The 288358-nt window shown below is 37.4% G+C and overlaps 15 protein-coding genes and 2 long non-coding RNA genes across 26 annotated transcripts; 6 read left to right on the top strand and 11 right to left on the bottom strand.

Annotated features, from left to right (window-relative positions):
- The first annotated feature begins 14690 nt into the window (after positions 1-14690).
- Positions 14691-16544, top strand: LOC140810253 (uncharacterized). Its single transcript, XM_073168126.1, has one exon. It carries the CDS (start codon positions 14691-14693, stop codon positions 16542-16544), a length of 1854 nt encoding a protein of 617 aa, XP_073024227.1.
- A 40518-nt stretch (positions 16545-57062) lies between these two features.
- Positions 57063-57558, bottom strand: LOC140810760 (uncharacterized). Its single transcript, XM_073168643.1, has one exon. The coding sequence runs from the start codon at positions 57445-57447 to the stop codon at positions 57160-57162; it is 288 nt and encodes a 95-aa protein (XP_073024744.1). The 5' UTR covers positions 57448-57558; the 3' UTR covers positions 57063-57159.
- Positions 57559-60742: 3184 nt separating this feature from the next.
- LOC140808800 (uncharacterized) lies at positions 60743-66840 on the bottom strand. Of its 3 annotated transcripts, XM_073166071.1 has the most exons (8): positions 66784-66802; positions 66358-66687; positions 66070-66281; positions 64259-64332; positions 63769-63918; positions 62682-62967; positions 61536-61769; positions 60743-61439 (listed from the first exon to the last, which is right to left on the bottom strand). In XM_073166071.1, exons 3-8 carry the CDS (start codon positions 66214-66216, stop codon positions 61077-61079), a joined length of 1254 nt encoding a protein of 417 aa, XP_073022172.1. In that variant the 5' UTR covers positions 66217-66281; positions 66358-66687; positions 66784-66802; the 3' UTR covers positions 60743-61076. The 3 variants fall into 3 exon arrangements, with proteins under 3 accessions (XP_073022172.1, XP_073022173.1, XP_073022171.1); XM_073166072.1 differs by having other exon boundaries at positions 66070-66267; positions 66358-66840; XM_073166070.1 differs by having other exon boundaries at positions 66358-66839.
- Positions 66841-88478: 21638 nt separating this feature from the next.
- Positions 88479-93093, top strand: LOC140810564 (DEAD-box ATP-dependent RNA helicase 3, chloroplastic-like). Its single transcript, XM_073168412.1, is given in 12 exon segments — positions 88479-89009; positions 89335-89471; positions 89556-89967; positions 90108-90206; positions 90347-90571; positions 90865-91242; positions 91573-91716; positions 91808-91885; positions 91887-91904; positions 92051-92343; positions 92503-92623; positions 92720-93093. Coding segments are annotated over 11 exon segments (2292 nt in total). The 5' UTR covers positions 88479-88583; the 3' UTR covers positions 92585-92623; positions 92720-93093.
- Positions 93094-93369: 276 nt separating this feature from the next.
- LOC140810565 (uncharacterized) lies at positions 93370-94400 on the bottom strand. The gene has a single exon (XM_073168413.1). The coding sequence runs from the start codon at positions 94342-94344 to the stop codon at positions 93445-93447; it is 900 nt and encodes a 299-aa protein (XP_073024514.1). The 5' UTR covers positions 94345-94400; the 3' UTR covers positions 93370-93444.
- An 8622-nt stretch (positions 94401-103022) lies between these two features.
- Positions 103023-108863, top strand: LOC140809411 (anaphase-promoting complex subunit 13-like). Of its 3 annotated transcripts, none has more exons than XM_073167025.1 (4): positions 103023-103096; positions 103180-103322; positions 103447-103500; positions 108789-108863. In XM_073167025.1, exons 2-4 carry the CDS (start codon positions 103247-103249, stop codon positions 108848-108850), a joined length of 192 nt encoding a protein of 63 aa, XP_073023126.1. In that variant the 5' UTR covers positions 103023-103096; positions 103180-103246; the 3' UTR covers positions 108851-108863. The 3 variants fall into 3 exon arrangements, with proteins under 3 accessions (XP_073023126.1, XP_073023125.1, XP_073023124.1); XM_073167024.1 differs by having other exon boundaries at positions 103024-103101; XM_073167023.1 differs by lacking the exons at positions 103023-103096; positions 108789-108863 and adding an exon at positions 104682-104843 and having other exon boundaries at positions 103108-103322.
- Positions 107512-196012, bottom strand: LOC140809413 (uncharacterized). Its single transcript, XR_012113110.1, has 3 exons — positions 195912-196012; positions 193980-194046; positions 107512-107588 (listed from the first exon to the last, which is right to left on the bottom strand). It is a non-coding gene; the product is annotated as an uncharacterized lncRNA (long non-coding RNA).
- LOC140810905 (inorganic phosphate transporter 1-4-like) lies at positions 113626-115301 on the bottom strand. The gene has a single exon (XM_073168828.1). The coding sequence runs from the start codon at positions 115272-115274 to the stop codon at positions 113688-113690; it is 1587 nt and encodes a 528-aa protein (XP_073024929.1). The 5' UTR covers positions 115275-115301; the 3' UTR covers positions 113626-113687.
- LOC140809565 (inorganic phosphate transporter 1-4-like) lies at positions 176965-178641 on the top strand. The gene has a single exon (XM_073167235.1). It carries the CDS (start codon positions 176993-176995, stop codon positions 178577-178579), a length of 1587 nt encoding a protein of 528 aa, XP_073023336.1. The 5' UTR covers positions 176965-176992; the 3' UTR covers positions 178580-178641.
- LOC140810787 (uncharacterized) lies at positions 179173-181967 on the bottom strand. 3 transcript variants are annotated; one of them, XR_012113298.1, is made up of 5 exons: positions 181630-181967; positions 181285-181547; positions 180098-180492; positions 179647-179856; positions 179173-179311 (listed from the first exon to the last, which is right to left on the bottom strand). It is a non-coding gene; the product is annotated as an uncharacterized lncRNA (long non-coding RNA). The 3 variants fall into 3 exon arrangements; XR_012113296.1 differs by having other exon boundaries at positions 181285-181966; XR_012113297.1 differs by having other exon boundaries at positions 180098-180412; positions 181285-181965.
- On the top strand, positions 187409-191581 carry LOC140809412 (uncharacterized). Its single transcript, XM_073167026.1, has 9 exons — positions 187409-187908; positions 188021-188082; positions 188420-188532; positions 188600-188702; positions 188856-188882; positions 189645-189845; positions 189924-190145; positions 190623-190889; positions 191022-191581. Exons 1-9 carry the CDS (start codon positions 187803-187805, stop codon positions 191223-191225), a joined length of 1305 nt encoding a protein of 434 aa, XP_073023127.1. The 5' UTR covers positions 187409-187802; the 3' UTR covers positions 191226-191581.
- A 9634-nt stretch (positions 196013-205646) lies between the features above and the next one.
- On the bottom strand, positions 205647-207151 carry LOC140810252 (uncharacterized). Its single transcript, XM_073168124.1, has 4 exons — positions 206927-207151; positions 206400-206882; positions 206220-206342; positions 205647-205994 (listed from the first exon to the last, which is right to left on the bottom strand). Exons 1-4 carry the CDS (start codon positions 207149-207151, stop codon positions 205647-205649), a joined length of 1179 nt encoding a protein of 392 aa, XP_073024225.1.
- A 114-nt stretch (positions 207152-207265) lies between these two features.
- Positions 207266-208300, bottom strand: LOC140810251 (uncharacterized). Its single transcript, XM_073168123.1, has one exon. It carries the CDS (start codon positions 208298-208300, stop codon positions 207266-207268), a length of 1035 nt encoding a protein of 344 aa, XP_073024224.1.
- Positions 208301-235866: 27566 nt separating this feature from the next.
- On the bottom strand, positions 235867-238769 carry LOC140810608 (uncharacterized). Its single transcript, XM_073168459.1, has 3 exons — positions 238087-238769; positions 237027-237443; positions 235867-236236 (listed from the first exon to the last, which is right to left on the bottom strand). Exons 1-3 carry the CDS (start codon positions 238595-238597, stop codon positions 236052-236054), a joined length of 1113 nt encoding a protein of 370 aa, XP_073024560.1. The 5' UTR covers positions 238598-238769; the 3' UTR covers positions 235867-236051.
- Positions 238770-256120: 17351 nt separating this feature from the next.
- Positions 256121-265613, bottom strand: LOC140809642 (uncharacterized). 2 transcript variants are annotated; one of them, XR_012113143.1, is made up of 15 exons: positions 265284-265613; positions 265071-265155; positions 264657-264696; positions 264331-264579; positions 263497-263596; positions 263312-263386; positions 261903-262001; positions 261612-261728; positions 261409-261524; positions 261125-261224; positions 260653-261011; positions 258730-260485; positions 257260-257397; positions 256179-257192; positions 256121-256147 (listed from the first exon to the last, which is right to left on the bottom strand). XR_012113143.1 is itself a non-coding variant. In XM_073167329.1 (14 exons), the coding sequence occupies exons 1-14, from the start codon at positions 265413-265415 to the stop codon at positions 256434-256436; spliced, it is 4125 nt and encodes a 1374-aa protein (XP_073023430.1). In that variant the 5' UTR covers positions 265416-265613; the 3' UTR covers positions 256121-256433. The 2 variants fall into 2 exon arrangements, 1 of the variants encoding a protein (XP_073023430.1); XM_073167329.1 differs by having other exon boundaries at positions 256121-257192.
- A 7817-nt stretch (positions 265614-273430) lies between these two features.
- LOC140808951 (uncharacterized) lies at positions 273431-281865 on the top strand. Its single transcript, XM_073166344.1, has 13 exons — positions 273431-273675; positions 274041-274262; positions 275647-275776; positions 275856-275958; positions 276460-276583; positions 277254-277319; positions 278000-278038; positions 278443-278523; positions 278652-278699; positions 280038-280088; positions 280209-280277; positions 280714-280959; positions 281202-281865. Exons 2-13 carry the CDS (start codon positions 274113-274115, stop codon positions 281451-281453), a joined length of 1359 nt encoding a protein of 452 aa, XP_073022445.1. The 5' UTR covers positions 273431-273675; positions 274041-274112; the 3' UTR covers positions 281454-281865.
- A 1916-nt stretch (positions 281866-283781) lies between these two features.
- On the bottom strand, positions 283782-288004 carry LOC140810606 (uncharacterized). 3 transcript variants are annotated; one of them, XM_073168456.1, is made up of 5 exons: positions 287720-288004; positions 285681-285955; positions 284591-284827; positions 284247-284464; positions 283782-284109 (listed from the first exon to the last, which is right to left on the bottom strand). In XM_073168456.1, the coding sequence occupies exons 2-5, from the start codon at positions 285936-285938 to the stop codon at positions 283866-283868; spliced, it is 957 nt and encodes a 318-aa protein (XP_073024557.1). In that variant the 5' UTR covers positions 285939-285955; positions 287720-288004; the 3' UTR covers positions 283782-283865. The 3 variants fall into 3 exon arrangements, with proteins under 3 accessions (XP_073024557.1, XP_073024556.1, XP_073024558.1); XM_073168455.1 differs by having other exon boundaries at positions 287745-288002; XM_073168457.1 differs by lacking the exon at positions 287720-288004 and adding an exon at positions 287350-287631.
- Between the last annotated feature and the right edge of the window lie 354 nt (positions 288005-288358).

Here is a 288358-nt window from a genome sequence, read left to right as displayed (position 1 = left end):
AAAGTTGTGTGGATAATTATATCGTGTACAATATTTTTGGAGCTCGAGATTTAAGATAATATTGTGCATATATTTTGAACTTAAGATAATGAATAGACCAGTATCTAAGAAAATATTTGGACATGAGCAAATAAAAATCTAAGATTTGATATGATATTGAGATACCGAGATAAAGAGCAAGCAAAGGATAATATGATCCATAGATTTTGAATTCAATGATGTATTTAATGTATAATTTTGAAAAATTCAAGGGATGGATATTTAGATTTCGAATTATTATCCAAGATCATGGATAAAAGAATGATAATTATCCTAGATTTAAAGTTTGATTCGAAAATTCAAACATGGGGATAATACACGATCAGGATAGCAGTCACATCTCTATAAATAGGAGAAGCTCCCATTCAGAATTTACACCTCATTTAAACATCAAATTTTCGATTTTTTGCTCTCATATTTTCGAAAATTCCTCTACAAAAATTCTGCACGAGTCATCAAAATTCTATCTAAGTTCAGAAATTTTTTCTCTCGCTCAGATACTCGGAATCCTATCTCCACCGTTCAGAATATACCTCAATATGTTTAGAATAACGTATCTAAAATCTGGTCGAATCCAACAATTAGTTTATTTTTATAGCCTTCGCAAGAAAATTGCTCATATTATAGGCGAGAACAGAATACCTACGTTTTTTCATCCATAAACAGGATAATAAGACTTCCAAACTCGATTTTCATCGTTCATAATTTATTTGACGTACTTTTGAACGTACTGTAAAAGTTTGAACCCGATCCAATGGTTCAATAAGGCGCAAACAATTTTTCAAGGCGGCTGATTTTTCGGTAGATGTGCTACTGTGTTTCGAAGTGTCGGTTGCATGATTCTTCTATGATTTTCGAATTCTTCATGTTTTCTTCCAGGTTTAAGGTAATTGGGCTTGTTTTAAATGTGTAAATTTCGGTTATGCATTTCGTGTGTTTTAAAATTCGGTCTAGTGCAAATTCTTCTTCTACCCCTTCTGATTACGATTTTTGCATGAGTTATGTGTTGGCACTGTGAGGATTCAACTCGATATGGGATGGAATCCCAACTATGATATGACCCTTATGCGGTGGAGATATAACCGCTATATGGCCTCGCCCCCTTAAAAGAGTAAAAATTAGGGACTGATATCAGTAAACCATTGAAAGTAGAAGAACATTAGTGTCTGGTCTACGTTATGCATGTGGTTTAAATCATGTAATGAAAGGTGTGTGTTTCGAATATTCTTCCATATTGTTTGTTGTGCTCGAACGGCCTTCACTTGCTACGTGACGACCATATCACTCATCCCTTACTCTACCATCCCCAAATAAATCAGAAGAAGAAATAGAGAAAGAAGAATCAGACATCAGTTTTTGGGCTGATAGTGGACGCATGAAGAATTTTAATTAAAAATATGTTCTTGTGAGTTTTAGATTCAAGTTATAAACGATTCCGCAGATTTTTATCGTTTTCAGAGTTATTATTGTAAAGACAATTCCATTTTTATGGTATTTATGATATAAACAGGTTTTGGTTTATAGTGTACTACGAGGCTTCTTGTTTAGCAATTATGTGATTGTTGAATAACGTCGGTGTCGATTAACCCCGGTCTCGGGACGTGACAAATGGTGCCTAAGCGCCAAGCACTTAAGGAACCAAGATAAAAAAAAAACAGTCGGAGCGGCGCCTTAGTGCTTGAAGCACATAGAATTGTAGAGCCTGAAACAGCAAATGAGGTGCCTAAGCATCGACACTCTGCGTGGAAAAGGACTTTAGAATCCTGTCTTGCAAGAACTCTATCATGTCATCAGATGATAAAAAGGGGTCCTAGGGCCACGAAAAAATACACAATGTACACACTGAAACACAAAGATCATCAAGAGAGAGAATGCATGGAACAAGGATTATTGAAGTGAAGAATTTAGAACACAGGGACGGGTATGCCAATTCGACTTCGTTAGTTCTTTTTCCTTCTCAAATTCTTATATTAATGTTTATATATACAAACATTCTTTATTTCTATTTATTTTGCATTACTAAATAATTTTCTATTCTAAAGGGATGACCTAGTTTGGTTGGCAAAGATTAATATGACTTGTTGATTTATTTAATTGAATTTATCTATGTTTTCTTGTAGTTCATGTTTTCTATCTACTAGTCATAGATTGTATTATTTAATAATTGAAATCCATCACTCCGGAGAGAACATTGAAATTAATATCGTAGGAAAATATATCGTTGGGTTCTTATATGGTTTGAAAGGCGTATAATCTCATCAAAAACAAGTAAGAACTGTAGAGCCCAAAATCAGTACACGTAAACACATGCATTAATTAAATGAATAAATTATTTATTTAATTTTTTTAAAACTATTTTTAACTATGCATGATTTATGATTTGCATTATTTTAAATTATTACATGTTTATTTGATGAACGTTAAAATGTTTTCTTGTGTTTTATGTTTCAGACGAATATTCGATACGAGATCGGGAAAAGAGACCGATGACGATTTAAGCGAAATACGATTAATGTGATATTTTATTTCAAGTCAAGAAAATTGGTATTTTAAATTATTTACGAATTTTGAGCATTTTGAAAGCCTATTTTTATTTATTAGATGATTTTAAGATTTTGTGCTTTTCAAATACTAATTTGATTATTGGAGGATTTTAATCTTAAAAATTTTGTACTTAATTATTTGTATTAAATCTTTGAATGGAACTAAATAATTAGATTAGTATTATTTTATCAATGATTAGTTAACTAAACATTTCTTTAGCCCCTAATTAGTTAATTAAGCATAATTTTCAGCTCTATCTATACCACACTCGCGCGCGGACACACACACGTTGCAAATTTTGGAGAATAGCTAGGGTTCTTGAGCCTTCTTTCAGCAGCCACCATACCTCGCTAATTTTAGGAGATTTACGTCCCTTTTTCGAGGAAGAATCGTGTAGCAAGCGTCTCCGGGTCATCTCTCGTAATCCACCGCATTGGTATTCGTTATCTTCGTGCGTTATAACGCAAAGGCATGTGTAATCTTTCATTTTTCGCATCGATCTTGTCGTAGTAAATATTTTGATTCATATTGTGTGAAAAATCCGTTTAAGTTATGCAAAGTTTTAGCAAAAATGTTTGAAGCGATTTTGAACAAGTTTTTAGATCTTAAAAATCGAATCTGCCGTCATTTCGATTCCTGCGAATTTTTGATCGATTTTCTGGAAAACCTTTCAACTTACAAAACGTAGTACTTTTCGATATCTTCGATTTGACAGTAATTCGTATTTTTCAACAAGAGACGAGAGAGTTATGATCATTCTCGTGTGACTGCTCAAATTGTGTTAGTTTAAAATAAAAATGTGTTTTTCGCTCAAGGTGGCGCTCGGGCGCGAGATTTTACCAATTGAGTGCCAGACCTTCTGGATGAGGCGCGCTCGATTGGTAAGATGTTACCGCCCGAGCGCCAGGTATTCTGGAAAAATTTTGGCTTGGGCATTATAATGTATTAGTATGTTCGACGTGCAAAGAAAATATTTTATATTTTTGAAGTATGCGAATTGTCTTGTGACCAATTATGAACGAGGTTGGAAGCCGGAGAACGTGTCCAGGAACCTCTCCATCCCGGTAAAGTATGACCGGGTTTTGATCAGGATTGGGAAGCGGTAATGCATGACCAGTGACCAATCCACCCGGTAAAGCATGACTAGGGATCTTATGTATGTGGAGTGGACGCTCGGTCGAAAGGCGATGATGATCCCTGCCAGCCCACTACTGTGGTTGAATCTGATCAGGCGCATTATATTATGGGTCACTTGCTTTGAAACATATCTCTACGTAAAATGATAATGATTATGCATGTTTAAGTATGTATGATGCAGCTCGATTATGAAAAGTTTATGAAATTATGGCACGACTATGTTTATGTAAGTATGTTTAGGTTTTAAGTATGTATGTGCTACTTTAAAATGCATGTGAGTTTATTACGTATTACTCGCTATTCTCAGTTTATACATGCATGTTGAGTTTTTAGACTCACTAGACTTGATCGATGCAGGTGAGGACGAGTATGAGGAGACGAGAGATGGGGACTAATGAGATGGCTCGGACTGTGCGGAGGACTAACCCAATGGCCGTTTAAGTTTTCAAGAAATTTTATGCATGTTGAACTCATTTACTCTGATTTTAATTAAACCACTTTATGTTGTTGTTTAAACAAGTACTTTTGCAAGCTAGTTTCGGTTGTCACTTGATGATACGAAAATAGTTTGTACTCTTTTATATTTCAAATATTTAGACAAACATTTCATTTGTATTTCATTTTTGAGAGTTTGTTTCTTATTTAAAAAATATTTTTATTTCCCGCAAATTCTAAGTATTTTTAACGTACGGTACATTACAAGAACGATCATTGATATCTATTGTTTGACGTTAGACTTTACATAGGAATATCGAAATAGTAAAATATATTTGTAACTTGGGAAAGGGAAATAAAAATAAATAAGCATTCTTGGCTATTAAACAAAGTGGATTCATGAATATACTATCATAAGGGAGTAATCATTTTGGAAATCTAAGTGAAATAAAACCTCGATATCGTTTCTCACATCGATTTCTTGTTATTTTAGTGTGCTTGAATTCAATTTTCTGTTTGATTAATTGATAAACATTATTACTGAATTTCTAAATAAAGTCTAGCTAGATTATTCTTATTACAGTACTTTATATATTATTTAATACACACTCCTCATGTGAACGATTATTTATTCATCACATACTAAAACTTGACATCGTGTGCTTGCGAGAGAAAAATAAGTAACAGTTTTGAAATAAAAAAAAGTGAAGGACAGAAATGTAATTTGGTGAGTTGTCATTTTTTAATCATACCTTCTTTGTGAGATTAATAATCAAAGAATTATCAAGGACTATTTAATGAATCTTATACTGGGTCAAAAAGATTATTAAAATATTTTAATATTTAACCATACGTTGGATAACATTTGACTATTCATCTATCTTTTATTAATCCGCTAAAAAAAACACACCTCAAGTAGATAACGAGATATTTAAAAGAAACAAAGAAACTGGGTTTTAGATTATTCCTACATTGCATAACAATGAATTTAATCCATATAGTTTGGATTCATTCCAATTCAGTCTCTCAATTCGTTCATGTACCGATTTAGTTATGAGCCTTCAAAATTGCATGAGAGAATACATTAAGACATTTCTATAGTTGAGTGTATTCTAGGTTAAGTCCCTCACTTTGTCCATGTGCCACTTTAGTCCTTAAAACTTTTAAATTTTCTCCAAGTCTCATTTTCGATGTAGGACCAAGTGTTTGTCGACTTTATCCAAAACTATAATTGATGGTAAGGTTATAACTCAAATGTTTTAAACCGTACAGCAGCTCAAGCATCACGTTTCGATTATTCTACCGCGATTATTGTATACGATAATCTCTCTCCCAATAATTAAACTCTTATAATTAATGAGAATCGAACTCGTGATATTGGATATGATATCAATTGTAAGACTGGGCACTTGCTGCTTTACCAGATGTTATAACTATTGTTAACGGTGCAACTCAAATCTTTTAAATAATACAACAGCTCAAGCACTAAGTTTCGATTGATCTACCCAACAGGGACAATTATTGTATTTAACACTCGACATTAAGTCAGATGTCTAATGTTAACGAAGAAGGCTCGTGATGGCGATTTAGTCTAATGAAAGTGTGGATTACTGGCAAAATTTTCGATTGTGATCGATTTTGTTTTTCGTTATTAGGATGGTTTGTAATAGAAATATTTATCGTGTTATAATTGGAAAGTGCAGGCTATAAGTCTATTGATTTTTTCATTTATAATATATCTTGTGTTTACCAGTTAGAGTTCAATTCAAATACATATCTATCTATCTATCAAATAGTGTTTGATAAAATAATCGTAGTACATGTTCTATTTATATATATGATGCTACCTATATATTTTCACTGACTAATTATTCAAAACTGAAAGATAAAAATTATTTTGAATATTAATATGTTTTTGATCATTTAAAATTGTAAACGAAATTGAATTTAATTACATATAGTTATATCTTTGGCCCAAATATATACTCTACAAATTTTCTATACATGTTTTTTTTTAATTTTCATTAATATATGATAGACTCGAGTGATCTAATGATATTGAGATATGAAGAAAATTAATCCTGATTGAAATTAAACTAACTCAAAATCAGTGTTATAAAAAGTCTCGCTTAAGTATTGAAGATTCCATAAAATGCTTCGCTTCGGTAAAAAAGCGGTCAAGCATAAGTTGACCATATTAAGCGTCATTAAATACTCTTACGTGTGACTTTTACAAAATATAAAAAAAAAATCGATGGATAAGAAGAAGAGGGAATACAAAGTAACTATTTTATTAGTAGGTAATTTTAACAATGTACAATCACGATTAATATCGTTTAAGCGCGATTTTTTTTTTAGAAGAAAGCAAGATTGATAAACAAGAAGAAGAGAAACATAAATTTAAACTGTTACTATCAAGTAATGTCTTGACTAGTTAAATATAGCGATGATGAATATATGATAGATGTTGATACTTTACAACCTACAAAATATATTAATGGTAAATGTTTTGAAGTAGTCTGAATCTGAAACTTATAGAATAAATTGAATTAGAATCCCACAAAAAAATTATACATTACAATTAAATTTATTATATTTTTACATTATTCACTCCTTTTATTTTTTTTTGAGATAATTAAAATTATTGTTTAAATTAAAAATGTTTAAGCTTATATTAATCTTTTTTAAGCTTAAAAATTTTGAAATTTGGCGTCTTTTAAAACCTTGCTCAAAACAGTAAGCATAATAAATTATTTTAATAATTTAGAATACAACTCTCGAATTACAAATTATTTCAATAATAAAAGGCTGGAGCCTTTTTGTAAAGACGAGTCAACCTTACCAATATTCACAATAAACAGTAGGCAAAAACTTGTGTGAGACGGTCTCACGGGTCGTATTTGTGAGACGGATCTCTTATTTGGGTCACCCATACAAAAGTATTACCTTTTATGCTAAGAGTATTACTTTTTATTGTGAATATGGGTAGGGTTGACCCGTCTCACGGATTAAGATCCGTGAGACGGTCTCACATGAGACTCACTCTAAACATTAATACTTTTTCATTGATGACCTAAATAAGATATTCGACCCACGAAATTGATCAGTGAGACCGTCTCATACGAGTTGTTGTGACAAATGAAATGAGATTTCGCCTCGGAATGTAGTTGCTTTTATAATGATAATTGCTCTTAAAACCACGGTTATTGTTTTTGGAGCAAAAACTTCCAAGAAATCAAGCATGATTGACTTGGATTTTAGAGGTAAAATTTCAAATTTCATTAGTTTCTCTTCAATTTTGCGGAAATATTTTGTTTAAGAACATTTTTGTGTATCCTGTGAAGACCCGAAATCTTGCAACGAGAAAATCTATATATGTCATAGGAAATTTCAGCTCATTTTTGGCACAACATTTTTTTAGTTTCATACAATCATAATCATGAAAATTTGAATAATCATCGTCCCTTCATTACTGGCCATTTATCACCATATGGAAGTGCACCAATCTTGGAAGAGATTCATGCAGCCGAAATCACTCTCCATTTGCATTTAAGGAAAACCAAAATCACTCATTAATCTCGGGTGTGTAACTTGAATCAAGAAGAGGCCACGTTCATTCGGGAGAGAAAAGTGCAATCATCACGTTGATTAAGCAATCAGCGACATTCTTGGAGTGATACGGGCTTACTTTTATAGTTGATTATTCAAGCCTATATAAGAAACAAACTCCCTCTCCATAATTTGAAGAATTGAAATTTAGCATTTGCAGCAGCCTAGTCGAAGATCTACCGCAACCTTGTTCGAACAAAGTTCTTTTACCGCCTTAATCCAAAAGAAATCAGGTAAGTGAGCTTTGCTATGTATTTCTTTGTAACTTAAACTTTGTATAAGTATTTCATGACATGCGTCTATGTGTGTCAAATCATTTTCGGAAAATGCTATTATATATTTTATAAAATCTCGATCGATGTACGATATGTTCTTCAATTTCCGATGTTCTTTGATTCTGCTGAGTTCATTCAAAAATTCTGATAAGTGTTGTTTGATACATCTGATTCTGTGGTGCACTGTTATGATTCGAGTGGGATATGGAACGACGATTGTAAATTTATATGGCCCCCATCAGTGGGTATAAAACTGTGTTTCGGCCCCCATCAGTGGGTATAAAACTGTGTTCCGGTCCCCATCAGTGAGTATAAAACTGTGTTTTGGCCTCACCCCTTAGAGGACTAATATATTGGAGACGATTTGACCATGGAAAACGAGATGAATAACAGTGTTTTCGTTTGTTCTGATTCGTTCTGTTCTGAATTGTCTGATAATCTTTTTTTCGCATTTCGATTCCGATTCTGATCTGATATAAGATACTATGTTTTGAAAATCAGTTTGCAATATTGGTTTTAAATTATATTTATATGTATTTGTGGTAATCGATCGGCCCCCACTTGCTGAGTGTTTCTCAAACACTCACCCATTACATTTCTCCCCAGATAAGAATGAAGATCAAGTAGACGAGGATGAAATAAGACATGCTTTGGAGTTGGTGAGGAAGTTTTGAGATATGAAGATTTCTCGCTTATGTTCTTTCTAAGTTTCGATTCAAGTTGTACACTGCTTCCGCACATTTTATTTTGTTTTGGAATTTATCACTGTAAGACAAGATTATTTTGAGTTAATTATGAAATAGAGTGGTTATGGTTTATACTGAACTACGAGGCTAGTTGTTTGGCGATTATGTGATTGTTGAACAACGCCGGTGTCGACTAACCCCGGTCTCGGGGCGTGACATTTAAGTGGTATCAGAACCGCCAGGTTCATAATCCGGCTGGGGATTTCGATAGAGAAAATTTGACGAAGTTAGATTTTGGTAAAAACTTAGTCATTCATATCCACCCCAATTTTTTGATTTGAAAATTGTGAATTCCCATAGGAAACTCAAGATTTGATTCCATTAATTATTTCTCTCGAAGTATAGTTTTCAAACCATACGTCAATTATCGAATTTTCCATTTTTGAACCCTTTCTGAATTAAAACTAGAACGAGATGACTCTGAAATTTACTGTTTGATGACCTTATCATTTTGTAAGCCTTCCAGTGTTTTTCAGGAAATGGCTTCGTACGCCCCCCGTAACCACGCTCAGTTTTTGCCATTTTTGGAAATTCTCGTTGAACTTATAATTCCGCAAAGGAGAATCGAAATCCAAATCTTCCAATCGTTCCTTGATCCTCATGAATTATTTTAAATTTATATGAAAATATTCTGACTTTTCTTTTCGAATATTTCATTGATTCTGCATCGAAATTTGTTATCTATATGCATAAGTATGTTTAAAAAAATTTTAAGATATGATTTTTTAGATTTATATGAAATCGATTTTTGGAGTAGTCTTTATATTAATTGATCGATAGAAAATTTGAGATTTTTATTTTCGGATTTAAGTTAGATTAATTTTGGGACTAGGATCTGTATTAAATAATCGATAGAAAGTTTTAAGTCCTGATTTTTTTTGGGTTTAAATTATATTGACAATTAAGTGAGAAGTTGATACTCATGATTAAATTTTTAATAGAGTTAACAATTATATTTAGGATTTTAATCAAATATATCTATACCTATAAATATATGTTCTTAACTTGAAAATATATGTTCTTGATTTGAAATATCATTCCCAATTCTATTTTTAATGTCAAATAACAAAATTTTCATTTGTTTAAAAAATGGTCTTAAACTATTATTAAATTTTTGTTTGATAAATTTCATAACAACATAATAAATATTAGTTCAATTGATTGGACCGTTTAATCTTTGTGTCTTAAATCTCTAATTTAATTTATATAATTCTTCTTGAACAAAAGAACAATTCACATCTTAATTTTTTGTCTTCATTTATAACCTGTCAATTATCTACTAAGAACTAAATATATAATATATTTCTTGGATGGATTATGTATTGTGCCTCTTTTCTAAAATTGTAATTGTCCCTATACAATTCTACCCATATTTTAGGATTTTCATTCAATGATACCTCTTCTAATCAAGCATCATCAATTACATACCTTCAATTTTTCCAATGTCGTCGTCAATCTATAAATTTTGAAAGCCACTTTAAACAATATATTTTAGCCTTCACATTTACCTATAAAAAAATTAATAATGATAATAATAATATTTAAAAAAAATGAATCCACCGTAGCCTTATTTTCAAAAATCGTGTCCTACAATTAACTTGTGATTTAAGGCTTCTTATTTGTTTGAATTTAGAAACATCCATTGACCCAAAATTTAGTACTCAATTAAGTATTAATTATAACAATTAAAATGAATTAATGGCCTTCAAAATTGTTACCTTACACCTCACCGAAAGTAGTTATATAAATGAAGAATGTCACTCAAACACACACAAAAATCACAATCCCCTCATATTTTCATGCCCCCCCTTCAAGCAAGATTCTCACTTTCGTGTTCGCAAATGACGACGCAAGCCAAGACCGTTAGGGAACTCGAGCTCGAAATCGAGCAACTTAGGGGTACCATTACGATTTTACTTTATGACAAAGAGGAGTTGAAGAAAGCTAGGGGTTGCCTTGAAGTAGAAGTGGGACAACTCACTTTCGACGAAAAAATTTGCGGAAAAACAACTCAAAGATTACAGAGAAGAGTTGCAAGAGTCGCAAAATTATGGTCAACAAATGTTTGCCACCTCCGAAGCTTGGTGCAACCAATATCACGCTAAGAAATGGTTTTGTGACCAACTTGAACAGGATTTCAATGCCTATCGTCATGAAATGGAAAACTATGTGCAACAAATTGAACTCAACAACCAAAACTTGAGTGCAGAAACCGCCAACCAACAAATTGCACTCGAACAGGAGCAACATCCACTAAATGCACAAGGAGAAGAAGCTAACGAGGAGTTAGGAGACGGAAACGTTACTGATTAGATTAGGCTCTCATAAGTATTTTGGAATAAGGACACTCTTGTCTATATTATTTCTTTTTACATCTCACTACTTTTGTTTTGAAACCTATCGTATTCGTATTATAGAATTCAAGTTTAGATTTTTCCTTGAATCAATTGACTTCGAACCATAGATCATTCAACATGAATTTAAATTTCGAATTTACCAACCATTTCATATATACATCGAGTTAACTCAAGTTTCGAGGATGAAACTTCTAATAAGGAGGGAGGGATATGAAGACCCGAAATCTTGCAACGAGAAAATCTATATATGTCATAGGAAATTTCAGCTCATTTTTGGCACAACATTTTTTTAGTTTCATACAATCATAATCATAAAAATTTGAATAATTATCGTCCCTTCATTACTGGCCATTAACACCATATGGAAATACACCAATCTTGAAAGAGATTCATGCAGCCGAAATCACTCTCCATTTGCATTTAAGGAAAACCAAAATCACTTATGAATCTCGGGTGTGTATCTTGAATCAAGTAGAGGCCACGTTCATTCGGGAGAGAAAAGTGCAATCATCACGTTGATTAAGCAATCAGCGACATTCTTGGAGTGATACAGGCTTATTTTTATAGTTGATTATTCAAGCCTATATAAGAAGCAAACTCCCTCTCCATAATTTGAAGAATTCGAAATTTAACATTTGCAGCAGCCTAGTCGAAGCTCTATCGCAACCTTGTTCGAACGAAGTTCTTTAAGCATGTCCTTCTAGCGCCTTAATCCAAAAGAAATCAGGTAAGTGGGCTTTTGCTATGTATTTGTTTGTAACTTAAACTTTGTATAAGTATTTCATGACATGCGTCTATGTGTGTCAAATCATTTTCAGAAAATGCTATTATATATTTTATAAAATCTCGATCGATGTACGATATGTTCTTCAATTTCCGATGTTCTTTGATTCTGCTGAGTTCATTCAAAAATTCTGATAAGTGTTGTTTGATACATCTGATTCTGTGGTGCACTGTTATGATTCGAGTGGGATATGGAACGACGATTGTAAATTTATATGACCCCCATTAGTGGGTATGAAACTGTGTTTCGGTCCCCATCAGTGGGTATAAAACTGTGTTTCGGTCCCCATCAGTGGGTATAAAACTGTGTTCCGGCCCCCATCAGTGGGTATAAAACTGTGTTTTGGCCTCACCCCTTAGAGGACTAACATATTGGAGACAATTTGACCATGGAAAACGAGATGAATAACAGTGTTTTCGTTTGTTCCGATTCGTTCTGTTCTGAATTGTCTGATAATCTTTGTTTCGCATTTCGATTCCGATTCTGATATGATATAAGATACTATGTTTTGAAAATCAGTTTGCAATATCGGTTTTAAATTATATTTATATGTATTTGTGGTAATCGATCGGCCCCCACTTGCTGAGTGTTTCCCAAACACTCACCCCTTACATTTCTCCCCAGATAAGAATGAAGATCAAGTAGATGAGGATGAAATAAGACATGGTTTGGAGTTGGTGAGGAAGTTTTGATATATAAAGATTTCTCGGTTATGTTCTTCCTAAGTTTCGATTCAAGTTGTACATTGCTTCCGCACATTTTATTTTGTTTTGGAATTTATCACTGTAAGACAATATTATTTTGAGTTAATTATGAAATAGACTGGTTTTGGTTTATACTGAACTACGAGGCTGGTTGTTTGGCGATTATGTGATTATTGAACAATGCCGATGTCGATTAACCCCGGTCTCGGGGCGTGACATATCCACACCGCCACTCATGAACAACCAATTTTATCGACGACGACACGTTTCCAAACTGCTCTAAACCTGAATAACCGGAGAACTCGAATCGATGGAAATAAAATCTGGTGGTGGGTTTAGAAGAGGAGTCAAGGGAGGACACTGGACAACCAACAATCCGCTTCTAAATGAAAAATGTAATTTGCACAAATTTTCTGCTAAGATCCGAACTCGGACATCGCAACCCAAGGATTTAGTCATTTTAGCAGCACACGAATTTGAACCATGGGCTGCCAAATTTTCGAAATTTGACAAGAAATCTTTCGGTAACTTTTTGACATGATACTCAGCACTTGTAACAACTGATTTCTTGTGGTAAATGACAACATAATGGAGAAGTTTCGGACTTGGAACGACCGAATTAAAAGTTGATTGTGATCATGATCATGGCAGCTGCCCCATTTAGCTCATTTCCCACCTATAAATACCTCTCAAATTCTGAATGAAGAGTAAAAAAAAAAAAAACTGGCAGCAATTCCCTTGTTTTCGAGCAGCCTTCAGCGGCAAATTTATGCCCATTTTTCGAGCAACACTTACAAGCAAAATTTCTCTCAAAGTGCTCCTCGAAGTTCGAACAAGAGTCAGTTCATTCTTGAAAGGAATTAAATTCCTTGATATAGTTTCCTTTTTAGTATCTCTAATGTTTTGCCTTTCTAGACTTGAGAATAATCTCTAATTTATGATGTGATCTCTTGAAGATTTGGTATTCGATATGAGAGTCATAATATCTTTAATATATGGAATCTTAATATCTTTAAGATATGAGATCCTTATTCTTTAAGGAGTTTTTTTCTAAAAAAAAAAACTCTGTGTGTGCTTTAATAGGAAAAAGGGGGCGAAAAAGGATAGTGAGAGAGACGAAGGAGTTCGAAGAGTTTCTCGAGATCGAAGCCATCTCGTGCTATTGTTAACGTGTTGCTGGGAAGTGTTGACACCATATGAAGACAACACCTATTCACTGTGTTGATTAGTGTGTTGAATTTTTGAAGACCATTTACTTCTCAGTTGATGCATCCTATGTATTTTGGTTATACGGTTTGTTAGTGGTTTAGGATGCAATTTGTTACTCGCCTTTTGAGGGAGTTGTTTTATTCTTTCACTAGTATTGGTTTTTGTAAACTTACAAGTTTTCCTAGTGAATTATTTTTGCCCTGAGGCATCGCACAAGTATTTGATACTTGTGCACAATTTATATCTCGTCACTCGTATTATTATTATAATTCCAGTTTTGTGTTAACTTCTTAAACTGAAACTTCCGCTGCATGTTGTCGTGGGTGTTACAACATCTACGTACAACACCTACTTTCTGATACATACAACAATCACCCTCATCACACTCACACTGTGGGAACAGAACTTTCAATTGGTATCAGAGCCTCCACTTGACGCTACTAAGTGAGATCCTGTTTTGTTTTGTTTTCACAGAAAAAATGGAAGCATCAACAAACACTGTTTTTAGACCTCCTGTATTGGATGGTTCAAACTATGCTTTGTGGAAAGTAAAGATAAGGGTCTTTATAAAATCTATTGAAGAAAGAGCTTGGCTGCGTGTACTTGATGGTTGGAGCCCACCAAAGATCGAGGATGCTGATGGAGACTCTCGGCTCAAACCCGAAAGTACATGGACAATTGATGAAGTGCAAACTTCAAATTTTAATTCCAAGGCTCTCAATGCTATATTTTCATCAGTTGACACAAGGATGTTTAACCTAATCACCAATTGTGTCTGTGCTAAAGAAGCGTGAGATATACTTCAGAAACATTGTGAACGATCTGAGAGCGTGCGTAAAACTAGACTAAGGATGGTGACATCAAAATTTGAAAGCTTGAGGATGGAGGAAAAGGAGTCTATTCTTGAGTACGATAGCCGGTTGAGACAACTTTCTAATGAATCTCACAGTCTTGGAGATCCCATGCCCAATGAAAGATTGGTGAACAAAGTCTTAAGATCTCTCCTTGAGAGATTTAATGTCAAAGTGTGTGCAATTGAAGAATCTAAAGACACTTCAAAAATCAATCTGGATGAATTAATGAGTTCTCTCAGAACCTTTGAGATGAACCTCGATTTACAAAGGAAGGATAAAGGGAAAACAATAGCCCTTGAAGCCTCAACCGAATCTTATGATGAAATCCTTAAAATATCAAAAGAGGCTGAAAAGTCTGATTTAGGTGAAGAATCGATCTCTCTGTTTACTAAGAAATTCGGTGATTACTTGAAGACCATGAAAGAGAAGAAGAAAAGTGGGCAGAAATCTGTGCTACCCAACATCACCACTTCTGCAAAAGCTCAAAAGTTTACTCCTATGAAAGGACAGTTTCGACCAAAAACCGAAGTGCAAATCCAATCAAATGTCAGAAACCTGGATTCAGTGCATTGTAGAGAGTGTTCGGGATATGGACACTATGCCAATGAGTGTGCCAATCGACTTAGGAAAAACAAAGGCATGACTGTCACCCTGAGTGATGAAGAGTCTGATGATGATCAAGGATCAAATGAATTTGAAAATCACACATCATTATCTGCTATGATCAAGGAGAAACGCTCAATGCAAATCAATCCTTTGGGTGTTGCCACAGGTGTTGCAATACCTGGCTGCAACACCTCTTCGAATTCAGTATGTCTTAATTCTACAACCCTTGCAGAGTCAAGTCAGTCTGAAACTCAAGAGGTAGATGATGATGAAGTCACTCTAGAAAGTGTGCACACGATGTACGAAGAACTGTATGAAGACTGGATCAAAAGAACTAAAGGAAATGCAATTCTCTCCAAAGAGAACACTGAGCTAAAGTCACAAATATCACGACTTGAAGTAATCTTAAGCAAGAAAGTTCTGGAATTATGCAAAGTCAAAGAGGAACTTGGAGAAGCAACTCAGATTCTTGCCAAGATGAATTCAAGTTCATCTAAACTTGATTCACTTTTGATGATTGGACAAAATGACAAAGCTGGACTTGGTTATCCGAATAGTCTGTTCGAAATTGGAGAATCTTCCAATACTGAGAGAAAACCAACTGTTTTTGTCAAAGGAAGTGTTGAAACCTCGAATGCTACACACACTGAAAAAGGTGCCCCATCAAAAGGGCAAATATCTACCAAGAAGTCGAAATCCAGAAAACGCCACTTTATCTACCACTATTGTTTTAGACCTGGTCATATCAAACCCTACTGCTTTAAACTGAGAGATGATTACAAGATATGGGAATCAGAACAGGTGTTGCCACAGGTGTTGTATAACACCCGGCGCAACATTGCCAACAGAAAACCGACGGTAAAAAGGGTTTGGGTACCAAAGGCTAAGATTCAATGTTTCGTTATTTATACTTCATTAAAGACAAACATTGCAGGAATATGGTACTTTGACAGTGGCTGTTCAGGCCACATGACAGGTTCTAAAGACCATTTGATTGACTATGTTGAACTGAGGAGTGGTCATGTGACGTATGGTGGTGGTGCTAAAGGAAGAATTGCTGGCAAAGGAACCTTGAATGTTGATGGACTGCCTAATCTACACAATGTGCTTTATGTCGAAGGGCTTAACTCAAACTTAATAAGCATAAGTCAACTTTGTGATGACGGTTTGAATGTTAAGTTTGATAAAGACAATTGTGAAATGTTTGATAATTCTAATACTCGTATTTTGACAGGTACAATGTAAGGCCCGAGAAAGTGATTATCGTAATCTGAAATGATTTGAGTACAATTACTGTAATTGGAGATTTATCTGAAATGTTTTATTGTTTAATCAAGGTAATTATAGACGGATCGGATCGGACTGGGAAAGATGAGACAAGACGCGAAATATATGTGCGAGGGTGTGCATTCGCGCACATGCGCGACGTGTAAGCGCGCACATGCGTATAATGTCCAGAACCTCTCGCGCATATGCGCGAGGTAGGTGAAATGCCGAGGAAAAACTCCAGAGAGCTCGGCGCATATGCGCGACGGAAATGAAGCACATGCGCGTGAGGGACAGAAGGTTCGGCGCATATGCGCGGGAGTGATGGCGCATATGCGCAATGAGATAAAATGCCGGGCCGAGAGTTCGGCGCATAGGCAAGACGCTTGGGCGCGCATATGCGCCAGTCATGCAGAACAAGAACATGCCACTTGGTCTCTTGGGGAGACGTGTGTGTATATATATATATATACATGCAACGTTATTCAGCTAAGAAAGAAAGGAATCGAGGGAATATTTGAGGAAAAAATCTCCGTAACATTTTAATCGTGATTTGTGCAAAATCTGTCCATCCGATTTTTAATCCGACTTCAGCACCGTGTTCCTATCGACATAGGCTACAACTTGATGTAAGTTTTGCTACGTTTTGACGTGTTTTGAAATTAGACTATTGTCAGAATTGAATAGGATACATATATGATGTTCTTGTCATGTTAGACATCATAGAATCGAAGTCAGATTGAGAATTAGACTGATTATGGAATTGTTATGATTTTTGGATTCGATTTGACTGAGAATTCATATCATAATTGTGTTGTTATTGAAATTATGACTGGTATCGACATTGATTATGAGTTCGGGTATTATATCTGTGATGTTTGGATTGACGGGGTTATCGAGACTGTATTGTTATACCGTCGAAACATCAGTTAATTGATATTGATCAGATTCAGTAGTGATTTCGATTATATCGTGATATTGTCGATATAGATTAGATGGTATCTTGATTTGATATCGATCAGCGTATATTTCGATTTGAATATTGATCAGAACAGGTATTGAATTGAGTTGTATATTGATATTATATCTGTTCGGTATTGTTATTACCAGATTGAGAATGGACCGAGATAGAGTCAGGACTTTTCTTCTTCTTCTTCTTCTTCTTCTTCTTCTTCTTCTTCTTCTGAGCGAGAAGATAAAGGTATAAATTAATGTTGAGTTGGGATTGCACAACTCGAGTGAGGTTTGACTCGAGTTTCACATACTTTATTTTATTGCATTGTTATTTGCAATTGAATACGATTGATATTTTTGGTCTATGGATTTATAGACCATGTATGTCTTGAGTCCTAGGCGGATATGCTTAGTCGTAGACATTTCATCTTGTGACAGAAGGGCCGGATAGTGAGGACTCGTCACTGGCCCATTGCACTTTGTCACAGGACATGATATTGGTGATAGGACCACAGTCCATGACGGTTAGGTCAGGACACTGGATGTTTGGTTATATCGACGTGGATGGAACTGGAGTCTTTTCTATTACTGTTGGTCGATATAGGAATACCACATCTGGAAACCGGGATCCCTAGGCTAGGATTGAGTCTAGTCTAAAACGTGGAGTCACGAGTTTGAGTGACAATTATATTGATTTATATTTATTGATGTTGATTATGTTCCTGAATATGGTTCATGTTCCTTGTTGTTCCTGATATTGGTACATGTTTAAGATAGGAGTTATTCTTGATATGGAGTATGTTCCTGATATTGGTACATGCTTAGAATAGAATTTATTCTGGATATTGAATTATGTTCCGGGTTAAGGTACATGTATAGAATATGATTTATTCTTGTTATGGATTGATATCATGATTTTGATATATGATATGATTTTTGATATATGCTTTTATATTGTTTATATGATAGCATGTATACATGATTTATACTGGGATATTTATATCTCACCGGAGTTATCCGGCTGTTGTCTTGTTTGTATGTGTGCATGGCAACAGGTGGGATAGAAGCAGGGGTCAGGACGAGAACGAGACTGGACTAGATAGCGTGGAGATCCGGGCTTTGAAGCAACGTAAGATTCAGCACGGACTTGTAGTTGAACCTAGTTGGATTATTGTAGATCATACAATAGTTGTATGTGATATTTAATATGTAATTTGAATTTAATTACATTATGTTTCCGCTGTGTAATTTAGAAAAAAAAAATTAGACCCTGGATTTATTATACTTGATTATTTATTCTTAAAAACGATTAAAGAATGAATTAGCGTCCGGGTCCCTACAACAGGTGGTATCAGAGCTATAGGTCTTTGAACTGTAGGTTCCTTAGCACTGAGATAGAGGAGAGTGAGCGGGGTAGAATGAGTTTTCTTTCCTTGCATGTGGTTGCTAGAATGTGATTGATTATAATGTGGAATTACATTGTGTATGCTAGCATGATATTATGTTTTACTGCCTGGACTTATATAGCATATGATTGAATATAATGTTGAAACGACATGGTATATGCTATGATTTCAGTATGTTTTTACTGCATGCTACATGTTACCTGAATATCGGAGTTGACTATTTGAAACTGGATCAGAACCAATTCTTGGTCAGAGGTAAGCTGATCAGGATTGGGATTGAGACGGATTTGTCTCTTGTTACTACTAACATCTGTGATTATCAGATATTCCTCCTAGAAGGATTCCAGAAAGAGGTAGTACTTCGTCTGATCAGATAGATGCATCAGAAACTCAGATGGAAATAAAGCTGAGAGAGTTTCAGTTATTGCAGCCGCCGATTCTGAATTGTATCGAGACATCCGAAGATTGTCAGAACTGGTTTGATGACATAGAAATATTGTTCGATTTACTGGATTGTACAGATGAACAGAGAGTTAAAATGGTACCTTATCAGTTACGAGAAGCCGCCAGAAGTTGGTGGATTACCAGTAGAAGAATGTGGGAACAGAGAGGTACAGTGATTTCGTGGGAAATATTCAGAACTGAATTCTATCGACGATTTTTCCCAGTCTCGTACCGAGAGGACAAGAAAGCAGAATTTGAGAATTTGAGCCAAGGTCAACTGAATATTGAAGGGTATGTTGATAAATTCTCTACTCTACTGCGTTTTGCTCCTCATGTAGCTGGGAATGATGAAGTTGTAACGGCTCAGTTCATTAGAGGATTGAACTCGGAGATTGTTGCATTGATGAATATGCAGCGGCCGTACCATTTTGCTGATATCCTGAGTAGAGCAAAGAGAGCGGAGAAGAGTCTGATTAGACAACTAAAAAGGTTGTGTGCGGTGCAACCCCAGACACAGCAACCTTCTCTCCGGGTTGATCGCGGTAGTACGAGTGGAAAGCAGGATTTGCTGAAAGCTCGAAAGAAGCCATTCAAGAAAGTAGGAAGTGGACTGAGTGGTTCATTCAGCTCCAGTGGTTCTAGCCCGAGTTATACTGGAGTTTATTGCAGGAATTGCGGTGGAAGACCATCCACGGGGCAATGCCGGGGAGTAACTGGTAGGTGCAATATCTGTAAACAGCAAGGACATTTTGCTAAAGCTTGTCCACAGAGGGGTCCCCGACGATTTCAGGGAGCAGAATCCTCTGGTGGGAGGAATCGGGAAACAGACCCAGGACACACTTGATGATACAGTGACAGGTACTGATCTTTTATGATTATGTTGCATATGTATTGATGTATACTAATGCATTCCTTATGATTATCCTTGATTGAGTTGCATTGATATATGCTTTATTTGTTGGGTTTGCATTTACTGTAAAGTCTTGATTCCTTACCTTTTTGGGGGAAAGAAATTGATATCAGTGATACTCTGTGACATATTGTATACTGCAGTGAGTTGAAAATGAGATTGAATTAGACTAGATTGTACTTGTATTGTCTGATGATGACTGCATGATGGATATTGATATATCGAACAAGTCAAGAGTTATTTAGATCCTTGCCAGGAGATGGTAAGATTCGGACCGGAAATGGCCAAGGAATGAATGATATACGGTAAGGGATTTAGATTTTAAATTCCTTGATATCCGTATTAGGTCTGATTCGATGATTATCGAAAGGAATGGAGTAATTCCTTATGTATTCAGTTGATGACTGAAGCTGAGTCTATCACGGATTGATTTACTAGTAGCAGGAAGTTTGCTATAGTCTTGCAGATGAGATTTCAGGTTTGTCCTGTATCAGGGAGAGTGATTTCAGCCTTGATTTGATTCCAGGTATTGGTTTCATTTTAGAATTTCTTATAGACTGATACTGATTAAATTGAAAGAATTAAGATATCAGTTGAAAGATTTATTGCCTGAAGAGTTAGAGTTACATCTGATTATATGTTTCTCAGTAAAGTACTTCAGTTCCATTTATGGGTTGATAAATCATGTGCTCGGAAGTGTTCTGATGATTTTATACTCGGTTTATCTATGACATTTTGATATATTCGCAGCATATGATGGATTGAACTGCACAGTGGAAATGATATTGAATGTTCTGGGAACTGAGATTGTTAGATACAGAATTGTTCGGATATGAATCGGGATTGTAACAGATTGTATTCGGATTCTGTGATATCTGAAAATAGTATACCGATTGATTGTAGCACTGTGAGACCGTGATCAGTGGCTGAGAACGACACTGAATATGGCAAAATTTAAGAAATTTCAGAAATCGTGTTCTATGCAGTTATTAGATCAGTCTTGCGTATTGATATTTTGAATCTAATCCGATATCATTATTATTCTGAGTCCGTGTTGGATACCGATTGTTTTGAACCGTTGAGATTATATACAGTTCAGTCGAGTCAGAACTGATTTTGAAGATTAAAGCAGTTCAGAAGTTTGATCAGACTGTTCAAAACTTGATTTTGATAGTCAGAACAGAATACCAGGTAGATATTTTTTTTCTTTAATTTATATTATTAACTGAGTTGTTTGTGTCGGATATTCGAATTCGGAATGACAGGTATTGTCAGATGCACACAGTAGTAGATTCAGTACTATTCTGGTAACATGAAATGTGTGATAATTCGAATAGACAGTTTTGATATAAACAGATGAAATCAGTTATGCCAGAATTTGTATTGAAATGTCTATATCGCTGACAAATAAAGACATAAAGAAAGAAACCAAGAGATTGATTATCTTGATTATTGATTTCTAAATAGAAATGGGAGTACATTTCTATGGATTGTGTGATGACACTACTGTAATCTTGCCAAGACAGTGGTTATGATTGAACGATTGTTCAAATCTGCATAGGTTATATTGTACAGGATGACGTACAAATATGACCAGACGACTGAGAGGTATGTCAGAAACATGAGTCAGATTGTATTGAATGCCAGAGTTGATTGTATCAGACTGTGATTTTCGTTTGATTTTATACTTTTGGCTGAGTCTATAGCATGGTTTTTGATCTATGATTTACAGATTAAAGGATAGTCGGAGTGAACTATCCTGATACTGGAGGATATCTAGAAAATGTAGTGCTGGATTATAGCACTAGTTGACATGATTCATGGTCACTTTTGAATTATTGTACGATAATAGCTACTAAATGAGTATCGAAATACCTTGAGTTGAAGTATTGTACAGTGAAAACTGATATTTTCCTTCTTATAGGAATGATATTGCAGTAATGCCTGAGATTGGAATTGATAGGATCAAAGATCTGATAGAGAAAAATGAAATTGATTCAGAAGAAATGAGGATAGCTCAGATTACATAGACTATTAAGCCAATGTCAGACGATGACTGTTGTTATTTAAAACCGAAGATTGAGTATATCTCTGATCGGGATATTGATTGTTATGAGTTGTTGATTGGTATATACGGATGTGGTATAGCCATTGTTCTGAAATTAATTTTATCACGAGTGATTTCGTTGATATGAGATTATTGTCGTTTCGGTATGTCTCCTTCTTATATCTGATTTGAGATATAATATGATTATATGTATTACATGAGTGAATTGCTTGTGATTTCGGGGACGAAATCATATCTTAGAGGGGGAGAAATGTAAGGCCCGAGAAAGTGATTACCGTAATCTGAAATGATTTGAGTACAATTACTGTAATCTGAGATTTATCTGAAATGATTTATTGTTTAATCAAGGTAATTATAGACGGATCGGATCAGACTGGGAAAGATGAGACAAGACGCGAAATATATGTGCGAGGGTGTGCATTCGCGCACATGCGCGACGTGTAAGCGCGCACATGCGCATAATGTCCAGAACCTCTGCGCATATGCGCGGGACAGGGCGCGCATATGCGCGAGGTAGGTGAAATGCCGAGGAAAAACTCCAGAGAGCTCGGCGCATATGCGCGATGGAAATGGCGCACATGCGCGTGAGGGACAGAAGGTTCGGCGCATATGCGCGGGAGTGATGGCGCATATGCGCGAAGAGATAAAATGCCGGGCCGAAAGTTCGGCGCATATGCGCGACGCTTGGGCGCGCATATGCGCCAGTCATGCAGAACAAGAACATGCCACTTGGTCTCTTGGGGCGACGTGTGTATATATATATATATATATATATATATATATATATATATATATATATACATGCAACGTTATTCAGCTAAGAAAGAAAGGAATCGAGGGAATATTTGAGGAAAAAATCTCCGTAACATTTTAATCGTGATTTGTGCAAAATCTGTCCATCCGATTTTAAATCCGACTTCAGCACCGTGTTCCTATCGACGTAGGCTACAACTTGACGTAAGTTTTTCTACGTTTGACATGTTTTGAAATTAGACTATTGTCAGAATTGAATAGGATTCATATATGATGTTCTTGTCATGTTAGACAACATAGAATCGAAGTCAGATTGAGAAACAGACTGATTATGGAATTGTTATGATTTTTGGATTCGATTTGACTGAGAATTCATATCATAATTGTGTTGTTATTGAAATTATGACTGGTATCGACATTGATTATGAGTTCTGGTATTATATCTGTGATGTTTGGACTGACGGGGTTATCGAGACTGTATTGTTATACCATCGAAACATCAGTTAATTGATATTGATCAGATTCAGTAGTGATTTCGATTATATCGTGATATTGTCGATATAGATTAGATGGTATCTTGATTTGATATCGATCAGCGTATATTTCGATTTGAATATTGATCAGAACATGTATTGAATTGAGTTGTATATTGATATTATATATGTTCGGTATTGTTATTACCAGATTGAGAATGGACCGAGATAGAGTCGAGACTTCTTCTTCTTCTTCTTCTTCTTCTGAGCGAGAAGATAAAGGTATAAATTAATGTTGAGTTGGGATTGCACAACTCGAGTGAGGTTTGACTCGAGTTTCCCTAAATCACATACTTTATTTTATTGCATTGTTATTTGCAATTGAATACGATTGATATTTTTGGTCTATGGATTTATAGACCATGTATGTCTTGAGTCCTAGGCGGATATGCTTAGTCGTAGACATTTCATCTTGTGACAGAAGGGCCGGATAGTGAGGACTCGTCACTGGCCCATTGCACTTTGTCACATGACATGATATTGGTGATAGGACCACAGTCCATGACGGTTAGGTCAGGACACTGGATGTTTGGTTATATCGACGTGGATAGATCTGGAGTCTTTTCTATTACTGTTGGTCGATATAGGAATACCACATCTAGGAAACCGGGATCCCTAGGCTAGGATTGAGTCTAGTCTAAAACGTGGAGTCACGAGTTTGAGTGACAATTATATTGATTTATATTTATTGATGTTGATTATGTTCCTGAATATGGTTCATGTTCTTGTTGTTCCTGATATTGGTACATGTTTAAGATAGGAGTTATTCTTGATATGAGTATGTTCCTGATATTGGTACATGCTTAGAATAGAATTTATTCTGGATATTGAATTATGTTCCGGGTTAAGGTACATGTATAGAATATGATTTATTCTTGTTATGGATTGATATCATGATTTTGATATATGATATGATTTTTGATATATGCTTTTATATTGTTTATATGATAGCATGTATACATGATTTATACTAGGATATTTATATCTCACCGGAGTTATCCGGCTGTTGTCTTGTTTGTATGTGTGCATGGCAACAGGTGGGATAGAAGCGGGGTCAGGACGAGAACGAGACTGGACTAGATAGCGTGGAGATCCGGGCTTTGAAGCAACGTAGGATTCAGCATGGACTTGTAGTTGAACCTAGTCGGATTATTGTAGATCATACAATAGTTGTATGTGATATTTTTTTATGTAATTTGAATTTAATTACATTATGTTTCCGCTGTGTAATTTAGAAAAAAAAAATTTAGACCCTGGTTTATTATACTTGATTATTTATTCTTAAAAACGATTAAGGAATGAATTAGCATCCGGGTCCCCACATACAAGGTCTGCTGATAATTGCTATCAACTTGGAGAAGACTTAGTATGCAATCATTCAAAGGTGAGTGAATTAAACTTGTGGCATCAAAAATTGGGACATGCAAACTTCAAGACATTAAAGAATCTTGGTAAGTACGATGCTGTGAGAGATATGCCTAATTTATCCTCTGGAATTCCGTATGTTTGTGGTGCATGTCAAAAAGGTAAGCAAACACGTGTTCCCCATCAAGTGTTGCAACACTTTGGGACAACACGGTGTCTTGAACTCTTGCACATGGATCTTATGGGTCCAATGGAAGTGGAAAGCCTTGGAGGTAAGAAGTATTCATGTGTTTGTGTGGATGATTTCTCTCGCTTTACTTGGGTAAGATTTCTTAGAGAAAAATCCGATACATTTGATGTTTTTAAGAAATTACATGCTAAGATTACTAATCTACATAATCTGAGGGTTGGTAAGATAAGGACCGACCATGGTAAAGAATTTTAAAACTCACACTTTATATCATTTTGTGAAAAGAGAGGGATAACTCATGAATTTTCGGCCCCTAAGACTCCTCAACAAAATGGAATAGCCGAAAGGAAGAATAGGACACTGCAAGAAATGGCTAGGGTCATGTTGAGTTCAAAGAATATTTCAAAGAGATTTTGGGTCGAGGCCTTAAACACAGCATGTCATATTTCAAATCGTGTGTACTTAAGGAGTGGTTCTACTATGACATCCTATGAAATCATCATGGGAAAGAGGCCGAACCTTAAGTATTTTCATGTTTTTGGGTGTGTATGTTATGTTTTGAATGACCGAGACCATCTTGCAAAGTTTGACTCTAAAAGTGACAAATGTTTATTCCTTTGTTATTCATCTAATAGTCGTGCATATCGCGTGTATAATCTGAGAACAAGAACGACTATGGAATCTATTAACGTTGTTTTTGATGATCTTGCAGATCTAACGGGAAAAACAATCGAGGATGATATTGATGGGCTGCTGAACGAAAGTGAGACACTGCCTAACACAGATGTTGCACCCGGTGTTGTAACACCGGAGACAACACCTGCACTGGCAAAATCAAATGATGAACTAGGAAAGTATACTGAGAATGATGACGGCGTAACCAGTGAAGAGATTGATATTCCCAGTAAGATTCAGAAAAATCATCCATCATCTCAGATCATTGGAGAAACTTTTGGAGGAATGCAAACTAGAAGAAAGGAGAAGGTAGACTATCGGAAAATGATGGGACTAGTATGCATGACTTCCGTATACGCTCAAGTAAGCCACTCTTGTTTTGTTTCACTCATTGAACCAAAAATATAAATGAAGCCTTAAAAGATGAATTTTGGGTTGATGCAATGCATGAGGAACTTGAACAATTTGTTAGGAATGATGTGTGAGATTTGGTTCCCAGACTTGATAATGTGAATGTTATTGGAACCAAATGGATTTTTAAAAACAAAACTGATGAATCTGGAATTGTTGTGAGGAACAAAGCAAGACTAGTAGCTCAAGGGTATACTCAAATTGAAGGAATTGATTTTGATGAGACATTTGCCCATGTTGCCCGGATTGAATCGGTTAGACTTTTACTTGCTATTGCATGTCACATGAACATAAAATTATATCAAATGGATGTGAAAAGTGCCTTTTTGAACGGCATCTTGAAAGAGGAAGCTTTTGTAAGCTAACCTAAAGGATTTGAAGATCCACATCACCCGGACCATGTCTACAAGTTGAAGAAGGCACTTTATGGACTTAAACAAGCTCCAAGAGCATGGTATGGTAGGCTTATTGAATATCTGCTTGACATAGGCTTCAAACGAGGCGAGGTTGATAAAACCCTTTTTATTCAAAAATCGAAGCATGATATTCTTGTGTGTCAAATTTATGTGGATGACATCATTTTCGGTGCTTCTTCTCGAAAGCATGTTGATGAATTTGTTTAATGCATGTCTACAACATTTGAAATAAGCATGGTTAGGAGAATTAAGTTTCTTTCTTGGATTGCAAATTAAACAAATGCATGATGGTATCTTTCTATGTCAATCCAAGTATGCCAAGAATTTGGTGAAAAATTTTTCTACCGAGAACACTAAACACATGAAAACACCAATGGGGTCGACTGAAAAATTGTCCAAAGACGATGTTGCGGCAGGTGTTGACAACACCCAGTATCGCAGCATCATAGGCAGTCTTCTTTACTTAAGTGCAAGTCGTCCCGACATCATGTTTAGTGTATGTTTGTGTGCTAGGTACCAGACTGATCCTAAAGTCACTCATTTAAAGGCTGTCAAAAGAATTTTACGATATATATCTGGAACAGTTGACTTAGGTTTGTGGTACACCAAAGAAACAAACACCAATTTAGTGGGCTTTAGTGATGCTGACTGGGCTGGAAACTTGGATGATAGGAAAAGTACCACGGGTGGGTGTTTTTATATTGGTAACAATTTGATGTCATGGTATAGTAGAAAGCAAAATTGTGTGTCCTTGTCCACAATCTGAGTATGTTGCAGCTGCTAGTTGCTGCTCACAACTTCTGTGGATGAATCAAATGATTAAAGATTATGGATTCAACAGTGACACCTTAATTGTATACTGCGACAATTCAAGTGCAATTGATATTTCAAAAAATCCAGTGCAACACTCTCGAACGAAACACATTGACATTAGACATCGTTTTATTCGAGATTTGGTTGAAAAGAGTGTGATTCGAATGGAATTTGTTGGAACTGAGAACCAACTGGCTGATATCTTTACAAAACCATTGGATTTTGAGAGATTTTCCAATCTTAGGAAGTCTCTCAGCTTGTGTACACAATGATCACTCACGGATGTTGTCCTCGGTGTTACAACACATGTGGACAACACTCAGCATGCATGTGCATTTTATTTTTAGGATGCTAGACATATTGCATACATCTTGTTTTGTGTGAAGCCTGTACAAGTGAAGGATACTGAATGGTGCGCTCTCAGTTGTGAATCACACTTTCTGTCAAAATTCTCTAAAGTAAGGAGTGTGCTCAATCTAAGTCATAAAGCTGTTGAGGATGTTCGTGTACTACATGATCTTGTCCAATGTAGACAATGACTTAGAAAATTCTTGAGCAATAAGGTGAAAAATAGAAAAAATGAGAAGAATTTGAAAAAAATGGAACAAAAACATTGTTTAGAAGAAAATGGAAAAAGCTACCTAGAGGAGTCCAATGAAGACCGTTCTTCTAGTGTGGGAGCTACCACTTCTAAGTCAAAATCCAGATGAAAAAATCTACCTATAGGAGTCCCATGAAGGCCGTTCCTCTAGAGTGGGAGTGATAAGCACGAATTATATTGCATTTTAGGGATTTTATTTTGTCGTATTCGTGCTTATCTGGCATTTTTATTCCGAGTTTCGCGCTTAATTCGTCTCATTATGGATATTTGCAGGTTTGACCAAAAGATGGTGAAAGCCAAAGGAATGAAAGGAAAGTCAAGCACGCAGTGCCATGTCACGAAATACTCGGAAAAATAGGAAAGCTTCACAAGAGAGCACCCTGGACCCAGAGACGGACCCCGTCTAAGGGTCCGTGTACATCAACCCCAAAGAAGACAAAAACCGAGTCTACACGGACCTGTTAACGGACCCCTACACGGGGTCCGTGTCCCTCATCATCCGAGAATCCAATTTACAGTGTGTGGACGGACCTCCAGACGGACCCCTGCACGGGGTCCGTGTCAGCCATCCTCGAGAAAGAAGAAATCCAGAGTCTACACGGACCCCTCTCCGAACGCAGGCACGGGGTCCGTGTACATGTTATTAGATCGAGAATTTAGAAAAGCTTTGCTCGTGATTTGGGTGGAAGAATAAAAGGGAAGAAAGACAAAACAATTAGGGCGGTTGACTTTTGGAGAACGACAGCAGCCAATACTTGGAGAGAAAAAAAAAAAGGAATTTTCGGATCTTTGAAGACGGCGACGGCAAGGGAAAAACGCGAGAAATTCATACACTCCTCACGCAAGAACCGCGAACCATCATTGAGAATTTCTCTTCTCTTTTATTTTCGTATTTTTCAGACATGAATTCAAACATTAAATTGGATTTTACTTTTGAATTTATGGAGTAGTTTCTTTTGTGATCGGGACCACGATAGGGACAAACGACTGATTTTGTTTATTCATTGGATCGTTTAATTCATCAGTTATTTCATGTTATTGATTGATGTTTGCATAATTTTCGTGCTTTTGATTTGGCCAATTAATTGCATGTTTGTTGTTCGATCTTTACTCGAAAGGGAATAGATTGGAATTAGCTTCAAAAATATTATTCAACACACGGTTAAACCGACTAGAAATAGTATTCGGTTTCAGTGTGCGGTTTTAGGCGACAGCTGTAATTCTATCGTTGATGCATGCGTTTTTGTTTTTTGAAATTCAATTAGAAATAATTGGACTGTTGAATGAAAATAGGATTATAAATTCTAGAAATAGATTTATAATTAAATTAGAGGATTACATCGTGACTTCGAATAATTGCTAGTCGAATAATTCCAGCACTTGAATTTAATCAGAGTTTGTTACTGTTGTGTATTCCCGGTCATTCTATGTAAATTTGAAAATCCCGAGTTCCAAGCTCCTTTGAAATTGATTTTGGTCATCAAATTAAAATAAATTAGTTTAAAAATTCACTTAGTTGAAATAACAATCAAATCGCTCGTTATTGTTTGCCTAGATTAAATAAAGTAATTGAATCTTAGTAATTAAATAATAGTCTCTGTGGGATCGATACTTGGACTGTTCGTCCATTTACTATAACTTGACCTAGTCCGCTTGCTAGAATTAATCCCAACCGAATTCTTCGGTCAAGTTTTTGGCGCCGTTGTCGGGGACTATTTATTTGATATTAGGATAAATTATTTGTTTGAGACTAGGCTTTTATTCTTAACTTTAAATTTTTCATTCTTTCTTTAGCATTTCAGTTAATTTTATTTCAGTTTTTATACTCTTGTGGAGCTTAAATCGTGCACCAAAATTTTTGATTTCAGGTTTCGACTTGTGTTATATGAGCCGTGCTCAAGACGTCGAAGATCTAGTGCCACTTGATCTAGAGATTGAAAGCACTCTCCGCAGCATCCGTAGAAATAGAAGAAACAACAACTCGTCTTTGGAATCTGAAGCAGAATCTGAAATAGACCGTAAACCAGAAGTTACAGAAATGGCCGGAGAAGAAGATAATCGTACGTTGATGGAGCTTCATCGACCAACATTTGAAGGTTATGGGTCTAGTATCATCCGCCCTACGATTCAGGCGAATACATTCGAACTCAAGCCAGGCATCATCCAGATGATTCAACTCCAAGTCAAGTTTGGAGGATCACCGTCTGAAGACCCTAATGCACATCTTGAGAACTTTCTGTCAATCTGTGACACAATCAAGTGCAATGGGGTGAGTACTGATGCCATTCGACTCAGATTATTTCCATTTTCCCTACAAGGAGAGGCTATGGAGTGCCTTCGTGACCTTCCAGCTGGTTCTATCACGACATGGGAAGGATTGGTCGAGTTCTTTATGCACAGGTATTTTCCCCCAACTAAGATTACACAGTTAAGAAATGAAATCACATCATTTAGACAGAGAGATTGGGAATCACTAAATTCAGCATGGGCGAGATTCAAGAAGATGTTGAGGATGTGCCCGAGACATGGCTTTTCAATAGGCCAACAGGTTGAGACATTCTATTATGGGGTAGATCCTTCTGTGAGATCTATGCTCGATGCGGCAGCGAATGGGAGCTTATATCCAAAAACGCCGACTGCAGCACTGGAAATCATATCGAATATGGCCGAAAGCAATGTAGGTTGGCAAGATAACCGGAGGGAAAAGAAGGTAGGATTCCTTGAGATGGATGCTCTGACAGCAATTACAGCGAAACTTGATGGATTGACGCATCAGATGGCACAGTTACAAGCACAGAAGTCAACACCAGTCAAGTCAGTGAATCAGATTCAAGGAAGTGCTGAAATGGTTGGTGGTTCATCTAGTGACATGCCATTCATGCCAGACATGTCCTGTGAGGGAATACAATGCTTCGGGGGAGACTCGGTGAATTATGTGGGAAATCAAGGCCGACAACAGTACAATCCATACAGTTTTTCATATAACCCGGGCTGGAGAAATCATCCGAATTTTGGATGGAAGCAACCTGAAACTTCTGTTGAGCAACTACAGTTTAATCCTCCACAACATCATACACAGCAAAGACCTCCTCAACAACCACCTAAACCGCCACAAGGTGCAGGACCTTCTATGACACCCGGTTTCAAGCCACAGGATAGCAAGTCGAATCTTGAGGATATGCTTGCCAAGTACATAGCTGGGAATGAGATGAGATGGCAAAACCATGATGCCATGATGCAAAGAGTGGAGACGCAACTAGGGCAGTTAGCGACACAAATGTCTACACGAGCTCCGGGTGCACTACCTAGTGACACGGAAAAGAATCCAAAAGGTGTCAATGTTGTCACGGCAACGTCTCCCATAAAGCAGGAAGTGATCGATGTTGAAGGAGATGAGAAGGAGGAGAAATTATCCAAGCAAGAGTCCAATGAAACAAGGGAGAAAGGTAAGTCTCTGAACTCCAATATTGATATTAAGTCACTCCCATTTCCCCAAAGAGCAAAGCAACTGCAACTGGATACCCAATTTTCAAAATTTCTTGAGATTTTCAAAAAGCTGCATATAAATATTCCATTTGCAGAAGCTTTAGCTCAAATGCCTTCATATGCAAAATTTCTTAAAGAAATTTTATCAAACAAGAGGAAATTGGTTGACTTTGAGACAGTTAAGCTTTCGGAGGAATGTTCTGCAATTTTACAAAATAAACTCCCTCCAAAGCTTAAGGATCCAGGTAGTTTCTCTATCCCTTGTACTATTGGAACTTCAAATTTCAGTAAAGCTTTGTGTGACTTAGGTGCAAGCATTAACTTGATGCCATATTCATGTTTTGAGAAACTAAAAATAGGTGAAGTGAAGCCAACTACAATTTCCCTACAGTTAGCTGATAGATCGATTAAATATCCTAGGGGAGTTGTAGAGGATGTGTTAGTTAAGGTTGACAAGTTCATTTTTCCGGTCGATTTTGTTGTGTTGGATATGAAAGAGGATCGTGAGATTCCTCTTATTCTAGGAAGACCGTTTTTAGCCACTGGGAAAGCCCTGATAGATGTACAAAAGGGTGAGTTGGTGTTGAGACTAAATGATGAGAGTGTGGTGTTTAATGTTTTTCAGTCCATCAAATATCCTAATGATACATCTGATTGTTTTAGAATCGATGCTACTGACGAGCTTGTTGAGTGTGTTTTACAGGAATTGATAGGTGAAGATCCTTTGGAGATTTGTTTGACTGATTCATGCCCAGGAGACTTGGAAAATGAGAATATTAAGGAATACATGCAGTATCTGGAAGCAGGTAGACCAATTTCAAAGACGGTAAATTCTAGGATTTGGGAGCTTGGGCATATCCCAAGACCTTTAACGTCATCCATCGAAGAAGCCCCAATCCTAGAGATGAAACCTCTCCCTTCGCATTTAAAATATCTATTTTTGCGTGCTAATGAAAAATTACCAGTGATTGTTTCATCTACTTTGACAGGTACGGAAGAGGAAAAGTTGTTGCGTGTTTTGAGGGATAATATCAAAGCTATAGGATGGAGTATTGCAGACATCAAGGGGATCAGTTCATCCATGTGCATGCACAAAATCCTGATGGAGGTCGACCACAAGACATCTACTCAACCTCAAAGACGTCTGAACCCAGCCATGCAAGAGGTGGTCAAGAAGGAGGTGATAAAGCTACTGGACGCAGGTATTATTTACCCGATTTCTGATAGTAGGTGGGTTAGTCCAGTGCAAGTTGTTCCGAAAAAAGGTGGAATCACTGTTGTCAAAAATGAAAATAATGAATTAATTCCCACCAGAACTGTTACAGGGTGGCGTGTTTGCATCGATTATAGAAAACTTAATGACGCAACCCGTAAAGACCACTTTCCCCTCCCCTTTATTGATCAAATGTTGGAAAGGTTAGCTGGACGCTCTTTCTACTGTTTCCTGGATGGTTATTCGGGTTATATGCAAATTCCTATTGACCCTGAAGATCAGGAGAAAACCACTTTTACATGTCCTTACGGGACATTTGCATATAAACGAATGACATTCGGTTTATGTAATGCACCCGCAACTTTCCAACGATGCATGATGGCAATTTTTCATGATATGATTGAAGATTTTATTGAAATATTCATGGACGATTTTTCTGTCTTTGGCCCGTCATTTGATTCCTATTTGATAAACTTGTCTAAAGTCTTGGAGAGGTGTGAAGAGTCAAATTTGGTCTTAAACTGGGAAAAGTGTCATTTCATGGTGAGAGAGGGAATTGTGTTGGGGCACAAAATTTCTGAAAATGGGATTGAAGTCGACAAATCTAAGATTGAAGTGATCGAGAAACTCCCAGCCCCAACAAATATTAGAGGAGTGCGTAGTTTTCTAGGGCATGCAGGGTTTTATAGACGTTTTATCAAAGACTTTTCTTGCATTGCTAAGCCACTGACCAATTTACTGATTAAGGACGTAAGCTTTGATTTTTCTGATGCGTGCGTGCAGGCATTTCAGGTTTTGAAAAAGAAATTGATCACAGCACCTGTGATGATAGCACCTGACTGGGGGTCGCCATTTGAGGTGGTGTGTGACGCAAGCGACACAGCTCTAGGGGCAGTGTTGGGCCAAAAGAGGGATAAATGCATTCATGTCATCCACTATGCCAGTATGACATTGTCCGCTGCCCAACTGAACTATGCCACTACAGAGAAGGAGCTTCTTGCTGTGGTTTTTGCTCTGGATAAGTTTAGATCATATTTGATAGGGAGCAAAGTTGTTGTGCATACCGATCATTCAGCCCTGAAATATTTGATGGCTAAAAAGGATGCAAAGCCAAGACTAATTCGCTGGATTCTTTTTTTGCAGGAATTTGATTTGACGATTATCGATCGGAAGGGAACAGAGAATCAGGTTGCTGACCATCTCTCGCGTCTGGAGAATCCGAACACAGGTAATGAAATTATTCGGGATAATTTCCCGAACGAACAACTCTTTGAAATCGACAGCTTACCATGGTATGCCGACTTTGTTAATTATCTATCAAGTAAGTTCATTCCTCCCCATTTTACATATCAGCAAAAGAAAAAGTTTTTCTCAGATTTGAAATATTATGTGTGGGAGGACCCTTATTTGTTTAGAATATGTGCAGACGGCATAATTCGTAGATGCATTCCCCAAGAAGAGGTAAGTGAAATTTTGTTTCATTGTCATGCTGGTCCGGCTGGAGGCCACTTTGGGGCAACTAGAACTGCGTCCAAAGTCCTCCAGTCTTGTTTTTATTGGCCCACACTATTTAAGGATGCACATGCATCATGTCACAAAATGTCCAGACTGTCAGCGCACAGGTAACATATCTAGGAGACATGAATTGCCTCTTACTAATATCTTGGTGTGTGAAATTTTTGATGTTTGGGGTATCGATTTCATGGGTCCGTTCCCGGTTTATTTTGGGAATAAGTATATTTTGGTAGCCGTTGATTATGTGTCTAAGTGGGTGGAGGCACTTGCATGCAAGACTAATGATTCTAAGGTTGTTGTTCAATTTCTAAAGAAGAAATTTTTTCACGTTTTGGAACACCTAGAGCCATTATTAGCGATGGGGGTAGTCATTTTTGCAATCGTCAATTCGACAGTCTGTTGGCAAAGTACGGGGTCCGACATAAGGTGGCTACACCTTACCATCCTCAGACTAGTGGCCAAGTCGAGGTATCAAATCGAGAGATTAAGCGCGTTCTTGAGAAGACTGTCGGTGCTTCAAGGAAAGAATGGTCTAGCAAACTCGACGATGCACTTTGGGCTTATCGCACTGCTTTTAAAACCCCCATTGGCATGTCTCCTTTTAAATTGTTGTATGGGAAATCATGCCACCTCCCTCTTGAACTTGAGCACAAGGCTTATTGGGCTACTAAATTTTTAAATTTTGATGCTAAAACCACAGGTGACAACAGAGTTCTGGAGCTGAATGAATTGGACGAATTTAGGTTGGAGGCCTACGAGAATGCCAAGCTTTACAAAGAGAAAACCAAACGCTGGCATGATCAAAACATCGTCCATCGAGAATTTGTGGTAGGACAACTGGTCCTGCTATATAATTTTCGTCTGAAACTGATGCCAGGTAAGTTGCGTTCACGGTGGTCAGGACCATACACTATCACACAAGTTTTTCCCTACGGAACAGTGGAGATCACTAGTGCAACAACTGGAGCTTTCAAAGTAAATGGGCATAGGCTGAAGGTTTTTCATGGTGGTTCCATACCCGATGAGCCAACCACAGTGGATCTACAAGATCCAAACTAAATCAAGGGAGTACAGTCAGGCTATCGACTCTAAATTTAGCGCTTACTGGGAGGCAACCCAGTGTTTAATTTTATTTTTCTTTCATGTTTTAGTTTCTTTTATTCGTTCTAGTTTACTTTCTTTTTGTTTTTCTAGAATAGCTCGAGAGCTAATCTCAGTGAATGGTGGTGCAGGTAATTTATCTACTAGAGGTGGAATTTCTCAATTGTGGGAGAATCTATCAGGGCGATCGGCTTCAAAACCACAAATTGACCAGGGAAGTTTCTGTACAATTCTTGCATTTTATGTGCTTGTGTTGAGATCTATAGAATTGTACACGCATGGCATCACATTTGGGTTGGTTCGTATATTTTTGAAAAAAAAAAGAAAAAAAAATTAAAAATTAAAAATTTAAAAAAAAAATTCGTTTCTTATACCGAGCCTCCACGGACCCGCCCCCGGACCCCTACACGGGGTTCGTGTGCTTAACCTTCGAAAGTGCCAATTTCCCGAGCCTGCACGGACCCGCCCCCAGACCCCTACACAGGGTCCGTGTGCTTAACCTTCGAAAGTGCCAATTTCCCGAGTCTGCACAAATCTTATCTCGGACCCCTACACGGGGTCCGTGTCCTTCACTTCTCAGACTTTCTCAAATCCAGAGGCTGCAAGGACCTCTACACGGATCCCGGCACGGGGTCCGTGTCGCTTATTTTCGCGACATCTCAGAATAAAATCGCGCAGACCCTCTTCCAAATCCCTACAACGCCAAATCGTTTCCCTCTCTCAAACCACCACTCACGCCGCCGCGCCTCCACCCGAACAACACCAACATCGCCACCTCCTCCGTCGCCAACTACCACCGGACCACACTCCTTCGCCGTGCTTTAATCATCATCTTCTCTCTCTTGTGGTAAGAGTGGCTAAACCTTTTCTCCATTGGCGATTATCTACGTTGGGAATTTTGTATACGGTATAAGAGATCAATTTATTGCGTATTGGTTTGATTATTGTTTGGGCTTCGTTCGTCGTGTGTTAGTTTGGTGGATTTTACTTGTCTGAGGCCCATTATATCATCATTGTGGTTTAATTGGAATTGAATTGTTATTGGGGGTGTCGTTTTCTAATTCTTGAATCGGTATTGAGTTGTGCATCATTTTGGTTATTTGGGATCAATTGAATTGTGTTTCTGAGTTGAGATTGCTGTGCTTCTTTGTCTGCCCCTTTGAGTCCGGCCGTTCACGTCGTCATGCCTCCTCGTCGACTGACTAGTAAGCGTGCATGAAGCGATGCTTCATCATCATCTCGACGTGCCAGAGTTGAGTTTTATTCCTCTAGATTCACATCCCTCGAGAACTCTGACTGGTACTCGGCCCTGCACGAGAACGCAATGATTGTTGAAAAATCTATCCACCCCCGGATTGATCACGAGGTACCAATACGGGCTGAATTCGAAAAGTTTGGTTGGGGATCACTGTTGGACATCACCGGTCCCTATTTCCCCGAGTTGGTATGGCAATTTTATGCCAACTTTGACGACAAGTGTACTAATAGGCTGCAACACATCCGCACTTTCGTAAAGGGGGTGCCTATCGAGTTTGATACTGCCTCTCTAGCCACTCTGTTGAATGTACCAAATGAGGGCCCCCCGGTGAGTCATAATCAGCTAGACATGTTCTTCTCTGACGTCACCTTTCGGATTCCCGAGGCCCGACATCATCTGCACTACTTCACTTCCCAGACCGGGACTCGCTCGAGCGTCCTTCCCACTTCCCTCTCGTTGCTTGATCGTTTAATCTGTTATTTCTAGGGAGCTAACATTGTACCAAGGAAAGCCGGGAACAACGAGGTCAGAATTATAGATTTATACATTATCGATAAAATGTTGAATGGGTTGGGGCTATTCCTGGGATTCCGGTGGCTTCGATCATCCTCGCACATATGCGCTCTGTCGCACATATTAACCCCACCAAGAACAAGCGCCCATATGCCCCCTTTCCGATCATCATCTCCAGGATTTTAGCGGCCCACGGCGTCGATCTCACCGGTGAGACGTCCCTCGCCCACACTTCTACACAGATGCTCACCCCTCAGGCTATGCAGGGGATGTATTTCATTTTCAGGCAGGGTGCGTGGTATCGGAACCCTGAGAGTCGACATATCGACCATCATCCCCGTGACCCACCGGTGCCTCCCCCTGCCATCGATGACCGCGCCTGGGATGCCCGTGGGGAGGAAGAAGCGGCGTTGGATGCCCGAGCTGGCCCTAGAGCTGACGTACCCCCTAGACCGCGCAACTCGCAAGCCCGGCGTCACTTTTACTCATCCGTACTCGACTGCATGGACGACATCCGAAACCGCTTAGCTCGTATCGAGCAACAGTCGCCCGACGCCTATGCCCCACCTTGGGAAAGGGCTACTCTCGATGCATTCATGGACTTAGAGCTAGGGGTCAGACGATGAGGAGTAGTTTTATTTTAGACTATATGGAGGATTGTAGTCATTTTGTTTAACTTCGAAATTTCGTTCGTTGTTATTGATGTTTAGGGACATGCTGTTTATGGTTATTATATTTTGGACTTCCTTGGAGCGCTTGCGTGTTTTTGTCTATTACATTTTACGGTTTTTGGTGTATTCGATGTCATTCTTTCAGGATTTGCTGATTTTCACCTCTTTCCACCACAAACTCGACATTTTACCAGGGAAGTGTTTTTGTTTTCACATTCTTGAAATTCTTTTTATTTCGTTTTACACTGAGGGCAGTGTAGTGATCAAAGTGTGGGGGTGGGTCAGTCTTGTTACACATCGTTGCACAACACTTAACAACACTTTTCACGTAGGATGAACTATCTTTAGACTAAGAACTCTTGTTTCACTTAATAATCGGATTAATTTGTTAGATTTTGGATCACCCGGAAAATTGTTTCATGCCTAGTATTGAGTGAGAGGAGTCGTGGTTTCAAGGAGAGAGTCTAACATGAACCAGTTCTGTATCAACATTTTATTCAATGTACGTGGTCAACCTTTTACTCATTGATAGTGAATTGGTGAAATGTGAACTTAAAAAATAATAATAAAAAAAAATTATATCGAACAACGATCCCTAGAACTTGTCTGATTAGTCCTCGAAGCGAAAATACGAACGATGGTGACTTAGGGATGATTTAGGCGATCTTTGGACCGTTTGAGCCTTTCAAGCCTGACCGATACATCATTCATTGTCCCTAGTAACCCCTTTTGAGCCTGGAAAAACCGAATGGTGTGTGTCAATGACACACGGTTAGCCCTCATTCGTCAGTTATTCAATGTCCCACATCAACTACCTGAATCTTAGCCTATACACTTTTTTCCTACCTACATGTGAGAGAAATAAAACTCCTGTGCACATTGAAATGTTTGAATTACTCCAATGGAAAGAAAAAAATATGTGTGAAGGAGTCGATGAACTTTTACACCAAAAAAAAAAAGAAAAAGAAAAAAAAACTTGGGTGAAAGTTGGTGGACAATGAGAAAGAAAAGGAGACGCTAGAGCTCTGAAAATGATGAAAATACAGTAATTGTTGACGAATCGAAAGCTGAATGGATATGCTGCAGGAATAATTTTTATTTTCTCTCACTTTTGATTCTCATATCCTTTATTGTAGCCGTGAGCCTTGGCCTTACGTTATAAGCTTGAAAAGACCTATTAACCAAGTCACTGTCGTTCAACATTTAGTAGAGAAGGGTATGAAAGTCAAGCATATGGGGCGTTTCGATAACAAATGAAAATAAGTGATCATGAAACTAAGTAACTGGAGATGAGTACGAGTCTGACCTGCACACTACACACATCTTGTTCTGTTGATCCTTACTGGGTAAATGTTTGAATCTTGAATTGCGACGAAAACGAATCTTGTGATATGCGAAGCGTGATCTTTTGACCGGGGGTGAAAGAGTTTGACAAATTGAGAAGGTTTGATTTTGTTACTTGAGTTCTAAATCTGAGATATTTCTCATCTTTATTTTTGTCTGATTTGTTCGAGTACGAACAAGGGTTAAGTGTGGGGGAGTTGATAAGCACGAATCATATAGCATTTTAGGGATTTTATTTTGTCGTATTCGTGCTTATCTGGCATTTTTATTCCGAGTTTCGCGCTTAATTCGTCTCATTATGGCTATTTGCAGGTTTGACCAAAAGATGGTGAAAGCCAAAGGAATGAAAGGAAAGTCAAGCTCGCAGTGCCATGTCACGAAATAACCGAAAAAATAGGAAAGTTTCACAAGAGAGCACCCGGACCTAGAGACGGACCCCGTCTAAGGGTCCGTGTACATCAACCCCAAAGAAGCCAAAAACCGAGTCTACACGGACCTGTTAACGGACCCCTACACGGGGTCCGTGTCCCTCATCATCCGAGAATCCAATTTACAGTGTGTGGACGGACCTCCAGACGGACCCCTGCACGGGGTCCGTGTCAGCCATCCTCGAGAAAGAAGAAATCCAGAGTCTACACGGACCCCTCTCCGGACGCAGGCATTCGGTCCATGTACATGTTATCAGATCGAGAATTTGGAAAAGATTTGCTCGTGATTTGGGTGGAAGAATAAAAGGGAAGAAAGACAAAACAATTAGGGCGGTTGACTTTTGGAGAACGACAGCAGCCGATACTTGGAGAGAAAAAAAAAGAGAATTTTCGGATCTTTGAAGACGGCGACGGCAAGGGAAAAAAACGCGAGAAATTCGTACACTCCTCACGCAAGAACCGCGCACCATCACTGAGAATTTCTCTTCTCTTTTATTTTCGTATTTTTCAAACATGAATTCAAACATTAAATTGGATTTTACTTTTGAATTTATGGAGTAGTTTCTTTTGTGATCGGGACCACGATAGGGACAAACGACTGATTTTGTTTATTCGTTGGATCGTTTAATTCATCAGTTATTTCATGTTATTGATTGATGTTTGCATAATTTTCGTGCTTTTGATTTGGCCAATTAATTGCATGTTTGTTGTTCGATCTTTACTCGAAAGGGAATAGATTGGAATTAGCTTCAAAAATATTATTCAACACACGGTTAAACCGACTAGAAATAGTATTCGGTTTCAGTGTGCGGTTTTAGGCGACAGCTGTTATTCTATCGTTGATGCATGCGTTTTTGTTTAATTAAATTCAATTAGAAATAATTGGACTGTTGAATGAAAATAGGATTATAAATTCTAGAAATAGATTTATAATTAAATTAGAGGATTACATCGTGACTTCGAATAATTGCTAGTCGAATAATTCCAGCGCTTGAATTTAATCAGAGTTTGTTACCGTTGTGTATTCCCGGTCATTCTATTTAAATTTGAAAATCCCGAGTTCCAAGCTCCTTTGAAATTGATTTTGGTCATCAAATTAGAATAAATTAGTTTAAAAATTCACTTAGTTGAAATAACAATCAAATCGCTCGTTATTGTTTGCCTAGATTAAATAAAGTAATTGAATCTTAGTAATTAAATAATAGTCTATGTGGGATCGATACTTGGACTGTTCGTCCATTTACTATAACTTGACCTAGTCCGCTTGCTAGAATTAATCCCAACCGAATTCTTCGGTCAGGGAGCTACCATGTCTGAAATAAAAATGTTCAAGAAAGTTTGAGTCCAACTTGTGAGTGTTGCCAAGAGGTGTTGCCAACACCTAACTATAGACTGATCACAGTTTGATCACATGCGTGAGTATTTCATTTTTTATCATATTTTAGGCATAAATTTAAGTCATTCATACTACTGCTTTGTGAATTCATCATGTCCAGTGGGCTACCAGCTTTTAATTCATGAAATTCGAAAAATAACCTAACCAACTTAATTTTGAAATACCTTGATATCTAACGGTTAGTGGGGTTAATTCGATGTGGCGTTTCATCCTGCCTGATCTTTCTGAAAGAATGATTACACTGGTTCAGAAAGTTACCGTTGGGTGAGAGTAAAAAACTGATTTGGAAAGGGGCTGCAGTCACGGCTCGAAAGAATGTTACCGTTGGAGGGGCGTACTTAATTACTTAGGAATAGATGATGAATAACTTTACTATTTAGTATTTCCCGCACGTTCTAAAATTTCTCCTGCTCTCACTAATCATTTTTTTCGGAAATTATCTTTGCCTTCGCGATTTCCTGTGTTCCTCGATCCACACTACCTTTTTTTGTTCTCTATTTCGCAGATGGCTGGCTTCGATCCTCACGACATTAGGAGTGAAATGGCTGCAAGCATGGGTGAAAAATCACCTGACCCAACACCCACAGCTGCAACCAATGTTGAAAGGTTGGAAATTGTGGGTGTACCAGAAGAACCAATCCCGCTGGATATGATCGCTCCTGGTGAACCTGGGAACGAAATCAATGTCGAGGATCCCCCAAATTTTGAGGCCGTGAATAGAGCCTTTCCCCCTGCTCCTATGCGCCGAAGGTCAAAAAGACAAGCAGGGTTCGATCCCGACTTTGTCCCTACTAAGAAGCCAAGGGCATCCACCTTCTCAAATATTCTGGACCCTGATTTCTCATCTGGAGACGACTCCAATGATGATGATTTTGAGTTGGTGGCTCGCCCCAAACCAACTCTTGCTGCTAGTATCCATTCTGGACAAAAGGGGGAGTAGATGATACAGCTGGAACCAGTGGAGCCAAAATGACTGATGATGATGATGATGGCAGTAATAATGGAGAATGAGAGTTTGAGAGAGTTTGAGTTTTTTTTCTTTGATGGCTATAGTTTTTTTTTTATGGCTGTAGTTTTTATTAAGTATCTGCATTTTCTCTGATGTTAACTTCCCCTAATTAATGAACTGTTTTTGATGTTGTGATTCGAGTGCTGTAACATCTAACATACAACACCGATGTTTGCTTTCAGGGAAGGTTTATCGGTTCGAATTCAGGGGGAGTCAACTAAAGTTGGCTGAGTCATTGATCGAATAATTCAGGGGGAGTTGAGCTGTATAACCATGTTGGGGTGTTTTGTCCAGAAAGGCAAAAAGGGGGAGATTGAAAGGAATTAAATACCTTGATATAGTTTCCTTTTTAATATCTCTAATGTTTTGCCTTTCTAGACTTGAGAATAATCTCTAATTTATGATGTGATCTCTTGTAGATTTGGTATTCGATATGAGAGTCATAATATCTTTAATATATGGAATCTTAATATCTTTAAGATATGAGATCCTTATTCTTTAAGGAGTTTTTTCTAAAAAAAAACTCTGTGTGTGCTTTAATAGGAAAAAGGGGCGAAAAAGGATAGTGAGAGAGACGAAGGAGTTTGAAGAGTTTTTCGAGATCGAAGCCATCTCGTGCTATTGTTAACGTGTTGCTGGGAAGTGTTGACACCATATGAAGACAACACCTATTCACTGTGTTGATTAGTGTGTTGAATTTTTGAAGACCATTTACTTCTCAGTTGATGCATCCTATGTATTTTGGTTATACGGTTTGTTAGTGGTTTAGGATGTTATTTGTTACTCGCCTTTTAAAGGAGTTGTTTTATTCTTTCACTAGTATTGGTTTTTGTAAACTTTCGATACAAGAACTGTAAGTGGGTATATATTTTAAAAAGTAAATACACTTGCAGGATTTCTTATTCTATGTTATGTTTTTTAAAACTTCGATCGAGCATGTTCCTTCATTTTGTATCCAGTTTTAAGAATTATGTCTCAATTCGTGATATGATTCGACTTGATATAGGAAATGATTTTCGAATTATGATAAGATACGACTAATATACGGTGAGATTATAATTGTTGCATGGCTTTGTCCATTAGACGATTAACAATTAGAAATTGATGTTAGTAAATCATGAAAAGTAAATGAAATATCAGTGCTTCACGTTCATGTTATGCTTATGATATACTCTGTTTTCTCTTAAGATATGTCAGTGTTCGAAAGTTTCCTAGGTATTTGTTATATGTGTTAGATCGACCCCATTTGCTGATTGTTTCCTCAAACACTGACCCCTAACTCTCCGTCCCCATATAAAAATGAGGATCAAGTTGAAGAGGAGGAGCAGAACCAATTTTGGAGCAGGTGATGGCATGTTGTTACCGCTTATATTTTTATTATGTCAGACTAAGATTCTCATTTTCCACAAATAATTGATTTCCGTTATAAAAACAAGTATTTTGATTATGTAATATATTGATTTCATGGTTCTATGATACGAGACTTGTTGTTTTTAACATGTAATTGTTGAACGATGTCGATGTCGCTACCCTCAAGTCTCGGGGCGTGACGTTCTCCTTGACCACCTAATTATATTCTTGAAGATTAATTTAGCATATAATTTATCCACATTAAAAAATTATCATTGCAAAAGCTCATGCTCATTATAGCACATCATCATTATCATTAAAGAAAAGATGTAAGCAAATTACAATAAATACATGAGTGGACCGTACTAATTAATGAATTGAGCGACTATCTTTAATTCTTATAAATTAATTTTAGGATGTTTGTATGAATATCTAATATGATATCATCTTCTAAAGTCTATATATTTCAAGTTAATAAATATCAAATTTAAATAAACAAGTGAAAATATATATGTAATAATTTATAATTCTACAAAATCGTGTTGCCAATTAAGTCTTTGAAATTCCAAATTGAATCCTTTGGCTTTATCCATGTTTTCTCGAGATAATGTCAGAATAATATATGAATATTGTGTGTGATCAAGGGTCGAAACCCAAATTAATCAAATAGAGGGATATCATTTTTAATTGGATTTTTAACTTTATATTCATAATTCATAACTTATAATATATATATTTTTAACATGAAATTATTTCTCTTCTGTTTTTTTTTTTTTTTTGGAAAGATGAAAACAAATATGCCCATCACGCACCGTTGTGAGTCAAATTAGCATAAAGATCTAAAGACATGATGAATGGAGGCTAATTTTCTGGTAATTAAAAAACCATGCAACTTTATGTAAAGTTGAATTTATGAACCAAATTAAAAAGAAAATCCATTGTTTATTAATCTTCAAATGCTAAACAAAAGCTTGCCATGATCAAGCCAAGTTGTAAAGTGCAAAACTTCAACCACCTTTCCAACCAATATATGGAAGCATAACCAACTAACAAGATCATGTTTAACTCACGATATCACACATCCTTCACACGATTATTTTCCAGATTTTCAAAAAAAATCAGCTTTTCTCCCATGAAATCGAGTGTATTATAATGGGATCACGAAAAATGTGGTGGGTGGTGCCTTGTAAGAGCAGGAAGAACTTGAGAACAGATCCAAGAATGGATATCGAAGACATACTCAAGATGAAGCTCGAAACTATCGAGGAAGAACCCGATGAGACGAGAGACGCTAACGGGGCTCTAAGAAAGCACAAGATCGTCATTTCGAAAAAAGTTAAGAAGATTCATTTGAAGATGAGGTTGATTTTTACGACATCCGAATCTTATGTGTTGTTTATGACCGGATTATCTTCTAAAGGTGGATTGAGTGCACTTCCCCGATACTAATTTTCATGCAGATATAAGTTTTTACTTTTTATTTGACAATGTATATATCGAGTGTGTGCAAGTTAAGCTAAAGTTGGTTAATTTTACTTTTATTATTTATGTGCATGGATCATTTGATTCCATTGTAATGTTTCACGTTCATTCAAGGGTGAAATATCTTCGTATGAAGTTGAAATTAGTTTGCTTTAATCATTGGGATAGTGCCAGACATCAATCAGGAAATTAGAGCAGTATTTTATTTTAAATTTTAAATGCATATTACTCTCTATCTGTCAATCATCGTTCATCCAAGCATCAATTGAAGTATATTTTATTTATATTTATCACTCCATTTTTTGCAAAATATTGGATGCTTATTTATAAAAATAGTTTCCCTGATATATTTCCTGAAGCGTTAATTAAACCAAACAATTTTTAGGTTTACATCAAATTATGCTTGAATTCTCACCCGCCCGGAACTTTAGGGGATCTGACCCGATGGACGTCGAGGCCAATTATTTAAAAAAAAGGCTCATATTGAATCCAATAAAGACTAGGGTGAGAACCCAACAAACCATTAGAAGTCTATTTCGCGACCTGTGATAGAGTGCAGTAGGACCCGATGTTCTGGTGGATTAGCCAAATTATGAAGCGTTAACCCAAATGTGACCAGCCATGACCACTCATACCCGACCTTATCACCTCGACTCAGGAGTAATACCTCGAGGGAGTCCGTCGTGCAGTTTAATTTGATAATCTATCATCTGACCCGAGCTGAAACAATTAAGGCAGAAAAGAAAGTCCTATACATATCAAGCCCTGGAATAAATCTTCAATGACAAATAATGAATCTTAAGAAAGTCGAGATATACCATTCTAGTCCATAACTAACCAATGATAAAATAAGATCGGCACAATTCTGATATCCAAGACAACTTGTCACGCTAGGGCTCTTACCATACAAGATACTTAGTTCCAACTCTATAAATATCAGGTATTTTCTGCGGCTTAAGGGATATTGTTCTTGACACATTATTATATTGCATTCTTAAGTTTATTTTCCGTACTGACTTAAGCATCGGAGGGGATACACCAAAAACAATTTCAGTGCCCCTCAACATTTGTTCATCTGTGTAGAATCCAGCCCCATTATAATCAGCTCGGTTGTATCTCGGTCATCCATCTATTGATTTAGACATCTCTGCTCGGATAACAACATATCAAAATAAAGGTGGAAGTATTTGGATCACCAGACTGAACATAAAGGTACATGATTAATTGACACTGTCTACGAGAAAATTGAAGGAACAAGAGATGGGATGATGAGGGGAAGAGGAAGAGGAGGAGGTGGTAGAAGAGGTCAGGGTCCAAATCGAGAAGGAAAAATGAAAGAAGTGTCAATCAAACTCGGATTAAAGAAAATAATGCCCAACAGGCTCCTCAACTTGATTTCAGCATGCTTCAGATCACAATTGATCAATGCCACTATAGATCAAGCGTTGGCACAAAGACAAACAAGCAAACCTCCACCAAGGCAGGATGAGGTTATTATGGAGAAGATGAGAACATTCAGAAAAAAGTGCAGCATTTGCAGAAAGCTCGAGGAGGATACCATCCACCACTGCCCCGAGTTTTCTCTTTTTTGCATAAGTACTAGCAGCTACGCCCCCTCCACACTTTCGATTCCCCGCTATAATGGAATACAATGGAAGAGAAGATCTTGATGAGCACCTAGCTCGATTCGATAACGTCGTCCTACTATACTAGTACAAAGATCCCATCAAATGCAGGATCTTCCTCAACAAACTTGCAGGGCTACTCAGCAGTGGTTCAACTTGATCGAGCATAAAAGCATAAGGACATGCCAAGATTTCATTAAGATGTTCTCAAACTGATTTTTTAGTAACAAAATGCAACCACTCACCACTTTAAGCTTATTCTGCATGAAGCGGCAAAAGCATAAGAGTTCACAGACGTGTCTGCAAATATTCAATGCAAAAATGGTGGAAATCCACTCTGCCACACCAGATTTGTTGATCAATACATTTATCCAAGGTTTAATGCCCAAGGATTTCTTCATTTCCTTGGAGAAAAAGCCTCTCATTTATCTTCGAAGGCTTACTGACCAATTCAGAAAATACATCAACAAGGAGGAAGCACAAACAACTGGAATGAAATAACCCAAGAGAGCCCCCGGCCAAAAAAAGTGGCCCAACCAAAACCTTTGCAGCTCGGTCTGTCTGAGCTAATTCCACAACCTTGCTAGGAAAATTTGTCGTGTTTACTCCATTGAAAATAAATAATTCCCGGATCTAAAAAATTTGTGAACAGAGGCACCATTTTAACGAAAAAAAAGTGATAAGGGTCCTCGGATGCCTCCCTCCGATAAATATTGTGATTTTCACAATGACTATGGCCACACCCTAGATAAATGCAAGAATTTAGCCGAAGAAATTGAACACGTAATTCAAAGGGATACAGGTATGAAAGCAATATTGTCTCGTAACATTGGAGACATCTAGATACCCAAGCAAGCTAGGGAATAAAGAAACCAGCGCGGGTGGAAGAGGCAAGAATTCCCGCGCTCCACCTCCTCTCGTGGAGTTATAAATATGATTTCTGGAGGGCCCACCGACGAAGAATCCAATCGAGCAAGAAAAACTAGCATCAAGATGATAAAGCTAGTGATATCATTCAAAAATGAAGATATGAATCATGTGTTTGACCCTCACAATGATTATTTAATTATCCGAGCTATGGTGGCCAACTATCAAATAGCACGAGTATTTGTGGATTTGGGCAGCTCCATAACGTTTTGTTCAAAGAAGTTATGAATCAAATGGATTTTGAAGAATATATGTAGAACCAGTCATCATGGCTCTGTTCGGATTTACAGGGCATGTTGTGGATGTTGGATTATCTTTTTATCGTGTCCAAATTGAAGCGGAAGTTTTAAAAAAATTTATTTTGACAATCGAAATATTTGGACACTCGTATGGTTTATATTGAATAAACATTCATATGATGTTTAGTAAATTTACCTTGAGTAAAATTTCACTTGGCACAAACTACTTTGGTATTATCAGACGTAGATCTTGTTTTAAATTCCTACAAACTTTCTTCAAGAGCTCCTTTCTTTAATCTCCTAGTCCGATATACGACTGGATTACATGTTTCTCTTCTAAATTGCACTAAAAAGCATAGAAAATATTTCCACGTTGGAAAGCAAAATTGAGAGGCAGCTCAAAACCTTGAAAAGCTATTCATGGCGTCTAGTAGCATCGCCCCGTGATTCCCCAAGTATCACTAATAGTGTGGGGACCCGGACGCTAATCATCTTCTTAATCGTTATTGGGACTAATTTAATCAATTATAATAAACAGGGTCTAAATTTTTTTTTTAAAATGCGGAAGGTAATGGATCAAACTCCTATACATATCAGTATAAAAGTATAAATCTGATAAAATATACAATCATACACATCTCAGGTTCAACAACTAACTATCAAGTGTTTAAACCATATCTCTAGTCCAAGTCCGTAGTCTCCACTCTAACTCGATCTTTCTTCACCTCTGTGACCCTGAACCTGTCCCACCTGTTGTCATGCACACATACAGACAAGACAACAGCCGGATAACTCCGGTGAGATATGAATATCCCAGTATAAACAATGTATCAATGCAATCATATAAAACATATATAAAAGCATAAATAATCATAAAAACATGTATCAAATCTGACTACATGAATCCATACGAATCTGTACCTAAATCTAGGACTCATTTCTAATCTAGGGATCCCGATCTAATTTAGACTTTGGTATGCTGTATCGAGTGTCTACAATAGACGTCGATCTACATCTAAGCTCATCAATACACCGTAAGTCTAGAGTCTCAGCGGTTCTGTCAAAGACTCGGCGGTTCTGCCCTAGCTAGGCTAATCTGCCCTAGACTCAAACTCTGACTCTACTCTAAGTCAATAGATTAACATATCAATCTGATAATCTGCAAATATCAATGCAATAAAATAAAGTATGTGATTTAGGGAAACTCAAGTCAAACCTAACTCGAGTTGTGCAATCCCGAATCAACATTTATTTATATCTTTCTTGCTGTCACTCTGATACAATCGAAGTCTTGACTCAAAGTCTGTCACTATTCAATCTGGCAATGACAATATCAATATTCTGTATCAATATTCTATTCAAATCCAAACATCTTTGTCTTATCAAATTCTGACGATACAATAGTACAATCTTGCGATACTGGTAATACCATATCAGTCTATACCAATTCCATTAACTTATAATCAACCACCGTATAAATCTGACATCACATCTGAGTCAATTCAACTCTGAAATTCATAACAATTCCATAATCAATATGTTTCTTAATCTGACTTCGATTCTATAATGTCTACTATGTCAAGAACACTATATATAAATCATATCTGATTCTGGACATAGCATAATTTCAAATCTTAACAAAACATAACAAAACTTACGTCCTGTAGTAGCTGTCTTTGCTAGGAACACGGTGCCGTACTCGAATTTAAATTTGGAGGACAGATCGAAATATAAAGGCATAAGGATTTTCTTCAAAACTTTCTCGAGGCTCTTCTCGATTTTTCCTTCCAAATTCTGAAGAATTGCACTTTATATACATCCCATTGCATGTAAGGCGACGTGGCTTATTTTTCTTGCATCTCGGTCACCGCTTGAGCGGTGCTAAACTACCGCTCGGGCGCGGCAGTCTCTATCCAAGCACTCGGCGTGTTACACCTTGGCGCTCAGGCGGTCAAAAATTACCGCCCGGGCACCACATCCTCTGCCCGAACATGTTCGTGTTGAACATTGGCGCTCGGGCGGTCGACAATTACCGCTCGGGCGCCAACAGTTATGTCCCCAAATTGTTTAATTCATATGTTTGGCCCAATTTGGTTTCGTAATGGCCCGGCTATAATCACATTAGTTCAAATTCAATAATCTTCGCTTAACATAATATGAAATCTAGGGCATTACAAGTAGTGCATGCAAGAACCAGTCGGTTATGATTAACGTACAGTACTGTCCCTTCATCTCATATATCTCGATCGAATCTGCAACCATTGGTTCATCGAGGTTTGCATATTAAATTTGATAGCTATGTGATACAATCATGAAATATTCATAGTGTCATCCCATTCACAACTAGAGAATTCTTTCCCTAATGTACATCTCACATTCTGGCCAAGGATCTCATGCACTACTATTTCGTTAGATCACGTAGGATATCCACACCCGTAGGTGAGCTGTGAATGCCCAACTAAAATGCACTGGCTCCTACACATTTCGCAATTGCACCCAACCTCGCCATCTTGTGAACCCCGTGGAGTCGGTAAACGATTCAAAGCACAATCCTAGTATGTAGAGCCTCGGTATTGTCTCGGGTCGTAAGGACTAATCATGTACAATCACAACCACCGACTTTTTCTCTCGATGAATGATAACCACTTGAAAAGTTCGAGGGGCGGTTGTTCGTTACAATTATCGTATGATTACTCATCTGCATTATTGGACATCTATATGCCTCTACCATGAAACATGATACACAACATCACAGATGTCAGTCTCAAGCTCAAGCGGTATTTATCCTTATTTTTAGCCGGCTGAATCGACTAGGAACGAATTCAGAATATACAGTTTTTAAAAATGAGTTTTAAAATCGACTTACGGTTCATTTGTATTAAGGTATAATCAAGGACTTTATCTATGTTAATTGCATGTGTATACAGATAAAGTGAATGAAACCATAAAAAGTTAAATTATATTAAAATAAAGATTGTTTATTATACTTGAGTCAATAAATTCTCTAGTCAACTGTTGGCATGCAAGGCATCTACTCTAACAGTGGAACCCATCAGAATGATAAACTTGTCGCTCTCCATGGGCCAAGGGCACACGAGAAAGACTTGGATAATCAGTTTTATCATCGTCGAAGCCCCCTCCATATACAACGTATACTAGGATGTCCCGCCATGAGCTCCTTTATGGTGGTAGCCTCGGCTCTTCATCAAAAAATTAAGTTCTCGATATAAAACACTATCGGGGAAGTCAGAAGCGATCGGAGGATAGCTCAAAAATGCTATGTGAGAGAAGTCTGTATTGGGTAAAAAATGTCAAAAAATTGAGCATCCAAACCATCCGAAGCCAGAGAGATACAATCACTTGAATTTGATCGAAGAAATCAAGTAAAAACCGAGGAAGAGTAAGAGGAGGCAATTCTAATCGCTCCTTCTGGTGCAATTCGAGTAGCCAAAACTCTCCAAAGATAATAAGATCAGCACAAATATGATATTCAATGCACTTGTCGTACTAGGGCTCTTACCATACAAAGTACTCAGTTCCAACTATATAAATATCATGTATTTCCTACGGTCTAGGGGATTTTGTTTTCGATACACACACTATTGTATTTGCACTTTTAAGTTTGTTATTTGGAATGTCTTAACCATCGAAGGGGATACACCGAAAACAATTCCGATGCCCCCTTAACGTTTGTTCATCCGCCCATAATTCAGCTAAGTTATAATCAGCTCGGCTATATCTCGGTCAGTCATCTCTTGATTTTGACATCTATGTCAGATAACAACATATCGAAAGAAAAGTGAAAGTATTTGGCTCACCAAACTGAACCCAAAGGTACATGAAATTTTCGACATTATCATATTTTGTATATTGAAACGCTAAAATAAAATAGATATTTTATTAATTTGGGATATGTTAGGAGTCAAGCAAATAAAATGGTCACTGACTTGCAGTAACCGTTGATTTAAATGTATTTTGTTTTTTTGGAGTTAACAAGAACTTTAAAATATCAGAAGAATCATTAATTTAATATCTTCAATCGAACAAAATAGAAATAGACTAAAATAATCTCTGTAATTTTAAAAATATAAATAAAATTTGATCTCAATTATAATTATTTAATAAAAAAATTAATTTTAATGTTCCATCAATGATTGAGACATACAACTTACAAGTGAGTGGACGCTTATGTATACAGGCATCCACTAATCGATGCACAAAAAAATAGGACTATTGTATTGATAATAGGAAATTAACTATTTTAAAAATCAATTTAAATTCTAGTTCAGAACCAATTATTTAAAGAATAATCTTTAAAAGAAAATACTCAAGCCATTTTTTAACAAATTATACTGTTCAACTCAATTTTTTAAAACTTGTCCACGACAACTCATCTAGCCAAAGAAATTATTACTGTTTAATCTTTTGTCAGTGATCAGTACGTCTCTTGTGAGATGGTCTCACGAATCTTTATCTTTGAGACAGGTCAATACTACTGATATTCACAATAAAAACTAATATTCTTAGCATAAAAAGTAATATTTTTTCATTGATAACGCAAATAAGATGTCTATCTCACAAAATACGAACCGTAAGACCATCTCACTTAAGTTTTTTCATTTTGTTCGGTTTCAAAAAGTAAATTATGGCATATATGAAAGTTTCGACTATACATTCGGAGACACTACAAAGTACAATATATGCAATAATCTATTTAACCATAATAAAACAAATCAACATAACTACTTTCACTTGCACAACCTCGTATATTCACGAGGAAAATCATTATCATTGTTAGTATAGCAATCACAGCAAATGGTTCAAGCGAATCAAGCTACTTGTGAGTAGTTCGTGAGTTACTTGATCAAAACTAGACTCGAGTTTGAATTGATGTAGCTCGAGTTGAGTAGTTCGACTCTTCACTCGAGTCGAGTTCAAGTTTTATTTGTTTTTACTCGAGTAGCTCGTGACTATATATTATTATTTTTAGAATATATATGATTTTAGTGTTTTTTATCTATATAAATATAAATTTTAAACCTTAGAATTATATTATAAATATTTTCGAGCACGAGCTCGAGTAACTCGATATTTTCATTATTCGAGATCGAGCCTAAAATATTTAAATCGAGTTGAGTTGCAGTAGTATGATACTTGAGCTCGAGTCGTCTTGTTTGCAAAAGGACATCATTTAAAATATCAAACTATTTTCTATATTAGAAAAAAAAAAAAGTAATTTTTCAAATATTTTTTAAATTTTCAATCAAAATAACAATTATTTCGGTTGACTAATCAAAATAATCAAATTTCAATCGTTTATTTATTTAACCCGCAATCACTGTGACTAGAGTTTGGCCGACCTCTTCCATTTTATTTTTTGATTGCGTACTTCTGCTACCGTTTCGAGGTAAGATACCAGTTGAATATTGTGCGGAAAGAAGCTCATTGACACGGTATAAAAATAGAAATGGTTTAAGTAAAGAACAGTTCGGTTATTAAATGGAAGCTAAAAAACAAGATAACTGAAAAGTAAATGGAATGGTTTATTTTTAGATGTTCGGATAATTGAATAACTCCAACGTCATCTTTTTTCCTCGCGGAAGGATTTTCACAAAATATTTCGATAATTACAATAATTTGCTATTGCTCACTTCAACAAGACTTATCTGTATCTAACTCAAACTCTTAGTAATACTAAGCACCAAATGATCCTTAATTGATCAGGCAGTATAAGAAATGTGTGTGGTGGATTTTTACTCGATCAGCTAGGCTCTCGAGAACTTGGGAATACTTGATGCTACAGAGAGTTGAGAGCACTTGAAAGTCCATTCAATTGATCTATTTAAAGGCTTCGATTCAAGTGGTCGACATTTTTAATCTGATAGTCATTCTCAAATCGAGAGGTCTACATCATCCTTTCTGACAAATAGTACATTACAGATAGCGTGCATAGACTCTGAAATTCTAACAAACTGATAAAACTGTTATACGATCTTATCCGATCTATCAGTTGTGCTTTAATCCTTAAAGAATGATCTGAAAGCTTCAAAGAATGTTCATTACAAAGCCAGACCGATTCAGTTAAGTAGGATCATCAGTTTTCTTTCAATTAATGACCCTTGAATCCGCTATCTTTCTACGACTAAGCTTGGCATAAGTTAGTCTTAATAGGATCTGTTTTGCTTGGACGATCAGTTCAGCTCGGGAGACATTTAACTCATGAATCATCAGTTTCCCTTTTTAATTAAGTATAAATCTTCTTTAATCACTAGCCTTATTTTAAATAATTGAAACTTAAATTATCCAACAGTTTGGTTAAATTATGATATTTTTCTAAAATTATAACAATTTTAAGGCATAAGATTTATTATTATAATATTTTAAACTTGTGAAATTATGAAATAATACAGTAGCTATTATTTGAATACATATTATTGCCAAGAAGAAAATGTAAATCAGAATTGCGAAGTTCCTAAAACCCACGGAGAGAAAATAGGGAAGTTTGGCCTTGCTCCGCGTGAGGTTTCACTTAATTTGCAGGGTTACAAATTACGAAAATAAATTTATTTTAGTGTAACAATGACATACCAAAACAATTAGTATAGGTGTCATACTCTTACTAAAATATTATAGATATATAATATATATTTAATAATCCAATAACACATTTCATACATAAATATATATTATACTAGTAAAAGATATACACCTATTGCATGTGTTAATATTATTTTTAATCCGATCAAATAATATTAAATAATTAACACGAAATTATTTTCAATTTAGAAGAGTCGTTCGATTGAAGAGAAAGTTTAGTTTAGATTTTTTTCTATGTAAAACATTGAGTGACTTGAGGAGGTTTTTAATAGAGTAAGAAGGGTAATTTTGGAATTAAATATTTTTGTATCCTATAAAGTAGTTAACTATAAAGGTCTCAAACTTAATATATAGAAGATAGATTATATATTATAGAATATATTATATTATTAAGTTTGAGACATTTAGAGTAACTGATTTTTGGTGTCATTATCTGTTTAAATAATTATATATATTAATAAAGTGTTAAAATTTTAATGCAAGTCACATGTAGCTCAGTGGATAAAGTTCGTACTTCCTAAGCATCAATTTTGTAGATTTAATTCTTACTTAGGTCTTTTTTTCTCTTTCTTTTTTCTATTATTTTTAAAACTTGTATATCAAAATTGCAGTTGTAATGTCCTAGATTTTATATCATGTTAAGCGAAGATTTTTGAATTTGAATTGATGTGATTATAGCTGGGCCATCACGGGACCAAATCGAGCCAAGCATATGAATTACACAACTTGGGGACAGAGAGTCTGGCGCCCGAGCGGTAGTTTTTGACCGCCCGAGCGCCAGTGTTCAATAGAAGTATGTTCGGGCAGAAGATGTGGCGCCCGGGCGGTAGTTTTTGACCGCCCGGGCGCCAAGGTGTAACACGCCGAGTACTTGGACAGAGAATGCCGCACTCGAGCGGTAGTTTAGCACCGCCCGAGCGCCAACCGAGATTCAAGAAAAAATGACACGTTGCTGAAACATGCAACTTAGGATATATATATATATATATATACACGTTTGTTTCCTTCAGTAGAAAGAAAAGAAAAGAATCGAGAAAAGGTTCATGTATATGTTTTGAAAATCCTTACGCCTTTTGTGAGAAATCCGTCCGTTCGAATTGTAATCTGACTTCAGTACTGTAATCCTATCAACGTAGGCTACAACTTGACGTAAGTTTTGCTACGTTTTGACATGCTTTGAAATTATGTCATTGTCAGAATTGAATAGGATTCATATATGATGTTCTTGATATGTTAGAAATCGTAGAATCGAAGTCAGATTAAGAAACAGCTTGATTATGGAATTGTTATGAATTTTCAGACATATATCGGTTGATATTGGACAAATTTGAATTATAGATGATTATAGAATGTATTAGATATGGGTTGTGGATTGTAACTGTTATCTGGTGATGTTGTATTGCCCGGGATACTGAGATGGTACCATTATGCCGTTGATTTTGAATTAGATCCAGATTAATCAGATTCAGTGTTGAAGTGAGAATGGAACATTGATATTATGATTATCAATATGTCATTTCAGATTTACAGAGACAGTCTTGAGTTCAGAACTGAGATTGCTTCAGACCGTGAATACAAAAGAAAGGTATAAGTCAATGTGGTATTGGGAGATCGACTTGAGTCGGTTTAGACTTGAGTTTCCCTAAATCACATACTTTACTTTCTTGCATTGATATTGCATTGATTGGATTGATGTACATGTTTTTCTCTTGATTTATAGATAGCAGATATTAGAAGAGTAATCTTATGACATAAGTGCCTAATACTGGCGGGATCGCCACGGGCATATTGCACGATGTCATAAGATAGTGTATTGGCGATAGTGCCCTAGTCTGTCACCGGATAATTGGCTATCGATGTGCATAGAATTATAGCTCCTTCTATTACTGGTGATCGGTACTGTATCGATGTGGATAGAATTATAACTTCTTCTATTACTGTTGATCGATGTCATATCGATGTGGATAGAATCGGAGTTTCTTCTATTACTGGTGATCGATACTATACCGATGTGGATAGAAACAGAGCTTCTTCTATTACTGGTGATCGATGTTATATCGACGTGGATAGAACTGGAGTCTTTTCTATTACTGTTGGTCGGTCTGGAATGCCAATGTCTGTAAACCGGGATCCCTAGGCTAGGATTGAGTCTAGTCTGAGTCGTGGAGTCACGAGCATTGTCGACAGTGTGATATTAATTATATTTCAGCTTTTGATATATATTGATGTTATCTGTTCATGCTCTTATGTTTATCATATGATTGCATGATTCGTTGATTTATACTGGGATTATATTCTCACCGGATTATCCGGCTGTTGTCTTGTTTGTATGTGTACTTGACAACAGGTGGGACAGGTTCAAGGTCCAGGAGATGAGGAGAGATCGTGATTAAAGTGGAGGCTCCGGACTTGGATTAGAGATAGGGTTTGGACACTTGAAATTAGTTGTTAAACCTTAGTCGAATAAATGTATGTGGTACAGGACTTGTACTTTTATATACTGAGATGTATATATGTTTTTATGTCACTACGTTCCGCATTATTTAAAAAAAATTAGACCATGTTTATTATAATTGATTAATTAGTCCCAATGATGATTAAGAACATGATTAGCGTCCGGATCCCCACAGCAGTGCAGTTTCTCACTATTTTTTATATTATTTTTTGATCTTCGTTTAAATATAATTCAAATGAATTATAAAAAAATATTGTACAAATACGCAGCATATGTGTCGATATAGTAATAATTATAATCTGAATTAGTAACTTATAAGCATCTTAAAAAACACCTCATCAACCCCAAGCTAACTACCACAAAAAATTCAATATCGAAGTTCCAATTTTAAAAAAAATTACAATAATACTAATAACAATAACAACGATAATAAACGATCACAATAATTAATTAATGTGCAAAAAATACCTCCTCCTCCTCCTCCTCCGATAACCGAAGAAGAACCCATTCTTGAGCTTGAGCCAGAGCATCTTCCTCAACTTTCTTGCCGATCTGAATCGAGCCCACATCACCTTCCTCACTCTGAACAAAGATTTCTTCATTCTCTCCGCCGTAGTCTGTTTCCTAGAGAACTGGTAGCTCCTCAAGAACAGCTGCCGTTTCTCTAAATCTGTGTAGCCAATATCGCTTCTAAAAGTAAATATCGGAGCCATATTCGTGTAGTTCAGCGCCATGTCTGCACATACAGCTTCAATGTGTATGTATAGTTTTCGAGAGAGGGTGGTTTGCTGCGGTTGGAGAAGAGAAAGTGTGTGTCGAAATGGTTTGGTGGGGGGGTTTTTATGAAGGCATGGGGTGATGGGGGTGGTGTTGTGTAGATATGTGGAGGTTTAGTGGTCACGCCCCTATTTATTTCATGTTTTCTTTCCCTCATATCACTAGTTTTCTTTAAAAAAAATAATAGGCCTATTTATTTCATGTTGTTACATTTGCGACGGTTTTATTAAAACTGTCGTAAATATTTGCGATGGTTGTTCCTAAACAGTCGGTGATAGCTGATTTTTTTGTAGCAAGGGAAAATCAACATTTGATGTTACATATTTGATTCGTTCTGGTTTTGGTCTGATATTTTGTAAAAAGACAAATATGTGGGACGGATCGTATTGCAATGCAAATTTTTATCAGAATGTTAACGTGGTATCAGACATATCATTTACATATTTGATTTGTTCTGGTTTTGGTCTGATATTTTGTAAAGAGACAAATATGTGGGACGGATCATATTGCAATGCAAATTTTTATCAGAATGTTGATGTGGTATCAGACATATCATTATCGTTTGACACCGTGTTAGAAATATTTATAGGGACATTAGCAATTTCTCTTGTTACATGAGTATTCAGTGGAAAAGAATTTAAAGTTAAAAAAATTATTATATTGAGATCAAATCTTAACCAATTAAAATGCAAAAACCCAAAATATGACAATTTTTGTATATATTTTTTTTTCTTTTCTTTGTTGGCATAGTAATTGCTTTATTGTTCTAGTAAATTGGTATATAACAGTCAATTTATACATGAGATTCATCCTAAAATAAAATTGAAAGAATAATTTCATTGTAAGAGGAAATAATTGTTTGTTATTTATATAATTTGTTATTTTAGATATAATGGTGTGGTTTATTTTTTTGTGTAAATTGGTCTTTAAAATTGACATTGGTGAAAATTAATTGGCTTAATTTATTTGAAAATAAATTTAGTTAATTGAATCTTTAAATATTTCGATTTGATTTGTAGTCGATAGAATCTGCACCCCTAATTTTTCCATAAAAATATTATTAACACAATTTTTTTTTAATATTATTATATGATAATCTTTGTTAATTATAATATGAAATGGGATATCGCTGTAATTGCTTTCTCCAAAAAAATTCCCATGATATCCTTATTGATTGAATCTCATGTGAGACCGTCTCACGGATCTTAATCTGTGAGATAGGTTAACCCTACCCATATTCAAAGTAAAAATTAATACTCTTAGCATAAAAAGTAATGCTTTTTCATGGATGGCCGAAATAAGAGCTCTGTCTCACAAATACGACTCTTAAAACCGTCTCATACAAGTTTTTGTCATCCTTATTTTGCTTAAAAATAAATTATAGTAAAAGCTCAAATTTAATATTTGACAGGAAAGATATTACAGAGTTAAAAAAATAAATTTAATAAAAATAATGAGGCCATTTCACTAGCACTCCCCCGGTTCGATTAATATATAAATGTTTTTTAAGCCACTCTACAAGCACTCCCACTTTTCGATTTAATTTTCATATTCCATTATCATGGAATTATTACATGCGTAAAGTAGTTCGTTTCAATTTTATTAATACTTTTATTTTTAAAATTTCACTATATTTCTGTTTCTGCTTCAATTTCATTTTTATAGGTTCAAGATTTATTTTTTTTCAAATGAAATATTAATGTTATGCCATTATTTAGCCGTATAACGATTGGTAATTGGTTTATAATATACAAAAAAGAGCTAATGGAATCCTAAGCCTTGTGAAACTATCTACTAAGTGGGAAAAAAAATTAATAAATTATATATCGGTAAAAACTTGTGTGAGACGGTCTCACAGGTCGTATTTTGTGAGACGGATCTCTTATTTGGGTCATCCATGAAAAAATATTACTTTTTTTGCTAAGAGTATTATTTTTTAGGCAAAAACTTGTGTGAGACGGTCTCACATGAGACCCACTCTATTTTTTATTGTGAATATCGTTAGGGTTACCTGTCTCACAGATAAAGATTCGTGAGACCGTAATATCGAATTATTTTTCAAGTGTAACTAATTGTCCTTATCTATAAAATATTTCAAATAGTTTGGCACGTATTGCTATAGTCAATTTGACTTGCATATATAATTTAATAATTATATTAAATGCATGTATTATTGTAAGTAGATCAAGCCCGTATATTATTCTACCGAAAGTGATATATGATGACAAATGTATAAATCAAATAACTTAGGCAAAAACTTGTGTGAGACGGTCTCACGGGTCGTATTTTGTGAGACGGATCTTTATTTGGATAATCCATGAAAAAGTATTACTTTTTATGCTAAGAGTATTACTTTTTATTGCGAATATGGGTATGGTTGACCCGTCTCACATATTGTGATCCGTGAGACGGTCTCACATGAGACCTACTCAACAACTTAATAGTCTCAATTCGTTCTCACAATTATTATTTCTCAACAATATAATCTATTTTCCATTAATTTCAATTTTTGCAATTCATGACAATCGAATGTTCGATTGTAATTATATTATTAACTATATAAACGAGTGTTTGTTGTTGTACTAAAAGTTATAATTGATGATAAAAATATAACTCAAATATTTTAATTCTTACAGCACTGCCACTACGATGATGTATTGCTTCCTAAGAAAAGGTATTTATTGCTTTTCAATAATTATTATGGATAAAAATTAATGGTAAGAATTTGTGTGATACGGTCTCACGAGTCGTATTTTGTGAGACGAGTCTCTTATTTTGGTTATTCATGAAAAAATATTATTTTTTATGTTAAGATTATTACTTTTTATTGTGAATATCGTTAAAATTGACTCGTCTCACAGATAAAGATTCGTGAGACCTTCTCACAAGATACCTACTCAAAATTAATTTGAACATAAAGTGACCAGAGTGGTAGGTCGTATTTCACGTTCATGAGTCGCGTCATTTTACATGTATGTTTCACTTGTTTCTTGTTTGATTCTTCATCCCAATTGGGATTATTTTATGAACGTAGGGGGATAGATATTAATATAAGGAAACAATATAATAAGTTGATATTAACAATAATTTTAAAATATTTTACTACTTTTCTTTTTTAAATTCGAATGTTTTAGTCATATATTCTAAAAATAAAATTAGATTACACTTTCCCTTGGTGTTCGAGAGCTATCAACAAGGATTCTAACTTCAAAGACTGCTCATTTTTTCCTATTGATAAAATAAAAAATGGAATAGAAGATGAATTTCCATCAAATAGAAGAATACAAGACAAGCTTCTTCAACTGTAAAATGATTCAAATCCTTGAATTTCATTTCAACTTTCACGTATGTACATGAACGAACCACCCAGCTTGGATACAGAGACACTAACGAACGGTATTTTCATCTACAACACAAATGGCATCGACCGGTATGATTCCTAACCGATACTTGATTCCCAAAAGAATTGTCGAACATGCACACGTACACATCTAGTGTGTTAACAACTCAAACAATAGTGTGACAACAATATATCATCCCCCGAAAAAGAATGGCATGAAAATCCGGTTTCTCAACTTCATACTTGTCATCTTGTGTCATTGTTAGCAGCAGGTACTGTTGCTGGGTAACTAGACATTTCAATGTCTACAAGGGTAAGGTCGTAAGTAGCAGAGGCAGTATTTGATGCGTCCACGCGCAACGACGAATTAACTGCCTCCAATTTCAAAGCATCTATTGCTGTATCAGAACTTTGGGGAGAGGTGCTACCTGAAGATGATAGGCTAGATAACTGTATGTCTTCTAACTTGTTCCCGAACATTTGCTTGCTATTCCTTGCTGCGTCCATTTCTGGGCCTGTTGGGACAAAGGTACGAGCCCGATACTTTCTTGACCCATCCTCACCCTCACTATGGTTGTATAGGACATAATCATGATAGGTTGGTGCGAACTGTTACCAAATACATAAATAAAGATAATGAGGACCTATAGAAACATTTATTCAATTCCAAAGAAGCATTTGTGCGATTTGTGCTGAAAAGTTCACCTGGTGGACAGTATCATGGTAAAAGTCATTTAACTTCAAAGCGTGGGCAAGGCTTTCAGTAAAACCGAGATTAGAACCAATATTTGCACCCGCATACTCCTTGTATGGAAAAGCATAAAGATGACCGATGGCTGCAATAAGCATCTCAACACAAATTATGAAATTTTGGAATTCAGCAGCTTCCTCTGTATCGTTTATAAGTCCAGATTTTGCAGCCAGAAAAACCAACACACCCTGGAAAAGAAAATGGCAGAACTGAAAATTGCAATCCTCAGCATAAAACCATCAAACATGAGGCCTACACAAATTTCACATAAGCCTAACAAGAGCCGTGCTTTTTGTATGTTTCTTTCGATGATAGAACCAAAACAGCAGCGAAAAACAAACGGCCAGCTGTCCAAATAGCAACAAATGCAATGTGCCATTTAATAATGCATTACACAGAAAATAAATGACTAACAAAAAATCTGAAACTTTCAGATAATAAGCGGTCGTCAATCTTGGCAACCATGAAAGCTGATTTCATAATAGCAATGGATATTTGAAATAGGGATAGTTGCAGAGTCGCAGGGAATTTATTCACCATGCTCTGGAGAAATTATGTGCATGCAGTCTAGCCCTCAAAATATGACGAGGAAGTGGGCCAAACAGCAGACGTGATGTACACACAGTCTGGCCCTAATAAATATGTGCTATGAGGATAATCCTCAACAGCTGATATAGCATTTGTATCAGGAGAAGAAGCCGGATACCGGTAGCCAACACCCTCTTGGGCAAATTGACATCTCCCTTGCGAGAGGTATGGAAGAGGTGCTGGATTTTTAAAAGATACTAGTAACATATAGCAACAAAAACAAACCGTGAAAGTATTTCTAAGTCAAAAGGTAGCCGATATATCATCTGGAAAAAGGTTAACATGTGGAAGGCACATTTCATATCAAATAACAAAAATTACACTAAGCAAAACATGAAACAAAAGTTTAACACTAATTGAAGTGGAGATGACTTGAATAGACCCTAATAACAAGATGCCCACAGAAAAATTAAGAATAACAGTTGGCAATGGAAAGAAAAATGAGACTTCCGTGACTCCAGCAATTCCACACACACAGAGAGCTATCAATTTAATATTTGCTAGGAACAAACCTGCCAGTAAGTAAGAAAAACAACCGATTTTATTATGATGAACTTGGGAACAGGATTGAATGGCTGAAGTAAATCTCTGCAAGCCACATAAAACACAGCCAAGGCATAAAGTGCCACGGAGTACGAAATGGTGTAGATGATAGTGAGGTAGAGGTAGGATTGCCCCGGGTTAAAGTTTCCATCTTCATAATTCCCTTTTGCATAAAGTATCAAAGTAACTATGACTAGAATGGGCTTGAGGATCACAAACTGCAGACAACCTTGTTTACATCTTCGTATAAACCGCCTGCATTAAATCAATAACCAAGGGTTAACCAAAGCTGAAGGTGCAACATCACATACTTCAGGTATGTATACTTTTCCAAATGCACAATGAAGGTTTTAAATAAGACAGATAAAAAGTTACGGACAGACTTATTAACAAATTTTTTAGATGCCAAATTATCCACAATTGTCCAACATGTTTCAGAAAAAAATCGAAGGGATATATAATGTTCTTGAGAACATCAGGAACATCGATTTCATGTTAAGCTTCAAAGACTGCAATTAACCAAGTAGTACAGCCTATAATGTGAAAGCTTTTGAAGTTGAACATCAGCATTTATATTCTAATTAATGAGGACCACAAGACACGAGGAGAAATTCGAACTGAAAGGAGCAATAGAAAAGAGTAACAGAGACCGGGATGCCTACACAAGGACAAGTGGGAAAATATCATGGAACGACCAATAACCCAATCCAAACGATATAGAACAGCATAATATATGAACCACGACAAACCAACCAGTTAAAGACCTCTTTGAACATTAAATCAAAACAAATTCCAGATGTGCACAAAGATCCTCCAAAACAGTGGAGGGAAGAATCAAATATCAACATAAGCATTAGCACCTGGCTCTATCACCCACTCAAAATAGTTAGTTATATCTCACTTATTCCAATAGCATTTAAAATGAAAGTTGAACCTAGCTTCAACAAAATGTGGAAGATAGATGTTGTCAGGTGATCCTCAAGATTTAGTTATGGATTGTAAAATATGAGACAATTTCTGTATCATATTTTACCATCCAGGCAAAAGAAAACATACCCATCCAATGGAATTGGAGGGAAGCAACATGTCATTAAGCACCAATTTGGCTTCAATATTTTTCCAGTCAGGCTCAGCACAACAGCTCCTGGACCTCCTACCCACGCTAAGCACAGGGATAGGAAATTATAAATGACCCAAGCTTCATAACTGCATAAATGAGAAATCAAAACTAATTATATTATGAAGCAAAAAATAAGCCCAGTCATCTAAAATATAACAACCAACAATGATAATTGATGACTGGAAGAAGAGATAGCAATGAAGCATGAAAGAATGATAAACATTAGGTTTTAGAAACTCAGGTCGCTGTCAGATGCCTATATGAAGACACTTGATTTTTTCATTAAGTTTCTCAAACCAATGTCTAAGAAAAGCAGCATAAAATAGCTGTAATTTCATATATATTGAAAGACAGTAGCAGCGTCGAGTAGTTTTAATAAACATTTTGAATATGAAGAGTTGAAGAAAAATACGCTTGTATACTTACATTTCTCTAATGGAATCGAAGTAAATTGAGCTGTTGTTTAGAACAAGGGACAAGAAGGACATCAATGCATACACCTGTGAGAATTACAAGATGGCAAGAGCGCACTTTACAGGCAAGCAGATTTTGGTAATGTAAACAAAATATGGAGCATTCATCTACAAAAACATTGGCCAATTGCATTGAATGTGCAAAGCGGAACATAAACTAAACATGGAGGAAAAGCTAGTTGCACACAAGATATTAGCACCAAATTTACATGAAGATTAAGCCAAAATATACAATCTATTTCGAGTTATAAAGCTATTTAGCATTAAAAACTTATGATCAAGGGGTAAAAACTCCACTTCGTCACGATTTACGATGCAAGTGGAGAAGATAAAATAATATTAATTATACCAAAAATAATGGTTATGTACCACATATAAGTAAAACATGTCCTGGAAAAGTTGTTAAGCATAGTTCGCACTAGGTGTGTTTTTATAACATTTTAAAGAAATGCTGAAAAACTTTAATAGGGTTGATAAAATCAAAATCTGAAAAATTCTAAATCACACCTCGAATGAAGCAGAAAGTAGAGTTTTGGACTTCATAGTCTTTCAAATTCGTACAGTACTCAGCTATGACAGGGGGCAAATCACATGATTGGAGAAGGTTAATATCACATTCTCTGCTCTATTGAAAAGTTAGAATTCCTGTGCATTTTTGTCAATACCTCGTGCCAATTTCAGTGCTAGGCAGTGTTCAAAAACTCGCGCCTAGCCCGAGTTTTAGAACACTACCTAGCACTACGCACCGAAAAGGTGCTAGACGGACAACCTAGGTGAGACTAAGTGGGTCTAGGCGGCTCTTAGAGTTTATTGGAATTTTTTTTGGGCTTTTATTTTTTGAAAACCCATTAAACCAAAACACGACATAAAAAAGAAATATAAATTTCTATTTTTAATTTTTTGGGATTGAATGCCCAATTAAAACCGCGATTTGTTGGCTTGCGCTTATCCTAACACATCACTCTCGTCTTCTTTTCCTACTTCTGCATTCATAAAAAAATCGAACAAAGCCCTAAAAGTAATTTTTTTCTTTATTTTAATTTTTCTTGCATTGCCTTGTATCCTGACTAGCCTTAAGCAAAAGAAGCGCCTTAAGTAGAAGAAGCGGGAGGAATGAACCAGGTGTCAATTGGATTTTAACAAAGTTTGGGCTGAAATTTATTCTAAGAACCATAACAAGTTTCTTGATACCGTGAAATCCGCTTAATGGCGCCTAACTAGTCCCCGCCTAGGCAGCTTAGGCTCTAGGCATTGGTCTAGCGTCCAATTAGCACCTAGCGAATTTTAGAACCTTGGTGTTAGATAGATCAAAGACTTCACTAACTTTCCACAAAAAATTGATGTTACCATCTGCCAAGATTTTTTCCATCCTTTTCTTCAAGGAATTATTTGTGGAAACAATTCATCATTACCTTAATTTTCTTTCAATACGTTGCATAGAGTGATATTAAGTTATGAACAGCTAAATGAGACAATAATCTTCAGTGTTTATTAGGCTTTTTCACCATTAACCGAGTAGCTTGAACTATCCTTTTTTCTCGAAATTGATCTCAAAGTAAACAAAGGCGGAAGCTAGAAATAGGATGATTTGATACCCCATCCAAGCCATACACCATGAATACAAGGTAATATCAATACCATGGCATATTTCAGGTATGATCAATTGGTACTTGAAATTTGAGAACCCAATCCCAAATTACAAGCCCACACTATTCGAACAGGGGAAAACATAAGTTTTCCAACACGCAGCATTAAAATACTCACAGGAACCATAAAAATAATCCGGACAATGTATCTTTGATATATGGACTCCGTGTAGTTCAACAGATGTTTGTATATGTGGTAAATAGCCAACGCCATCGCCCCAATCGTGCAAGGTAATGCTATCAATATGTAGTATATCGGCCCCATTTCAATTTCCAATCACGGATAACACAGTAAAGTATGTCCTTCTCCAAAACCCTAAGAAAATACAGCTGCATTATCAATGGTCAGAAACAATGTGAGAGCTATTCAATTCAACCAAACAAATGTATTGAACTCGGGCCAGACCTCAAGGTTCTGGAGCAACAACTCAGTTCTCGGCCTATTCAGTGGGTTCCAACCACCTTTACCACCATCAAAGCGGACAAATTTCCCCAAATTCCTAAAAAAAATAAAAACTCGCGAAAACCCTAACACCATTAGAAGGGTATATCAATTCCGCAGCCAAGCCCATGAGAAACGAGCAATTGAATCACAGTCACAATCCCAGAGTTGAAAACAAACCACAGGCATCAAGAAAAGAAATTGTTTGACTAACCTTATCGGGTTTAATGAAACCCAATTGCAAAAAAATAAACTTGGCAATCGTTGGAGAAGAAGATGCGATTGTTCACAGATCTGAAAGTACAAAGCGAAGAATTGACGGGTTTAGGACAATAATTGCGGCTTCAAATTTCTACGAATGATTGGAATTCTCCTAATAAGTTTCATCACCAACGATGTTGATAACGATGAAAACATCTGCCATTTTTCATTTTCACCGCTTAAATTATGAGCAAATTAGTAATTACAAATAAAATATACACGTACGCGCACACACACGCGTACACACACACACACATATATATATATATATATATATATATATATATATTCTATTTTATTAAAGTCGACTAGTCGAGGACAAAGAAAGACACAAACTTTTTCTTTCAACTTTTATTTTTATGATACTGATATTACGTTTTTGTTTCTTGTTTTTTTATTTTTAAATTTCAACACACATTTTATTTTTATTTTTTTTATTTCAACAATTCAAATATCAATTTAATCTTTTCATAATTTGTCAAATTTCACTTTAATTCATCGATAATATGGAATTTATATTTGATGCCTTTTTAGGTTTGGTTTCTCAATTTGAATTTTAGTTAATTTTATTTTTTTTGTTATGATTTAATAATTGAAATGTTGATATATAATATTAGGGAATTTGAGATTCTCAATCTCCATTTTTTAAATAAATTTATTATATAATACCGATGCTACAAATTGTATGCATGTATCTTGCATGTCTTTATATTATATTCGATTTTCTTGAGTACCAAGTGATATGGTTATTGGAAGAGAAATAAGTGGGATCAGTAATTATATATATTGTAAGAATAATCGAAAGATTTAAAATATATGAGTTTTATCATCAGAAAAAAAATTTATATATTTATTTAAATTTTAATGTCATTTAAAACTAAAAAAAATACATGATTGAGATATTTAAACAACTTACAACGTGAATAAATTAAATATGGCAATGAGATTACATAATTTTTGTGACAATCAGAATCCGAGTGTATGCATATATGTCCATTACAAAATTATCTGATTTTACTTAGTGAGATGTGATTATATATCTTAGGATCGAAAAAAAGTTTATAGAGGGATGAATAAACTTTTTAAGAAATTGGAGTTTTTAAATTTGTTTACAATCGTTTTTAGGCAGTTGAAATTTTTTTCGAAGGTTAGAAATATGAATCATTTAGAAGTGCAGAAGACGATTATGAATTTCTAATGATAGCTACAATCGGTTGATTAGCACGTTAACAAGAAACGGTTCAAAATGTATGAGATTGCAGAAAGTAAAGACACGTGATTTTATGGATGTTCAGAGATAAAACTCTACGTCACCCCTTCTTCCTTTTCAAGAAGGATTTCACTAAAATACTTTGACTTTACAAACTATTGCAACAACCCACTCAAATCAAGACTTATCATATTGCCTGTATTGGAGCTCTTAGTGATCACTTTACACTTCTAGATATTTAAGAACCATCGGTTCACAAGACCACTTAGTAAATCAAATAACCCAACGATTACTGATATTTAGAAACAGTATGTTTGAGTAGCACGAGATTGATCCTTGAATGATCATATTGATTTCTGATGAGTGGATGCTTGAATGAGCGATGAAGAATAAAACTTAAAGTGCACTCAAAATCTTTAGATATGCAAGCTTAATGATGTGGCAATATAGTTATTGAAAAATGTGTGTGTCGTAGAGTGCAAAAGTCAGCGATCTATATTTGCATTCTTCAAGTCTTCATTTTTATAGACCATCGGTCCAATGGTCGACAAAAGATATGCAATGTAAACCTGTAGCGTTGAAATGATGTGTCACTATCAGCTGCGAAAACATTTAATGTTCTATTTGCTTTATATACCATCTTTATAGTAACTGTAATCTCCATCAGAACTTGTAGGATATTTGAACAATATTCTTTCCATTTTGGGATAGTGATATAAATGAAGATCTTTATCTGGACTGGAGCAAGATATGATTGACTTGTAGCGGTGCAAAACAATTTTAATGCCTTGAGCCGGTCAAAGAATATTCTTCATTAAATGTTTAATAAATAGCTCCTTAAATGAAGCGGTTGAAGTCTTTAAATAGCCGGTTGGAAAACTTCGAATGTTGAAACTCTTCAAGCTGCTGAGATGCTGCAAGCGGTTGAAGCTGTAATGTCTAGAAAATTCGAGCTACGTAACCTGACTACATTAAATGTAAGGTTTTTACCAAAATACGTGTTTAATTATTTTAATACATTAAATGCATGATATTTGCATGTATATGTGTTTTATTCATGGTTTATTAAGGTTTCATTTATTAGGGCTTTTAGTAGTATTTCGCGCTCGAACAAAGAACGGAGACCGGGGATAATTAAGGAAAAATATTTTTATTATTAAATAATTATTTAGTATATGATGTAATTAAGGGTGATTTCGAAAATGGGCCTTGGTAGGGTATTTTACTCGCCGTGTACATATTTTAAATCGGTAGCCAAAATTTAGCATGTCGGGGGAATTTTTTGAGGGTTCAGGCAATATTTTTAAAAACGTATCAAAACGAAATATTTTTCGGGAGTGTTTTTGGGCTTGATGAGATTATTTTATTGCATAATGATATGATCGATTAACTGGTGAAGGAGTGTTTAGAAGGGGATTGAATAAACACTCTTTATTATCACAATCTTTTCGAATGTTGAGTCAGTTTAGTGACAAACTTAAACTCGAAATCTTATCAGTCAATATCAATCAGTTAACAATAAAGTGCAGAAATAAACTAATTGACAGATAGAATGAAAAACTGATCAGAAAATACACGAGACTTTATGGATGTTCGGATATTTCAATCATTCCTACGTCACCACTTCTATCACAGGAATATGATATCCACTAAAAGACTTTGACCAATACAAACACTTGACAAACCCACTTCACTTTTTGGACTTAACAATGCCAAAAATAAAACTCTTAGTTTACAATTTATTTCACAGTAGTCAACTGGTTTTAGCACAATTGATCTCTTTAAGATCGTATTTACAATAAGATGATTTGTTCTAGTAAGCTTGAAAAGTAGCCTATAATGCTACGAATATATCTGATAAAAGTTAGCTTCTAATTCTTTGAATATGAGCGATAGTTTCAGCAGAGTAACAACAAGAATGATCGTTTTTATCGTCTCTCTCTTTTCTTTCAACTACTCTTCTATGCTATTTATAGGCTTCTCTTCAACGGTAATAATCAATATAATTTGAATCTTTATATCCGTTGTTTGTCACGTCAATCTTTTTCTGACATTCGTACACTGCAGCTGAATTTCGGCATTTCTACTAATAGTTGCAGTCTGCTTTTGTACTGTTTGTCGGTTGAATGTCCTTTTCCTTAACTGGTGACGTGTACAGCTGAAGAATGAGCTGAAGCAATGGCTGGTAAGCTCACTGAAACGTCTGCTATTCGTTTTGCTTAAAAGTACTAATTTTTTTTTAAACCTCACATAGCATCGGCCGAACTATAAAATATTGTTGACATCATTTTAAAGGAAATAGTTTAAAGTATAAAATCGTCAAACATTTTACCAACCTAAAAATATTATTTCAAAAGTATAGCTCATACTATTACCTCTCAAAAGCACCTCATAAACATAAATAAAAGTCATAAAATATCTTTAACAAAATCTTAAAAACATAAATTATAACTAGTGCGGAAAACTAGCGTCGATCCTCGGGTTATGTTCACCTTCAGTTCAGTCAGATCAACCATCAAGACCTCCATAAACATTATTATCATAATCAACTGCATCAATCACACTTAGTGAGTCTAAAGACTCAACACGTCATATTCTTGATACCAAATAATACGTATAAAAATCACATACAACAGTGAAAATACTTGTACTTAAAATACTGTTTTCATGAAGATGCATAAACTTCAAACATGAACATTTTCGTAATAATTTTCATGATGCATAAACTTTAAAAAAATTTCATGATCCTTTTTCATAAAAATTTTCATAAACATAATCATATCATCCTCAACATATTCATATTCATATTATCATGAACATATACGTATTCTTTTTTTCTTTTCGTTGAATTCAGATAGTAAATTGTGACTTTCATGTTCATCTACATCTACGTGTTGGGCGATATATCCATTTACATGTAACCACAGTACTAGGCGGCGGAGACACCAGCAACACTGCTCACCGGTCAACTGGCCTTGGCCTTGGCCTTACGTATTAACATATCATATTATACATATACATATTCATATCTGTGTCCAAGGAAACACGATCGTCGGGCTCCCACTGAGACCATAACCCTCACGAAATTTCCAACGATCTCATCATATTAGTCACAATTACTTCACTTCCTTCAATATTTCATATTATCATCACTTTACAAAATTTAAACATGCATGTAATAGTTTTTCTTTTAAACCAAGCATGTGACATGTCTTTTAAATGTTCATAATTAAACCATAAAATCCATAATAGTTTTAAAAATAACATTTTAACATATACATATCCATGAACATTTAAAATAACATTTGAACATATAAAAATTCATAAACATTCCAATTAATCATATTAGGATATAAAACAACATTCAGAACACTGCCATGACGTTTACTAATTTCTAGGTGTAAAATGACATTTTACCCCTAGACGTAAAATTTCACGTTTTTGACATTTTCTTAATTTAATTGACTCTTAACATGTCCCAAATAATTATTTAAGCTTACATGAATTTTCTCATATTTTTATTTAGCATAAATCGAGGACTTTTAAATTAATCTTTAAATAAGACGTATTATTACGTTTTAATCCTGAATTAAATCAAATCTTAGTATAAAATTTCCAAATTAAAAACTTAGAATTTTAATCATTATTTGAGATTAAATATAATTTTCCATAAGTTTATAAAGCTTAAACTAGGCGTTTCAATTAATTCGTTAATTAGCGTTTCGTGCAGCGATTAAATCCCGAATAAATCTGAAACTCCATATTTTGATCCCAAACTTTTAACATAACATTTTTATGATTAATTCTACCCTTCCAAGTCATGAGCCACACCAGTGGACCCATGGATTCAATTTTAGCCTTTTAATTTTAGTTTTTGACACCTTATCGAACATACCGAACCATCTCCTAATTTACTCGAGCCATGCCCGAGCCACCTTGAGCCAAAACCTAGCCAACCTATATAGGAACCCTATGAACAAGCCCAGACCGAAAATCCAGCCTTGGCCCGCTCAAAAACTTCCTGGAAATCGACCTAAAATTCTGCATGTGTGTGTGTTTTAGAATCCTTGGTCTATTAGGTTCCCTTGTCAACTAGGACACCTCCAATCCTTAACCACTTGAACACTCATCAACCTAACCCTCCTTGGACCACGCCCAGACTCAGCCCAAGCCTTGAACCAGAGCCCAAAGCCACATCAATCCACCTGCCCTCCAACAGCTGCATGCGTGAGTCTGCACAGCAAGTGTACTCCACGTTTTTGCTGCTAGGGCCCCAACCACCGAGCCACCCCTTGAACCAATCCCTCAGGCACTCTCCTAGGACCCTAATGAGTCGACCTATCCTAGCCTAGAGCCCTCTGACCGAGCCTCATCTTTCATACACCAGCTGTAATCCCTGCGCACCTTATCTTCCAATTCTCGGGAGGAGTCCTAGCTTGCTAGGACTCTCCCCAGTCCCTGGTCTCGAGTCCTAGCATGGCTAGGACTCTTCCCCTGACCCATAACATTCCCTAGCTCCCCCTGGTTTAGCCAAGGCCAAGCCATGCATCAATTCTCCTTCACCCGATTGCATAAGCTACAATAATGATCAATTTGGTTCCAGCTTTAATCCCTACGTGTTCAGCCTGTTGTGGGTAATCTAGGACTCTTTTAAAACGTATAAAACATGCCCCTAACAAGTCCTAATCATGGCATCCCCTTTTACAACACAAAAAACAAGTTTTTGGATGAAAACACAAGCGTTAAAAATCACTTATGATGCAAATCCGAAAATATAACATGATGCAAATTGTATTTCATGCAAAAAAAATTACATAAATACTATGGTGTGATGGATGAGTAAAAAGAGAATTATGACGCGCCTTTGCGTATTTTACGCACGAAAAACCGTTGACGATTGCGAATAAATGCGGCACGAAGACGATGGCTTGAACCCTTGCAACTTTTGATGTTTTTCCCCTCAATTTGATTGTGTGTGCCGTGTATTTGGTGGTGGGGAGAGTTTGATTAATTTAGGGGTGTGGGGCGTGGGTTATGGTGTGCATGGGGTAGATTTAGATTTTACATAATGCTTAGAATCTTAATTAAATTCTAATCGCTAGTTTAGGCCCATTAACAACTTAATTAAGCCTACTTAGCCCATTAGTATTTAATTAAAATATTTAAAATAATTTTGCTTAAATAAGTTTGTGAATTTATTAGCCAAGTTTCCAAAACATTCGTTTTTTTTGTTGAAAGCCAACACCGACAAAATTTACGTCCCGGCGTATAAAATCACCTCAAAATCCATTTTCATAAATATGAAAAAAAAGCATCAACCATATTTTAAGTAATTAAAAATAACTATTTAATAAAAACATTTTCTATTTTTCAGCCCTCGATCTCCAGTTCCTCGATCGCAACTCGAATAACCTTTAAAAATACATTTTAATGTAACCATGTAGAAAAATATATTTTAAACATGTAAATATGCACAACATAATTAATTAATGTAATTAAAAATTAAAATACAAAATAATTTAATAATTGCATGCATGTGGTTCGCGTGGACCTTCGAATTTCGGGACGTTACACTCACAACTGAATGTAGCAACTGCTGATCAGTTAGTTGGCTTCGTAGGTTCAGTTTTGAGTATTTGTTCAGTTACTCTCAAACTTCTTGATCAGTTAATCCAATCGATTTAAGCACTTAGTTTGTCAAACAACCGAAATTCAGTTTCCAACAATTTCCCCCTTTTTGACAAAACTTGGAATTTATGAACTGATGAACTGAGTCGAATACTTGTAGATAAAATAATCCTTTCAATGTACAGACTCATATAAAGAATAAGAGAAGTATGAAATAAGCTTCAAAAATCCAAAAAATAAAAGAATCTATTTCTCTTTGATGGTCTTTGAGGGTGTCTTTGAAGATTTCTCTAGCTCTTGTTCTTCCCACTTTTTGTCAAACTCGTCAACCTTTCTCGATAAAATCCGCACATCTGTGTTGAGATCTGACACCTGCATTTAATAGTATGTCTTGCAGGAAATTCATTCTTTTGGACATAGAGTGTTCCAGATAGTCTAGACGTCTTGTAACCAAAGCTTGAGTCTGGAAATGAGCTTCAATTGATACTCTGTCTTTCCTAAGTTTGTCTAATTGAAGGAATAAAGAAGTGACGTCCTTTTGGATTTGGTGCAAATTTCCCATGGTGTTGTCTTTCATCGAATCAAATCTCATAGTGTGCAGGAATTGAGTTGACTTGATATCTGACAAGGTAGACACTATACAGGCGAGATTGGACTGGATCTCCTAAATTTCTTCGATCAAAGATTCACTTGCTATCGAGATGGCATGAGACGTAGCTTCAGAAGCTGTTGGTTCCTATTCTCTGTCTTGTTGATCAAAGATGATCAGTGCCCTGTCAGTTGTACTTGCTTCAAGTGTCACCAGTTACGAATCCTATTCTGGTAAGGCTTCCTGTTGAATTTTTTGAGGAATATAAGGATTCTGTTCTACAAAGATACTTGATGGCTCTTCAGTTTGTGGATCAGCTGAAACAGTAGATGGTTGTTCAGTTTGTTGCGCAGCTGATGGACAAACTGGTTCTTCAACTGAAATATTAGCTGGTTCTTCAGTTGGCACTTCTTCAGTTTGTGTCGAGTCTAGCTGAGCCTCTTCAAAAACTGCATGTTCGGTCATGGCAGCTGACTGAAGTGGTTGTTCAGTTTCTACAAAAATAGCCTGATCGGCTGGTTCTTCAGCTTCAAATTTTTTTTCACCTGCTCCAGTAGTTTCCAGCTGGATATCAGCGGTAACTGAATTGATAACTTCATTAGATTTGCCAGTGACAGCTCAGTATCAAAGTAAAGTTTAAGTTCAGCAGTTGAGGATGGAGGTGAAGAAGATAATGGTTGTACATTTTCGGAAGTAGAATCAGTTGCTTGCTTGGAAAACTCAGCAACTGGTTCTTTGGACTGCTCCTAATGTTGAGATGATTGTTCAGTTGGCTCTTGAGTTGAGATATTTTGGGAATCTGCTGAAAGAGTCGGCTCTTGGTTCATTTCCCATTGTTTGATTTCCATCTGGAGTGATAGAAGATACGAGTCCAGTTGGCCATAAACAGCTTTATCATTGAATGCGGTTGGACTGGTAGGATCAAAATTGAGTCGCAACTGAGTAAGCATTTTTTGTAACTTCTTCTCACACATTTGGTCAAATAAGTATTTCTTTCGCTCCAGAGTTTGAACTAGTTGAAGAAGCTTTGACCATTTTAAGCACAACCTTCTCTAGTTTTATGAATTTCTCCAGACCTGATTTCTTCTGATAGCTGCGTAGCAAAAAATCCAGTTCTGAATTTAAGCCATTCATCGTAGACTTTCAGCTTTGTCAAAGAGAACTCATTGATTTCTTTCCATATCAGATCAATATGAGTTTGAATTGGGTTTGTTGGCCTAGGCTCTTCTTGCATTTTCTCTTTGCCTTTTGAGTCAGTAAGGGCATGAGGAATGCTTAGCCCTGAAGTTGTTGCATCAATTCTCTCTCTGATAACTTCTCTTTTGGTCTTGCAATCGGTAGAGGAGTGTAGACAGTAATGTTGATCAAAGGAGCCTTGATTCGAGCCGATTTTTTTCATCACCAGATTCGGTGATCTTCTCCTTTGATTGAGCAGCAGATTGAGGTAGCTGAAGATTCAGTTGGAATGGCTTGCAGAGGTATAGCCTGAATAGGCTGTTGAGCTTCTGACTTAATCATCCTTTAAGTTGGGATGGTTCCAATTGTAGCAGCAGGTTTGGTCTTCATAGTCTTGGGTTTCTTGGTGATTTTGGGTGACGGAGTCTTCTCAGAGTCAGTCTCAGATACAATCAGTTTGCGCTTGGTTGTTGTGGGGACCCGGACGCTAATCAAGTTCTTAATCATCATTGGGACTAATTAATCAATTATAAAACAGGGTCTAAAATTTTTTTCTTTTTAAAATGCGGAACGTAGTGAAATCAAACTAATATACATATCAGTATAAAATACAATACAAGTCCTATACTGCATGCATTCAAACTAAACTAAGGTTTAACAAAGCACATGTTGTGGGGACCCGGACGCTAATCAAGTTCTTAATTATCATTGGGACTAATTAATCAATTATAAAACATGGTCTAAAATTTTTTTTCTTTTTAAAATGCGTAAAGTAGTGAAATCAAACTAATATACATATCAGTATAAAATACAATACAAGTCCTGTACTGTATGCATTCAAACTAAACTGAGGTTTAACAACTAATGTCAAGTGTTCAAACCCTTTTATACATCATAATCAAAGTCTGTAGTCTCCACTCTAATCACGATCTCTCTCTTCATCTCCTGGACCCTGATCCTGCCCCACCTGTTGTCATGTACACATACAGACAAGACAACAGCCGGATAACTCCGGTGAGAATAAATCCCAGTATAAATCAACGAACCATGCAATCATATAAACAAATATAAAGCATGTAATCAGGTAACAGATGTATGTATCCCAATCTGAAACATAAACAATCATAGACTGTCGACAATGCTCATAACTCTATCATTCAGACTAGACTCAATCCTAGTCTAGGGATCCCGGTTTCCAAATGTGATGTTCCTATATCGAATTCCGTAATAGAAGGAACTCTGATCCTATTACTCGATATAACCAAATATGGTGTTCCTATATCGAATTCCGTAATAGAAGAATTACAATCCTATTTACTCGATATAACCAAGCATCTGGTGTCCTGACCTAACCGTCATGGACTGTAGCTCTATCGCTAATATTCAATCTTGAGACATCGTGCAATGTGCCCGTAGCGATCTCGCCACTGTCAGGTACTTCCGTCCCAAGATTTCTATACTATCCTGTGACATCGTGCAATGTGCCCGTGGCGATCCCACCACTATCAGGCACTTCTGTTACAAGATTACTCGTCTGATACCTGCTATCTATAACTCAAGAGAACAAGTATATCAGTCAAATCAATGCAAATATCAATGCAATAAAGTAAAGTATGTGATTTAGGGAAACTCAAGTCTAAACCGACTCAAGTCGATCTCCCAATACCACATTGACTTATACCTTTCTTTCGTCGGTTTCTGGCTCAGTCGTAGTCATGAATTCACAGTCTGTCTGGCAATGACAATATCAATAATCTCATGTCAATATACCTTTCAAATCAATAAAAATCTGATCAATCTGGATTTAATTCAAAATCAACGGCATAACGGTACAATTTCAATATCCCCGTCAATACAATATCCTCAAATCAAAGTTACAATCCATAACCCATATCCAATACAATATATAATCCAGTTCCAATTCAAATATGTCCGGTATAAATCAATATACCCTAAAAATTCATAACAATTCCATAATCAGTCTGTTTCTTAATCTGACTTCGATTCTACGATGTCTAATATGTCAAGAACAACATATATGAGTTACATTCAATTCTGACAATATCATAATTCCAAAACATGTCAAAACGTAGCAAAACTTACGTCCAGTTGTAGCCTACGTTGCTAGGAACTCGGTATCGAAGTCGGATTTAAAATCAGACGGACGGATTGATCGTAAATCGAATTCTGGAATCAAGGATCAAAGTGTTCCCCGGATTTCCGTTTTCTTCCCCGGAGAGTTGGATGCATGTGTATATATATATATATATATATACATCTCACACATGCATTAGGCCAAGTGGCTCGGTGTGCCTACTGCACGTCTCGCGCATATGCGCGACATCATGCGGCGCATATGCGCGAGACCTACTGGTCTGCGCATTGTTCTCCTCGGCAGCTCGCGCATATGCGCGACTTACCTCGCGCATATGCGCGAGACCTACTAGAATTCTCCTTGCCCCATCGCATAGCTCGCGCATATGCGCGCTTTCCGTCGCGCATGTGCGCCGATGGTACTGTCCTCGCACATATATTTTTACACATTACCTCGAATCGTGTCTCGGTTAATCCTTTCATAATCATATTAAATTATAAATCAATAATTACAGATTATTAGGATTAAATTTCCGGGCATTACAGTTGTCTTCTAGACTTTTGTCTTAGCCTTTTTGACTGACTTGGGAGTTTTCTGCATCTCAATTTTTTTCTTTACTTTCAAAAACTGCTGAGGAGACATGTCCAATTTGAGCTTCGGTGGCTGGACATTTTTAGCATTGAAAACTTTGAACTTGAATGATTTCTCAGCAGCATCACCCACTAACCCTTTCACTTTCAGCATATATCTGAGTTGCACTGCATATCCCTTGGATTGCTTGGTTGATTGAAACATGTTCTTCAAGATATTGAAAATAATGTTCTTCCAATTCATCTTCCTGTCAACCATGATTGTCGTCATGGCTTGAAATTTTTCCAAGGTTAGGGCAGAAAATGAACCCGCCTTTGCCAATTGCCCCTTGGCTACAATATTAGCCAGCAACTGTACCTCTTGCTTCAATTTCTTCTTGGGATCATAAACCTTGATCTTCCGACCATCAGCAGAAAGAAGAGTTTGCATCTCTTCAACATCAGATGCCTTCACCTCAGTGATATATGCATGCCCCTCAGAAGGCAGTTGAAATAGGTCGCTGAAGAAGCCTTCATCAACAATCAGCAGCTGAGTCTTGATAGTATTAGCGATCTTGCCATCAGTAGTGATGTATCCATTAGCGTAGAAGTCTTGAATCTCCTTCAGATAAATTTCTTGGGAAGATTTTCCCAGAAATCCCTTCAGTCCGGCTGCTTTTAATTTGAGAAAGTTATTCTTGATGCCTTCATCCTTCACAGTCAAGACTGAATCAAAATCAACAGACATAACATTGAGAATGTGAGCAGGAACTTGGTTGGCCATTTGAGTGAATTGAGATCTGCAAAAGAGAATAATCTTTGAGTAGTAATTTGCTCTGAATGCTGATGTGCGCGTAAGAAAGAAGAACTGAATTGGGGCGGGTATAGTACATATGTATGTGACTATTCAAATTTTTGGACACGTGTTAGTCAAGGAAAAAATTAGATAAAAGCGTGTGTCGTGTGATGAAAACGTGTGAAGAATATAAATGGATCACGTGAGTCCACGTTTCAAAGTACTATACATTGAAGGACAACAATTAAATGCGATAACAATCAGTCGCTTCACTTAATATGGAATATTATATGATTAATCAGTTAACTTATTGGAGAAGATCAGTTATGTCAGTGGCTGACTGACCAGTTGGGGACCGATTCAGTTCAGTTGAAGACTAACTGACTGATGTCATCTCAGTTTACCAATTAAAATCTAATATTCCCCCTTAATAAATGCATAAAATTAAAATAAGGGAAAGAAAAACTTAGTCTGGATCAGTTATATCTAATTGATAACTGATGGCTCTTCGTCTTCCTCCTGTCTCTTCAATAACGGTCTATAAATTAGACCGTTTGTCATTTAAAAATAACATCTTAAGCTTAGATGGATTGTGAAATCAGTACCCACGTCCCTCATCTTTCATGGACACCGTATCGCTTTCAGCGATTTAAGAAGGTTGTTGAAGAGTACGCCTTTTTAGAAGTTATGTCCGTTTGGACTACATCTCATGAACTTCAATCAATCAACAATGGTGAATTTCCTGCTTTTTCTAACAGAGATCAATTGCAGGGAAATTTAAGAGACTTGATGAAGTCGATCATATTTCCGAGCTTGTCAAGGATGATGTGCTGATCCATATGATGTTGTGGAAGGAATGACAATTGCTTGAAAATATTTCTAATACAGAAATCTTCAAGGCTATGTTTGGTTCGTTTTTTATTAATCTATAGGCCCTTGATTATGATTGAAAGCCCACACTATACATGTTATTTGTGTGATTAAATATCCATCCTCAAAGGGTGTGATAATTAATAATTTTTGAATAGTATTATGGTAAGATTGTATATTGACCATAATACCCTTGAATTATTTTCTTCAATATAATATGAAAATTAAAATTAGTGAAAATTTAATAATTAATATAATATTTAAATTTTTATTATATTTTTTATAAATTAATTTCATATATTTTACTTATTTTCAATCATTTTAAAGAAAATAAATTGTAATGCAAATGTATCTTAAATTAAATTTTTATGAATTTGTAATCTTGTTAATTATTTTTTTTATGAAAATAAATATTTTTTCAATTCTAATTTATTTTTTAAGGATTTAAATTAATTTTAATAAATGTAAATTATAAATATTTAATTATATATCCAATTATTTTAAATATATATATATTTAATTAGCATTTGAGACATTTTAGTCATTACAATAAAATTCACAAAATTAATCCATCATTTTAAAATCATACCAAACACCATGTTATTTATCCCACCATACTATTAATTCATATATCTCATTTTTTAATCACTCTAATTATTAATCATTTACTTATCCTATCACACGTACCAAACAGAGCCCAAGAGTATTAGGAGTCATGATTTGAATAACTGGTTGACTGTTTGGCAAGATGCCACTGCAAAACACGTGGATTGTGTAACTGTTTTTCGATTTTTTTTTTTGGTTTTCATCAATAAAATTTCAGTTTTGATTCATTTTTGTCTCTTTACTTTTCTCAAACAAACTAATATTAGTCGAAAGACATTGACTGATAACAGCTGACTGAAATGTTATTAACTGACAACCGAATAACTGAGTAGTTACTTCTTGATAAAAGATCAACTGATCAGTTATAAATGAGAATCAATAAAATGACAACAAAAATGATATAATCAAGTTAAATCAATTAAAACAAGTATATTTCAAAAATGAGAAAACTTAGCCTCTGACAGTGGTTTGGTGAAGATGTCTGCAGCTTGTTGTTCAGTTAGAACATACTCCAGTCTGATAGCTTTCTTTAAAGCATGATCTCCGATGAATTGATGACTGACATCAATGTGCTTAGTCCTTGAGTGAAGAACTAGATTGTAAGTAATTGCAATTGTGCTTGTGTTGTCACAAAATATTAGCGATTCTTTAGCATCAACCCATAATCTTTCAGTTGTTGCTTGATCCAGAGCAGTTGGGCGCAACAGCTTCCAGCAGCAAGATATTCTGCTTCTAGCTATGGATGTTTGCTTCTTTCTCAACCACGAGATCAGTCTATCTCCTAGAAACTGACACGATCCACTGGTGCTTTTAGGATATAGCTTACATCCTGCATATTCTGCATCTGAATATTCAACTAAATTGAAAGAAGAGTCTTTAACATACCATAATCTCACATTTTGTGTGCCCTTAAGATATTTTAAATACGTTTGGCAGCTGAAAAATGCGATTGTTTAGGATTTGCCTGAAATGTAGCACACATAAAAACAACAAATACAATATTAGGACGACTAGCAGTTAGGTACAATAATGAACCTATCAAACCTCTGTAGAGTGTCGTCTCAACTGATATTCTCCCTTGATTATTGTCAAGTTTAACTGATGAACTCATGGGAGTACTTACAGCTGAACATGTTTCCATGCCAAATTTCTTAAGCAATTCCTTCGTATATTTGATCTGACTGATAAAAATACCAGTTTCCAGTTGCTTCACTTGCAGACCGAGGAAAAATATCAGTTCACCCATCATAGTCATCTCAAATTTGTCTTGCATTAACTTGGAAAACTTATCACATAATTTGGGGTTAGTTGACCCAAAAATAATGTCATCAACATAAATTTGCACAAGTAAAATATGATTATTTTTAGAGAATTTGAACAAAGTCTTATCAACTGATCTGACAGTAAAATCATGATCAGTTAGGAATTTTGAAAGGGTCTCATACCAAGCTCTTAGAGCTTGTTTGAGACCATACAAAGCTTTGTTCAGATGATAGATATGATCAGGAAAAGAGTGATTGATAAAACTTGGTGGTTGTTCAATGTAAACTTCTTCATGCAACTGACCATTCAGAAATGCATTTTTCACATCCATCTGGTAGACTTTAAAATTCTTGAATGATGCATAGGCAAGGGAACATTCTTATTGCTTCCAGTCTTGAAACTGGTGCATACGTTTCATCGTAGTCAATTCCTGCTTCTTTCCTGTATCCTTGTGCCACAAGTCTTGTTTTGTTGCGTGCAACTGAACCATCTTCGTTCAGTTTGTTTCTGAATACCCATTTTGAACCTATAATGGTTTTACAAACTGGTTTTGAAACTAAGTTCCAGACATTGTTATGGGTAAGCTGATTGAGCTCTTCTTGCATTGCATTTATCTAGTTAGGATCAGCAAGAGTTTCATCAGTTTTCTTCGGTTCCAGTTGTGAAACAAAATCTGAATGAATAAATAAATTAAGCATTTGATTTCTAGTTCTTACCAGATCAGATGGATTACCTATCACTAATTCTGGAGGATGTGATTTGTTCCATCTGAGTTAAGTATTTTTTGCGTCCAAATCATCAACTGAATGCTTTCTCCAGTTTCAACTGGAGCTGGATCAGTTGGTAACTGAATATTATCTATATGCTTCACCAACTGATTATCAGGAATAACTTCATATTCAACTGATTGATCCAGTACTTCTGGTTCAGGTGTTTGAAGGATGTTTCGATTGATATGATTCTCTTCTTCATTATCATCCTCCAAACTGATATCTGTAAATCGATCAACTATATCAACTGGATCAGTTGTCTTATCAGTTAGCACAGATTCATCAAATACAACATGTATTGATTCTTCAACATTTAAAGAGCTTTTATTAAAAACTCTATACGCTCTACTAATTGATGAATATCCAAGAAATATTCCCTCTGCAGATTTAACATTAAAATCTTTTAACTGATTTTTGCCATTATCGAGAATAAAACATCTGCAGCCGAATATTTTGAAGTAGGAAACCACACTTTTTCGTCCATGCTAGATCTCATATGGTGTTTTCAAATTATTCTTATTAATCATTGATCTGTTCTGAGTGTAACACACAGTGTTTAATGCTTCTGCCCAAGACTTTTGATAAATACCAGAATCAGCAAGCATTGTTCTAGCAGCTTCTTTAAGGGTCCGATTTCTTCTCTCAGCTACACCATTTTGCTGAGGGGTTCTTGCTGCTGAGAGCTCATGCTTGATTCCAGAATTTTCAAAGAATTGTGTAAGATTTTGATTGATGAATTTAGTCCTTCGATTGGACCTTATTCGATCAATCCCAACTGATTTTTCATTTAAAAGTCTTTTGAAAAGCTTAATAAGTTGTGCAGCAGTTTGGTTTTTGGATTTGAGAAAAATAACCCAAGTAAATTTTGAAAAGTCATCCACAACTACTAAGGTGCATTTCATTCCACCTAAACTCATGACTGATATTGGACCAAAAGGATCCATATGTAACAGTTCTAAATATTGAGAGGATGATTTGCAACCTTTGTTTTTCAAAGAAGATATTACTTGTTTATCAAACTGACATGCTGAACAAATTTTATCCTTTGAGAAATCTATTTTGGACAAACCAGTTACAAGATTATGGCTACTCAGATAGGCAATTGATTTAAAGTTTAAGTGGTTCAACCTCTTATGCTACAACCAGTTTTTAGAAGATTTGGAAGCAATGAAACAAACTGGTGCATGAGGTTGATCAGTCCAACTGACTTTGTAAGTATTTCTACACGATTGCCAGTTAGGATGATTTCATCAGTTGAGTCTCTAACTGAATAAGTGTGTTTGTCAAACTGAAGTGAGAAATTATTGTCGCATAACTGACTGATGCTAATCAAGTTATACTTCAAATTATCAACTAGTAAAACATCTTTGATTGTAAAGTTACCATGAATAAGCTTACCTTTACCCACATTTTTACCTTTGGAATTGTCTCCAAAACTGATGTTTGATCAATTGTATTTGATAAGTTGAGACAGCAAATTTGCATCTCTTGTTATATGTCGTGAACATCAACTGTTTAGATACCAGGTAGATTCCTTGTTTGTACCTGTCAGCCTGCATTCACACACAATATATAATCTTGGTACCCATATTCATTTGGGTCCTAAGCTGATTAGACTTTTGGGAACCCAGACTTGGACCAGTCTAACTGACTTTCCAGTTGCTGTGTTCTAAATAGTTTTCTCGAGTTTTGGGTATTAAGTGTGTGGTGTGAGGAAGAAACGGTATGATTTATACCTTTTTTGAACTGACTGTTCTTTTGATACCGTTTCTAAAATGGCTTACAGTTGTAGTAATTTTAATAGCCATTCCTTGATTACTGATTTTTGTAACTGAATCGTTTAGGTGACCAGTTTCTTGAATCAGTTGAACTCTCAAGCTATATCCAATTCCATACCATTTGGCTTTGTTCTAACTTTCAGTCGATTGAACATTTGGTTTACTCGGTTACGAGAATTCATTTACCATGGTTGATTTTACAAAGGTAATGTACTTTCCTTTGTTTTTATTCAACCTTGGCTGTGTATCACTTGAAGAATTTTCAACATAATTGTTAAATCCTAAACTAGTTTTAACATCAACAGATTTTTGTGAATTCTGCATTTCAGTCAATGTAACTGAAGACTTGTTCCAATCTTGAATCAGTTCATTATGTTTTGAAATTTCAGTTTTTAACTGATTTATCAAAGCTTGGTTCTCAATCATTTCAACATTTTGCTTTGCAATCTCCCTTTTTAGATTTAACACTTCAACTGACTCATCCGCTTCAGTTTTATTATCATGGGGATCATTTTGCTCAGCTCTGACCTTCTCAAATGATCGAGCAAGTTTGTGATACTCATTTACCATGTCATGCAATGTGATGATAAGTTCCTCACGAGTGAAATCAGTAGAGCTGAAGTCAAATACATGTTCGCTTGTTGACTTTAGTTCAGCATCATCTGCCATTAAGCACCTGACTTCATCTTTATCATCGCTTGAAATGATTGAGCTTTCAGGTTTTGACTTCTTACTGTCAGTTTTTGACCACTTCGACTTACTCTCCTCAGCTAGAAGCACCTCATGTTTCTTTCTGAAGATTTCTTGTCATCCCTGGTTCTTCTTCTGTGATCATAGGGCTTATTTTCTTTTTCAGTTGATCATCGACTGTCTTTCTTTGGCTGTTGCTTCTGATTTTCTAAGCCGTTTAAGTACTCGAAGAGTAATGCTTTTGTTAATGCGATACGAGCGCTTTTGCTTTTATATTGTCTTCTGATTATAACTATCGCGACCTACTGGTTTTGACTCTCATAACCACAATTAAATTAAGTCTAACAATTTCTCCCTTTGTGATGATGCGAAACCTAGAAGTTAGTAAACAACAATTGTAACAATAAGCAGATACCAATTGATAGCAAAATAATCAATAATAAAATAAGCAGTAAGACATAGTTCAAAAAAGTTTAATAAGTTTAATCATCAATGCCGATGTCTCTGAACATCGTTTCCTCATCCTGAGGATCTTGATTACTGTAGGAAGATTCTGCATGATAACCTACAGATCTGCCTTCTTCTAACCTGGATTCTGCTTCCTCTCTTTGGCATCATTAGGCTTGAACTCGAGTGAGTAAGTCATACACTCGGCCAGTAAGAGTAAGAAAGACATTATTCAGCATCTCCAGAAATGGTGCTTGATTTGAAACTCGTTCAATTAAATCAAGAATAGATTGAGATTGAGACTCAATCTTGACATCAATAGATTCAAGTTTCGAGTCCATAGCTTCTAATTTGGTGGAGACTGATTGAATAGCTGAATCACGATCAAAGATAGTTTAAAGATGTCAGATTGATCAAGCAAGATGCTGGCGTGACTTGAGACAACATTTTGTCTCAAAATGCTGGTTTCTACATGCAGTTTGGCCAATGATTCTGCCGTGCAAGTGACTGCCAAGAAATTTACTTTAAAGTTGATAATACACATGTAAAAGCGTTCTTGAGGAATATAATAGAATCTAAACCTGAGAACGCCAGATTATTAAGATGGCAAGCGTTATGTCAAAATTATATGTTTGATATTGTAATCATTAAATCTCATAAAAATATTCTTGTAGATTTTTTAACAAGATATGGACAGCGGTGATATCGATGTCATCATAAAAATGAAGAGACATTTGAGGGAATACTTTGAAATGCTTCAAAACGAGTTCAACAAGCTGGCCTTAAACTCAAAAGTTGCGGGAAGGCTATAACAAGTCGATAAGAGAATTGTCTATGATCGAATCGCATGTTATTTACAGGCTTATACTCAGCTATGGTATGTAATACAAAGTCCTCTCCTCCAAGGCATTGAGAAGCCACTGGTTTCCCAAATAGAGAGTTTTCGAGTACATGACTCTATACCTGGAGCAGGGGATTCAAATACCCTAGTACAAGTGTTAAGTTATCATCATCTCCAGATGAGTCGGTTGAAACAAAAATTGAGACTGCAGATCCATATCTCAAGTCCTCAAGTCAACCCTTCACCTTGGGGATTGAAGAGGAAAAGATCAACCTTAGACCTAATACTGAGAAGGGTAAATCTAAGGTTGGTACTGATGAAGTTACAATTTCTCCATTCCAGGTGTATCAACAAAACTGGGAGAAATTTAAAACAAAAGAGGGCATCAACCCAGCCACAATCATGGTTGATGCTTCAGGGAAATATCCTAGAGTATGGATGAAACCAAATTCATATCCAAAGGAAGTCAAAGTATGGTATAAATTCGGGGCTCTTGCCTCGGTTTATACTACATCACCTAGCTTCCCAGAAATTTCAGGATTATCTAAATGGATCCAGGAAGCTTTCATGAAACTTGGGCAAATAACGACTATTTCTCCAGATGAGACATTCTGGAGTTATACTTTTTCAGTACAACCCCAGAACCAACAGAGAAAGGCTCACACGAAGTCTTTCATTTTATCAAGTTAAAGAGGACAGATACAAATGTCCAGAAATTTATCAAGGATCATCCGTCAGAAGAAACATCTCTTGTTGCTTCAATAACTGAAGACGACATTTTCACCAGAAAAGCATGGGGTTTATGGATCTGTCTAACTGAGATGGACAAAGTCAAGTTTTCGTTTAAATTTTATCATAATTCGGTAAACAGGATCACTCCTGTTAAATAATATGACAGGAAAAACGACAAGTTTTGCAGAAGATTTATTTGAAAATAAAAGAAATCTTCTGTGGAATAGCAAGCTGTCCGGGGAATAAAGAAACTCGTCGGAAATTCTGCAATATGTCTCATGTGTGAAGATGGTCAGAACAGATCTGCCCAAAATGCCTGAATCAAAGGGAGCCAGAATTTGAGAAGGGCTTCAGACCTCGGTCAGATAGGAAGCATCTTGCAGAGACATGACCAAGTAGGTGAAGGACCACAACCACGTTTTTCTCGAGAAAACCAAAAGTTTAATATTCTACGACAAAAATAAGTGGACATGTGACTACCATAACTTTTCCTTGGGGATAACAAAAGAAAAAATTCCCCAGAAAAAGCTAGTAGGCATGCAATTTTCTCACTAACTAAAAGACTTGGACCCAAAATTACACCTATAAATATAAAGTAAACGGGAACAAAAAAATCACACAAGAATTAAAACGAAGTTTGGAACCCAAGAAAATGTATCATACATATCTCAAGGTTTCCAAAATACGGATTAAGGCAACAAGAAAGCAACTGGTGATTTTCAAAGATCTATACAAACTTCTGAAAGAAGCAGGTAATGAAATCTCAGCTGATATGATCCAGATCCATATCTACTATTTATGCCAGGAGATAAAACTAGATGAACAAGTGGTTTCTAGATTAATAATCTAGGAAAAAGACAATTCAAAAAAGTGGAGGGACCACTCAACCACACACTCGACCCACTCAAAAGATAGTGTCAATCACAGCTGGAAGGCATTAACATTATGGCAAGAGTTTGAATTCTGAAAAACAAATCCGTAAGGGGCTTCTATAAATAAGAATACAGAAGGAAGATGAAGACATCATTCAACCTCTTCTTTTTCTTTCAAAACATTGTAATATTTTCTCTTTTAGTTATGGCTACTATAAGTAGCTAAATAAGTTCCCCATCCTCTACAAGAGGTTACTATGTAATAATAATTTGTTATGTTGAATAAAAAGTCCAAGGCTTTTGCCCCTCTCATGTATTAGTTTCAAATTGTACTACTTTACTCTACATTCTGAGGTAGGAAACGAAACATGGTTGTGCTAAGTGTTGTTGAAGGAATCTGCGTCAGAAACCATCGGTTGCGATTATGTGGTTTGACTGTGAGGATCAGTCTGTAAAATTCGATGGATATAACCCGACGGTACTCCGGTCAAAAAGTAAACTGTTCAATTTATTATACGGAAGCATGATGGACCATTTATATATAAAAAAGAAGAAGATCATTGTGCATGATATATAGGCTGAAAACCTTGCATAACTGTATATGTCTTGGGGCTATATGCCTTCAAGAACAGGCTCGATAAGTATAACAATGCCACGTACCAAAATAATAAGAATTATGATGTTTTTGAAAATTTTAGAAATATGCGAAGTTAAAACAAAGATTTAGATGGATATGGAATAAAGAAAAAAATGAGTTTTTTTTTTTTGAAAAGGAAAAAAAAAACTATGATTTCCTGGTTTAATTTTTTTACAAAATTAGTTTAATAAAAAATGGTAGATATTATTATTCCATAAAAATCCAAAGCAAAATCAAAACCCTCAACTCGAAAGAAGAAAGATAAATATCGCGCCCCTCCCCAGAGCGAGGTGGAAGTTGAGAGTACCATACAAACCAAAACCTCTCCCTTATCCCCTCTCCCTATCTCCACAGCCTTCCATGGCGGCTTACTCGTCTTCCACCATCGGAGTTTCCTCCATATACCAAACCAACTCCTCCCTCGACCACTCCAAGCTTCCCTTTTCAGCCCCACCGTTATGTCTCCGTTTCTCCACTGCTGAGAGCCCAGTTAGAGTCTTTTCTCCCGCCGTTCGTCTCAAGACGGTTGCGGGAGCTTCCAATTCCTTTGTTACTCCAGCTGTTGCCATTCCGAATTCTTCCGTTCTGAGTGAGGAAGCGTTCAAGGGATTTGGCGAGTTCGGCAGGGGCGTTGTCAGCGAGAGCGAGTACGAAGAGGATGAAGGTGGATTGGATGGGAATGAAGGTGGGGGAGTGGGTGAGCTTGATGTTTCGAAACTGGGTTTGCCTGCGCGGCTTGTGGAGACGCTCCAAAAGCGTGGGATTTCTCAGCTTTTCCCAATTCAGGTATTGTTTTTATATTATCTAGCTTCTTTTCAGAGTTTCTTTAAAGTTTCACGATTTTTTTGTTGGGTTTTTTTAATTTTTATTCTGTTATCTGGAAAGTTTATGTTTAGTTTTACGGCTGTGAGTAATGGTACTTCAGTTGGTTATACTAGTTGCATTGTCATTATCCTACCAATTTTGGTGATTCTTTTATAGGCTTACATGAGCGTTTGCATTTTCTCTTTTTCACAAAGCTGTGTTCCTTTAGCTACAATTAATATATATCTTGATGTTTTAAGCTTTTCTAGACATTGCCTAACCAAGCATGCTCTTAACTTTTATTTAGAGAGCTGTTTTGGTGCCAGCATTGGAAGGTCGAGATATAATTGGTCGTGCGAAGACTGGAACAGGGAAAACATTGGCATTTGGAATTCCGATAATCAAAGGACTCGATGATCTGGAACAAGAAAGAGGCATTTTGAGGTACTTTGCATAAACATATTACCTGAAATTATATAATTCACTTCCTTTTTATGACCACAATAATGTTTCTTTTACTGGTTGAAGACGTGGGAGGCTTCCGAAAGTATTGGCTCTTGCACCTACTAGGGAATTGGCCAAGCAAGTGGAGAAGGAATTTAAAGAGACGGCACCATATTTAAACACAGTTTGTATCTATGGAGGGGTTTCATATGTCACCCAAGAAGGTGCTCTTTCTCGCGGTGTTGATGTTGTGGTTGGAACCCCTGGTAGAATAATTGATCTTATCAATAACAACAATCTGAAATTGGGTGAAGTTCAATATTTGGTCCTCGATGAAGCCGATCAAATGCTTGCTGTTGGATTTGAGGAAGATGTTGAGGTCATTCTAGAAAAACTTCCTGCAGAGAGGCAGAGCATGCTTTTCTCGGCAACCATGCCTGGCTGGGTAAAGAAATTAGCAAGAAAGTTTTTAAACAACCCTCTGACCATTGATCTGGTAATCTCTCATTTCTTCATCAACTTCCTTTATATTCCTGGGTAAAGTAAATACATTTGATTTCCTGTTTTGGTTTGCATCTGAGAAGGCATTATCCTTGTAATATTGGGACAAATCACATGATCATTTTTTCCTGATAGGTCGGTGACCGAGAGGAAAAGTTGGCAGAAGGGATTAAGTTGTATGCTATAGCAACTACAGCAACATCTAAGCGGTCAATCCTCGGTGACCTTGTGACGGTAGGAGTTAACAGCCCATTGAACAAGGCTTGTTTATTTTTGATTAATTGTTGAGTTGTACTCTGTAGTCTATTGAATGATGGATGCTTACATGGGGATATCTGCAGCTTCCTAACCATAGATTTAATTTTTCTTCCCAGGTTTATGCCAGGGGTGGAAAAGCTATTGTTTTTACGCAGACCAAACGAGATGCTGATGAAGTCTCCTTGGCATTAACTAATAGCATTCCGTCAGAGGCACTGCATGGCGACATTTCTCAACACCAGAGAGAAAGAACGCTAAATGGTTTTAGGCAAGGAAAATTTACAGTGCTGGTTGCTACTGACGTTGCTGCTCGTGGGCTTGATATACCCAATGTTGACCTTGTAAGTTTAAAAATAAATATGCTTTAGACACGCTTCAGAGTTCTTTCAAATGCTGTAGTGGGGTATATAATAAAAATGTTGTGATATTGATGCTGAAATTGGTGGACTTAATGTGGCGATGGGTCAGTATGTAATTATCTCCAATTAAGGGGAAAAAATTAAGCCTTGCCGTATATACTGTTGAAATACAGTTTGAGGAATATTTATAGGTGCTTTTAAGTTAGTGTCTGAACTTGGTTGGTGGTTGGTACTAATGGGTGTTTATTGGTTTTTTTCCATTTTTACCCTGTCAGATTATCCATTATGAGCTTCCAAACGATCCAGAAACATTTGTGCACAGATCTGGTCGAACTGGGCGTGCAGGAAAAGAAGGTACAGCTGTTTTGATGTTTACTAGTAGCCAGAGAAGGACAGTCAAATCTCTTGAGCGCGATGTTGGGTGCAAGTTTGAGTTAATCAGTCCGCCTTCTATTCAAGAGGTTTTGGAGTCATCAGCTGAGCAAGTGGTATCTACCCTCGGAGTAGTGCATCCTGAATCGATTGAGTACTTCATTCCCACAGCACTAAAACTGATGGAACAGAAAGGAGTTGGTGCTCTTGCTGCTGCTTTAGCAACTTTAAGTGGATTTTCCCAGCCTCCATCATCCCGTTCTCTTATTACTCATGAGCAGGTAGAGACACTACAGGAAGTTTTCATATTTGTTGGCTGAATTTCCGAATAGTTGCTTCCCTGTGATAAAACATTGGCAAATGTTTTTATAACCCACACGCAGTTTCTTAATTTTTTTAACTGCTTGACCGGTTTTTAAAATTGCTTGTACCCTTTAATTTATGCTCATTCTATTATTGTTTTCTTTTCTGCTTACCCTGACCATATACTGATCAATATGGGTTTGGTTAAGTTCGTTCCAGTTAGGAATTTTTTATGATGTTAATTATTATTTAAGCTTCTTTTACTTGTTCTACTAGGATTGAACTAGAACTGTTTGTTTGCACTTCAGGGTTTGGTTACGTTACAGTTGACTCGCGAAACTGGTTATTCTCGAGGATACATGTCTGCCAGATCACTAACCGGGTTTCTTTCTGATGTTTATTCTTCCGCTGCTGACGAAATTGGAAAAATACACCTCATTGCAGATGAAAGGGTGAGTATTAATAATATTAAAGTCTTCTTTTTGCTGTATTTTATGAATAAAGTGATATAATATTTCATTAATTATCTCAACATGCTGTCAGGTTCAAGGAGCAGTTTTTGATCTCCCAGAGGAGATTGCGAAAGAGTTACTAAATAAGGAGCTACCACCTGGAAACACCTATCACGAAAATCACCAAGGTATGCTCTTATTTGGCCTACCATATATCATAGTTCTTACTAATTACTATGATTATCATGTCATTGTTTTATATGATGTGCGTGTTCAGCATCTGTTTATGCTGATGTTGAATTCTCATCTCTGTTTTTGCCTTGTTCCATTGTAGTTGCCTCCTTTGCAAGATGATGGACCTCCAAGTGATTATTATGGCAAATTTTCAAACAGTGAGAGGCGCCCACAAAGAGGAACGAGGGACTCGAGAGGCGGCGTTAGATCTTCACGTGATTGGTTGGATAATGATAATTTTGAGAATGGCTTCAGAAAAGGTGGTCGCAGCAGCGGTAGGACAGAAAATAGCTGGTCTAGGAACTCGAGAAGCAGCAGTGGGAGTGATTGGTTAATTAATGATAGACGATCAAGCCGCTCACCATCCTCACCATCGTTTGGAAACCGGGATAGGTATATTTCCTCAAATTATAATTCTTTGTACATTGTTAGAAGCGAAGAAGACGATGCAGAGTTGAAAGAACCGGAATCTTCAAACAGAAACCTATATATATGTACACATTCTTTTATCTTTTTACCACTATTTGACACGGATTCATATGTATTTGACAGAGCGGGCTTCGGAGGTGCTTGTTTCAACTGTGGACGCTCTGGCCACAGAGCATCAGAATGCCCCAGCAAAAATGATTATTGATCCTGCTGGCGTCAAATACCTAAGATTACTTCTGAGCAGGTGAACATTTCTTGCCATTCCCAAAACAAAGTCATTAGTTGGTTGGCTTCTTGCCACTCCCCAAAAAAAGTCATTAGTTGGTTGGCTTCTTGGCAGAGAACATTGAAGGCGTTTTTGGAGGAAGAAAAAAAAACCTTGAGCTGAATTTGGATGCTTCAATCTCATTGTATCGTTGTGGCAATTTATTCACTTTTCATTTGGCGAGATGCACAGATCATTTAGTTGTAGCGTTTCTCCGTGTCCCTTGTTTCCCATCTCCCAATAGGGGAGCCAATTACCATGCAGGTGATGATTTTGGGTAGCTGGAGATGATACGTTCAAGTTTAGGAAATCAATGTTGGGACCTTTTATGTACTGTTCTACCACTCTGATGTTTTATTAATGTTGGGACCTTTTATATACTGTTCAACCACACTGATGTTTTATTGATTAAAGTATGTTTGAAAGATTTGCTAATAGTTGCCATCTCAGTGGGTAATAAAACTGCATTTCACATTTCACATTTCACATTTCAGACTTGCATCATTTTGAGCTTTTTTCAATGGTATTGAAGTTCCTTTTCATGCGCGCACAATTGAAATCTTAGTGATTCATTTGCTATATGGCTATAGGTTACAGCCCGATTGTGGTGCAAATGAGTCGAATCAGCTTGTGAGTTATTTGAGTCGAGTCGAGTCGGTTTAAATATCAAAAGATTTCTTATTGAAATTATGGAATTCTAATTAACTTAAATTTTCAAGTTAGACTGAGTTCAAATCCAAGGTGTAATTTTTACTTCAAAATTAATATGAGAAAATAGTCGTTTTCCACAGAACCAAAATCTACTTCCCATACAAGACACTCATAAACTTCCGATAGACAGGCCCCCTCTTATTCTTCAATGCATCCCGAGTTTTATCTTCTGCTGGCGCCACACCCTTTTCCTTCAACATATCCAGCATTCCCGCGCCTTCGTCCTCCAATCCAACCTTCGTCAGTCCTTCGAAAACCATCACACAAGTCGCCGAATTCGGGCGCATTCCCCGGCCAACCATCTCCTCCACGTATTTCTTCGCCTCCTTCACCATCTTCACGTCCCCACTTTCCGCCAATCCCTTGATCACCACCCTGTAGGTATATGCATTAGGAAGCACTCCACTAGCCAGCATTCTTAGGTACACCTTGTGGGCTTCTTTTGGCTGGCCGGCGTTTACGTAGGCTTCCATCACCGCCGTGTGTGCCACTACGTCCGGCATCTGCCCTTTATCCTTGATCTGCGAGAAGAGCTCCAGGGCTTCGTGGGTTAGCCCATCTTGGGACAATCCGTCGAACATCTTGACTGCACTGTTCATTAGGCCATCTTCGCGTATTTTGGCGAAAACTTCCTGGAGATTCTTCGGGTCCTCGGGTTCTTCAATGGCGGGTTTCTTGTTGAACGGGTTGTAGGGCGGTGGAAGCTTGGATCTGTCGACTTCTTTCGTCGCAGCCTTTTTGGCTGCGATCTCGGAATCAGAGTCGGAGTCGGAGTCGGAGGGCAGGGAGAAGTTCACCAATTTGGAGCTACGTTGCTTGGGCGTAGGTGTTTCGCAAGGATTGCAAAATCCTCTTGCCGGAAGAAGGCACGAGAAGGCAGCGGAGGAGAGGGAGAACATAGCCGGTGAAGTGCTGGTTATCGAACGAAGATATGAATGAGTGGTGAGGAAGAAGCATCGAGCAAGAGTTGTTCTCAGAGCCATTGCCATGGGCGTAGGGAAAGATGCAGACCGGAGTTTGATATTTTCAAATAACCTTCCATATAAGACATCAGCTTTAGTTTACGTTATAATATTTATCACCTTATAAAAAATCCTGAAGTCTATCTAGGAGTGATCAAATTTTTTTATTAGCTGTTCGAGCCGCTCAAACCAAATTGCACGCAACGTTTTTCATAATATTTTATAAAAACAGTGTTTAAAAATACTAATCATAAACCGCACCGCATGCGCGGTTCAGTTATTTTTTTTGTCAAGAACTGCACCAAACCGCACTGCCTAAACTGCTTGCCATAATATTAGGCCTAGAATTATAATAATTTGTAAACAACATATTAAAATAAAGAAGTCATAATTAATTATATCCCAGCTCTTTTTAAAATTATTTTTGTTACAAATAAAACTTATCTTTTTCTTAATTATTCTTAATATTAATCTCTTATTAAAGTATTTATTTCTTTTGCTATAATATTTTGTTTGAAGTTTGAAAGTAAAAAAAGAAGATATAATAGTGTAAATGTCATTTTTGTTGTGAATGTGTTGTGTTGTTAAATTATTAACTTAGTTTTGAATCTTGATTATTATTTTTATCTATTTTGATCTTTATATGCTTTGAACTATATTTTATATTTGAAAACAATATATCGTTGTTGTTTTCAAATAAATTAGATTAAATGTTCTAATATTTTTCATTAAAAAATCGCAAACCGACCGCAACCGCTTGAAACCACTCAAATCCGTAAGGTTGATTTTTCATGTAAAACCGCGATTAATTTTTCAAAATACTAACCGGCCGCATATGGCAATTCGATTTGAACTTTTTCATAAAAAAAACCGCAAAACCGCACTGTGATCACCCCTAAATCTACCTGCTGCATATATATTATATTACCATTTTTATTCTCTCGAGTTTATTTTAACATTAATACTTATTATTTATAATATCAATGTACATTTATTCATTTTTATTCTTATTTTATATTAAATAAATTCAATGTCAAATTTATTTATATAATTTAAATGATTTTTATTTAATGATCATCATTTATTTAAAATTAAAATTTTATTATTAATTTGAAATGAATGAGTGTAACGTATAAAAATTAATTACACTTACATAAATTTGGAAAAAAAATATAAATTAATCTTAAAGAGAAATAATAAAATACTAATTTAAAGATTGTAGATTTATTTTGACCAAATATGTTCAATTAAGTTGACACGAAGTTGGGGATGAATACGACTGCCACGTATTTGGAATTTTTCTGGAGATAATTGTGAAATCCACGATTTGAGTTCTAGACGAGCTATACGGGTTAGTCACTTTCATCATTGTTCCAATTTTTCACGTGACCCCTTTATCTTCAACAATCATATTGTGCAAAATAATGCATACTAACATAATATGTTTTAACTTTTTCTGTACCAATAAAGAGCTGGCATTTGACAATTTCTCATCGAGCTTAGAGCACCCCAAACGCTCATTCAACATATTTTCTTGTAGCCTCTTGTCTTTCCTTAACAAACTCCTCTCTAGATTCTCCGGGCAAGGAAAAGCCTTCACGAAAGTAGCTCATTCCAGATATATTCCATCTGTTGGATAATATCCATTCATATATTTAGTTTTGTTGACCGTGAAATTAATCTCCGAGGCATTTCTTTGCAAAATGTTATTGAAATGGAAGATTCGTACAATACGTTATACAATTACATAAGCCGACGGTACCAAGGAATGCATGTCATATCCACAAGTCTTGAGATGCGACGACTTCAAGCACGACCATGACATCTTGTAAACTTGCATTTCCAAGCAACTGGGAAATTTTTCCATTCTCAGTGCTTGCAATTTAGGCTGCCCAACATTCTAAGGAAGCCATACCTCTCATCGTGCATATGAAGAAGGCGTTGAACATCATCAGCATTCGACCTTCTCACATATTGATTACCAAATAGTTCTACCACATTTCCGCAAAACTTGAAAAGACACTTGATGAGAGTTGAATCATCCATGCGTAGGTAGTCGTCAAGATGGTTTGCTGGAACTCTATAAGCCAATTGACGAATCACATGTGTGAATTTTTGTAGTGGTGACAAACATTTTCTTCTCCCAACTTCGTCTCTTTGCTGAAAATACAATGAACGACTCTTAAGTGCATTCACTATGAGAAAGAATAACTCTCTTTGCATGAGAAACCATCTTCGAAATATTTGATCTGGATACATCTGGTTTGTGGAAAAATAATCATTGAAGAGCCTCGCATGCTCGAGTTAACGATTTCTTTGGATGAACCTTCTTTTTCGTCGAATTCACGTTATTAATTTGATATTCTTCAACTATTTGTCGACTTTGTTGAAGTATAAATGACATTATCTCTTTCCCCGGATCATAATCTTCGTTATAATCTTCATCATCAACTTCAACTTGGTCTTCGTTTTCACTTGTAGAGCTAAAGTTGATGCTACTGGAATATTGAGACATTTTGGAGGAAACGAATTCATGTCCATGTGTTTACCAAATAATATGTTCTTACTATATTTCAAAGTTGCAACGGTCATATTTGAAATTAATATATTCTAGCGACTACTTTACAACGACTGTATTAATTGACCGGAGAGTTACGTTAATTGAAATGAAAACTACATTAACTGAAAATTATAATAATTGAAAATTGCAATAACTGAAGATTAAATATTTCATCTCCCCTAATCTTTTGACATAGACTTTCGTGGATGATAAGTTGCTCATCTGTCATTTGGGAAGTGTCCTTCGAAAGGATTGCTTATTCGTTTAATAGAACTTTGGCTATGGTAGTTTTTGCTTTCATTTCCTCTACTTTGAGTTGTTTTTGTTTCATTTCAAATTCATTTTTTCATGCCCACTTCATTTTTTTCATGCTTGTATACTCAATAAACTTTGCTTTCAATTTTAGTTCGGGAAACGTGTTGTATGATGAGTTCGGTAAAATCTTCCCTAGCTTGATTGAGGGTTTGTCGTTTCTTATCGAACTTCCCATTGCTTTGTTGAATCAAAAGTTGGGAGCTAGAGTATAGAATGACTAGGGAGACTCCCATGATTTGTGTGACTTTAAGCCCTAACAAAAGGGCCTCATACTCTGCTTAGTTATTGGATGCTCTGAAATCCAATTTTATGGCTAAACTTGTTTTTTCTCCCCAAAGTGAGATAAAAAAGATGTCGACCCCTTGCCCGTCGAGCAAAAAGATCCATACACAAAGATTTTATATTGCTCTTGGCATATAAGAAGTTTGAACTAGACGAATGAGATTATGACACATGGCATATAAGATTGAGTTCGGATATTCTGAACTAGTTCGGACACAGTTTATAAATAATAGCTGATTTCATTTATTTTCTACACCTCTTTCCCTCAGCTTCTATTTCTATCGAGTTCTAGTCATATACCTTAGGTTTCTAGCCAGCTTCTTGGGAAATTTAGTGTTGGGAAGCTGCAAAGCTATTGTCGACTCAAGAAGGTTTCAGTGACCCAGGACACGCAGATCGAGACATCATCACCGAGCTAACGACTGATGCATGTATAATCTTAAAAACTTAAATGGTGATTTAAGGATCATTAGAAAGGACTCTGAAGCATGTTTTGTGATTCTGGATCTGACATGATAGTGATTTCATTATGTTGGTATTGTATAGGTTCAATCGAGTAAAATTTCTGTTAGATTGTTTTAGTGAAGTACGTGATGTGTTGACCGAGATATCCAAGTGAAAGTATACACACATATATTATGCATATTTATTTGTTACATGATACATGTTTTTAATGCTTTGACATATTATGTATGACATATCATATTTGACCTGATATCCTTTGAGATATACCTCGTTTTTTGGGCCTCTTAGCCTTGTTCTGCATTGTGGATGGTTGGCTATCGATATCTACAATGTCAGATGAGACCCACAATCTCTGATGACCCTGGAAATTGTAGGCACACATCTTGATGATTAGTGTGGGAGCTAAAATATGCCTATGACAAATAAGATATTGCACACTTAGGCGTCTCTAGACTTGATTCTTGATATCCAAGCATATTTCATTTCACATGCATCATATAGGTTTGTATACTCATATATTCTCGTATTATGCTATTTTCACTCACGTTCTTGTTTTCATATTGGATACCTCATTGCACGGGGCTGGTTTTAGGTTGGATGGCTGGGGCCATAGCTAGAGTAGTTGGGTATTTTTTATGGTGATCCAATGGAGGTTTTATTTGGTTTATCGTATTTCTTGGGTATTAGTATGACATGGTTGTGTTAAGTTAATGTTTTAAGATTGAGATTATTGTTCTATTTTCGTTTGGATTGTAAGATGATTAAGTTATTTGGTTTTTGCTAGTTAATTATGTTATTAAGTTTATTTATGCGTGCTCTAGTCTATTTATTTGTGTCTTGGGTAAGGGAGCTACAACCAAATAATATTTGAACTCTTGAAATCCTGTTCACTTTCTGTGTTCCATTCAAAATTTGAGGCTTTCCAAAGAATCTTGAAGAATGGGAGGCTCTGATCAGCTGCTTGGGCAATGAATCTGGATAGGTCTGCAATTCATCATGTTAACTTTTGCACCTCATGAATATTCCAAGGAGATCTCATAGTGTCTAGAGCATGCATTTTTTCCGGGTTAGCTTTGATACCTCTCGGCGTAATCAAGTATCCCAAGAATTTTCTAGTTTGAACCCCAAAGATGCACTTGATCATATTCAAATTTATTCTGTAATTACTAAGAGTGGAGAAAGTCTCTTATAAATCGTCAATAAGCTTATCAGTTGCCTTGGCCTTTACCAATATGTCATCCACATACACTTCAACATTCCGACCGATCTGATTCTTGAACACTTTGTCCATGAACCTTTGATAAGTAGCTACATCATTTATGAGATAGAACATGACAACATAGCATAATGTTCCATATGAAGTAATAAAATTCACCTTATCATTGTCCTGATCAGTGAGATGGATTTGATTGTATCCTTAGTAAGAATCTAATAAACACAAGAGCTCATGTCTTGCAGTAGAGTCAACTAGCTGGTCGATTCGAAGAAGGGGGGTCTAGTCCTTGGACAAGCACGGTTGAGGTCCTGAAAATCTACACACATCCTCCGCTTTGTCAAAGATTTAGGTACCAGAAAATACTAGATAGCCAGCTTGGAAATCATACCTCTTGAATGTGTCCAGCCTTCAGTAGTTCCTCTAGTTGTTCTCATATAATTGTGTCTTTTCCTGGTCCAAAGTGTCTTTTATTTTGGACCATCGGTTGGCAATTACCCAACACATTCAATATGTGTTACATGACTTATAGTACGACCCCCATAAGATCGAAGGCCGACCAGAAAAAAAGATGTCTTTATTTTTCTCCAAACATTTGTGTAGCCCGGCACTAGAGTGGCTCGAATAGAGTTTTGAAAATCATGACCCCATTGGATGGGGGAATTATGAAAACTTTCTAAAAATCTTCTTTAGTGGTAACTTGGGCAACCTCCCCGATTAAATTCAAATGGTCATATTCTCGTTGTGCAGGCTAGAGCACTTCCGATCCATTATCTGATCACCCCTAACTTTTCCCACTACTCTTCCAACCAGAAAATTTACTTTTGGTAAAGTGTAGAAGCTACTATCATAAAATTGGCCATGGCCAAGTATGACATTATAAGAAGAAGGTGTTTAAACAACAATAAAACTTACAATTTGGGTCTTCCTTGTATCTCATCCTCTTAGAGAGAGGCAGATTTATCGATCCCACCAGATTAACATCATGCCTCGTGAATCCAAACAAGATAGTGGCTACGGTTCCATCTTGTATTCTCCCAAGTCCATTTGGTTAATAACATATTGGAATAAAAACATTAACTAAGCTACCATAATAAAAAAATATCCAAGCTACTTTATAAGTATGGGCCTCATTCATGTTAATGTATTTTTAGCTTTTGTTAATAAGTCTTTGAAACTGGTGGGTGGATTTTTCACCAGTGACTTAAAAATATCCCTAGGTCTTAAGCCTTGGATGAAAGTGCTAATCAGTAAATTTGGGGTCGTGGAAGGGACTTCGACCACCCTAGCATTGAATTTGTGAATATAATCCATCGAGCTTTCTTTCTCTTGTTGTCTCATGCAGAATAGGCTCAAAGCGGTCAGTGGCTTCTTCTTGTTGCTTGCGAATATGTTCAGAAAGATTATGCTAGTCTTGGAATGTCCGTTCACCAGTGACTTAAAAATATCTCAGGTTTTAAGCCCTGAATGAATGTGCTAATCAATAAATCTGTGGTCGTGGAAGGGACTTCGACCACACTAGCATTGAATCTGTAATATATAATCCCTTAAAATTTCTTTCTCTTCTTGTATCATGCCGAATAGACCCAAAGCGGTCAGCAGCTTCTTCTTTCTGCTTGAGAATCTGTGCAGAAAGATTTTTCTGAAGTCTTGGAATGTCCATGTTCTTCCTGATTCGATTAGGTTAACCACTGTTGTGCTGCTCCTGCCAAAGTATTGAGAAAGATCCGACACTTGATGGGGTCGACGTACTAGTGTAACAAGAAATCATTATCAAATTAGGAAATGTGCTTTTCTAGATCTCTTTTTCCATTGTACTCCCCTATATTGGGAAACCTAAAGTGTTGGGGGAGCTCGGTAGCTAGGACCTACTGAGAAACGAACAACGCGAGGGGGCAGAGGGGGAGTGTTTCCCTGAGGATCGCGCACACGGTGAAACTCTTATCACAGTCTTCTCATCTGTTTCGTGACTTCGTTTCACTTCAGGGGAGGATTTTGGGCGGTTCGTTTTCTCTTCTTTGTGCCAACAATTGTTCCATTGTGGCTGTAATCAGTTGGGTGTGAAATATCGAAGGGAGGTGGTGGTGGAGGTGGATTGTTCTTTTGATTTTCTTGATAATTGTTTCCTTGATTTAGATTTTGGCTGGTGCTTCCTTGATTTTCATTTTATTGGTTCACTCCCTCTTTTTTTTTTAAAATTTTTTTTTTCGACACCAATTGATGATTTGGTTTGGCGAGGCAATATAATCCTTGCTGATTTGCTATAGAGCGAGCTGAACTGCAGTGTTGATATGTGCCGAGCATAATGGTGGTACATATCTGCACTGACAAACAATTTAGGCGTCACAATTTTTCCCCCATAACCCCTCCGATACTTTAGTCAGTACTAAGACAAAACAAAGTTTGTGAGAATAATAGTGCTAGTGATAGCAATAAGTGAATTGAATGTATAAAACCATAAAAAATACCTGGTCTTTATAGAGTTAGGAGGAGCTAGATATCATGTAGGAGAATAACTTTTAGTAAGACAAGCTGGTGAAACACTGGATTCATAGCAAAATTTGTACTTGTCAATCCTTATCTTTAGCAGATTATGAATTTTAAATGTATCGATATCATTGGAATTTTTCATTTATATGTGTTTTAACAAGATATTTTGTATTAGTAGGATTGTTCATTTTACCATCCTAATTATTTGAATGAGCTCGGATCAGGTGGTCATGCTCTGAGCTTGGTTGCTCAGACCTTTCCATCTCGTGTGACTTATTTCTCGAGTAGAGAATGAATTGGACTCCATGTAAGATGTTGGAATTGGTCTCTGACCTTAAATTTATCAATAATGGGACCTTTATTTCTATAAATGAACATGAGTAATAAATACTTCCTGTGGAACTCGACTGGTTGGCTATATGGGATATCAAAAGCTTAAGAAATTAATTTTAACTATGTAGTTTTATGGAAATAATAATAATATCCTATATCTACTGTCTCTTATAATTATGAGACCTAAATACTTAATTGACTAAAAACGTTGCATCATCTCTCTGTACTGACAATGATTATTATTTCGACATCCTCATATTTTAGTTAAATATAAAAAATTATGAAAACAAATAAAATCGAAACACCGTTGAAGCATACCCGAATTCACGTGTGATTTGTAATGACTCAATTTAATTATTCAATTTATTATTGAGGTCCAAATTAATTATAAAAGCCCAAATCCACTATACACTTCCAAAAAATCTATAAATAAGAAAGAATTCTCATTATTCAAGGGAGTATGATTTTAAGCTTAAACTTTTTAGCTCTCAATTAACGTCTTTAAATTATTTTCTGATATGAGCGTCGAGTGTCTATATCGGGCAAACCCCGACGCTTCTGACGTTTGTTTGTGACGCAGGTGAGAACCCACAAAGATTTCTCTCCACCAGCTATTTGGAAACGTTTACGAACTTGCAGAGTAATTCAGATAATCACAATTTTTGGCTACATCAACATGAAATTTCTAAACACGTATAAAGAGATCACAAAGAATATAACCACAACCCCACTCCGGAGCATATTCCATTGCAATGACTGCGTGTTTTGAGAGGATATGAATAATGTAAAAAAATCGTTAAAAATCGATTAAAATTTATGTTTTTATTGAATTTTACCGTCGGCATATTAAAATATTAGAAAAAATATATTTTTAGATACCTTGTGACATAACAAAATTTTAGAAAAAAATTACTTTACAAAAATATAAAGTAAATATGAGTTAAGACTCTAGAAAAATATTTAAAGGTCCTTAAATATACCTCATTTTATTCGAATAATTGAATAAAAGGTCCGTCAGACAAAAGCCCGAAACCCATAAAGCCCAACCCAACGCTACACCACCTTTCAAACATTCAGGCGAGTTTGATTTGATTTCTCAGCATTCAATCAAAGTATCGAAGGTGAGATGAGGAAATTTATGCTCAATTACATTCCACATCATTCGATTTTCCCGTTGAACCTTTGGATTAATCTCTTTCTTTAGGTGGATTGGGACCTCAACTGTTAATTTTAAGCTATCGGCTGTTCATTTCGGACGGAAGAAGCATACAATGGCAGAATTAAGCTTGGGAGTCCTGATTGATATTGTGGATGAGGAATGGATGAGAGACACTCTGCCTGATGATGGTAATTCTTCTATTGGAACTTCGGTTTGGATAAATTTTGAATTTTGTTGTTTAAAACGTTCATACCCTTTTGAGTATAATGTAATGAGGATTTTTGTATTTTTTCGATTCCGTTGTCTCTTCAGATCTTCCTCTGCCTCCAGTACTTGCATCGAGGACCGATGACACAGAGGATTCGAGTACGTTTGTTTTCAAATTTTGAATAAATTTCCTTGAAATGATGCTAATATTAAAAGGGAAATTACTATAATTTGAAGTGTATGTCCTTGAATCGGTTTTTGCCATTGAATCTGCATTTGTCAACATGTTTCTAGTATAGTTTATTTGGGATAGACTCTATGAAAGGATGATGGAAGTCACATGGAATGGTTGGTGGTCGAGTCATTTCGAAAAGGGCTTGAAATGTAGGATGACTAGAACGAGTTCAAGGCTTCAAGTGGTGAATAGTATTTGTGTGTATTTTTCAAATAACACCATTTTTTGTCACTGTTCTTGTTTCTTGTCAGCTTAAATGCCACAGTTCAATCTAGCACCTTCCGTTAGGGCATTGAGTTAAATCATAAACCAATATCCTCTAGTCAAAGTACGTCCAAGGAGGAAATTGAGCCAACTATCTGGCTTTAAGTTTTTTGGTTGGTGACCTTGGTATATTTATAATATAAACGAACTACTGAAAAAAACGGGTAATTGTTAGTTCATTCAATTTGATTTAGATCAGCTTGAGCCCAAAACTAAAGCATTATTGTCACACATTTAATTTGAATTTTATGTGGGCACATCCGTGAGTAGTAGATGCTTTTTTATGCGGAAATTCGTTGGTTAAGTTAGTTATTGTTAAAGTTATATAGACCTTAGTCATAACTGAGAATTTGACTTACAAATCATTGTCTGTTGTTTGTTTTGAGTTACTTCTGAATAATGCTGTAGTTTTTATTGCAGGTTTATCATCCTAGCTGTATAGCCTCTGCTGTTTTTACCATGGTTTTGTAGTTCTGGGGCATGACTCATTATATGATTAAAATGTGAATGTCTAACACAAATTAGGTGTACTTTTGTCTTGTTACAATCCAAATCCTTGAATTGGATCTCCTTTTCTTGAATGTTAATGCGGAAATATATCATTTTCCTTTTTTTCTTCTTACAAATGATGATCAAAGATTTAATCTGGGGAAAATTCCGAATTCCAGGGGGACTTGGGAATAAAATGCCAAACTTTGAACTCTTCATACCTGCATGGCTGCGTGCAAATTTATGTTTTCTTTAAGTGAATAATATAATGTTTTTCTCACGCCATCACTTTATTACGTGATATCCAAAATTGATTTACTTTTGTGTATGTTGTATTTGGTTGTGTTCTTAGATCAGGAGACTCAACAAGTTGAGACAGATACTTGGCATGAGCTTGCTTTGGGCAACCAATGAAGTTCCAACCAAGGAGGGTACTAGATGGTTACGTTATGGTGACTGTAGTAATGTTGTTGTCTTTATACTAAGATATTTGAACCATGTTGGAAAAATTGTATTGCTTTGTTTAATAGAATCAATTTTGATCTTTATGCCTTGTTTGTGCTCAATTTGGCTAGTTTGAAATTCAAGCTCAATTGGGTTGAGCTAAGTGTAAATAATTGTTCGAACCATGTTCAACAGTTCAAGCCTAAAATATGGTGATTCGAACTTGTATCTAACTCAATCGAATTGAAGTTTTGATTGGATTTTTTTATCATTTCAGTTCGTTTTTTTAATGTACAACATTAATTAAAATAAGGTAAAAAAAGTTACATACAAATACACCGGGCATCCCTAGAAGATAACAAATATCGAACTAATAGAACCAATGATACCATCACCAATGACACGAGGCATACCTCGGTTATAGAAACAAGCAAAGATGATCATATCCACACACAAACATAAATAATAATAATAATAACAATACAATAAAAGTCTATGTCCAGATGATTTGGCGAACATCGAAGAGTAAGAATCTTGATTTTCATAATGATATCCTCAGAACACGACATTTCTTCTTCAAAAATAGCTTGATTGCATGCATTCCAAATGTTGTAGACACGTGATGCCACTGCAACTGAACTTAGACAATGCATAATTACCTCTGTAGACACCTCAGAAAGCTTCAGAACGCATGTTGCAGATCCCATGATTTTACGCATGCCTAGCCATTCTTTGATACCATTCCAGATTCTCTTCGACACAACACAAGCAAAGAATAGATGATCAGCTGATTCCTCATTGTTATTACAAAGTACAGACATCTTGTTCTCAATATAGAATTGTCTATCTTTAGTCAGGAATTTACCGTGTACAAACAACCACATGGCAAAATGATGTTTGGGGAGTTGCAATGTTTCCAAATGATAGGTTTCCATGGCCGTCGTCCTTTTTGAAAAAAAGAATTCATAATCTCGAGCAAGACCACATGACATCCGAACCAACTCGAACAGCTTCCCTGCACTGTGAGCCGAGGGTTGTCTAAGTAGAAGAACATCTCGAATTCTCAGAATTTGTTTAATCAAAGGACACTCACCTTTCTTCCAATTCCATTCCCAAACACTACCAAACCATAATTGGATCTCATGCATCCATTTTACCCGCATGCTATCCTTCTTCAGTAGAATATGTTTAGGCATTATGCGAATCTTTTCGTTTTCGACTTAGTGGGATATTTTCAATTGTATCTTGGGAAAGAGTTCTTTTTGTTTAATTTTATTTGAACTATTTCGTGGTTGAGTCCCGATCTTTAAAATGTATAGAGATTTTTACATGGTTAAATTTCACAATAGTTTCTGCTTGACATCCATATTCATTTCAGAGACTTTATAACTCTAAACTGCATAGTTTTGAACTTTTGAAATTACGTGGCTGGAGAGGAATATTGCCTCCGTTTCATTCTCTCATCTGGATAGGTATGATTTCTAACAGTGATACTTCATTCTGATACATGAAATAAATTATATCACTCAATCAAAGTCGATACAAATAGCATACTTAGGCCAACTTAGCATATAGTCTGTCTTTTCAATTGGTAGAGATCCTTCCACGAGATTATATGTTCCAAGTGGGAAAAGCATGTGGACAATATATCATTCTAGTGGTGGATGAAGGAGAACAGTAACGCACTGGAATAATATTTTTATACATATGATAAGTAAAGATAATAAGTGCATGCATGTTTTCACCCGCATCACAGTACACAGACTAAACAAGAAGTTCAGAAAAACAGAGAAACACACAATCAAGAGCCATAGCCATTGGAATTTCGGATGCGGATGTGCCAACAAACAATCTAGTGAGCTACAGTGGTGCCTCTCCATCTAGTAAGCTGGTGAATAGCCACACAGTGTCCGCGGCATAAACAAGGGAAGAATCATCAGCTTGTAATGGTTGCGGATTCGGATGCGCCAACAAAGTGTTGAAGTTCCGCACTTTCAGTTGGTGCATCGGATATGCAAAAACCTCGTCTCCGGAGATCAACAGGTGGTTTGCTAGCTTCCGTGACCGAAGCCCCCAAATTAGCATATCGGGAATGAGAATCATGTGCTTGGCGAAACCTTTACCACCTCATCAAATAACAAGAATAAATAATATTAAAATGGAAGTAAATTCTCAAATCAAACCCGATCGACATACATACCACTAGGGATATCAATCATTTTTACACCGCTGCTCTGTAGTGAATGAAGGGCCTCGTCGCCCATGTTATCCAATTCTCCATAAGCAGATATTGAAATCGGGCCGCTATAATTCAACCGCCGCAATGACGACTCTATGTTATCTTTTATCCGGCACGGATTGCACCCTGTGGGGAGCGGACAGTCGAACATATCCCACCAAACTAATATTTCTAGGTCCTTATGCTGCTCCGGTGCCAGTGAAGGATTCATTTTTCCAGCTGAAACAAAATAAAACTTTTGATATAATTATGACATGCATAATATAATAATCATGTTAATAATAACAATACCAACAAAAATTATTATCGTACGTAAAATTCTTATCATACCAACGTGGTTGATAAAAATTACCTGAAATCCTTTATGCAGAATTGAAGAGTATGCTTGAGATGAAGAAAACAAGTATACGAGTCTCCACAATTTATAGACAAATTCTAATACTTTTTGGTTGATTTTTTTTTTTTTATATTTATTTGTATTTATAAACGAAGCTATTACCTCAATTGTGGCTTCACGGGTTGTGGTGCATGCTGGCTTTCAGCTTTTTCCCATAACATTCAATTATTATTTAATATCTGGCATCTTACACGATTCGAACCAGAAAAAATTAAATAGCACAAAAATTTATAAAACCACATATGGAACCAAAGTACATGGTACAACAATATAGATTGAAATCGTATAAATCATGGTGTGACCATGCAATGCAATTACTGTACGCAACAGATCTTGCTTTGGGAAGATGGCTCGATCTTAGGTGTACTTGTCTTGTTACAATCCGAATCCTTGCATTGGATCTCCTTTTCTTGAATATTACCATTTTTCTCGTTTTTTTCTTTTTTAGACCATCTCCAATCCATATCTTCTGTTTTTCGTCCTCTATCCTCTAAAATAGAGATCTATGTTATCTATTTTTAAAAACCTTCTCCAACCTATATCCTCTAAAAAATATTACAAAATATTTCATTTCATTTTTTTTTTCGTTTTCAAAAACACAAATATAATTATATAAGTACATAATGTATTATATAACCGAACTTAATTAATTCGATAAACATAATACAATAAAACATGTATTAAACTCAATTTATTTAAAATAATATGTTATTAATTTTTGTGATCATTATCTTGTTTATTATTTCCATTTCATGATTATTATAAACAATAGACTTATATTTAAATCATGAAAATAATAAAACAATTTAAATAAATTAACTAAGTATAAAAATTATTTAACATTAAAATTAATTAATTAAATAATTTGAAATATAATAATATAAAATGGATCAAAACGAATACATAAAAATACAAAAAGACTATTTTGCAATTGTTATGATATCATTTTAGTAATTCGGTGGAATCTCCATATTGATCTTCAAATGAACAGTGATCCTAAAAATAAAAAAATGGAGGATCACTGTTGGAATCTCCAAGATGGAGATTGCATTTGGAGTTGGGTTGGAGCACCAACCCATACTCTATTTTGGAGATTTCCTCCAAAATAGAGATTGGTTGGAGATCCTCTTACAAGTGATGATCAAATATTTTAATTTGCGGAAAATTCCGAATTCCAGGGGAACTTGGGAATAAAATGCCAATCTTTGAACTTTTCATACCTGCATGCAAATTTATGTTTTCATCAAGTGAATAATATATAGTTTTTCTCAGGCCATCACTAATATTTAATTTTCTTCGTACTTGATCTTCGGTTTACGTGATATTCAGGATTTTGATTTACTTTTGCATGTGTATGTTGATTTTGTTTGTGTTCTTAGATCAGGAGACTCAACAAGTTGAGACAGATACTTGGCATGATCTTGCTTTGGGCAACCAATGAAGTTCCAACCAAGTTGAGACAGATACTTAGACGTTCCATAACTTAAACTTTCATAAACATGCTTGCATACTTGAACATACTTGAACATACATAACTTCATCATTTTGCGTAGAGGGTGTTTCAAAGCAAGTGACCCATACATAATAACCGCCTGATCAGACAAACCACAGTACTGGGCTGACAGGGACGTATCCACTGCCACATACATGAGATCCCCGTTCATAATTTAACGGGCTGGTTGGTCCCCGTTCATAATTTAACGCTTTCCAACCATGATCTAACCCGTTCATAATTTAACGGGGTGGAGAGGTCCTCGGCCACGTTCACCGACTTCCAAACCCATTCATAATTTGGTCACAAGACAATTAACATACCTCAAAAACTTAAAATATTTTCTTACACATCAACATACTTACTTGGCGTTGAGAGATTTGTTGGACTTCGACTGGGGCCGTTGCTGCACATACTAACATGAATTTGCATACTTAACTTGCATAACTTAAACGTAGAAATCATACTTACTCTCACGATCGATCAATCCTTAAGACATTCTAAAATTTCCCATGACACGACCTTGATAATCCTTGCACTAAACCATGACATCGATCCCCGAAAACAACCAACAAACTTCTCCCAAACCGAGAGTACACGGACCCCTGGACCGGGTCCGTGTACGGGTCCGTCCACATACTGTGAAGGGAATACTCGAGAAGAAGAGGGGCACGGACCCCGTGCTTAGGTCCGGGTACGGGTCCGTGTCCATGCGCAAATTTGACACCGTGAAGATAACAAAGGCACGGACCCCGTGCCAGGGTCCGTGTAGACGTCCGTGTACCCACGCGACTTAGAAACTTACGAAAAATCTGAACCTGTTGTGCTTAACTCCCTCAACTCGGCTATACAACCCAATAACCAACATCACGAGCTCACCTTAGGATACTAAATCAATGACTCGCCTATACAACTGTCCCAAAACAACCATACGTCACAATCAACCCAACAAAACCCGTGAACAAGACTTTTTGACGCAAAACGGTTTTAAACAGCATTCAATCTCCCAAGCACCTAACGACAAGAAACGATGCTTCAATAAACATCCCAACATCATAAATAATATACCTATACGCAGCAACGATCACCCGTCGATCCCCAACGAAGCCTGCAACAATTAAACTTGAAGAACACATCAATACATAATTTTCTGAAAAACGCAGTTTGAGCAGTCCCACGAAAAACGCCATAACTCACTCAATTTTTATCCGAATATTTTGAATTTTATATCGAATCGAAGGTATCGAAAAGTTCTACAATTTTGTAGTTGAAAGTTTCCTCAAAATCCCGACGGAAAAATCGCAGTTTTCAACAGAACAATAAAAACGAGTTTAGATCTAAAAATCTTCCTTCAAAATCGATCCAAACAAATAACCGCTCAAACTACTACACTTCATACATGGATTTACGCATAAAAACAACGCAACACATACTATGACATGATCGATGCATCAAGAACAAAATATACGTGCCTTTTCGATATTTAAAAGTACCGTAACGACGACACCGACGTGGGAACGGAGCGAGGCTTGATCCGGGACGACTGTGGCTCGATTTCCTTGAAGGAATCACACGAAAATTTGCTGGAGATTTGAAGGGGGAAGGGCGGCTGCTCTCAAGCTCTTAAAACCCTAGATTTTACTAAATATGAAATGAATGGGAATGAGGGGTGTGTGTGTGTAGGCGTGTAAATGTGTGTGTAGGCGTGTGTGCGTGCGTTTGATATTGTAGGGGGGAAAATAGCTTAATTACATAATTAATTGCCTAATTAGAAGATAATCATGCTTGGGTAAATAATTATTAATAAAATAATACAAATCTAATACTAACTTTTCTAACACCTCTACTTTAAAATAAAATGCACAAGTGTCACCTATTTAAAAGTTTAAAACTCATAAAATCACTTAATAATTAATTTAGGCTTTAAAAATGCTAAGAGCTAAATAAATAAATTAAAATGCCCCTTCCTTGACTTAAAAATAAAATACCCCATTGAAATTGCCAAAATCGTCACCGGGTCTTTTCCTCGATCCCGCCTCGACTAATCGCCTGAACATAAAACTCAAGAAAACGTTTAAACATGAATAAACTAAACATATTATAATTTGAAATAATGCAAATTCATAAATCATGAATTAAAACCCAATTTAAGGAAATAAACATGCATTAAAACCATTTAGAAAAATACATAAGGAATTTAATAACTTGCACGCACGTGGTTCATGTGGATCTCAAATTTCGGGACGTCACATGAACCTTCCGTACCAAGCCCAGCCCCTGGAACCTAACCCAAAATCGCTCAAACTCCTTCCGGAAACTCACCCAAAATCTGCATATGTGCGTTTGTGAGTATCCTTGGTGTAATAGGTTCCCTTGTCAACTAGGACACCTCCAAGCCTTAACCACACGACCCCTCACGACACTAACCCTCCCTGGACCACGCCCAGACCAAGCCAGACCAACCCAAGTCCCTGAACTCGTGCACCAAGCACCGCACCAGAAACATGCAGCTTGGCCGAGACTCCTCCTTGGATAGAACTCCACGTTTTTGCTGCTAAGGCCCCAACCACCGAGCCACCCCTTGAACCAGCCCCTCAAGCACCATCTTAGGACCCTAACGACCTAACCTAGCCCAGCCCAGACCCCCTGGCCGAGCCCCTCTCTTCCCTGCACCACAGCAACAACCCGCGCTACTTTCATGGAGCTTCGCGGGTTGGAGTCCTAGCTTGCTAGGACTCCTTCCCAGCCTCTTGTCTCGGGTCCTAGCATGGCTAGGACTCTTCCCTTGGCCCCTAACAGACCCTAGCCATGCCCTGGTCCCAACCGAACCCAAGTCCAGTAGCAACACCCATGAACCGAGCCCTTGTGATCCACCAAATTAATTTTGTTCCCATCTTGTTTGTTTACGTATGCTGTGATTAAAGTGCATCCTAGGACTCTTTAAATTGTGTAAAAACAACCCTTAAACAATCGCTGATCATGGCAGCCCCTTTGTGTATGGAAACAACAATTTTTTTGAATCAAACCATGCCTTAAAAACTCATGCTTGAACAAAAACGAAAATAATTAAAAAGTGTCACTTGATCTTCATGCAATCCATAGTTAAATACATAATATATATTGTGATGATGAGTAAAGGAAAGAATATGACGTGCCTTTGCGTTTTACTCGCACGGTTATTCGTTGACGATTGACGGGGCAATACCTTGGCTTTGAATTCTCCTTGGCTTTCTCGATTTTTACCTTCAATTATTGTAGATGTGTGTGTCGTGTGTTGGGGTGGGGGAGAGTTTCTGAATTTTTAATGAGTGTGGGGCGTGAGTTATGAGAGTGGGGGTGGGTTTTTAATATATTTTATAATTAATTAATTACTAATTAGGCTTAGGCCAATTAAGCATATAATTAGGCCCCATTTAGGATCGAGTTTATAGTTTAGAGAGGTAAATAAATTCTTTTAAAAAATTATTAAATTCAAGATATCACTATGAACTGGACTTTATAGTTTTTATCTGTACAAATCCCGTTTCTCGACAAATCGGATGCAATTAAACCAATTTGAGATTATTTTCAAAGTGTGGAATGGTCTCACTCGGTGAAAGATATATATGTTCAATAAGCTTATATTTTAACAGGATGAACCGAATAAGTATATATTAATGTAGTTTAATTTGTAAATTTTTATTTTTATTTTTATTTTTGACTATAGGGCTTGTGATTTTATTGAGAATGTGGAAGATCGTCTATTAGAATTTTTACCAACCAAAAGGGAAACAACGTGATTAATAGTTGATTTTTTTTTAATTATTATTAATAAACTAAGCAATTACCTCAAATAGTGGCTTCACGGGTTGTGCTGCATGCTGGCTTTCAGCTTTTTCCCATAACATTCAATTATTATTTAATATCTGGCATTCTCATATTCGGTTCTCGAAATATCAGGTAGATTTTTATACGATTCGAACCAGAAAAAAATTAAATACCCTAATTTCGAGGTCAAATTTCAATGTATAATAATAAACAGCCGGAAAAATTTCATAGCACAAAACAACAAAACAAATTTCTAAAACCACATATGGAACCAACGTACATGGTACAAAAATAAAGATTGAAATCGTAGAAATCATGAGATAGAGATTTGGTGTGACCATGCAATGCAATTATCGTACGCTACACATACTTGGCACGATCTTGCTTTGGGAAGATGGCTTGATCTTAGGTGTACTAATTTTGTCTTGTTACAATCCGAATCCTTGCAATATTCCAGGATTTTGATTTACTCTAATTGTGTATGTTGATTTTGTCTTGATATCCAGGATTTTGACTTGATATCCAGGATTTTGATTTACTCTTGTGTATGTTGATTTTGTTTGTGTTCTTAGATCAGGAGACTCAACAAGTTGAGACAGATACTTGGCATGATCTTGCTTTGGGCAACCATGTTCAACAGTTCAAGCATAAATTATACTGATTCCAACTTGAATCGAACTCGATCCAACTGAAGTTTTGATTGGATTTTTTTTTTATCTTCGTTTCTATCTCTACTGGTGGCCGTATGGCCAAATTATTTGGATTGATAGTTTCATCAAAAAGTAAATGCAAAACCTTTTTAAACTAACTATATATCTATATTGCTGAAATATACTACCGCAAGAATATTTTTCATGACACATACAAATACTATAACCAAACTATATGAATGATTAATATATATATTCTTTTTTAAAAAAAAAAATAGAAGTGATCAGATATTGACTCTGTGTGTTGATCGATCGGAAGTGGTGCAGATCTAAACTTGTTCAATCATCTGAATCTCCTTGACTTGTCCATCCTCTTTCGACATTTCTTCAAGCGATTTACCTTTCGCCTCCGGCACCAAAAACGTGCACAGCAGCCCAAGCATATTAATTCCTCCCAGAATAAACAAAGAATTCCTTATTCCAATCCCAGCTGGATACCCTGCATCAGTCTTAGCTTTATCTTGATTCTGTGCAGCGTACAGAAACCCGAATGCACCCACGATCGCCCCCGCCTTCCCAGCTGCAGCCGATATTCCATGGCAAGTGCTCCTGAGTCTTGCGGGAAAAATCTCTGCTGGAACTATAAACGTTGTGCTGTTGGGCCCAAAGTTGGCGAAGAAGAACGTGAGTCCATACATTATCAAGAAACCGGTTTTGTTCAGAGTCCAGTGGTGGTAAGGAATTGCCAAAGCGAACATGAAGATTGTCATGAACAGAAACCCCAGAGTTTGGATCATAAAACGGCCTATTCGGTCGATGAGTAAGACGGTGAACCAGTACCCTGGAACTGTGCCGCAAAGTGCAATCAGGAATTGGGAAAAAGAAATCTTGAAAATTTCATCGAGGGCGCTCATTGTTTTTGCAGGTGGAAGCCACCCGACGGCGCTGAAAATCTCTTTTTGAAAGAGGTTTTGGCTGTAGTAAGCTATATCCACAAAGAACCAAGCGCTTGCTGTTCCCAGCAAGTGTAGCCCGTGTCTTCGCAAGAAATCCCTAGAGAATAGTCCGAAGAGTTCTTGATTTTCACCGGGAGGCGAGTGTTCTGAAACCTTTTCCACTTTAATCTCGATATCAATCACTTTCTCCATGTCTTTACGCGCCTGCTCGGTGTTCTTGGCCACCAGGGCAGTGTATCTGGGAGTTTCCGGCATCTTCGTCCTCCAGTAATATGTCAGAACCGCCGGGAGAGCCCCCAACATGAGTACAATCCGCCACACATAATCCGCTTCTGGTGGAGTCGACCCCACCGGATCAACAGCATAAGCTGGAGCAGCATAAAGAGCGCGGAAAATACTCGAAACTCCCATTCCCACCACCCCACCACCAAGAATCCCGAACCCTTGCATGGCAAAAACCGCCGCGATGAACGTACCTCGAGTCCTCTTATTGGCATACTCCGCCATGATAGTGGCGGACAGCGGATAATCTCCGCCAATCCCGAACCCAAGCCAGAATCTAAAAAAGCATAGCGTGGTCAACACAGCCTTAGGGGAACTGCCGAACGAAAGACCCGAACCGATAGAGCAGATAGCCATCAGAAACAACGTAAACCCGTACACTTTCTTACGGCCAAATTTATCACCAAGAAGCCCAAAGAAGAGCTGCCCTAGTAGGGTTCCGCATAGGGCAACACCGTTGATGGCGGCAGCAGCAACGGGAGGAAGAACCCCAGGTTTTAGAGATCCGGGAACGTGATAGTATATACGTCCAAGAAGCTTTGTGACGAGGGAGACACAGAAAAGATCGTATGCATCGGTGAAGAATCCCATACCGGAGATGATGACTGCTTTGTAGTGATACCATTGAGTTTTGGTCGAATCGAGAGTGGCTAAAACCGTATCCACGGTGGAATCCATGGTTAGAACTTCTGGAAAATAATCAAATTGGTTTTGAACAAGTAGTGGATGCAGTATTGATCTTTGATTCTTGCTTGTGAGTATTTTCGTGCGTATGTATGTATATATATATATAGAGGAAGAAAAACCGACGCTAAGAAACTGAAAGAGATTTTGAGTTTGCATGGGATTCCATCGTTATCTCAAATATTTTTGAATCATTAGATTAGATTTACATGTAAGATTTGGTGATCGATGTTTCATGACTTTCAAATCTATTACCTAATACCTGTATAAAAGAGCCAATCTTTTAGAATTGTGATTTATCTTTTAAGCCCTTCATTAATTCATATATTTTAATTAATTATTAATATTAATCTATACCTAGATCCAATCTTTTTAGAATTGTGATTTATCTTTTAAACCCTTCGTTAATTTATAGATTTTAATGAATTGTTACTTTTAAGCCTTTCATTAATTTATAGATTTTAATTAATTGTTAATATTAATCTATACCTATATTATCTATCTATCTATATCTATATCTATATCTATCTATTCTATTCTATTCTATTCTATTTCTATTAAAAGTGCCAATATTTTTAGAATTGCGATTTGTTTTTAAGTCCTTCATTATCTATCTATTACCTATATAAAAGAGTCGATCTTTTTTAGAATTCTGATTTGTCTTTTATGAATTGTTGTTTTGAAACAAAACATTTGTCTTTTAAGTCCTCATCAATACAAATCCAAGAACTCAAAGATATATATTTGAATTTCTAATTGTTGTAATAGTAAAAATGAAATATCAAATTTTTTAATTTATTCCACCTAATATATAATTAATTAGTAGCTTAATTATTCCATATAATATATAATTAGTAGTCTAACAAATGCTAATGAATTATCACTACAATATATATTGATTGTAGTAATTTATATCGCTTCAAGAATAAAATGTAACTCCTATATTAAATTTCTCAAATAATCCATCTTTATACTACCTTTAAATATTTTTACCCTTTTAATTTTCTCTCTACATGTTATTTTATGATTTTAATGCAATTTTGTAATTATATTTTAGTGTAGTTTCTAATTATGTAATAAATTATAATATCACAATAAGATATAAGAAAAAATAATTATATATATAATAACATGATATGTATATAATAATATATTAATATGAAATTTAATACTAATATATTTTATGATTTTTTAACTAAGAATTGAAAATAAAGATTTTAATAAATTATTTAGTAGAATTTATATCAATAATTATGAATGTTAATATATTAATAATATCATAAAATATGAATCTCATAGAAAAATTCAGAGAGTTAGCTATAATAAGAAATTTAAATATTTTAGTAGAACTTTTTTAAAAAAAATTATATATCAGACAAATTTATAAATTAAATAAACAAAATTTGGTAGTATTGGAAACGTCTACTAAAAATATTTAACATTTGGGTGTTAAAGGTCTAAAGTTAAACCTGACCATGGTTTTCAAAAACAGTGAAACCAAAATCAGAACTAAAATCTTTTGGGCTTCATTGGAACGCTCTAGACATGCTGTCCCAACCACATCAGCAGATATGCAGGAGATCCCAACGAAGCCCGCAACCAAAAACTTGAGGAAAACGTGAAGAACATGCACAAATTTTCACAGCTTGAGCGATTTTACAAAAAAAATCATATATCTCTTATTTCTTATCAGAAAATTGCGAATTTTCTATCGAATCGAAGGTAACACAGAGTGCTACAAATCATATGTTGAAAATGTTTCCACCTATAAGTCGCATAATTCGAAAGGGTGAAGGGTTTTGAAACACATAAATTTCACAGCTTGTACGGTTTTACAATAAAAATCACATCTCCCTCTTTTCTTTTCAGAAAATTACGAATTTTAAGGTAACACAGAGTGATACAAATCATATGTTGAACACGTTTCCATCAAACCAACCTATAAGTCGTAGAATTCGAAAAAACAGAGAGTGACGGGTTTTGTGACACAGAATTTCACAGCTTGTGCGAGTTTACGATAAAAATCATATCTCCCTCGTTTCTTATCAAAAAATTATGAATTTTCTATCAGATCGAAGATAACACAAAGTGTTACAAATCATATGTTGAAAATGTTTCCAGAAAACTGATGGATAAACCGAAAGACTTTAAATTACAGCAAATGACGAGTTTTATGACTCAAAATTTTCCAGAAAACGTTTAAACCATAATCTATCGAACTTTGCATATAAAAAATGAATTTTCATGCACAATATACATCAAAATACATAATATGACGAGATCGATGTGTAAAAAAAAGTTTGTACATGCTTGCATCTAAACGCTCAAATAAACAAATACCGGCGCGAGGGTACGTGGAAGATGAACGGAGGATGATTCCTTGACATTTTTCTTGACAAAAACTTATCAAAATCTCCAAAATATTACTAGGATGAGTGATCAAGAGGCTGCTGCTCAAGGGAGGTAAAACCTTAGCTTTTTCTCCAAAAGGAACGTGTATGTGTGTGCGCGTTGGTGTGTGTATTTAGGCGTAGGTGTGTGTGATTAGTATAAGTAATTAGGGTTAGGAAAAGTTTAATAAAATAAATTAATAGGCTAAACTCATACTAATTTAATTTTTTGGACCCACTCAAAAATTTAATAAAATATTCTAGTACCAAATTTTTAGATTAAAATCTCCAAATTTCGAAATAGCTAAATGGAGTACTTAAAATCCTATTTAACTTAAATACTTATTAAATAATTTAATTATTAAATAAAATTCATTATAAAAATATTTTACACCCAATTTAAGGATTAAATCCTCAAATTCCAAATTTACATTTAAAACACTTAAAATCTTATAAAATCATATAATAATTTAAATTGAACTTTAAAATGCTAAAATTCATACATAATATAAAATAACTAATTTTCTTGGCTTAAAATAAAAATATAACATTTAATTTTACACGACTGAAAAACTCAGACTCAAGAAATGCATTTAAATCTAATAAAATAAACATATAAATATTGAAAATAAATTAAATACGTTGAATTTATCATTTAATTCTTTTAAATCAATTAAATTAATTAACCTATTAAATTATGCATGCGGTTTACGTGTACTGATTTTTTGGAACTACACTATTTTTTAAAATCATAAAACAGCTCAAACATCACTTTTTGATTTCAATACCAAACGAAGGATAAAATTGCACTCCAATAATCCATCTATCAATAATTGTACTCTTTCCAATCAATGTGAAACGAAATCGTGACCTTACCTATAATACCAATTATAGGAACAAACGTTTGCCGATTCACCAAAAGTAATAACTTGTAGTAATGGTGCAACTTTAATATTTTAAATCATACAATAGCTCAAGTATCATATTTCGTTTGCTCTACAAAGCGGCGAAAATTATTGCATCATGATATTAACCCATATTTTATGACAAAAATTAATTAGTTAAATATTTTAATAAAAACTTAAAATAATAACAAACTTATTATGTTAAAATATCTGTGTATAGTATTTTTTAAAACCTTTTTTTACGTCAAACAGAAATAAGTAACTCAAACATTCAAAATTATCCATTTATTTATTTTAGAGTAGTATATATTAAGGTCAAATCATATGCAGAGTAATATAATAAATAAGACACACATTGGTCACATGTTAAATATACTTGAGTGAATTGATAATCTATCTAGTTAATATGTTTAAGAATATATAAAATGGATGTGAGGTTTGGTGTTCTGGTTTTATTGGCATAAATTCTCATAAACTGGATTTCCCAACAAAAACATCATAACATAAACAATATTTATTATAAAATTTTCCGCAATAATAGCAATGGCATCATCATATATACATCAAAGTAAACTTTAATTATATGATACATATATATATCTTTCTTAATCAAATCTACATAGGATTTAAAAATCTATAATCCGATTAAGAATAATCAAGTAGTATTTTATGCATGAAACACCCTGGATCAAAAATATAGTGTATATGTAATTTTAACCCACTTTGAAAATTTGTTCAAGTCCACAAAATAATTATTGACAGTAACCCACACCAACACTTCCACAAATTACAGTTCTTCTTCGTCTTCCCATAAAGATCCAGATCCTGGTCATGGATGACCCGGGAACTATCCTCAAGAATCCGGGCATCACACCTCTTCCCGGGTAATCATCATAAGCCCGGGCTCTCCACGAACCACCCGGGTACTTTACTAACCGGGCACTTCTCATCTTCCCGGGTAGTCAAGAGTCCAGGCTGTCTTATGAGTTCCCAGGTACATCACCACTTGGGCAACCTCGAGAATTGCACCACACTCGAGTATGATTGATACATGCAGTCCAATCTGTCAGAACAACTTGGGCTTGGAGTGTCCTAGAAGTTATCAGAAGCTAGAGTATGGGCAACCGACTTACCATACTTAGTAGGTGACACTGGAATCGAGGTACCTACCCCATTTTCTATTATAAATAACATGTATTAATATCATTTACAGATTCTAAAATCATTGAACTCTCAAGCATTATACATATTTTCTCTCAAATATTGCTTGTGTTCATCTTCAACCTGCTGACTTTAGCATCGGAGTGGCTACGCCGGACACCCCTCCGGCGCCCATTCACGAGTTTTTTTCATTGTTTGCAGGTGCTATCAAAGCCATTATCTTCATTCAAAATTCCCAAACATTATAAATTGTTGATCTGATCCTTTTAGACTTGTCAAATTAGGTTAGGCCCGTCGGGCTGGCCTGCCCCGCTGTAAAAATTGAGCAGGTTGGGTTGATAAAATAGCAGCCCGTTTGGAGGTGGGTCAAATGGGCTGAGCCCGTTTGGGTTGCGGGCCAAGATAGGTCGGGCCCAAACGGGGCGGGTTGGCCCGCCAAATTAGGGTAGAATTTTTTTTTTTTTACATTTTTAAGTTTTAAGTTTCATATAAAAATTAGAATAAGTCTCATGCGCCTCCATCACCCTCTTATCTTATTTCTTTCTTATTTTTCTCATTGGTCTCGCCTCCATCATTCACTCTGGTAAAATACGAATCTCTGTAAATTTTATTCATGAAACTTAAAGGGAAGAAATTTCTATAAATTTTATTCATGAATCTTAAAGTAATTTTTAAGCATAACAGTTGTTTGTGAACCCAAGAGCGGTTTCGTTTGAAGTCCGACGAGTTGTAGTGAAATTTTGTGGACCCAGCTGAGATTTGATAATTATGTGTATTGTTGAACACATAATATTTTCTAAAATTTACAACCGTCACTTTCCTCGACTTTCTGTTCTCTTCCATGTCTCAATCTTCATGTTTGGTTTAAGCAGTTTACTTTTTATGGATTATGTTAATGCTTTCTTAATTTCTTATTTCAATGTTTTTAATTATTTTATGAAATTATTTGACTGAAATAATGGCGGGTTGCGGAGGGTAGCGGGCTGGCCCGACCTGCCAGGCCGTTTTGACATGCCTAGATCCGTTGGAGCTTCTTACCCGGTTCACCCATTTCAGCGAGATCACATCATCTTCCTTTATTTGGACCGGTCCCTTGAAATCTTCTCCCTTTAAATTTAAGGGATTTTTGGAATTATGGAGTACGTTTTTGGTACATGCCAATAACTTTCACCTATGGTATTGCATAAAAGATCAAACTTTACCTATGAACATGTTTTGATACATGACAGCTTTTGGGAACAAAATTATTTTAGTTCTCTGATATATTCGGTACAATTTAATTTTTTAAGGTTGATTCCTTTATGCAGGTTCTTGAAATAGAATATCTTTTTGTGAGCTCATATTTTTTAAAACTTGCAGAGACAAGATTTAGCTCAGTTTCTCAAATCTATTTAAGCACAAGAAAATGAGAAAATGAATTAGTATGTCTTCGTCACTACAATTGGCTTTCATTATTTTGTTAATTAATTATTCTGACTTGTTTTTTATCATCTAGATGGTTCTTGTTCTTTGATTGAGATCACATATTAAGTGAATTAAAACTTAGCATATTGAAATCAATAATACCTTTGATTTAAGTCATCCTCTGTTATGGATTGTGGCTACATTTGCTTTTTTGCGGGGAAATATGGACGATGGTCTATTCGAATGTGCTTTGCATACATTTTACGTCAAGCATGTATATGTGTGCTTGCAATGATTAATCATTTACACTTGATGGAACTTCTTTTATGTTCTCCAAGGCAAAGGAAAGACTGTTTTTGTAACTAATAAATCCAGATGCCTCTTTTCTAATAGTGCCTATGGTGGAGTGCATGGAGATTGAAAAGGCACCTCATTATCACTTAATTGAAAGATTAATTCATCTTGTTTTAACTTTCATGTTTCTACTGCAACTACACAATAATAATTCTTAGCTATCAAACTTCTTAAAATCTCTATCCGGATTAAGATGGAAGAAGAGTTCTTGGCATATTATATGATAGTCTACATTGAAAGATAACAGATCCAGAGACACGAGGTTGCTAATTTTCAGACGTAAGGACGCTCGTTCGTGCGAAAAGTGTAGGACCGAGTGCTTACCACTTTACCAAAAGCTATAGCTAGAGGTAATGGTGCAACTCTAATCTTTTAAACCGCAAAGCAGCCCAAGCACCACGGTTCGATCGCTCTACCAAGTAAGGACAATTATTGCACCCAACAATCTCCCTCCCAATAATTGCACCCCTTGCAATCAATGGGAATCGAACCCGTGACCTTGGCTCTGATACCAAATGTAGGACCGAGTGCTTACCGCTTTACCAAAAGCTATAGCTAGAGGTAATGGTGCAACTCTAATCTTTTAAACCGCACAACAGCTCAAGCACCACGGTTCGATCGCTCTACCAAGTAAGGACAATTATTGCACCCAACAAAAAGCTACCTGTACTGCGTTTTGTGAGTCGTTGTTGGCATGTTGTTGATATAAATAAAAGAGGACAACAATTTTTAAAGAAGGGGAGATACTTTCATTATTCTTTCAAAATTTAACAGCCAATAACACAATACTCAAACACCACAACCAAACAAGTACACATTCAAGGAGGCTTGCGACACAAATTTGAAACATGGGGGCGAAGGACAATGGATAGTTGAATCAGATTATGATTGAGGAAATTCATCCGGGGACAGAATTAACTTTACTCTGTAATTTTTTATTATTTGTCTTGCTTTATGATGATATTTTTTAATATATCTATGTGTTTAATTATTTCAACATAAACTTGTGTTTTTTTATAGAGATTGACGTAACTTGATCGAATGTCATGTTTGGAATATTGGTCTAATTGCGTATGAATCCCTTGTAATCCTTTTAATTACACTACAACAAAAACGCTATACGATAACAAATAATATCTGTTGTCGTAGGTCATTTAAAAATGTTGTAAATGATGGTGTTGTTGAAATTGCACTCAACGACAACAGTTTAAAACTGTTGTCGTAGCTATCATATTGCCGTTAGAATTTTTTTTTCTAAAAATCATGTTTTTACGTATATATGAACATGAGAAACAATAGCGGAAATAAATCGAGTGTTACCTCCAGCCATTGAAAATTTTTAATTTCTCTGATTTCCTTTCGTTTGAAGCCTTCTAAGTATTTCACGCTCTCTGTAGATGGTGTATATTTCTTATGAGTTATGTGCTTAGGGACTTCAATCGCTGCTATTTATAGGCATCTCATACCATCGATGAGTTATTGCGGGAGCCTTATTGTCAAAAGAAGATGTGCGTGCACGTCTCAATTTTCTAAAGTTGAGGCGGTGTACGCATCTTTTGTCAAAAGTTGTAGGCAATGGCCATTGCCATTTCCTACACGTTTTTTCTTCCTTTTTGATATGAGCCATTTTTCTTACATTTTCCCACTTGGCTCATATATTTCATTTACCATAGGAGAAAACAAAACAAATGAATCATGGCGATATATCATCTAAAAACGAGTATTATCTTCCAAGTATTACAATGCATTATGTATCTCAAATCTATATAACTTAATGAATAAACAGTATGTTTATTCGAGATCCAACTTTATTGATATTCTCAAATCAATTAATGTGTGCACAACAAATATGAGAAAATATCATATCATAGTTTCATTAACTTTGTTCTTACAACAAAATTACATAAAGGAACCAAGTCTCATTCTTTCTGTATGATCCTTAAATTTCAATGGTGGTATGCCTTTAGTCAAAGGATCCGCAATCATCAATTCAGTGTTAATGTGTTCGATAAGTAACTTCTTATCTTTAACACGTTCTCGTATGGCTAGATACTTAATGTAGATGTGCTTGCTTTGACTACCACTTTTGTTATTTTTAGCTATAAAAACAGCAGCTGAATTGTCACAATATATTCTTAATGGCCTATATATAGAATCCACGATTCTAAGACTCGAAATGAAACTCTTCAACCATAAACCATGTGAGGTTGCCTCAAAACAAGCTACGAACTCAGCTTCCATAGTGGAAGTTGTAGAGCCCAAAAATCAGTACACGTAAATCCCATGCAATTATTTAATAGTTAAATCATTTATTTAATTTTAAAATGATTTTAGTGATGCATGATTTATTTAAATTGCATTAATTTAATGTTTATGTGATGCACATTAAAATGTTTCCTCGAGTTTCATTTTTCAGGCGATTATTCGGTGCGGGATCGAGGAAAAGAAACCGGTGACGATTTTGACAATTTTAAACGTGATATTTTATTTCAAGTTAAGGTTGGGGCATTTAAATAATTTATAATTTTTTAGCATTTGTAAAGCCTAAATACTTTATTTAAGTAATTTTAGAATTTTAAAACTTTTAAAATTGAGCTTTTGAACATTTCATTTTTTTAAGAGATTTTATTTTTGGTAGAAGAAGGTTAGTATTTTAATTAACTTTCAATTACTAACTAAGCAATTTCTTTCCCTAATTATATTACTAAACTCACGCACACACCTAATTACACACACAAACTCACATAAAAACACACTCACAATCACGTTTCAGATTTCTATTATTTTTAGAGGACAGAAAAACCTAGGGTTCTTCCCCAAGAGAGCAGCCACCCCTCCCCTTCTTTTCCAGCACATTTTTGTTGGTTTTCTTCAAGGAATTTAGTGCCACGTTCGTTCCGGATCGTCTCTCGCATCCTTCCCGCTTCGGTGTCGTTGTTTCGGTAACGTTAAAGATTTAAAGGCACGTATACACTTCCGTTTCTGCATCGATCTTGTCATAGTAATGATTTTTATGTTTATTGTGTGAAAAACATGTGGATGTTTTGAAGAAGTTTGAGAAACATGGTTGGATCGGTTTTGAAACAATATTTAGATCTAAAACTCGAATTTTTCTGTCAAATTAAATATTGCAACTTTTCGATCGATTTTCTGGGAAAACTTTCCGCACATAAAACGTAAAAAGTTTTGATACCTTCGATTTGACAGTAAATTCGAATTATTTGGTTAAAAATTGAGTGAGTTATGATTGTTTTCGTGGGACTGCTCAAACTGCGTTTCTGAAAAATTATGACATTGACGTGTTCTTGAAGTTTTATTGTTGCATGCTTCGCTGGAGATCGACGGGTGATCGTTGCTGCATTTAGATATGTTATGGGAGGTATAGGATATTCTCTCATTTTCAAACAATAAATTATACACATGGGATGATTGTAGGATTTAATGTATTGTTAGCATTTGGATTTCATTTTTTGATTTGGACGTTTTCACGTATTTAAGGAGAAGTGCGTGAGCTTCAATGGAAGTCCATCCCATAAAATTTCTCCCGTTAATAGATTTTTTTTGGCTTTTGCATTCAGTTTTGGGTACACTTCGGATGCTATATTCTTACACCTATGGAATCTTACATCACAATTACATTTTTTTCCTAGTAATTTGATGGCTTACGTACAGGGTTGAGGTGGAACCGTAATTCCGAATTGTAAAATAAATTTTTTTAGTCTTGAAAGACTGGAAAAAATTATAATTCAAACATGTAACTTTTACGAGATAAAATTCATATAATCATTTGGCAAAAACTTGTGTGAGACGGTCTCACGGGTCGTATTTGTGAGACGAATCTCTTATTTGGGTCACCCATGAAAATATATAACTTTTTATGCTAAGAGTATTACTTTTTATTGTGAATATGAGTAGGGTTGACCCGTCTCACAGATTATGATCAATTCCATATGGCATCTGTTCTTCAATCCGATTTCGATTATACGATGTCTAATATATCAAGAACATCATATATGAATCATATCCGATTCTGACAATACCATAAATTCAAATCATATCAAAACATACGAAAACTTACGTCTGTATGAAGCCTGTATCGAGAGGATCATAGTACTGAAGTCGGATTGAAATTCGGACAGACGGATTTTATGAAATCTCAAATCTGAGCTATGAAACCTTGAAGATTCTCTGAAGCCCTCGTTCTTGTTTCTGAATTCTTAAGGCCAAATTTCGTTCTTTGATATATATATGATGCATGTGAAGACTAGGTGGCTTCACGTTTGTGCAGCACGTCTCGCGCATATGCGCGAGCTCAACCGGCGTATATGCGCGAGACCTACTGGTCTCCGCACATCTCTTTTCGGCAGCTCGCGCATATGCGCGCCCTCCTTTTGCGCATATGCGCGAGGTTCTCTGGAATTGCACTTGGCTTCCCGTATGATTCGCGCATATGCGCGCACTCACATCGCGCATATGCGCAAGGTCTTCTGCCCGTTTCGTGCATATGCGCGCATCATGTCGCGCATGTGCGTGAGAGGTACTGCCCTCGCACATCAGATCTCACAAAAAACCTCAAATCGAGTCTCGGAGCGATCCTTCATAATCATATCAAATCATAAATCAATAATTAAAGATTACCAGAATAAAAACCTCGGGCATTAAATCTCCCCCCTAAGATAAGATTTTGTCCCCGAAATCACAAGCAGTCAAATCATATCAATAAGAAGGTATAACAGAAGCTGAATAGAAAACTCACATCAGTGAAATAACTCTGGGAATCGCTGTCTCATGTCTGATTCAGTCTCCCAGGTAGCTTCTTCAATGGCATGACGACTCCATTGAATCTTCACAAGTGGAATAGTTTTCGTTCTGAGCTGCTTTTCTTTCCGATCGAGAATCTAAACCGGCTTTTCGAAATAGCTCAATGTCTCGTCCAATTCGGCCTCATCTGGCTGAATGACATGTGAAGCATCAGGAAGATATTTTCTCAATAACGATACATGAAAGACATCATGTATTCCAGATAGAGAAGGCGGTAATGCGAGTCGATAGGCACGATCACCTATCTTCTCGAGAATCTCATACATCCCAATGTAACGTGGAGACAGTTTTCTTTTCTTGCCAAATCTGACAACTCCTCTGAAAGGTGAAAGCTTTAGGAATACTCGGTCTCCTGTCTCAAATACCAATGGTCTACGTCAGATATTGGCATATTTGGCCTGCCTGTCTTGAGCTGTCTTCATTCATTTCTGAATCAGCTTCACTTTTTCAGTCATATCTCTGATCATATCAGGTCCAATTTCAGGAACATCAGAGATATCATCCCAATATAGAGAGGATCTGCAGCTCTTGCCGTACAATGCCTCAAAAGGAGCCATCTCAATACTCGTCTGATAGCTTTTGTTGTACGAAAACTCACAAAGTGACAATGAATCCTGCCAACTAGTGCTAAAATCAAGCACTATAGCTCTAAGCTTATCTTCCAGTGTCTGAATAGTCCGCTCTGATTGTCTGTCGGTCTATGGATGATATGCGGTACTCAGATGTAACTTCGTACCTAGAGCCTGCTGCAAACTCTGCCAAAAGTGCGAAGTAAACCGAGGATCACGGTCTGATACAATCGACTTCGGCCTCCATGCAATCTGACCACTTCTCTGACATAGATCTCTGCCATCTGGTCATGTCGGTACGTCATCTTGTACGGAATAAAGCATGCATATTTGGTCAATCTGTCAATCACGACTCAAATCACATCGCAACCTCGGGAGGATCTCGGTAGCTTCGTCACAAAATCCATGGAAATGTGATCCCATTTTCATTCAGGAATAGATAAACTCTGTAACAGTCCTCCATGTTTCTTTCTTTCGGCTTTCACATGTTGGCAATTCAGACACTTGGATACAAACTCAGCAATATCAGCTTTCATCTCTTTCCACCAGAACTGTCTTTTCAAATCATTATACATTTTTCTGCCACCAGGATGAATACTGAATCGACTGCTATGCGCTTCTGACAAGATCTGTCGTTTCAAATATGAAACATCTGGCACAACAAGACGATTATTCACATACAGTACATTATCCTGTACCTGATACTCTGATCGATGCCCTGCTCTGACTATGGATATTGAGTTCTGAACATTCTGATCAACTCTCTGAGCCGCTTTAATTCTCAAAATCAGCTCTTGTTCAACTTGAATGGCATACAATCGCAACGACCTACAATCTGTCTCAAATACCAATCCAGACAAACAACAATATTCTATCAAATTTGAAACACCAATCGTCGATAAGGATAAAGAACATACCTTTCGACTCAGTGCATCGGCTGCTGCATTCAATTTTCCCGGATAGTACTTGATTTCACAATCGAAGTCTTTCAATAAATCAATCCATCTTCGCTGCCTCATATTCAACTCTGCTTGTGAAAACAGATATTCCAGGCTTTTATGATCAGAATAGATCTCAAACTTCTCACCATAAAGGTAGTGTCGCCATATCTTCAAAGCAAATACGATGGCAGCCAATTCAAGTTCATGAATTGGGTAGCGAGTCTCGTGTGGCTTCAACTGTCTCGAAGCATAGGCAATCACATGTCCCCGCTGCATCAAAACAAAACCCAATCGTCTGTGAGAAGCATCGCAATAAACAATAAAATCACCAGTACTTGAGGGGATAGTCAGTATCGGTGCACTGGTCAATCTCTTCTTCAACTCAAGAAAACTGGTCTCACACTCCTCTGACCAAACAAATGGTGCATTCTTCTGAGTCAACTGCGTAATCGGTTTGGCAATACTGGAGAAATCTTTGATAAATAGTCGATAATTGTAACGAACCGTATTTTTGCTACTTAAAATTTGTGGAAAAATTTAAAATTTTCTTAAATAAAAACATCCATACGGTCATCAACTCATCGTTCATAAAAATATCTTTGAAATCATCCATCACCAATAAATTTTGCTAACAAAATGCTTGTTCCAAACATCCCTCACCAAAACATAAAATCACAGTATTTTAAACTTGCATAAAAATATTAAAATAACGTGGGTGGTCCTCGGGTCTAGCCACCCGCTCAGTCCAAGCCTGCTCCTTGATCCCCACCTCCTCTCTCCTCATAGACATCCTCACCTACATCGATCAAGTCTAGCGAGTCTAAAGACTCAACACGTATAAACGGGAAGTAACGAGTAGTATATTATAAAATCACATGCAACTTTAAAATATGACATACATACTGAAAACTTGAACTTGCATAATAAAACTGAACATACGTACATTCATACTTAGACGTGCCATCAACATATACTTTTCTTAAACGTGCTTGCATACATGAACATACATAACTTCATCATTTTGCGTAGAGGATGTTTCAAAGCAAGTGACCCATAACATAATTCGCCTGATCAGACTAAACCACAGTACTGAGATGACAGGGACGTATCCACTGCCACATACATGAGATCCCCATTCATAATTTAACGGGCTGATTGGTCCACGTTCATAATTTAACGCTTTCCAATCATGATCTAAACCCGTTCATAATTTAACGGACGGATTGGTTCCCATTCATAATTTAACGCTTTCCAATCCTAAACATAATTTGGTCACAAGACATTTAGCATACCTCAAAAACTTAAAATATTTTTCTTGCACGTCAACATACTTACTTGGCATTGAGGGATTCGTTGGACTTCGATTGAGGCCGTTGCTTCACATACTAACATGAATTTAAATACTTAACTTGCATGTCTTAGATGTACGTAATCGAGCTCACAACCAAAGTGAATAAGTAGCTTATGACATTCTAGTTCGCTCCGGACTTGACCTCGTTTAATCATCGTACTAGGGGTCCGTGTACGGGTCCGGGTAGGCTCTGGAATTTCGTATTTTTGAAGGAAAACGGACACGGACTCCGTGTAAGTATCCGGGTAGGCACTGGACTTGCAAAATCACGAAAATTCACTAACTTATTCATTCACCCTTTCAATCCAAGCCTAAGGACCATGAACCATCACCTCAAGACTCATCCTAGGATGTTATTACATTGATTCAAACTCATACAAACACCCCGAATGTTCCCAAACATCGACAAGTAACTGCAATTCAACAATAACCCGTAATTCGGCATCGTTTCGCTTCCTATGACTTCTATTACATCTCAAGCCAATCCCGACCCAAACGAACCACCAATTAACACCTAAATACATCCCATAACATATCTAGACGCAGCAAAGATCACCCGTCGATTCCCAACGAAGCCTGCAACAACAAAATCTCAAAAACGCATCAACACATAATTTTCTGAAAAAAGAAGTTTGAGCAGTCCCACGAAAAACATCATAACATACCCAATTTTATCCAAATATTTCGAATTTTATATCAAATCGAAGCTTTCAAAAAGTTCTAAAATTTTTGTATTAAAAGTTTCCCAGAATCCCGACCGAAAAATCACAGTTTTCCAAAGAACAGAAAAAAAACGGGATTTGAGATCTAACACTTAATTCAAAACTGATCCAAATCGTTTTCTGCTCAAGCGACGAACATCATACATAAAATTTTACGCATAAAAATAACACGACACATAATATGGCGAGATCGATGCAGAAATAACAGAGTATATGTGCCTTTTGATAATAAACGTTACCGAACCGGCGATATCGAAGCGGAAACGGTGCGAGGCTTGATCCAGGACGACCGTGGCACTAAAATCTTTGAAGAATTCACACGAAAATTGCTAGAAGATGGAGAGGGGAGGGTGCGGCTGCTCTATGAGTGAAGAACCCTAGTTTTCTTCTCTCAAAATTAATAAAAACTGAATTGTGATAGTGTGTGTGTGTGTTTTGCCGATATCAGTGTGTGAAAAAGTGTGCAAAATGTGTAAGTGTGTGTGTGGCATGGGTTTAGTTAGTAATTAGGGAATAAATTATTGCTATAATGCGTAATTAACATGTAAATTAAATGCTAATCCTCCATTAATTAAATAAATTCTCTAACTTTAAAATAACTTGCACAAAGCCAACTTTAAAAGTCTTAAAATTCTAAAATTCACTAAATAGATAATTTTAGGCATAAGGGTGCTAAGGATAAATAAATTATTTAAAACGCCACATCCTCGACTAAAATAAATTACCACATTTAAAAATTGCCAAAAATGGTCACCGGTCTTTTCCTCAATTCCGCCTCGAGTAATCACCTGAAACATGAAGCTCGAAAAACATTTTAACGTGCATCACTAAGTCATAAATAATTTAAAATAATGCATTTAATTAAATCATGCACTGCTAAACTCAGATTAAAATAATTTAAATAATTTAATAATAATTAAATAAATGCATGGGTTTTACGTGTATGCAATTTGGGCTTTATAGTTCCTCCCCCACTTATAAAAATTTCGTCTTCGAAATTAAATCTTACCAAAAAACTCCGGGTAGCGAAGTCTCATATCTGTTTCTGCTTCCCAAGTGGCTTCCTCCACCAATTGATTTAGCCACCGGACTTTGACTAGCTTAGTCACTTTGTTCCGGAGTCTGCGCTCCTGTCTGTCTTGGATTTGAATCGGTTGCTCCTCATATGACAGGTCTGGAGCAAGCTGCAACGATGCACCTTTAGCTGTCTGGAAGCATAAGCTATCACTCGACCCTGCAGCATCAACACTGCGCCTAATCCGAGCTTAAATGCATCGGTATAAAGCACAAATTCACCTTGTCCTGTCGGCATGGCTAGCACTAGCGCTGAAATAAGATCTTGCTTCAAAGTATCAAAGCTCTTTTGACATTCATCACTCCACACAAACTTAGCATTATTTTTGGTCAGTGACGTGAGCGGAACTGCTATGGACGAAAATCCCTGAATGAACTTACGGTAGTAGACTGCTAAACCCAAAAAGTTGCGGATTTCTGATGCATTCTTCGGTTCAACCCAATCCTTAACTGCTGCTACCTTCGCTGGATCCACCTCAATGCCGCTGCTAGAAATTATATGACCCAAAAATGCTACATTCTCCAACCAAAATTCACATTTACTGAACTTCGCAAATAACTTGCGACTCTGCAAAGTCTGCAAAACTGTCCTCAAGTGCTGACTGTGCTCCTCGTGGCCCTTCGAGTAAATAAGGATATCGTAAATAAATACTATGACGAACTGGTCGAGGTAAGGCTGAAATACTCGATTCATGAGGTCCATGAAAATTGCTGGAGCATTCGTCAGTCCAAATGGCATCACTAAGAACTCGTAATGCCCATATCTGGTCCTGAAGGCCGTCTTGTGAACATCTGCATCCTTCACCTTCAGCTGGTGATACCCTGATCGAAGATCTATCTTAGAGAACATTGTGGCTCCCTGCAACTGATCAAACAAGTCCTCGATTCTAGGAAGTGGGTACTTATTCTTGATCGTTACCTTGTTCAACTCACGGTAATCGATGCACATTCTCATGCTCCCGTCTTTCTTTTTCACAAAAAGTACTGGTGCGCCCCACGATGAGAAACTCGGGCGGATAAACTCCTTGTCTTAGAGATCCTGAATCTGCTGCTTAAGTTCTAACATCTCTGCTGGAATTAATCTGTACGGTGCCTTCGAGATTGGCACTTTTCCTGGCATGAGATCAATAGCAAACTCCACCTCTCTATCTGGTGGAAGGCCTGTGACGTCGTCAGGAAATACGTCTGGGAAATCTCTGACTACTGGCACGTCTGACCTAGGAGGAGTGGCACGTCAGGTGCTGAGATAACACTAGCCAAGAAAGCCTGACACCCCTTAGAAATTAGTCTCCTCGCCTGCATGCACGAAATCATGCGAGGGAAACTCCTCCATCTAGCTGGCTCAAATAGAAACTGCTCCATGCCCAGCGGTCTGACTAACACTGATCTCTTCTGAAAATCGATCAGAACTCTATTCTTAGTCAGCCAGTCCATTCCCAAAATAATATTGAACTTCGGCATCGGCAGTTGGATCAAATCTACATACACTAGGTGACCATGCAATTCCAAGTCAATATCTCTGATCACACCGGTAGCTAACAGCTCTTCCCCGGATGGGACTGTCATGGAAAAATTTCTGTCTAGGCCAATGGACTTGAGGTCCAAATGATCAGCAAAAGTCTCCGAGATAAAAGAGTGAGTGGCTCCTGAATCTATCAGTGCAATTGTGGCTAATCTCTTTATGAAAATGTTTCCTGAGAGATGCGTTAGCACAAGACAAACTTATATCCCAAAATTATTAACATAAACCTCAAGCATAATAGAACTAAATATCCCAAGGCACACAAAATATTACTAGCACACTAATAATCCCAAGTAAAAATTCCACATGCAAGGCAAAATAATGCTGAGCTTAGGTAGAAAAGTTTACCAGTCAGTAAAGTGGTGTCTGGGTCCGCCTCCTGTGCATGCATGGCGAATACCCTGCCTTGGGTTGGCTACTTCCACTGCGGGCACTCTTTCAACATGTGATCCGTAGCTCCACATTTAAAACATTTGCCTAACCCATACAAGCACTGCCCCGGGTGCTGGCGGTTGCATTTAGGACACACTGGGTAAGCAACGGGCTTCTGAGGCGCCCCCTGCTGTTGAATTGGACCCTTGCCCTTTGATGGTCCATGATACGGCTTCTTCCCTGGCGGCCCCTGATACGGTTTCTTGAACTGGGGCCTCTGATGCTGCTGTTGCGGCGCTTGATAGGGCCTCTTGCCCTGCCTGTCAGCCTCAATGTCTCTCTGGTCCTGCTCTGCCGATAAAGCTCTAGATACTGCGACGGCATACGAAGTAGGGCCAGCTACCCTCACATCATGGCGCAAGATCGGCCGCAGACCATCCATGAAATGCCTCAGCTTTGCCTGGGCATCATTCGCAATGAGAGGTACGAAGTGACATCCCCTCTCAAACTTCCTGACAAACTCTGCCACACTGTTGTCCCTCTGTCTCAATGTCATAAATTCCCTGGTCAAACGAGAGCGTACTTCTTCAGTGAAGTACTTGGAGTAGAAGACCTCCTTGAAACCATTCCAAGGCAGCACCTGCAAATTTACTGTCACTGACGCACTCTCCCACCATAGTCTAGCGTCTCTAGTCAATAAGAAAGTGGCACAACGGACCCTGTCAGCATCTGTCAACTCCATAAAGTCGAAAATTACCTCGATGAACTTGATCCATCCCTCAGCTACCATCGGGTCAGTGGTACCTGCAAACTCCTTTGGGCTCATCCTCCTAAACCGTTCATACACTGCCTCTGGTTGGGGCCTCGCCCCTGCACCTACTGCTGCAGCCTGGTTCACCGCAAACTGTGCGAAGAACTGCGTCATACCCGCAAGCATCTGCGCCTGCATATCTAGAGGTGGTGGTGGTGGAGGATTGGCCCTCTCCTCAACTCGAGGCTCTCTGTCCTCCTCCCTGGCTTCCCGGTTATTCACACGTCTGGAGGCATTCTGTTCCGATAAATTACCCAACACGTAAACCCAACATGCATGAAGGTAATACAAAAACATAAGATGCACGTACTTTGAACTTTACATGTAAGCATGCTGAAAACATGATTTGATGCTTACTACATAACATAATTCAAAACTTTTAAACTTACAGACCTGAGGTGTGACTTCGTGAGCTTCTTGCGGCTGGCGGTAGGCATAAACCTTTACAAGAACACCGCTATGCTACTTAAAATTTGCGGAAAAATTTAAAATTTTCTTAAATAAAAACATCCATACGGTCGTCAACTCATCGTTCATAAAAATATCTTTGAAATCATCCATCACCAATAAAAGTTTGCTAACAAAATGCTTGTTCCAAACATCCCTCACCAAAACATAAAATCAGAGTATTTTAAACTTGCAAAAAAATATTAAAATAACGTGGGCGGTCCTCGGGTCTAGCCTCCCGCTCAGTCCAAGCTTGCTCCTTGGTCCCCACCTCCTGTCTCATCATAGACATCCTCACCTGCATCGATCAAGTCTAGTGAGTCTAAAGACTCAACACGTATAAACTGGAAGTAACGAGTAGTACATAATAAAATCACATGCAACTTTAAAATAGGACATATATACTGAAAACTTGAACTTGCATAATAAAACTGAACATACGTACATTCATACTTAGACGTGCCATCAACATATACTTTTCTTAAACGTGCTTGCATACATGAACATACATAACTTCATCATTTTACATAGAGGATGTTTAATTCGCCTGATCAGACTAAACCACAGTACTGAGATGACAGGGACGTATCCACTGCCACATACATGAGATCCCCGTTCATAATTTAACGGGCTGATTGGTCCACGTTCATAATTTAACATTTTTCAATCACGATCTAAACCCGTTCATAATTTAACGGGCGGATTTGAGGACAAATATTTTTGAAGAAGGGGAGTATGATGTGAATCTGACCGGGCATGGCGTTCAAAGGACGGCTAAGGAAGTTCAAAGAGTCCCTACAAGGATTGATGAGCAAGGAAGTAGGTCTCGTGATGCATGGGAGTGCATGGGAAAAGCCAAAGGAACATTATTCAAGCATTGTTCAAAAGCACCGAGGCTGCACGGACCCGAGAACGGACCTGCACACGGGGTCCGTGCCCAGTACAGTCGAGAAGGCGAATTCCCGAGTCTACACGGACCCTACTCCGGACCTCTACACGGGGTCCGTGTCCTTTGTTTCCCGGAGAGTAATTTTGCCGAGTGTACACGGACCTTCACCCGGAGGAATACACGGGGTCCGTGTCCCATACGTATTGGCGCAGATTTCTTACTTAATTTAGAGTTTTTATTATTTTGGTAACTAGATTTGATATCCTTTATAATTAGGGTTTTGTTACCTATATAAAGGCTAGAATACCACAAACAATTTAACTTTTGTTCATTATTTGAGTTTTATAAAAACTTCTTTGAGAATTCTCTCAAACACAAGCTTAAGTTTCGTTATAACTTTTGCGTTGTATCAAATCAAACTTATCAAAAGATTTATCTTTTGTGGCGTTTGTCGATTGATCTTCACGAGGGTTGCCAAGGGCAGGTTCTTTGGAGGTTCTCTTGAGCGCGATTGTTCCTATCGTTAATATTTGTTGCTAAATCGTTCGTGATTTAGAGGTGAATATTACACAATTACTTGTCTCAAAGATCGGGAAAACAACACGGGTCTTAATACTGTAATTGAATAGAGGGTGCGATCTATTACAATCGTGTTTGCTATTTATTCGTATCAAGATTCACGTCACAGCAGGCCAGAGTATTTGCTTTGACAGAGGAGCAGGCTCAGGAAGCACCAGATGATGTTGTTGCAGGTAACTATTCTTTATGTGGTTACCCTGCTTATGTATTGACAGATACGGGTGCTTCCCATACGTTTATTTCTGAACGATTTGCATTGAGTCATGCATTGCCTGTTGAGTATTTATCTGCTGTAGTATCTGTCTCTTCTCCTTTGGGGACATGTTTGATATCAGTGAATTCTGTGAAACATTGTACGCTACAGTATGACAGGCATGAGATTGATTTAGATTGTATTGTACTTGGGTTGTCTTATTTTGATTGTATTATCGGTATTGATATGTTGACCAAGTACAGAGCTATCGTTGACTGTTTCCATAAGATTGTGAGATTCAGACCTGATATGACTGAAGAATGGAAATTTTAAGGTAAGGGTTCTAGATCTAGAATTCCTTTGATATCTGTTTTAACTATGACTCGATTATTACAGAAAGGACCGGAGGGATTCCTTGTCTATCCAGTTGATTTACTGAAATCGAGTCCATCATTGGCGGACTTGCCAGTGGTGTGTGAGTTTGCTGACGTCTTCCCAGATGAGATTCCGGGGTTGCCTCCGATTCGAGAAATAGACTTCAGCACTGAATTGGTACCGGGTACAGTTCCGATTTCTAGAGCTCCGTACAGAATGACACCGATAGAACTGAAAGAGTTGAAAGATTAGTTGGAAGATTTACTGGCCAAGGGATACATCAGACCGAGTGTTTCTCCTTGGGGTGCTCCAATACTGTTTGTGAGGAAGAAAGACGGTTCAAAGACTCTGCATTGACTACCGAAAACTGAACAAGGCTACGGTAAAGAACAAATACCATTTGCCTCGTATTGATGATTTGTTTGATCAGTTGCAGGGTTCTTCAGTTTATTCCAAGATCGATCTGAGATCTAGATATCATCAGCTGAGAGTCAGAGATTCTGATATCTCGAAGACAACGTTCAGAACCAGGTATGGACATCATAAGTTTATTGTCATGCCTTTTGGTTTGACGAATGCTCCAACTGTGTTTATGTGATTGATGAACCGTGTCTTTCAGAAATATCTCGATGATTTCGTGATTATATTCATTGATGATATTTTGATTTATTCGAAGAATATGATTGAGCATACTGAACACTTGAGAACTGTGTTGCGAATTTTGAGGGCTGAGAAATTGTATGCAAAACCGTCGAAATGTGAATTCTGGTTGAGACAGATTGTATTTCTGGGTCATATCATATCCGGAGATGGTATATCAGTTGATCCCAGCAAGGTTGAGGCCGTGATTTCTTGGCCAGTAAATCTTCCAACTAATCTTTCAACTCTTTCAGTTCTATCGGTGTCATTCTGTACGGAGCTCTAGAAATCGGAACTGTACCCGGTACCAATTCAGTGCTGAAGTCTATTTCTCGAATCGGAGGCAACCCCGGAATCTCATCTGGGAAGACGTCAGCAAACTCACACACCACTGGCAAGTCCGCCAATGATGGACTCGATTTCAGTAAATCAACTGGATAGACAAGGAATCCCTCCGGTCCTTTCTGTAATAATCGAGTCATAGTTAAAACAGATATCAAAGGAATTCTAGATCTAGAACCCTTACCTTAAAATTTCCATTCTTCAGTCATATCAGGTCTGAATCTCACAATCTTATGGAAACAGTCAACGATAGCTCTGTACTTGGTCAACATATCAATACCGATAATACAATCAAAATAAGACAACCCAAGTACAATACAATCTAAATCAATCTCATGCCTGTCATACTGTAGCGTACAATGTTTCACAGAATTCACTGATATCAAACATGTCCCCAAAGGAGAAGAGACAGATACTACAGCAGATAAATACTCAACAGGCAATGCATGACTCAATGCAAATCGTTCAGAAATAAACGTATGGGAAGCACCCGTATCTGTCAATACATAAGCAGGGTAACCACATAAAGAATAGTTACCTGCAACAACATCATCTGGTGCTTCCTGAGCCTGCTCCTCTGTCAAAGCAAATACTCTGGCCTGCTGTGACGTGAATCTTGATACGAATAAATAGCAAACACGATTGTAATAGATCGCACCCTCTATTCAATTACAGTATTAAGACCCGTGTTGTTTTCCCGATCTTTGAGACAAGTAATTGTGTAATATTCACCTCTAAATCACGAACGATTTAGCAACAAATATTAACGATAGGAACAATCGCGCTCAAGAGAACCTCCAAAGAACCTGCCCTTGGCAACCCTCGTGAAGATCAATCGACAAACGCCACAAAAGATAAATCTTTTGATAAGTTTGATTTGATACAACGCAAAAGTTATAACGAAACTTAAGCTTGTGTTTGAGAGAATTCTCAAAGAAGTTTTTATAAAACTCAAATAATGAACAAAAGTTAAATTGTTTGTGGTATTCTAGCCTTTATATAGGTAACAAAACCCTAATTATAAAGGATATCAAATCTAGTTACCAAAATAATAAAAACTCTAAATTAAGTAAGAAATCTGCGCCAATACGTATGGGACACGGACCCCGTGTATTCCTCCGGGTGAAGGTCCGTGTACACTCGGCAAAATTACTCTCCGGGAAACAAAGGACACGGACCCCGTGTAGAGGTCCGGAGTAGGGTCCGTGTAGACTCGGGAATTCGCCTTCTCGACTGTACTGGGCACGGACCCCGTGTGCAGGTCCGTTCTCGGGTCCGTGCAGCCTCGGTGCTTTTGAACAATGCTTGAATAATGTTCCTTTGGCTTTTCCCATGCACTCCCATGCATCACGAGACCTACTTCCTTGCTCATCAATCCTTGTAGGGACTCTTTGAACTTCCTTAGCCGTCCTTTGAACGCCATGCCCGGTCAGATTCACATCATACTCCCCTTCTTCAAAAATATTTGTCCTCAAATCTTGCCCCCCTGCACAAAAACGAAGCAAGTTAGTAATAATAAGAATTAAATTATCAACATGCTTACCTTTCAGCACTAGGTTGTAGATGCCACCGCTCACACGCGCCATCAACGCCTTGATCCCTAACTCCATGGCAGCGTTCACCATCAACTCATCAACATCAACATATACCACATAATAAATGACACCAAATGTTAAAATACCATTAAGTATCACAAAAATCAAGTTCCTCCCCTTCTTAGACCTAGTTAACACAAGAATGAAATCCATACACGTGTACGACCATAGTTCACTAGGAATAAGACATAGTTCATGCACAATATAAGAATCTAAACAAAGTGTCACTCTCTTATATGCAATGCATGTTTCACAATCCCACTCAATATACCTCTTCATATGCAACCAACACATATAATCATGCATTTTATCAAAGATAAAAACACAACTACATGCATCACTAGCACATAACTCATGCAATGAATATAGAATGAAGAATTTATTCTCCTTAAAATTGTATTCATTGTGCACATAAAAATTCTTATATTCATTCATGCTATTTCCAAAGCCATCATCAAACAAATATGAATCATGCAAATAGAACATGCTAGATGTACTACCCATGTGAACATTTAACACATCACAAAGATTTGAACATAATGCATATAATTCATTTTCATAACAAAAACTCATCATTTTGACAACTCTTGAAATATCACAATCACTAACATTTAAATTTGATGTATTCAATATGCCAACATTCTCAAATCCATGACTTCTATGCACAAAGGTGAATGCACCGTTAGGCCATTTAGACATCACACGTTCAACACTCACTCCAAATTCTTGAGCACAACACAACAATGAACTAAGATAAGGATTAGAATCATACCTCATGCTTGTTGCGTTGACAACTATGCTTACCTCACGGTGTTTGCTCTCAACACTAAATGGATCATCCCACGGCTTTCCAAAATCACCAACACTTGCTCTTCTCCTCATCATGAGGGCGCCAAAGTCCTGCAAAGAAGAATTAATACTGCTCGGGATTGAACCGGCTATATCATCACTAGATATGTAAATCTCATCTTTGTACATAGGTACTTGGAGAGATTTATACAAAATTAAATCACTCTCATACTCACTCTTTTGGGCCTTAAATTCATTTTTCTTTTCTTTTTTATTGGCCTCTTTTGCATTTTCTTTTTCTTTTCTTTCTATGGCCATCTCACTCTTTTGATCACTCATTCTTTCGGCCATTTTAAATTCTTTTTCACTCTCACAATTAAATTGCAGTTGATCATCAGTAATTACAATTGAAATAGATGGATCAATAAAGGTACATGATGAATCATAACATGCATGCAACAAATTATTACTACCTTCTTCTTTCTCCCCCATAGCACACACATTAGAAGCAAATTCACCATCTAAGGACTCACTTTCCACAACACAACATTCTATGCTCGAGTCAGAAATCAGTGGCATACCAACCTCCTCAATTCTCTCAACCTCCACTTTAGGTTCAACATCAATACTCACTTCAACTCCACACTCGACTGCAACCTCATCCTCCACTTGAGACTCAACCGTAATATCAACCTCCATTTGAGATTTAAGCTCAACTGATGATTTTACTACAGTCATCTCCTCCTTTGGACATTGGGTGATATAATGCCCAAACTCTAGACACCAAATACATTGAATATCATAAGTACTAACATTTGAGATTTTAGATGTACCTTGATACCCATGCTTGCTAGCTTCACATCTCGACTCCTTCTTTGGCCTACCGCAGTGTTTCTCTTCCAAGCTCGTCCTCCAATTGGATGTCAATGAATCATCATACAAGCCATGCTCATCTCTTCTACCACCTCTCCTATTATTGTGATTTGGAGCAAATTGTTTCCTCATCACCCTTTTCATCTCATCCCACGTAACTATAGGGTCATCCCCACATTGTCTCCTACGCACTACTAACTTACCCCACCAAGTCGTAGCATAGTCGGTAAACTTGCTGCAAGCTCGTCTTACCTTCATTGCTTCAGTATAATCATCCCGGCTCGCAAAACACACTCCATTCTCTCTTCCCACTCAAGGTACGCCTTTGGATCGGCTTCCCCACTGAAATATGGAATGGTCATCTTTGTGCCACTCAGTCTATACCCTTCCCGGCTTCTATATCCCTTATCCTCATCAAATCGCCTATCATCATAACGATCCACAGGCAACAACCTATTTCCTCCAAATCTACTTCCTCGCATATTCTCATCAACATGCATATCATACATCTCCTCTTCTTCCCACCTCCTATATTTTTTTGTAGAGGCTTAAACTTCTTCTCCCACATTCTATCCAACCCTCCTAACATTATTTGGAATTGACGATCGTCAACCACTGTACCTGCAAGAAAAGGTTAGTATAAAATAATAAAAGAATAAGGTTTCCTCACCACAAATTCTCACTAGTCACTCCAATGAAAATTCACTCGCACTCGTCTTTTTCCCTCACCACAAAACCTCACAAATCACTCCAATGAAAATTCACTCCACTCAAATATTTTCACTCAAGTGAGAATTCTCAAGGGAGCGCTTAAGTCTCGTGGCTTTCACGTATCAAACTTATGAGATTAATCCAGTGACGCTCGAAATTCGACTCACTTAGACCACACAAGAACAAGCAACTTTGAAAATTGACTAGAATGCGACTAAACGACAAGGACAAACTTAACGCTGAAATATAAGCCCTAAAATCCCAACAAACACCCGATCCCAATTTTTTTTTTTTTTCGAGTGAATAGTACTTCCGGCGGTAAACAGTAATTCCGGCAGCGATGAACAGTAACTCCGGTTTGAACAGTATTTCCGCCGCGACGAACAGTAATTTCGGCGTGAATAGTAAATCCGAGTATGAACAGTAAATTCCGAGATCCGATTCACGTGAACAGTAATTCCGAAAGTGAACAGTAACTCCGATGTTGAACAGTATTTCCGGAGATAAATAGTAACAGTCGGATGAATAGTGTCGGCGATGAATAGTGTCGACGATGAACAGTATTTTCCGGCGATAAACAGTAAATCGCGATTTTTTTTTTTTTTTTTCAAAAAATCCGTAGAAATCGCTACACGAAAATCGGTATTGAAAATCCAACGAAGAATTGAATGGATACTCTTACTTGAATCAAAAACCTTGAGCTCTGATACCAAATGACGTGAATCTTGATACGAATAAATAGCAAACACGATTGTAATAGATCGCACCCTCTATTCAATTACAGTATTAAGACCCGTGTTGTTTTCCCGATCTTTGAGACAATTAATTGTGTAATATTCACCTCTAAATCACGAACGATTTAGCAACAAATATTAACGATAGGAACAATCGCGCTCAAGAGAACCTCCAAAGAACCTGCCCTTGGCAACCCTCGTGAAGATCGATCGACAAACGCCACAAAAGATAAATCTTTTGATAAGTTTGATTTGATACAACGCAAAAGTTATAACGAAACTTAAGCTTGTGTTTGAGAGAATTCTCAAAGAAGTTTTTATAAAACTCAAATAATGAACAAAAGTTAAATTGTTTGTGGTATTCTAGCCTTTATATAGGTAACAAAACCCTAATTATAAAGGATATCAAATCTAGTTACCAAAATAATAAAAACTCTAAATTAAGTAAGAAATCTGCGCCAATACGTATGGGACACGGACCCCGTGTATTCCTCCGGGTGAAGGTCCGTGTACACTCGGCAAAATTACTCTCGGGAAACAAAGGACACGGACCCCGTGTAGAGGTCCGGAGTAGGGTCCGTGTAGACTCAGGAATTCGCCTTCTCGACTGTACTGGGCACGGACCCCGTGTGCAGGTCCGTTCTCGGGTCCGTGCAGCCTCGGTGCTTTTGAACAATGCTTGAATAATGTTCCTTTGGCTTTTCCCATCCACTCCCATGCATCACGAGACCTACTTCCTTGCTCATCAATCCTTGTAGGGACTCTTTGAACTTCCTTAGCCGTCCTTTGAACGCCATGCCCGGCCAGATTCACATCATGCTGTCTAGAAGGCTGGCTAACTGTCTGGCTACCTTCTGGCCTCTGCTGTGACGGAGTAGTAGTCGGTGGCGGCTGGAAAAAATGAACAGCAGATGATCGTCTATATGTCCGAGCCACTGATCCAGATGACTCTGCTCCCTGGGATCCCTGGAAACCTCTCTGTCGACAGACTCTGGCAAAGTGTCCCTGCTGTCTGCAGATACGGCAACTACCAATCACTCCTTGGCATTGCTTGGTCGGATGTCTTCCTCCGCAAGTTCTGCAATAAGCCTCGGTATAAATCTGGCTCTGTCGGGAACCACTGGAGTTAGAAGAACTGCTGCCAGACTTCTTGAACTGTCTTCCTCTGGCTTTCAACTGATCTTTCTTCCCACCACTACTACTACCACTCTCAAATCTGGGAAGTAGTTGGTGGAATTGAGTAGTAGATGTCTGCTGTGGTCTCGGTGCTGGAGCGACATACGCTGCTCCTTTCTGCCTCATCAGGCCCGCTTCTGCTTCCTTTGCTCTGTTCAGGGCATCAGCAAAGTTATTCGGTCGCCCTGTGTTCACCAATGTAAAGATCTCAGGATTCAAGCCATTGATAAACTGATCAGCAACAACTTCATCATTTTCGGCTACATGCGGATCAAAACGCAACAAGGTAGAGAACTTGGCCACATACTCTTCAATGTTCAACTGACCCTGTCTCAGATTGGCAAACTCTGCCCCCTTGTCCTTTCGGTACGACACTGGAAAGAATATTTGATAAAATTCAGTTTCAAAGACATTCCAGGTAATATTCGTACCTCGATGCTCCAACGCTCTATTCGTCGTGATCCACCAATTTTTCGCAAAATCATGCAATTGGTGTCCAATCAATCAGAATCTGCGCTTATCAGCATAATCCAAGGAATCAAACAGCATCTCAATGTCATCTAGCCAACACTCACAGTCAACTGAAGTCTCAGTACCCTTTAGAGTCGGTGGTTTGAACGACTGAAACCTCTTCAGTATCGTTTCCATCGGAGTTGTTGTCACATCCAACGGATTAGCAGAAGTACTACCCTGTTCTAGGACTCTTCGAGGAGGCAAATCTGATTACCAAAAGAGTTAGCAACCAAATACAACAAACCTGTTTCAGTCCTCCTCTGACCATCTTACTGCTGATCAAGAATCGGTTCTGATTCATTCTCAATAATACATATTACCAAATCAAATCAGATAATAAAGTAAACATGTATTATATAAAGTATAAGACATGCTAGCATCAAAAGCAAGGAGGAAAACTCAATCTACCCCGCTCACTAGCTTCTATCTCAGTCTCAAGAACCAACAGTTCTAGAACATACTGCTCTGATACCACCTGCTGTGGGGACCCGAACGCTAATTCATTTCTTAATCATCTTTGGGAATGATTAGATCAATTTAAATAAACAGGGTCTAAATTTTATTTTTTAAAAAAAATACAAGAGTACGCAATATATGAAATAAATCTTATTTCATTTACAAGATCAATATCCAGATCTAAGTACAAGTCCTGTACAAAAGTAAATCATAACAACTCATGTTCATTCACTACATGTCAGGTGATGAAACAGATCTATTTCTAAGTCCGGATCTCCACGCTAACTTTCCTCTCTCATCCTCTTCTTGACCCTGATCCTATCCTACCTGTTGTCATGCACATATACAAACAAGACAACAACCGGATAACTCCGGTGAGAATATAATCCCAGTATAATCAATGAATAAATGCAATCATATAAAACATATATAAAAGTATAAGCAGTCATCAATAACATGTTTCAAGTCCGAAAACATGAATTGATATAAAACTGTAAATAACTCGTGACTCATCATCTCAGACTCGACTCATATCTAATCTAAAGATCCCGGTTCCTGGACATGGTCTCATATATCGAATCTCAGCGATAGAAGCCGATCTGCTCCTAAGCAAACGTCAATATAAATCACACATCCAGTGTCTTGACATATCCGCCAAAGACTTGGCATGTCCGCCAATGACTAGGCATCTCCGCCTATGACTCAGTACACACTTTGCTATAACTCAATAGACTAAGCATATCAATATCAGAAATTACAAACATCAATGCAATAATTAAAATATGTGGTTTTTGAGAAACTCGAGTCCAATATGACTCAAGTCGATCTCCCGGTTAACATTGATTTATACCTTTCTTTCGTTGAGGTTCGGTTCTGATCTGTCTTCGAATCCTTCGATATATCAATCTGGAAGGACATTCCCAATAGGCACAATATCAATATAATATCTCAAATCAATATTGGATATAATCAGAACTCAATCAAATTCTGTTTCAACGGCATAATGGCACAAACTCAATATACCGAGCAATAGAAATATCAACCGATATCAATCTCAACTCATAATCTATAACAATACCAATCTGAAATCAACTCTCAATCAGTTCCATTCTAAAAATCATAAAAATTCCATATGGTATCTGTTCTTCAATCCGGTTTCGATTATACGATGTCTAACATATCAAGAACATCATATATCCGGTTTCAATTATACGATGTCTAACATATCAAGAACATCATATATGAATCATATCTGATTCTGGCAATAACATAATTTCAAATCATATCAAAACATACGAAAACTTACGTCTGTATGAAGACTGTATCGAGAGGATAACAGTACTGAAGTCGGATTTAAATTCGGACAGACGAATTTTATGAAATCTCAAATCTGAGCTATGAAACCTTGAAGATTCTCTGAAGCCCTCATTCTTGTTTCTGAATTCTGAAGGCCAAATTTCGTTCTTTGATATATATATTATATATGATGCATGTGAAGGCTAGGTGGCTTCAGGTTTGTGCAGCACGTCTCGCGCATATGCCCGACCTCAATCGACGCATATGCGCGAGACTTACTGGTCTCCGCACATCTCTTCTCGGCAGCTCGCGCATATGCGCGCCCTCCTTCCGCGCATATGCGTGAGGTTCTCTGGAATTGCACTTGGCTTCCCATATGACTCGCGCATATGCGCGCACTCACATCGCGCATATGCACGAAGTTTTCTGCCCATTTCGCGCATGTGCGCGAGAGGTACTGTCCTCGCACATCAAATCTCACAAGCAACCTCAAATCGAGTCTCGGAGCGATCCTTCATAATCATATCAAATCATAAATCAATAATTACGGATTACCAAAATAAAAATCTCGGGCATTACAGGGTCCAACAGTCATCTTGCCTTATAAAAGAGATTTGGAGGGGTCACATGTTTCAAATCTATTTATCAGCTGGTTTAGGAGTTCCCATGGCATTTCTATGGGGATTTGAGGTTAAGAGTTTTGTTTTATGTTAAAATTAACACAGTAATTTGTTTTTCCTACCTCTTGAGACGCAAGATTGGCATATGATATATCTGTGGTTTTTGGTATGCCAACACCTCATTTTTTGTGAATGCATTTGAAAATTAGCTGTTTTTTACAGATGGGACTTGACAACAAAAATATAGACCTTGACAAAATTATGAACTAATAAGGTCATCTTTGAATGGTTTTCAAGGTATTTTGACACTGAAGTGTTGGTGTTTCATCTACTGTCACTGCTAGAAAGTTTGGAGTTCAGTTATAGAAGCAGCTGGATTATTTTTCTCGACCAAAAGATACAATTTAAGCCTTTTTTTCCTTAGACTATGAGCCTGTTTGGTATCAAAAGTTTTTTGATTAAAAAAGTACTTTTTTAAGTTGGCTTTTAAAAGTGCTTTTTTAAGTAAAAGTTGCGTTAATATTGTGTTTGGATGAATATATAAAAAGCTCTAAAATAGGGTTTTTAAAAAAACTCTAATTTCAACTTAAATAAGTGCTTTTTTAAGCACTAGAAGCACACCTAAACAAGTTAAAAATTAAAAAAAACACTTTTTTTTAAAAAAATCACTTTTTTAATTGTAGCTTCTTATACCAAACGAGCTCTATAACTAGTCTATGTACTGTTGCTGAGACCAATTGAAGTTCTTGTGGTATTGTTGTTTAGATTTCAGTTCGCTATTATATTTTTTTTCCGCCTCCCATTAATATTCGTTTTTAATGAACTTGTTGTTGGGCTGTGTCCGTGATTTTCATTTATAGTTGATGAAACTTGCCTTCATCTCTATACGATTTACTTGTTTAAAATATAGTCATTACCTCTCCAATTATTTGTTGTATTAACTATATCTTATGCAGGAGCCCTTATTATCCGTATTATGGAGGAATGGTGGCTGCTTATGGGCAGCCTTCGGTATGTGCATCACTGAGCAATTATGTGGATTAGTTTGATTTTTCTCTTCTCCTTGTTTTTTTGCTTTGGGAAAAGTGTGTGTTTATTGTATCTGGAAACAACCAATATGTTAGTGTATATTCATGTTCCAAGCACGCTGCATTTTGAAGTTCCAACTTCAGAAAAATGTGATTTACCTTGTTTGAAGGAAATGACCTGTTACGACTTCGTTGAATATGCGAAGTAAATCAAGGAAATTCTACTAGTGGAAGGAGTACAATTATTAAGAGATGGATTATTGGAGTGCAATTATATCCTTCGTTTGGTATAGAAATCGAAATGTGATGCTTGATTTGAGAACCTGAAATTCCAGCAGTAGCAGCAGCTAGCAAATTGCAGCAGAAGCTAAAAATTCCAGCATAAGCTAATATTTCAGAAGCTGGTACTTTTCCAGCAGATTAGAATCCAGCAGCAGCAGCACGAAACTCCAGCAGACAGTTACCAATTCAGCCATGACTTGTAACTGAAGCATTTAACACGGAATAAAGATTGTTAATGGCAGATTATGACCATTAATTGGGAGGCTAACAGTTAGAATTTTGCCTATATATAACACTCTCAAATCTCTGAAATGGGTTACACAAATCTTGAGATTATCACTTGAATTTTTGAGCTAAGTGAGTGCTGATTTTTCGAGCAACAGAAACCAGTAGAAAGAACAAGCAGATTTCAGACTTCAACCGAAACACTTTTAGCAAATTACGGTAAGTGTGCTTATGTATAAATATCTTGAAATCAGTCTGTAATATCTGTTTTAAAGCATAGTTTCTGTATGTTTGACTTATGATATCTGTTTCGAAGCACTGAAACTCCCTAGTGAACTAATGGTAGGAATATATATTCTGAACATTTCTGAATTCTGATTCTGATTCTGATTCTGGCCTCACCCCTTAGAGGAGAGAACATATAGGAGACTGATATCAGTTTAGCCATGAAATTCACTAACGTGCTCAGTGCTTACTAATTCTGATTTCTGTTATGAAGCCTGTAAATTCTGAATTCTGATTTCTGTTACGAAAATACGAGTTTTCTGTATAATATTGTATTACTGTTTCTGTTGAAAACGATTTCGAAAACTGGGAGTTATTCACGTCCCTGCTTACTGAGTGACAATCATATCACTCACCCACCAAACCCATCTTAGATAAGAACGAGGAAGAGTTGATAGAAGAAGAGGAGCAACGTCAGTTTTGGGGCTGGTGATGAAGATCGTTGTTCTTAGTTCTGATTTATGTTTTATATTCCGCTGCATCTGTTCAGACATTGTAATTTTATGGTTTTATATTTCCGCTATAAAACATTTGTCATTGAGTTGTAACAGACAATGATTATTATGAATAAAAGACTGGTTTCTGAAATTCTGTACTTCTGAGACTTGTTGTTTTCGAATGAATATTTGAGAGCAACGCCGGTGTCAACTAAAACCCGGCTCGAGGCGTGACATTGAAGTGGTCTCAGAGCTAACCGGGTTTCATAATCTGGGAGGAGGAACTAGAAATAATGAGTTCTTATAGACTTCTGAGAATAAGTTGAAATAAGCTACTGTAATTGACTACTGATATGATAGACTACTACGTACAGTTAGGAAAATCAGTAGACAGAAACCAGTAGATGACTGAAAAAAAAAACGGTAGCATCAAAACCAGTAGTCTGGGACCAGAACCAGCAGAAGGAAACCAGTAGATCTGAATGCAGAAGACTGGGTCAGTAGACCTGAAATGTAGCAGACTGGTTCTAATAGTGCTGGAAAGCAACAGACAATGCTGGAAAAGCAGCAGACTGATTGCAGTAGCATCAGAGTTGCAGTAGATAGGGAATTCCAGCAGGAGCATGCAGTAGACCTTGCAAATTGCATTAAAGTTGAGGTGTTTTTCGCGCAAACTTCAAACGGCCATAACTTTTGATCCAGGAGGAATTTTTACTATTAAAAGTAGGCGTTGGAAAGCTCTCGACGAGGAGAACCTAACCTAGAACGACTTAGCACCGCCGACGAACCCCAAAATCCATCGTTTAGATAGTGATATCATCATTTCCGTAAAATTCTCCAAAATTTTGAAATTTTGAGGAATTTTCATTTTCAAACGGCTTAGTATTTTTTCACCAAACTTGGTACCATTCATGTTCTTGATGTGAAGGATTTTTAGTAAATTTTTCACGAAATTCTGAGACCAAAATTTTTTGAGCTATTTCTTCTGTTAAATGTATAGGCAATACTGACTCTGTTCAATCCAGTATTAGTCTATAGTTTGACTTGTATTCTTGATATCGTTTCTGAACCTTCACTTTCATGATTTGGATGTAGGATATGGCTGACCAGAGTAGCTACATTAGGAGCTTAGAAAGAAAGCTAGAGAAACTCAAGGAGCACAACTACTGCCTCGAGTTGGACAAAGATGAATTGGAGCGTCGAGCAGAACACTTAGAGGGTGATGTTCAACGTTATGCTCACTATCTGCATGAAGCAGAAGAGAGGAATAGAAAGACTCAAGAGGAGTTTGAAATATCCCAAGAGACGGTGGCAGAATTCATCGAGCTACGTGACACACTAGTTGACAAGATCCAAATTCTTAAGGATCAGAATCATCAACTCGTGCACCAGCACAATCAGTATAGTGAGCAGACTGATGCTCAAATTCATGAGTTGCAGAGTACTGTTGAAGTTCTTAGAGAACAGAATGTAGTTCTGCATGGTCATATTGAACATCTACAAGCAATAATAGCCAACCATGAAGAAGAACCTGAGGAGGATCCAGAAGAAGAAGAAGAAGTTGAAGAGGATCCTATGGATTTGGGATTAGGAGAAGTAGTAGATTAGCCTATCAGTAGTTGTTTTCTTTGAAATAGCACTTGTTCTATTTGCATCTCTGTTTTCATTTTCGAAGTTCAGTTGTAATTGCACTTTCTTGGGAAATCAATAAAATTTCTTTCTATCAATTGATTTCATATTTAATTCTCGAGCAATTACTTAAACATTGTGTTTCTTTCGTTTAGTTCATATTCTGCCAAAACCTTAGAATTTTCATAATTGTAGGATATGGACGGAAGACCAGTGAGAAACAACCGCAACCCTCGTTACAACAACCGTAACAACAACCAAAACGATGAGGATGCACAACCGTTGCAGCAGCAACAACCACCACCAGCGGTTGGACTCAGTCAGGCCGATTTGATGGCCATAACAACGATTGTGGCAACTACGCTGCAAGGGTTTGTCAACCCAAATGCTAATCAGCCACCACCACCACCTCCAGCTCAGAATGGAACGAAGCAGCACTATGAGGCTCTACGAAGAGCAAGAGTTCCAAATTTTGATGGAAGCTCCGATCCTGAGGTCGGACAAAATTGGATGAAGGAGGTCGAGAATCACCTTCGACTCCTGGAGGTTCCACAAGCGATCAAGGTAGATGTGATTACACCATTTCTTGTGGATAAAGCTGCCAAATGGTGGGAAGGAGTCTCACCAGCTATGATAGAGGCGGGACCTATCACTTGGCAAAGGTTCCGAGAGGCATTCCTGAGGCAGTACTTTCCGACAGCAGTTCGAGTGCAAAAGCTGTCAGAATTTGAAAGCTTGGTTCAAGAACCAAACATGACTGTGGTGGAGTATTCATCTAAGTTTCACTCGTTGGGAACTTACTCCCCAACCATCATGGGAGACGAAGCCTTGAAGATGCATCGCTTCAAGAAGGGATTGAACAGCCGTATTCAATCTGCCCTTGCCGTTATCGAGCCCAGTAGTTTTGATGAATTGATGGGAGCCGCCATCAGGGCTGAAAATGATATTAAGAGGCGTGAAGGCAAGAACAAACTCAAACGTCCTCAACCAAGCCAGTACCAATCGGGCCAGCAATTCAAGAGGCCTAGGTTTTTAAGCAACCAATTTAGTGCTCCATCCAAAGGAACCACTTCTTCTCAATCAAACAAAGAAGGAGTCAAGTGCCAAACTTGCGGATTCACACACACTGGTGAATGTCGTAGGAATTCTGGAGCTTGTTTTCGTTGTGGGAAGATGGACCATCGCATTGCTCAATGTCCTATTCCAGATCCAAGGAATGGTCTAGCAGGTGGAACAACTCCAAACAAGCCTAAGAAGAACAAGCCCAATGCTCGAGTCTATGCTATCACTCAAGAAGAGGCGGACAACTCAAATGATGTCGTAGCCGGTACCATTCTAATCCATAATATACCTGCTTATGTGTTATTTGATTGTGGTGCTACGCATTCATTCATGTCTAAGAGATTTGCCAAGAAGCTAGGAGCTAAGCCTCATAACTTAGAAGAACCATATAGAGTAGCAACCCCTGCAAATCAAATTTTAGAAACTCGCACTCTATATCGGAATATTGGTGTCCTCATAGAAGATCAGAATTTCAAGCCAAACCTGATTCAACTAAACATGGTGGAATTCGACGTAATTCTTGGAATGGATTGGTTAGCCAAAAATCGTGCCTTAGTAGATTGTCATGGAAAGACGGTAACCATCCAAACTCCACACCAAGAGAAACTATTATTTCGTGGCAAGACCAAAGAACAAAAGACTCTTCTTTCTGCTTCTCAAACTTGGAAAGCCATGAAAGGTGGAGAAGAAGTTTACCTAGCTATGTTAAGAGAGGTAAAGAAAAGGAACTGCACTTACGCTAGAAGAGATTCCGGTAGTACAAGAATTCCCGGATGTCTTTCCTGAAGAACTCCCTGGCGAACTTCCCGACTGCGAGGTGGAATTTGAGATTAATTTAGTGCCCAATGCTGCACCAATCTCAAAAGCACCATACCGAATGGCTCCAGCAGAGTTGAAAGAAATCAAAGAGCAACTTCAAGAGTTTTTGGACAAAAAGCAAATCCGACCAAGCGCATCTCCGTGGGGAGCTCCTGTCTTATTTGTAAAGAAGAAGGACGGAAGTATGAGGATGTGTATCGATTACAGAGAGCTGAACAAGATCACAATCAAAAACAAGTATCCGCTTCCAAGGATAGATGACTTGTTTGACCAACTCAAAGGAGCTTCAGTCTTTTCCAAGCTCGATTTAGGGTCAGGCTACCACCAATTGAAGGTCAAATCAGACGATATCTCAAAGACAGCCTTCAGGACAAGGTACGGACACTATGAGTTCACAGTGATGCCGTTCGGATTAACAAACGCTCCGGCAGTATTCTTGGATCTCATGAACAGAGTGTTTAAACCATTTTTAGACAAGTTTGTTGTGGTATTCATCGACGATATTCTAGTATATTCGTCAAGTGAAGAACACCACATCTCATGTCCCGATACCAGGGTGAGTTGACATCCGGCGTTGTTTTATAATTATTCAATCGTAAATCAACAAGCCTCGTAGTACAGTGTACAACCCAACCAGTCTTTTTCATAAAACATAAATTGTCTTTACAACATATTCAACTTAACAAAACGAGTGCGGAAGCGAACAACGTAAAAATAAAAGATAGCCAAATTCCAAATTATGTCTTGATCAACTGAAACTTTGTTACCATCCCTAGAAATGCATTTGCTCTTCTTCTTCAACTTGTTTTTCATTCTTATCTGGGAGTGAGAGGTGTAAGGGTGAGTATTTTGTGAAATACTCAGCAAGTGGGGGCCGATTGATCACAATAACACAAGGATATACATATATAGATCTTTAACAATTCGAAATTTTCCGTGTCTCAACAAACGTCGGAACAATAAATAGACAAAATGATAGATACGACATAACTTATATATATTTATGTAAATATTAAATGAATTTCATGTCATAATAATTATTCATAACAAAATCAAGACATGATATTAACAATGAGCAAACATAACTTAGCATATGCATATAGACATATCATATATTATTCGTATTGCACTGTTATTTCATCTTATTATCCATGGTGCTACTGATCAGTCCCCTATATGTAATTCCTCTAAGGGGTGAGGCCATATATCGGTTATTATTACCCACCGCATCAGGGCCATAAACTTGTCATATCTTATCATGTTTTAGGAAAAGTTTCCTTTTTACCATTTCTAACTTGAATCATAACAGTGCTTTTAAACATAATTCTTAGAATACACCAAATTGGTGTTTAAGAACATATATTAGAATATAACATGAAACGAAGACAACATAATTTTGAAACGAAAAGAACATGCACTTGAAATTGATTTAAACATGCTTAACAATTTATCGAAACAAAATATTCATATATCAAATCGAAGGAATATATCATGTCGATCGAATTTTCGAAAACATTCTTAAATACTTTAAAACATAAGCCCACTTACAGAAAGGTGCTCCTAAATTATGGAAGAAACAAGCTGGAAGTTAACGTCCGAAAATCCGTAAGATTGCTAAATTCGCTTGAATTCCGAGCAGTATTCTTGCAGATACGTTTCCCAAAAATTGAACCGTTGGATGAGGCTGAAATTTGGATATGATGTTTAGAACATCTGAAAGTGTATTATGAACGGTGAATATCGGATTCTGAGGTCGGGATTGATGGAACGAATTTCCAGAAGTATAACAGAATTATTGCTCCTAAATTTCACTTCAAGAAAAGTTGATGGTTTCAAACTTCAAGCTTGCTCTAGATGGAGAGGTTTTTGGTGTGATTTCCCTCAAACTCAATACATCTATTTATAGGCAAGATTTGAAAATAATTTCCACAATTTGATGCATACTTTAATATATTTTATTTATTTTAGTCAATTTTGGCACATTTGATTTTCAATGTTTTGCACTCATGTTTTTCAATGTTTTGCACTTCATGTTTTTCAATGTTTTGCACTTCATAATACCTAATAAATATAATACTAATACTAATAATTAATAATAATAAATCATATTCTTACATTCCTCCCTTCTTATTGGAAGTTTCGTCCCTGAAACTTGAGTTTTCTAGATATTCAAACATATAGGGATATTGCTCGAACATCTTCTCTTTTAGTTCCCAAGTAGCTTCTCTTTCGGTTTGATTAGACCACTGTATCTTAACATAGGAAATGTTGCGTCGCCTTAATACTTGTTCTTTGGTGTCCAAAATTCGAATTGGAACTTCTTCATATCTTAGTTTTTCATTCAGATTATTTTCCATCAGGAGCGGTCCAGTTTCAAGAACATGACTTGGATCTGGGATGTATTTCCTCAATTGTGAAACATGAAATATATTATGAATTCTTGACATATCTGGTGGCAATGCTAGTCTGTATGCCAATGTTCCGATTCTTTCTAAAATTTCAAAAGGTCCTATGTATCGAGGATGTAATTTCCCAGCTTTATTGAATCGAACAACTCCTTTCATGGGAGAAACTTTTACGTAAGCTTTTTCTCCAACGGTGAACTCCACTGGTCTCCTCTTTAGATCAGCCCAACTTTTCTGTCGATCTTGAGCAATTTTGAGTCTTTCTTTAATAATTGTTACTTTGTCCACGGTTTCTTGGACAAGTTCAGGTCCAGTTATGGATTTCTCTCCTACCTCATCCCAGTATAGAGGTGATCGACATTTTCGGCCATACAGAGCTTCGTATGGAGCCATTCCAATACTATTATGATAACTGTTATTGTAAGCGAACTCAATTAAAGGTAGATGTTCACTTCAATTACCACTGAATTCTAAAGCACATGCTCGTAGCATATCTTCAAGGGTTTGTATTGTTCTCTCTGTTTGGCCATCAGTTTGAGGGTAATAAGATGTACTGAGAGTAACCTTAGTCCCCATAGCTTGTTGAAAACTTTTCCAGAACCGAGATACAAATCATGGATCTCTATCAGACAGATTGCTTGCCGGAACTCCATGTATTCGCACAATATTGTCCATGTATATGGTAGCCAATTTTTCCAGATTATAATTCATGCGGACAGGTAGAAAATGTGCAGATTTTGTGAGTCTATCTACGATTACCCATATTCCATTATGACTTTGCCTAGACTTGGGTAAACCTACTACAAAATCCATGGAAATATGTTCCCATTTCCATTCTGGAATTTCCAAGGGTTGAAGAAGTACTCCAGGCCGTTGATGTTCAGCTTTAACTTTTTGACAGACCTGGCATCTAGAGATGTATTCTGCTACATCCTTCTTCATTCCGCTCCACCAGAAATTTTTCTTTAAATCTCTGTACATTTTTGTACTGTCGGGGTGGACCGAAAATTTTGATTTATGTGCTTCAGACATTACTTCCTGTCGAAGATTCTCGATGTTTGGTACACACAATCGTCCTTTCATCCAGAGAACTCCCTTCTCGTCTATATGAAGATCTTGTGACTTCTTTTCTTTGACTTGTTCTTTAAGTTTTGTCAGAGTAGGATCTTGATTCTGTCTTAACTTGATTGTTTCTTGAAGGCATGGTTGTGCAGAAAGTGAAGCTAGGATCACTTTACCCATGTTTTTCCTACTTAAAGCATCAACTACCTTATTTGCCTTGCCCGGATGATAGCTTATTGTTAAATCATAATCTTTTAACAATTCAATCCATCTTCTCTGCCTCATGTTCAATTCTTTCTGTGTGAACAAATACTTGAGACTTTGATGATCTGTGAAGATCTCGCATTTGGCGCCATAAAGATAATGCCTCCAAATTTTTAAGGCAAAAACTACCGCAGCTAGTTCGAGGTCGTGAGTAGGATAATTTTTCTCGTACGTCTTCAATTGTCTTGATGCATATGCGATAACTCTTCCTTCTTGCATGAGCACGCATCCTAAACCCTCTTTTGATGCGTCACTGTAAATGGTAAAGCTTTTGTCCTCCGTGGGTAGAACCAGTACTGGTGTAGATGCAAGCTTTTCTTTGAGCGTTTGGAAGCTCTTTTCACACTCCTCACTCCAGTTAAATTTTGAGTTCTTTTGTGTGAGTTTTGTAAGAGGCGTAGCTATTGAAGAAAAACCTTCAATAAATTTTTGATAGTAACCTGCCAATCCTAGAAAGCTTAGAATTTCAGTTACTGTCTTAGGTCTCGGCCAGCCAGTGATTGCTTCCACCTTTTTAGGGTCCACAGATACTCCTTCTTTTGAAATGATATGGCCTAAGAAAGTCACACTTTTTAGCCAGAATTCACATTTCTTGAATTTCGCGTATAACTCTTTTTCTCTTAACATCTGAAGAGTCAGGTGAAGATGTTCTTTGTAATCCTCTTCACTTGGGGAATATACAAGAATGTCATCGATAAATACCACCACAAATTTGTCGAGAAATGGCTTGAATACTCTGTTCATGAGATCCATGAAAGCTGCTGGAGCATTTTTCAATCCAAATGGCATTACCGTAAACTCATAATGACCATATCTTGTTCTGAAAGCTGTCTTTGGAACGTCTTCTGGTTTGACCTTCAGTTGATGATATCATGTCCTCAAATCAAGCTTGGAAAATACTATGGCTCCTTTGAGTTGATCGAAAAGATCATCTATCCTTGGAAGAGGATATCTGTTTTTGATTGTGATCTTGTTGAGTTCTCTATAATCGATACACAATCTCATACTTCCATCTTTTTTCTTTACAAATAAGACTGGAGCTCCCCAAGGAGAGACACTTGGTCTGATTTGTTTCTTGTCTAACAACTCTTGGAGTTGTTCTTTTAGCTCATTGAGTTCTGCTGGAGCCATTCGATAGGGTGCCTTTGATATTGGTGTAGCACCTGGTACCAAGTTAATCTCGAATTCTATCTCACGGTCTGGAACCATTCCAGGTAACTCTTTGGGAAAGACATTCGAAAATTCTTGTACCACTGAAATATCTTTTATCTTGAGCTCGACTCCTTCTTTTACTTCATTTACCATTGCTAGGTAGACTATTTCTCCAGACTTCATGGCTTTCCAGGTTTGAGATGCAGAAAGGAGGGATTTACGTTTCTTAGCCTTGCCATGGTATGTGATTTCTTTTTGGCTTGGAGTTCGGAGTTTGATAATCTTACGCCGACAATCTACTATTGCATGACTCTTGGATAACCAATCCATTCCCAGAATAACGTCGAACTCCACCATGTTGACTTGAATCAATTCAGCGTTGAATGTGTGTTCATTGATATATACTATGCAGTTCCGATGTATCTTATGTGTTTCAATTGTTTTACTGGTGGGAGTAGCAATTCTAAAAGGTTCAACAAGTATCTCTGGTATAAGCCCTAACTTCTTAGTGAATCTCTTAGAAATAAATGAATGAGTGGCACCACAGTCAAACAACACATAAGCTGAAATTTTATTGATTACAATGGTACATGCCACGACATCGTTTGCATCATCTGCCTCTTCTTGAGTTATGGCAAACACACGAGCATTGGTTTTATTCTCTTTTGGTTTGTTGGGGGTAGCATTAGTGTCTGACCATGTCATTTTCTTTAATGGTTCAGGACAATTAGCAATTCGGTGTCCCATCTTCCCACAATTGAAACAAGCACCAGTGTTCCTTCGACATTCTCCAATGTGTCGGTAGTTGCATAATGGACACGGTTTTATGCTTGAGAATGTCGTGGTTGAATTGGAAGGAGTTCCCTTGAATGGTCCACTCGATTGGTTTGACCTTTTAACTGGTTGTTTACCTTGAAAAGATTGTCCCGTGAGAGGTCGTTTATTTTTATTTTCATCTTCTCGACGCTTGATATCAGTCTCAGCTCTAATGGCTGCTCCCATTAAATCATCAAAACATGTGGGTTGGTAAACTGCCAGAGCTGATTGGATACGGCTGTTCAGACCACGTTTGAAACGATGCATCTTCAGGATATCATCTGCCATGATGGCAGGAGCATAGGTTCCAAGGGAGTTGAATTTAGAAGTGTACTCCACAACAGACATATCCGGGGTTTGAGTAAAATTCTCAAATTCACTCAACAATTTTAATCTCAACTCTGCTGGATAGTATTGTTTCAAGAATGCTTCTCGAAATCTTTGCCATGTGATTGGTCCGACTTCTGTCATATTTACTGAGATTGTCTCCCACCATTTGGCCGCCTTTTCTTCTAGGAATGGTGTCACCACAGTCACTTTTAGTTCATTTGGCACTTCAAGCAATTGGAGTTGTGTCTCAATATTCTTGAGCCAGCCTTGACCAACTTCTGGGTCAGGGTTGCCGTCAAAAGTTGGGACTCGATTCCTTCGAAGAGATTCATAATGGTGTTTGATTCCATTTGGTGGTGGAGGTGGTGGTGGCTGATTAGTGTTGGTATTTAAATGGCTCATTCCTTGGAGGGTTGTTGCCACAATGGTTGCTATGGCCATTAAATCTTCTCTGCTAAGGCCAACTCTTGCTGGTGGTGGTGTATCTTCGCTGTTATTGTTGTTGCAATCATTGTTGCGATTGGTATATCGCGGGTTGCGGTTGCTACGATGGGGTCTCTCTGCCATTTCCTACACGCATGAGAATTTCTAAGAGGTTTGAATAATTATGTACAAAAATATTGAAGATTATCTCAAATATGAAATCAATCAAGGAATAGATCAAATAAACTTTTTATTGATTCAAATGAAAAGGAAAAGCAATACAAATCAAAGTTTTCAGAAGTGCAATGATAAGAAGTAAAAGAAAGGAAATGGATTATCAATCCTTATTACAACTATTCACGACACTAAATACTCAATCATCTAAAATCTCGCTATCTCCTAGTACTTCATCTTCTATCTGTTCTTCTACCGGTTCTACTTCCGGCTCCAATGCCATAATGATGGCATCCTCAAGATGATGAACATGATTCCGCAATTGTTCATTTTGCATAGTCAAATTCTGCACTGAATTCTGCAGTTCTTGAATGGTTGCCTCATCTTGCTGACGGCGTTGTTTTTCCATTAGCAACATTTGTTGAATCTGAGACTGTAGTGCTTGGGATTCCTCTAACATTCGTTGGCGTAATCCATCCATTTCAAGGGCGATTGTTTGGGAAGCCTCTAGTTTGTTCTTGGTCATTTCGTGTTGTTTTTCTTCTGAGTTAAGATAATAAGCAAACATTTGCACGTCAGCCTGAAGATGATCTTTGATATCTTCTAGTTCTTGTTTTTCCTTCTTCAAGTTTTCATATTCCAAATCTTTGGCTAACAATTGATCATGATATTTTTGTTGTTCCTCGTAAAGTTGCGCTCTAAGATGCGCCGTTGCAATTTCGTGGTCGCTAAGGGCGAGTTCACGCATACGTTTGGGTATTTCAGCGCGAGTACGGGGAGCCATTTCCTAAAATAAAACAAATGGAAAGGCTTAGAACAAGGAGTTATGATATTCACGATTATTACCAAAAAGGGCAAAACGTGATTTTTGGATGCTTCAACAATAGAATTTTGTGATTTTCAGATGTCACGATAAGAATAGTGAATATTGTTCATTGGTAGGAAGTCGCTAGGGTCTTGCCAAAAACTGACTTTGTCAAATTTCCTATGGCAATTTCCCAGCCGGATTATGAACCTGGATGGCTCTGATACCACTTAAATGTCACGTCCCGATACCAGGGTGAGTTGACATCCGGCATTGTTTTACAATTATTCAATCGTAAATCAACAAGCCTCGTAGTACAGTGTACAAAACAACCAGTCTTTTTCATAAAACATAAATTGTCTTTACAACATAATCAACTTAACAAAACGAGTGCGGAAGCGAACAACGTAAAAATAAAAGATAGCCAAATTCCAAATTATGTCTTGATCAACTGAAACTTTGTTACCATCCCCAGAAATGCATTTGCTCTTCTTCTTCAACTTGTTTTTCATTCTTATCTGGGAGTGAGAGGTGTAAGGGTGAGTATTTTGTGAAATACTCAGCAAGTGGGGGCCGATCGATCACAATAACACAAGGATATACATATATAGATCTTTAACAATTCGAAATTTTTCGTGTCTCAACAAACGTCGGAACAATAAATAGACAAAATGATAGATACGACATAACTTATATATATTTATGTAAATATTAAATGAATTTCATGTCATAATAATTATTCATAACAAAATCAAGACATGATATTAACAATGAGCAAACATAACTTAGCATATGCATATAGACATATCATATATTATTCGTATTGCACTGTTATTTCAATTTATCGAAACAAAATATTCATATTTCAAATCGAAGGAATATATCATGTCGATCGAATTTTCGAAAACATACTTAAATACTTTAAAACATAAGCCCACTTACAGAAAGGTGCTCCTAAATTATGGAAGAAACAAGCTGGAAGTTAACGACCGAAAATCCGTAAGATTGCTAAATTCGCTTGAATTCCGAGCAGTATTCTTGCAGATACGTTTCCCAGAAATTGAAATGTTGGATGAGGCTGAAATTTGGATATGATGTTTAGAACATCTGAAAGTGTATTATGAACGGTGAAGATCGGATTCGATTCTGAGGTCGGGAGTGATGGAACGAATTGCCAGAAGTATAACAGAATTATTGCTCCTAAATTTCACTTCAAGAAAGGTTGATGGTTTCAAACTTCAAGCTTGCTCTAGATGGAGAGGTTTTTGGTGTGATTTCCCTCAAACTCAATACATCTATTTATAGGCAAGATTTGAAAATAATTTCCACAATTTGATGCATACTTTAATATATTTTATTTATTTTAGTCAATTTTGGCACATTTGATTTTCAATGTTTTGCACTCATGTTTTTCAATGTTTTGCACTTCATAATACCTAATAAATATAATACTAATACTAATAATTAATAATAATAAATCATATTCTTACACCACAAAGAACATCTTCGTCTCACCCTACAGAAGTTGAGAGAAAATGAACTATACGCCAAGTTCAAGAAATGCGAATTCTGGCTAGAGAGCGTCGCATTCTTGGGACACATAATATCAGCAGCAGGAGTATCTGTGGACCCTAAGAAAGTGGAGGCAATCTCGGATTGGCCTACACCAAAGAATGTGACAGAGGTACGAAGCTTCTTGGGACTAGCAGGCTATTACCGAAAATTTGTTGAAGGATTTTCCTCAATAGCCATACCTCTCACCAAGCTCACACAGAAGAACTCTAGGTTTCTATGGAGTGAAGATTGTGAGAGAAGCTTCGAGACTTTGAAGAAGAAGCTTACATCCACGCCAGTATTAGTATTGCCAACTGAAGGCAAAGACTTCACCATCTACAGTGATGCATCTAAAGGAGGTTTAGGATGTGTACTCATGCAAGAGGGAAGGGTAATTGCATAAGCGTCCAGACAGTTGAAGCCGTATGAACAGAATTACCCAACACATAATCTCGAACTAGCCGCAGTGGTATTCGCACTAAAGATTTGGAGACATTATCTTTATGGAGCCAAGTGTGAGATTTTCACCGATCACCAAAGTCTCAAATATTTGTTCACACAAAAAGAACTAAATATGAGACAAAGACGATGGATCGAACTCATGAAGGATTACGACTTGACAATAAGCTACCATCCAGGCAAAGCCAACAAAGTAGAGATGCTTTAAGTCGAAAGAATATGAGTAAGGTAATCCTGACATCACTTTCAGCACAACCATGTCTTCGAGAGACAATCAAGATGAGTCAAGATAGAGATTCCGCTTTGGTGAAACTAAAAGAGAAAGTTAAAGAAGGGAAATCACCAGATTTCGAGACGGATAACAAAGGAATCTTGTGGATGAAAGGTCGATTGTGCGTACCAGACATCGATAACCTTCAACAAGAAGTAATGTCTGAGGCACATAAGTCGAAATTTTCAGTCCATCCTGGCAGTACCAAGATGTACAGAGATTTGAAGGAAAATTTTTGGTGGAGTGGAATGAAGAAAGACGTGGCAATATTTGTTTCTAAGTGTCACGTGTGCCAGCAAGTCAAGGCAGAGCACCAAAGACCTGGTGGACTTCTTCAACCATTAGAAATCCCGGAATGGAAATGGGAACATATTTCCATGGATTTTGTAGTTGGTTTGCCAAAGTCGAGACAAAGTCATGACGGAATATGGGTAATCGTAGATAGACTCACAAAATCTGCACATTCCTTACCTGTCCGCATGAATTATAATTTGGACAAGCTAGCCACATTGCACATGAATGAGATCGTACGATTGCATGGAGTTCCAGCTAGCATACTGTCAGACAGAGATCCGAGGTTTACATCCCGCTTTTGGAAGAGCTTTCAACAAGCTATGGGAACCAAAATTACTCTTAGCACGGCCTATCATCCTCAGACCGATGGCCAAACAGAGAGGACAATTCAAACTCTAGAAGATATGCTGAGAGCATGTGCTCTAGACTTCAGTGGTAATTGGAGCGAACATCTGCCCTTAATCGAGTTCGCGTACAATAATAGTTACCACAGCAGCATTGGAATGACACCATACGAAGCTCTGTATGGACAAAAGTGTCGATCACCACTGTATTGGAATGAGGTAGGGGAAAAAGCCATTGTTGGACCTGAAATGATCCAAGAAACAGTAGATAAAGTTGCCGTGATCAAGGAGAGATTAAAAGCTGCACAAGATCGACAGAAAAGCTGGGCTGACCTTAAAAGAAGGCCCGTGGAATTCGAAGTCGGAGAGAAGTCATATGTGAAAGTGTCACCCATGAAAGGTGTATCCGATTCAATAAGGCTGGGAAACTGAATCCCAGATACGTCGGACCATTTGAAATTCTTGAGAAAGTGGGAACACTTGCTTATAGATTAGCACTTCCACCCGACATGTCAAGAATTCACAATGTATTCCACGTTTCGCAGCTGAGAAGATATGTTTCTGACCCTAGTCATATTTTTTAAGCTGGACCACTGTTGGTTGAGGGAAATTTAAACGAAGAGCTGAAATATGAAGAAATTCCGATTCGAATTGTGGATAACAAAGACCAAGTACTGAGGCGACGAACTATTCCATATGTCAAAGTACAATGGTCAAATCAAACCGAAAGAGAAGCTACTTGGGAGTTGGAAGAAAAGATGCGAGAGCAATACCCTTATCTCTTTGAAGATTGTGCATAGCCAAGTTTCGAGGACAAAACTTCTCATAAGGAGGGAGGGATGTGAGAACCTGAAATTCCAGCAGTAGCAGCAGCTAGCAAATTGCAGCAGAAGCTAAAAATTCCAGCATAAGCTAATATTTCAGAAGCTGGTACTTTTCCAGCAGATTAGAATCCAGCAGCAGCAGCACGAAACTCCACCAGACAGTTACCAATTCGGCCATGACTTGTAACTGAAGCATTTAACACGGAATAAAGATTGTTAATGGCAGATTATGACCATTAATTGGGAGGATAACAGTCAGAATTTTTCCTATATATAACACTCTCAAATCTCTTAAATGGGTTACACAAATCTTGAGATTATCACTTGAATTTTCAAGCTAAGTGAGTGCTGATTTTTCGAGCAACAGAAACCAGTAGCAAGAACAAGCAGATTTCAGACTTCAACCGAAACACTTTTAGCAAATTACGGTAAGGGGGCTTATGTATAAATATCTTGAAATCAGTCTGTAATATCTGTTTTAAAGCATAGTTTCTGTATGTTTGATTTATGATATCTGTTTCGAAACACTGAAACTCCCTAGTGAACTAATGGTAGGAATATATATTCTGAACATTTCTGAATTCTGATTCTGATTCTGATTATGGCCTCACCCATTAGAGGAGAGAACATATAGGGGACTGATATCATTTTAGCCATGAAATTCACTAACGTGCTCAGTGCTTACTAATTCTGATTTCTGTTCTGAAGCCTGTAAATTCTGAATTCTGATTTCTGTTACGAAAATACGAGTTTTCTGTATATTATTGTATTACTGTTTCTGTTGAAAACGATTTCGAAAACTGGGAGTTATTCCCGCCCCTGCTTACTGAGTGACAATCATATCACTCACCCACCAAACCCATCTCAGATAAGAACGAGGAAGAGTTGATAGAAGAAGAGGAGCAACGTCAGTTTTGGGGCTGGTGATAAAGATCGTTGTTCTTAGTTCTGATTTATGTTTTATATTCCGCTGCATCTGTTCAGACATTGTAATTTTATGGTTTTACATTTCCGCTGTAAAACATTTGTCATTGAGTTGTAACAAACAATGATTATCATGAATAAAAGACTAGTTTCTGAAATTCTGTACTTTTGAGGCTTGTTGTTTTCGAATGAATATTCGAGAGCAACGCCGGTGTCAACTAACCCCCGTCCCGGGGCGTGACACTTGAGCTATTTTATCATTTAAAAAATTAGTCTAGCGCTCAAAAATTAGTACACGTAAACCGCATGCATAATTTAATAGATTAATTAATTTAATTGATTTAAAAGAATTAAATGATGAATTCAACGTGTTTAATTTACTTTAAATATTTATATGTTTATTTTTAACAGATTTAAATGCATTTCTTGAGTCTGAGTTTTTCAAGCGAGTAAAATTAAATGTTATATTTTTATTTTAAGCCAAGAAAATTAGTTATTTTAAATGATGTATGAATTTTAGCATTTTAAAGTTCAATTTAAATTATTAGACTATTTATAAGATTTTAAGCGCTTTACATGTAAATTTGGAATTTGAGGATTTAATCCTTAAATTGGGTTTATAATATTTTTATAATGAATTTTATATCTTAATTAAATTATTTAATTAGTATTTAAGTTAAATTAGGATTTTAAGTACTTCATTTAGCTATTTCGAAACTTGGTACTAGAATATTTTATTAAATTGAGCTATTTTTTACTGTATTGTATGTTAATAACTGATTTGCTTGTGCCCGATATTTCGAATGTGAAATGACATAGATTGTCAGAAATGGTGCAATCCTTGATTCAGTAAGCATCCTGATAGCAGAAAATGTTTTGATAGAAACAGATGAGATTAGATATGGCAGAGTTTGGACTGAAATGTCTGAACTACAGACAGATAAAGATAGAAAGAGAGAAACCAAGAGATGGGTTATATAACTCGTCGGTTCCTGAATGGAAATGAGATTACATTTCCAAGGATATCGTGATGAAGTTACTACATTCCTCTCGGAATTGAGTATTGATTGAGTTAGGAATGACAGACTGACCCAAGCTGCGAGTGCTAAACCGTACATAAAGATGTACAAATATGATATATTACTGAGATTCTGTCAGAAAAGTGATTAGATTTCACGGAGTGTGGAGAGTTGAGTATATTAGACCGTGATTTTGGTTGATTTTTCACGTCTGACAGAATGTACAGTAAGAGTTAGATATTAGATTATATCTGAATACTGAATAGTATTCACTACCTAATGGACAGTCAGAGTGGATTATCCGGATTTCGGAACATATGCTTAGAGTTGTAGTGCTGGATTTTAGCAATAGTTGACATGATTTATTGTCATTTGTGAGTTTTCGTACAACAAAAGCTATCAAACGAGTATTGAGATAACTCCTTTCGAAGCGTTGTACGGAAAGATATATGGATCCTCTCTTTATTGAAATGATATCTCTGAGGTTCTTGAGATTGGATCTGAAATGATCAGAGATATGACTGAAAATGTCACACCCTTACTCTATACTTAGCATAATTACCATAATCACAATAAGGTTTGAATGATATAACTGTATTATGAATCAAATCAAACAAGGGGCATCACTTTGACGTTTTGTAAAAATTTTGGCATGATGTCTCTATATTTTGTATAAGCCCAAACCAAGCAACAACATTCATATATACATAGGCACAAACTCAACTCAAGCAACAACATCAACCCATATATATAATCGTATTCTTACACACAAACATATTCTGTACCATCATACCCCTAGACATAAACATTGTAAAACTTGTTTCAAACCCTGACATTCAATTCATTATAATACATATGCGGAAGCTATACAATAAGAAGCCCGGTTCTTGTCGAGGTGAGGCACGTCACTAGCATCCATTGGCGAACCGGCATCCTACGCATCTTCACTACCGGATCCTGTAATACATGAGCTACGTGAGTTTATAAACTCAATAAGTTGGCACTTGTACGTATCAATATGCATCGAAGGAACATACATATCAAGTCGTGATCAACAATGAATCTCAAAAACGTGTCATACCGTAGCATATATTCAATGTTCATTTTTGTACTTGAGCCTCATTAGTTGACCTGTAATACTATGCTTGCTTTATTATATAGCTACTACTGTGTTGGACGTCAGGGAGCAACCTTTGGCAACCCCACGCCCCATGAACATATATTGGCCAATAGCTTTGGTGGACTTAAAACCACCCATGATGTCAACAAGCTCTATATCATGTAAATCAATCCTTTTCTTTTCATGTTCATGTTCTTGTTCATGACATAGCACCCATCATCAATATTCATGAGTTCCTTACATATTTAATACATAACAATGGAATATGGTGCTATGTTTTTATCAATAAACATACTAACAAAGTACATATATCAATAGACAATGAGATGCATTTGAAATTCATAATATTACTCATGTATTACTTCAAGAACATGCCAACTTACAGTCCAAGCTTAAGAACACTGGTTTGAGACGGTGTTTCTCGCTCCTATGCTGTCAAACATAACAATAATTCAATCACTATATCTATACTAGGTGAAGTTTGCTCCTCTACCTTTATAATAATCAAAAGAGATGAAAACTTACACCTTTAGGAAGCTCTTGGGATGAAGAACAAAGTTCTAACTTCAATTCTATGAAAAGAATGAAGAAGAAAGCATTTGGAAGAAATTCTCTAAGTTTTGTTTCGAGTTCATGCTGTTAGAGAGGTTGAGGATGGTGGAAAGTGCTTAGAAAACCCGATACTTATCTTTTTATACAGCAGGTTCGCTAGGGCGGACGCTTTTTACCGCTAGGGAGAGTAAATCTCGGTCCTACACATTTTGTTTCTGCACAGGTTCGCTAGGGCGGACACTTTTGACCGCTAGGGCGAGCAAGTTTCGGCCCTATACATTTTATTCCTGCACAGGCTCGCTAGGGCGGACATTTTTGACCGCTAGGGCGAGCCAGTTTCGGCTCTGCACACTGATTCATCAGAAATCGCTCCAGAAACGGCTCTTCCCTTCATAATCTGGAAAAGTTGTAAACTACAAAGTTGTAGCCCTATGTCTTGGCTTTAAGCTCTCCAAATTTCAGGTCATTTGGAGGTCTGAGTAAAAAGTTATGCCCATTCTCCTAACATGTGTCAGTGAAGGAATGACGGTATACACGACACACTTCGGGGCACTTTTGGCTTGTCTTCCACAATGATTTGGACAAAACTCAAAACTTGAAAGTTGTAGCATTAAATCTTAGCTTTCTAATGGTTATGGCCTCACTCAATTTGGATCAATATTCAAATCATTATGCTAAAACCCGTACGAACTACCATATCTACATCTCATTTCCTACAACTTCTATTACACTATTTCTATGTACACCTCTTACTATCACTATTTTAACACATATTCATTCTCAATGCACCATAAACAATATAAAAGTCATGTTCAATCCCAATATCAATACATCAATCAATATGAAAAACATAATGAGCTAATTAGCTATCTAATAATGACATAAACGTATTACTAATCATTTGTACGAGTAACCGGGCATTACAATTCTCCCCTCCTTCAACGAATTTCGTCCTCGAAATTTGACGTACCATATAGTTCAGGATATCTCTGTTGAATCTCGTCTTCTCGTTCCCAAGTTGCTTCTTCGATTGCATGATTTCGCCATAACAGTTTCACCAAGGGTATTTCTTTGCCTCGTAACACTTTTGATTTCCTATCGAGGATTTGGACTGGTCGTTCTTCATACGAGAGATTCGATGCAAGCTCCAATGGTTCGTAATGAAGAACGTGAGAAGGATTGGCCAAATACTTTCGTAGCAAGGAAACGTGAAACACATTGTGAACATTTGACAAGTTCGGAGGTAAAGCAACTCGGTAGGCTCTGTCTCCTATTCTTTCTAAGATTTCGAATGGACCGATATATCTTGGACTCAATTTTCCCTTCTTACCAAAACGTAAAATGCCCTTCAATGGTGATATCTTTACAAATACATGGTCACCACCCTGAAATTCCAATCGACGACGTCGCACATCAGCATAGCTTTTCTGTCGACTCTGGGCAGTGTGCATTCTTTCTCTGATCTGGGTTACCAATTCAGCTGTCTGTTGTACCAATTCAGGGCCTAACAATTTCCTTTCTCCTATTTCATCCCAATGTACTGGAGATCGACATTTTCTACCATATAATGCAGTATATGGTGCCATTCCAATGCTTGACTGATAGCTATTGTTATATGTAAACTCAGCCAACGGTAGTTTACTGTCCCAACTACCTGGGAAGTCAATAGTACATGCCCTCAACATATCTTCTAAGATCTGATTTACTCGTTCTGATTGTCCATCAGTTTGAGGGTGGAATGCTGTGCTGAATGACAATCGAGTTCCCATAGCATGATGCAAGCTTTTCCAAAATGCAGATGTAAATTTTGGATCTCTATCTGATACAATGGACACTGGGATGCCATGAAGCCTCACTATCTCCTTGATGTATTCTTCAGCATATTGATTCATCGTGTATGTAGTCTTCACCGGAAGAAAGTGAGCTGATTTTGTAAGTCGATCCACAATAACCCATATAGCATTGAATCCTCTTTGTGTTCTTGGCAAACCAAGAATGAAATCCATCGTGATGTGTTCCCATTTCCACTCAGGAATGGGTAGCGGTTTCAGGAGCCCTGCTGGTCTTTGATGTTCAATCTTGACCTGTTGACAAGTTAGACATTGTGCAACAAATTGAGCAATGTCCTTTTTCATACCTGGCCACCAAAATAATGGTTTCAAATCCTTGTACATTTTCGTGCTTCCTGGATGGATCGAATATGGAGTAGCATGAGCATCAATAAGAATATCAGTTCTGATTGTTCCTTGCTTTGGCACACACAATCTACTACGATATGTCCAAATTCCTTTCTCATTCAATTCAAAGTTCGAATGTCCTTTTGCTTCATCTCGCTGCCTCAATTGTTGTAATTCACTGTCTATACTTTGTTCGGCCTTGATTCTATCTGCAAGTGTTGGTCGTACCATGAGAGATGATAACTGAATTGTAGCTCCCTTTGGAATAACATCAAGCTTCAAGTTCTGCAAATCCCATAAAATCTGCTCTTGTACTTGCATTGCAGCAATAGAACTGGACTTTCGACTTAACGCATCTGCAACAACATTGGCTTTAACTGGATGATAATTAATAACACAATCATAATCTTTCACCAATTCCAACCAACGTCGTTGTCGCATATTTAATTCTTTTTGCGTGAATAAATATTTCAAACTCTTGTGGTCCGTATATATTTCACACCGTTCACCATACAGATAATGGCGCCATATTTTCAATGCAAATACCACTGCTGCCAGTTCTAAATCATGTGTGGGATAGTTCTTTTCATATTCTTTCAATTGCCTAGAGGCATAAGCAATCACCTTCCCGTGCTGCATCAAGACTGCTCCTAAACCTTGTTTCGAAGCATCACTGTACACAACAAAATCTCCTGATCCTTCTGGAATAGCAAGGACCGGTGCTGATGTCAATTTTGCCTTTAACTCTTGAAAACTGCGATCACATGCTTCGTCCCACACAAATTTCACATTCTTTCGAGTTAAAGCAGTCAAAGGCAATGCTATCTTAGAAAATCCCGCTATAAACCGACGGTAATAACCAGCTAGCCCAAGAAAACTACGTACCTCGGTAACAGTGGTAAGTCGTAGCCAGTTATTAACAGCTTCAATCTTACTTGGATCCACTGATATGCCTTCTTTTGAAATGATATGACCCAAGAATGATACTTGTTCAAGCCAAAATTCACATTTCTTCCATTTGGCATATAAATGTTTATCTTTCAAAGTTTGCAAAACTAATTGCAAATGTTCCCGATGCTCCTCTATAGTTCGTGAGTAGATGAGAATATCATCTATAAACACAATCACGAACTTGTCTAGAAATGGCTTAAAAATTCTATTCATTAAATCCATAAAAGCTGCTGGTGCATTTGTTAGTCCAAATGGCATTACAAGAAATTCATAATGCCCGTACCTGGTTCGGAAGGCAGTTTTTGAGATATCATCTGATTTAACTTTTAATTGATGATAGCCTGATCGTAAATCAATCTTCGAAAAGATAGCAGCTCCTTGTAATTGATCAAACAAATCATCAATTCTGGGGAGTGGATATTTGTTTTTAATCGTCACTTTGTTCAACTCCCGATAATCAATACACAAACGAAGAGTACCGTCTTTCTTTTTCACAAATAAAACAGGTGCACCCCACGGTGAAAAGCTCGGTCTAATAAACCCTTTATCAAGCAACTCTTGTAACTGTTATTTCAATTCTTTCATTTCTGTAGGAGCTAATCGATAAGGAGCTTTTGAGATTGGATGAGTTCCTGCCACAACATCGATTACAAATTCGATCTCTCTATCTGGAGGTAAGCCTGTTACATCATCAAGAAACACTTCTGGAAACTCACACACAACATCTGTATATTCTAGTTCACGAACTGGTGGATCAATAACTAAAACAGATGCTAAATATCCTTGACACCCCTTCTGTAATAATTTACAAGCCTTCATGCAAGAGATTATCCGTAGAGGTAAGGATATACCTGCACTTGCAACTGTGAATGGTTCAGCTCCTACTGGCGCAAACTTGATCATCTTTAAGCCACAGTCAATAGTAACTCTATACTTCGTGAGCCAATCCATTCCCAATATCACATCAAAATCAGTCATCCTAAGAACAATCAAGTCAGCATACATCTGATATCCTTGGACATAAAGTGGACAACCTCGCACAATTTGGTCTGTCTGTAATTCTTGCCCGGAAGGTAAGGATATGGCGAGTTGTGTCTCTGTTGTACTTGCTGTAATGCCCAGTCTCCTTACAAACGATTCCGAAATAAAAGAATGCGTGGCTCCTGAATCTAGTAAAACAATAGCAGTAATACCAGAAATCAAGAACATACCAGTGATCATCGACGTATCCGCATCCACTTCTTCCTTGGTCATGGAGAAAAGGCGTCCCTGTACTTTCTCAGAACTTCCTGGACAATTCTTGGCGAGATGCCCTGGCTTTTTGCAACGATAACAGACATTAGAACCTTGCATACATTCCCCGCCATGAAGTTTTCCACATTTAGGACAAGGTGGTCTGTCCGGTTCTTTACGTGGAGGGGGACCCTTGCCACGGGGTTCCTCTGGTCTAGTACCCCTGCTATCAGTCTTTTTGCCTTGTCCTGTTCCTTGGCTCTTCTGAAAGTACTGCTGCCTTCGTTGTTGCCTGTCCCTGTCAATGTCATGTTCATCTTGTTCTGCCATAAGTGCTCTTTCTACTATCTCCCCATACGTAGCAACTTTCGACATTCGTACATCTCTTTTAATTTCCGAGCGAAGTCCTCGCATGAAATGTTCGCCCTTACTGGTGTCATCTTATGCAATATATGGTACATATTGGACTCCGGCCTCAAATTGTTGTATGTATTCTGTCATTGCCATAGTTCCTTGCTTCAGGTTAAGGAAGTCGCTGGCTTTCTTAGCTCGTACGTCTTTACTGAAATACTTGTTGTAAAACACGGTTTTGAAAGTTCCCCATGTCAGTGGTCCAACCGGTAATGCCACTTTTGCACTTTCCCACCATATTCTTGCATGTTTTGTTAAGAGAAATATGGCACAAGTTACTTTGTCAGCATCATCCATATGAAGGTAGGAGAAGATGGACTCCAATGACTTAATCCACTCTTCTGCTACTGCTGGATCGGTGCTTCCCATGAATTCCGGAGGATTCAAACGTCTAAAACGATCATATACGTCTGTTTGAACAGGCACATGTCTGTGTACTATGGCTTGAGCTTGTGCCTGTTCATGAGTAGTCCGTTGCATCTCCAGTAGCTGCTGGATTTGTTCACCATGGACTTTTGCTTGTTGTTGGAGTAATTGAGCGAAATCATCTATCGGTCGTGGCGCACTGCCCTCACCCTCGACTGCTGGGGCCTTGCCCTTAGATGACTCTCCTTTATGTACTTTACGTTTTGGTGGCATCGTCGCTTATCTTAACCTACATGTAGGTCACGTAGAAACACATAACTTAGCATAAACTATGGAATACAAAGATACTTACTTGCCGAGTTCTCCATGTGGATGAAGTGCAGTGTCTTCCCTGTCGAAGAACCGTGGGCTCTGATACCATATTAATTGTCACACCCTTACTCTATACTTAGCATAATTACCATAATCACAATAAGGTTTGAATGATATAACTGTATTATGAATCAAATCAAACAAGGGGCATCACTTTGACGTTTTGTAAAAATTTTGGCATGATGTCTCTATATTTTGTATAAGCCCAAACCAAGCAACAACATTCATATATACATAGGCACAAACTCAACTCAAGCAACAACATCAACCCATATATATAATCGTATTCTTACACACAAACATATTCTGTACCATCATACCCCTAGACATAAACATTGTAAAACTTGTTTCAAACCCTGACATTCAATTCATTATAATACATATGCGGAAGCTATACAATAAGAAGCCCGGTTCTTGTCGAGGTGAGGCACGTCACTAGCATCCATTGGCGAACCGGCATCCTACGCATCTTCACTACCGGATCCTGTAATACATGAGCTACGTGAGTTTATAAACTCAATAAGTTGGCACTTGTACGTATCAATATGCATCGAAGGAACATACATATCAAGTCGTGATCAACAATGAATCTCAAAAACGTGTCATACCGTAGCATATATTCAATGTTCATTTTTGTACTTGAGCCTCATTAGTTGACCTGTAATACTGTGCTTGCTTTATTATATAGCTACTACTGTGTTGGACGTCAGGGAGCAACCTTTGGCAACCCCACGCCCCATGAACATATATTGGCCAATAGCTTTGGTGGACTTAAAACCACCCATGATGTCAACAAGCTCTATATCATGTAAATCAATCCTTTTCTTTTCATGTTCATGTTCTTGTTCATGACATAGCACCCATCATCAATATTCATGAGTTCCTTACATATTTAATACATAACAATGGAATATGGTGCTATGTTTTTATCAATAAACATACTAACAAAGTACATATATCAATAGACAATGAGATGCATTTGAAATTCATAATATTACTCATGTATTACTTCAAGAACATGCCAACTTACAGTCCAAGCTTAAGAACACTGGTTTGAGACGGTGTTTCTCGCTCCTATGCTGTCAAACATAACAATAATTCAATCACTATATCTATACTAGGTGAAGTTTGCTCCTCTACCTTTATAATAATCAAAAGAGATGAAAACTTACACCTTTAGGAAGCTCTTGGGATGAAGAACAAAGTTCTAACTTCAATTCTATGAAAAGAATGAAGAAGAAAGCATTTGGAAGAAATTCTCTAAGTTTTGTTTCGAGTTCATGCTGTTAGAGAGGTTGAGGATGGTGGAAAGTGCTTAGAAAACCCGATACTTATCTTTTTATACAGCAGGTTCGCTAGGGCGGACGCTTTTTACCGCTAGGGAGAGTAAATCTCGGTCCTACACATTTTGTTTCTGCACAGGTTCGCTAGGGCGGACACTTTTGACCGCTAGGGCGAGCAAGTTTCGGCCCTATACATTTTATTCCTGCACAGGCTCGCTAGGGCGGACATTTTTGACCGCTAGGGCGAGCCAGTTTCGGCTCTGCACACTGATTCATCAGAAATCGCTCCAGAAACGGCTCTTCCCTTCATAATCTGGAAAAGTTGTAAACTACAAAGTTGTAGCCCTATGTCTTGGCTTTAAGCTCTCCAAATTTCAGGTCATTTGGAGGTCTGAGTAAAAAGTTATGCCCATTCTCCTAACATGTGTCAGTGAAGGAATGACGGTATACACGACACACTTCGGGGCACTTTTGGCTTGTCTTCCACAATGATTTGGACAAAACTCAAAACTTGAAAGTTGTAGCATTAAATCTTAGCTTTCTAATGGTTATGGCCTCACTCAATTTGGATCAATATTCAAATCATTATGCTAAAACCCGTACGAACTACCATATCTACATCTCATTTCCTACAACTTCTATTACACTATTTCTATGTACACCTCTTACTATCACTATTTTAACACATATTCATTCTCAATGCACCATAAACAATATAAAAGTCATGTTCAATCCCAATATCAATACATCAATCAATATGAAAAACATAATGAGCTAATTAGCTATCTAATAATGACATAAACGTATTACTAATCATTTGTACGAGTAACCGGGCATTACAGAAAAGATAGCTAATTCAGAAAAAAAAATGAAGAAAGCTCAGACCAGACAGCTTTAATATGCCAACGTCGGATGGTGATGATTTGTATTGGAGACTAAAGATTTAATATATCCTTGAATGGGATAAATAGACTTGATAGAAGCTGATGATAATGATTTGTTATGAGCTGTGGTTGGGTATATACGGATGTAGTATAGCCAGTGTTGCGAAATTGATTTTCTCAAAGATATTTTGAGAGATAGAATCAAGAATATAAGATTGAGATTTCAGAATAGATTCATTGAGATGAGTTTTTGATTTAAACTCTGTATACATTTCTTCTAATATATCTGAGTTGATTACTTGCGAGTTCGAGGACGAACTCAGATCTAAGAGGGGGAGAAATGTAAGGCCCGAGAAATTAATCCGGTTAATCTGAAAAGATTTGGAAATGATTTCTATAATCATAAATGATAATTGATATGATTATAGACGGAACGGATCGGACGGGGAAAGACGAAAGAAAATTAAAGAGATGCAAAGAGAAGTCCCCGCGCACATGCGCGACATGTATCGGCGCACATGCGCGAGGAAGACAGAACCATGCGCGCACATGCGCGGCTTGAATGCGCGCACATGCGCGATACATCCAGAGAGTTGGGCGCATATGCGCCGGATGGCAGCGCGCATATGCGCGAGCTGCATTGCACGAGACAGTAGGTCTCGCGCATATGCGCGACGATGGGGCGCGGATATGCGCGAGTTTCCGTGCTTGGAACTCGCCGAGACAGAATGTCTCGCGCATATGCGCCGATGGTGGTCGCGCATATGCGCGAGACGTGCAGCACAAAGGGGCGAGCCACTTGCCTTACATGTGTTCATGGATGTATATATATGTATATATATATACAAACGAATTCTTCAGCATTCAGAAGAAAGAATCGAGAAAAAGGTTTCTGAAAAAGTGTTGAAAATCCTTACGCCTTTTGTGAGAAATCTGTCCGTCTGATTTTGAATCTGACTGCAGTACCGAGTTCCTATCGACGTAGGCTACAACTGGACGTAAGTTTTGCTACGTTTTGATATGTTTTGAAAATATGGTATTGTCAGAATCTGATATGATTCATATATGATGTTCTTGTCATGTTAGACATCGTATAATCGAAACCGGACGGAAGAAAAGATACCATATGGAATTGTTATGATTTTTGGAGTTGAGTTGATTGAGATTTGATATCAGAATGGACTTGTTATCAAATATGAGATGTTAGAATTAATATCTGACTGAGATGATAATGTTGGGTATATTGAGACTATGACGTTATGTTGTTGAAACAGAATTTGATTGAATTCTGATTATATCCAGTATTGATTGAATGGTGTATTGATACTGTACCCTCGATATTGTTATTGTCAGATTGAGTATTGACAGATTTGAGTTCGAGACTTCGACAGAGTCAGAGTATCAGAAAGAAAGGTATAAATTAATGTTGAGTTGAGATTGCACAACTCGAGTGAGGTTTGACTCGAGTCTCCCTAAATCACATACTTTCAATTACCGCATTGATATTTGCAATTGATGAGATTTATGATTGTAGTCTATTGATTTATAGCCATTGCATGTAATGACTGCTGATTCGCTAGTCATCGATTGATTTGCTTAGATACTGAATGCATGTATTGATTACTGAGTCGTTGAGTCATTGGCTGATTCGCCTAGTCACCGGCTGATTCGTCTGGTTATTGACTGATTCGTCTAAGCTTAAGCTGATTCGCTTAATTACCGGCTGATTCGTCTGGTTATTGACTGATTCGTCTAAACTTTAGCTGATTCGCTTAAGTACAGGCTGATTCGTCTGGTTATTGGCTGATTCGCCTAATTCTTGACTGATTCGTCAATTCTGCGGCTGTTTCGCCCAGACACTGGATATATGAATTATATCGATGCCGTTTAGGGATTGATTCATTCCTATCGACTGAGATTCGGTGTAATTATTATTATTCAGACACCGGGATCCCTAGAATAGAATTGAGTCGAGTCTGAGACGACATGTCAGTTGAGTCGAGTCTGAAACGACGCGTCGGTTGAGTTGAGTCTGATATGACATGTTGATTTACAGTTTTATATCATTCATGTTTGTTGAATTGCTACATGTTAATGATAACAGATATATATGCTTTTGTATATGTTTCTACATAATCGCATGTTTACATTGTTTATACTGGGATGTATTTCTCACCGGAGTTATCCGGCTGTTGTCTTGTTTTGTATGTGTGCATGACAACAGGTGGGGCTGGATCAGGGTCAAGAAGAGAATGAGAGAAGATAGATAGCGTGGAGATCCGGGCTTTGAAGCAACTTAGGATTCAGCATTGATATATAGTTGAACCTAGTTGAATTCTTGTAGATAACACAATATTTGTATGTTCATGTTTAATATGTAATTTGAGTAAATTACATTACGTTTCCGCTTTGTATTTTAAATAAATAAATAAAAATATTTAGACCCTGTTTTATAATTGATTAATTAGTCCCAATGATGATTAATATTTAGACCCTGTTTTATAATTGATTAATTAAAATATATGAATTAATGAAGGGCTTAAAAGATAAATCACAATTCTAAAAGATTGGCTATTTTATACAGGTATTAGGTAATAGATTTGAAAGTCATGAAACATCGATCACCAAATCTTACATGTAAATCTAATCTAATGATTCAAAAATATTTGAGATAACGATGGAATCCCATGCAAACTCAAAATCTCTTTCAGTTTCTTAGCGTCGGTTTTTCTTCCTCTATATATATATATACATACATACGCACGAAAATACTCACAAGCAAGAATCAAAGATCAATACTGCATCCACTACTTGTTCAAAACCAATTTGATTATTTTCCAGAAGTTCTAACCATGGATTCCACCGTGGATACGGTTTTAGCCACTCTCGATTCGACCAAAACTCAATGGTATCACTACAAAGCAGTCATCATCTCCGGTATGGGATTCTTCACCGATGCATACGATCTTTTCTGTGTCTCCCTCGTCACAAAGCTTCTTGGACGTATATACTATCACGTTCCCGGATCTCTAAAACCTGGGGTTCTTCCTCCCGTTGCTGCTGCCGCCATCAACGGTGTTGCCCTATGCGGAACCCTACTAGGGCAGCTCTTCTTTGGGCTTCTTGGTGATAAATTTGGCCGTAAGAAAGTGTACGGGTTTACGTTGTTTCTGATGGCTATCTGCTCTATCGGTTCGGGTCTTTCGTTCGGCAGTTCCCCTAAGGCTGTGTTGACCACGCTATGCTTTTTTAGATTCTGGCTTGGGTTCGGGATTGGCGGAGATTATCCGCTGTCCGCCACTATCATGGCGGAGTATGCCAATAAGAGGACTCGAGGTACGTTCATCGCGGCGGTTTTTGCCATGCAAGGGTTCGGGATTCTTGGTGGTGGGGTGGTGGGAATGGGAGTTTCGAGTATTTTCCGCGCTCTTTATGCTGCTCCAGCTTATGCTGTTGATCCGGTGGGGTCGACTCCACCAGAAGCGGATTATGTGTGGCGGATTGTACTCATGTTGGGGGCTCTCCCGGCGGTTCTGACATATTACTGGAGGACGAAGATGCCGGAAACTCCCAGATACACTGCCCTGGTGGCCAAGAACACCGAGCAGGCGCGTAAAGACATGGAGAAAGTGATTGATATCGAGATTAAAGTGGAAAAGGTTTCAGAACACTCGCCTCCCGGTGAAAATCAAGAACTCTTCGGACTATTCTCTAGGGATTTCTTGCGAAGACACGGGCTACACTTGCTGGGAACAGCAAGCGCTTGGTTCTTTGTGGATATAGCTTACTACAGCCAAAACCTCTTTCAAAAAGAGATTTTCAGCGCCGTCGGGTGGCTTCCACCTGCAAAAACAATGAGCGCCCTCGATGAAATTTTCAAGATTTCTTTTTCCCAATTCCTGATTGCACTTTGCGGCACAGTTCCAGGGTACTGGTTCACCGTCTTACTCATCGACCGAATAGGCCGTTTTATGATCCAAACTCTGGGGTTTCTGTTCATGACAATCTTCATGTTCGCTTTGGCAATTCCTTACCACCACTGGACTCTGAACAAAACCGGTTTCTTGATAATGTATGGACTCACGTTCTTCTTCGCCAACTTTGGGCCCAACAGCACAACGTTTATAGTTCCAGCAGAGATTTTTCCCGCAAGACTCAGGAGCACTTGCCATGGAATATCGGCTGCAGCTGGGAAGGCGGGGGCGATCGTGGGTGCATTCGGGTTTCTGTACGCTGCACAGAATCAAGATAAAGCTAAGACTGATGCAGGGTATCCAGCTGGGATTGGAATAAGGAATTCTTTGTTTATTCTGGGAGGAATTAATATGCTTGGGCTGCTGTGCACGTTTTTGGTGCCGGAGGCGAAAGGTAAATCGCTTGAAGAAATGTCGAAAGAGGATGGACAAGTCAAGGAGATTCAGATGATTGAACAAGTTTAGATCTGCACCACTTCCGATCGATCAACACACAGAGTCAATATCTGATCACTTCTATTTTTTTTTTTTAAAAAGAATATATATATTAATCATTCATCACTACAAGAAAATAGACCTATAGTGACCGGAAATATCATCATTAAATATTCAAAACCCGTAGTTAAAGACTTTTAATGACGGGATATTTCCCGTCATGGACCGTCGTTATTGCCCTCCTAGGTAAAGGTAATTAATGATGGGAATGACGTCCCGTCATTATTGTTTTAGCATATTTAGTGACGGGATTTTACCGTCATTAAAACTAATTTAAATGACGAAAAATTTCGTCATTATAATATCATTTGCCTCTCATTAAATAATTTTTTAATACAATATATCTCTTCATTATATCATCATTTACCATTCACTAAAAATCGATTTAACAATAAAATTATCCCTCATTAAATTATTAATTACCCTCATTAAAAATTATTTTTAATTATGATGAAATTTATACAAAAAATTTATATTAATTTGTCATTTTATTAAAAGATGACAATACTAATGAAATATGAATTCTAGAACAAATAATTTTGTTGAACAAAATATTTTATAAAAACAACTACATTAGCATCTATTCATATATTCAAAATATACAAACTATCAAGTAATAATTTTCTAATCTATCAATGCTTGAATTCTTCTTTGAAGCACCGTCCGATTAAAGCAACCTATTAAGTCCCGTCAGTGTGACATCTGTAAAATATAAATAGAAAAAGTCAATTAAAATAAAAATGCACTCAAATGATCAAATACCCAGATCCACTTCATGCAACAGTTTATATCAAAATATGTTGAAAATAAAGTTAAATATTTTAAAGAAACAATAAGAAATATTCCTTCCTGGACTATCCTATGCTTTTAACAATTTGAACTTTCATCAGACTCAAATGGCTACTTAACATCAGCACCATGGTCTTCACAACAGAAATTGAATGGATATAAAACATTGAAACAATTTACTTGCCAAGCAAAGATGGGCCAAAACTAACTGCCATAATGAATTAGACATGGGATGATTGGTTTCATACCACTCCATTTTCATGGTTTACACGTCATATTGATACGAGAATGAAAACGAACACTAGGAGTTTCTCGGGATAGTCTTTCTCACAGAACAGCTTCAATTGGTAAATGCGGCCTTCATGTACAGACTATCAGGAGGAAAAATCAGAAAATTAGTGTAATTTGCTTCGATTCCTTGAAGATGAGCAGAACTCCATTTTTATGCATATCCAACCCTGTTGAACATCAGTTACAAAGGAATCGATACTCTTATAATAATCTGTCTGTCCTGAATAACGTTTTAGAGTCGTGGAACAAGTAGGCTTAAGGTCAAATTAAGGGATTCTAAAGACTTTAGTTCAAATTCCACTCATCAACACCAAGTGCTTACATGTGTAACCCAAACAGAAGGGTAATTAATTATAAAAGAAACGGGAAATATAGATCGACTTAGAGATGAGAGTGGGAGTGGCATACCTAGAAAAGCAGAGGCATTGACCGGTGTAGAGGTACTAGGGTGAATCTGAGCAAACCAAGATGGCACGATGCAGGTCCGTTCAATTACGCACATGTACCGCGCTTGCCCAACATGGCTACAAGTAATGAAGTCAAAATACCAAAACTTGCTCCTACACAGATCAACTTAAATGCTACCTCAATCTGCTAGCCTTCCGATTTCACATGGAATGGGGAAATGGATAATAAATATGAATGCTTGTGTAACTTGGCTGATTTATTGGAAAATAAACTAGAACTAGCATACCTGCAGGTTGTGGGGGAGTTCTTCTGAAACTGCAAGTGTATAACAACCAAGAATAAATTTCCCTCAATTTGTTTTGAAAGCAACATAGTGGATATGATCAAGATCCAAGCTTCCATAATAACAAAAAGATTATAACAATGACAAAAATACTTGTAGTACCGAACAAAATGAAAATGAATGGAACGATGCATTAATACAGTTTTGATCATTAAAATAACAAAAACTTAGCAGGCAATAACAAAATGATCTTCCATGAATAACTTGGAGCAAAATGATCTTCCATGAATAACTTGGAGCAGTTAATAAATTTTCAAAAATGAATTTCAAGTACCAAAAACAAAATCCTTCCAACGTTTTCAGAAGAGATCCATAATCAAATCACTTAGTGGTTAATGCGATCTCTCTTCCAGTCTTCGCGTAAGTCCTCGCTTAAGCGGTCATCTCCCTCAATGTCGTTTACTACTTACAAAGACGGATAACCCATGTCTCCAACACGGAGACAGGCAAGCAGTTTTCTTAAAAATGGTTTGAAAAGTAAAATCAAGCACTCTACTTAAGTAACAATGCACCTACCTAGTCAGTTGAAATGATGGGAAATATTGCTCAGAGCCATATAGGAAAATTCACTGTTCATCAGCCGTGAATTTAACTAGTTTGGATGAACAACAAACATAGTTGTAGGCAAGAATAATATGTAAGTAACCTACATTATGCTTTGGAGGACACTTACCTGTTACCGAATTTCTTAACCATTTTATACACACAAAAATTTGAATAAACAATAATAAAAGCAATATCACGCATTTTAATCGACAAAAATGAATTAAATCGAAGGGGACAAAATCTCGATTTTGGAAAGCTTGCTACTCGAGTGATAGGCTGGAATTTGAGCATCATATACCTCAAAAGTAAAAACTAGAACCGATCTAGTAGCGGAAACAGTGGAGGATGGTGGTCGCACGCATTAGAACTCGCTGGGAGAAGCCATACGTGGCTGCACAGTGAAGAAAACGAGCTCGAATTCTCAGGTACAATAGCTGGAACAACAGGGAACTTTGGGGCTTTGATTACCCACTCAAAACACCACAAATCAAACAAAGAAACGAAGCTAGAACTCACCTAAATCGGACCAAGAAATCTCGCAAGCATCTCGTTGAATTTATGCTGGAAAACATGGGAACCGAAATGGCTTTAATACCCAACATCAGGTTGCCAAAACAACAAGGATACGAGGCCAATATCTCACCTAGGGTTCGTGGCGGAAAAAGCCGGAAAGAAGGAGATGCTCGATGGAAGGCAGGGGGAGAAATTTGAGATGTTACGGGATGAGTGTTTGGAGGAAGAACACGCGTCGAGCAGCTCGCTACATGACTCGTTGTAGCTCAACTTTCTCTCGATTCAAGCCCTAATCGAGTTCTTGGGGTCAAGGCTTACCTGCTGCGATGGCCGGAGCTCTGGTTTAGGCGACGCGGTGATGGTTGGATGAGGAGGAAGGTGACCGACGGGATGCAGGGAAAGGGTTTGGCTTTTTTTTTTTTGGGGCTTTTTTTTCTTTTCTTCTTTTCCTACACAAAAATATATACTCAACTATACTATGAGGGGAATTGTAAGTTTTAATTCAAATAATAATGGGATTAGTTATCTATAGTTACGAAATTAAGAATTCGTCACTAATAATTCAACTATTTATCCATATTTTTTTTACCCTCATAAAAACATAAAAAAAATACTCTTTTAATGACCACTTTTATATACCATCATTAAGTTTTTTTCATTATTGATCAAATTTCTTGTAGTGCATATAGTTTGGTTATAGTTTTTGTATGTGTCATGAAAAATATTCTTGCGGTAGTATATTTCAGCAATATAGATATATAGTTAGTTTAAAAAGGTTTTGCATTTACTTTTTGATGAAACTATCAATCCAAATAATTTGGCCATACGGCCACCAGTAGAGATAGAAACGAAGATAAAAAAAAAATCCAATCAAAACTTCAGTTGGATCGAGTTCGATTCAAGTTGGAATCAGTATAATTTATGCTTGAACTGTTGAACATGGTTGCCCAAAGCAAGATCATGCCAAGTATCTGTCTCAACTTGTTGAGTCTCCTGATCTAAGAACACAAACAAAATCAACATACACAAGAGTAAATCAAAATCCTGGATATCAAGTCAAAATCCTGGATATCAAGACAAAATCAACATACACAATTAGAGTAAATCAAAATCCTGGAATATTGCAAGGATTCGGATTGTAACAAGACAAAATTAGTACACCTAAGATCAAGCCATCTTCCCAAAGCAATATCGTGCCAAGTATGTGTAGCGTACGATAATTGCATTGCATGGTCACACCAAATCTCTATCTCATGATTTCTACGATTTCAATCTTTATTTTTGTACCATGTACGTTGGTTCCATATGTGGTTTTAGAAATTTGTTTTGTTGTTTTGTGCTATGAAATTTTTCCGGCTGTTTATTATTATACATTGAAATTTGACCTCGAAATTAGGGTATTTAATTTTTTTCTGGTTCGAATCGTATAAAAATCTACCTGATATTTCGAGAACCGAATATGAGAATGCCAGATATTGAAAGGGGATCGGTTACGGTGACCGGAAGCGCAACGGAAGTTAAAAAATCTAATTTTTAAGAAAAAATTTCGGCCACCACCCTTTTCGTGTAGCAAATACATTTAAACACCAAAATGTCATACATAGGGTGTTTTAGAAATTACCTATCGATCTCAAAGATTGATTGTGGCTCCAACTAAGGTGTAAACACCTTAGCTCTTGAAGGTAGACAATCTACAAGCTTCACCTTTCTTTTGGACTCCTTTCTTCCAATTAGGCCCACCACCAACTAGGTAGATCCCCTCATATTTTGCACTAGAAAAATATGAGGATTTTTCAAAGAGAAGTATGTGTATTCTTCAACAATTGAAGAACACAAAAATGGAGAGAAAACTTGAGAGAAAAAGTGAGGGAGAGTTCGGCCATGAGAGAGAGAGAAGGGGAGGGAATGAGTTGTCTTGGTGTGTGAAAAAGTAGTCACTCACTTTTGCATGCCATGCAATTTTTTAATGAAAATAATTCCCCAACCCTTCACCTCCCAAGCATGCTTAGCATGTGGGCTTGTAACAATTTACAAGGGCACATGGACTTTTATTTAAATTGTCTCAAACACATTTGAGCCCAATTAATCTTTACTTGATTTTACTCAAGCCCACTAGTTAAATAATTATTTCCAATTGGGTTCTACAAGGCCCAATGTTATTTAATTAATTCAACACTTGAATTAATTTAATTATTTAGACTCTACTAGGTCCACTAGTGTTTAATTAATTCAACACTTGAATTAATTTAATTTAGTCCACAATAATGTTTATGAAAATCACAATTTTCAACTACATTATTTACTTGGCCAAATTTTAATCTTAGGAACACTTCCATAAATTAAAATTTATGTTTCTCTCTTAGAAGTCATACTTCTATTTTTCTTTGCACTTATAAACTCATTTATAAGTCGTTCAACACATTGAACTATTTTCTCCTTTATAGAAGTCATACTTCTAATTTTCCTTACGCTTATAAACTCCTTTATAAGCCGTTCAACACATTGAACTATTTTTACTTCTCATCGGGATTTACAAAGCTAGTACTTGTGTGGCCCTCAATGGTTCATTGATACAACTAGCCGTGGGTTCACATCTCCATGTGATTCGGACTAAACATGTCCTTATTCGAGCATACCCCAATTGCTCCATTCTTACTTATCAACTCCTTGATAGTAAGAACGTCAGAACTCAAGTCTGATAGTACCCAACCAATCACGTTAAACGCCTAGCAGCATCGCTTACGTGATTCCCTAGGTATCACATGATAGTGCCTGCAAGAACCATTCAATTATGGTTAGCGTACAGTACGGTCCCTTCAACTCATATATCCCGATCGATTCGACAACCATTGGTTTATCGAGAGTTGTCAATGAATCGATACTATGTGTCATGTCGTAGTTGTATCGATGGTGCAATCTATGAAACACCTTTCATAATTACAACCATACTCTGGCCAGAGATTTCGATCTACATACACATGATAACACATAGGATATCCATACCCGAAGGTAAGCGGTGAATCCCCGACTACAATGCATCGACTCCTATGTGTTTCGACAGAACACCCAACCTTGCCACCTGATGACCCCATGAGAGTCGGTAAACAAGTCAAAGTGTAATTCTAGCACATAGAGTCTCAATGTTGTCCCGGGTCATAAGGACTAATTCTGCACAACCATAAACCAGGACTTTTCCACTCGATAAGTGAGAACCACTTGGAAAGTCCTTTTATGGAGGGTTGTTCAGTGCACTCTACAAGGAGCACCTATCTGCATGTTCGGACATCACAATGTCCCCTACCAATGAAACATAGTACTCACATCGCAGATACTAGTCTCTAACTCGAGCGGCCTATATCCTTCTTAGTGGCGGCTGAATCGACTAGGAACCGTTTAGAATATACAGTATTACAAATATGAGTTTCATGATACTCATCATATGAGCATCTCATATTCTTTCTACTATTTGTATATTCAAGGGCTTTATCTATGCAGCTAGCATGGGTATACAGATAAAGATTTGCCAAAATAATAATTTCAAATATTATTAAAATAAAGATTGCTTATTCATAGAGTTTCATTGTGAACACTCGGCCAACACTTGGCTCGACGGGCACCTACTCTATCAGATATTAAATAATAATTGAATGTTATGGGAAAAAGCTGAAAGCCAGCATGCAGCACAACCCGTGAAGCCACTATTTGAGGTAATTGCTTAGTTTATTAATAATAATTAAAAAAAAATCAACTATTAATCACGTTGTTTCCCTTTTGGTTGGTAAAAATTCTAATAGACGATCTTCCACATTCTCAATAAAATCACAAGCCCTATAGTCAAAAATAAAATAAAAATAAAAATTTACAAATTAAACTACATTAATATATACTTATTCGGTTCATCCTGTTAAAATATAAGCTTATTGAACATATATATCTTTCACCGAGTGAGACCATTCCACACTTTGAAAATAATCTCAAATTGGTTTAATTGCATCCGATTTGTCGAGAAACGGGATTTGTACAGATAAAAACTATAAAGTCCAGTTCATAGTGATATCTTGAATTTAATAATTTTTTAAAAGAATTTATTTACCTCTCTAAACTATAAACTCGATCCTAAATGGGGCCTAATTATATGCTTAATTGGCCTAAGCCTAATTAGTAATTAATTAATTATAAAATATATTAAAAACCCACCCCCACTCTCATAACTCACGCCCCACACTCATTAAAAATTCAGAAACTCTCCCCCACCCCAACACACGACACACACATCTACAATAATTGAAGGTAAAAATCGAGAAAGCCAAGGAGAATTCAAAGCCAAGGTATTGCCCCGTCAATCGTCAACGAATAACCGTGCGAGTAAAACGCAAAGGCACGTCATATTCTTTCCTTTACTCATCATCACAATATATATTATGTATTTAACTATGGATTGCATGAAGATCAAGTGACACTTTTTAATTATTTTCGTTTTTGTTCAAGCATGAGTTTTTAAGGCATGGTTTGATTCAAAAAAATTGTTGTTTCCATACACAAAGGGGCTGCCATGATCAGCGATTGTTTAAGGGTTGTTTTTACACAATTTAAAGAGTCCTAGGATGCACTTTAATCACAGCATACGTAAACAAACAAGATGGGAACAAAATTAATTTGGTGGATCACAAGGGCTCGGTTCATGGGTGTTGCTACTGGACTTGGGTTCGGTTGGGACCAGGGCATGGCTAGGGTCTGTTAGGGGCCAAGGGAAGAGTCCTAGCCATGCTAGGACCCGAGACAAGAGGCTGGGAAGGAGTCCTAGCAAGCTAGGACTCCAACCCGCGAAGCTCCATGAAAGTAGCGCGGGTTGTTGCTGTGGTGCAGGGAAGAGAGGGGCTCGGCCAGGGGGTCTGGGCTGGGCTAGGTTAGGTCGTTAGGGTCCTAAGATGGTGCTTGAGGGGCTGGTTCAAGGGGTGGCTCGGTGGTTGGGGCCTTAGCAGCAAAAACGTGGAGTTCTATCCAAGGAGGAGTCTCGGTCAAGCTGCATGTTTCTGGTGCGGTGCTTGGTGCACGAGTTCAGGGACTTGGGTTGCTCTGGCTTGGTCTGGGCGCGGTCCAGGGAGGGTTAGTGTCGTGAGGGGTCGTGTGGTTAAGGCTTGGAGGTGTCCTAGTTGACAAGGGAACCTATTACACCAAGGATACTCACACACGCACATATGCAGATTTTGGGTGAGTTTCCGGAAGGAGTTTGAGCGATTTTGGGTTAGGTTCCAGGGGCTGGGCTTGGTACGGAAGGTTCCTAGATGGGTTGACTTGAGTTTGGCTCAAGGTGGCTTGGTCGTGACTCGGGTATTTTGGGAGATGGCTCGGTGTGTTCGATAAGGTGTCAAATTCGAAAATTAAAAACTTAGACTTATAATAATTATTTAAGCTTAAACCTAATTTTTCATAATTTTATTAAGCTTAAATCTTTAAATAATGCAAAACAATCAGTATTCATAAATAATTCTATGGTTAAATATAATTGTAGAGACTAATTTATGATATTTATTAAATTCTAGGGACCAAAAATGAACGTAAAAGTTAGTGAGTATATGGGAATATACTATAGTTATTTTTATCGACAATATAAATATTCTTATTTTGTTGTATCTTTCTTATATAAAAATAAAAATATATTATAGTTATGGGACAATTGTATTAAAATCCCTAATGCCATTTGATATTAGAGTGTGGAGTTAAAGCACACGTATTTCATCATGCAAATGAGTATATTTGTAACTTAGAATCATATGCAATAATATAATTTAAAATAGATTCCAGTTTCAAGTTATATTTTCGTTACTGGATTTCATGAATTGAATAATCTGAATTTTTTTTTTTGAGTCGGTCTTGTAAGCATATAGTTGCTGTGAAAATATGTTCTTTTTGATATTGGTGGTGAAGGATAAAAGGCTTTATTTTTCGTGAGATTGAATGTGTCTCCAATGGCTTTTAATATCCTAACTAGTATGTTTCTCTGATGATCAACAAAGTTGAATTAATTATTAAAAACCATTTGAGCTTCTATGATAAGAATGCAGACTGCAGAATAGCTTCAGCATTCACTGCTCTTTATATCTTCAGTCATCATGTCCTAAAATTTTCAGTAGATTATACTCGCAGACTGCTTTAGTTTTTGGATCATTGCCGGCCACCAGACGAGGCGTTGCAGTTAGTGTCACATTTGGTTACGGTCAATTGTGATCTTTTCAAGTGTCATCCCCACTCTGCACAAAATTTCCTACTTGGGTATTTAGGGAACAATCAAAATTTGCAAGAATGTCTAAAAAGGGGTTGATGGAGCAGGATGTAAGTAAGCTGGATGTGACAAAGCTCCATCCACTCTCGCCTGAGGTTATTTCTCGCCAGGCTACAATAAACTTAGGTTAGCTTGTGTTTTATTGTGCTTTAAACTGCTTTATGTGTACAATATGATTATTTTTTCATCTTTTAAGTATTGTGTTTGATAATCCCACGTTGTTATTTTACTCCTCCAGGGACGATTGGTCACGTGGCTCACGGGAAGTCAACAGTTGTAAAAGCCATATCTGGTGTCCAGGTATATAAGCCATTTCTTGAACTTGTGAGTTTGGAAATGCATGCTTGTTGTAGAATTAAAGTTCTGTGAGGATCTGGGTGATGCGTTGCTTAATTTGAAAATTATTGGCTCAGAGAAAATAACAATTGGGCCATATGCTGACTAGTTTAAAAACCTTGGAATATGACCAGTTTAAGTATCTTTGGAATTTTGATGGTTGCATTGCCCTTGTTGGAGGAAGTCACCTTGTTGGAGGAAGTCACCTTCTACTAAAGTTTATGCTAGTAGAACTTGTAACTCTTTGTTACTGTATTCACCAATCGAAGTTCTTGCAATTTGGAATGCCTTTTACTCGCAGACTGTTCGCTTTAAAAACGAATTGGAACGTAATATTACCATCAAACTTGGGTATGCCAATGTAAAAATATACAAGTGTGAAGATGATCGATGCCCTCGACCCATGTGCTACAAGTAAGTCCTGCAAAGTCGAGTTTGCTCATTGATGTGAATTTATTACCTGACTTGTGTTTCTTTTCAGGGCATATGGAAGTGGAAAAGAAGACAGTCCAATGTGTGATGTGCCTGGCTTTGAGAACAGCAAGATGAAATTGCTTAGGCATATCTCTTTTGTTGATTGCCCGGTAATGTTTCCCATGCCTATTTGTTTGAAAATGTTTCTTTAGGAGTGTCGGTTAGGCTTTTTTTTTGGTGGTATTTATATTTTAACCAAACCTTTCAACTGGGCTTCAAGTATATTTATATTCGCCAAAAAAAAAATTGTCCTGATGCCACAGGGTCATGATATTCTCATGGCTACAATGCTTAGGGCATCTCCAACCGTCCTCCATAATGGAGGATTCCTCCATTATGGAGGACGAAATCTTCTCCAACCGTACTCTATTTGTTTCCTCCATTTTAGAGTATGCAATAGTGATCCTCTATTTATGGAGTATCACTGTTCATATAGAAGATTGAAAAGGAGTGTGAAATAATTACTGAAATGCCATCGTAACAATTGCAAAATAGTCTTTTTGTATTTTTATGTATTTGTTTTGCTCTATTTTATATTATTATATTTCAAATTATTTAATTTATTAATTTTAATGTTAAATAATTTTTATACTTAGTTAATTTATTTTACTTGTTTTATTATTTTCATGAATTAATTATAAGTTTATTGTTTATAATAATCATGAAATGGAAATAATAAACAAGATAATGATCACAAAAATTAATAACATAATTTATTAGATTATAATCATGTTTTATTGTATTATGTTTATCGAATTAATTAAGTTCGGTTATATAATACATTATGTAATTATATAATTATATGTGTGTTTTTTTAAAATAATAATCATGTTTTATTGTATTATGTTTATCGAATTAATTAAGTTCGGTTATATAATACATTATGTAATTATATAATTATATGGGTGTGTTTTTGAAAATGAAAAAAAGTTAGAGTATTTTGTAATATATTTAGAGGATATGGGTTGGAGAAGGTTTTTAAAAATAGAGATCACGGATATCTATTTTAGAGGATAGAGGATGAAAAATAGAAGATATGGGTTGGAGATGGCCTTAATGGTGCGGCAATTATGGATGGAGCTTTACTTCTCATAGCTGCCAATGAGAGTTGTCCTCAACCTGAGACGTCTGAGCATTTAGCTGCTGTTGAAATTATGCGTCTTCAGCACATTATAATACTTCAGAATAAAGTTGATCTAGTTCCGGAAAATGTTACCATCAACCACCACGAAGCCATTCAGAATTTCATCCAGGTTAATTGATGCCTCTGATGCGATACAAATTTCACTGATGCGTACATTTAACTTTCTTCTTTCAATATATCTCGACAGGGAACTGTTGCAGTTGGTGCACCGGTGATACCAATTTCTGCGCAGCTGAAGTATAATATTGACGCTGTGTGTGAACACATTGTGAAGAAAATCCCCATTCCAGAGAGGAACTTCGTTTCACCGCCAATTATGAACGTAATCCGGTCGTTTGACATCAACAAGCCTGGTTGTGAAAGTGTTGATGAAATCCATGGTGGTGTTGCCGGTGGAAGTATTCTGAAGGTAAATTTTCTTTTATTACTTGAAACTTGGAAGATTAACATTTTTATTTCAGGCCACATATCCTTATAAGACTTGCTTATTCAGCTTTTTCTTTGTTAGTGTTTGGTTTTCTGTCAGTGACCATTGTTTATTTGAAGCTGAAATGCCTTGAAAGTAGCTTTCCAGTATGTTAAAGATCATATTCAGCTTTCATATTTTTTAGGCACTCCTCCCAAAAGCTCGAGTAAATAGAAGGTGGTCCACCAAAGTATTTAGATTTAACGCATCTGTATGCCCAAAAGCTAGAAAATGAGGAATATAGGTCCAGAATTGGTCATTAAATAACCACAACTCCAAGATTTCTAAACCATTCTTCCCAAATATTAAAATCCATATGAACAAGTTATCAATCTCGTCTTGTTGGTTTACTTTCCCAAAAGTAAATTTGTGAATGGACAGCTGATGCAATATGAAAGAACTTTATGGTTACTCTTGCAGGGTGTTTTGAAGGTAAATCAATTTATCGAGGTCCGTCCAGGTATTGTATTGAAGGACAAAAATGGTAACATCAAGTGCACACCTTTATACTCAAGAATAGTCTCTTTATACGCTGAACAAAACGAATTACAATTTGCCGTTCCCGGGGGCCTTATTGGAGTTGGAACAACCATGGATCCAACGCTTACACGTGCAGATAGGTTGGTTGGCCAGGTTCTTGGAGAGGTTGGCTCACTCCCTGAAGTGTACGTTGAACTAGAGGCAAGTGTCAATTCGAACAGCTACAACTTTACGTTTATGCTGTATTTTCGTAGCTTGTTTCATCTGAAAAAATGGCAGCCGAGATCTCATTTGAGTATAAGTACTTTTGTTAAATGATTTACTGCGCTACAGGTTAAGATCTTTTTGCTGCGTCGTCTAGTGTGTGTTCGGACGAAGGATGCAGAGGGACAGGATAAAGTCTCGAAACTGGCAAGGGGAGAGATCCTTTTGTTAAACATAGGATCTATGTCAACTGGGCTTGTGTTTGTTGCTGTCGGGAAAGATGTCGCCAATTTAAGTTTATTTCTTCCCAAGTTTTTCCCGTTATATTCAGATAAATAAAACAGAGATAGAGGGTTCATGCTGAATCAAAACAGGGTTTCTTTCTTCGGGTTTTCAGTGTTTTCTTGAAAGAAATGGTTACCGACGAATCGAGTAAGTGGAAATTTCTGCCGGACGATGTGAAATTTGAAGTATTAGCACGATCGCGAGTACAATCTCTCATAAAATGGAGCAAGAAATCAAAATTTTGGTACTCATTGCTGTCAAATAAATTTTTCATGGAGACGCAATTGGAGGTCTCAAAATCACGACCACTACTGATGTTCAAAACTGGCAATGCGATCGAAACGGTCAATGGAGATCCCATTATTTTCCGTTTCTTGAATGAAAGTGGTGCATTTCGAAGAGTGGGTTCTTCGAATGGACTAGTTTGCATGGCTTTTCAAGAAAGGGGTTCTTCCCTCTTAGTTTGCAATCCTGTCTCGAGAGAACTTAGGTGGCTCCCCGACTGTAATTTCTGGTGTTCTTATGGGTTTGGCCATGACCCAGAGAATAATGATTACAAATTAGTTAGATTAAGGGACGATGAAGAGAAAGAAGTACAAATATTTAGCTTCAAATATGATTCTTGGCGCACATGGAATTGGCCTTACGGGCAAGTGGTCGATGACCCCGGCGTGTACGTGGAAAGATCACTCTATTGGAAGGTCCGCTCCAGTGAGAATAATTTGGACGTGGTTTGGCAGGTCTCCGATGACAAATCTTTGGCAGGTCTCCGATGACAAATCTTGGGCTAGCTACCACGTCCCAATTATTCTCATCGGAGCGGACCTTACAATGGAGTGATCTTTCCACGTACACGTCGGGGTCATCGACCACTTCCCCGTAGCCAATTTAATGTGCGCCAAGAATCATATTTGAACCTGAATATTTGTACTTCTTTCTCTTCGTCGTCCCTGGATCTAACTAATTTGTAATCATTATTCTCTGGGTCATGGCCAAACCCATAAGAACACCAGAAATTACAGTCGGGGAGCCACCTAAGTTTTCTCGTGACAGGATTGCAAACTAAGATGGAATAACCCCTTTCTTGAAAAACCATGCGAACTAGTCCATTCGAAGAACCCAGTATTCGAACTGCACCACTTTCATTCAAGAAACGGAAAAGAATGGGATCTTGATCTCCATCGACCGTTTCAATCCCATTACCAGTTTTGAACATCAGTTAGTGGTCGTGATTTTGAGACCTCCAATTGCGTCTCCATGAAAAATTTATTTGACAGCAACGAGTAGCAAAATTTTGATTTTTTGCTCAATTTTATGAGAGATTGTACTCGCGATCGTGCTAATACTTCAAATTTCACATCGTCCGGCAGACATTTTCACTTGCTCGATTCGTCGGGAACCATTTCTTTCAAGAAAACCCGAAGAAAGAAACTCTGTTTTGATTCAGCTTGAACCCTCTCTCTGTTTTAATTATTTGAATATAACGAGAAAAACTTGGGGAGAAATAGATTTAAATTGAAAAAATTTCATCCTGAATAGCGTGCATAACAAAATCTTAATTTATAAACTATTTATTAATTTGTTATAAATCCAATTTTAACTGTTTTCATTATAAAGTAAAAATATAATATATATATATATATATATATATATATATATATATATATATATATATTTTAGAATATTGATTCTTTTTTTAATAGTAATAATAATTATAAATAATATACAGATAGCTTAAAAAATTTATTTTACAATTTGGAATTACGCACTAGTAGAATTTCTTTGATTTACTTCGCATATTAAATGAAGTCATAGGTAGATAATTGCCGAAGCCGAAGTAGACGCATGTGAAGTAATAAGATACCATTTTACTTCGCATTATCACCGAAGTCATCCAAGAAATTAGCGAAGTCTTTGGCCGATTCAATGAGGGAAAACCGGTCCGGAATTAGACCGATGCCGAAGTAAAACATCTTTTACGTCATCGATTTCTTAAAGTGCACAATTACTAGCTTATATATAACTACATAGTTTACATTGAATGACGAAGTAAATGTGTTAATTAACTTCACAGATTTTATGTTTTGGTGAAGTAATTGATGCGAACGACTTCGATGTTATGAAACCATATATGATGAAGTAAATATATTCTATAACTTCACCATAACTTTTATTTGTTGAAGTATTTGATCTTCTGTTATCACAATTTACATTTAATGACGAAGTAGTAGATTTAAAAGACTTCATTTTTTTGTATTATAATGAAGTAATTAATAGAGAACGACTTCACAATTATTGAGTCGTGGTGAAGTAAATTCTTTCTTTAACTTCGACACAATTTTAATATGACGAGTTATTTTGTATTTTATTACTTCATCATTTAATTTAGTGCGGAAGTAAATAATCATATTTTATGTATAATTATCATATGCTGCCTCACACATATTAGCGGTTTCAAAGTCGTCATGATAATCATCAACTGGCTCTTGGTTGATAATCAAATTTACTCTATCATTTTTAGCATATTCACCATGCCAAATCCAAAAATTCACATAATTTTGACTAAAACCATGGAAATAAAGATGCTCTCGAATGAACTTAACTGGTCCTTTTTTAGATTTATACATTTGCAACAAGGACAATGAATTAAATTGAGGTCGATGTGGGGATATTGTAAACAATCTTTAATGAACTGTTCCACACCCTCCTCATGTTGTTTGGACCTTATATCCAAGTGAACCCAGGATTTATCCATTTCAATATAGGAAAATCCCAAAAAATATAACAATAAATTTATGTATTATTTACCGTTAGATGAAGGTTTTCTTCAAACTTCAAGGACTCTAACTTTCTTCAATGTGGATTTGATCAAAACCTGAAAATATTACAATAAATAAGAAAAAGTTATACAATAAACCTGTGTAAATATCCATTTGCTTTATTTATGGAATTATTATATATTAGTATAAGGCAATAAGAATTTCACATAAAATTTAAATATAAAATGTACCTAATACCTAATACAAACTTCAGTATATATACGTGTTTGCCTAATAATAGTCTAATACAAAATCAACTTGTGTGTATTATTGGCATTACCATTATTATTAATTATAATTATAAGTCTCAAAATATAAAAGTTAGGTGCTTTCAAGGTCGACTTGTAATTACGGATAAATAAATCCTACACCTAAACCTAATATTCTACCCCCCAAAAAAAATAATAATCCTACACCTATCATTACATATTATTGGATAAATTAGGTTTTCTCGTGAAATACGTGAGATTAAAACATTACAAATCCAACAATTTACAAGAAAACGAGCTCTCGTAAAGAAAATATTCACAAGATAATGAGATATCATCTAAGACAAACTTAAACTGAAATCCTCATAATTATACTAGATGAAAACAGAGTAAAAATCCAAAAATGTGAAGCTCGCTGCCAGAATGTCAATTTTTTCGAAATTGAAAAATCAATCCATTGAACAACTGATTCACGATAACCCGCTGTAAAGTAGGGGTGTCAACCATGTCGGGTTTCGGGTCAACACACGAATTTTTTTTATTTTTTTTCAACCCGAGCCCAACCCGAAAACCCACAACCCAAACACGAACCCGTCTAACCCGACTCAACCCGTTTAACCCGCCTAACCCTAATTTTATTTATTTTTTAAAAAAAATTAATCAAAAAATTCGAAAAAATAAAAAAATAATTATAATATTTAAATTTAAACACATAATAACAAAATTTCTGATTTAAATTTGAAAGTTTAACTGTAGAAAATTAAAAGTATATTTACTAAATCAAATAAACAATTATTAAAAAAATAAAAAATATACAAAATAAATATTAAAATAATGAAAATTTATCATATAAATATACAATAAATTTTGTTTAAACATACAATATATAAAAATATAGGTAATATTTTCAACAACAAAAAAAAATCGGGTCAACCCGTGACCCAGCCCGACCCAACCCGAAATCCGTCTAACCTGACACTAACCCGAACACACCCAACCCGAACCCAAAAAACCCCCACCCGAACATGATTTTTTCCGTATTGGATCGTGTCAGGTTGACGGGTCGTGTCGCATTTGACACCCCTAGTGTAAAGCTAGCTGCCAGAATAGTCCTCAGCAATAAACAAATACCACATACATTTTTTTTAACGAGTTGAAATGGCAGATTGAGTAAGACTAACTCTAAGAAATGAGTATGACATTTGATCTCCCACCACAGAATGAAATCCTCATAATGCAATCCTCAGTATGGCAGACTGTGTACCAAATGAAATCCTCAGAATGCCTATATACTATATATATTCAACTTCCCCTAACTTTTGATCTCCCACCACAGATCCTTTTCTCTCCATATGAATGAATTGTACCAAATTTCTGCAAACTCAACACCACAAATATATACCTACGTATATTTGTGTACATGTCTTTAGAAAAGTGTTCAAAATTAAACCAACAACAAAAATTTGAAATTACAAAATTGAAACCTACGTATATTTGTGTACAAGTCTTTAGAAAAATTTTCAAAATTAAACCAACAACAAAAATCTGAAATTACAAAATTAAACCAACAACAAAAATTTGAAATTACAAAATCGAAACCCTTCAATCATAGAGGCAACAATCTTGGACAAACCAGCAACAAAACTAATTGGAAGGAAGTTACAAAAATGAAACCAGCATAAATCCGAGGCAAACACCAAAAAATGACAGACCTGAAGGGAAGCTGCTGAAGCCGCGCGAGGATGAAAGTGAAGGAAGAGTAAACGTACGCGAGGCTGCTGAAGTCAGGTCCAAGGGTTATGAGCCGGGTGGGTTTTGGGCCAATATATGTGTATATATTAGATTTTTATTAGATTAAATTTAAAAAATGTATTTTAATTCAATAAATAAAATTAGAGTTTTAGTCTCCATTTCAAATTAGAGTTTTAATTCAATAAATAAAACTAGCCGGGTGGTCTAGTGGCTATTCCAAATTTTAGGTGCTATAATTTAAAAATCGAGGAAGATTAAAAGTTAACTATTGGTTAATTTTTTACAAAGTAATTAAGGGAAATTAAAAGTTAAGTATGGTTATTTTTTATTTCACTAAATATAAATTTTAATTTTTTTTAACATTTTATTTCATCAAAACTTCTCTGTCGAATTAAAATGTTACAAAAAATTAGAAGTGAAGCCGGTGTTTTTTTAAATTTTGAAGTATAAATTAATGTTTTACTTCGCCGGTATTATTACCGAAGTTTATCAGTATATATTACTTCATCATTAATAATTGCCGAAGTAATCAGTGACGAAGTAAAAACCAAAAGTTCTATTAGTGATGATTCCACCTCAACCCTGTCCGTAAGCCATCAAATTACTTGGAAAAATATGTAATTGTGGTGTAAGAATCCATAGGTGTAAGAATATAACGTCCGAAGTGTATCCAAAACTGAGTGCAAATGCCAACAAAAAATTATATTAAGAGGAGAAAATTTATTTGATGGACTTTCATTTAAGCTTACGCACTTCCCTATAAATACGTGAAAACGTCCAAATTAAAAAAAAAAATGAAATCCAAATGCTAACTATAAATTAAATCCTATGATCATCCCATGTGTATAATTTATTGTCTGAAAATGAGAGAATATCTTATCAAGAGTGATATGATCGCGCTGAAATGGTTGAGCCGGGTAAGGAGCTCCAACGGATCAAATCAGTAATTTATAATGGTTGGGAATTTGAGCTAAGTAGATGGTTTCGATCGCAGCCTGCAAACAATGAAAAGAACTCGTGAATGGGCGCCGGAAGGGTGTCCGACGTGGCCACTCCGATGCTTAAGTCAGCAGGTTGGAAAATGATGAACACAAGCAATATTTGAGGAAAATATGTATAATGCTCCAAGTTCAAAGGTTTTTCACCACCATTAAATGACATTAATACCTGCTATTTATAGGAGAGAAATGGGTAGTTACCTCGGTTTCTGCGTCATCTACTAAGTCGATTTACCACACTAGCTTCTGATGACTTCTCGGACACTCCAAACCCAAGTTGTTCTGACAGATTAGATTGCCTGTATTAATCACACTCGAGTGCGGTTCACTTCTCGAGGTGGTGCCATTCTCGAGGTTGCCCAAGTGGTGGTGTAACCGGGAACTTCCCCCGGAAATGTGAGAAATACCCGGATGACTCTTTAAAGGCCCGGGCTACTGGTACACTACCCGGGAAGAAAAGACTTACCCGGATAGTTAGGAAATTGACCCTGTACACGGGTCGTGACCTTGGGTATCGGGTGATTTTCAACCCGGATCCTAATGGGGGTATCACCACCCATCCCTAAAATAGTCGGGCTAGAGCTCGGCTCGCTGTCCCGATTCAGTCACACACCATAATCCCAAAGCATACCGTAAAGTGGACTAGTGGGTACGGGATCTCCTAAGTGTCCACGCCGGGATTTAATATCTCCCCCATATTGAGTATCTGTTATTAGTATTCTTGGGAATTTCAAAAGATTTCGTCATGATGCACGCACAAGCATTAACTTCGCCGAAAATCGCTCTTTCTCAAGGTAATAATGAGCCTGTTCCCTCGATATCCGTACACGTCTTTTCACTTGTATGCACGATTTCATAGGCTCTTGGTGATCGTCCGATTAGATCCAGATCGAGGGTGGGGATCAGCTCTTTCTCCTATAAATAGTGACCTTACTTATCCTTCTGTAATATCCAATAAAATTTTATCGGCGAAGTGTGATGGCAGGCTCAAGCAATTCGAAGGTTCCCGACATGGCGGAGGAGTTTATGACATCTGCCATAGAGAAACGAAAAGCGGATCTGGAGGACGAGGTCTTCCGCAAAGTACTTCATTTCTGGGAAAAATTATACGAGCTGGAATCTTCTCAGTATGTAGATGGGGTTCCCACTCCTAAGCATGTGGCTCTCATGCGGAAATATCATCGGCGCCTCCTCGTTGCGGATTACGTGGATATCTTTACTCACCATGGTGTCTATGCATTGATGCTACAAAAGGAGCTGAAGATTCTGGAAGATATAGCCGGTTCGGATAGCTTCAGCAAAACCACCACCGGAAATCTAACCGGCTGGTTGTACCAACGGCAAGTTGCTGTTGAAGATGAATATCTTCGTGTACTTTCTGATCACTTCTTTTAATAAATACAACACCCTTTTTGTTTTGTTCTTGCACATACCCGATAAATGATAAAACCAAATTAAATGAAGGTAAATAACGAATATTGAAGTGACTAATGCTCCCCAGACTCAAGATAAGATGCTTGGGCTTTTGATATTTCGGCATGTCAACTGATATGCCAAGGTCACGAATTTCCCCATCCACAAAAAAATAAGCCGGGGCCTGGAATCTCCTGGTCTATAAAAGAATAAGTCGGGGCCTGGAATCTCTCGGTCTACCAACGTGGTGTTGCAATGGTACGCGAATCGTCATTAAACTCTCGTTGAAACAAGACGTTCCATATCCCGAGATGCATCGTATTGACGCTTGGATAACCGTTCATGCCCTTTCATCTGCTCAGCACAATTCTCGAGGGCCATCCTTGTCGTCCACGTGTCTAGATTTGATGGTTTCGATTAACTTTCGCTTTTGAGTAACGAGGAAACGTTTCAACTGGCTTGAGACCCTTCGATTCCCTCTATACTACAGGACGCTTGCCTATAAATAAATCATATGGTAGAGATGCAAGGTGATCCTCAATCCAAAATGTCGAGTTCAAGTGGTTCCAGCGCTTGCAGCAATACTCATGTCCGAGTGACTAATGCCATGCGTCCTCACCTGGAGGAATTAAAGAAGACCATTGAAGAGCTTATCTGGGTAAAGGTCATGAACGTGTGGTTCAAGGTTCAAGACTTGGAGAACACCTACCGCAACCATCTCGCCCCTACCCGAGCACAAAGAGCGAGGGCGAGGAAGTACACCCGAGAATTTGTAGTAGATCGAGTTACAGATCTGGCTGATGATGAAGTTTTGCGACACATGATGCTGTGGAAATAATGGCATGCGTTGAATAAGATAATGACTGATGAATCCTTCGTCAACCTCCGAATTCACGAGTTGACCAACTGGATAACAGAGTGGCAGGATTCTGTATCTCACGTAATGGATGTTCTAACAGTTCGCCGCTATTTTCTGTAATAAAACTTTTTACTTGATGCATATTGCCTTATTATTCTTCTGTAAGTAAATCTGAGTGAATTTACGCGCGCTCAAACACCAACTATATAATAAATCGTAATAACACGGTGCTTAAAATTGAGCGTCCTTGTAATGTACCTGGTTAAGATATGATTCCAGGGTCTGGTACCTCCCGGACTCAGAACATAATCCCGGGTTATTCAATATAAATAAGATGTCGGCGCCTCGCATTACCCGGACTTAGAGATCACAAACCCGGGACAATAAGCTTTTCGGGCTAAAAGACAACCTTACCGGGGCCTCAAAAACCTCCTGGCCTATTAATACGGTGCCATAATGACACGTGTTCCTTTACTCTAACGGTCATTAACGTTTCGAATCCCGAGGAGTCGATAAGCCTGACACTATAATGATTGCGTGTGTCCCTTCACATACTTACCGATTCCCGAGGATCATCTCGTCCATCCGATCGGATGCAAATCGACGGCAGAGATCGAGTCCATCCCTTTATAAATAATGGTTTACCTTTCTTGCCGAAACTATTTCGGATTCGAGTTTTTCCAGCGGAGATCTTGCGATATTTCTCTCGTTCTTCATCGTGCAAAGTCGTTTTCCTCCGGGGATCTCCCCACCGTCTTCCCTACCTACTCGTAAGTTTTCCTTCTCCAAAATGTCTGATTCCACTTCTTCTACGTTGGGAGCCAACGCGCGTGGCTCGCCTAGCGATGAATCCGCCGCATTGCGCTCCGATGCCTCTCAGTCCCCCTCCCCCCCGTCGCTGTATTACCCAATCGGTTAAAAAACCAGTAGCCCACCAAATTAAACTTCTTTCTTCTTCTAAACCCTCTAGTTCTAATCACTCCAGAGCTTTTGCCCAAAAGAAAGGTAAGGGTAAAGCCCGGGCTATGGGCCCTCCTCCTACCGAGGCCCCGGGAGTTCCTTGGTTCTCCTCTCTGAGCAGCACCCTGCGCTCGGAGGCTGGTGAGGAACTTCGTGCCTTAGCCCATATTCCTCCTACTCTTTCTATTCTGATACCCGGGCCTTCTGATAGAGCCAAAAACCCCCCTCCCGGGTACACCACTTTCTTTCGGGACCAAATTAAGAATGGTCTCCGATTTCCTGTTCACCCCTTTTTCATTGCGGTTGCCAAGTTTTTTGGTGTACCAGTTAATCAATTTCACCCTAACTCCTTTAGAATAATGGCTGCCACCTATGTTCTTTTCCGAATGAACGATTTTCTCATCAAACCTCTCATCCTTCACTACTATTTTTCTTGTTGGTTTGGGGATAATGCCTTTTCCTTGACCGCCCGGCTAAATACCCGCTTCCTTGATGACATACCCTCTTCGCAGAAAGGGTGGAAAGGAAGATACTTCTTTATTCGACTCTTCCCTGTCTGACGGGTTTTCTCTCTTCTCTTCCCACTCAACCTTCCATTCCCGGCACCTATAAATTTGAAGAGCCCTTCCTTGTCAGCCAAGATCTGGTAGAGGGGCGCAAATATTCGTCCTCCACCCTCATCTCTGATGAGAATCTGACTACTTACGGGTTGAGTCCCCGAGCTGAGGATCCCGAAGACCGTATAATTGATGAGGTGGCGGGCTCGGGCTCTCAACCCGGTAATTCGCTTTTCTGCCCTACCGCTTTTTTCTTCTTTGTTTCCCTCTCCATTTGCTTAGCCTTATTTCTTCTCTGTGCAGATAATTCCGAGATGCAGGCAGCTTTTGCCAAGAGAAGGGCAGCTGAGAAAACCGCCCGGGAGAAAGACCTTGCAGCTCGCCGTGCAACTGTTGAAGCAGAAAAGAAACGGGCTGCCGAGGAGGCGTCCCAGAGATTCGAAGTTACCAAGGAGGATCCTCCCCGGGATGACACCTTCCGGGTGATGGCTGAGACTTCAGAAGAAACTGAGGACCTTGTCCCTCTAAGTCAGAGGAAAAGAAAAGCTGTGGCAGAGCCCGAGCTGGTCATTCTTGAAAGCCCATCTGAGGGTGATCCAGGTGCTTCCCAATCTGCCCGACCCCTGCCTCCCCAACAGACTACTGAGGTCCCAACCCCTGAGCTCCCTTTGAATAACATTTTTTCGAGGGAGCCACTGCTAGTGGTGCGAAGCGCTTCAAGCAGATGCTCCGTCCCGCTGAAGCGATATTTTTGAAGAGTGTCCCTGCTAGCAACAGGTTTCTTGAGGGATCAAATCAGCTTTTCTCTGTAAGTTCTCCTTCCTTTTGTCTAGCATTTTTACCGGCCTATTATTCTTGAACTTTTTTTCGTTCAGTCTGCTCAAATGATAGTCTCGGCCTTCGAGGAGGTGGCTGCAGCGGCTACTAGGACGAACAGGCAGGCTCGGGCGACTCAAGAGATCCACGACCAACTTCGGGGGGAGATCGCCCGGGCTGAAAAGCTGCACTAGGAGAAGGTCACCGGTCTCCTTGCTTCCTTGGAAATGACCAATCAACAATTGGTCTCGACTCAGCGTGCTCGGGACGAAAGTTTGGCTTGAGAAGAAGCTTCTCAAAAGCAAATTGCTTTTCTAGAGTCCCGGGCTCGTTATCTCGAGGAAGAAGCCACTCTTCAGCAACACCGGGTTGTGGCTGCCGAATACAAGCTCAAGCTCTTTCAACTTACCCAAGGGGAGTGGAAGACGGTTTTCCTCCAATCTTCGGATTTTCAAGCGGCGGTTGAGGATAGATCGTACAACTACTTCAAAGTCGGCTTCGAGAAGTGCCGAGAACAATTTGAAGAGGAGGGCTTGATCCCCATAGACAAAGAGGGCTTTCCGGACATAGATAGAGCCATCGATTCCCTTCCCAAGGACGATGCTGTTGATAAGGAGACCGAGATCGCTCCCGAAGATGCCGGGGAAAAATCTACTGCAGAAGATCTAGCCTAAGATTTGTTTCTTTGTATTTCCATATTTTCTTTTGTAATTTTTGCCTCCGGGCTTCTGTTATAAAAATCATTTTCCTTTTCTCCATATCTCGATCTATTCTTTTCTTCAACGACCGAATGATACATTTGCTCTCAGATAAACGCATAACACTCTTTTAAGTGCTAGGAACCGCTCGGGCGTGCTAAATTCTTGCCCGGGATCTCGACCCTTATGGCGAATCAGGTACTTTATATTCGATAAGAAGTTAAGATGCAAACCTTGCTAGACCCGGATTCTAAGCACGGGTTCATATTCTAGGAGTGAGAAGCTTGGTTTACAAAGGAAATCTCCAGACTTTCCTAATCGAGGAACGGCCCCCCGAGCCAGGGTGTAGTGCCCTGGGCTTTTAAGAACCAAGGTGCGGAGCCTTGGGCCGGGGAGCATGTCTCGGGACTTGGGAATGGTCGAGGTACGGAGCCCCGAGCCAGGGTGTAGTGCCCTGGGCTTTTAAGAACCAAGGTGCGGAGCCTTGGGCCGGGGAGCATGTCCCGGGACTTGGGAATGGTCGAGGTACGGAGCCCCGAGCCAGGGTGTAGTGCCCTGGGCTTTTAAGAACCAAGGCGCGGAGCCTTGGGCCGGGGAGCATGTCCCGGGACTTGGGAATGGTCGAGGTACGGAGCCCCGAGCCAGGGTGTAGTGCCCTGGGCTTTTAAGAACCAAGGCTCGGAGCCTTGGGCCGGGGAGCATGTCCCGGGACTTGGGAATGGTCGAGGTACGGAGCCCCGAGCCAGGGTGTAGTGACCTGGGCTTTTAAGAACTAAGGTGCGGAGCCTTGGGCCGGAGAGCATGTCCCGGGACTTGGGAACGGTCGAGGTACGGAGCCCCGAGCCAGGGTATAGTGCCCTGGGCTTTTAAGAACCAAGGTGCGGAGCCTTGGGCCGGGGAGCATGTATCGGGACTTGGGAATGGTCGAGGTACGGAGCCCCGAGCCAGGGTGTAGTGCCCTGGTCTTTTAACTGTTTCTTCCAGAACGTAGGATACTATAATACAACAATTTCGAGAAAAGCAAATCTTTCATTTATATCCTCAGGGAATTGATTACATGCGTCATGTATAATACTGCTTTAAGTTAAATACATTCCAAGGTCTCTTGAGATAACGTCCTTGCGCATCTTCGAGATAAAAAGATCCCGAGCTGACCCTCCAGATGATTTTGTAGGGCCCTTCCCATTTTGCTTCTAATTTCCCAACCTCTCCAGCACGGTTAGCTTTTTTCATGACTAAATCCCGATTTGGAAATCTCGGACTCGGACCTTCTTATTGTAAGATTTCATAACTCGACCTCTGTATGCTTCCATTCGGACGAGCGCTCGGTCTCTCTTTTCCTCAACTAAGTCCAATTCTACGGCCCGGCTTTGATCATTATCGTCCGGATAAGATTCTATCCGGGAAGAAATCTTTCCGATCTCAACTGGAAGGACTGCTTCAGCACCATATACTAAGCTGAAAGGTGTTTCTTGAGTAGGTGCCCGGGGAGTAGTTCTGTAAGCCCAAAGAACACTAGGTAATTCTTCAACTCAATCCCTTCCTTTGCCTTGAAGTCTCGTCTTTAATGCATGTACAATAATTCTATTGACAACTTCTGTTTGGCCGTTTGCTTGAGGATAAGCAACAAAAGTGAAAGATTGATAAATCTTCATTTCCTGGCACCATGAAACAATTCCTTTGCCCTGAAATTGTCTGCCATTATCTGAGATTAGTCTTCGAGGTACTCCAAACCGGCACACAATATTTTTCCATAGGAATTTTAGTACTTCCAGCTCGGTAATTTTAGCTAAGGGCTCAGCTTCTACCCATTTGGAAAAGTAATCGACTGCTATTAATAAGAATTTCTTCTGAGCTCGGGCAATTGGGAAAGGTCCCACGATATCCATGCCCCATTGATCAAAGAGACAAGATGCCCAGATAGGCTTCATGAGAGTAGCTGGGCTATGTCTGAAGTTTGCATGGTGTTTACAGCCCTCACAGGTTTGAACCACCCGAGCTGCATCTCGACCAAGGGTTGGCCACCAAAATCCGGCAAGCATTGTTTTGCGGGCCAAAGACATTCCTCCGAGGTGCTCCGCACAACATCCTTCATGAATCTCTCGGAGTACATAATCTACTTCTCTTTCGGGTAAGCATTTTAAAAGAGGTCCCTGGAACGATTTTCTATATAAAATAATATTCAAGAGAACAAACCTGTGAGCTTGCCTCTTAATTTTTTGAGCTTGAATTCTGTCTCCGGGTAGTTCACCTTTATTAATGAATCTCATCAATGGTGTCATCCAGGAGCTTTCTGGATCTGGTGTCGTTTCTTCCTCCGTTGAGAGGATTAGACGGGAGACATGTAATACTTCCCGGGTGCTTACTTCGGCTAACGAGGCGGCCATTTTTGCCAGAGTGTCTGCCTCACTGTTTTCTTCTCGAGGTATTTGTTCAATACTCCAATCCGCAAAGACCTCTTCTCGGGCTTTGATAAGCTGTAGATATTTTAGCATCCTATCATCCTTAGCTTCATATACACCCTTTATCTGCTGAGTGATGAGTTGCGAATCAGAATATAGAATAATCTGGGAAGCACCGACTTCCCGGGCAGCTTGGATTCCGGCTAGCACGGCCTCGTACTCGGCCTCGTTGTTGGTTACCCGAGAATCAATCCTCAGTGCTAGTTTAATTTTCTCTCCCGGGGGGATATTATCACAACCCCCACTCCGCACCCTGCAAGGCTAGATGCCCCATCTACAAATACTCTCCATACCTCCTCTTTGCTGGGCTGGATCATTTCAGATAAGAAGTCCAATAGAGCTTGCGCTTTAATAGCCACCCGGGGTTTGTATTCGATATCATACTCTCCCAACTCTATTGTCCATTTGATCATTCGCCCGGATACTTCCGAATGAGTCATGATTCTGCCAAGAGGGCTATTGATAAGAACCACTATTTGATGTGATAAGAAGTAAGGCCTTAGCTTCCGGGCGATCATGATCAAGGCCAAAGCAATCTTTTCCACTTCAGTCTACCGGAGTTCGGGTCCTCTTAGAGCATGGCTGACATAATAGACAGGCTTCTGATCAGAGCTTTCTTCTTTGATCAAAACTGAGCTGACAGTGTGCTCGGTAGTGGATAAATATAGGAATAATTTCTCCCCGGGTTCCGGATTTACTAATATAGGGAGCTCTGCAAGATGAGCTTTCAAGTCCTGGAAGGCATGCTCACACTTATCGTTCCACCCGAATTGTTGAGCCTTTCTCAAGACTTGAAAGAAAAGATAACTTCTGTGCGCTGACCGGGAAATAAATCGAGAAAGGGAAGCAATCCTCCCAGTCAGCTTTTGTACTTCTTTCACAGATCGGGGAGAGGGCATGCATAAGACAGATTTGACCTTCTCCGGATTTACCTAGATTCCCCGCTCTGTCACCATGAATCCTAAGAATTTGACACTCTTTACGCCAAAAATACACTTGGCAGGGTTAAGCTTGATCCCATACTGCATGAGAGTGGCAAAAGTTTCCTCCAGATCATTAATAAAACTGGCGACCTTCCGGGTCTTGCCCAGAATATCATCCACATAGACCTCCACGTTCCGCCCCAGCTGCTTTTCGAATACTTTGTCCATAAGATGTTGATAAGTAGCCCCTGCATTCTTCAACCCGAAAGGAATTACAATATAACAAAATGTACCTCCCGAGGTGACGAAGCTGGCTTTGTCTTGATCATTTTTGACCAAGGGAATTTGATGATACCCCTGGTACGCATCCATGAAACTCAGCAGTTCATAGCCCGAGGTGGAATCCACCAGCTGATCAATCCTAGGCAGCGGGTAATGATCTTTGGGGCATGCCTTGTTTAGATCGCGGAAGTCTACGCACATACACCACTTCCCAGTAGATTTGGGTACTAAGACTACATTGGAGAGCCACGTGGGGAATTGAATTTACCTGATATGCCTCGCCTTCAAGAGTTCTTTTACTTGCTCGTTAATGCTTTTGTCCTTTTCAGGACCAAAGTGCCTCTTTTTTTGCTTTACCGGGTGAGACCTCGGGAGGATGTTCAAATGGTGTTCCAATATAATGGGAGAAATCCTTGTAAGCTCCTGTTGGGACCAGGCAAACATATGGATATTAGTTTTTAAACATTTAATTAAACTCACCCGGGTGGATATGTCAAGATCCCGAGCCACCCGGATTTGTTGGCCTGGCCCAATTTCCATTGCCTCATGCTCTTCTTCTGCTACAAAATGTATCTCCCCCTCCTCCACTATCCTTCCTCCTGCCTCATCCACCTTAGCCCTCTTCCCCTCCCTCTTAGATCTGCCCTGATCCGCCCAGACCGCCTCTACATAACACTTCCGAGAAGATGGTTGGTCTCCTCGGACTTCTCCTACCCTGGCTCCCACAGGAAATTTTATTTTCTGGTGGAATGTAGATGCCACAGCTCTCAACTCGTTCATGGCTGGCCTTCCAAGGATGATATTATAAGATGATGGGGAGTCCACCACAGTGAAAGAAGTCATCACTGTTTTCTTGAGATCATGAGAGCCCAGGGTCAGAGGTAAAATAATCTCCCCCTCCGGATAGACCACGTGGCCGGCGAAGCCAAAAAGAGCAGTTTCCACTGTTTCCAGGTGATAGCCCTGCAAATCCATCTGCATAAAGCATCTTTGAAAATTACATTTACCGAACTGCCCGAGTCCACGAAGATTCGCAGAATATCGTAATTCGCCACTCGGGCCTGGATCACCAGAGCATCGTTATGGGGTAGATTCACCCCTCTCAAATCCTCTGGGCCGAAACTGATGACCGCCTCACTCCTCCCGGCCCTTTCCACCTCTAAACACTCTCTCTTACTCCTTGACTTCCTTGCCCGGTTAGAGTCTCCATCATTAGAGCCTCCAGATATCATTTTAATCGTCCCTATAACCGGGGGCGACTTCTTTCTCTGCTCAGGCTCGGGCCCCCTTCTCCTTCCGGGTTCGATCCTGGAATTGTTTCTGATACCTCCTCCCCGAAAGCTAGATCATGGGTGCCGGGGCGTCCACGGTGGCAATCTTGGCATCCGGGCATTGCTGATGGGTCTTGGGAGGGAAGGTGCGACAAAGTTTCCCTTCAAAACTTTGCAATCCTCAGTGTTATGGTAGCCTAACTTGTGAAGAGAGCAAAATCCTGTTTTCTCTGGCCGTGACAATTGATGGTCCGGGGCCAAGTCTCTACTACACTCCTGCACCTCCCTCTCTCGGGCAATTTTCAGAGGCACATGATGAGAGAAATGCCCTGAACTGCCCCTCTTTTGTCCCCTCTCCTCGGGTTTAGATACCCGGTCTCCTCTTTCTTTCCTCACGGCTTCCCTCTTTTGTTTTTGAGCTTCCTCCATATTTATGTACTTCTCTGCCCGGGATAACAAGTCCTCAAAATCCCCGGGCACTTTTTTTGTCAGTGACTTAAAGAATTCACCCTCTCTCAAACCCTGGGTGAAGGCAGTAGTCTTGGTCTCAGTGGCACAAGACGGGACGTCTAGAGCTACCCTGTTGAACCTTCTGATATAAGCCCTCAAACTCTCTTCCGGGCTCTGCTTCACCTCAAAAAGACTAAAGGCGGTCTTTTTGTACTTCTTACTGCTACTGAAGTGGTGTAGGAATACATTCTGGAAATCTTTGAAAGAATGCACGCTTTGAGGGGACAAACCCTCAAACCATCTCTGAGCGGAGTCCACCAGAGTTGTCAAGAACACTTTGCACTTGATTCGATCAGTGTAGCAGTGCAACATGGCCATATTCTCGAATCTGGCTAGATGCTCCTCCGGGTCCGCATTGCCATCATAATCTTTTATTTTGGCAGACTTGAAATTCCCAGGAAGAGGTTCTCGGACAATAACATCAGCAAACGGGCACCCTCTTGCAGCGACCCGGGTAGTGTTACGACTCTCCAACTGTCCCTCCAGGACCCTCATCTTCTGCTTCAACTCTCTCAACTCCTCTGCTGTAGTCGGAACTTTTGACCCGACACTACAATCCACGTTCTCTCCACTCACTTCCTCCTCCTCCCCCCAATCCATGCTCCTGCTCCTGCTCCTGCTCCTGCTCCTGCTCTTGCTCGGGCGGTTTAATAGGCCGAGAAACTTCTTTCCTGGCCATAGCGTGAATTATTGCGTCGGCCATAACTTTCTTAAGCTCCTCCTGGGTCATGGTTACGAGATTCTGTCCAATGTTATTAGCACCCACTTGTCTCGAGGATTGTCCCCCGTCCCCCTGGGCCCGGGAGTTATCCTGGTCTGTTCTTCTAGTACGAGCCATATCAACGTCTCAAGCTCAATATATTTCCCAAAGACGGCGCTAATGATATGATCGCGCTGAAATGGGTGAGCTGGGTAAGGAGCTCCAACGGATCAAATCAGTAATTTATAATGGTTGGGAATTTGAGCTAAGTAGATGGTTTCGATCGCAGCCTGCAAACAATGAAAAGAACTCGTGAATGGGCGCCGGAAGGGTGTCCGGCGTGGCCACTCCGATGCTTAAGTCAGCAGATTGGAAAATGATGAACACAAGCAATATTTGAGGAAAATATGTATAATGCTCCAAGTTCGAAGGTTTTTCACCACCATTAAATGACATTAATACCTGCTATTTATAGGAGAGGAATGAGTAGTTACCTCGGTTTCTGCGTCATCTACTAAGTCGGTTTACCACACTAGCTTCTGATGACTTCTCGGACACTCCAAACCCAAGTTGTTCTGACAGATTAGATTGCCTGTATTAATCACACTCGAGTGCGGTTCACTTCTCGAGGTGGTGCCATTCTCGAGGTTGCCCAAGTGGTGGTGTAACCGGGAACTTCCCTCGGAAATGTGAGAAATACCCGGATGACTCTTTAAAGGCCCGGGCTACTGGTACACTGCCCGGGAAGAAAAGACTTACCCGGATAGTTAGGAAATTGACCCTGTACACGGGTCGTGACCTTGGGTATCGGGTGATTTTCAACCCGGATCCTAATGGGGGTATCAAAGAGCTTCTTGAATCTTCCATGCGTTACACGATGATAGTCCACATCTTTGTTGTTATCTCATCCCCTGGTCGTGTGACTTGTGGGGATGATCTTTCTCGGATGATCATCCCATGTTTCCAGAAGGTATCAATAAAAGACTTTGGCTATTACAGTACAACTTTTATACACACACTTCAGTATGACTTACCCTTAGCCTACTGAAACTCTTAGTTTCACAACATGATGTAAATGAATACAACAAAGTTCTGCAAAAGACTCTTTCTCTGATTACAAATTCCTCTTAACAAGATGTAGTAAAATGTTTAGCTTGTGAAGAGATTACGAAACAGCAGCACAATATGATCTCATAAGATCAGATAAATGCTATAACGAGTGTGCTGCTCTTTCGTATGTTGAGCTTTTTAAGATGACGAGTAGTTCTTTGATTTCCTCAAAATAACGTTGGATGGAGAATGTATTCCTTGAAAAATGTGATCGCTACTTTCTATATAGGATTGATCATTCTATATATAGAAAGATTGAGTCCAACGTAAATAAAACGACTTCTGTAACTTTTGAGTAGAATCAGCTTTATCACTGAAAAGGGTCGTGCAGAAAGCTTCAGAACAATCAGTCTTGTTTCATACCAAAACTATTAAAGAGCGTTAAATATCTTTGTACAGTATTAATAGTACAATAAATACTAGTAATAGGTAAAGTAACGGTAATATCTAAGCCTGTAACGATCAAACAAAAGACGTTAAGTCATGTTCTTGTTAAAGCTAAGTTCTGCTTCTGTTTGTTTAAGTCGTTAAGTACTCGAAGAGTACTGCTTATGTTTAAGCGATAAGAGAAATTCTGCTTTTTATACTGTCTTCTGATATAAGCTATCACCTATTGGTTTTGACTTTCATCACCACAATTAAATTAGGTCTAACAAAATTAATTGGAAGGAAGTTACAAAAATGAAACCAGCAACAAAAATGAAACCAGGAAACAATATCGAGAAACCAGAAGTTAACACAAAAAAATGAAATCTGGAAACACCCATAATCGAAGAATGAGGTCTCGGGACACCCAAAATCAGCAACAATCATCAAGAAATCAGCATAAATCCGAAGAAAATACCCAAAAATGACATACCTGAAGGGCAGCTGCTGAAGAGAAGGCTGAGGTCACGAGAGGATGAAAGTGAAGAAAGTGTACACGTGAGGCTGTTGAAGCGAAGGTTTATAAAGGTTATGAGGTGGATTTTCGACCTATATGTGTATATATTAGACTTTTACAATGGCTAGATTAAATTTAAAAAATGTATTTTAATTCAGTAAATAAAATTAGAGTTTTACTCTCCCTTCAAATTATATTAAATCTTTAAAATGTTATTTTATTTTATTTTTTAAAATTTCTGGTTAGTGGTTATTCCATATTTTAGACGCTACAATTTAAAAATCGAGAAAGATTTAAAGTTAACTATATGTTCATCTTTTACAAAGTAATTAAGAGAAATTAAAAGTCAGGTATGATTATTTTTTTACTTTACTAAATATAAATTTAAATTTTTTTTAACGTTTTACTTCATCAAAACTACTCTGTCGAAGTAAAATTTTACAAAAAATTAGAAGTGAAGCTCGTGTTTTTTAAATTTTGAAGTAAAAAATAATGTTTTACTTCGTCGGTGTTATTATCGAAATTGATCGGTATATACTACTTTATCTTTAATAATCGCCAAAATAACCAATGAGTGGCGAAGTAAAAAATAAAAATTATACTGGTGTAATATACGTACATGCTATTATTAGGCTAGATTTATGTCAAATATATACTCTAATATTACCGATTTCTTGTTAATCAAAATATATACATATATTTTGATTAACAAGAAATCGGTAATATTAGAGTTCAAAGGACAAATCTTCATACTACATTTTTTAACATATCAGTATCAACCATATTATGTGCCACCAAATTCTACGCGGACTAATCATAGTTTCAAATGCAGAACTCAAGGGATCCAGCAATATTGCTTTGAAAGTTGAAGAACAGAAACGCAGATCAAGACTCTGTTGGAATTTTGATGCTTAATGAATGAAAATTAAGCAAGTAAATCAATGTGTTTGATTTGGAAAAATTCGAAAAGAAAAACGAAGTTTAATGAACGAATATTAAGTTCGATTGTTCTGAATAAAACTCGAAAGAGTTCATCATATGTTGAAAGAACATAAATCGAGTAGTTGGAACGTGTAAGGGACGGAAAGAAAAAAAAATCTCGGTGAACAGTGCCATGCGCGCGGCCGCGCGGGCATGCGCTCAGCCGCGCGCGTGCGCCTCCCTAGACAGTGGCAGGCGCGCGGCCGCGCGTGTCTGCGTGCAGCCGCGCGCGCCTGCCGAGATCTCTCGGCAGGCGCTCGGCAGCGCCCCTGCGCGCATAGACGCGTCACTTCGGGTTTTTTCAAATTTTTTGATGTTTTTTCATCTCCTTGGCATTGTTTGATGATTGTGATCAGTTACAATGGCCAAGGGACACTCCCTATGAATGAAAGATCATGTCTTTTGCATGAAAAACATTAAATGCATGATTATTTGAAAATCAAAAACACTTTTACATAACATCATATGCATATTGTCTTCTTCCTTTCTGAAACAAGAGAGAGTTCATCCATTTCCTTTTGATAGAACTTGAATATTTGAGTGCTCATTATTCAAGTGTTGTAGTTGTATCTTGGGAGAAGATTGCCACGAACTCTAGAACATTGTGAGGGCAAATTCTTCTTAAGGACAAAGTGTTCAACACTTGCCTCTACAAAGCCATATTCTTTTGATTTCTTCTTGCATTTCCCTCATATTTGAATACCCCAAACAACAATCTTAAGAAGAATTTGGTATTTTGATTATTTGCAAGAAGATTTTCAATGGCATCATCATCTACAACACCACATGCCACCATTGCACAAGGAGAGAAACCAGAGAAATTTTCTGGTGCGGACTTCAAAAGATGGCAACAAAAGATGCTTTTCTATCTCACAACCTTGAGTTTGTCAAGGTTCTTGACAGAGGATCCTCCCATCATTGCTGAAAACGAGACTGATACCAACATGATGGTCGCTTTGGATGCATGGAACCAAAGTGATTTCCTGTGCAAGAACTACATCCTAAATGGACTTGACAATGCATTGTACAATGTGTATTGTCAAGTCAAGACCGCCAAGGAACTTTGGGATATGCTTGATAAAAAATACAGAGCGGAGGATGCGGGCTTGAAGAAGTTCATTGTTGGGAGATTTTTGGACTTCAAGATGGTGGACTCAAAATCCGTCATGAGTCAAGTGCAAGAACTAAAACTTATCTTGCACGAGATTCATACGGAAGGAATGAGTCTAAGTGAATCCTTCCAAGTTGCTGCATTGATCGAGAAACTCCCTCCATTGTGGAAGGATTTCAAGAACTATTTGAAGCATAAAAGGAAGGAGATGGGATTGGAGGATCTCATTGTGAGATTGAGGATAGAAGAGGACAACAAGAACACCGAGGCCAAGTCAAGTAAGATGGCACCAAGGGTGAACATTGTTGAATCAAGTTCTCAAGGGAAGAAGAGGAAGTTTGAGAAGCAACCTGTAGTAGCCCGAATCCCGAATTGGGTAATTAACGGATTAATGGTGATTAATCATGATCGGAAGGTCCGAAGATGGTTCGGAAGCACCGAAGAGTTCGGAAGGTCCGAAGTGAGTTCGGTGGATCCGATCATTAGGTGTCAAGAGTTGGTCGACACGTGGGAGTTCGGACGTTCCGAAGTGTAGGTTCGGTGGATCCGATCATGAGGTGTCAAGAGCAGCTGGACACGTGCATGATCGGACGGTCCGAAGTGTATGATCGGAGGATCCGATCATGAGCTGTCAAGAGCCGATGGACACGTAGGAGTTCGGACGTTCCGAAGAGGGTTCGGACGATCCGAACATGGCCTATAAATAGTGGTCGGATTTCCTCATTTTGACTCGCCAATTCAGAGAATTCCATAGCATTTCAGTCGTTTCTGACAGGTTTTAGTCTTGTTCCGAGATTTGGGCACTAGCGGGGAGCTGCTGGTCTTGTAGCAGAGCTGTGCTCTAGTTGGGAGCTAGCGGCATCAGCGGGCTAGCGACGGACGAAGGTTTGGAATTTTATCAGTATTTATCTCAGGATTATCTAGTTAAGTCTGGTAGATAAGTTTAGTGATGGTTTTCACTTGTTGAATAGGCTTGGATTAGACCTGTTGTCTGGTTGTTCCAGTGGATTAGGATTGCTGTGATAGAGGTACGAAAGTACTATCCGAGATATCCTGGTTGAGTATACATTCATATATGTGTTGCATGATTATGTGGTGCATTGATATATGTCATTTGATGCATGCTATTATGTCACGTTTATTACTGCACGTTGCATTTCACGTTGAGCCGTATTCTCCTTTGAGATAGCCTTTGCTGTTGAGCTGTATCTCTTTCGAGATAAGCTATATCTTGGGGCCGCTCAGCCCTGTCTTGTGGACGCATGGACACCGAGAGTACACAGTGGCCGACGGGTCGGGAGGGCTTCGGTGGTCCGGGACATTTTAGGTCCACGTCTGTCTTGTAGTGGATGCAGTGACCCAGAGGTTGGACCGCGCGGCACTATCCACTTGGCGCCTCTAGACTGAGCATTGTTGAGATCCTTTTGTGATTCCTGTTTCTTGACTACCCTGGTATCATGATCATAGCATGTGCATTTCATATAGGTCTGTATACTCATACTTTTGTGCTGGGCGTTCTTATCGCTCACGTCCTCGGTTTTGTTTATCTTGGACACCCCATTCCCACGGGGCAGGCCTCAGGTTGGACAGCTCAGGAGGAGCAGGAGGAGGACGTTGAGTAGCTGGTTGGTTTAGTTTATCGGTATTGTTTTGATTCGATTGGTTATATTGGATATTTTATTTTGAGTTATTCTAGACTTCGATTGGGTTGTATAACCATTATAGTTGTTGACTTTTCCGCTGTTATCTCTGATTATGGTTAATTAGGTTAATTGCATGCTTAGTTCTCAACTAGTAGGTGATTCTGGAACGGGTCACTACATTTATGGTATCAGAGCATGCAAAGATTTTTGGGACATTAGTAATTTTGTTTTGAGGATTTAGGAGTTGATTTTAGTTTCCTTTCAGATGTCAGGAGATGGAAGCAGTCACGGTAGTGTGGGACATGGCCGTTATGGCGACGATGTGGCTGGCCGAGAACATCGTCGTAGAGATCGTGACGGAGGACGTCACCGAGATCATGATGAAAGGAGACGTAGGAACCGTGTCAACATTATGGATTTAATGAAGATTGGCACCAACAGAGATAAAAGAGTTGAAACAACAGTTAGCAAGGTTAACTAACGGAGACCACACATCTGGTTTTGCAATCCAAACAGATGGAACCTTGTGTCTGTCAGGAAGAATCGTAGTTCCAGAAGATTCTAAATTGAGAGACGAGATTTTATCTCAAGCTCATAGGCGTAAGTTGAGTATCCACCCTGGAAGCATGAAAATGTATAAGGATTTGGAAACCAAGTTTTGGTGGAAAGGTATGAAGAGAAGTGGTTACCAGTTTGTAGCCAAGTGGTTCTCAAAGTGTCACTGTTTCGGCGAATTCTGAGATTCGGTCTCAAGGGTAAGCTATCTCCGAGATCTATTGGTTCTTTTGAGATTCTAGAAAGTGTGAGAAATTTGGCTTACAGGTTAGCATTACCTCCGTATCTGTCTGGGATTCATGACGTGTTTCACGTATCCCTTTTGCGACGGTATTTAGCAGATGAATCGCATGTATTGCATCCTTCAGAAGTCCAGCTTGATACTAACTTGTCTTATGTGGAAATACCGGTTCGGATTTTAGGCCGGAAAGACAAAGTGTTGAGGAATAAGATCATTCCTCTTGTCTTAGTGCAGTGGCAGCGTCGAGGTACTGAAGAAGCCACTTGTGAGTTAGAGAATCGTATGCGTTCAAAGCATCCAGAGCTCTTTTGAGTAGTACTGTAGTTGTACTATGGATGTATGTATGTTTTTCAGTTGTAACCCAAATATCAGTTGTGTTTAGCAACAATTGAGATGTAATAACAATGTTGTTATTTCGTTTTGTTCATCCTCTAAGCCTGATTTCGAGGACGAAATCTTTTAAGGGGGGGAGAATGTAGTAGCCCGAATCCCGAATTGGGTAATTAACGGATTAATGGTGATTAATCATGATCGGAAGGTCCGAAGATGGTTCGGAAGCACCGAAGAGTTCGGAAGGTCCGAAGTGAGTTCGGTGGATCCGATCATTAGGTGTCAAGAGTTGGTCGACACGTGGGAGTTCGGACGTTCCGAAGTGTAGGTTCTGTGGATCCGATCATGAGGTGTCAAGAGCAGCTGGACACGTGCATGATCGGACGGTCCGAAGTGTATGATCGGAGGATCCGATCATGAGCTGTCAAGAGCCGATGGACACGTAGGAGTTCGGACGTTCCGAAGAGGGTTCGGACGATCCGAACATGGCCTATAAATAGTGGTCGGATTTCCTCATTTTGACTCGCCAATTCAGAGAATTCCATAGCATTTCAGTCGTTTCTGACAGGTTTTAGTCTTGTTCCGAGATTTGGGCACTAGCGGGGAGCTGCTGGTCTTGTAGCAGAGCTGTGCTCTAGTTGGGAGCTAGCGGCATCAGCGGGCTAGCGACGGACGAAGGTTTGGAATTTTATCAGTATTTATCTCAGGATTATCTAGTTAAGTCTGGTAGATAAGTTTAGTGATGGTTTTCACTTGTTGAATAGGCTTGGATTAGACCTGTTGTCTGGTTGTTCCAGTGGATTAGGATTGCTGTGATAGAGGTACGAAAGTACTATCCGAGATATCCTGGTTGAGTATACATTCATATATGTGTTGCATGATTATGTGGTGCATTGATATATGTCATTTGATGCATGCTATTATGTCACGTTTATTACTGCACGTTGCATTTCACGTTGAGCCGTATTCTCCTTTGAGATAGCCTTTGCTGTTGAGCTGTATCTCTTTCGAGATAAGCTATATCTTGGGGCCGCTCAGCCCTGTCTTGTGGACGCATGGACACCGAGAGTACACAGTGGCCGACGGGTCGGGAGGGCTTCGGTGGTCCGGGACATTTTAGGTCCACGTCTGTCTTGTAGTGGATGCAGTGACCCAGAGGTTGGACCGCGCGGCACTATCCACTTGGCGCCTCTAGACTGAGCATTGTTGAGATCCTTTTGTGATTCCTGTTTCTTGACTACCCTGGTATCATGATCATAGCATGTGCATTTCATATAGGTCTGTATACTCATACTTTTGTGCTGGGCGTTCTTATCGCTCACGTCCTCGGTTTTGTTTATCTTGGACACCCCATTCCCACGGGGCAGGCCTCAGGTTGGACAGCTCAGGAGGAGCAGGAGGAGGACGTTGAGTAGCTGGTTGGTTTAGTTTATCGGTATTGTTTTGATTCGATTGGTTGTATTGGATATTTTATTTTGAGTTATTCTAGACTTCGATTGGGTTGTATAACCATTATAGTTGTTGACTTTTCCGCTGTTATCTCTGATTATGGTTAATTAGGTTAATTGCATGCTTAGTTCTCAACTAGTAGGTGATTCTGGAACGGGTCACTACACAACCACAACAAGGCCAACAACCACCAAACAAGAAGAAGTTCAAGGGCACTTGTTATAACTGCGGAAAACCAAATCACATGGCTAAGGATTGTAAGAGGCCAAAGAAGGGAAATCCTCAAGCCAACGTAGTTCAAGAAAGGTCGATACCATTTGATTTTTCTCAACTTGACTTGTCTGCAGTTGTTTTAGAAGCAAACTTGGTTGAAAACCCCAACGAGTGGTGGGTTGATACGGGAGCAACTCGACACATATGGTCCAACAAAGGGATGTTCTCCACATACACTCCATTGACCGGGAGAAAACTATACATGTGGAACTCCGCTACATCTGAGGTGGTGGGCATCGGAAATGTCGTACTGAAAATGACATCGGGTTTGCAAGTAACCCTTGTTGATGCACTTCATGTACCAGACATAAGAAAGAACCTCGTGTCGGGGTCTCTGTTGGTCAAACATGGGTTTAGACTAGTATTTGAGTCTAACAAAGTTGTATTGACCAAGAATGGTCATTTTATTGGAAAAGGATAATTTGATGAGAACCTTTTCAAGTTGAATGTAATGGCTATAAGCCAAAATGTTGTTGAAAGTAATAAAGACAAGAGTTCTATTTACTTGCTTGAGTGTTCTCATTTATGGCATGTTCGTTTAGGACACGTAAATTTTAATACCTTGCAACGTTTAATGAAACTTGAATTGTTGCCTAAACACAACGTCGATCCAACACACAAATGCGAGATATGTGTTGAAGCAAAAATTACCAAAGCGCCCTACCACTCGATTGAAAGATGTACAACTCCTCTAGAACTAATACACACCGATCTTGGTGATTTAAAGTTTGTACAAACTAGAGGAGGGAAATGATACTACGTGACATTCATTGATGATAATACAAGGTACTGTTACGTATATCTTTTGAGGTCAAAAGATGAAGCTCTTGAAGCATTCAAATGTTATAAGACCGAAGTTGAGAATCAACTAGGCAAACACATAAAGAGAGTTCGAAGCGATAGAAGGGGAGAATACGGAGCACCGTTTGATGAATTTTGCACATCTGTGGGTATAATTCATGAAACGACTGCTCCTTATTCACCACAATCGAATGGCATTGCCGAAAGAAATAATCGAACTCTAAAAGATATGATGAATGCTATGTTAATAAGTTCAGGACTACCCCAAAACTTGTGGGAGGAAGCAATACTATCGGCTAATTACATCCTGAACAAGATACCCCACAAGAAAAATGACAATTCACCTTATGAATTGTGGAAAGGTCACAAACCTTCCTACGAGTATCTCAAAGTGTGGGGGTGTCTAGCTAAGGTTGAAATACCAAAGCCTAAACAAGAGCGAATAGGACCAAAGACGGTCGATTGCATATTCATCGGATATGCACATAATAGTAGTGCCTATAGGTTTATAGTGCACAAATCTGAAAATGCAGAAATGAATATAGGCATGACAATTGAGTCAAGAAATGCATTATTTTTTGAAAATATATTTCCTTGTAAAGAAAGGAAAGAAAATGGTTCTAGCAAGCGAAAACTTGAGATGGAGCATGAAGGTCAAGTACCTACACATGATCCAACTCTAAATGAAAATGATATACCATTGGAAGACTCTTCAAAAGAGCAAGAGCCAAGAAGAAGCAAAAGGGCTAGAATCTCAAAGTCCTTTGGTCCAGACTTCCATACTTTTATGTTGGAGAATGAACCAAAGAACATACAAGATGCTCTTGCTAGCCCTGACGCTCCTTATTGGAAAGAAGCCATCAACTCTAAAATTGATTCCATTTTGCAAAACCATACTTGGGAACTAGTGGATCTTCCACCAGGTACCAAGCCATTGGGATGCAAATGGATATTGAAAAAGAAAATGAGAGTTGATGGAAGTATTGAAAAATACAAAGCCAGGCTTGTGGCCAAAGGCTATAGACAAAGAGAAGGTCATGATTTCTTCGACACGTATTCACCAGTTTCAAGAATAACATCCATTCGTGTGCTCATTGCTATTGCAGCTTTGCATAACCTTGAGATACATCAAATGAATGTCAAAACAACATTCTTAAATGGTGAACTTGAAGAAGAAATATATATGGAGCAACCTGAAGGATTCATTGTTAAAGGACAAGAAAGAAAAGTCTGTCGTTTAATTAAGTCACTATACGGACTTAAACAAGCGCCCAAGCAGTGGCACGAAAAATTTGACAAGGTGGTATTGTCAAATAGATTTAAGATTAATGAGTGTGACAAATGTGTTTACATTAAAGGCACTCGAGAATCTTATGTGATGGTATGTCTATATGTGGATGACATGCTAATAATGGGGAATAACCAAGAGTTGATTAAGGGTACAAAGAAAATGTTGACAAAACATTTTGATATGAAAGATATGGGTATTGCTGATGTAATTCTAGGGATTAAAATCTTTAGAACACCAGAAGCAATAGTCATATCTCAATCCCATTATGTAGAAACAGTGTTAAAGAAGTTTAACGCTTATGACTCTACCCCAGTAAAAACGCCTTTAGACGTGAATGTCCATTTGGCGAAGAATCGTGGAGAACCAGTTTCTCAACTGGAATACTCCAAGATTGTTGGAAGCCTTATGTACATAACTAATTGTACTAGACCTGACATCGCTTGTGCAGTTAACAAGTTAAGTCGGTTTAGAAGTAATCCTAGTGATGCACATTGGAAGGCATTGACAAAGGTGCTTAGATATTTAACGCACACCTCAGAATATGGAATACATTTCACAAGGTATCCTGCAGTACTTGAAGGATACTGTGATGCAAATTGGATTTCTGATACCAATGACTCCAAATCCACCAGTGGCTATGTATTTAGCATTGGTGGAGGAGCAGTCTCTTGGAGATCAACGAAACAAACTTGCATTGCTAGATCTACTATGGAATCAGAGTTCATAGCGCTAGATAAAGCTGCAGAAGAAGCTGTGTAGTGACCCGTTCCAGAATCACCTACTAAACAAGAATTAAGCATGCAATTAACTTAATTAATAACAATCAGAGATAATGGCGGAAAAGGTCAACAAATGATAGATATACAACCCAATCGAAAATCCAGAACAACTCAAACTAAAATGAAAGTATGCGGTACAACCATATCGAAACAAAGCAGTACTGAAGAAATAACTCAACCGGCTACTCCACGTCCTCCTCATCCTCCTCCTGAGCCATCCAACCTGAGGCCTGCCCCGTGGGAATGGGGTGTCCAAGATAAACAAAACCGAGGACGTGAGCGATAAGAACGCTCAGTACAAAAGCATGAGTATACAAGCCTATATGAAATGCACATGCTATGATATGATACCAGGGTAGTCAAGAAACAGGAGTCACAAAAGATCTCAATATGCTCAGTCTAGAGGCGCCAAGTGGATAGTGCCGCGCGGTACTCCTCTGGGTCACTGCATCCACTACAAGATCAGACGTGGACCTAAAATGTCCCGGACCACCGAAGCCCTCCGGACCCGTCGGCCACTGTGTACTCTCGGTGTCCATGCGTCCACAAGACAGGGCTGAGCGGCCCCACAAGATATAGCTTATCTCGAAAGAGATACAGCTCAACAATAAAGGCTATCTCGAAAGAGATACGGCTCAAGATGAAATGTAACATGCAGTAATAAACGTGACATAATAGCATGCATCATATGACATATATCAATGCAGCAAATAATCATGCAACACATATAAGGATGTATACTCGACCAGGATATCTCGGATAGTACTTTCGTACCTCAAACCAGTAGATCCTAGCAATCATCCCTAGACTCAAGCCTGCGTCCGTAGTCAGCCCACTGATGCCGCTAGCTCCCAACTAGAGCACAGTTCCGTTACAAAACCAGTAGCTCCCCGCTAGTGCCTGAACCTCGGGAAAAGACTAGAAACCCATCAGAAACGACTAAAACGCTCTGGAACACTCGGAATTGGCGAGTAAAAAGTGAAGCCTCACGCCTCTATTTATAGTCAACGATCGGAAGATCCGATCCACTTCGGAAGATCCGATCCGGTACACTTCGGACCTTCCGAACCCTGATCGGACGATCCGAACCCTGCATGTCTTCCACGGGTCCAGCCACCTGGCTCGGACGATCCGAACCCTGATCGGACGATCCGAACCCTGCATGTCTTCCACGGGTCCAGCCACCTGGCTCGGACGATCCAAACCCTGATCGGACGATCCGAACCCTCCGAAATATAATTAATCCAATAATTAACTCAAATTAGGCATCGGGATACTACATTCTCCCCCCCTAAAAAGGATTTCGTCCGCGAAATCGTGTCTGAAGAATGACAATTCTGAATAACAATACATTTAACTTAAGAATGAATTACAACCGAAAGTACAACTGAAATTACAATCATAACTGAAAATACTACAACTAGAACAACTCTGGATGCTCTGACCGCATACGACTCTCTAGTTCCCAAGTAGCTTCTTCAGTGCCTCTGCGCTGCCACTGAATTAAGACAAGAGGAATGATCTTATTCCGCAACACCTTGTCTTTGCGATCTAGAATCCGAACTGGTCGTTCCACGTAAGACAAATCCGAATCAAGTTGAACTTCAGAGGGATGTAAGATGTGAGACTCATCTGCTACATATCGTCTCAACAAAGATACGTGGAACACATCATGAATACTTGATAGGTACGGCGGCAATGCAAGTTTGTAAGCCAAATCTCCCACGCTTTCCAATATTTCAAATGGACCAATAAATCTCGGAGACAGCTTACCCTTGAGACCAAATCTCAAAATCCTGCGAAAAGGCGAAACTCGGAGAAACACTTTCTCACCTGGCTGAAATTGAAGAGGTCGACGCTTGATGTTCGCATAACTCGCTTGTCGATCCTGAGCAGTCTTAATCCGCTTCTTGATTACTGCAACCTTATCAATAGCCTGCTGGACTAACTCCGGTCCCTCAACATGTCGTTCCCCAATTTCGTCCCAGAATAATGGAGTACGACAACGTCGCCCATACAACGCCTCAAATGGTGCCATACCAATACTACGATGATAGCTGTTGTTGTACGCGAACTCAATCAAAGGCAAATGATCCTGCCAAGCGGTTCCGAAATCCATAACACAAGCTCGCAACATATCCTCAAGTGTACGGATAGTCCTCTCTGTCTGACCGTCGGTCTCTGGATGATAAGCCGTACTCAAACTTAGTGAAGTACCCAATGCTGACTGGAAACTACCCCAAAATCGTGAGGTAAAACGAGGATCTCTGTCACTAACAATACTGACTGGCACTCCATGCAAACGTAATATCTCTTGAATATACAATCGAGCCATACGATCGAAAGTGAAATCACGGTTATATGGCAGAAAATGAGCAGACTTGGTGAGTCGATCCACCACTACCCAAATAGCATCACTGTTCCTCGAAGACAATGGCAAGTGAGTAATGAAGTCCATCGCGATATGCTCCCACTTCCATTCAGGAATAGGTAAGTTCAACAATAATCCTCCCGGTCGACGGTGCTCTGCCTTAACCTGCTGACAAACTAGACACTTGGAGACAAACTGATAAATGCTGCGCTTCATCCCTTTCCACCAAAATCGTGTCCTCAAATCTTTATACATCTTGTTGCTTCCCGGATGAACACTCAACTTGCTTCGATGAGCCTGAGACAAGATCTCTTCCCTCAAAGTATCATCCTCTGGTACTACAACCCGATTAGACAAACACAGCAGACCATGAGACTGATAATGGAAATTACTATCTCCACCAACCAACCGAGCTAATCTCTGAGTCTTGAGATCAGACATCTGAGCATCTCGAATCCGAGTGAACAAAGTTGGCTCAGATAAAATGGTAGCAACACGAATGCTCTCCATACCTTTCCGATGTTTGAACTTAAACCCCAACGAACAAAAATCCTGGACAGTACTAGACATAGCACTGGTCTGAAGTGCAGAGGCTCTCACCTTGCGACTAAGAGCATCGGCTGTGAGATTCGCAGAACCTGGATGGTACTTGATCACACAATCATAATCTTTAAGTAGATCCATCCAACGACGTTGTCTCATGTTCAACTCAGCCTGAGTGAACAGATACTTCAGACTCTTATGATCAGTAAAGAATTCAAACTGAACACCGTACAAATAATGACGCCAGATCTTTAGCGCAAACACAATAGCAGCTAATTCTAGATCATGAATAGGGTACTTCTCCTCGTGAGATTTTAACTGTCTGGAAGCATAAGCGATCACATGACCATTCTGCGTCAACACACACCCTAAGCCTTGAAAAGAGGCATCGGTGTAAACACTGAAACCATCAGATCCTGACGGTAACGCCAAAACAGGTGCAGAAGTCAGAAGTCGACGAAGCTCTCTGAAACTATCTTCGCACTCAGATGACCACTCAAATGGAACATCTTTCCGAGTAAGTTGCGTCAATGGTCTAGCTATCTGAGAGAAATTCACGATGAAGCGACGATAATACCCTGCCAGACCTAGAAAACTACGGATCTCGGCCACTGTCGTCGGACGTGACCAATTCAGCACTGCTTCAATCTTGCTAGGATCCACAGAAACTCCTTCCTTGGAAATCACATGTCCAAGGAATACTACACGATTAATCCAGAACTCGCACTTACTCAGCTTAGCATACAATTGCTTCTCGCGAAGAATCTGCAACACCATCCTCAAGTGATGGATATGCTCTTCCACACTGTGAGAATAAATCAAGATATCATCGATGAAAACCACCACAAACTGATCTAGAAAATCCCGAAAGACTCGGTTCATCAGATCCATGAACACCGCTGGTGCATTTGTCAATCCGAATGGCATAACTAGAAACTCGTAATGCCCATATCGAGTACGAAATGCAGTCTTGGAAATATCATCATCTCTGACTCTCATCTGATGATAACCCGATCGCAAGTCAATCTTGGAGTAAACAGAGGTACCCTGAAGCTGATCGAACAAGTCATCAATACGAGGTAATGGATACTTGTTTTTGATCGTCACACGATTCAGCTGGCGATAATCAATACACAATCGCATCGATCCATCCTTTTTCTTGACAAACAAGACTGGAGCTCCCCAAGGTGAAACACTCGGGCGAATATAACCTTTATCAAGAAGATCCTGCAATTGCTGCTTCAATTCTCTCATCTCTGACGGAGCAAGACGATAGGGGGCACGAGAAATCGGTGTAGTCCCTGGCATTAACTCGATGCTGAATTCCACCTCTCTAATCGGAGGAAAACCAGGAATCTCATATGGGAAAACATCAGGAAACTCACAAACCACTGGAATATCATCTATACCAACACTACCTGTGGACGAATCAATCGCATAGATGAGGTAGCCTTCCCCGCCCGACTCTAAAGCACGACAGGCTTTCAGAGCAGATATCACTGACATCGGAGGTCGCGCTCCCTCACCATAGAAAAACCAACTAGAGCTCTCAGTCGTACGAAACTGAACAAGCTTCTGGTAGCAATCCACAGTAGCTCGGTAGGTAGTCAATAGGTCTATACCCAAAATACAATCAAAATCTTCCATCTCTAGGATTATAAGATTCGCAGTCAATTTGTTACCCTCAAAATCTAAAGGACAACCTATCACTAGACGCTTTGCTAACACCGAATGACCCATCGGAGTAAAAACGGAAAGAATGACGTCTAGAGAAACATACGGTAACTTATGACGCTTAACAAATCGTGCAGAAATGAATGAATGTGATGCTCCGGTATCAATAAGAACAAAAGCAGGAATACCGCATAAACAAAAAATACCTGCTATGACTCTCCCTGACTCATCTGCAGCCTGATCCTGGTTCAGCGCAAATACCTGACCTTGGGCACGAGGTCGAAGGTTTGAACTACCCATTGCCTGACCCTGCATCCTCTGCTGAACAGTCGTCTGAGATCCGGAACCAGATCCTGCTCCACCTCGCAACTGAGGACAATTCTTCTTAAGATGACCCATCTCTCCGCACTGAAAACAAGCTCCCGCGGCAGATCGGCACTGCTCCGATGGATGGTTCTTCCCACAATGCACACAAGAAACCTTTTTCTTACCAAAGCGAAAAACACCGCTAGACCGAGATCCAGATCCCGAAGAAGAAGAACCTGACTTCTTGAAAGACTGAGATCGAGGGCTCAAAGTATTCGGAGGTCTAGAAGAAAGAATAGACCTACCACGCTGGAGACTGATCTCTGCCTGGCGACACCGGTTCACTAATCCATCATAAGAAGTAGGATTATCGCAAACAGTGACTCGATCAAAGATCTCCTGGTTAAGATCCTGAAGGAAATGGTCATACTTGGCCTCAGAACTACCACTAATATGAGGAGCAAAGGGTAACAACTCGAAGAACTTCTGCTGATATGCATCAACAGACATACTACCCTGCTTAAGATTCAGAAGTTCAATCGTCTTTGCCTGGCGAAGGGCTGGAGGAAAATATAGCTGCATGAAAGCTGCACGGAAATCGGCCCAAGTCACCCTACCCTGAGACTGGACTATCGGCGCAGAAGTCGATCGCCACCACTTGCGCGCACGGCCCTCGAGAAGAAAACTAAGGGTCTCCATCTGCTGCTCTTCGGTGCACTGGAATGCACGGAAACAACTCTCCATGCGCTCTAACCAATCCTCAGCAACATCGGGAGTCTCACCACCGACTAAAAGCTTAGGCCCCATCTGAATGAAACGGTGCATCTCAAAACGCCTAGGGCCATCACGATGACGCCTACGATCGTCCTGGTCACCCCAACGACCTACACTCCCCTGACTACTCTCATCACCAAAGTGGTCAGCCATCGCTACAAGATAGAATGGGGAAAATGGTAAAATGGTCAACGAAAATCCCAAAACAGAATCTATATCCCAAAATCGTAAGCATGCTCTGATACCATAAATGTAGTGACCCGTTCCAGAATCACCTACTAAACAAGAATTAAGCATGCAATTAACTTAATTAATAACAATCAGAGATAATGGCGGAAAAGGTCAACAAATGATAGATATACAACCCAATCGAAAATCCAGAACAACTCAAACTAAAATGAAAGTATGCGGTACAACCATATCGAAACAAAGCAGTACTGAAGAAATAACTCAACCGGCTACTCCACGTCCTCCTCATCCTCCTCCTGAGCCATCCAACCTGAGGCCTTCCCCGTGGGAATGGGGTGTCCAAGATAAACAAAACCGAGGACGTGAGCGATAAGAACGCTCAGTACAAAAGCATGAGTATACAAGCCTATATGAAATGCACATGCTATGATATGATACCAGGGTAGTCAAGAAACAGGAGTCACAAAAGATCTCAATATGCTCAGTCTAGAGGCGCCAAGTGGATAGTGCCGCGCGGTACTCCTCTGGGTCACTGCATCCACTACAAGATCAGACGTGGACCTAAAATGTCCCGGACCACCGAAGCCCTCCGGACCCGTCGGCCACTGTGTACTCTCGGTGTCCATGCGTCCACAAGACAGGGCTGAGCGGCCCCACAAGATATAGCTTATCTCGAAAGAGATACAGCTCAACAATAAAGGCTATCTCGAAAGAGATACGGCTCAAGATGAAATGTAACATGCAGTAATAAACGTGACATAATAGCATGCATCATATGACATATATCAATGCAGCAAATAATCATGCAACACATATAAGGATGTATACTCGACCAGGATATCTCGGATAGTACTTTCGTACCTCAAACCAGTAGATCCTAGCAATCAGCCCTAGACTCAAGCCTGCGTCCGTAGTCAGCCCACTGATGCCGCTAGCTCCCAACTAGAGCACAGTTCCGTTACAAAACCAGTAGCTCCCCGCTAGTGCCTGAACCTCGGGAAAAGACTAGAAACCCATCAGAAACGACTAAAACGCTCTGGAACACTCGGAATTGGCGAGTAAAAAGTGAAGCCTCGCGCCTCTATTTATAGTCAACGATCGGAAGATCCGATCCACTTCGGAAGATCCGATCCGGTACACTTCGGACCTTCCGAACCCTGATCGGACGATCCGAACCCTGCATGTCTTCCACGGGTCCAGCCACCTGGCTCGGACGATCCGAACCCTGATCGGACGATCCGAACCCTCCGAAATATAATTAATCCAATAATTAACTCAAATTAGGCATCGGGATACTACAAGCTGAGTGGCTTCGCAACTTTCTAGAGGACATTCCATGTTGGACAAGTCCAGTGCCAGCAATCATGATACATTGCGACAGTCAGTCGTATGTACAATGGCAAGTCTCGACACATTCGTCGAAGACATAATACTGTGCGACAGTTGATCTCTAATGGAGTTATATCTGTTGATTATATTAAATCAAAGGATAACTTAGCGGATCCGCTTACAAAAGCATTAAATAGAGATCAAATGTACTGTCTGTCAAGAGAAATGGGCTTAAAACCTACCAAATAAAGTTTTCATAGTGGCAACCCAACCTTGTAGATTGGAGATCCCAAGATCTTGGTTCAATGGGACAACTAAATTGTGAGAACTTGTGGAATCACTCCTCATTCCTAAGACGATGAGTGAAGTTGCCTACAAAGGTAGTGAGGTTAAGTATTGTACTTTTAATGATTCCGTAGCTTACAAAAGCGGCAGGGACGGATCCAGGAATAAGAGTTGGGGTGGGCTTGAACTCAATATGATAAATTATATATTATTAAAAAAAATACATTATATCGTTCAACGAAGTTGTGCCTTACGGGATTTTAAAACATAAAATTCATCAATAATAGAATTTACATCAATATGTTTAGCTAAATCTCGTTCAATATAGAGTGTCAAACAATCGGCAAGAAAGTCAACCTCCATTTTATTGCGAAGTGCCGTCTTCACATGCTTCATTGCTGAAAAAGCCCGTTCAATAGTGGCAGTAGACACAGACAATGTCAAAACAAGATGAATCAATCTAGTCAACATAACATAAACACTTGACCGTCCACTCTCGGTCAATTGCTGACACAACTCAACAAGTGTAGAAACCTTTAAATTCTGCATCACATCGAGTTTATAAATGTATCAATGCATACTTCAAAACAACAATTTCTTGATATGTGAAATCTCCAGGATAAAACTTCTTCGCAAGCTTGCAAATATCATCACTGTTAAATGAGTCAAATGAATTTTTAGGATCTAAAGCTATACTAAGATAAAGAAGTTTCACCGATTAACTCATTGAACCGAGTATTTAACTCCATTAAAATGAAATCTATTGTTGCATCAAAAATATCAAAGAATTTTTTAATAATTTAGCGATGGTTTTAGCAATAACCGTCGCTAATATGTGCGACGGTTTTTGATAAAACTGTCGCCGATCCCATCGGCGACGGGTTTACTAAAACCGTCGCAAAAGTAGCGACGGTTATCAAAAAACCGTCGCTAAAACCGTCGCTAAATAAAAAAAATGGACTGGGCTACAGCCCAGTACAGCCCTAGCGTAAATCCGTCTCTGAAAAGCGGGGTAAGTAGGATACCCTTTTACAAGGAGATCACCTATGTACGTGTGAGGACGGGCCGCCTCGATGAAACACGTATGAAGCCAAGATGTGTTCCATGGCCAAAACGGACACAACCGATAAAATAAAATGGAAATGGAAGAAAGGTTATCTTGTGGGTACAGTTGTCTGGTTTTACATGAACCGCCAAGAAGTTCAAGACATCACGTTTACTTCGTGGCCTAGTAAATCCGATTGTATTCCACTAGGGAAGGTTCAAAGCCAAAAGCTACCTCTCCTGATGAGATAATTTTTCGGATATACTCTCTCTTATGTATCACGAGCATTCATGCATTAATTTCATTCATGTGGGGGATTGTTGGAATTTTGATGCTTAATGAATGAAAATTAAGCAAGTAAATCAATGTGTTTGATTTGGAAAAATTCGAAAAGAAAAACGAAGCTTAATGAACGAATATTAAGTTCGATTGTTCTGAATAAAACTCGAAAGATTTCATCATATGTTGAAAGAACATAAATCGAGTAGTTAGAACGTGTAAGGGACGGAAAGAAAAAAAAAAGCTCGGTGAACAGAGCCATGCGCGCGTGTCTGCGGCGGCGACAGTGGCAGGCGCGCGGCTGAGAGAGCTCGGCAGGCGCTGCCGAGCGCTGCTCGGCAGTGTGCGAGCCGGCGTGCTCCCCTGCGCGCACAGACGCGTCGAATTTTCTGATGTTTTTTCATCTCCTTGACATTGTTTGATGATTGTGATCACTTACAATGGCCAAGGGACTCTCCCTATGAATGAAAGATCATGTCTTTTGCATGAAAAACATTAAATGCATAATTATTTGAAAATCAAAAACACTTTTACATAACATCATATGCATATTGTCTTCTTCCTTTCTGAAACAAGAGAGAGTTCATCCATTTCCTTGTGATAGAACTTGAATATTTGAGTGCTCATTATTCAAGTGTTGTAGTTGTATCTTGGGAGAAGATTGCTACAAACTCTAGCACATTGTGAGGGCAAATTCTTCTTAAGGACAAAGTGTTCAGCACTTGCCTCTACAAAGCCATATTCTTTTGATTTCTTCTTGCATTTCCCTCATATTTGAATACCCCAAACAACAGACTCTAATTCTTTCCTGTATCTGATAAAGGATCCCACCGGCACACACGTACTAGAATTCGAATATTGCGTCGTCTGGGAAAAATAGAAAAATGCTCTCTCCTTTGGCCGTTGCTCTTCAAGGGTACAATGCTTCAAAGAAATCGAAATCTTGAAAGAGTTTAATAATAGCCAACGTGCGGTTCTTCAAGGGAATTGGAATCTTGAAATGGGCAGATGTTCAAGAAACAATGTGTTCTTTGAATGGGAGACTAGTGGAGCAAACTTGAAATTCTTCCGTCAGAAACCTCAATACGCATGCAAATTCACAGAGTTGAAACTCGTTAACAGAAAACTAATTTTCAAAATATATAAAATTATTAATTTTTTGTTTTTTGTTGTATCAATTAATAAATTTTTTATTAAGGTGATATAAATTCAATTTAACCTTTGATATTGTAATGCAAAAAAAAAAAAAATTCGTTCTTTTATTCATGCTGTGTTTGTTTATTATTTGTTACTGTTCAAATAAGACGCATTAAAAACAATTTTAATGCCGGATTACCAAAATTCATGTGCTTGAGTTATTCATGTTTTGTTACGGTTCAGCTTGCATAATCTGAATTTGGATGAATCCAGGCGATTGTTGATATTATATATGATCTTGTCCTTATATAAAATTGAAAATGTAAAATTTGATATAAAAAACTATAGTATCTAATATATGTCGGCAAAGACATTTCAGAAAAGGTTGGCAAATTTTTTTTGAAAAACGTGGGTCGGCAAAATTTGACAAAATTATAATAAGAACACGCGTTTTTAACACGTTTTCACAATGACAGGAAGTTCTATAAATAGAGTTGTCTCCTTCATTCTGAAATCATCCCTTCTTCGAGTTTTCTCTCATCTTATAAGCATTTGAGTGCTTAGTTCTATAATATTTGTGAGGCGTTTGTTCTCTTGTATTAAGAGAGTGTGTGTTCTCTTTGGAAACACAGTGAGTGAGTTGTACACCACAAAATATTATAGTGAAATTCTTTTCATCTTGCCCGTGGTTTTTACCCTAATAATTTTTAGGGGTTTTCCACGTAAATCTCGGTGTTCAGTTTATTCTTTATTTTCGGGTTTTACTATCTCAAATTCCGCACGTGGGACCAACAAGTGGTATCAGAGCCTTGGTTTAAAATTTCTTAAAATTCTGAGTATGCTCTGTGGTTGCAGCCTAGACTGATCTTTCACATCAGAAAATGTTTTTTGAGATTTTTTATTTAAGGCAGGATTATTTTTTCCAGTCTACTAAAATTGTTGTAGGCATACTGGCAGGAAGGTACGAGATAGAAAAGTTCAACGGAAGCAATTTTATGCTGTGGAAAATAAAGATACAAGCAGTTTTAAGAAAGGAAAATTGCTTGGCGGCTACTGGAGATAGACCGGTGGAAATTACGGATGATGGAAAGTGGAATGAGATGAATGATAATGTTGTTGCCAATTTACATTTGGCTATAGCAGACGAAGTTTTGTCAAGTATCTCTGAGATAAAAACAGCCAAAGTTATCTGGGATACTCTGACAAAGATGTACGAGGTCAAGTCGTTACACAACATGATTTTCCTAAAAAGAAGGCTTTATACTCTTCGGATGACGAAATCCTCATCGATGACCGACCATATCAATACACTAAATACTTTATTTGCCCAACTCACTTCCATAGGGCATAAAATAGGGGAAATGAACGTGCGGAGCTTCTACTTCAAAGTCTACCAGATTCATATGATCAACTTATCATCAACATAACCAACAATATTCTTATGAGCTTTCTAAGATTCGACGATGTCTTAACTGCGGTTCTCGGAGAAGAAAGCCAGCGCAAGAATAAGGAAGATAGGTTGGGAACCTCGAAGCAGGCAGAGGCTTTACCGATGATAAGAGGAAGATTCATGGACCGTGACTCCAGTGGGAGCCAAAGACGAGGTAGATCAAAGTCAAGAAGTAAGAAGAAAAATATTTACTGCTTTAAATATAGAGGTAAAGGGCACTTCAAGAAAGAGTGTACGAGTATCGATAAAAGTTCTCAAGGAAATGTGGCTATTACTTCAGGCAGTGGTGAAATATTATTCAGCGAAGCGGCAACAGTTGCAGAAGGCAGAAATAAATTTTGTGATACATAGATTATGGATTCAGGAGCGACGTGGCACATGACGTCTTGGAGAGAATGATTTAATCATTATGAACCAGTCTCAGGAGGATCTGTATTCATGGGAAATGATCATGCCTTGGAAATCGCCAGGGTCGGGACTATCAAAATTAAAATGTTTGATGGCACCGTTCGCACCATACAGGAGGTACGACATGTGAAGGGACTGACGAAAATCTTTTGTCCTTGGGGCAATTTGATGACATCGGGTGCAAAACTCGTATCGAGAACGTGATCATGAAAATTGTGAAGGGCGCGCTTGTGGTTATGAAGGCGGAAAACGTTGCTGCAAATATGTATGTACTTTTGGGGGAAACACACAAAGAGGCAGAACTAGTTGTTGCATCAATTGGTTCAGGAGAAGAATTAACAGTGTTATGGCATAGAAAGCTCGGACATATGTCAGAACGGGGGTTGAAAATTCTTTCAGAACGGAAGCTACTGCCAGGACTTACAAAAGTGTCACTACCCTTTTGTGAGCATTGTGTTCCCAGTAAACAACACAGATTAAAGTTTGGCACTTCTACTGCAAAGAGCAAAAGCATATTGGAGCAGATTCATTCGGATGTTTGGCAAGCACCGGTTGTATCCCTAGGAGGAGCAAGATACTTTGTCTCGTTCATTGATGATTTCTCTAGGAGATGTTGGGTGTATCCAATCAAGAAGAAATCAGACGCTTTCCAAATCTTCAAAGATTTCAAAGTGCGAGTTGAACTTGATTCTGAAAATAAAATCAAGTGTCTGATGACTGATAATGGAGGAGAATATACCAGTGACGAATTTGATTCATATTTTCAACATGAGGGCGTCAAAAGACAATTCAAGACGGCTTACACACCTCAACAGAATGGAGTGGCGGAGCGGATGAACAGAACCTTGTTGGACAGAACAAGAGCTATGTTGAGGACTGCGGGTCTAGACAAGTCATTTTGGGCGGAAGCGGTCAAAATCGCTTGTTATATTATCAATCGTTCTCCTTCAGTGGCGATTGATCTGAAGACTCCGATGGAGATGTGGACCGGAAAGCCGACAGATTATTCTCATTTGCATACATTTGGAAGTCAGGTGTATGTTCTGTACAATGAGCAAGAAAGATCAAAGTTGGACTCGAAATCTAGAAATGTATCTTCTTGGGTTATGCTGATGGAAGAAATGGGTTTCGCTTGTGGGATTCTACTGTTCACAAGCTTGTCATCAGAAGGGATGTTATTTTCGAGGAAGATAAAGTAAAGGGAGACAAAGGCACACCGAATTCAGAAACTACTATTTAGTGGAAAATAAGACGGACGAAGGTCAAGTTTCTTGTGAAGCAGTACCAAAGCACGAAGAACAAGAACACGCTGAGTCTGAGGTTTCCAATGTGAGGCAGTCAAATCGAGACAGAAGACCACCAGGTTGTCTTTCAGATTATATCACTGAAAGCAACATTGCATATTTTATATTATCAGAGGATAGTGAGCCATCGAGTTTCCACAAGGCTACTCAAAGCTCGGATGTATCCTTGTGGATGATAGCAATGCAGGAAGAATTGGAGACATTAGACAAGAATAAAACTTGGGATCTTGTTACACTACCACGAGGAAGGGAAACCATTGGAAACAAATGGGTCTATAAGATCAAGCGTGATGGCAATAACCAAGAGGAGCGATATCGTGCTAGATTGGTGGTCAAAGGATATGCTCAGAAAGAAGGTATTGACTTCAATGAGATATTTTCTCCTATGGTTCGGCTTACAACAATCAGAGTGGTGCTGCCATTGTGTGCGGTGTTTGACCTACATCTAGAACAGTTAGATGTGAAAACTTCGTTTCTTCATGGATATCTTGAAGAAGAAATCTATATGCTCCAGCTAAAAGGTTTTGCGGAAAAAGACAAAGAGAACTTGGTTTGCAGGTTGAACAAATCTCTGTATGATCTCAAATAGGCGCCGAGGTGTTGGTACAAGAGATTTAATTCCTATATCATAAGCCTTGGATACAACAGACTGAGTGCAGACCTTTGTACGTATTTCAAGAGGTCTAGTGATGATTATATCATTTTGCTGTTATATGTGGACGACATGTTGGTAGCATGTCCCAAAAAAGATCAGGTCCAAGGATTGAAGGCACAGTTGGCTAGAGAATTTGATATGAAGGACTTGGGACCAGCAAAACAAGATTCTGGGGATGCAAGTTCACCGAGACAGAAGTAACAGAAAGATTTGGCTTTCCCAGAAAAATTATTTGAAGAAAGTCTTGCAATGCTTCAACATGCAAGATAGTAAGCCAATATCGACCCCTCTTCCTGTTAACTTCAAGTTATCCTCCGAGATGTGTACTAGCAGTGAAGCAGAGAAGATGGAGATGTCTCGAGTACCATATGCATCAGCAGTGGGAAGTTTGATGTTCGCCATGATATGTACAAGATTGGACATTGCTCAAGCATATGGCGAATCCTGGACGAGAGCATTGGAGCACTGTTAAGAGGATCCTTAGATACATTAAGGGTACCTCAATTGTTGTATTTTGTTATGGAGGATCAGATTTTACACTCAGGGGCTATGTCGATTCAGATTATGCAGGTGATCCTGATAAGAGAAAATCTACTACTGGTTATGTGTTTACACTTGCAGGAGGAGCTGTAAGCTGGGTTTCAAAACTGCAGACAGTTGTGGTGTTATTTATAATGGAGGCAGAATACATGGCAGCTACTCAAGCATGCAAGGAGGCAATATGGATTAAAAGGTTATTGGAAGAGATCGGACACAAACAAGAGAATGTTCTTTTGTTTTGTGACAGTCAGAGTGCCTTGCACATCACGAGGAATCCAGCCTTTCATTCCAAGACGAAACACATTGGAGTCCAATTTCACTTTGTACGGGAAGTGGTAGAAGAAGGAAGCGTGGATATGCAGAAGATACATACAAAGGATAGCTGATTTTCTGACCAAGTCAGTAAACACTGATAAGTTTGAGTGGTGTAGATCCTCAAGTGGTCTAGCAGAAACGTAAGCAGCAGGGAATAGCAAGAATGAAAGGATGTGTGAAGATGTGTTTGATTCTCAATCAAATCTCTAACTGGGAGAAATGTCGGCAAAGACTTTTCAGAAAAGGTTGGCAAAAATTTTGAAAAACGTGGGTCGGCAGAATTTGGCAAAATTATAATAAGAATACGCGTTTTTAACGCGTTTTCACACTGACAGGAAGTTCTATAAATAGAGCTCTCCCATTCATTCTGAAATCATCCCTTCTTCGAGTTTTCTCTCATCTTATAAGCATTTGAGTGCTTAGTTCTATAATATTTGTGAGGTGTTTGTTCTCCTGTATTAAGAGAGTGTGTGTTCTCTTTGGAAACACAGTGAGTGAGTTGGACACCACAAAATATTATAGTGAAATTCTTTTCATCTTACCCGTGGTTTTTACCCTAATAATTTTTAGGGGTTTTCCACGTAAATCTCGGTGTCCAGCTTATTCTTTATTTTCGGGTTTTATTATCTCAAATTCCGCACGTGGGACCAACAATATATACAAAACAACAATTAATATTAGGCAAAAACTTGTGTGATACTGTCTCACGTGTCGTATTTTGTGATATGGATCTCTTGTTTGGGTCAATCGTAATGTTGCTCTATATTCTCTTCCTCGCTCTAATTGATGTGTTTGTGTGTGTATCTATCTCTATGACATGACTTGAATTCTGAAATTTAATGTCAACCAAAAAGAAGTAACATTGTTGGAGGACCAGAAATATAGGAGCCGGTTTTATACCCACCATTTTGGGAAAAAATTAACTTTCAAGAATTCTTTTTCGTGTCAGACTTGAATCTAACAGTGTTTGGAAATCTTTTTCATACAAGCATAGAACAAAAGAAGCATGTACATCGGATATTTCAAAAACATGTACATAAATTTTAAAACAATGAGCCCACTAACATATTATTCTTCAAAAAAAAACGTGAAAAGGGTCAGAGTATTTCTCCAAAAATTCTTTCTAGCTCTTGCTCGATTTTGTGTCTTCTACTTGAGAGAAAATTTTGCTGCGTTTCACCTATACTCCTCTAGCTTATTTTCGAAACAGAGAGTGAAAAAAATTGTTTGATTTTCGGATGGCTTAAGGATCTATTTATAGGTTTAAAGGGGGAGTTTGAGATTGGATTGAACCCCATCTACATCTTCAAATTTCAAATTTTCAAGGGATATCGAATCTGGAGATTTATTTTTGGTTGTATATAGATGATATCTTTATCCGCTTATGTTATAATCTTATCTTGATAATCTAGGTATATTTATCTCAAAGTTCATTTATCTCATGATACACTTATAAAACATTGCCTGATCTTTCCAAAATTCAAAGGAAATCTTAAGTTACTAACTTGATACCTAGACTCTAGCCAGTATTCACTACATTGAAAAGTCGGCGAATCCATAAGAAGACGAGCACACAATTGTTATCTCAGAGAAATAGTCTTTAAGAGGTCTTGTAGGAGGCAGCAGCGGTTGAGTTTCCGGACTTCAACAATGGAAGATATTTACTCGACTTAGGAATGTAGGAATAAGCAACAAATGAAGTTCCTACGGCAATGGAGAATCCCATAAAAGTCCACAGCCACCTTCTCCGACTCCTTTTCCTTTCCTGTCGTCTACGAGCAACTTCTGCAACAAATAAACCAACATTTTGTGAGTGCAAGAAGATATCAGTTAAGTTCAGAACTATTACACAGTTACCAAACCCTGAAATGGCAAAAGAAAAGCTTACCATCATGAAGCAGAATGGTGGTCAAAAGTAAACAAACATAAGTTTTTAAAGGAATACAGAGACACGAAACAGTCACAGCATAATAACCTCTCTGCTCATTACGTTCTTGTGAATTTCTAGAAGTGGAAATTTGCATCAAACTTAACTGTGCATGTTACGAAGAAAGATTTTCCCCAATTATAGTTCTCAACTAAAGTTCTAGGAAGCAGTGACCAAAGTCAACATAACTACATGTCTTTTCTCACTTTAATACTCATCCACAATGGCCCAAAAAAACTGATGCAGGTTGAGTTAAACTTGGGATGGTATATACATCAATTCATTTTGTGATGTTGACAGTAGCTACAATTATGGGGAATTAAATGATTTTTCCTTTTCATTTCATGTTAAATTTAAGCAGTGAGGCTTTACTATTTTTTTTTTTGCCACATCCTTTATTGTTTTCTTTGCTTTGTTGTATTTTCCCATGTCAGTGTACATCTAAAATCTTTCGAAGAAATCTTACCACAGACCTACATGAGTGAAGGTCAAATGCCAACTCTTTTCAGAAATAATAATTTCAGCTCAAAAGATCAAGAAAACAGCAAATTTATCAACAAGAGATTCTCTTTATCATGAAACAAGAATCAACTGATTGTCCAGGGTATAAATATGAGGGGATAAGAAAATCTAATTTGAAAAACTTACCCACAAAATTCCTCTGGGACATTTCATGATTAACAGTCTCAAAGTATTGCAGCCTGTCATGTAACCGCGATATCTCCTGGTCTTTTGATTCAATTATTGAGAAATCAGCTTCAGCAGAAGCTTGACCCCTTCCAACCGCTTCAGCAACAAACCTGCTGACAAAAACTTCCTGGGAAAACAGATCGATCATATTGTCAAACTGTGTGCTACAACTATCAGATGGAGGTCCAGGAAATGTTAATCCAGCCTGACGCATAAGGCTACTGATCCGCTCCCACTGACATCGAATTAAAGTCATATTTTCCTCTACATTTTTTCTCCTTTCAATTTCCTCACGAAGAACAAGCCTAATGGCGTTGAGTTCTGATTCAGTTCTAGAACCGTAGGATTTTGGAGTAGACCCGTCAGCGGAGAAATCTGTGAATCATTATCAAGTATTATTGTTAGAAATCATATATATCCAGATGTGAACGGAACAGAGATAATGCAATCTTCCTCTCCAGCCACGTAATTTCAAGAGTTCAAAACCATCCAGTTCAGCGTTATGTCCCAAAGTCTCTGAAATGCATATGGATTTTAAGCAGAAACTATTATGAAATTTAATCATGTAAGCATCTCTAAACATTTTAAAGATTGGGACTTTCGCCGTGTTATGCGTATATTAGTCATTATAGTCTACGTTCTACAGTTTTCAAAATTTTGCCATGACTGAATGCATTAATTCATACTTGGTAGGTATTGGCATCAAAATCAAACAAAACAACATTTGTGCCAAACACGAAATAGTTCAAATAAAATTAAACAAAGAGAACTCCTTCCCAACATACAATTGAGAATATCCCACTAAGCATAAAAGATTCACATACTGCCAAAACTTATTCCAGTCAACTGGACATTACTTCATAATAATTTTTACCCACTTTGAAAACAGCCTGCTGTCAGCTCAATCAACACACATTTCATAAATGGAGAAAATTAGTGAAAACTGAATTTCATGTATCTTAGAGCTAAAATTGCATTGAATTATTTCCAAATTCTGGAATAAAAAAAAAAAGATTACCATCATTCGCATCAAAGAATTCCCCTTGAGCAGAAGCAAAGCTACAGCTCTCCATTTGCTCCTTTCCATTATAATTCGTCTCCTCCTCACCCTGATACCCACTGACCTCTTCATCCTCATCAATATCAAAAGTTTCCAATTTTTCATCACCCGCAAAATTCTCGCCCACCTCCTCTTCCGAGCACAGATATCCACCTCCATTTCCTGAATCGGAACCCACCACTTCAGCCTCACAACATATCTTCAACTCATTTCCTCGGCGCTTGTGGTTGACTACGTAAGGAGAAGGTGATAGCGGGTCCGGCGGGTAACACTGGGGAATCGGAGCCTGCACCGGGGTCACATACAAAGTCGGCGATACGTACACGTGTCTCGGAGCTCCATCTCTCGAACCCCAGCTCGGATTAGGATCTTTTCGACCATTTGAAACTCCGGAAAGGGGATTCTTGAGAGATTCTTCCACTCTGGATTCGAAATAGCTTTGCAGCGATGCAGTCGTATAGGTGGGCATGATTATTTCAACGAAGAGGGGAGTTTAGGTTTGTTTTAGGGCTCCGATTTGGCGTCGCCGCCGCCATTGGAGAATTAAGTAGAGAGCAGAAGGAAATGGGGAAGGTGTTAGCTTGAGGAAGGGGGAAAGGAAAGTCAAGAGTCTGATGATTCAAATTGAAACGTTCAAACGCAAATTTTTTTTATTTGGGTTAAATTGGGGAAAATTCCACAATTATAAAAGATAAGTTGATGGTCCGTTCCGGTTGATTCAATCTTATATGCAGAAGCATTATCTCCATGATAAAATCAAGGGCTCAAATTTAACCACACATATATGGAGTCCACTAATTTTTTAAAATCATATATTTATATGAATCTTGTCCATCCAAACTATGTGGAACAGTGCCCCACACGTAGCATCGAACTTATCGTCGATTCCTTGGACATGAAAATTTAGTTTCATTATTTGATCTCAAGAAAAATGATTTAAAAAAAATATTCTTAGTTTTAATCTGGGCCATAAATGGTGGGTTTTTTAAAAAAAAATTCAGGCATATAAAATTATTATTATTATTATTATTATTATTATTATTAAGTAAGTTTAGGTTTTTGTGTTGATTATAATGGATATCAGTATTTTAAATAAGATTTAACCATTTACAAATATTGCATGTGTCCGAGTGTGAGAAATTCGGGGCTTACATGATTTTTCCCAAAAATTATGAATCCGAATCTATGTTTCAGATTTATTGTAACGTCCCAAAAATCTGAAGGTCCACGTGAACCACATGCATACAAGTTATTTAATTTATTTGGTATTCTATTAAATTGTTTTAAATATAAAATGTTTGTTTATTTCATTAAATTGTGTTTAATTAATTTTATGCATAATTATTGCATGGTAGAATTTATTTCATTAAAATTTAAAAGATCAAGTATTAGGATTTTTAAGTTGCATTTCGCGTTCGAACGAGTAACTGATTTGGGGAATTAGCAGAAAAATTATTTTTATTACATGATTAATTTTTATTAATTAATATAAGATGTTTTAAATGTATTTTTTAAGAAATGGGCTTTGTTCGGTATTTTTACCCGTCAGAACATATTTTTCAGCGGTACGCAAATTTTATCGAAACGGAAGACTTTTTGAGGGTCTGACTAATATTTTCAAGAACTTACCAAAACGAAATATTTTTCGGGGTTGTGTTTGGACTTAATGGACTTACTTTTAAGCTTATTGGATCTAAAACTTCTTTCTAAACTTTTACGTGACAATTGAGGCCCATTAACTTACTTTTTAATCTATATAATTATACCTAAACACTCCCCTTAACCTAATATCCTTGGATAGCCGACACCTCCCCCTCCACCATCAGTTTTCCTTTGGTTTTCAGAAGCTCCATTGCTGCAACTTTTGCAAGCTCATTTCTTCAAGAAAATAGTCTCTGGCGCTTACCCGACGATCGCTTCTTCGACGTTCTTGTGTGGAATTCCTTAAGGCATTCTTCGTATCACTTCTTTACGCCTCCAGGGCCGATCCTAATAATATTTGGGCCTGAGTCTAACTTTTAAAAGAGACTTCTTAATCATAATGTGTGGTCATATTTTTTTTTAGTTCCATAGCATTTTTTCAAATTAAATCAATACGTTAAAGACAATATAAAAAACTAAATGAATAAAAATATCAACCATGTCCAAAATGATCACTAAAAAACAACCCGCCTAAAAGTTTTAGAGCTAAAAATACTAATCAAGTCTGTACAATCAAGTTGTTCAGTAATTTCTTTCTCAATTGATAACATAGTCAATCCATTCAATCTTTCTTGTGACATGGTTGATCGGAGAAAAGTTTTGATGAGCTTTAACTTTGAGAAACTTCGTTCTGCACTTGCTACTGTGACCGGAACTGTCAACGAGATTTTATAAGCAATATGAGCATTTGGGAAACACCCATCCATTTTCTTTAAGTAATTCACTACATCAATGGCCGATTTTGCTTCTCTTGGTAAAGAGCACCTCAAGAATGTCAACTTCGAAAATAGATCATCCCCATTAATATCAGAACAACCCTTATGAGTCAAAAAATTTTCAAGATTCTTGCAAGACCTCAACAAGATTTTATCGTCTGCACGCTGTAACCTATCTAGATTGAACAAAAAACCAAATGTTTCTTCATATTTTTGAAATTGTTCAAATAGAGCTTTCATAGAAGAACGAGCTTGATCGATTATAAAGAGAAAGTAGTTGATTCTAAAAGATTCCGCAGCTGACTGTTTCACTTCTTCACTGTTACTTTCACCAAATTATTTCTTTCTTCGAATAACACGTTTCTCTCGAAATACAGCTTCAATGCCCATCTCACATGCCATTTCTTTAGCTTCAACCATGGCCTTATCGTAACCATCTTCTCTAAATTCTTCAAGAAATAAAACAACTCCTTGTAAAAGTTTGATAGCAACATCAATATCCATATTTTCAAATTGAAGAAATTTGTTCACAGTGTTGATAGCATGCAACAACTTGTACCAAATCACCACACCAAGCAAGAATTCAAAATTCTCAAGTTCATATAACGCTAAGGACTCAGCTTCACTCTTCGTTTTGGGATCTTCACTATCATTTGCCAAGTCATACAAAGCATCTCTTATTTGTGCAATTTGCTCCTTTATAGGTTTAACAATCTCAACATGACTTTCCCATCGTGTTTGTGACAATGGCTTAATTGTCAAACCCTTCACGTGATCTTTGAAAATCTTCCACCGCTTGGTAGAAGAGTAGAACAATGTATAGATCCGTTGTATTACTCCAAAAAATGACATAGCCTTAGGACAACGATTCACCATATCACACAAAGCTAAATTGAGACTATGACAACCACAAGGAGTATAAAAAGCTCTGGGATTCATTTCAAGTAACCTTTTTTGTACACCTTTATGCCTACCTTTCATATTAGATCCATTATCATATCCTTGACCTTTAATATCATCAATATCAAGCTCAAGATTGACTAAAACATTTTTAAGATGCATAAAAAGCCCAAGTCCCGAAATATCATCAACATCTAAAAATCGCACCCAATATTCTTCTACTTTTGTGAAACTTTTTGAATAATTTAAACGTCGTATGACAATGGACATTTGCTCTTTGTGACTGATATCAGGAGTACAATCTAATATGATCGAAAAATATTTTGCTTGTCTTACCTTTGCAAGTATTGTTTTTCTTACCTCGCTTGCCAACATCTGTATCAACTCATTTTGAATTCTGCAACCAAGATATGTAGTATAAGTCTCATGGTCTTTAATCCGTAGGAGGTGCTCTTTCATTACTGGATCAAACTCTGCAATCATTTCAATCATTTGTAGAAACAAACCATTGTTTTCAACCTAAAGTTTTTCACAACTTACTTGAAATGCTAAATTATTTTTCGCCAATCGTTGAACAACTGCGATTATCCTCTGTAACACTTGTTTCCAATGCTCTCTTTCTTTATTAATTTGTACGTGTACTCCTGAATCAATCACTTTATTTGTCTTCAATCTTCTTTCCAATTCAATCCAATTCGTCATACACTCCATATGCTCCTTACTCGCCTCATGATTTGCAAGACATCGACTCAAATTATGCCAATCATTGTATCCTTCATTAGCTAACTGACCATATCAAGTCTTGGTTACTTGCTTCTTGAATAACTTACAGCAAAAACAAAAAATCTTGTTACAAGAAACCGAATATAATAGCCATCTTCTATCACTTTCCTCCCTGTTTGGAAAAATTCTCTTATAATGTGACACATTGAAATGCCTGTTAGCGCTATCTTTAGGAAACACATTTATGACATCTCTATTCGGACCTCTTTCCACTAAAAAGTTTCTAACTTTTTGATCAATGTCGTCCCACTTCACCGGATTATCAAACCAAGTTTCTTGATTCAAGATCTCATATTGAACAAACTCTTCATCTTTCTCATGATCATTGAATACATCCACATCGACAGACTCAAAACTTTTTTAGTATCATTCTCAATCTCATCCAATTCATTATCTTGTTCTCTACTAATTGAATTATCAACCGTGTCTTCAACCTCTGCAACTATGTTTTTATTTGAAACAAAGTACTTGTTGATATATCCGGCTTGACTTTGAATCATTTCTTCAATCTTTAGCTTTCTTTTTCTTTTTTGAGACCCAGACATGTACTTAGGAGGCATGATTAACCTAAGAATTCAAAAAAATAATTCGATGAACAATAAGAGTAGGTCTATGTTTAAAGACAACAGTGAATATTTTTGTAAAATGAGTAAAATGAGTTTTCCCAAATCAGTTGAGGTAAAGCAATTGACTTTGACAGACGCAAGAGACAATTCTCGACAAAATAATAGTCGATTAAAAAAAGTACCCAAGTGAAAACAATTCAGAAATGTAAGTTTAGCTTCCACCCCTTCTTGTTTAACCTGGCTGTCATTCTTCCACCCTATCCCAGTATCAAAATCATGTTTTTACACATGTATCCACCACAATAATCTACAAACTAGATTAGCAAAGTGCTTTGGTGATTGACCTGCAAGTTAGCATCGTCCAAACAAAATGTGATGTTTCAATCTGAAGAGTTGAAAATGTAACTGTAACGTACCGTACTTGTACTACTTAAAATTTACGAAAAAATTAAAAAATTTCTTGAATACGAAAATAAAATCAATACGGTCGTCACTACATCATCCATTCACCAATAAAGATCTTGTTAAACGAAAAGCTTGCTCAAAACATCTCGCATCAAACATAAAATCAGAGAATTTTAAACTTGCATAAAAACATTAAAATAACGTGGGCGGTCCTCGGGTCTAGCCTCCCGCTCAGTCCAAGCCTGCTCCTTGGTCCCCACCTCCTGTCTCCTCATAGACATCCTCACCTGCATCGATCAAGTCTAGTGAGTCTAAAGACTCAACATGTATAAACTGGAAATAACAAATACTACATAATAAAACCACTTGCAATTTCAAAATAGAGCGTACATACTTAAATTTGAACTTGGAATAACTTGATCATACGTACATATCTTAGACGTGCCATAACGCGAAACTTTCAAAAACATGCTTGCATACTTGAACATACTTAAACATATATACTTCATAATTCCCTTTGCGTAGAGACACGTTTCAAAGCAAGTGATCCATACATAATAAACGCCTGATCAGACAAACCACAGTACTGGGCTGACAGGGACATATCCACTGCCACATATATGAGATCCCCGTTCATGATTTAACGGGCTGGTTGGTCCCCGTTCATAATTTAACGCTTTCCAACCACGATCCAACCCGTTCATAATTTAACGGGGTGGAGAGGTCCTCGGCCGCGTTCACCGACTTCCAAACCCATTCATAAATTGGTCACAAAACATTTAGCATACCTCAAAAATAAAATATTTTCTTGCACGTCAACATACTTACTTGGCGTTGAGGGATTCGTTGGATTTCATTTGGGGCCGCTGCTGCAAACTAACATGAATTTCAACACTTAACTTGCATAACTTAGACGTAGGTACTCGAGCTCGCCACCGAAGTGCATAAATAACTTATGACATTCTAGATCACTCGGGACTTGACCTCGTTTATTCATACTAACCAGGACATTAAACCCCGAAACAAACTCTAAGATGTCGTGTGAACATTTCCCAACCATAAAAGACATGAACTCACTATTAGAACTTGAAAAGAAGAAAGACAAAATATTTGGACAGAAGGGGTGGCGCTCGGGTGGTGAAACTTGACCGCTCGAGCGGTAGGGTCCGCGCTCGGGCGATAATATATTACCGCTCGGGCGCCAGGTCTACTGGACGCCTACACTGAATCGAAGGAGTGGCGCTCGGGCGGTAAGAAAGTACCGCTCGGGCGCCGAGTGCACTGTGCTCCACGACTTAGAAACTTAATCTCCCCAAAATTCGATCACACCGACAGTGAACAACGCTTCGAGACCCGTCCTAGGGTAATATGGCACTGAATCAACTCCACCTAACCTGCTAAACGTCTTCCAAAACAACCACTCAATTACAAGTACACAATAAACCCGTAAACACGATCTTTGACAACAAAACGGTCATAAACGACTATTCAATCTCCCAAATGCATAACGACACGAAACGAAATGTCAAAAACCATCCCCACATCAATAACGATATACCTATATGCAGCAACGATCGCCCGTCGATCCCCAATGAAGTCTTCAACAAATAAACTTCAAGAACACAATTTACGTAAAAGTCGCAGTTTGAGCAGTCCCACGAAAAACGCCATAACTCACTCAATTTTTATCAAAATAATTCGAATTTTATATCAAATCGAATGTATCAAAAAGTTCTACATTTTTTGCGTTGAAAGTTTTCTCAGATTCTAGACTGAAAAATCACAGTAACCCAAAATACAGTGAAAAACGAGATTTTAGATCTAAAAACTATTGCAAAACGCATCGATAAATTTCCTGCCCAAACTACTACACATCACACATGGATTTTACGCATAAAAACCACGCAACAGATACTATGACATGATCGACGCAGAAAGGAGAGATTATACGTGCCTTTTGATGATAAACTTTACCGAAACGGCGATACCGATGCGGAAACGGAGCGAGGCTTGATCCGGGACGAACGTGGCACTAAAATCCTTAAAGAAAACACACGAAAAGTTGCTGGAAATTGAAGAGGGAAGGGGGCGGCTGCTCTAGCTTGAGGAACCCTAGGTTTTCTCTCTCAAAAGTAATAAAAAAACTGAATGTGAAGTGAGTGTGTGTGTTTAGTCGTGTACATGTGTGTGTAAAAGTGTGTGTGTGCGTGTGTTTTAGTAATATGGAGTAAATTATTAAATAATTAAAATACTAACACTCTTTAAACTTTAATAAAATCCCTCAATTAAAATAACGCACACCAAAAATTCTAATTATAAAAGTTTTAAACTCTTAAATCACTAAACACATAACTAAAGCTTTAAAATGCTAAACTAAATAAATTATTTAAAATGCCCCTTCCTAGCTTATAAAATAAAAATACCGCATTTTAATTTGCCAAGAATCGTCCCCGGATATTTCCTCGATCCCGCCTCGAATAATCGCCTGAAACATGAAACTCGAAAAAAAAAACATTTTAACGTACATCACATAAACATAATTAATTTAAAATAATGCATTTAAATAAATAATGCACTACTAAGACTCATTTTAAAATTTAATAAATACTTTAATGATTAATTAAATGCATGGGTTATACGTGTACTGAATTTGGGCATTACAGTAACAGTTTATAAGATATTGAATTTCTTCCATAAAAATAGTAAAATGTGTTATCACAAAGTAAAGAGGGTATTTATGAAGTATAACTAATTATTAGAGAGATTTCAAGTGAAAGGGCATTTGTAAAATTTGATTTGTTATGATTTGTCAAAATCGAAGTTCACGTAGAAAAGTAAAAGAAAGCTTTCCAAATCACTCTACTCTATGAGACATTATATAACAAAAAAAATGGTAATATGCCAAATTTCCCTACTTTTGAAGGGGGAAACCATTAACACTCTCACAATACAACAATAAATTCTTTTAAGTCAAGAATGCAGTAAATACTTATTTATTGAAATTTAGATTGCACGATATTCTTATTATTTTAGTCAGAGGACTTGTCAATCAGGTATTTTTCTACATTTCTGAATTCTTCGCTCCCATTCTCGCCCCTCCTTTAAGACACAAAATTAGGATTGGCTTTTTACCTCAAGAAATCATGGTAAATTTTGGATGCAAGGCTGTTGTCTACATGCGTCAAACAAAACCCAGAAATCATGCGAAAGAAAACTCAACTTGTAAAGAAATTCCATTTAAATCATAAAACTACAAACCTAAATCCAATATATCAATAGAAATCAAATTATTCAAGTAGCAAAATTAGGGGAGAAAGCATTATAATACAAATTATTATCATACATAACATTAATACACTTACAAAGGTGAGCAATTGATGCTGGAGTCAAAGATGGAGAAGACGAAGGATAGATATCACCTTCGCCACTTTTCTCTCTTTCTCGTGAGTTTGGGATAAGCAATTTTATCACCTTGGACACTTTTTCCTTTTATATATAATAATTTTTTTTAAAAAAATTTGGGCCCCCAAAAAAATTGGGCGTGAGTCATTGGACTCTCCTGACTCATAATAAGCACGGCCCTGTACACCTCACACACGTTTTATATGCTGATTTCGATCCAACCATATGCATAAGTGATTTTCGGGTCTCATGTGTTTTTCATGCATTCCATGTTATGTTTGTAACGTCCCAAAAATTTAAAGGCACACGCGAACCACATGCATTTGAATTATTAAATGCTCCTGTATTTTAATTAATTGTTTTAATTTCATTAATTAATTATGTTGTGCATATTGACATGTTTAAATATACTTTTCTACATTGTTGCATAAAAATGTATTTTTAAAGGTTATTCGAGTTGCGATCGAGGAACGAAGACCGAGGGCTGAAAAACGTAAAATGTTTTTATTAAATAATTTTTTTTAATTATTTAAAATATGATTGTGGGTTTTTCTTATTTTTGAAAATAAGGGGTTTTGAGGTGATTTTATTCGCCGGGGCATAACTTTTATCGGTGTTGGATTTTCAACAAAAATACGACCTTTTTGCAACCCGGCTAATAAATTCACAAACCTATTTTTACCGAAACTATTTTAATATTCTAATTAAATCCTAATTAAGACTAATGAGCCTAAATTGTTGGCTTAATAGGCCTAAAACCATGTTAGTGATTTAATCAGTATATATTATACAAAACCCTTCCCTTAACCCTATTTTCCCACGCCACTTTTCAGAATTTTGTTCTCCCAAAACTCACTCATACACACAACAACACACACCACAAATTGAAGAGGAAAAATCGAGAATTTCCAAGGGACTTTCAAGCCAAGGCCTCGCCCCGTTCTTCGCCAATCGTCAACGAATAATCGTGCGTTTAAAACGCAAAGACACGCCATATTCTTCTTTTACTCATCATCACACCATATTATATATTTATGTTTGAAATTGCATGAAAAACAAGCCACACATCATAATATTTTCGCAACTATGCATACCCATATTTTGAACTCATGATTTTTCATCCAATAACATGATTATTATGTTGTTAAAAGGGCTGACATGACTAGGGTATTGATCAAGGACGTTTTTCACAAGTTTTAGGGTCCTAATAACACACACAAAATGCTGAATTCATGATAGGAAACAAACTGGAACCGTAAAAAGAATTTCAGAAAGTCGTGGTTGGCTTGTTCAATGTTCAAGGCTTGTTTGGGTTGCATGGGGGCTTGGGGCTCGACCAGGTCTGGGGGTTGGGTCCTAAGGGTCGTTGCTAGGTCCTAGGAAGAGTCCTAGCATGGCTAGTACTCGTGGTTCAGGCTGGAGAAGAGTCCACGAAAGTTGGGACTCTCCCCAAGCAACTCACGAACAGCTGCTGTTCTGTGGGCTGCGGCTCGGGTTGGGGGCTGGATAGGTGGTCCAACAGAGTCCTAGGAGGATGGGAAGGGTTTGGGCCAGGGGCTGGAGTGGTGGGCTCACGGCTGGCTCGAGCAAAACGTGGGGACAGCAGGGTAGCAAGGGAACGCGCAGCCTTGCCTCTTCCTGCAACAGGCTTGTAGCGCTTAGTACGTGGGTTCAAGGACTTGGGTTGGTCTGGGTATGGTCTGGACGTGGTCCAGGGTCAGTTAGGGTCAGGGTGGCTCGATTGTTAAGGGTTGGGAGGAGTCCTAGATTGGTTAGGAGTTCTTTTGTTCAAAAACACTCCACCTGCACACACGCATGTAATAGGGTCCAGGTTGCAGGAGCTTTAACGCGGGCCAGGGGCTGGTTCTTGGGCTTTGGGCTGGTCAGTAGGGTTAATAGATGAGTTGGTTAGGTTTCGGCTCAAGGTGGCTCGGGCGTGGCTCGAGTAAATTAGGAGTTGGCTCGGGTGGTTTGATTAAATGTCAAAAACAAAAATTGAAGAAGGAAAAATTGATCCATGGGTCCACGGGTGTGGCTCATGACTTGGAAGGGTAGAATAGTTCTTATAAAAGGTTATGTTAAAAATTTGGGATCAAAATAACGAGTTTTGGATTTTTTTTATCGGCGCACGAAACGCTAATTAACGAGTTAATTGAAACGCCTAGTTTAAGTTTTAAAAAATTATGAAAAATTAGTTTTAAGCTTAAATAATTATTATAAGTCTAAGTTTTTAATTTGGAAATTTTATATTAAGGTTTGGTTTAATTCGAGATTAAAATGTATTAATACGTCACATTTAAAGATTTATTTAAAAGTCCTCGTTTAAGCTAAATAAAACTATGAGAAAATTCTTGTAGGCTTAAATAATTATTTGGGGCATCTTAGAGTCAATGAAATTAAGAAAAAGTAAAAAACGTGAAATTTTACGTCCAGGGGTAAAACGGTCTTTTTACACCTAAAAATTAGTAAACGACATGGCTGTGCCCTATTTGCTGTTTTATATGCTAATATCATTATTTCACATGTTTATGAATTTTATATGTTGAAATATGATTTTTAAAATGTTCATGGATGTTTATGATTTTTAATATGTTTAAGTTATGATTTTTAAATGTCTATGATTTTTTTATGATTTAAATTGGACATTTAAAAGATATGTTGCATGCTTGATTTCAAAATAAAAATGATATTATATGCATGTTTTTATTAAGTGATGATAACATGTCGAAGGACGTGAAGGGATTGTGGCTACTATATGTTGGAAATATCATGAGGGTTATGGTCCCAGTGGGAGCCCGACTATCGTGTTTCCTTGGATACGGATACGAATACGAATACGAATACGAATATGTTAATATGTAGGCCAAGGCCCAGTTGACCGGTGAGAGTGTTGTTGGTGTCCTCCGCTGCCCAGTACTATGGTTTTTTTAGATGGATCTATCGCCCAATACGATCAAGAATACGAGTCACAATCACAATCTGAATTCAACAAACACAAACATGAATATGAATATGAATATGGATACGAATATGGATATGAATATGAATATGTTTATGTGATATGTTTATGTTTTGGAAAAATGTTTATGTTTAAAGTTTATGCATCTTAAGAAAATGATATTTTAAGTACAAGTATTTTTCACCGTTATATGTTGACTGTATTACGTATTACTTGTTATCAAAGATAGGACATGTTGAGTCTTTAGACTGACTAGGTGTGTTGATGCAGGTGATATAAATAACTATGACACTGGAGGTCTTGACGAGTGACTTGCTGGACTGTCGGTGCACATAACCCGAGGACCAGCGCTTCTATTTCCGCATTTAAGTTTATGATTTTAAGTTAAAAAATTTTACGACACTTTATGTATGCTTTTGAGAGATTTTGAGATGTTTAGTATGTGCTACACTTTTCAACATTTAGTGCTTTTTAGGTTTGGTAAAACGCTTTACGATTTATTGTTTTGACTATTTTCCTTTGGATTTTCAAGTACTAGTTGGATGTTTTATTTTAAAAATGGTGCAAAAGTATTTTTATGTCGATGTATATGTATGGGCCGAAAGTTGAGAGTAAAAAAAAAATCCTAGTACTTTTTAAGAAAACGAATAAGTAGACGTTTCAATGTTGCTCACGCTTTTCTGTATTTTCATGCAAGGGCTGCTAGTTCTCGATGCTAAGGGCTGTGCCTGTCGTGTGTAGGGGTGACTAAGTATGGGATCTTCGATTTTTGCCAAGCTCGTAAGGGAACTGCTCGGGTTTAGTGGGGGTTTTACGTTTGAGGGCTAGATCGACGGGTTTGGGTGGTTAGCCGAGCATGGCTCAATTCCAGCCTTGAAATCCGACCCCTTGGGTCGTGGTAGGGCTGGGAACGGCTGATCACGTAGTGAATATAAACGAAGGAGCTGAGTTTGAAGGTGTGCTCAGTCGAGGCTAGGATTAAGCGTGTAGAGTGTTCGGCCGTTGAGACGTTTGGGGACTGCAAGCCTCGATTGGTTGGGATCCAGTAGGGTCCTAGGATGGTCTGGTGTGGTCGAGTCATGGCTGGTCCTTGATGTTTCGGTCTAGGATGGTGAAAATGAGAATTCGGGCTATAGGGTTTTGGTTGGGGGCTTGCTGGAATTTCCAGCAACCGTTCAGGGCATTATGCGATCGTCTAATGGCTGGTTTGAGATTTTTAGGACCTTTTAAGTGTTTATTAGGTGTGGAAAAATTTGGGAAAAGTTTGGTTAAGTTTCGAGCCGATTTGGGTTAAAACCAGTACCCCGGTCCAAGTTTTAAAACGAATCGGTTAAGTTATAAAATGGGCTCGAGTTTACGTCTAGGAATGCTTTTAAAGATGTATTTGGACATTTTAAGGAGTTTGGTAAGCTTTGAGTCAATTTTAGAGGTCCGGGGTTAAAACGATAATTTTCGGGTTTCCAGGGGCAAAATGGTCATTTGGCACCCGAGGTGAGATTTTTGTCATGGCAGCGCCCTGAGCACAAATTTATGATATTTTAAATGTTTATGCATATGTTTATCATTTTTATGAAATTATGATAAATACGGTGCATGCTTGGTTTTAAGAAAAAATTTACGTATATGCATGTTTTTATTAAGTGGTGAATATGATGTTTTTTTTTAAGGATGAGAATTGGTTGTGACTGACGATGTATATGTATATTATGACATGAGATATGATGAGCTGAGGCCAAAGCTCAGTGGACGGGTAATGTTGTCGCTGATGTCCCCGCCCTCCGTACCATGTTTATACGTAGATTGATTCATCGAATAGAGCTGATACAATATAACTAATACAAAAGTCACAACTAATGAACTAAATTCAATTAAAAAGAAAATGTATACGTTTATGATGACATGATGAATTATGCTTTGACATGTTTGAGCTTATACGACATGTTTATGTTCATGCTTTTAAGTTCACGAAGTATATGTTGATTATGGTACTTTTCACTATTGTGTGCTACGTATATGTACTTTTTATTCCTGGTACAGGTGTGTTAAGTCTTTAGACTCACTAGGCGTGTTTGATGCAGGTGAGCTTGATGATGAGGGGACTAGAGGTTTTCTCTATAGTTTGTAAACAAGTAATACTAATCCTATTTAAAAACAAGGCAATAATTGCTACAAGAGATATTGAATTCTTTGGAGTAAAGATCGATGAATCAAGAGTAATTCTGCAAGATAATAATATGGAAAAGGTGCAAAATTTTCGAGATAAACTCGAAGATAAAAAAAAACTTCAAATTTTTTTAAAAGTTGTTAATTTTGTTGGAATGTTTATCAAGAACCTAGCAAAACATAGGAAAATATTGAGTCCATTACTGGAAAAATAATGCAAGATTTACATGGATAGAAGAACACGAAATGGACATATTCAAATGAAGAAGATTTGCAGAAATCTTCCAAAAATTGTTGTCCCTCAAAATGAAGATTATCTGGTATTATACACAGATTCCAATGATCAATTGTGGACAACATTTCTTTTAAAAAAAAACTCATATCAGAAAGAGAACAAACATGCAGGTATTACATTTGACTATTTATATGCAGAGGCCACACGATGGCACATCAATAAATTTTATGCAATAAAAAAAGATTTTGAAAAACGACTAATATTTTTACTCGTTAAGAAATGTACTTTGAAATTTGATAATGCACATATTAAAGCTTTCTTGAAAAATAGAATTGAATTTAAACCCGAGAAGGCTAGATTACTCAGATGACAAGCTTTATGTCTAAAATTATATTTTTGATATTCTTATCAATAAATGTCATGAAAATATTCTTCCGGATTTTCTTACCAGAGATGGATAACGCTAATTTTTATGTTATCATGAAAATGCAGATGCATTTGAAGGAACACCTTAAAATTATTAAAATCAAGTTCAACAAGCTTGTTGTAAGTGCATGAGTTGCGGGTATGCTACAACAAGTGGATAAGAGCACTGTCTCTGATCGAATTACAGTATGTTTGCAGTCTTATGCTAAAATTTGGTTTGTATTGCAAAAGCATATCCTCTGGGTTAATTAGAAATGGATGGCTTCTCAAAAGGATATTTTTCGAGTACATAGCTCTATATATAGAGCAGGGGATTCAAGTACCACCCCTGACACAAGTGATAGGTCGGGAACATATTTAAATGTGTCAGCCCAAACAAAAATTGATGCTCTGGATCATTTTCTCGAGCCATCAAATCAGCCCTTCACCTCGGAGATTGAAGAGGGAGAGATCATCCTTAGACCTCAAACACAGAAGAGAAAATATAAGGTATATTAATGAGTTTATAGTTTCTCTGTTTCAGGTAATAACATAATTGAGAGAAATTAAAAATTAGAATAGGGATCAGCCCAACTCCAACTCAGGTTGATGGAGTAGTAAAATATTCGAATATATGGATGAAACACAATGTCTATCCTAAAGAAGTCAAGACATGTTATGAATTTGGGGCTCTTGTCTCGGTTTATACAACATCACCCAGTTTCTCGGAAATACCAACACTGCCAAAATGGATGAATTTGTTCATGAAACATGTGCAAATAATGATTATTTGTTCATATGAGATATTCTGGAGTTATAATTCTTCAATGCAACATCAGAATCAGCTATGAATGGCTCATATGAAGCTTTCAATTTTGTCAAGCTCAGACCCTTCAATGGATGAAACATTCATTCACTGAAGATGACATCTCTACCAGAAAAGCACGAGGCGTGTGAGTCTGTCTCACGGAGATGGATAAAGTCAAGTTTCTATTTACGTTTTACCCAAACTTAGTTAATTGATCTTTCCTATTAAACATAATGATAGGAAAAACTAAAGGAATTGCAGAATATATATTTAAAAAGAAAAGAAATATTTTGTAGGATATCAAACTGTCGTAGAGCAAAGAAACTCGCTTAAAATTTTGTAATATGGCTAATATTGGAATATGGTCACAGGGAATCTTCCTAAATTGTCAGAACCAGAATTCGGAAAAGATTTTCGGTCAATATCTGATTGGAAACATACTGCAGAAACAAGCCTAAGTAGGGTCACACAAGTCATGTTTTCCCCGCGGACCATTAAAAAGTAAAATATTCCCCAACAAATCTAACGAAAACATGTAACACGAATACCTTACCTAGCGGAAGGATAGACCATTCAACCTCAACCAAGAGTGGTAGACAAAAAGAAGAACACATCACAAGTAGTTGCTAGCAATTCACACTGGCTGACAATAATGTGAGGATACAATTCAAGTTTGAAGTCCGAAGTTTTGATAAAAATATCTTCAGAAAATATAATTGATGTGCACTTAGAACTCCCAAACTCCGACTTACCCGATAGACTACCCATGTCAACAGCCGAGAAAGCTTTAAGGTTACACTTAAATTGGGGGAAAATTTTGATTTGAAATGACATTTTTTTGGATGAATTTCGAATCCATCATAATCATCATTGCATTCACATAAGTCAATGGGTGGGGTTGGGTTAAAATTCATCTAACATATGTTCATCCAAACGATCAGAAGAATTTGAAATATATGAATTTGAAATCTATAACTTCAAATTCTTCTATCCAAGCACAACTTGAAAGTACGTGCTCTCAACCTCTATGCTCTATTTTTTTTCATTTAAGCGTAACCTTAAAGCTTTCTTGGCTGTTGACATGGGTAGTCTATCGGGAAACTCGGAGTTTGAGAGATATAAGTTCACTAATTATGTAAAAGTAGGATTTAATCGTGTGAAGCTAATATACTATAAGGCATAGTTTGGTACATGGGATAAGGGATGGATTGATAAATAATTATCCTTATACCATATTTGGTACCGTTTTAAAAAGCCAATGATATTCCTTGATAAATAATTTTTTAGAAGGATAAAATTTCCCTTCTATTAAGTGTGATAATTTTTATTTAATGATAAACTATACTACAAATGGCTTAATTACCCTCAATTTATAAATGATTTTTATAAATCTATGATAGTAGGTAGAAAATAAAATCAAATAAATATTTTTATATTATATAATATGATAATTATATAAATGAATTCGAGATAATTATATAAATAATTTTTATAAATCTCTATAAAATTATTAGTATCACTCGATTAACCTTAAAAATTGATATTTGACTTGACTCACAAAATCAAGAGCTCAGTTATCATAATATAATATATAAAATTAGGTAAAAATAAATAAATCATGTAAGCACTATCGGTGCATGAACAGATAAAAAATATGAACTTAAGTAACAACTTTGAAATTATAAAATTTATTATGATAAGGTTAATTTTGTCATTACAATATAATATATAAATTTAATCACTCTTATTAAAATCATACCAAACATTAGATATAATATCTTACATCTTATTTATTCTTAACTTATCCTTATATTATATATCACATGTTTATCTTATTATGTGTACTAAACTATGCCTAAGATAGTTGTATCAGGAACACCCTCGCACTTGTAGAGTGGTTGTTGATGTATATTTATTAATATGGAAATGATGGTATGGATATTTTATGTACAGCCACCACATTTATGGTATAATGATTAAACAAATCTCAATATAGGAGAAACTTAACTTCGAACCCAAATAATAGTAAAAAAAAACTTTACATCACATGTAGTAAAAGAAATTCTAACTGAACAAAAACTTGTGTGAGACAGTCTCACACAAGTTTTTGTTCACTTAGAATTTCTTTTACTACATGTGATGTAAAGTTTTTTTTTACTAACACAGGTCGTATTTGTGAGATGAATCTCTTATTTGGGTCATCCATGAAAAAGTATTATTTTTTATGCTAAGAGTATTACTTTTTATCGTGAATATCGGTAGGGTTGACCCGTCTCACAGATTAGGATCTGTGAGACGGTCTCACATGAGACCCACTATTCTAGGTGTCAAGTTCGTCTGTCATATTTGCAAAATGTTCTAATTTGTTTTGTTATTATTGTAATCACCATATGTGGTTTTTAGTTATAATTTTACAATTAACACATCCCTGGTCATGTGAGATTATGTTATAACTGACAATTAACGGATAAAAAAATGTCAAGAATAGATATTTATATTCCATTTTGTTTTACCTATATTCCACTTCATGTCTAAAATATGTTTCAAATTTGTTCATAAATTAAGCATAAATAACAAGAAATGGAGCATAAATATCAATTCCCAATATGTTATGCTACCTCAATTAAAATTTATAAACTTTACCCTCGACTGAAGATCATAGTTCATTCATATAAACACTTTGCATGCTGTCAAGTAATGGATTGAACATTTCTCCAATGAAGAAAATTTAAATATTACAGAATAAGAGAGAAACTTAATTGTCTATTGTGAATGAAAAATTGCCAATAAGCAATAATCTTTTTCGTTCACTAAATATTTTGGACAAGTAACAAATCAAAGTTTATAGTGGCAAACTCCCCATATGAACTCAGTTTCAAGGGCGATCTTCAGGTAAGGGGTTAATAATAATAATAATAATAATAATAATAATAATAATAATAATAATAATAAGGCTATCGGGGAAATGAGTAAAAACTAAAAAGCAACAATCCAAGAAAAAAATTACAGATAAAGTAACAATCCAAGAAAAAAATTACAGATACAAGTACACAAATAAGTATGCATCAATTAAGTACATCATAAGCAAGTATAGGTGCCTCGAAAAAGGCAGAATGAGAAGACTGATGCGGATATGCCAACAGCTTCTGCACCAATTAGTCCCAACGCATACTTTCAATGCTTCCTTTTCAAGTCGAAGGAGCGGACATGGCAAGCAGCTTCGAGGCTTGAAACAAAATACAAGTGTTAACCTGCACGTATCTCAAGTGAAGTCGATCATTGAGAGTTCAGGACGGACACTGGCCCCTTGGTTGTTTGATTGTTGGGGTGTAGAATCTGCTGCAGGTGGAGAAGTCTTGGAAGCTGGTGGGATACTATTTCCGTCGATTACTTTAGCCTCTGATGATGTCCGTTCTTGACTTTTTACTGTTTCGCCATTCAATTCCATAGAAACAGTGGGATCTGTTACCGGGGTAGCAGAAGCATCTGATTCGGATTGTCCTGGAGGACTCGATTCTGGATCCGTGGCAGTAGGTTTTGTCGTGGCTGTGGTGTCTGGAGCCCCTGCCTCTGTTGTATCAGTAGCCCCTGCCTCTGTTGTACCAGAATCTGCTTCTGTCGTACCCAGAACCTCCTCAACAGAGTTCTGAGAAGTACCTGATTCAGTTGAGGGAGGAACAGGCATCTCTGTGGAAGCAGATGTATTCTGGGGTGCAGCGGTTGCTCCTTCCAATAGCAATTGTTTGCCCGGTTGCTGTTGTATGCTCTTCACGGCAGGGTTTGGGTTCTTTGGACCAGACTGACCCGGATTAGGGCCGTATAAAGATGCCATCCCTGGAGGTAGGATTTCAATTGGAGGCTTTTTTGCTGCATCTTGGAGACTGGTGAGCTTGGTTTCCTCGAGGGATGCTAAAAATGCCGCGGCAGCATCCATTTTGGTGGATGGGGTGTGCTCCATCTCTTTTTGCAGTGTCTTGTTCCATGCCTGAACCAAGGTCCTCAATGTAGGTCGACCATGAGCCTGAAAAGAAACGAGAAATGCCAGATCAGAAAAAATTTGCATCAAAATTAAGGCAATCAAAACGTACATGTGCGTGGAGCACCGCCTCAGCAAGCATCCCTGTATCCTGCCATGCTTTCTCCATGAGTACATTGTCTCCCAAAAGAGCTGCAGCAAATGCTGCTTCACGTCCTGAACCGACTGATACTAAATTGTTCACCAAATTCTGCAAACATTAATATATACATGGTTATCGAACAAAACAGGTAGAAACAGTTATAATCCAAAGAAGGTTTGCAATCTTTGAACATCATAATGATTAAAATATAGAAAACCCGTCCCACACCAATGGAACCTTACGATTAATAATTGGCGTAACTGCACTCAAGGCTTGGTTCCGTAAAAAGGCATGCCCATCTCACTTAATTTTATGAAATTTCACTATTGTCATACAACAAGGTCGCATGTGAGCTCAAATTATCAGCCTGCTATATGGGCAAATAATGCTACAGTTAGACAATACAGGTTGATTGTACTTCAGGATTAGTAGGAAAGACAGGGAAAGGTGATCACTGAGTATGCCTCCTAAAAGTCCTACGTTGCAAGGGCTTTTCGCTCCTTTAATTTTCCATTTTTTGAAAAATTTATAATGCCCCCCTCCCTACCCCCACATTATTGATGCCCAAACATTAGGAACTTCGCTCGAACCCATTTAGTCAAATTCACTTGGATTTATCCAGGACTGCATCAAGCAAGAAGAATTAAACCAAAAGGGTAAAAAACATGTATAAACAAGTTGGTCGCTCACTCCTAGTCTGAAGTCCAAGGCAAGTCGATATAAAGAAAAGGTCCAGAGATTAAAGGTACAGAGAACCACAAACTGTAAACAGATTATCGTCTAATTGAAAATAAAGTCAACTCCAAATAATGAAAGAAAATATCAACAAAGCCTATCGAATAACTCTTTTTTCAATAACTGGTGGCAGTGAGACAGAACGCCTGACATCTTCTTAACCAAGTCTCCGTTGCACTGTGGCTAAGATTAATGAGGGTGTAGATTGATACAGAACTACATAAAAAATCATACAGTAACTATACTAGCCTGCCATTAAATAATTTCCAACAAATTTTGTGAAGAATACTTAGAGTACACAAATATGCTACGGAGACTGAGAAGATCTACTAATTTTATGTTTATGGCAAATGAGTTGAGACTTGGAATTTGACAGGAAAAACAAAGATGCAGTTGAATGTTGGAATCAGAGACTGAGTAGATCTACTAATTTTATGTTTATGGCAAATGAGTTGAGACTTGGAATTTGACAGGAAAAACAAAAATGCAGCTGAATGCTAGAATCGGATACTATACATCTAACCAGAAACTCAGCTTATCCGAGCACTCATGTCCAGATGAGTTGGTCACAATCGTAGATAGTTGAGTTGATAACAATTGTAGATATTAGATAGTATACCTTTTCTATAGTTAAATTCAACATAGTTGGGTAAACAAAATAGAAGCAAGCAATGGGGTCCATAGAGCTTAGAATAAAATACATACGCTGAGCCGTGTCAACTCCCCATGATTTGCAAGGCGTAAAGCCAGCCCCCGCAACTCATGACCTTGCAGAGCTCCTTTCACTGAACCAGCAGCAGCTAATCGCTTGAGAGCCTCACGGGCTATATCAGCTTGTCCAGTAGCATCAGCAGCATCGATGAGGTCTAGAAACTCCTTGGCAAATTTGACCACTCCTTGAAGAGCATCAACAACAGTTTCCTTCTTTGATGACAAATTCATTATGTCATTTAAGTCCAATCCCAGAGCCTCTTGTCCAATATCCCTGCTATTGCTCATTGTTAGAAGGCACTGAAGGGCTCGTTTCCCATCATTGCTCTGCATTGCCAGATCAAATTCCAACCTTTTGGATATACCAGGAAGGTGAAGTGCTTCAGTGGCATAACCCATCCCAAGCATAAACTGAGCTAAATCATCATGATGTTCTCTACCAAGCCTACTTGCCCATTTTACTGCACTAACAGCGTCTCCATAGGCTGCAAGACATCGACAACGTATACCAGGATGGCTGAGGGATATAGCATGAGCACACATGTACCTGTCTATTAACCACAGAACACCATCTCTCACCCCAACAACAACAAGAGGCCCAATTGGTCGCTTTTGTTCTGCTGGAAATCTAGTAACAGCCACAGCAACCCCACCACCACCAACAGCAACCTCATTAACCCTCCTTTCCTCGAACTCTTTTGGTATTGGCGAATCTTCACTGTCGACTTTGGTTTGTTTAGGCAATGTTATAAAAGGAGGTATCGATGGAGCATGCTGAAATGATGCTAATCTGACAACATGTAACATAGGGGGTCTTAGCGTAATCCTCTCTTGTGTGGCTGCTTGCTGAGTATCTACAGTTACCAATGCTAATTCTCCATGTTCTGCTACTGCTCTCGACTGAAGCTCTTTAAGACGCATTTCTTCTTTCCTTTTTTTCGCTTCTATATCAATAGGTGAGATACCAGCATCCACAAAGACACACTCAATGGTGGTTGGGGTCGCAACAAACAGCTGCCTTCGGTGCCAAACAGCCCCGGTAGCATGAGGTATTGCCACATCTCCCAAATATCTAAACTGAGGACGCAAGGACGATATAACAATATATTGTAGATAAGCAAAAGCACAATATTCAACAGTCTGGTCCCATGCTGTCCATTCTGGTTGAGGAAGAAGACCTCCTACTGGTTGAAAGGATTCCCAGCTGTACAATTGGAAGTTCGGAGGTGCCACTTCAGCAGCAGATTTCTGAGAAGCATACCCATCATCCATGGTGCTGAAAGAGGAATTGGAACCACTATTAAATCCTGACAAAGGCATAGACTGAATTGTTGAAATAGCTGTGGCAGTTACAGGGCTTATTCTACGAGATATCCGATAGGCTACACCAAGTAGCGCTCCCCCATGTAAACCAGAAACCGGTTCACTGCGGCTGCCGACTGACCTCATCAATATGTTTGATGTACCGTCATCAAGCAATATTCGAACTTGAACACTGGCAGATGAAGCAGCGGAGGCTGCTGCTGCAGCAGCTTGTGCAGCAGCAGCTGCAGCTTCCTTCGCTTTTCTTGATGAGCTGCCTTTTGGAATGATGGGCATTCTTGGAGGTAATACAGACTCAAGCAGTGCAAACCTGTCTCTACAAGTATCCCAAGCCAAGAGCCTTGCACTACCAGAATCTACAATGGACCAGTCACTGACCTTATAAATTGAGAAATATGGAATATCAGGCCACACAATGGCCACGTACCTGAAAAAATGAAAAGGAGAAAATGAAACCACTTTATGCAGAAAAGAAATAAGAATAAATATAGTTAAGATTATATTGGAGTCTCCTTCCACAATGTTCGCACAGCTATATCCCTCGCATGATAAATTATTGGGAGGTGGCATAAGCAACGAAATGACGCCACTTACTTTCCAGAACTGCTCACAGAAAGGACTGAGTACGAATCATGTGGAACTGGGGTGCTAATATGCTTTTTAATTTGCTTCACATGGAGCTGCTCTGGTGTTTCTCCTCTAACTCTCCCCGCATCATTCAAGGAGCCATTGCTTCCAAGGGCTGGATTTGCAGTATTTGACAATTGAAATTGCAGTAGTTTCAATGCCCTTTCAACTACATAAACAGCAGAGTGTTCTCGACTTCCTGGTGTTGTTGGCAATGGAGCCACGGGTGGGAGCGATTTGACATCAAATTCACAGACAAGGACGCCAATGTTGGTACCAGTTGCAACAAGGTGGGGTTGTAAAGGATGAGTAACCATGGAATACCCCTACAAGGTTGTTTCAAAAATGAACTATAAGCATGGTATGATTTCATTATCAAAGAAACCAGCCCAATGGTTAACCAATATCAACCAAGTAGAGAACAATTCTAAAATCATACCCTTAGCTTCTTGTGAGACGCAAGAAACTGGGGTGGGACTAATGATGAAAGTTCACATAATGGTCTTGTAAGAGCTGAATAAGTGGGATGCTCAATGGCCCTGAAAAGAATCACACGAAAATCATAAGCCCCTTGGTATAAAGAGAAGATGGATTCAAGCGCAGTATAAAGGCTTGTCAACATTTATGATTTCTGTTGAAAGACTCTTTGTGATTCCAATACATTTAAAAGAAATTTAAAATCAACAAAAACACATGTATTGAAAAAGGGTGGAACATTCATACCATATGTGGGAATCTTTTACACATGTCAATATATCAAGATTAGGAGCTCGAGGGTGGCACCAAGATGCTACACTATGACAAGCTAATTTTGAAACAGGTTTTATTCGTCGCAGTTCCTACAATGAGGAAAGGAAGGTGAAAAGAGAATAAATTGAAAAGTAATCATAACTAATTAGTAGGGAAATAGTGAATTTCCTTGGAACCTTGAATGTCATTGTGTCCCAGATAGCCAAAGTCTTGTCTGCGCCAATTGTAATGAGCTGCGGTGCACCACCAGAAACACGAGAGAGCTCAACAGCAACAACACCACCGTCATGTGCCTTAAAATGTCATTTGAAAACCAAAGTCCTTTAGATTTGACCATAGAAAAATATAGGCAAAGCATTTGCAACATGCTGCCATGTTTTAGCTCGTGCTGTATTACAAAGAAATATATCGTACAGTTTTGCGAAGAAAAGATAAATGAAAGCTTAAATATCGAGAAAGGTTACTACTTTTAAGCTCAGCTTAGGAACAAGTTCCCTTGAATCTCGACCATAGTCTGCATTCCAGAGCACAAGCAAACCATCGCTACCACCAGAAACCAAAAGGGCCTATTTTAATACAGAAAAAGACAAAAAGAAATTCATTCTCTGGGAAGGGATTCTTAAATATTATGACATGATGTCCTCTTTTGATAACAAGATTAACTTTGTTAGGAAACATATGATATGTAATATAACACGAAGTTGCCACGAAAAAACCACAAAACCAAGAATAAGGATACAGAAAAAGGACAATGAACACATATTTGCAAGGCATAGCTCACATAGTACCAGACAAACAACCAAATACAATGACTTAAACTTAGGAATTTTTTACCATATATGACAGGGATACAATAAAATATTTCTTTCAATTTCCTATATTTTATTTATGATAGCTCCCAATGCCAAACGTGTTCAAAGTAGTGTCAAGCGGACATGAAAATATAATCTCATTTTTATTCACATTCCCAAAAGGCCAAAACATATTTTCCCTTTTTTCACACCTCCAACATAGTTGTTACAATTTATCAAATTTTCACCGCTTCCCGAATATACTTCATCATTTTATTATCTTTTGACCCAAACTATAACATTTAAGTTTGAAAAAATGTTCCCCACAATTTCTATCATGATTTGACATATAAATTAACAATGTCATTTCCTCAAAACAAAATCAAACATACATTTTATTTCCAAAAATCAAACCCCTGAAATTCTTCACCTAAACTCCAAAAGCAAACCAACAAGGCCTTTCATATTCACTTCTCTTAGCTTTCTTACACCAAGAAATATGGCATGTAACATTTTGTCAAAGTTGCAAAACATCTTATAATTGCTACTAAGAAAGATATCAATCAACATGAAACTTTCAACTCTTAACAATACCTTTGAAAAGAGAGTTAAGGTTTAGAAAACATACCAATTTAGTTGCCAAACCTTTCCACTCATTCTATGCACTAAAATTTTCCTAAAATGGAATCCATGAAACCAAGTCCTAAATTATAAAAATGACAACTACTAGAAATCTCACATCAATAACAGTACTTCGGAAGAAAGGATTTTATTCGCTATAGTATCATAGTTAAGCCAAGGGAAAGTCCTCAAATTCGATTCTCACCGATGCACATTTATGAAAAATATTTGACATTCTAGTTCAGGCATTAAAAATGGTGTGAGGCATGTTACAGAAAACAAATATTCAATGGCTCACACTTTACTTGCATGAACTTTTAATAAGGTTACCATTCGTTACTGACTTAACAGGCCAAATTAACTTCCAAAGAAAAACACAAAATGCAACTGTAGAAGTGTCATTCAGCACATAAAGAAATTTATTAGCATAAACAATTACAATCCTTTCCTACAACAGGAACTACCTCGCCGGCAGGAGCCATAAAAGTCATCAAACAAGAAATTGAACCCTTGTGTCCTCCTGTATATCTTCGAGCAAGCTGCGGCCAAAAAAAAAACTCATTGATGCCAGTAATATTTACAAATTTTCAGTTGGAATACAGGTATCACTTCAAAGTATATTTATAACCCAAACTGATAAAATTTAGACCTTCCACGTCAGCATGGAAAGAACTCTAATCACTCCATCTGACCCACCAAAGGCCACAAGAGGACCATCACTAGCAGTTGATCTACACAAAAATTCCATACTGCATGACAATAGTTAGACCTGGTCAAGAAAGTTATCCTTCATTGAGAGGTAAATTAATTTGCAATTATCCATTGACGACCAGGAAAACAACACAGACATAACAGCTTATTATCATTATTGGCTATGTAAAACATTAACACTGTAAATAATGTCAAAAAAATAATTTGAAGACAAACTGCTGTCAGAGACGAGCAAAAATACATGTATCTGATTGTCTATCTTTGAAATTGAAAAGGCGGTCATTGAAGGTGGACTGAAAGAATGGTGTGACGATATACCAAGAAAAACAAATGCAATGTCCAAACATAGAGACAGATCATTTGCAGACAAAGAATTAAAGGCAAGAAGGTAAATCTAGTGTGATGAGTTAGAGATGAGTTCACTGGAAAATTATTATCACAAAAGAAAATAGAAATCTTACAGTGGAAAAAGCTTTTTTATCTTTCAAAAATTTATAAAAAGGAATTTGTTCCCTAACTTAACATAGAACTTATTCACAACCTATGCTGGAACAATGTTTGAAGACCCTTCACCACCTATAAGTGTTCTAGTATTCCACGATGAGAAATTTCAAGGAATCCAACTCCTATTGCACAACAAACATAGTACATTATCAGTCATGCCGATTGCATCAATTTTGTACTCAAAAGCTCGAGATTATGCTTTACTTAAGCATATGACAGTATCTAATATTCAGGTAATATCTAACAAATATAAAGATTCAAAACATACCACAGAAGAGATCTGTTATCTAATTCCTGCTTTGGCACATCGCGGCCACGCATTGTCACCAAATCTAGAAAAATAGCTTTGTTCTCACAGCATATGACGAGAAAATGGCGTCCTTTTGTGGATGGTGCAGGGGAACTGAAAGCTGAAGTTAGATTATTGACAGCTGATGGAGCTTCAGCAGCAGCAGAACGATTACGCCAAAGTTGCCAATAGCGTACATCATCATCGTAAAAGCTAACCTGTTTGACACTTGAATCATGTGCCACGATATTAGGCTCAGGCGAAAGAAGTAACAACTGTATTAAAATCTAGGCACTGACAGATACCTTCCACCTCGTATAGCTTCGGTGGGTTTTCCTCTGGATTCTAACATGCACAACAAATGGAAAATAATAATCAGTAAAGTATTCACACGATAAATTCACCACAAAACCCACGATATTAACCCATAAACAAAATACTTCACTCTCGTAACCAAATCCACTTGCACACCATTCAACAGAAAAATAATTGCTGCAAACCATGTTATCTCCTCCATAAAGGAATGGCAATGTCACGAGATGCCCCAAAACCATGACAGCTAATATCCAGCACATAGAACGAAGAAATATCCAAGTTATCGACCAAATTGGACTGTTAATCCTAATCCAGATCATTTGATGATCATATGCAATTTCACAAGATCAAGTGCTTCACCAACCGCGTCAACCCTACCAAAACCTGAAAGCAGAAACATTTACCTGTTTCCCCCTCGGCGAGCTTCTCCAACTTGGCACCAACCAAACGCCTCTCATCTACACCACCAGCTTTCAACTCGTATATAACCTGAAAACGCACGATATAACAGAAATTCCAAAAAACAATCGCAAGATCTAAACATTTCTAGCAAATTAAAGAAAACCAACTCTTTCCCACCAGCTCAATTCAAACAAAAGAAAAAGAAGAAGAGGAACCTGGCGGTGTTCCCAATTCCAAACGGACACATGATCCGATGCGTCGGCTGTTACGAGCCATGGGTGCGTCGGGTGCAATTGAATCTTCACGATCTTGTCGTTTGTCGGCCGGAAGGCCCTCAACCGCAGCATTTTAAGCTAATTCTACAAACTAAGCAATGGATCTAACGTATGATTATGAAATGAAGAATCTTTAAGGGTCCTCAGTCCTAAACCGGTAATCTTGTTCGATCGGGAGTAAGCGGCTCAGGCCGCCGGTCCGGATCTGCCACCAATTCGAGTCATTCCTTTGAAAATTATTAGGCAACTGTTTGTCAAATGGAATACTCTCCTACCGGGATCGGATAATTAAATGATTAATAATTTTATTATTACGTGGCTGATGAAAAATTAGAATAATATTAAATGTACAACTAATATATCGTTACAGTAATATTTACCATCATTATATCATGATATTTTACAAGATTTTAAATTCAATATACAGTGAGATTTTGACAAATTGAATTTTTTGTGTTGTACAAATATCGATTTACATGTAGCATCACTCGAAAAATTATGGATGATATATTATGATTGATTATATCAATTTGAATTTTATTACTGAGATATTTTGTGTGGTACAAATATCGATGTAAATGTAGTATCACTCGAAAAATTATGGATAATATATTATGATTGATTATATCAATTTGAATTTTATTAATGATATATTTTTTTGGACCAAAATACATTTCAATAATAAATATAATATATCTTATTCTCACCACAGATCATATAAAACTTATGATATCAAGCATTTTCTCTTGAAATATCTTTGTCGCATATTTTTTTTCTTATACACTTGTGATCAAGGAAATGAAGGTTAAAAACACTATGCACTAACCAACGATGACAGGCGATTGTTGGTGTTTATGAGTTTTTACGTATCGGCAAAGTTTTTCGTCGTCTTTTTTTTTTTAGATCTGAACATGTCTTGTAATTTGTTAGAGAAAACTTGATGTTTGAGTGTTATTCTTCTAGTTAAAACATGAACAACATCGCATCCAAGAAAAACAGCCCATGAGATGCACTATGACCCGAATACGCTTCTCACGACTTTACGCCTAAACAATGTGAACCGGATCCGAACCAAACCCTAGCCTCGACACTTAGACATCCTACGAGACCCTGGTCCAGCCCTTTCCAACCCATACCCACAGCCCAAGCCTCCAACAAGCCAAAAACGATGACAGTTTCTTCATTAGATTCAATCTACGCATAGTGCATGTTGTTGGTTCCAGCCTACTACCCTACCATCCAGCCCATGAACCAATGATGAGATTTGACCTGAAATAGATGATGTTCCATGATTACGAGTCTAAATACATGCTATCTTTATTTAAACGTTTACATCCTAATTCACGCTTTCCATTATTGTTGATACATCCGATGTCAAGAGAGTGTTAACGTGATTTGTGATTTTGAATTTATGAATGGACTCCAAAACCTGCATGTTGTTTACTTATTGTTGAGTTACCTGTTCACTAACAAAAAGATGATCCAGGTAGTCTTTGAATTATATCGGAGCTGTTTTCTTTGAATAATTTGTCAATTGCCAGCCCTTTGAGCCTAAATGAGAATGTGATGTTTGATATGTTCTGTTTGAGTATACCCGAAAACATTATCTATCTATGTTTGTTGATTGGTAGATTGAATGTAGTCTAGAACTTGGTTCGGCACTCTTCGAGGAGAGATACGGGTATTATGTGACTTAGGGATGATTTAGACACTTTTTGGAATGTTTGAGCCTTTCAAGCCTACCCATAACATCGTATTAGATCATAGTGTCCCATGTTTGAGCATAATAAAAATCGAATGGAGTGTGCTAAGGTACACAAGAGCCCCCATTCGTATCAATTCTAAATCCCCGCGTCAACTACCGAACTTTGAGCATATATACTAATACCGAGAGAAAATGAATCTTGCTATTACCACAAAAGTTCTTCTCCCTTTTGCGCATATAAAAATATCATCGAAAAATATGAAAAGATGAAAATATGAAAAGAAAGAAATGAATTTATGTGAAAAAAAATTGAAAAAAGAATAAAGGAGTATAACGTGTTGATATGAAGAAAAAAAGTAAACAATGATAAATATGTTGTGACGATGCAATTGGAAGTGAAACATGAGAAAGCGAGAGAAGTGTGTTGAAAAATAAATTGGTTTGTTTCTTTCACTTTTGATTCCCTTATCTTCATTTAGCCGTAGACTAACGTTATAAGCTTAAAAACCTATTAACCGAGTCACATGTTCTCGATATACCAGTGGAGAAGAGTTGTCAAAGTTAAGCCTATGGACTCTTGAAAAATGCCGTCGATAGGCATGAAATTTGATTGTGTACACGTGCACATCTCATGATATTGGACTATGTTTGGTTAATTATTTCCTTCTGATTGCCATCTTGTTTAGTCAAAAGATACCCTATAAGTCCTATTGATTTGTGAAGGTAAATGTGTATCTCAATGATTTTGCTAATTACATGTGTGTCAAGGAGTCCAGATTTTTTGAGACAAAAAGAAATGAACTTATCTTGGTATTTGGAGTGGGTAAACGAGAATAGCAAAACACACATGCACGTGAACTGCGAGTAAAATAGCATGTGTCTGATTCAATATGATGGAATGTAATCTTTGAGGCTAGTGGTTATCCTCTTATTCCACAACTTTTGTTCGTTTAGTTACATTATTTAGGATGTGTTGATTCTTGTCTAGCTAATGTTTCCTTATTTTATTTTGCTCGAGACTAGCAAAAGTTCAAGTTTGGGGGGATTTGGTAACTTCGATTTGTGCACTTAAATTATCTTTATAATTCATATAGATTGTTAGTTTTCTTGGGCAGAATTATGCGTCTTTTGTTGTTTTTGGTGTGATTTCAGGAATCTAGGTAAGGCGTACTATATGGGCGTGAAAAGAAATAAAAAATGGCGCTTGGAAGAAAATAGTGAGCTTGGCAGGAAGAGAGACCTGCGCATATGCGCGCGAGACAGATTTCGAAGACAAAGCAAAACCAGAGAGCCTCGCGCATATGCGCTGGATGAGGCATGCATATGCACACACGAAGGAATTTCATATGCAGAAAACAGAGGACTCCGCGCATATGCACGGAGCTAGCGCAGGCACGTGCGTGCGAGAAAGACTACCCAACATGCAGAAAGACCTACACATATGCGCGAGTATTGTACGCGCACATGCGCGCAACGCGATTTCCAGATTCATTAGGTTTAATCGTGGGCTTTATAAAAGGAGGAATGATGATGTATTTTAGAGCCGACACAACAGGATTAAAAGAGTGAAAAAAGTCAGAGCCAAACGAGCACAGAACGCGAAGAACGGAGACAGAAGACGCTTAATCCAGACACGGAGACGCACTTTCATCTCTCTCCAACACGTTTCTAATTTGGTTCTTTACTTTTGCATTTTTAATGATTACAAACAGATTTTGTTGTGATCTAGACTCGAGTATGAACTAATTTTATTTTCTAGATATTGACGTAGTCTTGGTCGAACCTATGTTATTGGATTTTTGAATTTTCATTGAATTAATCTATTGTGTTTATTTGTGATCTCTTTCCTTTAATACTTTTGGATTACTGGCCATAATTCGATTGATCAAATAATTAAGATCTAACACTCGAGAGAGAGAATTGAAATTAGGATTGAGGAAATCACATCGTCAGATGTTTATAACATGCAAAAGACGTATAACTCTGGTGAATCCATAAAACGAACCTTGTTTGAATATATTATTTGTTACTTGATTTTGAATAGCTATATTAAAATCTACCGTTCTATTTATCACTTAAAAAAGGGAATAGAAAAATTGTGAGTTCTTGGTTAATAAACATGACGAGATTTAATGGTATGTTAGTCAATTTTAATTTGGCATAGGGGAGACCATACGAAATCATGACATGATTCGTTATTTTCTTTGAATTGATTATAAACTATCTCACTGATTTTTCTAAATAAAGTTGAACTATGTCAATTATGGTACTTAATATATAGTTTTAGATAATTATTCCTCGTGAGATCGATATCTGTACTCATACCGGTACTAAAACTTGACATCATACACTTGCGGTAGTGAACATACGCAACAAAAACACACAAAGGTGTATACAAAGTCAAGTTTTGAAATTTGAGATAAACTTTCACCATCATGGCTATTAAAATTTTCGCCATTGTTTCGTTTTCCTTTGACTTCAAGGCTTATGAACGTCATCAGAGGATAGAGTGACCCTCGCATATTTCATGGTGTTAACAAAGGTTGAATAGGATTTCAGGAGTGCATTCAAAAACAATGATCGTTTTATTCCCATCGTCTATTTCAATTCCAATATTCGAGAGATCAAGAATCAATTTATTGAATTCCTCAGTGTTCTCTCTTACTGATATGGACTCGTTTATCTTGAAACTAAATAACATTTCTTTAAGATAAATCATATCTTGCAGTGATTTGGTCATATAGAGTTGTTCGAGTTTAACCCAAATACTTTTTGTCTTATCTTCAAAGAAAACTTCTCAAAGGACTTTATCATCAAAATGAAATATGAGAGTGTTGAAATCTATACCCAACATGTCTTTCTTTGCATCAGTTTTGTGGGATTCAGGAAGTCTCTTTTCTCCTATGAGAGCTTTGATCACCTTCTATCGTACCATGATAGCATACATCCTCCGACGCCACAACCCAAATTTTCCTTTCCCATCAAATCTTTTTACTTCTATTTTGATAGCCATGATTCTTGAATCTTTCACGCACCGAACCAGACTCTGATGCCAGTTGTTGTGATTATTCGAGTTTCTTTGGCAAAGATCGTGAACTGATGATCGCAATCTTGATCTATTTTTTCTGTTCATAATCAAACAATCCAAAATCCAATGCGTATGAATAAACGCTTCAATATAACAGTATGTGAGTAAATTATACAAGAACACACAATTTAAGTGGTTCTGCCAAAACAACCTACATCCATGAGAGGCACTAATGTTTTTGATCTATTTGTTCAGAGACAGAAGAATATTTACAATCACCATTCACACTTGTTCTCTCCACTCATCTACCGAAAGAAAGAACACTATTGAATATGAACTTGTTCTTCTGTATCTCTATCTCTCAACTTGAGGAAATCTTTGTGCTATCGTTCTCTATGATTTTTTTTTGAAGTGAAGGGTTGTCAATAACTTTGAACCCGTATTAAATATGCCAAGACCTTCAAGAGTTTATAGCCTCTTCCCAGTTGCCAACCGGTGGAACAACTAACTGATTTGAACTAGTACTTATCTGTTAGTTACTTAGGTGAAGCTTTCCAAGTGTTCCAATTGGCTTTTGAGACACCCAATCACAACTACAAGTAAATTGAGTGAATATTTTTATGAAGTTGGAAAATCGTAACTGTGTAAGGAAGCTCAAGTGAGTGATAGAATATCCCTTAGCTTCTGTTGTAGCACCAAGAAATATATTGAAGAATTGTGGGAAAAATAGTATGTAAGAAAGTAGAGCCTCCTCACATATTTAAAATAGATCGTATACATGTAATTCATTTATCGTATTAATGTCTAGTTCACACACATTACATTTTAATTCAACCCAAATAATTTTACTTCTTCATCCTCTAACTTAAGCGCCATAGTTGTTTAACGAGAAATAGCCATATAATGTATTTGTTTAATGTCCTAAAATCACCATGTCTCGCTTAGGGCTGACAAAATCTCCAAAAATCCGACCATCCCAAATTCAGTCCCATTCGTGTCCCGAAAATATCTCGACCTGCACTATTCCCGACCCAAATTGTCGGGATTTTTCTCATCCTGATCAATGCCGGGAGAGGGATCAAGTGTATAATATATTCCTGATGAGATTCTCGTCCCGAACCGATTATATTAATATAATTTTTTAATTTTTTTTAAAAAATATTATAATATTATTAACATATTGAGTTGGGGATTATCATTTTAAATAAAATATTATTAAGCCAAATCCTATACATAAATTGACTAACGGGATAATCTCATAGATGCTAATTTTATAAATTAAATCAAATTTTTAACTAATTCATCCAAATAAAAAAATTCATATAGACAAATATTATAATTATAATATAAACAAAATCATACAAAATAAAATAGAGTTTATCATCATATTATCCCATTTAGCTTAAACCTAGAAGAATGAAGGGTACACATTGTTGTGGTCGAAAGGACTTGGCATATTGTTGGGAAATTATAAGTTTCGGAGTTTGACAAACCAACTAGTAGACGAAATGAAGACCAGAACTGAACAGTGACCGAACTGAAAACACAAAACTGATACTAGAATTGAAGAAGAATTATCGGACTGAATTAAGATTGAGCAGAACCGAAGTTAATAAACTAAAGTTCTCAAAACCTTTAATAAGTCTCAAAACTGGTGAACATAAAAGATTCAGAGATTGAAAAACTGACAGATACAAGAACTAAAGATTATAACTGAATGAGAACTGGTATATCTCAACTAAAATACTCAAACTGAAGCTAACAGAGGTTTTATAACTAAAAGACATCAGTTAGAACTAATTACCAAACTTAGGCCGGTGTAATTGTTCAGTCAACTAGTTTGATTCCTATTCAGTTGGCCACGTCATCAGTTGTAGTTTGAATTACAGCAGACAAACTAACATTTCGTACCTGAGCAAATCAGTTGGCGCACAACAGTCTGATACCTAGTGTTATTGTCAGAAGAATGTCTACATGGAAAAAAGACGATTCAAAGGATATCATTCTTAAATGCATTCAAGGTTACCTTCGGAATCGAAGACTATAAATAGGTAAGAAATTCAGTTGTGGATAAGAGACTACTTCACGAGAATATCAGTTACATAAATCGAAGACTATAAATAAGTAAGGAGTTCAGTTGTGGATAAGAGACTACACGAGAATATCGGTTACATAACTATTCAAGAACACTCAGTTATTAAGTTAGTTGCGATTCATTTTAAAGTTCACGCCCAGTTTGCAAATCGCAAATTTAAGCTTACACTTCATTGATTTATTCGTAGCAATCAGGCTATCATTTGAGCAATTCAGTAATTAACTGATAAGTTTAAAGAAAAACTAAGAGTTTCGATTTGCAAGTGTTTAAGTCCATATTGAAGTGGGTTATTACATCTTGTTGTATTAATCAAAGTTTTTAGTGAAAACACATCTTTGATATAGAAGGGGTGACGTAAGAACATTTGAAGTATCCAAACATCCAGAAAAATCCTTGTGTTCATTTCTTTTACCTTCAGTTTTTACAACATCCTAGCCAAAATATTCAAATCTATCTCTCAGTTTATTTCTCACTATTTTAGTTAATTAATTGATATTGATGTACAAGATTTCGAGATAAGTTCCTCAAAGAACTGACTCAGATTCGAAAAATAACTCAAAAAGCTCAAGTGTTTATTCAAACCTCTTCTAAACACTTTACTTGAGTTAACCGAGCCTAACACATATCATCGGAAGGAATACATCTGATGAGTACTAATTAATGTCAAATGGTTTTCATTTATAAAATATTATTTTTATGATTTTTATATTTAATCATAAAATAATATTAGTGAATAAATATGATTACTAAACATTATTCAACTAGTAAAATACTGATTAATGCCAAATGGAGTTTGAGAAAGTTATATAGTGTTTTAACGAGACAATGATTCGGTATGTTAATTTTTATTTTGGATTTGTTTTGATTAATCAAGAAGTTCCGGTTTATTTGTAAAGTACCAAGAAGATGATTTATTTTTTAATGGTTATGCACACTGTCTATCATATTCATACTCTTCAAAATTTAGAAATCGAATTGTCTTATCTAGTTTCAGGGGATTAAAAAAATTCATTGGCATATCCTCTCCTTACTCGACCGAATCTCGAACATTCAGGTCAGCATGAGATCGAGAGAAAAAAAGACTTACTATTCTTATCAGAGTATGAAATAAGTGAGGATTACAGGACGGGTCTTACCCGATCCCTAATCTGGCTATCATTGAAAAGTAATAATTTCATAAATGAGCAAAACTCTTGACTATAACACATCAATCCATAATTTAAACCGAATCAAATGAATTCAAAATTTGGGTCAGGCCCAAACAGTGTCTCGACCTTGGCCCAGTTTTGTCCTGAGCTCTCTCTTTCAAATCGCCTCTGCTAGCTGGAACCGGATCGGATTGTGCTAATTCGGATCCGGAGCTCCCTGTTTCTCATTTCCATAGCACGCTCTTCTATCTACAGGGGCCCAAACCCTAATCCCCAATTCCTTCATTAATATTCCCGAAGCAATAAATTCTACGACTCTGGAGTAGTCCCAAATTGGATTCCTCGCTTTTTTGCTGGTATAATTTTTCTCTTTTGGGACTTTACATGCATCCGCCTGTATACGTATTACGTGTCAAATTGTGGTTGCGCATCAGCGGGCATATGGGGGTTTTAGGTGTGCGTGCGTACAGATGCTTGTGTATGTGTATTCTAGGGTTTTGCAACTTAGGGCGCGAATTTTAATTTTTAAAAACTGGGAACAGAAAAATTAGGGCTTGTGACGTGTACACTGCCCATTTGGTGTTCTACGTCCGGACTTTGGAGGGTGTGAATTGATAACTTCAATGATTCAAGATCATAAGCGCTAGTAAATTGGTTGCTGAAGTTTTGACTATTCTTTTTAGTGTTTTAGAATTTTTATATGTGGTATTTGCTGTGTAAGGAAACTGGCTACCTCGTGGTAAGGTGGCAGGTGGACAGACGAGCTCGGGGAACTGAGTGATAAGCTGATGCTATGAGTAGGCTGTCAATTAGGCCTCGACCCCTCGATATCCACAAGAAGATCCCTGTTGTCAAATCGGTTAAGGACTTCGAGGATGATGAAGCCCCAACGTCTACTCGTAACTATCAGATACTTCGACTTGCTGTGGAGACTGATAATGAGGTTTGATGTTTGCTTGAAAAATATCGTGAAGTGAGTGCTAACTGAATGCAGAATGTTTTGTGAAATTACCGCTTAGAAGATTCTTTAATTTGTTGTACAGTGAATGTTCTGTTATGACATGAATTCTCTAAGTCCCACTCCCAATGGCTCTCATACTTTTTAAATTTCCTTTTTTAATGAAATGTCATCAAATTAGTTCAATCATATTGCACAAGTTTGGAGTGTGTGGATCAAATGGGAATTTCATTGGACCAATATATGGTCTAATCCGTGTTATAGTGAGGTTGTTCTATAGCATGATTTTTGCTTCTGACATTCTCCCTTTTCTTATATTACCAACTATAAATAGTGGGGACCCTGTAACTTACCATTGGGAAGTTAACATCCTTGTACTCCTGGAACTCCTCTTTTAGAAATTCATGTTGGCTGGAATGTTCTGTTGATCTTGGACCCTGAAAAGTTCCAATTTCTATTCTGAAGTTCCTTTATTTTTGTTTTACCTGATGATTTCCTTTGGGTGCCAAGAGCAATGATTCACAAATAGACAAGGTCTTGGGCACGGAATAATTGTCAGCATGATGAGTGCTACTTCAGTGAATTTCTCATAGCATTTCCAAGTTATGAAGCAAGATTCCACGCAGTGCAATAAGTTGCAATCACCTTAATTGTGGTGCTACTTTTAAAACATATAACAAGCATCTATATAGGGGTGCATCAAGAATGCAAGACTAATTTAACTTAATGGCCCCTCTCTGTAGTAATAGCATGCTACTGCTTGCTACCAATAGCCATACTACATCACCAAATTTGAGGTTTTAAGATTAGAATTACCTTATTTCCGTTGGTGCTACGAACTTGGTTAGGGCCGAATTTCAGAGGTTAGACACTTGCATGAACTGATAATGGACACTAGATGTTAAAGGTGTCACAAACCGTGCACTTGTGCCTATCTATGTGTGCTTAGATTTTCTAGTGTATGTAAGATGATTATTGGCATGCGATCAGATCAATTGAATGAAAACTCGAATGTCAAAATGTTTTTGTCTCCCATGTTAATTAAACAGTAATTAGGATGCCGGGCCCTCACAGTGTGTTTGCTGCAAATAGACATACTGCAGCATCTGTTGGAACTGACTGTATATAGTAATTTTCATGGTAACAATAAATCCTTCGCTAAAGAACTAAAAGTTCTCGAGGAGAGAATTTATTTAGAGTGTGCGATGATTAGCACTATAAAGAACTTTGAAATTATGGATATTTTCTTTTGTTCTGTCATAAAACTTGAATGTTGAAACTTGAGATACAATCCAATTGGTAAAAAACACTTGGTTCTAAAAAATGTCCATTCATAGATTAGCTAATGCCAGGGCTGTAAATTTTATAGGTGCAGCCAGTACCTGGAAAAAAAGTTGCTTCAGAAATACCAACTCCTGAGTTTGTGGTAGTGGATACATATGAACGGGATTATTCTCGTACTTTCTCTCAGCCCACATCTTATCTGCGTTCAAGGGGGGGTTAGTCAACTACATGGACTACTGATTGTTGTAATATTTGTTGCACAATTGTATAATACAACTTATTATTCGTTGACAGCTCGGGCAGAAATTGGAGAATTTGTTGAGTATGATCTCGACAACGAGGATGAAGATTGGCTTCAAGATTTCAACAGGGAAAGAAAGACTCTTGCAGCTGAAAAGTGAGAATCTTAATATCATGGACAATCTTGTATAGGACCTACTATGTCTTTTATTTCTGTTCTTTTGTTTCACTTCATTATAAGTGTCCACTGTATGTTGAATCAATTCACATTTTCAGTTTTGTAGTTCTTTTCCTGGAAATTTTATCCAGCTTGCATATCAGCTGCAGCAATGGCCAATTATATGATGATAAGTCTTTTAGGTGTTAATAGTCCCCTCTTTGAAGTCATACTGTTTTGTTTGAAATCCAAAGATAATTTTATGGCCACTTATTTTGCATCGTTATGGTTTTTCAAATATGAGTTTCTAGGTGTTTTTCTTCCTTGATCTATTGTATATTGCACAATTTTAAGGAAATCAATGCAGATGTGGCTGTAGTCTTTTATTTTTATTTTTATCAGATGGGTACAGGGGGGTGTTCGAAACTTATGCTGTACATGAGATTTGGATGTATTCCTATGTTCATCATACTCATTTCTTTTGACTTTTTTGGGTTTCAGACTGGAGATAGTTATTTTTAAGTTAGAGGTTTTAGATCACAAGGCGCGTGAAAGAGCAGGAATCATTACTCCAACGCTTGGCTTGCCCATTCCAGTGCTTTTAACTTTTGATGCTGCCGTTGAGGTGAAAATTGCACCTTTATTCAGTTTGCCAATCACCTTTCTGTATTTTTGCTCCTAGTTGTTTATAACTTGGTTTTCCTTTCCTTTTCTGATTTTAAAACCTAATATTTTGCTTATTGACTTGTTTTGCACTTGTTGACTTGCTTCATATAGCTATCTGCTAGACAAGAAGTTCAAAATGTATTGAGTATAATGTTATTGTTTTGGCAGAATATTTTTGCTCTTCTGTTTTTTGTTTTTTAAATTTTGAACAATTTCATTTTGCATTACATAACATACTGTCTATAGGATTTGATGGTTCATAGTATTTTTATTTGGTTGTTGTCTTTAGTTGTAATTACATAATGGCAATGTAACACATTAGCAGTGTGGGATTGATGGTTATCTTGTAGATATTAAATCCTGACCTCTTTCTACATGAGCTCAATTCATTCAATTCAGGCTGTTTCAATTTTATTCATTCTCTTCTTATGATAGTTGTCTTTGTAATTGCTCATCCCTTTCTTTTTGAGAAGTTTAGATGTTTCAGTAATGTAGTAGGTGCTTTTCTTTGTTTCTACTTGGAATGCATACTGTGCTTACGCTTGGCTTTTTACCATTTTATTTTTCCCTAATCTGGGTCTTATTGTGCCTTCAAAAATTTCTTGATAGTTTGTCAATTCGCATGCCAGGCATTGCAATCTCTTTCTATCAAATATGGACCTTTCCAATCTATTTATAATTACTGGAAGGACAAGGTATGTATAAGCTGCATTTGATATATTTTATGATTTTGGCATAGTTTCCACGGATTACTTTGAATCAAAACAATTAAATGACTGACAATTCAGTGTTCTCACTGAATTTTGTAACTTTAGTCTTATTATTTCTGTTGTAATGTTTTTTCATCTACTGTCAGTTTGTTGGTATTGTGTGCAAGTAAAATCTCTTTACAGATACATTCTTTGTTGTTGTGTCTTATCAGCATCTATTTCAGTTTGTCGGACTAGTGTATGCAAGTACTTGTAATTTTTTTATCATCTACGTTCAGTTTGTTTAGTGTATGCGAGTAAAATCTCTGTACCTGATTTCAACTAATGGCACCTCTGACGTAGCTATAAAATAATACAATATGTTATTCTTGTGAAAAATTATAGTTTGTGGTATGCTGTGTATAACTGTCTGTTCTGTTATGCATGAGGAAAGTTTTTGGCATGGGGAAAATATTTGATGGAGATATTTTCCTTTGAAGTGTCTACAAGTCAATATAGAATAAAATTTCGTTGTTGACATTAAGTTTACGAGCGATAAATTTCTTTTTCAGATAAGATTGCTGAATCACATCCATGTCTTACTTTTTCTATGTATAATGATGCTTTGAAATTTTGAATTAATTTTCACCATAAAATTTTTCCTCCTTTCGTCTTTTCTTTGGTAGCGTGAACGATGGCAAAAGCCTGTCCTTCGACGTCTGCAGGTTAGTTGTCATATCTTGTGTCATTACTTTGGTTGATGTTGCTATTATGTAATGTTGTGAAGATGATATGAAAGAATTCAAAGCTTCCATGATCAATAACCAGTTCAGCATTTCCATTTCCATTCATTTATAGTATATATACATGACAACAAACTTATTTTCCAGTAAATAGAATAATGCCTTGTTTTATTTGTCCTCTATCGTATAACCTTAATTACTGATAAAGTTACTGCGAGTGTGAATAAGCTTTGACTTTTTTTTCCCATTCTCTCTCACCAGTTAAGTCTTTTGAGTTGCACATGACAATTACATTAGCTTTATATTCCCAATTCACATAAATAAGATTTTCTTCTGAGAGCGTCCACTTTTAGCTGCTAAAACTGTTTCTTGCAATTTTTTTACAGCCACCTCCACCGGTCAATGATACAAACCCATTCAATGTATTCAGGCCAAGGGAGAAAGCTCACAAGCTTCACACTAGGAGAGTATGTGGTTTATAAGTGCTATCATGTACCCTTTTAGTGGTAGATATTTTTCAAGGTTTATTATGAAACAAACTCCACGGTTATTACCTATTCATGGGTTTGGTGCCCCATTCTTTGCTTTTAAGCAGATGCAAAGAAGGGAAAACAACGTGCAATCGTTTGAAAAGCTTCGCCAGGTAAGCTCTAAAATCATTTCACCCCTTGAATGTCATTACCTTCTCATTTTATTTTCTCAGTAGTGGAACCAAGTGGTTAACAGATTAGTGAGCACAATAGTATAGGAGAAACAATGTTTGGTTATTTGAAAATTTTGGCCAGGTAAGTTTACAACCATGTCAAGTGATTCTTTTTTTATAAAAGAAATCAGGATTACTATTGGTTAAATGATTCCATCTATTGTCGATATAAAGGCTGTCAAAACTCAAAAGGACAATTCAAAAGTTTTTACATCTCACGTGTGCACAGTTCTCTTTGTAAGTTTAGATGACCCATGTGATTTATGGGCCAATAGGTGCAGCAGAGTTGTCTAAGCCTAATTTAGTTATCTTGATTGTTAAATTGCAATTATTGGTTTAAACATCGTGCCATTTTAGAACAAATTTTCTGGCCTTTTATATAAAGACTCACTTTGCCACTGACAAGATTTGTCTTTTACAAGGTTTACTTGTCAGAGACCCTACTAGAACCTCTTTGGAAAAACTTATAAACTTTCAAGTTGTTTGAAGAACTTATAAATCTTAAAAAGATTTTGCTATTTTCTTTTTAAAAGAACTTATAAGACGCCACATATAAGCTGATTGCTGTTTTAGTAAAAAAATTAGTCAATCTAATATATTCTTAAGTTCTCATTTTAATATTTCAAAACACCAAAATCTTCGCACAGCTTTATTATTATATCTAAAAAATATCATCGTATACCATATTATATAAATTGATATTATGTCAATAATACTAATAATAGTAATTGGTGGTAATAAATATAATAATAATTATTATCGCTAATTCTTTTTCGTAATCGAAAATATTCACAATAATAATCTATAATAATTATTAATATTATAATATTAATGTTAATAATCGGTAATAACGATAATTATCCTAAAAATAATAGTAGTAACTATAATGACTAAAATAAAATTATCATTTAATCATGATAATATAATTATGGTTATATTTAATTTTTTAAAGAATAATAATAAATTTTTATGTGTAAAATATGTACAAAAATAACTATTGTATTTTTTTCATAGTCCCATCATTTTTTATAATTACCATAATAAAAAATCTTATAACACCAAAAATATTTGCATTTTTAGGCTCTATTATCTTATTTTACCCAAACATCTCCACGGCTTTTTTTAAAACAATATGATACAACTCATAAGTTTTTAAAACTAACTCATGATATAAGAGCTTATAAATTGTTTTAAATGAGTTTATCAAACATTTTTGTTACTTCTGTTTATATGAGTAATAAATTTCACTTAATTTAGTGTTTAATTCATTTTCCTTAGGTCAGGCGGAACCTCGATCATGCAAAGATAATTCTCGAGGCTCTCATCAAGGTATTGATGTCTCTGTTTACAGATTTCTCAAGATATTAACAACGGTCTTTCTGTTTCAATTGGCCATGCAAACTTTTACAGTGATCATTTGTACTAAATCCTTTATCCTGATTTCTGCAGAGAGAAGAGAAGAAACGAGAACTTGTGGAGAGTGAGGTCACCCTTCAAAGAATTCAAATGATGTACAAGGTCTGCATCATTATCTTGTGCTACCTTGGATAGCTGAAATTCCTTGTGTTTTAATTGCTGGAGTATTTATGGACATCTCATGTATATTGCTTGTGAATTGCTGATCTCTGAATATAGCTGAATATATGAGCCCCGTCCAAAATGAAAGCGGAATATGTTTAAATCTATTGAAAACAACAGCATTGTAGAAATAAAAGTTGGTGTGATGAGGACCTAGCTAGCATTCTTAAATAGAAAATGTAAAATATATTTGGTAACCCAAATTTTTTTAGAAAAATGTAAAATATCATTTGATTTTTTTTCTGAACAATCGTGGTTTAATTTCATGTTGGTTGATTAGTTATTGTTACGCTGACTGTTTAAATTCTCTTGGCTTTTGCTGTTTTATGATCTCTTTTGTGTAACTCAGTTACTTCATTATTATTGGATATTTCAGAATGAAACTGAGCTCCTTGAAGATTGTTTTGCCTTGCCTGGTATTCCTGCCTTTCCAAGCAAGGTAGCATCAAGTGAAGACGAATTCTTTGATTCTGATGATGTAGCCAACAGCCGTCCACATAGTAGAGCTGCTATGGTGCATAATCATCCTTTCTCAGAATCAAAGATGGTGACGGTTCCTGTAGGAGGAAACACAAGGCGAGATGTGAGAAGGCGCGTTCCTCAGAGTTGGCTTCGTAAACTGGTACATATTATTTACTTTTTCCTATTGAAACGATGACGTGAAAATTCTTATAAAACCATTTTTCACTGATAAGTGATTCTGATTTGGATACAGGAAGTCTCTCCAAACAGGAGAGACGTAGATACTCTTTGTGAAGGATCCATTATATTATAATATTCTAACTCGGCACTCCATTATTGATACTCTTTGTGAAGGATCCATTATATAATAATATTCTAACTCGGCACTCCATAATTGTGCAGGACCCGAATGAGCCAGTTTTGCTCTTTACAAAGCCTCTACATCCAGATAAATTAGCAGCTGCCGGAATCATACCTCCATCAGATCCTTCGACCCCTAATGGCACATCAGCTCGTTCATATAATTTCCACGGAAGAATAGGCCGAGGTGGCAGAATAGTATTTGATAGATGGAACCCTTTAATGCATACACCAATTGAATATGGTGACACTTTATATGCACCACCAAAGCCCCGCCATTCAACACATAGTTGATCAAGTACTATGTTTTCTGAATTTGTCGTGAACAAAATCTTTAGAATCGATTCAGAAACTGGTCATTGTTTGTATGGAGGCAGGCATAATAAAGTTTAAAGGTGGCGACATATTTAGGCTTTACATCAGTGATCAAGTGATGGGAAAGTGTCCGACACAAGATTGGTGCAGGTGATAACCGAGCCTTAGTTGGGCAAACCGGGGATGTAGGAGTTCAGCGAGTTCTTTACTTTAGCTGTTGTATGATTATTTGTTTGTCCCTTTGTTAGACAGAAAAAACCAGCCGGGTTTACGCTAGGATCGTCGATTGCAACTTTGTAGCAAGTTAAAGGGCAAAATTAGTAGCCACTTTCAGCGCATACTCTCTATTTGTAAATGGAACTTGTTCAATGTACGACTCTTCTTCAATGGATGACTGCTGTAAAAAGGAAGAACTTTAGTTGCTTTTCTTGGCCTAATTTTACTGGCTTTGTGAAACCGTTCTCGGTCTTCGATCACCCGTTGGCTCGCCGGATGAATCCAAAGAGTTCCGGTCAAGGCCTCAGCAACGGGCGTAATGACTGCGCTCATTCTTTGTTATTGGGTCTGCGCTTTGAACTTTTAATTTTAACTATACATATGTTTGATGAAAAATAGAGTTGGTTAAAATATTTTTATTTTAGAGATATGATAAGCATAACGCTCAAAAACAGATATAAATGAGATAATTTCAAATCAGAATATTCATATATTATTAATTATGTCTTCTCTTATATCTTATACTATATATTAAGTTGTGCATAGTAGCTATTTTAAATTTGAGCATAATGATAAATTAATTTTATGTGAATTTTTTTCTTAAAAAAACTCACTAAAATAAGAAAATTTTAATTTTAATACTACAAATTTAATTTCTAATTTTTTTAACAAGAGTATTATATTAAAAAAAATCTATTTTTTTTTTTTAGCAGAGCATTAGTATATGTGAAAGAATTAATATATAGTTCTAAACTTTTAGTACTCCAGAATAAGGTTGATAAGAATTCTTGGACGGTTTTTGTTCGGTACGTTCTCGTACAGAGAGGTCCTAATTTTTGGAATATTTCATCCTATCTTATGGGGCACTGTCCTCATGAGAAGATCAAAGGTCCAATTTTAACCACATATATGCGGGGTCCACCAAATTCTTTAAAGTCAACGGCCCAAATCCTGTGAGGCACTGCCCGTCAAAGGTAAATTTTTTTTGTACACAAATTGAAGCGTTCAAGGATGCCTAAATCTCGATTTATTAAGGATTACAAATCTTAAATTCGAATTTGTAAAAGTTACCCGGTTCTTGTCTTTGATATCATTTAAGTTTTACCGATTTATTTTGTCCGACTAATTAGCAAATTCCAGCAGTTGTCGACACAATGGTGAATTTATTTGTCGTCTAAATTTAAGTGTAAGTTCTTTGACAATTCGGGATTAACCATATGCTTTAAATCTTCAACGGTGTGATTAAATGTGTTTTAAGTATTTGTTAAATCGAGACTTTCTCTGCTGTCTTTGATTCACACAGGTGTTTTTACACTTCTTGGACTCATAATTATTTTTTTGGATTAAATTCGATACAAAACATGAAAAATCATATTACAGAACAAATTGTTTTAAATCTGATACAAAAAATAAAAGTTTGAGTATAAAATTAGAATAACTATATTGATATCAATATTTACTACGCTTGTTCGTGTTTTTAAATATCATATATTAGTACTCGATTTGAAAGAGTTTATACTTAAATATCATATATTAGTACCACGTATTTAATATTTTGTACTAATTTGTTATATATGTTTGTATACTCAAGCATCATATATTAATGTCATATCTGAAAAATTAAGTATTCAAATATCATATATTAATATCAGATTTTCAATATTTCGTACTGAATTTTCATCCGGAAAAAACGTGTCATTAATATCAAAATTTGTTATACATGTTTTAAATATTCAAAAATATTATATTAGTGTCAAATCTAAAATATTTAGTTCTGAAACATCATATATTTGTTTTATATTTTCAATGATTTGTATCAAATTTCATTCGAAAAATACATGTAAACTCAATAGTGCTGAAATATTTTTTGTGTTAGTCAAACCCCGAAGAAAAAGAATCAATATGACATATTAATAACACATTAACTATTAGGATTGAAAATTATTGAGTCTAAAAAATATGAGTTTTTGTAATAAAAAATAAGTTTTATTATATTTAATCGCCCTGCAATAAATAAAATTTGAAAGAACTGCTGATGGAAGAACATCAGAAAATTTCTTTGGCAGCCATCGTGGGAATGGTACGAGTTCATTATCATCAATTTTCCATTCACACCACAACCTGATATACTATCATACTGAAATCATTTACAGAAAACATCTAAACAATACAAAACTAAGGATTGTGTTTTTCAAGTGGAAGCATATTGAGCTCAAATTTGTGATCGTCTATGGCAGCAGTGTCACCATCGTTGCCCTCAGCTGTTTCAAGATCGTTCAATGTCCTCTTCGCATACATGGTGAAGGCTACAATAGTGATAATCGCGACTATGAATGAAATAACGTTGTAAACGATCTCCACAAGAGTTAGGTGATGGTTCCCATATTTTACGTCTGCTAAAGTCCTTATCAGTCGACCACTGCAAGAAACAAGCCCAGAAAGAGATGGAGAAAACCCATGTCATTGATGAATATACGAAGACAGGAAATGGTCGTAAAGAATTTGTGGAAAAGATGATGAAACAAAACAAGCGAGAGAGGGAGAGAGGAGACCGACCTGTAGATGTAAATGAAGGCTTCTGGAATCATTCCTGCAACCGATCCACATAAATACGGCCAGAATCTCATACTTGTTACCACCACTGCATAGTTGAATATTGTGTATGGAAATGGAGATATCCTAAAAAGGGCAACCATTTTACACTGATGGAACCAGCTTCCTTCTCCGGCTAGCCTTATCATAGCAGCGTTTCGAGGCCATCTTTTCAACCATTGCTTCAGATTAAAAAATGGAGATTGAGTCAAATACAACATGATGAAGGAAAATGGTCAATAGTAGAAGCCTTTCTGATACAGATACAAGAATGAAAAAGAAGCTTAAATGGAATTTGTTTGTCTTACATGAATTCTGTCACGGAAAAGTAAACCGATTAAGTATGGCAAGATCATTCCAATTGTTGTTCCAACCATGATTATAACGAAGCCCAAGCCATATCCAAAAATCATACCAGCTAGCCACATGGAAGGACCGGAAGGAATAAGAAATGTGGGAAATAAAGCCAAAGAAGCTACAAGAACAAGTGCCAGAACTGGACGACCAAATGCAGTTGCTTCCCATTGCAAGATTGGAAAAAGAACCTATCAGTCATTGAGTAGCATGTCAGAAAATTTAAATTTTGTACAAGGATTATATAACTGCTGATTAAATAGAAGTAAATATAGCGATAGAAAGGATTTTAGGGCAATAATGTCTTAAGATATGTGCCATTTGAAAAGCAGTTTAGGCTGTATGTAGAATTTCATGTTATTAATAACATGTTACCATGAGACAATCCATTAACAAGAACAAGTTAACACTCAGGAATACATCTCATATATAGCTGGTCATGATAATATTTAACAGAGGTATCATTTCTAGGACAAAAAAGCAACATTTAAAAAAGGACATCGACATACGTGCATGTTTACATAAAAAAATTTTGAACTTGCAAACTCAAAGGTTAATGATTGCCATCTTTGCGAAAAAATGGACTCTAAGTATATTTGCAAACATACTTTACCATAAGATCATAATATTGACGTCATAAATGCAAGTGTCAATCAAGACTTGAACAAAACGGCAATACAAGGGAACACCTACCTTATTCTAATCCTCACCTGTTTCAAATCCTATACAAATATTCAAATCACAGATGAAGTTTTTATAAAAAGAGGAAAGGAAAAGGTCCATAACAGCTTTTCACAAGAAAAGAAAAAGGAAAAAAAACATTGATTTTCCCCGTGTGCAGCTTGAAAATGCTGATATCGCATTCACACTCCAGGCTTAAGATTTAGCTAAATACAGAGCCCTAAGCATATCAAAATATGTAGAATAATTTTTGTGGTGCAAGTAATTAACCAAAAAAAATTTAACTTCATGTCAAATTTTAAGCAAAAGAAATAACAAGAAAAAAGATCTGCACCAAGAAAAAATGTGATGAAATTGAAATACCTTTTGTACAAGAAAGGGGATTCCCCATTTGACGAAACAAAGGAGGATAATTATGGAGATCAAACACCCAATTATGGCCTTGATCCACCATAAAAGTAATCTTTTTCTTGCAAGTGCTTGAGATTGTAAAGCATCTGCGTCAGGTGTTCTTGGCTCATTTGGTATAACCAATCTCACATACTCACTATCTTCTTGTACTTGACCCTCGCTGGCAACATGTTTTTTCTCCAACCGTTTAGTTGAATCTGGAATTTTCATAGAGACGCTAGATATATCTGCCAAATAGAACAGGATATAATCATTAAATAAGATGGCATACGGCAGAAATATCATCACATGCACATAATGGCATGATACATACTCATCAAACGAGAAGAATCGAAAATTTACCTAAAATATTATCCTAACGTATGAAACTGCCACGATGCAGCATAGATTAAGATACAGAAATCTTAACCACATCACGTTATCCACAAATATGGAACAAATTTATTAACCATGGGACATTAAGTATTTTCTTTAATGATGTTTACTGCGCCATGGTGTTTTTAGATGTAAGAATTTCAAAGTTAGTCCCTAAAAACTATTGTTAAAGCTTATTTTAGTTATGCGATGCACAAGTAAATAGAGTGAATTTGCAAATATCATCTGTTCACGGAAATTGGAAAAAATGCTTTTAAACCATTTAACCTGGATCCCTACACGAATCATTATCCTCAACTCATTGATGTGATCAGGTATTTTGTTCGTGGATAAATTACGCCAGCAGGACAGTAGAATTTGTGTTACTGAAACTTCTCGAGTTAGCTACCAGTCAATGCACGTGATTATCGGTGTATTCAAGAGATAAGCTACCATTTATGAAATACTTGATGCTAAATTATTCTAACACGTCATACAATATTATAAGCAAATATGCTAACTATATATCATAGCTAAATGAAAATAACAAGAGATATAAGCGATTTTTTTCTAAACTAAGTATCAAACTCTAATTTACCACGACAAGCCCAAAAAAAGAAACTGAAATCTACGATGCTTGGTCTTGCTAAACAAAATATTAATACAACATTTTGATACATCCATACCAATCTCCATGTCAGAGAAAATAAACCAGAACAAAAATGACTTCAGCATTTTATACATCTCATTTCAGCCAGAATTCTACGAGCACATGTAGATGAAACTGATATAATCTAAAGCTTTATAAAGTTAATTGTTTGGTGGGCATCAAGGACAAACACTCTACAAGTTCAGACGTCAAAAATTGGGCCCTCTCTTGTGGATCCATAAGCAACAAATCAAACAAGAGAACATAAGTATTTTTTGAATTAAAAGCAATTGTACACTTCAATCCTATATCGATCAAAACTGAACAAGATAGACTCGTCATTTTGGCAAATGGAACACCAGTTCTCTCGTGGGAATATAGTAGTTAATAGTTATTCCCATGCGCACATCAACTATAACAAACACCTTCAACTTTCACTAGCTTCTTTTATTAAAGAACTATTGTCCCCAAAAATTTCTCCGACTTTGTCAATAAATGATAACAATCTGTTAAAAAATATACGAGCTCTTAATTTTTGAGCCACCTCAAAAAACATCAGCCTTATTGAGAAATGAGAACAATCTGTCAAAACATACGAGCCCTTGATTTTCTAGCCACCTCAGAAAACATCAGTACACAAATTGTAATCTGGATAGTATCAGCTCCATCTTCTGGTCAACAAAAGCAAGGAAAACAATATCTTTTTCCAGCTCAAGATTATTCAATCAATCACAAAAGCTCCCATTTCCGCATATTCAGGCTCGCAAAATAACTGTTATTGCTTAAAACTCAGATCACATGAAAACCCACAAATCTAACCAAAATAAACGTAACCGCACACATTCACAAAAAAAGGCCAGTTATATCACGAGGAAATGATAAAAATAATAGCTTTACACTTCAACCAAACAAAAAAGGAAAAAATGTCCGAAAAAATACCAATCTTTAAACCTCAAAAAAATCAAAACCCAAAAAGAAAATAGATTACGTGCTCAAAGCGAATCAGAACTCACTTGATCGCCGCCCAGTTCTTTCTTTTCAATTCTTCCAGGTATCTTTCTGCTTTTTCTCAAGGGTGTTGATTAAATTCAAACCTCTGAAAAGTGGGAGCTGTGCTGCACGGTTATTTCAGAAGAAAAGCGGCAGGTGGGCGGCGGCGGCAGAGCTGTTGGTGGAGGAGGAGAATCGCGTGTTTCCTTGGATTTCACTTCACGTATTTTGTTTATATTCAATTCTTCAAAAAACAACATCGAAATTCAAAAAACAACATCGCGTCCGCCTCCATTCCTTCTAGACTTCTACCAACTAATATTTAATATTACAACATATAATATTTGATTTCTTGTAATCGTGGCACTAGTCAACTAAAAATTATATTTGTATATAATTTTTTTTACAATTTAAAGTAGATTTAAATAATTTACTTTATCTAGAAATTTAACATGCTTGAATTTATATAAATAATAAAAAATTAAAAAACATTCTCCTTCTCTTTATTTAAGTTAGGATTTAGGAGATCCTATCACAAACATTTATGTCGTGTATTCTTTCTAAGATTGAATTTTTTTTATAAGTAATACTTGACTATGTTATTGTGTTTATTACATCTTTAGAGGATAATCAACTT

Source organism: Primulina eburnea, chromosome 13 (assembly GCF_022965805.1).
Source record: "Primulina eburnea isolate SZY01 chromosome 13, ASM2296580v1, whole genome shotgun sequence".
In the NCBI taxonomy this organism is placed as follows: Eukaryota; Viridiplantae; Streptophyta; class Magnoliopsida; order Lamiales; family Gesneriaceae; genus Primulina; species Primulina eburnea.
Note: the sequence above shows the minus strand (reverse complement) of the source record. Positions and strands in the feature narration are given on the sequence as shown.

Excerpts from the sequence above, each read along its gene's own strand:
- LOC140809565 (XM_073167235.1), top strand. The coding sequence starts at position 176,993 with ATGGATTCCACCGTGGATACGGTTTTAGCCACTCTCGATTCGACCAAA.
- LOC140809642 (XM_073167329.1), bottom strand. The coding sequence starts at position 265,415 with ATGCTGCGGTTGAGGGCCTTCCGGCCGACAAACGACAAGATCGTGAAG. Across the intron at positions 262,002-263,311 it reads TTATGGCTCCTGCCGGCGAG|GCCCTTTTGGTTTCTGGTGG; the intron begins GTAGTTCCTGTT and ends GTATTAAAATAG. Across the intron at positions 257,398-258,729 it reads GGGAGTTGACACGGCTCAGC|AATTTGGTGAACAATTTAGT; the intron begins GTATGTATTTTA and ends TAATGTTTGCAG.
- LOC140808951 (XM_073166344.1), top strand. The coding sequence starts at position 274,113 with ATGAGTAGGCTGTCAATTAGGCCTCGACCCCTCGATATCCACAAGAAG. Across the intron at positions 277,320-277,999 it reads ATAATTACTGGAAGGACAAG|CGTGAACGATGGCAAAAGCC; the intron begins GTATGTATAAGC and ends TTTCTTTGGTAG. Across the intron at positions 278,039-278,442 it reads CTGTCCTTCGACGTCTGCAG|CCACCTCCACCGGTCAATGA; the intron begins GTTAGTTGTCAT and ends ATTTTTTTACAG.
- LOC140810905 (XM_073168828.1), bottom strand. The coding sequence starts at position 115,274 with ATGGATTCCACCGTGGATACGGTTTTAGCCACTCTCGATTCGACCAAA.
- LOC140809411 (XM_073167025.1), top strand. The coding sequence starts at position 103,247 with ATGGCAGAATTAAGCTTGGGAGTCCTGATTGATATTGTGGATGAGGAA. Across the intron at positions 103,323-103,446 it reads AGACACTCTGCCTGATGATG|ATCTTCCTCTGCCTCCAGTA; the intron begins GTAATTCTTCTA and ends TTGTCTCTTCAG. Across the intron at positions 103,501-108,788 it reads CGATGACACAGAGGATTCGA|ATCAGGAGACTCAACAAGTT; the intron begins GTACGTTTGTTT and ends TTGTGTTCTTAG.
- LOC140810251 (XM_073168123.1), bottom strand. The coding sequence starts at position 208,300 with ATGGATTGGGGGGAGGAGGAGGAAGTGAGTGGAGAGAACGTGGATTGT.
- LOC140810252 (XM_073168124.1), bottom strand. The coding sequence starts at position 207,151 with ATGATATCTGGAGGCTCTAATGATGGAGACTCTAACCGGGCAAGGAAG. Across the intron at positions 206,883-206,926 it reads TCGTGGACTCGGGCAGTTCG|GGCTATCACCTGGAAACAGT; the intron begins GTAAATGTAATT and ends ATGGATTTGCAG. Across the intron at positions 205,995-206,219 it reads ACAAAAGCATTAACGAGCAA|GGGTATCATCAAATTCCCTT; the intron begins GTAAAAGAACTC and ends GATGCGTACCAG.
- LOC140809412 (XM_073167026.1), top strand. The coding sequence starts at position 187,803 with ATGTCTAAAAAGGGGTTGATGGAGCAGGATGTAAGTAAGCTGGATGTG. Across the intron at positions 189,846-189,923 it reads CCATTCAGAATTTCATCCAG|GGAACTGTTGCAGTTGGTGC; the intron begins GTTAATTGATGC and ends ATATCTCGACAG. Across the intron at positions 190,890-191,021 it reads ACGTTGAACTAGAGGCAAGT|ATCTTTTTGCTGCGTCGTCT; the intron begins GTCAATTCGAAC and ends CTACAGGTTAAG.
- LOC140810760 (XM_073168643.1), bottom strand. The coding sequence starts at position 57,447 with ATGGCGCTGAACTACACGAATATGGCTCCGATATTTACTTTTAGAAGC.
- LOC140810565 (XM_073168413.1), bottom strand. The coding sequence starts at position 94,344 with ATGGCAATGGCTCTGAGAACAACTCTTGCTCGATGCTTCTTCCTCACC.
- LOC140808800 (XM_073166072.1), bottom strand. The coding sequence starts at position 66,216 with ATGGGGCCGATATACTACATATTGATAGCATTACCTTGCACGATTGGG. Across the intron at positions 64,333-66,069 it reads GGATTATTTTTATGGTTCCT|GTGTATGCATTGATGTCCTT; the intron begins GTGAGTATTTTA and ends TAATTCTCACAG. Across the intron at positions 61,770-62,681 it reads TTTTTCTTACTTACTGGCAG|GGTGTGTTGGTTTTTCTGGC; the intron begins GTTTGTTCCTAG and ends TTTCTTTTCCAG.
- LOC140810608 (XM_073168459.1), bottom strand. The coding sequence starts at position 238,597 with ATGCCCACCTATACGACTGCATCGCTGCAAAGCTATTTCGAATCCAGA. Across the intron at positions 237,444-238,086 it reads ATTCTTTGATGCGAATGATG|ATTTCTCCGCTGACGGGTCT; the intron begins GTAATCTTTTTT and ends AATGATTCACAG. Across the intron at positions 236,237-237,026 it reads GTCCCAGAGGAATTTTGTGG|AAGTTGCTCGTAGACGACAG; the intron begins GTAAGTTTTTCA and ends TATTTGTTGCAG.
- LOC140810253 (XM_073168126.1), top strand. The coding sequence starts at position 14,691 with ATGGTGACATCAAAATTTGAAAGCTTGAGGATGGAGGAAAAGGAGTCT.
- LOC140810606 (XM_073168456.1), bottom strand. The coding sequence starts at position 285,938 with ATGAAAATTCCAGATTCAACTAAACGGTTGGAGAAAAAACATGTTGCC. Across the intron at positions 284,828-285,680 it reads TCCCCTTTCTTGTACAAAAG|GTTCTTTTTCCAATCTTGCA; the intron begins GTATTTCAATTT and ends AATGACTGATAG. Across the intron at positions 284,465-284,590 it reads TTTTCCGTGACAGAATTCAT|CAATGGTTGAAAAGATGGCC; the intron begins GTAAGACAAACA and ends TTTAATCTGAAG.